This window comes from Trematomus bernacchii, unplaced genomic scaffold (genome assembly GCF_902827165.1).
Source record: "Trematomus bernacchii unplaced genomic scaffold, fTreBer1.1, whole genome shotgun sequence".
NCBI lineage: Eukaryota > Metazoa > Chordata > Actinopteri > Perciformes > Nototheniidae > Trematomus > Trematomus bernacchii.
This window is the reverse complement of record NW_022987616.1, coordinates 2,295,342-2,562,034: the sequence shown is the minus strand read 5'-3', so window position 1 is coordinate 2,562,034 and position 266,693 is coordinate 2,295,342. Positions and strand designations below refer to the sequence as shown.

At 40.4% G+C, this 266,693-nt stretch overlaps 4 protein-coding genes and 1 pseudogene across 12 annotated transcripts; 1 reads left to right on the top strand and 4 right to left on the bottom strand.

Moving 5' to 3' along the window:
• Positions 1-3,652: 3,652 nt before the first annotated feature.
• sh3glb1a (SH3-domain GRB2-like endophilin B1a) lies at positions 3,653-12,864 on the bottom strand. Its single transcript, XM_034132556.1, has 9 exons — positions 12,650-12,864; positions 12,061-12,202; positions 11,336-11,464; positions 10,442-10,575; positions 9,743-9,835; positions 7,328-7,417; positions 6,878-6,978; positions 6,054-6,288; positions 3,653-4,883 (listed from the first exon to the last, which is right to left on the bottom strand). The coding sequence occupies exons 1-9, from the start codon at positions 12,710-12,712 to the stop codon at positions 4,776-4,778; spliced, it is 1,095 nt and encodes a 364-aa protein (XP_033988447.1). The 5' UTR covers positions 12,713-12,864; the 3' UTR covers positions 3,653-4,775.
• A 2,068-nt stretch (positions 12,865-14,932) lies between these two features.
• LOC117484136 lies at positions 14,933-21,021 on the bottom strand (annotated as a pseudogene).
• Positions 21,022-27,418: 6,397 nt separating this feature from the next.
• On the top strand, positions 27,419-101,656 carry LOC117483944 (guanine nucleotide exchange factor VAV3). 2 transcript variants are annotated; one of them, XM_034132294.1, is made up of 28 exons: positions 27,419-27,828; positions 40,619-40,735; positions 60,945-61,003; positions 61,146-61,211; positions 63,260-63,368; positions 64,158-64,259; positions 65,405-65,473; positions 65,805-65,908; positions 66,043-66,142; positions 66,415-66,510; positions 69,277-69,345; positions 69,876-69,962; positions 70,065-70,150; positions 70,529-70,661; positions 73,946-74,055; positions 77,987-78,088; positions 79,574-79,665; positions 81,662-81,684; positions 82,866-82,884; positions 85,534-85,664; positions 87,606-87,671; positions 88,334-88,368; positions 88,464-88,580; positions 90,671-90,758; positions 91,343-91,472; positions 95,190-95,270; positions 96,553-96,704; positions 98,027-101,656. In XM_034132294.1, the coding sequence occupies exons 1-28, from the start codon at positions 27,622-27,624 to the stop codon at positions 98,069-98,071; spliced, it is 2,595 nt and encodes an 864-aa protein (XP_033988185.1). In that variant the 5' UTR covers positions 27,419-27,621; the 3' UTR covers positions 98,072-101,656. The 2 variants fall into 2 exon arrangements, with proteins under 2 accessions (XP_033988185.1, XP_033988184.1); XM_034132293.1 differs by lacking the exon at positions 95,190-95,270.
• Positions 101,657-118,365: 16,709 nt separating this feature from the next.
• ntng1a (netrin g1a) lies at positions 118,366-199,688 on the bottom strand. Of its 8 annotated transcripts, none has more exons than XM_034132284.1 (9): positions 198,991-199,688; positions 191,695-192,326; positions 161,457-162,100; positions 142,630-142,802; positions 134,114-134,140; positions 130,481-130,525; positions 129,363-129,422; positions 125,395-125,529; positions 118,366-119,908 (listed from the first exon to the last, which is right to left on the bottom strand). In XM_034132284.1, exons 2-9 carry the CDS (start codon positions 191,929-191,931, stop codon positions 119,670-119,672), a joined length of 1,560 nt encoding a protein of 519 aa, XP_033988175.1. In that variant the 5' UTR covers positions 191,932-192,326; positions 198,991-199,688; the 3' UTR covers positions 118,366-119,669. The 8 variants fall into 8 exon arrangements, with proteins under 8 accessions (XP_033988175.1, XP_033988177.1, XP_033988176.1 ...); XM_034132286.1 differs by having other exon boundaries at positions 125,395-125,502; XM_034132285.1 differs by having other exon boundaries at positions 129,363-129,419.
• A 9,811-nt stretch (positions 199,689-209,499) lies between these two features.
• On the bottom strand, positions 209,500-211,843 carry prmt6 (protein arginine methyltransferase 6). Its single transcript, XM_034132292.1, has one exon. It carries the CDS (start codon positions 211,807-211,809, stop codon positions 210,754-210,756), a length of 1,056 nt encoding a protein of 351 aa, XP_033988183.1. The 5' UTR covers positions 211,810-211,843; the 3' UTR covers positions 209,500-210,753.
• Between the last annotated feature and the right edge of the window lie 54,850 nt (positions 211,844-266,693).

The following is a 266,693-nucleotide window of genomic DNA, read 5'->3' as shown; positions in this document are numbered from 1 at the left end:
GTAAACAATGATTCATCTTGCACTTCTGGATTTTTATAAAGGGGAAACTTGAAACCGGATTAAAATAACCAGCAAATACTATGCTTACTGGTGCAAAAAGAGGTTTTTTTTCATGAAATGAACAACAGGCAATATAAAATAAAGCAAAAAGTTGACCTGGAACGATAAAATGTTAATAAAATGTCTTATTTATCAATGGTTTTGGGGCATGTTGCTGAGTGTTGGAGATATTGGCCATCAAGTTGAGGCTCTCCTGAGCTCACCTGAGCTAGCTAACGTTACAGCTCAGCTGAGTACGACTTCTTTCCTGTTTACATCTCAGGAGCACAAGACTCTTGTCGCATATGATGCATGCTCTGATCTTTAAGGTGATACAGTCGGCTGGTGTTTTAATGGTAGAAAGAAAATAGTTCCTACATGAAACTGCTCACAACAAGGTCTGAGACTTGTCATAAGTAACTGGGTCATGAATCCTGGAATGAGACATTACTGTTGAGTCTTTCAAATTACGACATTACATGTCACTTGTTAGACACTTTTATCCAAAGCGACTTACATACTCAATACTGTGGACAATCCCCACAGGAGCAATTTGGGGTGAAGTGTCTTGCCCAGGGACACAACGACATGCTGACTGCAGTGGGGTTTGAACCTGTGACCCCATGATCCGAACACCTACGGACAACCCACTATGCCACACGCCTCCCTCAAATCTGTTTTGCGGACGATTTTAGCATCACAAGTTTAGTTTCATTATATTCCAGAGGGCAGACATCTTTACTGCCAATAACTCCAACACATGGTAACTCACACCAAAACAATCTAGCGTGATAATATACATTTTTGATTTTGGGGCGGATTGTCTCTTTAAAAGTCCTATTGGGAAAGATTGGGAAATACGTGGCGTCAAGAAATCATAATTTGCGGAAGGTACTGGTCACAGAATTGTTGACCAAGAGGAATTTAATTTGATTACTCAGCTATGTCAGGTCAGAAGTTAGAAGACAACTAAACCAAGTTTGTCAAAGGGGAATTTACTTAACGCGCAACCAAGCTTTCAAAACGTAGCTAGCTCAACATTGTATATAAAAGAATTAGATGTGATAAAGCCATATTCAGCGGTGCTCAGGGAATCAAGCGACCACATACATACTCAAGTGTGCTGTGTGCACATAGCAAACAAACTAGCCAAACACACATCGATGCAGCTGATTTGTCTTTGCAAAACAGCCCAGCTGTGGTTTTGGGGTCGGCACTAGAAGTAAGTTACCAAATATACACCACAACACTCTTCATAAAAGATGTGGCTAAGGAAAATAATGTGCTTTTTATTCGAGGCAGAGGTCAAAGTTTCTCACAGATAACTGCAAAATTATGGAGAAGTGAAATTTGACCTAAAGTGGTTAAATTAGATTATTTTGAGTTGAGTTGCATTCTGATAGCGAGTGAGTTCTGTGGTTCATCGGAGCTAGGCCTATGTACAATCTCCATATAGCATGTCCGTATACATTACACCAGAAGTGGTCAGGGTCGCAGTGTGAAAGTAGCGGTAAAGGTGTTCCTGATAGCATTGAATGATGTAAAGAAGAAAACAAGATTCCACAGCCATAATAGCTGTGAGGCTGTGGTGCTTTTAAATAAATGCTAACGTCTGCATGTTGATGTGAAGCAGGTAAAATGACCAGGTGCAGCAGCTTCTGGCTGGAGACTCTATTGTAAAAAGGAATACTACAGAAGCAGTCCAAAGGCATTGCCATCCATACAGCAATCATGACCAAAAACAACAACACACAGCTTCTTAGTGGTGACAACCAATCTTTGACAGTGATAACAATGTTGGCTACCTGTTGCCCAATTACGAATTGTGAACCAGCCTTTCCAGCGAACTTATCAGATAAGCAGTTTATTTTCTCACTTCACTTTTTCCTCTTGTTTTTGCACCCAAAAAGAAAACTATTCCAGTCCCCAAAGCTTTCTTGGTAGATGTTTAAAGGAATGTGAAGCCTAAAGTTGTTTACACACGAGTGTTTTTTATCGCCATACTCTGTAGAAAGCCCTGTTTAGAAGAGCTGATGATACAAAACTGCCATTTTGCTTTTATTCCTCAAGCCTACATCAAGTGCACCTCAAGGAGGTCTAAAATGGCAGTTGACAACAAGTATTTTCTAAGTGACATTATGAAAGAAAATGAGGACTTCTGAAAGAGGAAGTGTTTTTTCTCAGGATCACTCATCTGATCTGTGAACTGGTTAAGGCTAACTTTATCTATGAGTGGGTGATGTTATTTTTAGAGAGATAAAGAAGAGAAATAAAAGTTAGGTTTCTTAAAAAGCAGAATGGTGCAGATAACATTTATGCACACAGCTGAGGTTTTATCAGGACCAATGTTTGCCTTAAATCACTTTTAGCTCTTATCTTTAGCTTTTGACTCAAACAAAATGAGTTTGGTAAATAGCAAAACAGGCTACCAAAGTCAAAGTGGAGTGGTTAGTTGCTGATGTTAATGGGAGTGTGCTGGAAATAAAGATGTGAAATGATGTAAAGATGTATCTTAAGAAGTCAACAGGCAGTTTGCAAAACTCCACTTCCTCTTAACCCTTCCTGCTCTTATGACAAGCGAGGACGGGGTAAACGTGCGACTGCCTTAGTACTGCTAAAGGTGACCAATGACTATGGAAATGCAAACATATTTTCAATGTAGGTCTTTGAAGGACATTTTATGAAACTATGGTAAGAGAGGAGCCCTCAGAAGGGAGGATAATCAAGGCCAACATTACTGCACTTTGTATCTTCTTCAAACGAAGATATCTGTCAAACTGGGTCAGCAGTGTCAGTTATTTTCTGGGGATTTGTGCATTTCTGGTCCACAGCTGCTAGCTCTGCAGCACGGAGCTCCACTGGGAGCAGTGAAGCCTCAGGAGCGATATCAAAATAAATTCCTAGGGTAAAGGCACTCTACTCCTTGCTTTGAATGTGTCAACATAAGGAATATATATTTCAGTGACCCTCTAGAAAAAAGAAATGGGCTCTTAGAAGATACAACAAATTAAAACGGTTTGTCCAAAATCAGGACAAATCAACATAAGAATAAGATGCCAGTATGTATTAAATTAAAGGTGTCACTGGATCATATTGGGCATGAGTTTTGTGCTTGTGATTTGACCTCTTTCACAGGAATTCTTTCATCCCGAGAAACTCCTAATCAGTGTTGAAATCAAAGACTGCACTTTTTGAACTCAACATTTGATAAGAATAGTTTTTGAAATTGCGCTGTAGGCGTACCAAATGTCATTAAGCAGCACTCCAAATGAGACTGGGTCTAAAAAAGGAATCTGTTCATACATTACAGACATTTTCTACTTTTGTGAAACTGGTTAAATTCTCTAGCTGTGTCTGAATCTCACAGGATTCTGCCTACTTACATGGTCCAAACATTTCTTCAGTTGTATGTCCCAACAGTGCAACCAGTTACATTTAATAATACACCCACAGATTGATAATGTGGCCTGTTCTGCCCTCTAGTGGTTCCACCAGGAAATAAGTAATATCAACCATTAAGTCAGCTGAGAATGCCCCTTTGTGCTTCATAACTACAGGGGGGGGGGGGGGGGGGGGGGGGGGGGGGAAGATATCTCAACAAACAACAGAGCAGTTATATTTTCTTATTTTAATGCATCATATTGTTTATATTTATTTTACAAATGTATGCCATCTCATCCGTTACACACAAAACAAAAGGCAGGCATGTGGTAATATCATTTGATCTCCCAGAATGGCAATGTGAAGTTGAAATGTAGCTTTATGGGGATTTAATATTGTAAAAGTAAAAAAAGTATATATATTTTTTTATAAAGTTAAGTCAACCAACACCAGAGATGACTAACATGTCACAAAGTTTGGATAAATGGAGAATACACAAATTAATAATTTAATCAGACACAAAACGTCTTCTGGTAAATAAATTGAATATAAACGTGGAAATGCTTGTGTTCAATTGTCAATAACTTAGAATATTGGGGTTCAATAATAGAAAAGGAGACTGATTTAGTCTCAATACTGCTGCAGCAGCTACAAAAAGGCAATTGATTATTAGAAAGGCCGATTCACGGTGATAGGCACTAAATAATGTCTGGCAATAATAATGCCAAGTGAGTTTTGGAACTTCTTGGTTATCAGCAGTTTCAACGTCTCTTATTTTTAACTCGGTCATCAATCGAATGTGTTAAACTGAATAAAGCCGACTCACAAAAAAAAAATAATTCATATTTTGGATAATCATAACGGCTTCTGCACAATAAGATTATCAATTATAAAATAAGACTTTATGATCAGTATCAATCTCTGCTTCAAACTGAAGTTCATTTTTGTACTTAATGTGTATTGAAAACTTGCAGTGAGGGATATAAAACCCTCACGATAAAAGCACTGAAATCACCATCTGAGATATATGTGTAAACAAAAGCAATTTTTTTTTCTTTTTTAAGATACAATTTGGGAGATGTTCTGGCACATATTGCATGGGATCAAACACAAAGGAGGCGTGGAAGCAGGTTTTAGAAATGTACTGCAGTTAGGTACAAACACACATCGGGGATCGGGCTTCCTTTCACTCAAAATATTCATTCCAATTGAGTCTGCTAAAAGTGAGACTCCTTTTCATAGAAATATAACTCATTGTAAAATGGCTGAATGGAAGAGAAAGTGGCCCTGCAACACAATATATAAATATGAGATCACAGCTGGTTACAGAGGGCTGAAAGGGGGGGGGGGGGGTCTCAGTTAAGCAGCTCCAGGTAAGTGATGGGCACTTTGCCCATCTGGTTGCCGCGCTCCCCCATCAGCCAGTCTGAGTCCATGCCTGGGACGCTGCCGACTGTGATCACCTGTGAGGGATACAGCGTTTGTTGCATTAGGCTATCAAGTCTTATTCATTTCAATGTAGTATTCATTCGTCAAGGCGAATCACTGACATAGCATAAGTTAGCATTCAGTCTACAGTCTATTCTGTACGACTCATCGACTTTACAGACAAGGTCTTCCTAAGGCACCACATTCATAATGTTTATACTTTTAAGGGCCACCAGACTTTTTCATAAAGTTTATTCTTGTTTATTCAGTCCTGTTTTTATTTCCTTTTTTTTTTAATGAAGCACAAAGTTATGTGTAGCTTTGTATCTGAACTTGGAAAGAGCGGGAGGTATTGTTTTATATTTTGTTGGTCTTTATTGGTTTGTGAAGTACGGAAGAGGATTAGGGCCATATGTTCAACAAAAATTGAGATCTGACCAAAAGTGATATATTTTTTTGTTCTGAGAAAAAAAGTCAGACAATTCTGTATTCAAAAAAGGAAATTGACTTCCAGATCAGATCTCTAAAACATATTCACATGTGGCCCTAATCCTTTTCCGTAGGTGAAGCACTTTGGGTTAGACAATCACTATATAAATAAAAGTTTGATTGATTGATTGATTGCTTTATGAAATGCTTGGATATACATCCTGTGTGCCACACATGCTCTCCAAATGCAAGGGCAGGCTGGAAAATGTTCCGAAATGAATGAGGTAATGCTGGTTTATTGTCACCCACAGGCTGTAATGGACCGCTCAGTGCTTTTCCAGGAAAGGGAGTGTGTTTATTTCACGACTGTACAGGAACTGCTCCACTGATGGTTGGGTTCGGACCCTACTTCCTAATTTTGTTAGCTAAAAACCAACAGAAGTATTATCCAACTTGAATCGGATCATTTTAAACTCAAGATAACATTTTATTGTATTTTTTCCTGTGCTTTCTGCCATGTTGTTGTTATTTTTGGAGTTTTGTGTGTTCTAGCAGAAAGCTTGACAATACTGTGGTCCATGATACATGACACAAGAATACAAAAGTAGTTTTTCTACATCACAACCCACTTTGACCATCTAAGAGTGGCGATTCCTGTTTATCACATCATAAAATCATCATAAATATTTAAAAAAAGTTTGTTATGTATCCCCTCCCCGTTAATTTTTTGTTGCTCAGTAATAAAATAATACAGAGCAATGATAACTCGGTCTCACCTCATCAGCCAGCAGGGAGAGCTCGCTGCTGCTGGCGGCGTCGTAGTCGTAGAGCACTCGGGCTTTGCGGCTGCCGTTGGAGCTCCTCAGCTCGTTGAACCCCCCCGACGCCGTGGAGCTGCCGTGACCCGCGGACACGCTGGGCAGGGAGGCCGACACCGGGATGGTGGGCACCGAGATGCTGGCCCCCCCCGACGCCGACGACTGGTTGTTGTTGGAGAAGGTCGAGGGGAAACTGGTGAGAGGAAGGGGAGACGATAAACAGCGAAACTGTGGCAACCTGACGGACGTGTTCTTCCGCAGTATTTTATTTACTGGTCTAATTATAGGGCTCTTTCTTTTCCTGTAAGGAGTCTGACTTCCCTGTGACCTCATCCCTGATAAAGTATCGGTCATTTTCCTCTTTCAGCAGAAAAGTAAAAAGTGGCCTTGCTTTTCCTTGACCTTATCACACAAAATAATGAAAATACATTGGACATCCATACCTCTGTTTACAGGAAGGGTTTCTTAAAGTAAGACAAGAGGGTTATAACCCTATTTTAGGAAAAAGGGAAAGACTGCAATGACTTACTACTTCTCCCTTGTCCCTTTTGAAATGAAATGATGTTTATGTTTGATAAAATATTGAGATAAGTGCAGATCATTTTAGCTCAGAGAATCTGTGTTCTATGTAGCTAATGCAAACACTTTCCTTGACCTGTGTCTACTTACAAAAACGTTCAAACCTTGAATTGTCTTCTTCAGATTCCTAAACTTTCATGAATCCAAGGAACCACAAGCACAATTGAGGATAAAATAAATACAAGGATGACGGTGGTATTCACCTGCCCAGCTGCTTCTGGAGATCCACCATGTACTGGTAACACTGGGCGTAGTATGTAGTCTGCGCCTCCACAAAGTCATTCAAGCAGCGGAGGTGGTGCGCCTGGTAATGCACAAGAATACACAAATAATTCACCGGTTGCTATCAAACTTGTAAAATGTTAAGAATACGTTTGACAATGAGAGTATTTAATAGATGTTTTAGCCTAACAGATTTGCAAGACAAAAACATTCGTATAAAAATCTACTGTTATAAATCTTGCTCCCACACACACACAAGTCAGTTTGGGGTTAAGTTTCTGCGACCAAAAACCAGCAGCACTACAATAATATCCCTTATTGTTAATGTTTATTGATTGAATGATGATTAAAAGTGGAAGCCTGAGGTAGGGAAGGCTTTTATGAGCATTTGTGAATCTGTAGAGTGTGCTGAGCTGAGCTGGGTTACATACGTGTGTGCTGCTGACGCCTTCTAGCAGCAGTCGGGTGATCTCCGACTGCCGATCAAACTCACTCTGGGACATCCTCAACTCCTGCTCGGCCTGAGAATGGAGGAAAAAAAACGAGGTTTTTATAGAGTAAAATGTAAGATAGAGATCACAATACACACGAGAAATGATGAAGATCAAAGTGAGCAAATCAGGTCCAATGATCTTATGATATATGGCGGTTTTCTAAATGCTTTACACTATTTCAGCTTCACAAAAAGGGACATTTCCTTTTTCCTGAGTTATATCACATTAAACTGTTTATCTTTGAGTTTTGGACTGACAAAATAGGACATTTAAAGACATCAGCTTGGACTTAGAGAAACAACAATGACAAGATATGGCTTTATATAAACCTAAAACAGGGATGTCAGAGATACAGCCATCAGGAAAGACAGGGGAACGGACACATCAACTAAACATGATGTTTCTGTCCCGAGGGAAACGTTTCCCTTTCCTCACGCTGAGCCAAGAGATTCAATATGATGTGTGGAACAATGGCTTGTTGAAACTTGCTAAAGAGTCCAATAAACACATGGTGAGAATGACCGGGACAATGGCCTCACTGTGCAGAGCCGCAGAGAGAACATCTACAGGGATTTAAGTTTTCCATGAGGTACCACAGTGTGTCATGGAGGAGATACAGAGAGCTTTACACAGCAGCTGTTAACACTGCTACCAGGGGGTTTGCTGTGTGTCTGTGTGAGTGTGTGTGTGTTCAATTAAAAGATGGCTCCAACATTCCACTCACCTCTGTCACTTCCTCAGCTCACATCTGCTGCTTTGCATTTTGAAAACAGTGACACAGTAGTTAGAGCTACAGCTGCCGCACGGCTGCAGCCAACACACACATTCTTACAAGTGTGTGTGTGTTAGTGTGACTGGCAAAACACACTCTGTACAAGGAACCAGGACTGGGACAATGTTGCGCATAAATAATTCTAATCCCTCGGAGATCCAAACTTGTGTGTGTGTGTACCGTCAAACTAAGAGTAAAGAAAGAATGTTGCTAGTGTTACCCAGCAGAAACTACCACTGTATTTTATGACTCTTCTCTTTCATTCTGATATTGTTGACAGGACACATGTTTGTTTGTAGGGATTAAACAAGTCATGACATCCTGCTGCTTGAAAGCGCTACATGTTGAGAAACCACAGGGGTAACTTGGCTCTGAATCTGCAAATGGGAATAAAATGATAGCTCTTTGTTGTATTGAATTTGTGGGAAGTTGGCTCAAAAGACTAATTTACTCTGATGCTCTGAAGACTGCAGCCAAATAGCATTGCTGGGATATCGCCCAGTGCTTTATTGTCCATCCACTCTGACATTACATTGTACTCCAAGTGATATTGCTTTTAGTAGATGTAGAATATCAGCAGCTTAGTTAGCCTCATCTATTTTCTTTTTGCATAGGGGGGATGGATTCTGGCCTAGCTTTGGCTCAGTTAATACAAACTACAGTCCTAAGAGAGACCATCTTCAGAAATGGTTTGTCATCATGACAAGCAATTTTGAAAAAGTCAGGCCTTTCCAATTAGAATGAAATGTGGTTAATGAAATGAAGCATTTGTTACAAATCATTTGATAAGCAAATCTCAGTGTTCAAAACCTTTGAGGGGCCATTTTATCCACTGCTTTTTCTATTTAATTTGAAAAAGGATACCAGCTGTTGCTAATTTATATACATTTACTTGATCATACCAAAATGCATTTTCTCAAAGATTGTTTATGAGTGAGATGAAGTCTCACTCTGTATTTTTTTTCTTTGGTACAACCATCAGCTTACGACATTCAGTCAGAATCGCCAAGTAAAAATGTGATTGACATTAATAAGTTAAGCGAATCAACTTTTGATTTGTAAAAGAACCTTCAGTATTAGGAGTATTTTGGAAAATATGGTGTGCTCGAGACAGAATGCTACTGTTTATTTAATATGCAAAGGTATATTTGACAAATATTTGACGACATCTGATGCTTTGTTTAATATTAATTTCACTGTTTATACTGAGCATCTTTGCAGAAACATTTGAAATCAGACGTTTGAAGACTACATGGACACCAAAAGAAAAAGAGAAGTCTAAACTTCCCATAGCTGCTCATGTGACACAAGAAACACAGCAATGGGCTTCATGTTGTGTAACAGCGTGGCAGGCATGACTTCAGAATAAGGAAACGCTAAGGACAGCTTTTCTTTCTCTAAAAGGAAATTGGCTCATGATTATTGAGAAAGCAGAAATCACTAACACTGTTCATGATTCACATTAAAACGGCAGAAAGACAGAGATAATGTTACCATCACATTAACGATAGTTTGTGTGTGTGCGTGTGTGTGTGTGTGTGTGTGTGTGTGTGTGTGTGTGTGTGTGTGTGTGGACTCACTGCAGCTCTAGCATCAGTCATCCGGGCTTTCTTTAGTCGGGTTTTGGCTGCATCCAAATCCAAACGTTTGACCTGCAGTAGCTTCCTTTCTTTCTGGAAAGAAATACAAGAAATCCGTCAAATAAATGAAATGATACGGTTTGGCCACTTGCAATGACATTTTTTTCTTGAAGATAACATTAGTGATGTGAATTTGCAGTCATCACTTACTTTATGGTAAGAACATACAATAATGTTGAGAATCTTAGCAGAAAGACACTTTTATTGTGTCGAATGTTTTGAGACATTAGATAAATGGACACTCAACAGACTATGTTTCTAACAGATGTGAAAGGTGAAAAATAAATGAATATAGCTTTATGGGGACAAAATAATCCACAGGCAGATTTGTTTTCATAGAGAAGTCAGAAACAGAAATGATTGTGCAGTATTTTTTAACATCTAATAATATCAAGCATAAACAAAGACCAGGATGACTTTTTTTGTGAAAGCTTGTCTGGCACTGAATGTAAATATCGTAAATTCTATAAAAGAATTGAGGATAATGGACAGAGTTTATATAATTCCTATCCTAGGGATAGATAGAGTTAATCATCAAGAGAATAATTAATCTACAGAGCAGAGTCAGTTCGAGATAAAAGTTCAAAGCTCAGTGAAAAGTGAAAGGGACTCATGGCCTGTTAGCCAGCAGCAACTCACCAGGATGGTTTTGAAGTCGCCCTCCAGAAAGTTCCTGAAAGGTGTCAGGAAGTTGATGGCAGAACTATGGATTAACTCCCGCTCGGCCCCACCAATCTGCTTCTCCGTCTCACCGCATTTTATCAGAGCATTTCCTACACAAACAAAGCTTCACTGTAAATATTACACTGGACAGGAGCGACAAGGCCTAAATACTTTTGTCTTGAGAGGACACAGGGGACTGTGGATACGTACAAACTAAGTGCTGCTGTTCAAAAGGTAGCAAAATATTGCAATTTAGGAATGAGGATAACCACAAAAAAGGGATGCTGAGGGTTAATTAATATTATTATTCATTCTGATAATGAAAATAGAGCTCTAACAAGAGACAAATTACATGAAGGCAATTCAAAGTATGTTTTTAAGGTTTTTTGATGTACTTCACTAGAAAAAACGTTTGATGAGTCGGAACTGATTTTTGTATTCTTGTTAACAAAGGTGACGTCAGTTAGATTTGGTAAGAGCTGCGGTTAAATTAGTCCCCCATCTTTGATCACAACATCTTGACCTTTCTTACCCTTAGGTGTCCATAAACTACAAGTCATTAACTTGTTTTTAAAATACAAAAAAGGGAACTGTTATCTTAGAGGTTCCGGCCATGAGATGCAGGTACTTTTATGCATGCATTCCCAACAACTAAATGATAATAATAACCAGAAGCTAAGCAGATTTCAAACATTTGACGCTCCTAGAATTGAGCAATTTTGAAGGGGAGGTTTGTCTTGGTCACCCAGCAAAAGGAGCTGGCTAAAAAAAGAAGATGACCTGTGTTACAGCCAAAGTTGAACATCATTCAACAGGAGTTTAATGTTGATTAAAGTCTTAATATGCAAGGGAAATCAGTGTATTTCTCACCATAGGCAGTGCCAGGACCAAATTCACCCCCTGATTCAATCATGGACTGGCCCAACAGCTCATGGTTGTTCATTCGTGTAGGGGCTTTCTTCTCCAGTTTCTCGTACACAAATTCTTCTAGCCGGACATCTGCAAATTAGAAAACCAAAACTTAATTACAAAGTCATAAGACTACAGAGGGGAAGCAGAACGTGGGCAGTGAGTTTGAGACTGAGAGTCCAAATAGCTTGCATTACATTTGTATTAAACCAATACAGAAGCTTTCATAATAAAATTATAATAGGAAAAGGTTATTGCATCACATGGGTGAACACAGTGAGTCACAGGTTAGCATATCTGTGGTATGTTGTACTGAGACATACATGTAGAACAAATCCAGTTTGCATTATCCAAGACTCTTATATAAGACTGTAACAGCAGCTGGTCTGTCTGTGTTTGTTGTGTCACTGTAATATGGCACCGTGGTGTGATAGCAGGAGGATGCACAGCTGAGCCCACTGACTGCACAGATGTATGTCAAACACCACCACAGAGATGTTTAGCATTTTTTATGTGACCCCTTTTCAGTGGCAAACATATAAGAGACCCATACATGAGGTTTGCTGGCTTTTGCCCCAAATACACAGGAACATAAAGAGGGCACCTGTGATACAAAACCCTCAAAGGGCGTCCAGTATGTCAGCATTGTGTTTGTCAGTCCATTCAGAGTCATCACAGAGTCTTACTTGGGTTGGGCTGTAGTAAGACTTCTGTCTGCTTCATAATCCTTTCTGTCCATTGCTTGGTGTTCTCAGCTCTGATCAGAAGATTCTCCAAATGGGCATCCAACTCAGTCTTTTCAGCCTGGCCAAGTTTCTCTTCTGTAAACTGTTAAAAGAAAATATCCGGTTATAGGGTCCACATATTGTCTCGCCTGGAAAATTACACACCAACGTATTAAGAGATAAGGGCTGAGGTGTGGCGTAGCATGTTTGATAGCCATTTAACGTTAGCAAGCTGTACAGACCAACTTGAAAAATAAACATTTTCCTAGCTAATGTTGTTAGCTTTATCTAATGGTTTCTGAGGCCTGCTTTAATAGTAATGTTGAAGGGTGTTATACTATGTAATAAATGGGCCGAAGTGTCACGGGTTCCGTTTAAAAACACTATAGTACAACTTTGAAGAATATGGAATTCTCTCAATAGATAAATGGCTACTTAGCAACACGGTAGCGTTAGCTGTTTAGCATGCGAGCTAACGCGACCTGACTGATAAAGCTAGCAGCTAACGTTGATTAGCAACAACTTCCAAGAATTAGACGGTCAAACTTACTTGTACCGCGCGGCTCAGGAAAGTACCGGCGTCTGCAGCTAACCGTTTAACATTAAAATCCATGACACCGTGGTGGAAATAAACACTTCATACAACAGATAGCTTGTCTCAGAGTCAAACTTTCATCCCTATAGAAAATGTCATTGAAGCAACTTTTTGTCGGAGTTCCACCCAGCTGTTGAACCTGACAAAGATAGTATATACAGCACAAGAGAGTTCACACCCACCCGATTCTGACAACTGGGAGAAAGTGTCGCGCATGCGTATATTAACAATGGAAAAGTTGACACTAAAAAGGAATGTCACTAAACTAAAACTACACATAGCCTACTAGTTTTAGTTAGTAAACCAGCAAACGTCTGGTGTTTCCACAGTGGGATTGTAAGAAACAGCATGCATGTGTGAGACAACGCCAGACAGTCTCATGTTTTTGGGAGATGTCAAGGCAAGAGAAGTATGTCCTCATAGTAAAACCCTACCCTACACGTTTGAGTGTCATTTATCAGGTCCAGCAATTTATGTTCTTAATTAATCCTATATCTATGGTCTTGACACTCTCTTCTGCTCAGGTGTATGTTTAAGCAAAAACGGTAGCTTCCCATTTTTTCTTCATCTTCTTTTAATGTAGGTTGGCAACTGGCGTTTTAGATGCATTACTGCCACCTACTATCCTGGAGGGTGGACCAGAGTCCCCTCATCCCAACACTATGAAGTGGGGGGAAAATATAATTATTGAACTATATTATTTAAATATCTTAAACCAAAATATTATTTATATGAAGACATTAGAAACTCAAAGGATATTCAAACAACATTGTAATGGCACCTTGCACACAAATCATGGAAAGCACAATACATGGTTGGAAAATATAAGCACACCCTTCACTGAGGTTTCAGTTTAGTAGCGGCTAAACCCATATATAAAGATCTGCCCTGAACCCTTAACCTCACACCCTTGGCTGGTCACCCCTCATTGACCCTTTCCCATTGATTCCTTCCTGTTTTATTGACAGCTACCGAGTCTAAATGAGAGTTTAAATTAAGTCATGCAAGGTCAAATAGCAGTCAAGATCAAATACAAATCGTTAAAAACACCATTCAGATGCAACAGAACAACACATATTCCTGAATATCATCCTGAAGCCCCCAGATGCTGCTCCCTCCCACCATAGACAGGAACAGCACACATTTCATTATGCATTACTACTATGCAGAGGAGGAGGAAGACACGGAGGACGAGTGGGAGTCTCATCTGTCCTCATAAGTTATGCATTTTCTTATTAGCGGCAGTCATGGCTGGACTCCAAACTTTGCAATTCACATGAAAGTAGAGGACAAATGGTTATACACTCAGGCTTCAAGGGAGACAGGGGGAGATTATTTAGATCCTCCCCTCTAAATGATTTTCCCTGATTTTTTTACACCACAATGCAGATTTGGTTTATGCATCGCATTTACCCGGAGGATAATATTTCTAAATGTCTTGCAACCTTCCCCTCTTTCTTAGAAAATGTGTTGAGGGAGCAGACTATGGCAGATTTTGGAAAAACAAAAACACTCTTCATGTCTGGTTGTAATTATGCCAGACAGCGCCTGCTACCTGCTGTGTGGGAGGAAGTCAGGAAGAGGGGGAAATCAAATGGCTTCCCTTCTGTAGGCTACCATCGGCCGTCAGCTACAGCCTTTCAGTTAAACGATGGCTCGACATTTTATTCAACCACACAATTGTTCTTATGTTGGGTATTACCTTAAAATGCTTTTGGTTTTCCCATGGGACACCTTCGGTAATTTCTTATTGACATGTAAATTACATAATGGGATTGATTTACAACTTTGAAAGGTATTAAAGCATCAAATATTCCCTGTTTGTTATACATTTCTGAAGAAGTAAGCTGTAAAACAGTGAATGGACTCCCATAGTAGCCTACACACTGCATTTTTTATAACCACTCTATGTCAAAGATATTAAGGCTTTGGCTTCGCTTTATGCTTGGCTAACTTTTAGAATTGTTGGGGCGGGTGCTTTAAACACATGAATATGGAAGTCAGCACTTTTAGGAAGGCAGAACAGCTCCTTTGAGGGAGGAATCGGTTGCACTCTGGTTGTTCCAGTAGTAAATCTGTGTGTATCTGCTCTTTCACTCGACAACAGAAAACACTCAAGGGTAAGAGAAAACCAAAACCTCTTGAAACTTAACTTCAGCAAAAGTCGTTTTTTCAAGAAGACATTGCTAGTTTTTAAAGATCATTAAACTGTCCACAAATAAGCAATACAGACATGTATGCTGGTGACATTACAATCTTTTATTTGAGACGGTTTCCTACAATGCAGCTGCTGAGGATACATTTATTTAATGTCAACTCAACATAAAATCCTTGCACAGACTTTCACTTTCTTACATGATGCAGTTTTGACAGAGCAAATGAGTTCGAGTTTCATTCAGTACAAGACTTTAGAATGCGACTGTCATGAATCGTCGTGTCAAAGTACATCTGCAAGTCTATTCTAAAAAGTTTTGATTATCCACACTCCATAAATACTTGATATGTGATAAAACAACTGTATTTAGGGCAAAATCAAAGCTGAACTACATTTGCTGACTCTTTTGGACCACACTTTGTGCTAGCTCCAGCAGCAGAGGATATCTGAGTGTCCTCTCCTTCCAAGACTCTGGGATCCCCTGGAGACCCGTCTGAAAACACATCAAGATCACAGGTGAAAGCATCGCAGGCAGAGCTTTCAGAATATCTGAGATCACTGTCAAACTCATCAGAAGAGTTTGACTACAGACAATAACAATACGATAAATTATATATTTGAACCATGAAACAAACATGGGTAATGTCTTTGAATGATGTTCTGGCCTTTTTGATTGATTATGTGACTAGGCTAGCTTTCATACTTAGCATTATTATTGTGCTGTTACCATAGACTGTATATATAACAGCTGTTACACATGATTTGCATGTATACATTATCGTGCCTTATTTAGGGCTTATTTGTATTGAATCATTTGGCAATTTCTTTAACAGATAATACTTTACTTGTGAAAAAAGTCCATCCCAGTTTTTACAATTCTAAAGGGATATCTTCAAATGTGCTGTTTATTCAGTCATAACCGGGAGATATTTTGTTTAATATGAATAGAACATTTGATTGAAATATTAAATCTCCATATTTGAGATTTTCTCCCATTTGTGCATAAAAATGTCTCCAATAATGGACCAATTATTAAAATAGTTAAATGGTTTGATTAGTCCTAATCGTTGCAGCTCTGTATAAACTAAGTGGTTAAATTATACATACATGTACACATAATATACAAATCTTTCAAAACACTTCTTCCTTCTGCTTTTTACCAATAAGAAACTCAAAACAGTTGAATTGATAATGACTATTTCATAAGCCTGAGAGCTTCAGCTCTTCAGTACCTGTGCCCCAAAACAGGCTCCAATGAAGGAGGCTCTGCTGGAGGTGCACCCCCCGCAGCGCATGGTGTCCCTGACTGCTTCATCCAGCTGCTTCAGCTTCAGGGCTCCATGAAGCGCTCCCTGGAACGCATCGGGCAACACTACACACAAAAATGAAGTAGCAGATTGAGAAACACATGGTAAATAATACAGTAACTGATTTAGCTATAAAATAGAAATTATTCTAAGTGACAAATATTGCTATCAAAGTGCATGATTTGATATACTTTCGCAATATCATACTTGAAAAGCTCTGGTGAACTGAACATGTATATTAAGCATCTCAACCTTTTAGCCCTGTAAAACCTGAGACACTCAGCAGGAAGGGGAGGATGAAAAGAAAGGAGGAGGGGGAGCATTAGCCAGGAGATCAAAGGCTGGAGGACCCAAACGGATACTGACAGGGAGCACACACACGCCATGCCAAGTCCACAGACCTGGTCCTGCTGCTAGCGCCCGGCTCACCTCATGTGTTTTTGAACGCAGCAGGTATGAGCTGTGGGGATGACTTGGCTAGGTTGTCTTTCACCTGGTGGATATGCGCTGCAGAAGTGATACAGGAAAAGAGATAAGATGTATTGTTTAATGTTTAAACACTGGAGCCCATTTTTGGCTGCCAATAACGCACATTATATATCTTATGTAACATTCTGTTTTGATGTTCAAAGACAAATGCAACAAAGACATGGTTCCCCCCTTAGCATTTTGCGTTTCATGCAGTTTTGACCACATTTCCCACAAGTCCTCTTTGATTCTGCATTTTGTAACCCCAATCCCCTTTCTGCTTGTTTAAGGAAAGATACTAGAAAAATAGAAAAGACAAAGTTCCTGCCATATCCAGAAAAACTCTCTCTGAACTATCGGTCAATACGGCAGATTTCCTTTTAGTTAAATGAGGTTGATACCACTTTAATATTGGGCTATTGAATAAAATATCAAGCTGAATGATATGAGCTTAACTTAGCTAAGTCAGTATTTTAAATCTCACCAATTAGTACTGTATAGACTGTTTTAAGTCTTTATGCAAAGCTTAGCTCATCAACTGGTAAATGGTGATTTTTTTATTTAATTCTTAAAAATAAGTGGATAACAGATATCTGTCAATTATTATTTTAAATGTCATGATCAAGAAGCTTTAAAGACACATTATCTCACCAATGACAGCCCGGTCCAGCTCCTGAGGGTTATGTCTGTTCGGGTCATTCAACTGAGCCACAACAGCATCCAGAGCATTAGGGTGGGGACCATTCAGAATGAAGTGCTCCAAAAACCTTGCAAAATTAGACGGACAAAAGATTAAGTCTCCTTTCACTCCCTTCAAAATCATTGTATAACTCCTGTGCTTGACCATGTTCTCTTACCTTGCCGCAGCCAGTGTCACAGCCACACACATGTCATTGTTCTGGGTCACTCGGATGGCCTTCTCCACTTTCTCCAACATCTCAGGGCGGCCGGCGTACATGGCCACCACCGGAGCCAGCTTAGTGACCCCGTCCATCTGACAGTCCACATCACAGCCTTATAAAAACACACACATACAGAGATTACAATCACAAAACTGGGAATGTCTTCATGGACTTCTGATTTGTGATCTTTACCAGTTTCTTCTTTGCCAGCATCCACATTTCTGATGAATGCTTTCAGGCTCGCATTTCTCCATGGGCCATCTATGGGGAGGATTGCTTTGGGAGCTAGAAAATACAACAAAAATGCGTTTTAGATATGATTTACGGCTTCATTCAAATTATATAGAATCTGATATGTGTGGCTATGGTGCCAAGCAAGCGAGGGACAGGAAAAGCAACGTTTCCTTTTACTCTCTGTTGATGCAGTTCAAGTTTCTGTAGGTGGAGCTCTTTTCTTTGTCTGCTCAGCCACAGCTATCTCTGCCAGTGATGATGACACAGCTCTTCTTATATTATTCTAGGACATAAAGATGTCGGTGGTGTACTGTACCCAAAAGTGCCCTGTGCTGTCACGGTGCTTTACAGTAGCACTGTATTTATATGATATCCTGACAGTAAAAAAAGCAGCACATATCCAAAGCTCTGAACACCAACTAAGAAAAGAGAAGTCTGACTGTATGGAATATTTTCATGGGGTGGGAATTCCCCCATCAGCTGGTAGGAAAAACATTATTCACAGTGTTATCAGACAGTGACAGAGGCTCTCACATCCTTTTAGGTTAGTTAGGTTGATGATTGATACATATGGACATCACATAATCTCCATTTACGTAAAAGATGAACAGGTACAGTACCTCCTTTCTGTCTGTAAGGATCATTGAGAGGCAGGTCGTACACTGTTCCTGGGCCAAATAACTTGTAGATGCGCTTGGTCAAATCTTCTTCATTAACATCTGCCAACACATGACATAGTGTTTCTTTAATAACAAATAATGTTAAAAGTATTAAACACACTAATGTAATATCCTCTTTTATACAATGTCATAGTAAAAGGCAAGTGATCTGTTAAATGTGGCATATAACCAAAACAAAAAAAGAGAAGAAGTTCATTTTCGAAATCTTAACATTGTAAATTCACTTATTGACTTTTTTCACAGATAAGTAGATGAGAAGACTTTAGCTTAGCTTATAAATGGAGTAGTATAGGTAGTATTGGCGTCTGAAAGTAAAACCAATGTTGAAGTGCCCTAAACCTGAATTATTTATATTGGCAGGGTGATCCCACTGGTAGCAACAAGAAGTCAGAATGTATAGTCTATGAGAAAATGACCCAACTTCTCAGTTGATTTATCATCTTTGTAAACATGTTTCTATTGAGCTAATGATCTTAATAATTAGTTTCAAGTATTCTTCAATACAGCATGATGTTCAGGAAGTAACCCTTATAAGAAGTCAGAGCATTTTAAGAGAAAAAGTCCTCATCTTAACCCCAGATAAAACCACCACTTATCTGTTTTAAGCTACAGTTTGGTTAGCCGTTTCCACCTGCTTGTGGTTTTTATGCTAAGATAAAATAATCATCTCAGTACTATTTCTTCATATTTCATGTACCAACACCGCACAGTCTTTCCTCAAACGTTTACTAGACATTTGGGGGAATCTTTGAAGTCTTTGAGATGACATCAATTTATTGCTGATGAAAACAATGATACTCCATGGCTTTGGCAGGCACTGACAGGGTATTTGGTGCTGCCTGTTTCCGTACCTCCACACTGGCTCAGGGACTCCAGCAGGACGTACGCCTGGTCTCCATAGCAGGTCTGCTCGCCCGTAATCCTGCGGTAGAAAGGATTCGCTGACTGAGGCCGAAACTCCGGACAGGGCTCCAGATCAGAGAGAACTTCTTTGAGCGTATCAGGATTGTAGATCCAATGCATGGGCTGGGCTGTATGGGCGGGGAGCACACACACACACACACACACACACACACACACACACACACACACACACACACACACACACACACACACACACACACACACACACACACACACACACACACACACACACACACACACACACACACACACACACACACACACACACACACACACACACACACACACACACACACACACACGAGAGAGAAAAATAGTGGAACATTCAATACTTTTGAATGTTAGTGTTTTTGAAATGACCTTCTGTATATACAGCCTGTCAATAACAGATAACATGGGAAGGGAAATAGAAGTGTGTTGTAATGGAGCAATTAAATAAGAAACACATGTGGAGCAGTCACCCAGCAGGAACCAACATTTTGAATTACTCATTTAGTATGCATCATTATACTGTGAGTTAAGAATGATGTGGAAGTGAAGAAAAATCTATCATATTTAAGTGGTTTAATAGTGATGATACTATTGGAGAAACTGTGCTTTCATAACACTATGTGTGACGTCAACATGACTTTCATAAGTTAAGTAACGGCCATAGACTGTGTGGTAACCGCCTGTATTTAATCAGCATATACAGATGTTGCTTGAAGATAATACCACTGACAATGTAACTATGCAACAAAACAAATAAACTGTTAGGCGTTATAGCTAACATGAAATAAAAAAAAACCCCACTAGAAAGCTTTTTAAAGATATTTAACCTCAACTAGTTGTGAATAAAGGCGACATTTGCAACGTGACAAATAGACATGCGTATAACAGGAACCAGTTGAAGCGATATGAAATATTGGTGTGAAGTGAAGGAAGCAGATATTATGGAAAGTAATATAGAAAGTCCTGTAGCTGTAGCTGAGTCACAGAACTTGTATCACACAGTTTATCTTACCTGCTGCATCTGCCACTGCTGCCCCAATAATGGCCCCAATGGCTCTGTCTGCCAGAGTCGAGGCCATCTGTTTTCATTTCACACAGAAGTACAGCACATGCATGAAATAATGAGGATTTCATTGTAAATTAAAAAAAGATATATAAAAAAGAATATATGCCTGTAATTGTAATAATGAAATCCAATTACATCTCTCTATAATGGTTGGATGTTGTCGAGCAAAAGTACTTTTACACATTGGGTTTGAATTTATGCATGATGCATTTAATATATCCACATGCATTAGACATTGTTTTTTTTTTGGTGAATCAAGTTTGTCTGCATGTCATTTTCTACCATTTATTTTTGTAGAAATCGAAGATAGCTGCATCAACACAGCATTCTGGTAAATATTAGAGAATTATTCTTACACATTGAAGACTAATATAACCTTAGACAGAACACACTTTGTAATTTAGTCAAAGTTATTGTAATATGATCAGGATATTAATGTTTGTATACTTTCAATGAATACAACAGATGTCCTTGAAGCAACATGGTGCATCATAATGAAGAACAAAAATATATTTTAAGACCTTAACAAATACAGACTTTTTTTATCCTTACCTTCAAGACTCTTCTTCACCTCTTAAGACTTGAAGTGTTGAAATATTTTGTCTCGATGTCAGTTTTCTCACAAAGGGAGGGTACCATCAGCCCAGTGATAAGCATCGACCAATGACAACCTCAGAAAAACAGTTTGGCACAGGATAGAGGCCGAAGAGCTGGTAGTGTAAATAGAGGTTATATAAAATCTTTATTGGAGTAGAGTTGATGTGTAAGGTTCAAACTAATAAGAATCAATAGTATGAAGAAAGATGTTTTCGTATATTTTAAAGTATTTAACAACTTAAGTGTATGACCTAATGATTGGGCTGAATGAAAGCAAACTAAACAATAATTCAGTCAAAACCATCATATCAACTTCCCAGTTGCACTTTGGTAATCCCTTTACATTCGACAGACACAGAAAGACGATGCAAAACAGTACACATATTCGTTAATTGAGGGGGTGTTTCCAAATAAAGTACTTTTTATTAAATGTAATCAAAAAGGAAACTCAGGAAATGTTGCTGAAAGATAAAAATCATTGATTAGAAAACAACCAACAAGAAATATTCAGTTAAAATGATCTTTATTGAACAAATTGGTTTACAATATTTACTTAACATGTAATACTAAAAGTCCATGTGTGCTCCGCAGTGCTATTCAAACAGCAAACAACAGGGGAAATATATAAAGAAAGACAAACACTTGACTAAAAAGCCAAAACACAGTATTATACAAAATAAGCAAAAGATAAAACTATATTATAAAAGACAGATGCAAAACAGGCTAAACTAATCAAAATATAATAAACAGCAAAAACAAAACAGCAGCAGGTGAACCTAAAAGCAATGGTTAAATGAAGGTTACAAATTGCCTCACATTTCAGGTCTGCCCTACTCACCACAGGAAGAGGTTTTGGAACACTACTGAGCTTCAGGACAATCTGCAAGGAAGTAGTAAGTGAGCATGAAATACTAGCAGATGTAACCATATAATAAGTTATGCAGCCTACCTGTAACAGCGACCATGACAGCAGAGCCACCAGGTGCCTTTTATACTCTGCTCTAATGATGGGAGGGGTTGGGGAGGAGTCCGGCCTTGAGCTGCATTCACTAGACATGCATATCAGAATCTATTAGGTAGATGTGAAGTTATTTCACTTAATTAAAGAACACATTGACATGCTTTTGTAGACAGATCACAGTCAGAGGATCACTATAGTAATTATGATTATGTAATGTTTAAAATGAGCTCAAACCCAAAAGCACAACACAGATAGACAGAATGTTCAAGGAGGACAATGATTGTCTGTTTAAGATATATCAAGTTAAACTTTTAACTGAAATATCTTGACAATCCATCTTATTATTGTCAAGATATTTCAGTTTAAGTTGGTGAAAAGTAAAAGGAGACTGAACAAAAGAAGACTAAAGAAAGAACACACTTATAGCTTGCAAGTGTATTGATCTGACTCAGCTTGCGTGGCATTTTGTCATACCACTGACCATTTGGAGATGCTTTCTGCAGCTGGAGGCAACAGTTCTGCTTTGCTGGATTGTTGAGGCCCTTCACAGACGAAACACTGGGGGTCACCCCCTCACCCACTGAGCTTGGGGCTCCAGCCATATGGACTATTCCTGCTCACGATCATGTGTCTAAACTCCAGACGGTTTATAAAAACAACCCATTCACTTTTTCTTAAATTCCCCAGAAGGTTAAACACTTTATGTATCAGTTCATTTGCACTCGACTACTATACTGCAACACCAGAGGGAGAATTACTATACATGTAAATAGCTTTCAAAGACTTTGTTTGTTATTTTAATTTGTCGTGTTCTCTCTTTTTATATCTTCCACTCCATTGCGTCAATCCTGATGATTCCCCAGCTGATCCCCCTGTTCCAGCTCTGATGGAGCCCTGAGAGGCCGGGCCAGGCTCCACTTATCCCTGCCTCTCATGGGTATCCCAGGCCATTGATTTCTCTTCTTGCCTCCTAAACCAGCAGAATAGAGTGCCATGGGTAGGGTCATGTAATCAATAGCAGTTGATAACAATGAACAAAAGCTGCTGGGGTCGCCTCCAGTGTTACATTTGTCATGGTTGTGGAAAAGTAAATATATTTATGCTAGTGTTTGCGATATGTGCACCAAAATCCTGTTTCAGGCGGACAAACTGAAATGTTCCATCAATAGAAGAACATTTGAATGAGCGGATTATGAAAGGACAGTCAAAGTTAATTTAATTTAATGGAGAGACACGTACATTTAGTGTCAGGTGCAACTGAGAGATAATTCTTCTAAGTCTGCTATAAAAGGAGAGCATTTGTATTCACTCGCAGGGAAAAAAACATGCCCTTCACAGAGGGGATAAAAGAGCAGCACAAATAGATCAGACACTGCCACCAGATCCAGTGACACAATGAGCCTGGTGAAGTTCTATAAATTACAACCTGGCAGAATTTGCAGGAGATATTGAAGGAGTGCGGACAATGTGGCAGTGCCCGCATGTTCAGGGAGGTGCTAAGCTTTGTTTGCTATGATCATCTTGCAAGATAGTTGGGAGTGGAAATGATTCCTCTTTATGCCAAAACTTGCAAAGGGATCATGTATTTTGAACTGGACACACTTTCAGATGTACTCCATGTGGGGGGGTTTCTCTTTCAGGCTCTACCTTGGGGAAAAGGCAGCTATGACTAACCAGAAAGATAGCAAGACAACGAGTCAATAGCATTGCTATATAGCTGTGAGGCACAATGGTGCTTTGTTTTCAATGCTAACTTCAGTATGACACCTGCCCAAAAAATGGGATATTATATATTTGCAAATTAGCGCTAAACATGAAGTACAGCTAAGTCTGAGAAGGCTAACACATGGCTGCTGTAGACTGTCCTTGTTTTTTTGTTTATTTACATGATTTTATGCAATATCTTTTTAATTTTTGATATCCTAAAATAAATTCTATATCCTCTTATTGTGTGCCATCTTGTTTTTTCATTATCTCCAGTGACCCAATGAACATTTTATCTCTTATGTGATTATAGAAGCACTTTAATTATGTGCTGTGATTTTGAAAAAATACCCTGGCAGTCAGATCACATCTGCCATATGTGCCTAGATATAATCATGCTGTTTCCTGGAAGCTCACATAGCTAGTCATTAACAACTAATTCTGGTCTTATTCCAGGTGAAATAACCCAAAAATAGGCAATCTGTGCTTTGATGAAAATGAGTTCAAACATGCTATGTTTTGATGTGTTGATTTTGCAATTTAAAAAAAGAACTCAAAATATCGCAATTTCCCAAATGCATGCTTGTGTTACACTTCTGTGTGTGTTTGCTTCCCCTGAGTCCTTGTACAGCATTTATCAGAGGAATGCTGATAATTGCCTCGCTGCATGGTTGTCCTTCTCGTCTCAGAGAGGAAGCTGAAACTGGAGAAGGGTGCTTAGAGGTATGCCAGCATCCGGCCGCTAGTCACCTCTCCTGTCATCTGCGCTATGCAGCCATGGTATCCGGTGTGAGGCCAGTGGAAGACAAAGCTGGACACTCACATCTAAGCCACACAAACTCCTTCCATTACAATCAGTCTTCATTTGAATACAATGTGGATACACAATAGAGTAGGAGCGACTGACATTCATCCAAATCATCTGCACAAATATGAAGAGTCGAAGTGGAGATGAGGAATTCTACATCACAGAAGTGTTTACAGCTGCACATGCTGGAGACTAATCTTCACTGTATTGTTTGCACAGGCTCTATATGTAAATGAACTAAATGTATTTCATCGACATACATTCTTTTTGTTCTACGCACTACTGTTTTTCTGTAAGAATCCTTACTCTGCAATCTTAACATCTCTGTGAGTCTCATTTTTATCTGGAAAGGAAATTAATATTGTAGGTGTGGAATTCTGCTCTTCTTATCTCTCATCATTTCTGCACATGTCGTGAGAGGCACCTCATGTAGCACTGTTAATGTGATTACCAGCACCCCTTGTGTTATACAAAGAGTTATGTTTTCAGATATTGGATTTCTTTCCCATTCCTGTCTTTGTTATATAATGCATACCATTTTGTAACACATCTAGAATTGTCTAAATATATCATTTCTTTCTGTGCTGCTGCTGCTCTGACGCCTAAATCCCTTTTTGCATATCCTGATTTGGATGTTTATTTAATCCCATTTAATACAGTCTTTATGTTGCCTTTTGCTTCAGCGTTGTGGTGATAGCCCAACAGGGATCAATAAAAACTTTTATTGCAGGTGCACTCTCGCTTCACATTTGCGCCTGGAAGCTACTCGCTGCAGTCTTTTACTCTTCTCTGCAGCTCCTCTGGATCAGTTGGGGCTCAAGAGCATCTTGACAGTGACAGAGGAAGTAATTCTACTGCTTCACATTCTTGGCCACATTCTCTTCGCCACTCTGTATGTTTGGGCTATGCTACGCAATAAACTGGCATCTTGTAAAGCTGAAGCAAAGGCGGCTTGCGCATTCCATTATGACCCAACATGCCGCCATTACCATACAGAGCCTAAGGCTGAACTTCAGGGAGAAATGCTGGTCTGTTGAATGGCATGCATTTATGAATCCAGGCCTTGATATATTTATTTTTACAGTTCATTAGGCTATTTGTAAGTTACATTGATAATTAGCTTTCAAGGCGAGTTAGTTGGTAGATCATCCAAATGTAGAATGTAATTTGCATTTCCATTTAATAACAATTAAACAACAATTCCTCCATAAGCTAGAGTAAAGATTAATAAAAGAGTCTCTATCCATCAAGGTCAAGTGCTTTAACTGGTGGTGGCTGGAATAAATGACCTGGCCTTGTGAACTTCCAAAAAATATTAAAAAATTGAATCTGTATTCACAAATTCATCAAAACATGGGAAGGATTTACTTCAATTGAGGGAACAAATTATATAATGTGCACATAAATTAGTATAGTGTGGCCTCAGTATATACATATCTATATATATCTTTTATATTTCCCCCTGCCAGGCTCCACACATTACTGAGCAATTTAAAGCGTTTAATTTGATGCTCATAAGTCTAACCAGAGATGTCAGCATGCAGCAGAATCTGAGGAGAGTTTCCTCATTTATTCACACAGAAGCAATAAGAGATAAAGCCAGCTTCAGTTGGACCATATATTGGCTCAGTCACACCAATCATGCTCTTAGTGAGATGATAAGAAGCCAGCATGCATTTGCAAAATCATTATGTTAGAAATGTTAATTCTTGCCTCTTTCTTGGCTATGATGGTGTGAAAATACTGTCATTAACACATAAAGCTTTGTTCTCAAACCATAAATGCAAACATATTGTATTGGACAAATATGTAAATGTGTCATCTATAAATGGCAAGTTAGAATGGAAGTAGTGAAAACAGAAGTAGGTTTTGTTTACTTTCTCCAAAACAGAGGAAACAATTGAAGGGGTGGTAATCTCAAAGTGGAAATGGTTGTAGATAAGGATACCTTATTGGTGTTTGATTGCAGAAAGTGATACCATTACTTTAATAGAGACAGTTTGGGGTAATAGGTCAGTAAATCCAATTAAAAACAACTTTCCATACAACTATGTATTGTCCAACAGCCTTTTGGCGTCAAAATAAGAACTTGTTGCTTGAATTCCATTTCAAGACAACTCAATAAAGAAGCAATTCGGCTTTTATTGTACGTCTTTGATATTGGCAGTGTTACAGTGTTTATATTTTTTAACAGAACAAATTGGACTCAGCTAAAATGAAATTCCACTTTACCAAAAAGTAAATAACACACATCTGCTTTTTGCAACAAATGTTCCTCCTGGACCTAATGATTCACTCATGCAAATGTAAGGTTCAGAGTTCTGGTAAAAACATCCGATATGCATCACTAAACAGGAGAAGCAGCCATTTATTTACATATGAAAATAACACCGTTTTAAGGTGTCACCTAACCTGTCATTTAATGATGCTGCAGTCAAATTTGATCATATAATAATAAGATATACCAGAATATACGTGCACAATTATACACTGCCTTTTACTTAATTCAATTCATAGGAAGTTATAAAACTGTACTTCATATACTTAAATGGCAACTGATGAGTTTCAATTGGTTTATGATAAGGTTTGTTAACCATTAATTGACAAGCCCTATCTTTATAATCCCGAGTATTTGCATACAGAGAGGAACTTGGATATATTTGATCATATTGGCTGTACAAAATAAAGAAAATGAATGCATACAATTTAGGAAAAGCATGTTTTTTCACAGCAGCATATTATGTGTTCTGTACTAAGTATTTAGTTGTTATATTTACTGTAATTTCATATACTAAGAGCCTATGGGTGACAAGCGGAAGAGGTGAGGAACTGTGTGAGGGGGAGGGAAGAGAGACATTGAGAAACACTGAGTGAGAGAGTGTGTGTAATGTATGTATGTGGGTGTGTGAGTGAGAGAGCGAGAGAGGAAGAGTGCAGGGTGCGCTCCATCCACAGCCTCAGCACACCGGACTCATCCTCCACCAGCTGTGCTCCAGTTCCGTTTGCATCGGCTTTTACAGTTGGCGGATATAGCATGGATACGATTTAAGACACACTACTGAGCCGTGAGCAGTTTCACTTGCTAAAAACATCTTATTCTCTTAAAGCTCGTCCCACAGAAGTCACAATAATGATGGAGTATTGGAGGCAATGCGCGCTGTGGTTAATAAACTGCAAGGTGCTTGCAGCTAACCACCGGGTTACATGGGAGTCTGCTCAGGTATTTGACTTGGCTCAGACTCTCCGGGATGGAGTCCTCCTGTGCCATCTGCTCAACAACCTGAGACCCCAGTCCATCAACCTAAAGGAAATCAACCTCCGACCGCAAATGTCACAGGTAAGAAACGACTGCAGACAACCCTCATCTGTTCCCGTATCCAAACTACGGCTAAGCCCCGTTGAGGGAGCGCAACCAGACATCAGCAGAATGATGCTAGTTTTAAGTTTCCTTGCATCTCGGCATACATAAAAATACCCCAATGAACATGATTGAAGCAAATTCTAAATGAAAATAGCTATATTTCAAATTCGGCTTAATTTAATCCTCATATTAGGACATGTTTTCAATAAGATTTCAACTTTTTAAATCTTGGTTACTACGTTCGCTAACGCCCCCACTGCATATTTTGGTCGCGGGGAACGCTACAAATAAGTACTCAACAAATTATACGAGTTAGAATTATCATCACTAAAGACCATTAGAGTGTGGAATATATGCCGAACGAAGACATGGATCCATCCCTCTGTGGAAAGCTCATAACTGATGCTTATTGACGTCAGTACATTTGACAGTAAGCAGAACACACAAAATTGCCAAATAACTGAACGGGATTTGGTTGGCATCTATTTGGCCATTTTAGCACTATAAATAAATCATAATGTGAGCGAAACTGACGAAAACCTGAGTTTCTTTAAACATTTGACTTCATCCTGTAAATTGAGTAACTTATATTAACTGTTGGACAATGTTGGTCAACACTGAACCGTTATGTGCACAGAGCCCCTCATTCTGCCCTCTATAGGTGATGTAGAGACACAGGCGATAGAGGTTAGGTGGTGATGAGGCTTTGTTGTGGGCTATCACAAAGAAGTGTATTCATTTTACAGGATTAACATTAATTCATATCCAGGTTTATTTTATGAAAATACTTTCTGTTATATTATTATTGAGAATTCATGCAAATAGGCTATCTGTTTGACTTGCCTGACAACATGACGGAACAAAGACAATTAGAATCTCATGACTGGTTGTTTGATTGTGTATTAATTTGTAGCAATATTACAAAAATAGCTTATTCAATTAACTCTTACTTTACCACAAACACATCCCTCTACTACTGCTATAAATCCCCAAAATGATAGATAGATAGATAGATAGATAGATAGATAGATAGATAGATAGATAGATAGATAGATAGATAGATAGATAGATAGATAGATAGATAGATAGATAGATAGATTGATAAATAGATAGATAGATAGATGGATAGATACTGTAGGTAGATAGATAGAAAGAAAGAGGGTTATCTGTGTCTACATGGCTCCTGTTTGTCAGGTACCATCTGCTTCCATAACAGGACAGCCTGAGTCTTTGCCAGATTAATATTCTCCCTCATAACAGTGAATCTGGGTGTCTGGCTCGGTGTCAACACACAGTGACACACACACACACACACACACACACACACACACACACACACACACACACACACACACACACACACACACACACACACAACACACACACACACACACACACACACACACACACACACACACACACACACACACACACACACACACACACACACACACACACACACACACCCACACACACACACACACACAGATGTAGTGTATTATGATGTGATGGATGCCCTAATGCTCTCATCTGATGCAAGACAGTTGATACAAGTTTGAATATCATACTATCATATAAATGGATATGCTGCACAACCAATGGGGAAAGGGGGAGTAGGCCTTTTTCCTTGAACAAACACATACACTCAATGTTACAGTGAGATGGTATAGGTCCAGGATATGCACAATCTTATTGGGTATCCATTCAACCTGAGCACCAGGATCAAGGAGACAATTAAAAAACGCATAGAGGACTTTAATGTCATCAAGGGCAATGGAAATCAACTGTCAAAGGATCTGTTACTCGAAGATTTCAGAGACAACTAGATTGGGACTGTAAGCGGAGAAGTGGATTGATCAATTTACTCTTAGAAGTTGCGCTAGCACCAATGCAATTACTGATTATGGGACATCAATAGGTCAGTGTTTGCTGTCAGTCATGACATAATAACACACAGAGCTGCCATGCTTTGAGCGGTTGTTACCCATTCTAACGCGCAATGCCTGTACTGGCCTGGCACAGTCTGGGTTATTTATAGGCAGAGTTTGTTTTATGCATGGCTGAATGGCTTACTCACACAGCGCAGTGATGAAGCTATTCAGGGTTAAATTAGCATCAGTAGTAGGCTTAGGCACAGTCACATACATTTACAAAGTGCATGCAAGTTCACGTTTGTGGCAGCACTGCTTTCAGTGCTAAGGGCAGTGTGAGGTTTTTAGGTTATCAACCATTGTGGTTATAACTTCTCATGTCTGCTGTTTATTGCATCAAAAAACACGATAATTTTGATCTGTAAAAACCTACCAGAATTTACTGTTACGATCAATAGTGGCAAAGTGTACATTGATAAACTTTATAACATCAAATCTTTTTTTTTAGAACTTTACTACTTCATATGTATGTCAGTAGAGCATGACTCGTCACTTCCCCTTTCACACACACACAAACCATGTGATGGTGGAAACCAACTCCCTCTATGAGCACTGTTCAACAAAAAAATGGGCGTACACACCCCCCCAGCAACTTTCCTCCCTCTGTCTCCTCCAAGTTACATTTACATAACTGAGGGCGGAGTTGCTTCCCTTTCACCTGCATAATTCATGAGGGCCGTGGCAGCTACTTTATCATTGGCCAATAATAACACACGGGATGCCACTGTGGACTCACCCATGGGACCCATGCGATGGAAAGACAAAGGCAGTGAAGGGACAGAGCTACAAAGAGTCTGCCTGGCCTCCACAGACGCATCTCAGAGGACATAAAGGGCCCTGAAGGGCTAGCCCACTGCGCTGTTGTAAGCTGGGTAATTAAGGCACAAAGCATCAGAAGCTCTGGAGAATTCACATGTGTGATGTTGGCATGCTTTCCATTCTGCAACATTAATTTTGTTAGGGAAATTTGTATGTGATATAAAGTAAGTTATATCTGTTTAGACATGGGCTTATATAAGGGCAACAGAGAGCCAGCAAACTATGTAGGCAGGAAAAAAAGTGATATGAGGATGAAATCAGACTATTTACTGCTTAAATTGTCGGTGCTCTTGTAGTAAAAGATGAGGAATGAAGCACTGGTTCTGTATTTAAACTATGAGCTCTTCATTTTAAACAGTAAAGCAAATGTTGTCATGCACAAAGGTCTAGTTAAGGGTTCAATGTCAGTGTTAAACAAAATATTCACCCTCTTTGATCATATTTTACAGGGCTGTAATGAACCAATTACATAGTCTAGACGCGGCGGGACCAGGGCAACTGCTGCATTCATGATCTCCTACCAGAGAAAACCCCAAAATCACCACATAATCAGTAGTTGTTTTTTGTCTAAACCAGTGAAAACGAGCGGTTTAACGTTAAGAGGAACCATGGATTGCTAATCGTGGCGCAACGAACCGACCATGTGGTCAAACATGCAGCATGCAGTCTTTCCATCCATCTGTTTCTTGAAGCATTTGGCTTGAAGTTCTGCTGAATCTCTGTTTTTACTGAGAAGACAGCAAATATATTCCAAATACAGCTTGTATTACATGGGAGCAAGGATATTAAACTCCTTGAGTGGGTGTAATGCAGCTAGCAAAGAAGTGTGCTACAAACAAACTAGCTAGCAGGCTAGCAGAGAAGCAGAGAACAAGACAGCTAATGATACACTCAGTTCAAAGACACAAACAACTGCTCAATCAGTTATCATTCATTCATTCTCTTATCATTTCATTGAGATGTTAATCTTGAAACGTGCCCTGACAGCCCTAACTTGTTAAACCTACTGTTGCCTTGTTCTCTATGACACAGAATTATAAGCTGCAGATTCAGTGAGAACAAAACCTGGCAGCTGAAAGCCTCTCACACACATCAGCCGTGAGCCTCAACATGCACAGGAAATCAGGAAATGGAATAGAGGAAGGAAGTGAAACCAAACATGCCCTCGATCAAGCTCAGACCAAAGCACTGAGATGTCAGAGACAATAAAGAGAAAAGCTGCCACGCTCTTTACATAGCAAAAAAAAGAAAGAACACACTTTGCTCTTCATAGCGCCGTCTTCAAAGACTTCACTTCATTTTGGGAAAGTGAAAGTGAGAGAAAGAGTCTGAGTAAGATCCGGGTCTAATTTGAACGAGCTCCGAGAAGTACAAAGTGTTTCAAAGAGCAACAAAGTGCATCAATGCACGGAGATACAAGAGAGAAAAGGCTTCATAGATTTAACACAGAGATGCGATCATGTCTCAATCAACACCTTTGTGAATAGATTGCATGCTATTTTAATTATAGGATGCAGAATACAGTAGCTCATAATACATATACCGTAATGGATGTAAGGACATTTCTTTAAGTACATTTAAGAAAATCATGTGCAAAGAAGCCTGCTTAATTAATAACAAAATAGCCTTTTGTGCTTTTATTTTAATAGGGGCAGCAGGTGTGTTGACCAGTTGGCGAACTGATCTGATTTTGACTCTTGGAGAGTGCACATATAGTACTATTTTCCACTTTCCACATGGTGCACATGTATATTTTTTCAGGCCAAGACCAAAATCCTGTGATGTCAAACAATAAAAAAGAAAAATCCAGCTTTACGCACAAGCACTCCTTCAAAGGCTCCAAGGCTCACTCTTCACTCGCTAAGACACAAGTTCGATAGAGATAGCGTGGGAGAATGAGAAAGACAGAGAGAGAACGTCCTTTTGTTAGTGCAGAATAACACCTCTGCAAGTCATATAGGCAGATTTTGATTAAAATATAGACGTGATGTTCCAAATGTTAGCAGGTAAACATATTACTGTGTACAATATATGGTAAGGTTAGATTAGGTACTTAAGTGTAATCAAAGAGACATAAAGACTATTGTGGGAATCCCATAATAAAGCAGAATAAGGTCATAGATAAGTGAAGTGTAACCATGTGAAGCGTTAAAAGAGGTAGTTAATACTTTATGCATCTCTGTGTGTGAGTGTGTGTAAACAGGCTAATTACACACTCTGATTTCTCTCTAATGCATAGTCACACTCTCAGATAAAATGCACTGTGTGTTTTCGTTATAAAACTTTAAAAAGGTTTTTCACAACCATATAACTAGATAGGTAATAGCCCTCACTGGCCACCCACGTGTGATTCTGTCTCAGATTAGAGTCATAGTAAATATAAACCATTGCTTTCGTGATTTGTTCATTTTGCTCAGTAAAACTAATAATAGGTGAAATCTAACTTCAGCACTTCAAATGCAGCACCTGACATTTTAAGTGCATTTCACTGTTCAGCTGCTTTACTCAATGTCACAAAGTCTGTATGTGTTCATAAAGAATAACTTTCAGTCATAGCTATTTTCTGCCTCAGAAATGATATATTATAAAATATAAATTGGACACTAAATCTGTTCCGCTTCCTCTGTTGCCTATTATCTCGTGTAGAAAATGTCCCCTTCTGGGTTGTTTCTATGGGAACAAGCAGGCATAAGAAGAGTTATTGGTCAGATTTCAGCGGCCATACTTCATACTTAACATGCTGATCTATATTGCATGCATACTAATACCTTTAACCTATATTTGCATACTGATATTGCACATGCTTCAAATTGCATGTTTTAGTATGCAGTATGCATTTGGACACAGTGCATGAGTCCCTTGATCACTTCTTCTGAGTTACAGTGGCTCGGCTGCCCTCGTTGATTCATTCTGAAGAAGGGATTGCACCTGACAGTGTGTAAACAGCACATTACTGCAGCCATGCATGCCACATTGTAGCAATGCACGGCTGCAGCGTCCCATTTAGAGTTCCATTGTGGCGTAATGAAGTGGTTTGTCCCGCCGTGTCACCGTAATGACATCAATATTCATGTGCTGCTTTATGCACAGTGACGTGGATTCGGATATCTCCAAAGACAGGAACATGTTGCACATCTCTTGTGCACGTGCAAGGAGTGAACTGACCTTTAATTCCGTCACCAAGGTAACAAGGCTGCACCAAAGCCAACCGGTAAAGGCTACGGGCTAGTGCACATTAAAGTATAGATAACGCACATGCTGATTTTATTAGGAGATATTCAGTGGTGGGAAATGTACCTGCAATCAATGTTTATCCTGTTACTCAATTCTGCCGTGGACGGTTCAGTTAATCACTGTGGAGTGCTCTGAAAGCTTGGAGAAAGTCAATACTGTCTGTTGTCTTTACTGGCAAACAATCATCATCATAAGTGACATTTTAAGGGGCTTAGACGAATCAGAAAGACCAGTATAATTATGAAAATTCAAATGGGAACATTATAACAAATGATAATGGCCGGCAAATGGATAATTTGCCTTCTTTCCGGCTTGATGGAAATGTCATGAAGCTATCTGGAAGACAGTGAGCAGGAAGGAATTGTAGATTTAGATCCAGATGATACCAACATATAACAATGGTCATAGCCAGAAGCAGTGTATATGCAACCTTTTACTGTCAGGTTCACTGTAGTGGAAACCTGAAGCCAAGCGAAGTGGAGAGGACTGTATCAAACCCTACAGAAAGATGATACATAGTAGGACTCACCCTATATATTCTGCCTAATACACATCAATGGAATGTGTATTAAACCTTTTGTGTGCACAGTGTGTGGATGACGCCTGCTTCACATTATTGACCCTGTGTCTTTTTCCAGCAGGGACACTCATTGTGAGTATAAGGCGCCCTGCTTTAAGAGACTCAGGGCGGCTGTGATGGATGACTGTTGTCTATTGGAAATAGGAATATCCTTACATGTGTAATGGAGACAGAGAGGCAAAGAGTAAGAATCATTGCAATAGCAACAGTAGCGGCTCCATATGTATGACAGAGCACACAGTGGATAAAGAAAAGCATGTACAAGTCTATATAATGTCGTTATTACTGTATACAATTCCATAACACACAGTTTCCTTGGAGGCTTGCCAGAAAAACGTGGAAACATGGAATACTTTTTTTGGCCAAAAAATGACCAATTTGCAGTTTATCAGTGCAAACGTTTGAGTTAAATCCAAAAATATCAGCCTTGATACTGTATTTGCTATAGCGGTCAAATGCCACACCTGAATGGACACACACATGCACACACACTCGGATCAGAAAGCAGTTGACCAGGCTCTGTGAAGTGGAGCAGCAGAGCATTATTCACACTTTTTTAACCCAATCTTCTAAGAGGTATAAATCAGAGCAATGAGAAGGAAGAGTGGGAGGGATGCTGTCTGCTCACCATTCACGCCTCAGTGTTTGTGCATTTAGTGTGTTCATTTTATTTAGTGCGTCGAACATTTAAATTACATTCAACTCTCCAATCTGCACGTCTTTTTAAACGTCTTATTCTAGCCAATCACACAAAGCTGAGCTCAAACTACTTGAACTGGGTTTCTATAGCGAAGAGGGTTCATATCTCACACGTAACACTAATTCAATTCCCTTATCTAGGGTGGGGGGGGTGAAGTAGGCTTTGTGTATATACGTCGGGGTCATCGGGGTTAAAACCAGGATTTAATAGAAAATGGCCTCTGAGATACTCAATGTGTTGTGGGGGATGTACAGAGGTGGAGTAAAGGGGGAGGGGGGAGATGGTTTTTCCCTTATTGCCTTTTTGTCATTACTTGAAAGAGTCTGAGAAAGCATTGGGACCTGCGTGCCTTTATGAAGAGTGAAAAGGCGAATTCTGTAGTGTAGACGAGATACATCAAAGCTTTTCGGAAAGCAACAAGGTCGGATCATCAGGACGCCAGTTGTCTGTCATCTTCAGTATTTTTTGTGACTGTTCTATTTAATTGTAGTCGATTCAGCAATTTGGGTAACCTTTATAAATGTCAATGTTTGTCAGATGACTTTGAGAATATAAAGAAGGGAAATGACTGACATTTCAGTGCACCTGCAGGGTAATTATTACAATATGTTAATTAAAACACTTGCATTGTATGTGTGGTTAAATTGTAATTACAATGGGACATATGCTTATGAACTTTCTGACAAACAGTTAATATGTGAAAAAATTATACAACATATTTATTTCCTTTGAAAAGACGGCTACTATCAGTAGCTATTTAGCGTAGCTTAGCAAAAGGGCGGGAAACAAGGGGGAAAAAGCTAACCTGGCTCTTTATAAAGATAACAGAATTCCCCTACCAGCACCTCTAAAAGATCTATAATTAATCAGTTTATCAAGAATCATCCAAACTTAATATTAACATGTTTAGGTCCACATGTTTCCATTTACTTCACACTTTAAAATAATGCTTTTAGCCCACAATTACTTAACATACTGAATGGAAGGATTAGAAGGGCGGCGTAGAGCTATATCCTAGAAATACAGATGACTTTTACACCAATCTTCTCATCACCTAAAGAGTCAGGTAACGAATGAGCCAAACTCCTGAAAAAACAGAATAGTCCTCACAGGAAATGGGAGAAGATAAAGGAGAGATTAAGAGGCTGTCACCAACTAGAAGGGGATATTCAGAGTCACGAAAATGACTGGAAAAAGTGAGTGGAAAGACCATATGCATGCTACGTCAGTGTTCTTCAGTCATGTGACGTTGTGAACCAAGTCTTTATTCCAACCAAAGAAGCGGCTAATTTCACAGTTCAGCACACCTTACACCAGAGAGGACACACTATAAAGTCATTGAGCACACTTGCTGGAATGAAAAGCTGCTGACCACTGTAATTCTGACAATATTACATTAAGATAAGTAAGCTGATGGCTGTCTGCTGGGATGACTCCCACCTCCGTCTGAGAGAGCAGCAGCACTGTCGTCAGCGCCAGCAGACCTACGCCCATTTCCTGGTTACACAGCTGAGAGAAGCTCCAACATGACATGGATGTGACCTGAAGGCTTGGATTTTAATATGTATGGTTACACTTTAAAGCATCTTGATAAAACGGATTTACATTGTGTCAGTCACTTTGGACACAAAATCTCAGGGGTTCAAAACTGACAGATATCGTGACTTTATTTCTGATTACATTGCTTGAAATTCTCTCTTTGGTTTCCCACTCTGCTGTCAGTAAAACTATAAGAGACTCAGACGGATAGAAGAGCTTTTAACTACCAAATTAAACAGGCCCATCATCCATTTGATTGCCATTAATTGACGCTCAACAAGGTTTAAGCAGCGAGATGGCCAATCTCTGGCTGCGTTTCATTGCTTAGATCTATGAGAGAACAAGTGCAGGATTTCATTAAGCTCCACAATACGCACGGGGGCCATAAAAAGGCTCCAGCTTGTTGCTATGGAGCTTTGACTTGTATCAAGGAATACATAAGCAGAAACTGGATACTGATTGTGGATACAGAGCACGACCTGGTTTATATCAGTGCACAGCAGCGAGAGGGCTCGTTTTACAGGAATATTTTGGGCCTAATATTCCAGATGGTTGGTCTTTAAGATACAATTTGTGGGATTTTAAGCCCTGCATACGTCGGTCGTGTTTATGCTATTCATGTTCATCCTAGACGTGTGTTTGGAGCCTCCTGCTGAGATGTTACATCATAATCCATCCTTAATTCCTTTTTCTTTACGGTGCAGTTATTAGTAGGTACCATTGAAATGCAGAAATAGGTAACACTGTTGGTTATATTTGCCTCGGATTTAGTACAATTTCACACATAACGTAAAGAAGCATGTCAAATAGGACCACCTGCATTTGTTTAATTACATTTCTTATATTTAGTAGTGGGATGGGGGCTTGTGACTGCTTGTAGAAAAAACGATTTAATTGGAAAGTCGTTTCTTAATTTTCTTGTCATTATTCTATCGTTTTTTTCTGTACTACAATGTTTGTTTGTTACACCCCAGCGTACACCATAGGCCAAATAATTCTGTGTATCAGTGATGATAATAATTCCAAGGCAAAATTCTAATTAATTCTTGAATAATTCACAAATGAGCATGTATAGAATAGCAAAAACACCTAAACATAAGTCTTTGTTTAGGTGTGCAAGCCGATACAGATGTGCAAACAAACACACACTTACACATGCCCAAACACATGAGGCCATTGACTTCCTGAGCCCCAGAGAGTAACTACTGCAGAAGAAAAGCTGAACAGTCACTGGTTGCCTCATGCTGCTACACTCTTGTTAATACAATCCCCCCCTGTACTGTCTTCAGCTCAGTGTAGCAGAGACACTGTCTCTCATATGCGCTCTGTGGAGCTGCTTCCCTCAGATAATATGCTGAGGTTCTCTGGGACTCTCCAGAGACTCCAGGCAGACAAGAAGTGCTTGTCTGATAAAAGAAAGTGATGTGTACAAGTGTAAACATTCAATATTATCCACTCTCTACTTGCTCGCTGCTCCACGCTGCCTCTTATCTGGAGCTCACTGGTTGGGGGCTTTTCCTTCTTTTGTGAATCCATCTGTAAAGCATAATTCAATCGGAGTGGAGAAGCATTTAATATTTGATGCAGGGACATGCGCTGTACTGACAAATCTGATTTTGCTTTGCACCACGAGGGCGAAGGTGTGTTATGAATAACAGAATATGTCCGACGGCTCCTTCTCCAGAGCCGTTTGTTTTTCAGGATGACACTGACTGAATTATTAAAGCTTGTTAAGTTTAGGTTGTCAGACATGATTACAGTCAGGCTTTTGGACGCCACAGATTAACAGTATGGCAAAGGGTTATGCTCTTTTTAAGAAACAGGAAAGGGCTAATGAAATCCATTTCCTGTAAACTTGTTACCCAAGAGGAAAAAAAAGAAGAAGGAAATGATGATGTTGAAGCCTTGTGATATGGAAACATATCTCTGGAAAATTTGAAATAGGGTTAGACAGTAAAAGATGTACTGTAGATGCAGTAAATTCATATAATTTAAAAGAGGCCATATTAAGCTCTTTTGGGGTTTTCCCTTTCCTGTAGTGTGTTTTTGTGCATGTAAATGGTCAGCAAAGGCTACAATCCCAAAGTTCCCTCCAGACGCACTTTCTTTCCCACACACTATTGGCTAGCGCTCCAACACATTGTACGTGATAGGCTAAGGGGCGGGACATCTCTCCGCGGTTGACCAGCCAGCTAACCAATCAGAGCAGCCTGGGCTCTGGTTTCAGACAGAGGGTGAAAGAGGTGCTGAAGCACAGGCAGTATGAGGAAGATAAATACCTTTTTGAACATTAAAGCATTGAAACATGTCACAGTAGAAACACTACATACAAATATGAAACAGAAAGCATAACAGGGCCCCTTTAATCTATAGACATAATGAGAAATAAATAACTGAAAAATGTTGCCTTATGAACCATTGTTGTATTCACGTTGCAGATAATATTTCAACTTCCCTGCACATTTCACCATAACTTTGATTTTCAATTCTTTTTCTGGCACTGTTGGAGTCCCCCTTTGTATGTACAGAGATTCAGTGTTTTTACTTGTCGTTGTTCAGTTCAGATGCCAGGCCCTTTACTGGTGCTGCACTAACGCCTCACTGCTCAAATGCAAAAAGCCACAACCACTCAGTTGGTTTTGCATTGCATGCCTTTGTGTTGGCTATGCTGTTGTCTCTGTACCCGTCATTGTCAATATTGACCAAAAGCAGTGTCATCATGCCAGCATCACATTGCATGAAGCCACATTTATAATGTGTAATGAAAGCCGAACTATACCTACTGTAAATATTTGGGTAACATTTGAAACATTGCATCATCTAATCTCTCTAACATGGTACCGAGTACAACAGTGCTTAACAATGAAGAACTATAAAACATGTCTTTCACCAGTACGATTTTTGTTCCATCGTGTATCAACTACAGGAAGGCTAATGGGCGTAAGTCAGAGATATTACCCGTTAGCAAACCACCTTATGTTGACACCTTTCCCTCCAATGCACTTTCTGCCTACCACACTACATAAAGACGGCGTAACACCTCAGAAAACCATATTTAATCCTGTGATTTTACCCCCAGTTTTCTCAGTTGCATTGGTGTTGTTAGGCAGCCCTCAGTCAGAGATAACTGCAGCATAATTTGGATAAATTGTTTCTGGATGAAGCCCCATTAACATCATTAGCAGAAGATGTAGATTGCAGACAAGGCAGAAAAATACAGTCAGAAAATGACCTTGTTTATTAGAGGAGTGACTTATTGATTATTTGATTTAATCTTCATGGGTCAAGGTTCACCCACAGCTGCAATTAAGCTCAGGGTGAATAAACAATTATCTGAGGAAGAGCTTCCTGCCCTTTTATTGTCAGCAACAAGCTTCCACTCTATGGAAATGAGACCATGACTCAAATGGAAGTGTCATAACGTCAAGCTACATTTAGATTCATATTTTACCCTAACAGACAACTCAAGTTATTATGAAAGCTTTTATATCTACAATTATTTTTCTTCCCTTTTATATTTCAAAATAAATATATTTTATATTTAACACTGTACTGAAAATATAAGGAAAGAAAGAAAGACAAATCTGCTTTACCAGTAGGAATTAATAAGATTTCTGCCTTTCTCTCCCTTTACTGTCTCGACTTATCTCTTCTTTTATTACACACCACTCCACTGTCCTATTTCAACAGGAAATACATCCATTTAATGAAACAACATGCTCTCATGGCGCCTTTAAATACAGATCCATCTATGTCTTATAGCTGTGGTCCTCAAGTGTGACGCAGGTCCTCACTAGTAGACAGCCAGAATGAAAGCTACTATACAATGCAGAACAGAAAAACAGAAGTATCTGAACCCATTCAAAAACACACACGTAGTTCTGTGGTAATGAAATGGAAAAATAACAACACGTAGTGTCATTTGTCGCTCACAGATGAACCCTTTCTGTCTTCCCAATACAGTTCCTGTGCCTGAAGAACATCAGGACTTTCCTGGCAGCGTGCAGTGACGTATTCGGGATGAAGAAAAGCGAGCTGTTCGAGGCCTTTGACCTTTTTGACGTCAGGGACTTTGGAAAGGTAAGACAGGGTTGCTCTGTGACACATGTTGAGGCTTCATTCCTGTTGAGGAAAGCCCATCCACCCTCACTGTGTTTGCCAAGTGTCAAACTGAATAACTTTACAAATTACGGAGCTTAGTGAGAAATATTGATTAGTGGAAGAGCTTCTTTCTTCTTGGACTTTTTTAATTATGACCAAGGTCTCATGCATCAGCTGCCTTTATCCATTTTGGTTATTTTAATCTCTCACTGTCAAAACTATTTCAATGGCTTCTGGCTCATGTCTACAATCTCATTACTTGATGTTCTTACTGGCATTGCTAGTGCTAATCAACACAGTCTGAGGCCATGTTGAAGCTTTCCTCACACTCCAAGCTGATGCTGAAGTCAGCAACATGACCCAGCAGATTTAACGGCTTCCTCTCATTAGAGTGAATACTCCTTGGTGTGCTGACTTTATGAGGGGTTAAAAGTCTGGCCTCTTGTTCATTACTTTGATAGGACTCAGCTTGTAGCGCTGTGAAACTGTCTGCTGCTCTTTGACAGCCCGGGAAGTCCCCAGGAGGCTAACTTAGAAATAAAACTTAGAAATCAGAGGAGGCTACTGGACCATAAACGATGTTAGCAGTTTATTAGACAACATGGATCCTACTTCAGCAACACAGCCAATGAAAATGATTGTCGTCATATCCATCATATCAGAACTGAACCACAGACTGTCATATCTGATTTCTAATAAAAAAGGAACTGTACACTTATTTGGTTTCCTCGGGAGAGTACTTAAAATAACGACAATAACAAAAATAACAAACATAAAACCACATACTGCATTATGGAAACAAATACTGAATCATTGCTTTATGGAAATAAATGAAGTACGTTATTATGTGATGAATGGAAACAAAACTTGACGGAAATGACGGAGAAGGAAATTGCCACAATAATGAAGAGTGGCAAGCTTTTGTTCAATATGCGTCGGTCATCTGACCATGTTGTCTAAGTTAAATCATCCTACTTACAGCATCTGTTCATTTCTCATAAAATTATTGGCCTAATCATATATTTGTTTCCAGTAGAGGTTGACTTAATTAGCTAATATCCACTAAAAAATACTTTTAGTACTTAATGAAGCCTTTGATTTACAAATGACATGTTAATATAATCCCTCAGATGAACTTCTGATGATGTAATATGTAGAGTGGAAAAGACGCTTACAATAGCCTACAATGCACAGCATATATTATGAAAAACATTTTCTAAGACTAGACAAGGGAAAATGAGAGAGGTCAAGAGCCCCTTTTATCCATACTTGAATGCTCATCTTTGCTGGCGTGCCAAGCTTAATTACGTACAGGCCGAGAGCATTAACTCATCTATTCTTTAAGTCTTCTTTAATTAAAACGCAAGTTTCTGCTGGCATGTTTCTTTCTTTGCCCTTACAGGAAAAATATTTTCTGAGAAAAAAAACTAGGAAAGGACCAACAGTGGCTTAGTGAATTACTGTAGGATATGCAAATATACATCTTTACCCTTACTTCTGAGAAACCCAAAAAATGGCTTTGTAGATTTTTTCCTCTTTTTGATTTGCATTAATGTTCTTTTCTATTCAATTTTCAGCCCCAGGCTTATAGGATGAAGCTGCCAGTGCAAAAGCTCATATATACATAGTTAATCACTACCATGTCTACACAGTCTGAGGAACTTCCCAATAATTAAATTGTTTGATGAGAAGATTGACACTCTGTACCCTACAGCAAATATGGATAGCGTAAGCCAGCAGTCCGTTAGCTTAGCTAAGTGTAAGAACAACTAAAAGCAGTTAAAAAGACTAACATTTGGGCGGTTGTTGTACAAATTAAATAAACTAAATATAATGTGGTCATTAGTAAGCTTTAAAGGCGCTGGTAGGCAGAATTTATTTAGTGGTATGCTAGCTGTTTCACACTGTTCGAGTATGCTAACCGGCTAACAGGCTGCTGGCTGTAGCTTAGCAGACAGCAGAGTGGTATCATTTAACTTCTAGCAAGAATGTGAAGTGTAGTCTATTTCTCAGAGGTTGAACTATGGTTTAATATTTTACATTTTCTACGTTTTTTTTTGTGTGAGTTCCACATCTGTTAGTTGTGTTTAAGAATGTCCCCAAAAACTACTTTAAGATTGATTGGTGGTTACTCCGTGGCTCCTCAAACAATGGCCAATATGCTTAATCCTTTCTCAGGTAGCCCTCTGAAAACATGACACTGAATGGCTAAATGGCTAATCTTGATAACAGTGGGAGGTTGCATTTTTCCGTCAAATGTATCATTGTGTCCTGTCTAGTTCCAGATGAGACCCTAAACTAATTTCAAGCACACTCATTTTCAGTTTGTGATGTTCAATTTCCTTGTGATTTCAGTTCGCTCAGTTACAACACTTTGATGACTCTCTCGAGTGAATCCCACATTACCCAGAGTGAATTTAACATCTCTGAAATTAGACAGCAAGCAGGGCCCGTAATCCTCGCTTGGATGCCTCTTCAGAGGTTAATGGAGTGAGGAAAGGAGGGAATGGAGCAAGCTGCCACTCACCTCCAAATTCCAGCATTTGTATTTGTGTGTATACAAATAGGTATTCTGAATAAAATATAACCTGTAGCCTACTTGGTAGTCTTGATGAGTCTGTTTGAGGCTTTAACAGTTGTTCTTCGCAAACCTAAAGTACTTCCCTGCCTGCTGTTATAGCAGACATGTTTTGAACTGAACCCACATGAGGTAACCTTAACCATACACCCTGAAAATTCTTCCTCACTCCTCCACCTTAAAAGCTGGGAATGAATCCAGCAGTAAAGGACGGGTCCCTGATGAGATCCAGGTCTTAGGAAACATGACCGGACTTAGAAGGAGATTGTGTATTTTAATTTGTGATAACACACATACATCTGACAAACAGCTTCTGGTGTTTTTGGATTCAAACTCTATCCACACAACACTGCAAAAGTAGGAAACACTGACAAATACAACAGGTCTGTCTGTAGCCCTTTCCCCTCAGTGCAGAAACATCTGGTTTGCACATCTGTCTTGTAGACACATGGAGGGTTGTTTGGCTCTGTAGGGAGAAGAGAAACGTGGCATGAACACACACTGATGCACACCTGGCAGAGAGAGAGAGAGATGATATTATAAAGTCTGTACAGAAGATACTGAGAGCTACAATATCAGTTTTCTTTTTAATTTGCAGAAGCATTATGTGGCTTCCAGTTGAAGGAGGCGAAACATAAAACTGCGTATTTCACCATAAGCATCACTAGTTTACTGTCCTAGAGACAATTCCACATTTAGATAGCTTTGCTGACGTAACCAATTACCCTCTGATCTCGTGTGAAAAAACGTCATGTATTCTATGTTGTGACATGATTGAAAATACATGCGTCAGCCCTGAGAGTGAATGACTAACTGTCTCACTTCTATTTTATTGCTAATTCCAGTCATCTCGTATCAGCGCCTTTCAAAAATAGAATCAAAGTGCTGACAGGAGCTCTCCATACTCACAGTCACATGATGGACAGCTGCTTAGTACTTGGAAAAAACGAGTGTCATGGGATGACCTATTAAATAATGCAGCATCCTTTAGTTTACCAAGAACCTATAACAGTAGTACATCATGTTTGCTGCTGTGCTTGTCATTCAATCAGCTGATTGTGATGTGCTCACTGACCACACAACTGCTTCGTATCTTATTCATAAAGCAACACAATATCATCTCAAACCATACAAAACAGTTTATGACTTACTACATACACAAAGTAACTAATATGATGAAACAAATATTGAGCATAATGAGAGTGAAGTATGCCAGTGAAACATCAATATCTACATCATCAAACTTCTGAGTTTTGAGAAAATGTGTTTATTTCCTGTCTTGGAAAGAGTTATATGATACTCTTATAGCTTCATGTTGTTGTGAAGCTACTGCTCGAGGCCTTCTTTTAAATAATTGTTTTATGAATTTGTTTTTGTGTAATATTTCAGTTTTGACCATAATATCAAATACAGAAGTTAACATGAAGCTATGATTACAGGTTGTGGAGACACAAAACACTTCTGGGTGATTGATGAACACTGTGGGCTGACTCCTATTGTAAAGTCACCTCAGATCATCTGCCCATTCCATTCTTTAGAGTCTAAAGTTTAGACTATGCTAATTTGCTGCAACTTCCTTTAGACCAAGAGTTGTCACACCTGGATGTGTTTAGCCGTATAATGTGAAAATTATGTTATTGCAGCTGCTTTTTGAATCGGCAATGAAATCAACCAACATTAATGTAGATACTATGTGGCAGTTTCATTAAACAGTCAACGATTTTGAAGAAGCTTGTTACACTCAAACCTACCTCTACACTTAGTCAATCTGCAAGCCAAACTCTTGGCCCTTGATGGAATCAATCAATGTGTTAGTATTTTTGCTGTTTGTTGCATTTTTAGACATGTCCTTCAGGTGAGTGCTGACAACACACTTCCATATTAAAGGTAGGAGTTCACTACAGAACTCTTAGAGGCAAGACATTTTAAAAAGAACTCTGCATACAAAGACAGTGTCAACTCAGCCCCAGTGGGCCCTAATCTATTTCCTTTTTCCACCTCTCTAGCACTTTTAGGTGGATGAAGACACTTATCATTTTGGGTGGGGGGTGGAAAACGACAGCCCGGGGTAGGGCTAGGTAAAGCTGGGAAGGAAGAGGGAGACAGACCGAGAGGGGCTATTGATTAGTGTCTTCCTCCTCCGTTGACTGTGATAAATTTAACCTCAGAAACCCACTAAAGGCTGATGCATCTCCTGACGAGGCACCCCCCCCCCCCCCCATCTCTCCCTCTCTGTCTCTTTCCTTTGTCCTTCATCTCTGCTCTCTCCAGCAGATCTATGTGGTCAGATATCATATGTCTGCTACGTGCTAATGGACACTCGGGGTGTTTCTGAGTGCAGAGCCAAGCTGCAGTAACAGTGGTTGCTTTGGAGACATTTTGTAACAGCTGCCAATAAGACTAAATCACTGTAGTGGATGGTCAATATATTGGTTTAGTATTGTTTTTTTATTGAAATCAAATATCGGCGTTCTGAGGTTCATCCCAGACCCGGGCTACCCTCCTGAGGATTATTCTTGAAGTGCTGTGTAGGAGGTTTTACTTTAGAGATGCGTGGGTGTCAAGTCGGTTAAACCAGCAATTAAAAAGTCAGCCTTAAGGAGCCCTGAACCCACCATGGTTCATTGGTCGGGCCTTTTACTGCAAAACCTTACACCAATTATGTCTAAAAGCATTTCGTGACACATGATTCAAATAGAACAATGTGAAATGATGTACGGTTTTCATGTTTTGGGCAGACAATGGGGGTTTTAAAAGCCTATATTGGTTAGAACTCCGCAGAGGTGCCGAGCATGTTGTATGCTTGGCTGAAGAGATGCATTGATTTTATTGGCAGTACAACAGACCTTTCTCTGAAAGACATTGTGAAATGCAGTTGCCTCTGACGAAGGTCTATGTAGTTAGCAATGTGGATTATTACTAGTTATACAGAGGTGTCATCTGCAAACATGCTTATCTTTAAGGTATAAGTCAGAGTATGTATGCAAATAGTTCAGTTTTTGTCACACTTTGCATTTACTTTGACTCCCAGTGTTCATGCTGTGTCTGAAAAAGCTGCTTCACTTACTCTCACAATGAATTTGGAGTCATTGTTGTGTCCACAGCAATTTCATGAAACCAGCGCTACTGAGGCTCTTGTGCTGAAAGCTTTGTGTATAATCCAAGGACTCCCAGTGACTGACTGCATGACATCAGCCTCCACTCAAATCTTGCTTTTCATATCAACTGGCTTTCCTCAAGCGTAAATGCACGAACACATGTGGAAAAACACACACACCCAACCCTTGCTGGCAGAAGATTGCTCAGCCAGAGAGCTCTGCACCCTCCATGCTCGCCAGATGCAGCTGAGATGGATTGTTTCTTTGATTGTTTCAGCGTGAGAGAAACTTCTGTGATGATTGCGGACATCTGTTTGATCCCTGTGTGAGCACACTAGATATCTTAGCTGTGGCAACCATCGCAGTTTGTAGGGGTATTTTATCTGGAAACCAAAGGCTCTTTCTGCCATATGTACACACACAAATAAACACTTCTACAAAGGCAGTGAAGCAGGCTTGTCATGACGAGCGTGTGGGTTGGGTAATGAACATAACTGCTCTCCAACATAGTGACATATGCAGAAAAAATATGTTGTTTTGAGGGCGTTTGTAGCTTTAAGAGACCATTACATTGGAAAAGGGGTGTAAGGTGTAGTTTCTACAATGGCTCGGTTTCAAACTGAGTTTAATTTTCCCTGTTTAAAGTTCAAAAATAATCCTGGCATTCCAATGTGACATGGCATTTATTGATAACTGTGTAGTTGTCCAAATCAATGACACACTGCTATTAAGGCACATCTGCCAATGACAGCTCTACACTATAGCTGCTTATGTTAAAGTTTTGCTAAGTTTATGCAGGCAGTTCAATACCCCTGAAAAAGGGACGTTTTATAACGCTTATACATCAGTGAGGCTTTTTTATCTCTTATGTTTTCTTGCTAACAATGCAAGTAATTTAATGAGGTTAAGACATGCACATTATTTTCCTTCCAGAGGGGGGTTCAGCTTGTGGTCTAACTGCCAATGGAAATGTTTACAGACCACCTTTTTAACGTGGTTAAACAAAATCAGCCTTCTTTGTGAAAACAGGAAACTGTGAGACTGCAAAAGATTAAGACAAGTCATTAGGCAGCCAACTGTAGGGTTTCTTGGAAATCAAATGAAATTGGACAAATATTGGCATCAGTAGGGCTGGAGCGCGACAGTAGTTATGTTAACATTGCATTTTTTTCTGAAGGGGATTCCATGACATTTAAAATGCTTCATGGACCCTTTTAAATATGAATGTGGGAATAAGAGACTTGCAAGTGAGTGTGACTCTGAGTGGCTACGTGTTAAGTATTTGCATGTGTGTGTGTGAAAGCTTGCAGTAACTCTCCTGAGGACTGACTCATCTCAAGTCTCAGTTCAAGCAGCAGGAAACAGGAAGAGGAAACGGTCACCACAGAGCCCCTCTGGAGTTGTTTCGCTCTATATGAGTCTGTGGACATTTTCAAATTCAGCTTCAGGTCTAATGGTTCATTTACACCAGTACTACAGTATCATTATCTGTGTATGTGTGTGTGTGTAAAGACAACACACTGGCAGATGTGCTGAACCCTCCTCCTCATGCTGTCGGAATCAAAACTACCACCCCTGCTGTGTTTTATTTCTCACCATGGCCTCATGGGGCTAACAAGCCTGTCAAGACCTTTATGTTCTTCTGTTAGCGCTCAAGCTTGTGTGTGTGTGAGATCAAGACAATTGGCCTTCCCCTAATTTCCTGAGCTTGTCTCCGTCTTGTCCTGTTAGAGGCTTTATCAAGTACCCACTCTTCCTGCCACTGGACCCTGGAAGTGGAAGTGTGTGAGTGAATGGACAGGGAGTCTGTGACAGGAAGAAAAAATGGCTCCACTTGGAAAACTGCGTGTGTGTGTGTGAGAGAAAGAGAGAGTGTGTGCACATCTCTGCCCCATACCAGTTCAAAGGGAAACTCCCATTGAGTGTGTAACACATAAACACCACAGGTAGCCCTACAGTGAAAAGATTCAAAAGGAAAATGGTCCTCATGTACAACAATAAAAATGGGTTTCTGAGTCATCTCAACAGCTAAAAAAAGAGAAAAATGAACTATATCACAAATATTTCTCTTTTAATGGTTCAATTGTAATTCTTTATGGTTTTCAATTAAAGATAGCACCCATAATGGATTGCATGTTTTTAAAACGTTTCATTTACGATGCAATAGATATATTTACAACACTACTGTAGTAGCAAATAGTTACAGTAATTCAGCCTTCAGGGTTCTTAGTGTGAAGGCTTAACTTAGTGTGTAGCTCGTATTGAGGTTACCTGGCCGCGCAGACATGCCAGGTATTTTTAGAGCGCTGCTGAGTCTGGGCCAGCCAGAGAGCACGTGAAGCTAAGCCACCGTGGTCAGGATCAAACACTCTGAAGACGTGCAGGTCTACGAACCAGCCCTCCCTCTCTCTGCCCTACTTTCTGACAGCTTTTTTCCCCCAGCTCCAGTACTGAGTTACCTGGCACTGAAGACCTACATCTCACTGTGACTAAATCATTAAGAATAGGGGACAGGGTGCGTTGATGTATTGGTTTGCAAGGCAGACACTGGCCTGGAAATGTAATTTGTCGACCTGTTTTAAAAGATATGATTCTGTTTGATTCATATAAAAGATAAAACCCCAATCTATCATCAAATAATGTAGACTCTTACAATATGTTTCTATGGGGTGACCTAAAACTGAACTGTTTGAAATGTAACAACAAATTGGATTCCACTGAAATATGTTTCAATATAGCAACGGTTTATTGTCACTGTTATTCTTAGTGTTACTGCGCTGGTGGTGTGCTTTATTGTGTCTATGGTCTAAATATTATTTGAGAGGCTTTTTCACCATGGCAAGAAGAAAACATGGGGATTAGGGTTAGACTCAGACTATTTGTTTCCAGCAGCCTGAATCATATCTCCCAGAACTCGGAAGTTGAAGCATACAGACTGAACCATTAGGAACTTTTCTGTAAATAGAAGCTTGGAATTACATTGGGTAGCTGAAGAGCCATCAGTGAAAGGTCTCTCACATTAAAGTCAATACAAATCTTCTACAATCAATGTCAAGGGGATTTTGTTACAGACATTTTTTCAGCCAGGTGCAGGGACTTCACTTTAGGAGATGACTTTACCTGGCCAATAAATAGTGAAGCACTTAACGTACATACAACTGCATTGGTTATTTTTAGACTTTTTCTGGTAGATAGGAGCAAACAATGGTAATATGGAGGTTTAGACATGCTAATAGGACAATTTTGTAACCTTTGCCGCAGCTACTTTTTATGATAGTGGTACCAACTGGTATTCCAATGTAAGTCTCAGAAATCAAGCAAATAAATGTATCTACTGTACCAGAATGTCAAAGTATTCCTTTAAGACAAGACTCATATCTACCAATTTAGCAGCATGACAGCATACGAAGTAGAGCTTACCCAGGATCCGGTCTACGTTAATCCAAAAAATTGTAAAAAAGTAATACTAACCGCCCTTTTTAAAAAAAAAAAAATCTCATATTTTCATAGCGGCTATTGGCAGCCTCAAAATTGAAATAGAAAGTATTGGATTTTGAAAAAACAGCAGACAACCTTAGTATGTAGTTCAATCGTACAGAGCTGTTAAGTGTTGTTCCTACGCACAGATGACTGTAGATGGTTCATTTAGATTCAGAACATGAATTGCCCCACGGTCAAAGTTTTCTTCCAGATGAACAACCCTGCGCTGAGATGGAGTAATGTTTATACTCTGCATGTTTATTTTTTACTTTCTTCAGTCCACTATCTCCCAACTGATATATCAAGTCTTCCTTCGGCACCCGCTGGCTTCATCTAAAAAGGAAGAAAGACGGAGATTGAAGTCCAATCCCTGTCTCTGACACATCTTTAAAAACTTTCTTGTAAATCTTTCATAAGGAGCCAGAGGCAACTTCTGTCGTCCCTCCAACGTATCTGAGCTAAGAGCAACGGATGTGATTTCACAGGGACATTTATGTTCTTCTGATCTCGCCGAGATGTTTTTCTGTAATGTAAAGATCCTGCAGAAGCTGTTCACGCACAGACCTCTATGTATGTCAACGATGCTTTTTCCAGATGCTCAAGGCTCTTAGGACTATGAGGGGGGTGGGGGTCTTTTCTTCTCGGTATTGCTTCCCAGAGGTGGAGGTGGAGTGGGTGGATGGGCTGTCATTCAAAGTGGGGGCACTTCGAAAAGCTAATCTCCATCCTCCACACTCTTCTCGGAACATCTGATCCCACCTCACAATATACTCACTGCTATGCATTATATAACATCCAAAAATGTGCAGTTTTGCTGAAATCACATGGCTAATGAGGGGTTACAAGTTGACATTCATGTAGATAAATGAATATGGTGGAGAGCTTTGTGGTTTATATATATAAAGACCTGGTTTATAGAGAACCTACTGATGAGTATTACAGCACTGCACAATGTATCATTGTCTGGTTGAGTTTATGAGAAATAATAAAATGGTCCCTATATTCTAACAAGAGAAACAGCCAAAAGAAGAGAGTCGAGGTGTATTCACTCAATGGCATAGCAGCTTCAATAGCAAGTCATTGATAACAGATAGACATAATTAGTTTCATTGAAATACACAGGATGTCACGAGCCTCATGAAATGACTTCTAATGTCTCTCTTAAGACTTGATCTTTAATGGCAGATAATGTGAGTTGCCCATTACAGCTCATGTCTTTGGGGATGTCATGATCAATACTAATCTCTACATCTGGTCGGAAGTGTAAAAGTCGACATCGGTTTGTCTAGGTATCTTTCTGTGCTGCTGCACAGGTGTGGTCATGTCTATTTCATGTTCCAGACTTAGTCAGAGAAATTGTAGACACAAACTCAGCATGACAACCATCTATAATTATCATAACCCCATACAAGTCTTTCTACAATATCTTACGGAAAGTAGTTCCTAATTGTTGTTGTGTTTAACTAATGTCTAGCAACGTGTCAAATCCCGCTCGCCACATGCATACCATTTTATAATCACAGGAAAACAACTAGGTTAGGAAAGGGACATTTCAAAGTTACGTGGTAGTTTAGGGTTAGGGGGTTATGTTAAATGTTTTTAGCCCCAAGAAAGATACATGTTGGATTGAAAAACTGAGATAAACGCTTCCATACTTGTTAGTTTCTATATGATATAGAACACATCATAATTAGATAAACCAAAAGCCCCACTGTTAAGTGAATTATTCTTATTCTTCAGTTGAAACACAAACAGCTATTACACGCCTTTTCCCCTATTTAATTCAAAGCTATTATAAATGGATACAACATTCTTCCAAAGTGCCATATTAAATTAAAATAACTGAAGCGAAAGGTCTCTAAGAAACACTACAACGAGACTGCACACAGGCGCATGACTAACGTGCACAATCTGCACAGTGAGATTGAAACAGTGCATATTTAATTGTTCATGATTATAATGGGAACTCCTCAGGGTATATGTTAAGAGATGCTAACCCACATATAGATATGACAAACTGGCTATTTGTGGTCAGAGCTTCAACAGCACAGAAGTGGGAAACACATTGTTGCATTATGGCAGGAGTGAGGCGGATTTGTTAGTCAGCCTCTCTTTGTGCTTCTTCTCGGCTGTTTTGTAGCCAGTTTGGAATATCACTTAAGATTAAATACGTTTGCCATGTACATCAAGAAGATTTCCCCCACTTACTATATCTTACATCAGAATTTTACACCAAAGAGTCGGCGCTCATCTTTATTTCAGCCCTGCTTTTTGATCTGGTGATTGGAAGAGTAGCTTTTTACATATTAGTCCTGCATATTGGATATATTTTAAACCTGATAATAAAACGACCAATAAAGCAGTAGTTGACCTCAAATTTAGAGTGACACTGTCTATACATGGCTTGAGTATTGGACTTCATAATTGACTCTCCAGGCTTTTAATGTCTCGAGGTAGTAAGACAGCAGACATTATGTTTACCTTTTTTCCCTGGAGATTTGGATTTATGGCACGGTCTCTTTGAGTATTTGTCTGTTATGTCTCTGGACAACACTATAATCCGGCATTGACGGAGGAAAGCAATAAAAATGGCTGACATGTAAACTACCATGATGAATAGTGGTGCGAGGTGCAACAAGATGGATAACCCTGCTTCAGCCTTTTGTTTACCTACAGTCAGTGGGGTTGTAAATCATACTAAAGCAGAGCTTAAGATGCAATATGTGCTGTCTGCTGGCCTGAAAATTCCTATATTTGAGCTTCTGGGGCTCATAAACTGAGATGCACTTTGCTACCTAAAGTTTTATCTTAAGATATTAGACAGGGTTATTTGCCCTTATTTGAGCAGGTGGTCTAAGTGAGAGGGATTTATTTCATGTGGAGAGCAGAGCAGCATTTCTTCACTCTGTTGGGTGTATTGTCCATAGAGAGCTGCTCAGTGCTGACTCTCCTGAGCCCACAGACCTGCTGGCTTTTCTCTCCTCCTAACGACTTGATTACACTCACCTGGGGTCCCAGGTGTACTCAGCTCCTCATTAGGGGGCTGCAGTACAATCCACCTGAACTTTGAAAATAATTAATTAATGAAGTCTTCCACTGTGGGACACAATTAACTATTTAAATACTTTATCTTTTGAATATTATTTTAATATAACATCAGACAGTGAGTTTATAATTAAAGATGTATTCATTACAATTTAAACAATTTTGCCTTCAATTAATGTTAAGGCTGCCGAAATAGCCTTGTTTAGCAAGAGTCTTTTTTGTTGTTGAAGTAATCTAAAAATAGTAATACATACTTTACCATTTAGTACAAACAGAACATTTAAAAATACATTTCCTGGAAAAATCATTGATCTTATGTCATTTTAAATGTTACATTTGAAAATGTAAAAGTTTATCCAAAAATGTTTAATTTCAGTTGTTAGCTCTTTGTGAAGCTCTCCCCCCTGTTTCTTTGTTTTTTTTTTGCACTTGCTACTTGAATTTCCTTTATGCATTGCACTGTGGGACTATATATTCCCCCAGCAACACACTACTAAATCAAGCACATTTACTACAGATATTCCCACCTTTGAGTATTCTTAAGTTTTATCACTTCCCTGTGTGAACACAACACACTCAAAGCCTGCCTTGATGTAGATGTTGGCCACAGCTTCTGTATTTCCTCTCTCTGATGCCATGTTGTAGTAAATCTTCTTTACAGCATTTGGCTGTCCCCTATTGAATCCTAAAATCCCACAGGGTGAGAGAGGGAAGACTAAAAGTGTGTGGGGGTCCATGACTGACTGATCAAAGGAAAAGAAAGAAAAAATAATCCTGAGGAATGTCCATATGGATTTTCACTGACTGCCTTAGGACATCGTTTACAACGCAGACATCCCACTCAAACTTGCTCTTACACTCCGTTACAGTTTTGGCGAGTCTTTTAAGTCTTGGCTCCCCAAATGAGTCTACAAGGAGCTGAAATCTGTGGCTTTTAAACAGCATCCTGATAACTTTACTACAGCAGTTGCAGAAGGACTCTTAAAGGCAGAGTTTATATTTTAGAGCTGAAACACCCCTCGGGGAGACTACTTTTCTCCGTTTGCTTCATTTCATCCTCAGTTAACTGCGGGATAATGTTTCAGCGGCGAGGGAATGAGATCGTCATGCCAATGTGATGAAACAATGGAGATTGCGTTGTCGATTGGTTAGGGAGTGGGTGGAGGGATGAGGTTATGTCTTCAGCATGGCTGCGACAATTGGTTCAATGATAATAACAGCAGTGAACACAAAAGCAAGAAGCTGCGACTCCGAGTGGATGATTCTCCGCAGTGCTCAGCGGACTGAAGGGAAGATCTGTAATGTCTTGAGGTTTTACAAGCACATAGACATTTGGAAGTAATACATAGATGCTTTTCATTGTGTGATAATCATTAAGTAGGCTGCAATTTAGAAAAAGAATGGAAGAGGAAAATCAATAATCCAACCATTTCCTTTCTAAAAGTATCAAACTACACAATCACCATTTCACCATTCAATTGAAAGCCTGGTAAAATTGCTTGCATGAGACTAATGTGTATAATCAGCCACCGTTTTGTATTTTCTCCCAGTTTGCTCTTCACTTCTTCTCTCCTGAAAGCAACTCATGAGCTGTTATTGGACTCTTATCGAGATTATAAATGACAGAAAGGCTGTTTCAAACTTCACAGGTGTCGAAAATGACTCTACGTTGGGTTACATTGTAGGAATTGAAGGATCTAATGTTTTCTTTTCCAAGACCTATACTCGTACCAAAAGTCGGAATCCCTCTGCTGCTTTGTTTAGTGCTGCAGCTACCTATCGATTGGTCTATAATATGCCATGGAAATTGTGAAAAACGGCCATAACAATCCTGTTAAGCCCAAGGTCATGCCTTTAAATTGCCTGATTTAACGTGCAAACGCTCCAAAACTTGATAACAAACATTTATATTCACAAATGATGGAAATAAGATCGAAATCCTAACAAAAAAGAGACCTTTGGCATTGCAGTTTTTTGAAGAACAAATAAAATACAAAGAAAGTCCTCTTATACCCGAAGTTAAATCCTATACATGCCATGTATAAAGCATCTTTCTCCTTGTCTGTACATCAGAGTGTTACGAGAGTGTTGGTACAGTATGAATGCTGGTCCGATGTCAGCAGCCTGCTGAATCACACAGTGTGAAATTCAGCTGGAGTTACCTCACCTGTCAGTGAGGTGAGGATTTTTCAGATGAGATGTGTTCAAGGCCTGGCGCTGGGTGGGAACATCAGTATGCTGCTGTATGGTTGTGGTGTCTTGACTGTGTGTAAAATAAAAGATGCAAGTGTGGGTAATAGGCTAGTCTCTGCCCTAGAATGTGAACATAAAACATTCAGGGAGCGAAGGAGCAAGGGATCCGCTTTGATTACTGGGGAGGGTGGGAATATGTGTGTGTGTGTTTGTGTGTGTTTATCCTGAGGGGCTGCAGTGGAGGTTGATGTGATTTACCTGGACAGCAATGATGTCCTTGCTCTCGACCTTACCCTGTTGAGATGCAGTTATTATAGTAGGATAGAGGATCATAGTCAAATGTAAAGCATACCCTGGTGTTAACAGCAAAGCACTGAACTGAAATATGGTTCAAGAGATTGAGTGTGACATAGTCAGAGGACTGGGAGTGTCTCCTTTTGGGACAGATTGTGTTCCAAAGTTTGTGCTGGAACACCAGTTATAGTATAAATCTCAACAGCTGGTCTGAATGCACAAAAAACGCTTGCTTATGGTTGTATTTTGTGGCACATTTGACTGTATGTTTTATTAATATGCAAGTTCTGCTGTGTTATACACAAAGAAACCCACATGGAACACTGCTTGTGTAGTGTCATATTTTCCATTTAACATCTGCAGTTTACAAGGAATAACGGTGACACATTTAAAGGGGCCCTGTTATGCTCATTTTCAGGTTTCACATTTGTATGTAGTGTCTCTACTGTGTCATGTATCCATGCTTTAATGTTCAAAAAACTCTTTATTTTTCACATGCTGCAGCACCTCTTTTCACCCTCTGTCTGAAACCAGAGCCCAGTCTAAAAAGATAAATTCGGCCCCTTTAAAAATGTGTTGCTGTTTTTGAAACAATATACATTTGATTTGTCATATGACACCATAAATACAGATCAATGACAACATTAATTACTTTAAAAGGAATTATTAAAGAACCTTGTGGACGTATTGCTTGTGTCATATATTCCTTGAGTCTGTTTTTTCCAATCCACATTTAAATATGAGCACGGCGGCTCCATTTTTATTTTACTCTGGGGTGAAAAGTTCCATTTGCGGTCAGAGGGCCAAAACCCAGAGAGAAAGATTTGTATGGGAAGGGTTTGAGGTAAAGCTCTGCTGTCTTTACCATTTGCTCGACTGTAGAGTTAATACAGCAACGCAGCGTTTGATGAGGAGAGAGCTGGACTAAATGATGCAGGCAATGAAGACCGAGGGGAAAATGGCAAACGTGTGTCGCCTTCCAATCAGCTCCACGTCTGTATATCCAAACACACTAATTATGTATTATGGGCGTTAATGAGCCGTGGCACTGATTGCCAAACATTAGCTAGTCTCCCTCTCTGAGCCAATCGGGCTTTTATTGGCTCTTCTCTGTGTGGATTGAGTTTTATACACCGGCTGCATCTATCAAATACTCACACATATATACATTAAAATGCACAAATAACAATTACCAATCTGAGTAACAACACACAGGAAACAGGCTGAAGTCAATTACACCCACACATGTTCTATACCAGACTGGTTGTATTTGCTCTCTCTCAGTTTGTTTTTTGTCTGCAAATGTTGTGTTTTTTAATGTGAATTTAACATCCATTGTTTGCCACTAGGCACAGTAACAGAGAAAGAGAGGAGGCTGTTAAATATTCACATGTCCTTTAGTCACAAACAGTTTCAACAGCAAAATGTTTGATGTGAAAGAGAGAGAAGTGTGAGAGAAGACCCTTTCAGCTTTCTCCCCTTCAAAAACCCACAAACACCATTTTGCTGACTTCCTTTCCTGCTTTTTCATAAATGTCTTATCACGCACAGCCTGCAAAAATGAGATACAGTGGCACTAAACGGTTAAGGAACATTTTGAAAACTGCAAAGAAAAAGTAATTAACCCATGCGAGAAAGTGGTCTTTTTTTCTAATTCGAAACTGCTCTCAAGCATCAGGTGGAAAATCAGGTGGTCAGTTAGGGCTGCAGATGATGCTAACACAAACTGAACGTGCTCTCACACCTGCCTGTTGGTGTGGGCGGATCAACCCCCCCAAGTGTTTTGCTCCTGGTTAATGTCATTGTTAATGTGGTGGTGAAAAAAAAACCCTAAAGCTAACAGCTGATCCCTGGTCAGCCTCAGTTGAATAGCCACAGCTGCTTTCATGTGAAACTCGAAGTGGTTCAAAATATATGAGGAGAAATGAAGTAACCAGATATGTATTGGTCTTATTAAGTTATTGTTTATGATAAAGTTGCATGCATTGTGTGTAAAATAGCACTGGTTGACTATTTGCTGAAGCGTTAATCAGAATTCTGGGTTATTTGTGGTAAAGACTGCAGTTTAAATGACTTAATTGCTTTTTTATTTACAGTACAAACTGTCCCCAACATAGCAATATTGGGTCTTGATTTTGTTTTCATCTGAAACGCTGTCGTTAAGCACCATTTTAAGCACTTATTTCAGAAGTGGGTAGGTGACCTCAATTACATTCTGCAAACAGGAATAACACATTCTGTTTCTTGGTTTGCAATGCAGCGCCGCAGAAAGGAGGAATGAAAGCGGATTGCAGAAAACTGGGACAGTGTGCTTTGATTTTGTGTGAAGACTGTTGGCATGGCATACATCTAAAATGCATCACTGGGTTTCATTGAGAGAAAGTGAATGATGTTTTAGAAGAGATAAAGAAGCGGTCATGTATGGCTTTGAAAGGCAATAGTAGATATTGGAAATGGTTTTTGTTTGCTTCCTGAGGGTAGGGTTAGGTTAGGGTTAGGGTTATATAATTGATCTCTCTGTGAAACCAGTCAACTTTGATTCAGTTTCCATTTAAAATCAGATCAAAGGTTTTGCATTGTGACAATATTGAGCATTTTAGGTACAGTATATGACCTGGAATTAACACACGCACACACACACACACACACACACACACACACACACACACACACACACACACACACACACACACACACACACACACACACACACACACACACACACACACACACACACACACACACACACACACACACACACACACACTCTTCTTCTGTGTAGCCACATCCCTCATCTTACATGAATTGCTGTGCTGTAAATCAGATCCGGCAGTGCAGGTTTATTAGCCTCCATCAGAGGATCAGTGCCCCCTGCATCAGCACTCAAACGCTAAAAGGCTGCGCACACATTGGACACCAAAGCTAATGCATGACCTTTGAATTTATTCATTTGGAAGGCGGCTTATCGTATCCTTTTTTTTCTCGCTAAAGTTATTTCCTTTGTCGTCATTTTTTTATTAACCGTGCAAACAGCTGATGGTTGCTGTGAGTCTTCAGAGACTATGCTTGGCTGTGTGCAGATGGTCAGTTCTGTTATGAGTGAGAGTGACTCATGTATTCACTGAAGCCAAAAAGCACAACTTTACATGACTCGTCCTCGGGATCCGCCTGCCAGCTAGAACTGGAAAGCCTCCAAAGCTGTGTTCATCGCAGTGAATCTCCAGCTCTGCACATGCTGTACCTACCAACTGGCCTCCGGATGCCATGCCCTTCATTTATTATTGTAAGGTGATTTCAGCTCTGTCTGGTATCTGTTAGGATTTATAATTGGAAAAATGTCTTCGAGTTTTAGAGGATGCGTTAAATCATCTCATGTCATATCAGTCTGGGTTGCAAAACTGACATGGATGAATTGTAATTTTTTGAGCATAACATATATTCCTGAGCACATACTGTACAGTATTGTATGTTGACCTCAAACTCCTATAGGTGAACTTAGAGCACCATTATGAAAAAAAACTGTCTTTGTTTTGTTTAAGAGCTGAATATTTCGATCAAAAGAACACGATACAAGAATATTTTTGAATGTACACATTGTTCTACCTTGTGGTACCTGGCAGTTTGATCTGAGATGTGGGTGTTAGAAGCAGCTGTTGTAGCCTGAAGCAGAGATAGGAAGCAGGCTACACTTCCTTCCAACTCCACATTCCAAGATTTCTTTGATTTTTAAACTTATAGTCTTCAGCCCCAACCAATACTGACTGAAGTCTTGCCTGATCACTTGTTCAACACAAACTACAGACAATCTATAGAAGCACTTCAAAACACCTGTTAACAGACTGCAGCAAGTGCTTTCCTATACTTTTTTGGCCCTGTTTTTGCTCTTGGGCTTCTTACAGACTGCTTTTTCTTATTGGTGGAGGTTCTTGGGGCTGTAGTGAGTCCCTTATTTATATGAAAGTCTCAAACAAGATGTGTAATGATGTGTAATTCCGCTATATGATCTGTATGTGAGTGACTTATATGTACATGATTGCAGATGTTAAACATTAGTGCTACCTGCGCTCATGATGTGTAATCACTGCTGCTGAGCTCCATTTAGCCGTGTCTCAAACACAGCTGAGCACCCTCCCACTGTTCAGCTTCTCTCCACTAATATTCCCTTTGATCAGAGCTACTGCTGATAAACTCAGCTTGGATTTCCGTTTCATGTTGTTATTAATGCGCTGCTGCGTATGACGAGTCGACTATGATGATAAAATGCATCAACAAAGTCAAACTGACAGATTTATTAGAATATCAGTCAGCGTCATCCACCTTCTATTTGATGGATGTGACAAGTTTGCTCATCTGTCTTTAAGTCAGTTGTTTAAAACTCTAAAACTGCTTGATTATTTTTTATTTTAGCAGGCTACATAGGACAACAAATTTAATTTTGTGAAGTTACAATATTGGTACCAGTTGTGCACGGTATTACATGTATTGCTTAAAGGGTGTCTGCAGTAACATGTTTCTGCCTTTTCTCTGTCCTTTGTGTTCACCTCTTGTTTCTATTTACTGGTGGGGGGAGGGAAAGGCCAGTTTTGTGATCAGTATTGATCTGTGAAAGCATATGCTCCAGGCCAGATGTGTCTACTGTTACATCTGTAACGGGGGTGTGTGATAAGAGCTCAAGGGCATGTTTTTATCGGCCCATCTTGGCATTATATCAGTGGACAGATGACTCACAAGATATGGTTTGTGTGCCGTTTGTCAGGCTGCAAAACATTGTGAATGACAAGGGCTCCCTGTCGAGCTTTGACTCAGATAGTAAAACTGTATATCGTTCATTCTGCAGACAAGTTCAAACAGTGATTAGTCAAGCAGGTCACACACAAACACGCAGAGAGGGTCAAGGGCACTGGCAGGAGTGAGCACAGCAGCGTGAAATGACATGTCATACTAATAGCAATCATGTCAGTCCACGAAAGCATGCGGTTAACTTCACAGCACGATCAATTACAAATCAGTTCATGTGAGGGCTCTGCTGCTACTGTACGCTACTGTAACTGTTGATTGTGCGTCCAATAAGTCATTCTTCTGAGCAGAGACAACAGTTTCCCTCCATATTTAACAATTTGTTGTACATATACATGATTTGAATTTGTGGTAGTTGAGATTATTCCAAAATGTGCCCCATTGGAATGTTAAACCCACCAAACAAATGCTGTATTATAATATATTTAAATTCCTTATTATTGCAGAATATAAATTGGCTGGTGTGACCTTATTAGCTCTCATGTAATGTAACTGTGTGCCTGTTATTGCACACAAATAAATAAAACATTTTAACATGAGCGGTGTTGTCCGTTTGAGAATGCTGCCCTCATGTGTCTTATTTTAGAAGTGCAGCACCACAAGACAAACTATAAACCACATTAAGTCATACATCCTGCTTTCCAGACTATATGTGTTCTCTAAATTGTAACAAATAATGATTATATCCTTTTTTTCCTTGCAGGTTATGGACACACTATCAAAACTTTCCCAAACAGCGATTACACAACAAACTGGAATCAGGTATGTTGGAGTGAAATGACCCAAACACAATAAAATGTGCCACAATAATTCAGTATTATATGACACAATGTACAGTACTATAACAGGGTTTATAATAATGATATTTGAAGACTGACAGTATGCTCTCTATTTCCTTTCAAAGGCCTTTCCCATCGGAGGAGAGTGTTCAAGATGAGGATATCTACAACCACCTGGAGGACCTTATAGAGTATGTTCCGTCTCCTCTCATATACACACACACTACAGGTTGTTGTGGGCGCGGGCATCATTTGTTCCCTGGTTGTTGACTGGAAGGCAGCCACCGCCTCCGAGGCTTTGAACATCAGCTCCCCCCACTCTTTTCTCAGTTAACCACAAGTCGTGTGGGCTTCATGTTTTTTATTTAGCCTGTTTTCACACCTTGTTTCCCACCCACTTGGTTTCACTTCTTCAAATACTCTTAAAGCCTGTTTGAGCTGGATCTCAAATGACCTGATGAAATCACTGATATGGTTTGGTTTTTCTACTGAAATGCTAGGGGTTTTGCACTAAACATGTGTTGATACAGTAGCTAACCATTTTCTGATCTGAATTAATTTATAAAAAACAACAAATTATGCATTTTTCAACCTTGAAGAGGGAACAAGGAACATGATCGGCCTACAAAGTCCCTGGTGCATCAATAAAATCTGTATCTAAAATGTATTTCTTAGACTGAAACTGTCAGTATGCACACATCATATATATATATATATATATATATTTTCCACGTTTTCATTTCTCAAATTTGTATGTGGTCAAACAGAGTTATCTACTATTGATTAATAAGGGTTCTTATTTGTCTACTTCAGTCATATGTAACTTCCTAGATCTTAGCAGAAACCATTAACCAATTAGGAAATGGTTTTGGCAGTCGAGCTACTGTAACTTGTGTAAGTCAGTGGAGACAGATAATCTTACTGTGGAAATGCTGTTGGGGAGCCTCACTCTGACACGGAGCTGGTCTATGTTTAGTGCTGACAGCTCCTAGCAGAAAGCAGCCCACTATTAATGACAGAGGAAAACAGCAGTCTGACAGCAGCCGGCAGTGGATGAGAGGTGGAAGTGGCAGCCTGGATCACACTGAACAGAGCCGTGTTCACCTCTCAACTCCCATCTGCTCAGTGTTCAGCAGCAGATGTACAGAAACATACACATTTACCCAACAGGAGAACTTCAATTCCACATTTAACCACTTAGAAAAAACTGTCTGAACTATAACAACTTGCAAAAATAAGGACCCAGTCTAAGGTTTTAGGCCAGTTATGTGTTTAACAATCACATATTCTTAAACATCTGTGAATGATCTGACATGCTTCTTGATCTGCCATTGTCTTAATTCACTTTGATGCAACAGCAGGCCAAGGTACCAGATGCTTCTTGATCTCTTGAGAAAATCTAATTATTTAGTATATGCATTCATTTGGCTTAAGCTCTGTTAACTTCATACAGTGGGATGAGCAGGAAGAAAATCTAAAATACGGCACTGTGTCAGGTGAAATAACCCAAATGAAACTTGTTACACGTATGGAAACAAAAATACAGCATGCTATCTTTGTACCACATACAATACATGCCAAAACAAGGAGTATAAAACAGAGGGGGGATACAGTTATATTTAGATTGACAGAATAGGAAATATAATGCATTTTTTGAAAAATAAAACCCAAAAATATAAACCCAAAGTATAAAAGTATGAACTGACAATTGAGCGTGATATCTCCCCTTGAATCCTCCCACTCACCTCACCATTATCATTCTTCACCCTATTATAAAAACACGCTTAAAACTGCTTTCCATGCCCTGGTTGGAGATTTCTTTCCTCTTGAGGACATTTGGTTCTAAGATACACGTACAAGTACAAGAACACGCACGCATGCACGCCCGTACGCACGCACGCACGCACGCACGCACACACACACGTTAGCCCAGATGCTAAGTTACAGTATGTGAGCACAGGCCTGTTGCGTCACACATAACACTCTTTGCTTGTGAGTGTGTGTCCATGTGTGTTTCTGAACCACTTTCACGCCCTTGGATTAAGTTTTGTCCCTAGCTAACAAGATTTATAAAAAATCCATTTCTGTAAAACCACAACCGTGTGTGTGTTTTAGTTTGAACCGTTAATGTGGCTGTCACGAGGAGTAAAACCATTACCCGCTCACTGTAACCCTCAGGATCAAACAGCTGTGTGATGTAAAGAAATGTCAGTAACATATTCTGTCTTATGTGCTGCAGTGAGAACGGGGTGGAGGATGAGGAGGATTTGTACGACTGTGTGTATGAGGATGAAGATGGAGGAGAGATCTATGAAGATCTGATGAAGACAGAGGCCATCGCTCCCCCGGTTAGTCCTCTTCTCTTTAACTTCAATAACTTCTTTACCATACCTCATTAATACAGACTGACTTTGTTTGGCACGTTTAGTCACTATATGCCTTAAATAAGTAGTATTACATTTGCGTTACTTATTTGCTTTCTTCGCAAGAGATAACAAGTTTGAAACCATTCTCATTTCTGTATGTTAACTTTATGAAGCTATAGAAAGCAACCAGTTAGCTAGCATGACAAATACATCTGGATTTGTATCGTTTTGCAGGAAGAAGCAGTCTTTTAAGTTGAATTGTTGGGTTTAAGGCAACAATTAAGTTAACTGAGAACTTTTTAGATTTTCTTTTAGCTTATTCAAAAAGGATGACAGAACAACCAAATGTGAGTGGACAGTAACACACACCCATCTGTGTTAAGCTAAGCTAATTGGCTGCTAGCTGTGGCTAAATTGATCTTGTGTCAAGTGTTTGAAATTGCCTTATAGCTCAATACCAACTTGATCAACATTTTCTTTTTTGTGAAAGTTAAAAAGGAATGAATTTAATTCATTTTTGTACTAAAATTACAAATGCTTTGTTCATAAAATATGATGATACCTCACTTTTATCATATTTGGCAGACAATCGAGCTAGCATGTGCAACTCTGACCTTGCTCAAAGGGTTGCACAGACTACATCTGGTTGAAGACTCAACAGTTTGTCAGCCCACAGCGCTGACACATAGTAACAGTCCTGTGTGTGTGTGTGTGTGTGTGTGTGTGTGTGGGTGTGTGTGTGTGTGTGTGTGTGTGTGTGTGTGTGTGTAGGCGTTCCAGAAGCAAGCAGAGACTGACATCAGGAGCTGCTGTTTGTCAGAGATCAAGCAGACAGAGGAGAAGTACACTGAGACCCTGGAGTCTATAGAGAAGGTACTGACTTACTAAGGGCCTAATTGCCTTTTAGTATATTCTTCCCAACAACGTAGTACGAAGTTATCCACTGATTTTGGGCATATTATAAGTGGGTTCCAACCTTTTCAGGTGTTTGTGTGTGACCATTTCTGTGAGTTGAGAGACGTTTAAGTATAGTTTTTTATTCCAGATTGATTATTTCAATGAATCATAGAGGTTTGAAGAAGCACAATATGCAGAAATTGTTTGGTTGAAAAAAGTTATAAATTGTAAATTATAATTGTTAATTCCCTTAGATGTAGCCTCTACACCAGTAAGAGATCCTGCCCCTTAGGCTGGAAAACACCTGGCCTAGTTTGACCAAGTCGGTACATTTATATGTAAACTGTGACTGTGGTGTATTTAGAAGTGTAAAGTATAAGAGTGACAAGTCTCTGTGAGCCCACACTCAACTACACTGGCTCAAAAATAAAAGTTAACTTGGATTTCCTTGCACTGAAAGGATGACAGAAGCACTAGAATTCAATTTGGCCTTCTTATCTCTTTCCGTCTGAGAACTGTGAAACTCACTGACTGTAATTTGAGGTATAATGGAAAAAATAATGACTAGTGTAACAAATCTGTAATCCCAGAGAGAAAAAAGGGAAACAATATATTTGTATTTGTGAAATTAAGAGCGGGTAATGAGTATTTCCAGCGCTGCTTTAAACCAAACTATGAGAAAAGCTCTTTTGTTGTGGATGTTTTCCACCTGACGCTGCACTTTTAGAGGACTGTGGGAGGCCCGCCGTCTCTCGCCCCTCAGCCACAGCTACTTTTCTTCTACCTCTTGTGTACGTTCACGTCTGGAAAAAGCCTTGCCTGCTCTCCCAGAGGAATACTCAGTAGATGACTTTCAATATGAAGTGGCTGGTGGAGTTTGTGCTCGCACGCTCCTTTGAGATGTAGAGGTGACTATTCGGCGGGAGTAGTCTGAGAGGAAATCATTAAATTGCAAACTCTGAAAATGAGATTATTGTCGTGACCCAGACAGTCCTGCTTGTTTTTGCTGACTGCCGCAACTTGGCCCCATAATGTAATAGCTTCTCGCAAAATGACTTTCCCACTCTTAGTCTGGAGGGGACGAGCCTCATTCTCTTATGTTCTCTCTCCCTCTGCTGCAGCACTTTATGACACCCCTCACAATGTTCCTATCCATGGTCGAGATGGAAAAGGTGTTTGTGAATATCCCGGTAAGTCTTTAAAGTGTAATGATCCCACTGGGTGGTCAACTAAAGGACACACAAGGGCTATATCAAAGTAGGAAAAATAGAGGCTTGAAAACAACATTAAGGAATTTCACTGTCGATTTGTTCATGGTGTTTTATTTATAAAAAACACCACTAAATGTCTGATAAGTTTGAATATTCTCTACTAATATACTATTACATTTGTAACATGATTAAGAGTATGCAGACATGCTAACAGCTCTGTGAGGAAATGCTTAATTCAATTGAATTTGTAGACTATAGCCCTTAATGTAAGTAACTGATATGTCATGCAGATCACTTTTTTTGGTTTCAGGACCTGGTTAAAGTTCACAAAGGTTTACTGGTGGAAATCCAAGACTCAGTCCACCACAGAAGTGCCCAGAACCTCCACCAGATCTTCATCACTTTTAAAGAGAGGTACACGATGGACTTTGTAACCATAAGCCATTTAAATGTCTGTAATACTCTTAGAATAAATGATGCATCTGTGAGTCATTATATACAGTCCTTGACTCCAAGCCGCCTCACTACATGTGTTTAACCTGTTCTAGGTTGTTGATCTATGGGAAATACTGCAGCCACGTGGAAACAGCCATCATTTGTCTGGATGACATCTGCAAAGAAAGGGAGGACGTACGCATGAAGCTTGAGGTAACTGTCAGTAAATGGTTATTTAGAGCCACATTGACAAGTGTTCACCATGTCACACTAGTCAGATAATGCCCTCAAGTGTTCACCTGAGGCACTGCGGGTGATTTATGACCGCATAAAAACTGTTCTATCATTTCAACTCTTTTCTTTATGGAGAGTCCCATTCTTTTTCTGACTAATTCTGAGGTTACACACGCTATGCACTGTCATGGCCTTGTTTTCTTTATACGATGGTTTATTTGTAAGATTAGCTTTTTGTTGTGTTCCTACAGGAGTGTTCAAAGAGAGCTAACTACGGCAAGTTCACACTGAGGGATCTGCTTGTGGTTCCTATGCAGCGAGTCTTAAAGTATCACCTCCTCCTGCAGGTATAGTACTTCCACATTTCCTCTGTACTATTTATACTTTAATCATAAAGTTATATGAATATATAATAAGCCGTAGCCTTTAGTGTTTGAAACAAGGTAGCTCTCTTTCTCTCTCTTTTTCTGCACAAACCTTTGAAACCATACTAATCTATGAATACTGAGCCTTACTTATAATAACATAACTTAGTGTCATTTAAAGAATAATGAAATCAAAGCACACAATATGACTTTTATGTCTGTGGACCATAACAAGTGTTATTTAAAAAAACAACAACTTTGAATTGTATATATGTTCTGCTATTCATAGGCATAGACTTCCACACTAAAAAGTAGACTTTTGTTGTTACAGTGTTATTTCAAATATAAATATGTGCTAATATCGCTCTAATTATGTACTATTTATTCCTCAATAACATATGAAAACAATTATATAAAAAATGCTTTCCTCCCAAAATGTACTGAAGAGACATTTGTATTACCTTTTACTTATTAACAATGTGTTTTACCTCCACCTCTGTGCACACAGCCATATCATGTCAATCACTGTCTTTGTGATCAAAGCTGGACAGAAAGTTCAAGTTAAGAATCTTCACTGACTTTACAGATGACTGTCAGTGAGTGACACAGCCCCATTAGGGAGATTGTATTCATCAAAGCCTCATCCATTCCTAATCAGGCTTCATGAGCAACTTGGACTTTGTGTCACTGGGTGGAGCTGTTGCCCATGTTTGGATCCCTCCCGCTGCCTTCGTCCTTCAGGCTCCTCTCGTCTGTCTCTGGCTTCTTTATTACTCTCAGTCTGAAATGACCCGCACATTATTGTCATCTGAGAATGGAGAAGCAGGAGAGAGAAAATAGATATAGTGAGAACTGAAAGTGAGAACTGCAGACAGAACAAGACAAACAACTGAAGAGAGACAGATGCAGAGGTGAAGTGGTGAGAGTCTGAATGTGAAGCTAAAATACATTTGTGGAGACTCTGGAGAAAGTCAGGAAAAAGTTACTGACAAGTGACAAAAAAAAGAACATTTTAAAAGATCTAAAATGTATTTTCTTCCATGATACATTTTGACTACGTTAAATATTCTTTAGTGGTTTTTATTATTGTTTTAAATCATGATATGCATCTTTAACATAGCCCAGTTTAAAGTTACATTTACTCGGAGTAAATAGTGTGTATTTGTCACAATACACATGTGTGTGTGAGCACGGCCTATTTCTATCATTTAATGAAAAAAAGTACATTTTCATTATGTGGGTTCAAAAATGTCAATGAGTTTTCATTAGTAGCTACTTTTTGCAATTAGGTATTCAGTTGTTTACTACATAAAAAAGTATGCAAGTTTGGTTTGCGCTGCTGTATATCTTTTAACATTTGGCATTACCTATAATCAACAGCAAATCTGCCATGTCCACAGTGAAATTAATCGAGAATGATCAAATACACCAATTCATGCCTTTAAATGGATCCTATTCTATTTGTCCTGTTTAGTCAGAGATGATTCCCTCAGGGTTTTTTAATAAAAAGCCTTAAATCAGACACCCTGAAACCTTGTGATGTGTCATGTTTGCATGTCCCATCAAAAGGAAAAAAACCTGTAGCAACACAGTAACAGCGTGTGTGCCGGGTTCCCTGCTGAACAGCGGGGTAACAGCCAGCTACATGAAATAAAACCTCCGCTGGTTACTCTCCCACACGGAGACAGCCAGAATCTGAACAACACATGTCTCGTCCCTCCTCTCGCTCACCAGTTCTTTTCTCTTTCTTTCTCACTGCATCCGCTCATCATTTCTCTTCCCCCCTGAACACGATTCCCTCAATGACTCCATCATGTTTGGTCCCGGCTATCAGTGGGACCACTCCCTTCCCCCTATCTCTGAGGATGTGTGGAGCAGGGCTTGATAAATAGGACTCTGTCGCCTTGCTAGTGATAATAATGCCCAGGTTGGGCTTGACTGACACCAGGGATTTGAGCAGGAGCAAGCAGACACATATATCTCCCTTAGCGGCTCAGTGTGTGTGTGTGTGTGTGTGTGTGTGTGTGTGTGTGTGTGTGTGTGTGTGTGTGTGTGTGTGTGTGTGTGTGTGTGTGTGTGTGTGTGTGTGTGTGTGTGTGTGTGTGTGTGTGTGTGTGTGTGTGTGTGTGTGTGTGTGTGTGTGTGTGTGTGTGTGTGTGTGTGTGCAGATACAGTTTGTATGGGCCTGTATGGAGGACATGCATGGCATCCTTCCTTATCCTCCACTGCTGAGGTCTAGATGTCTTGTTTACGCTGCAGTCAGGCACTGGCAAGCAATTTCAGATACACACTTGCCCACACACACCTGGAACAGATGAGTGCACACACACACAATATCTGATTTATTTCAGGACAGGATTCTTCTGGCAGTAATCCTTTTCATTTCTTATTTCTAAGATTATTTTTTCGGCATTTTCGCCATTATTTGACTGAGAAATGGGGAGAGGAAGAGAGGCAACAAAGGTCCCAAGGCCAGAATCGAACCCTGGATGAGGCGCTGTAGCTATTCGGCTACCAATGTGCTTCAATATTTTTCTTATTCACATCTAGAGCTGAAGCTTTAGGTTCTCATGTTTTTCTATGATTTACAACCTAGCTTTCTTCCTTTCATTTCCAACTTTGAGTGTATCATCAAACATTAGTTGTTATTGTTATTAATCAGTTTTACAATACAAAGTTAAATAGTTCTCATCATTTAAAACTTGCTTAACTAAGTTCTGTGTTTATTGATTTGTTTCTGTCCAATAGGAGCTGATGAAACACACTCACGATTCCTCCGACAAGACCAATCTGCGCACGGCATTGGATGCTATGAAGGTACAACATCAGTTTGATCCTAGTATTTTACTTACACACACTCTTATCCCACGAGGCATAACTTACATGTACAAACATAAGTAACAGTCACCCCTTAAAACGAACCAGTTAGATTTCCTGATTCATGTTGTATTCCCCTAATCGCCTTAGGATTGTCTGGGTTTGGCGTCCTGTTATGTATAGATTTGATTGAAATGTTGCTTTTGATGAGAGGAATATTTGTTTATAGGCCTTGGAAGGTTTTTGTCTCTTTAGGATTGTTGTTTGACTTCCTGTTCCTGTTTGTCCTTAAAAACAATGACCATCGTCATTCATATTTGGGTTAAATAATATTTTCCCTCTTGACATGTCATCTCAGCTCGCTATAAAAGCTTGTGTAACAAAATAACCTTATTACATTATGTCCGGAAAATAATCTACAAGATACTGCAGTTCATTGAATCTCCTTACGTAAAGAAATTAGTATACCACGTGAAGCAAGTCCTGCTCTTTTTGTAACACTTTTGTTCCCAATGTCATATTGGCTACAGGACTTGGCTCAGTACGTCAACGAAGTCAAGCGAGACAATGAGACACTGCGAGAAATAGATCAGTATCAGAAATCCATCGAAAACCTGGTAAGCCACCTGTTCCTTCCAAATAATGAAATGCTGATCTAATTTTCTCTGAGCTTTTCATTGGAAATTGCCTTCCCCATCCATTTGTCTCTCTTTCCGTAGAATCAGACTTTGAGTAACTATGGGAGACCCAAAGGTGACGGGGAGGTACGGGTGGCCTCGGTGGACAAACGAGCCAAACAGGACAGGTGAGATGTGAGGGTGACATGCTGGTTGACTGAAACGCTGACTGACTGACTGCAGCTTAACCAGATCAGGTGCTGTGTTTGGAAAACTGCCAGAGTATGTATTGCTTTAAAGCCAAAGACCTTTTAGAAACAAAATCCAGTAAGTGAACATCAAGGTTATATAGTTACAACCATGCAGATCTTTTTGAACATTAAAGCATGGAAACACTCAATACATATATGAACTCTGAAAATGAGCACAATAGGGCACCTTTAAGAATTCCTCAAATATGAACCAGAGAATAGTTAGTTATAATTATTATTATTGAGATATCACTTTTTTCCCAAAATGCACTGGGCAGAAAAACATGAATAAACATCATTCTCTTTGATCCGCAGGCACATCTTTCTGTTTGACGCGGCGGTGATCGTTTGCAAGCGGCGAGGAGACAACTACGAGATGAAAGAAGTGATTGACCTGCACCTCTTCAAGATCACCAACAACCCCACATCGGACAAGGAGAACCGCAAGGTCTGCACACACGGATATGGTTCACATTTAGACAAGATTGTGACTAGTCTCCCCATCCAAAGAGTAGGGTGTGGCAAGTCATTCATAGGTATTAAAGTGTTTCTTTAGAATTCATCTGAATGTTGCTACAGTAGACATTTGTACCTAATAAGAATACTTATTATTGGTGACACCAAGTTCTTTTTTAACTTTTCACAGACACTTTTAATCACAGGTGTAACTAACCCGATTAATGATGGCTCTGTCTCCTGGGTAACAAAGAGTCTTCATGGCTCTGTATTATTTAGCACCGCTGTAAGCCATTGATTGCAGCCACGTATTTTAGTGAAATATTCACTGTAAGAATCAACTTAACTATGAGCAGTGTTTCTCAAACACATTAGATCGTTTTTATGGCAAATGTTCAGCTTTTTCTTGGCAGCAACTCATGCCTTTGTGAAAATGTTCATTTCGATGCCAAGAGAGTAACTAGTCCTTTTTTGAAGAGGTCACAGGGAGGATGTTTAGCTCAGACATGCACCAATATTAGCCTCAATTAAATGTAAAACTGAAGTAAAATGGAAAAGAAAATGTCTTCCAGGCTTGCAGACACCATTTGTTGGTAGTTTTTCATTTATTTGCACAAAAGCTACACCCATTTTTTTCTCCTTCCTTGTTTTGCTGAACCCTTAAGACAGGACTTTCAGCTATTAAAGATGGGCCATGTTCCAAATCACAGATTGTTTTAGTATGTACTGCAGCTGTTTAAAAAAGGTATGTACTGCAAAATACATACAATTGGGACAATGTAGGAGAACATCCTTGTATTTTTGGCATACTACTGTACGTATTGGGCCTTACCAAATCTTTGTCTGGCATACTAAATAGTTTGGTAGTATGGGTATTGGAACGCACAGATGGTATTAAATAATCCAATGACAAAATGTCCCAGTATTTCTGGCAGCCGAATGGTTTATTTTTACAGTTAACAATTCATAACCCGGTAGAAAATCACACTGCATAGGAAAGTGTGAAGCACAGGTCTTAATGTATTGTGTTTGTAGCTAGAATAAGAACGCTTTAGTTTATTGGGTGTTATTCTGATATACTAGTTAATGATATATAAAGGAAAATACAGTATTTCTCAAGCATGAAGCTGTTTATTTTATGGTGTGTGACTCTTTTCCAACCAATAACCCATTTTAGCAGTGATTTATAACAGCTAAAAAGCTTTTGATTACATTTCATTTCACCCAAGGCTCAATCAATGTAGCGAGTATATTCTGCTTTCACTGCTACTCTGATATTCAGCACGTAAAAGTAAAAGAAAGTAGCAAAACATACTTTCTAACATTCTGTATAATAGAAAGAACAAAACAAGCATCTCATATTACAACTAAAGCTATAATGGAGGGAAGTCTTGCACTGTTGAGTCCATTATTGCCTTTTTATGACTGAGTCAGCAAACCACGTTGGACTCCTGACAAACCAATTAACAGTGCTACTCCAGCACAATGAGCAGCCATAACAATTGATCAGATAAACGGCGGTTTATAAAATTGAGTCAAAATGGAGCTGACTGTATTTTATAAGCACCTGTACTAACATCTACGCCCCACTGCTTTCATTTGTGCCCCGAATCCCCTAATGTGCTGCTGGAATGAACTACATGCTGAATCTTTGCAGCTCATAACACAAACAAGAAAATAATCACCAGAAAAGATTCAATTTAATTTTTAATTTGATACATGCTTGTTCCAGCACATGTTTTACATTGTCTTGTTCATTCACCAGCGTAATACTGAAAGTGTCAGACTAGAACAGCCTGCCTCCTCCCAGATGGTCCTATCATTAAACCTCGCTTTGGGCCTGACTACTCTCACACACACACACACACGCACGCACGCACGCACGCACGCACGCACGCACACACACACACACACACACACAGAATACTAAGTGCCAAGTGGTGAAAAATATTGCCAGTCATAATGAGGAATGATATCTAAGGCGTGCCAGGAAACAATGATTCGGGGAATAATGATTTTGTAAATAGCACACATTAGTAGGCTAAGACCCATATGGGCGTATAACGTTATTTTTTGATTGAAACCTCCGCTCTATCAGTATCATTCACCTCTGACATGATGGATATGATGCAGTTTCCTTGATTGTGGAATTGCCAAAGATGACAGTTGCTGTCTGAAGAAAGCAGCAAAAATAATCTTAGAAGCAAAATAATCACATGTACATGCATCTGGAGGTAAAACCAAATAACCTCCAAGTCCAATCGTTTCTAGAATGATGTACACAGCAGTTAAAAAAGTGTTGCGCATACAATAGACTAAGGACAACATTTTCAGCTGTTAAAAATACTTGATTTACTTAATAGGTGATAATATGTGAACGTTATATGCATGTTTCCGCTGCCCCCCAAGTGGCCAAACACGTTTATTGTTCTCTTTGACAGATTGACCTACTGTAAAACACTTCAGAAAGGGTTTGGATTATTTGTATTTTAGGAAAATCAAAGGAATTCTTTTCATTATGTGTCTGGAAGTAATATCCTTTTACATTTCTAAGGCGATACCAAGCAAACAAAAAGTCCAAACTGAGAGACAAACACCTCTACCTTCTGTTACAAATTGGTTGCTAGAGATATATTTGCCGAGCGCAAGTCTTGGTGTCCACTGGGAATGCCTCTGCAGAGCGATGCTTTCCTTTTCTCTTTTCTTTCAATAGAAAGGATGAGCCTCTGCGCTCTGCCTGACAGCACTGAGAGCTTGGCATGTTTTTTTCGCCTTCAGAGATGAGTGCTAGAAGTTCAAAACCCCACATAGGAGCCATAAAAAGTGCATCACACAAGCATCTGTTTAGTGATGCCATCTAAAAAGCCGAGGCATGTGTTGACACAGAAGCTAATAGACTCATATTTAGCCTTTGAAGTGGGTAATGACGGCCGATTACAGGCCCACTCGCACTACTTGGGTACGTGCATGCTGTCTGATGCCCAGCAGTTACATGGCTACCTCACACTCTTCCCTGTCTCCATTATGCTCTTCTTCTTCTTCTCTCGTCTCTATCTGTCAGTTCTGCCACCCTTCAGCTTTTGTGTTTGCTCTCCCCGAGGCATCCCTCTTTCATTTTGAATCTCTTTGTCTCCATCTGTCTCCCTGCATCCCGTCTCCTTCAGCTTCTGCCCCCTTCTGCTCCATTTGTCTTTCACTTGAAACCCCTCAATTTATTTATTTGCCATTGTCTCATTCTCTGTCTGAAACATGCGTGTTTTTTCTTCCCTGTTGCAGTGGTCCTACGGCTTCTACCTCACTCACAACCAGGGCCAGAGCGGCTTTGAATTCTTCTTCAAGACCAAAGAGCTGAAGAAGAAGTGGCTGGAGCAGTTTGGCATGGCCATGTGAGTTTGTTTTTTCTGCGAGAGTGTGTATTTGCGTCACAGAAGTGTGTGACTCTTTGTCCCCGCTGCATTTTGTCACAGCATCAAAAAACTCACGCCGTTTGTCCTGTTATTCAAGTTTGGCTACTTGATGATCTGTGAGCCACGCGACACTGTGTGCGACTTATAATCTCGTCTTTTAGTCACTAACTTTCAAAAGCAGAAGCTGACTGAAAATGCACAAACAAGTTCATTTCGCAGTATTTTAATCATATTTAATGCTATTCACTCAATTGGTTAGACACTTGAATGGATCATCAGATGTAGTTAAAGTGCCAAAAACAGTCCACATCCTGAACAGGAATCTAGTTAAACTGAACTGACTGAAACCAGTGCCAAGAGAGAACTATAGTATTTCACTTCTGGAGCCAAAAAAGAGTCATCTTTTTAATTGACCCACCTCTGTCTTTCACAGCTTTGGCACATAGGCTACAGGCCAGACAAGTTGAATGGGGTATACTATAACTTCAGGAAAAGGTATCTAGATTTGAATTTCAACTGAAGTCTTAAACACAATTTATATGACACTGGACAAAGTGTGTAAACTATATAGAGTGTGAAAACAGAAGAGTATCTAAACCACAGGGAGATGTGTAAAGATTAGGCATTGTTTGCTGAAATGTTGCTGGTGCTTGATCTAAGTTACAGCCACGAGACAAAATAAAAATTTTGTGGCTCAGTTTGTGACATTTGAGACGCCAAACCAGAGATACTTTTACAACTACTTTTAAACCAAACTACGCGAGTCTGGAGGACTGGCCAAAAACAACAAAATATAAATGAGGGAAGTCCGGGCCAGCCACACCAGGGGTGGTCAGACCCTCACCTTCCCCTAAACTAAATGGCAAATACATAGAACTCAACTAAGAAATAAAGCCTTAGTTAAGTCTACCAGATCCCTGAACCTCAAAATATACTAATATAAATAAAGAGCAAACTCAAAAAGGACAATTGAGTGCTGTAGTGTCTGGCCGCATCAACAGAGAGACAGCCAGATTCCCTCTCCTTCAGCCTTCCTTATGTATGGAGAATCAAGAAGGACAGCAGCACCTGACGGAAGGAGGAGCCAATCAGTGATCAGTAGGGGGTCCATTCCATGAAATAAAGCTCAAATTGAATGACATTAGATGACATGTGGAGGAATCTGTCTGATGGAATTGGCACCAGAAAAAACTAGACATATTGCACAGTGAAGCAGAATACTACATGCTCAGTACAACTGGTCCATTAGGAGCTGTGAAATCTCTTTGTAAGGTTTAAAAACGTAACCCAGATGATGTCATGGCGGTGCGTTGTCAGGGTTACACCGGTTCGGTCTCAAAGACTGCATTTGAACAGAAAGCCTATTTAACAAACTGAAGGTGTGAGGTTTGAGGATGTGTGAGTTCACCAGACAGTGTGTCACAAAAGATAGTGTTGTTATTGGAAATGCAGGCAAGAGTATTTTATTGCAAAGTAACAGACTTTTAACATGGACGACAATAATAACAGTGAACTGCATATACATGTTTTAAAACCCAGTGATAAACCACCATCCCCCCGCTTTTTCTGCATCAGCTAGGCATAAGATACCTGGTGTTAGATCCTTAAATACATTTCCATTAGCATCAGTTTAGTTAAGAACTGAGAAAGAAAAAGAAAAAAAATCTGTGAAATATCATTTTTAAGTGGCTAAGGAAAGCAACAGGCCTGATGGAAGATGTAGCGTGGTCGTGTGATGTGAAAACAGCTGCTTTGGTTGATTAACTTTTGGAGCTGAATTAACGAGCTGCGAGAATAGAAAGGCATTGCCAGACGATCACACTCTCCCACAGCGATGCTCAACAGCTGATCTGTGAACAGTTGTTTTCTCTCACATGCCGCCTGTTTACTTCATGACAAATGTTCGGTAGACAAATACAGAAAGTAGAAACTGGTTTTTAAACAGCCGTGAGTGAGCACCCCATCCTTGAAAGTCAGAAGAAGACTGCAAATGAAGTCATATTGTATTGCTGGGTTTTAAAGTCCTTCAAACCTAAGCGGCTAACTCTCAGCGGTCCGACAAAGTTGCATGGTACATATTTAAACGCTTCAGAAAGAGTGAAACTGGAAGAAGGCGGTCATACTCTGAAAGTCAAGAAAAGTGAGTCACAAGGTTTATCCTATAGCACACTATCTAATATATTTAGGTGTTATTATTTGATGAAATTGACCCTCTTTCTTGTCAGCAATATAAAATGTCTAGCTGATAACAATCTTCCGTTCAATATGGATACGTCTCAGTACAGAGGAGACGACACCCTGAAGGTCTCTCTTTCTTCTTTGACAACGTTTTTACCAATCTTCCCAAAACATGTTAATTTTGAGTTGACAAGTAGCACCTGTGCATATAAAGCTTGTGTCATCATGTCTAGCTATTATAACAATGACAACAACTAAAAGACAGACCTCTTCAATAGGAAACAAACAGGATTTTGTGCTACTGTACAGGCAAACTCTTTTTGTCTTTCCTTTCTCACACACACATAAATTCATCCATATCCCAAGGGGCCAAAAATACTTCTATGTTCACGTCAGGAAGACCTTGCCTGTCTATTTGCAATTCTCTCCTTCCCACTTCAAAGAAGCGTATCAGTGTTTCCTGCAATTATAAGTGGCCCTTTTTGGGAGGTTTTTGTTTTCCTTTAATATTCACATTTTCATCAAAGAACAAAGCAGTTTTAGGAAATTAGGAATTAGGAAACAAACACAAAAACATATTTTCCTTCATTCATTGGGTTAATCTGGGACTCCTACTACAGTGTCGGTATGTTCAGTACAATAGCGTCAGAGTTTTAAATGCTGGTTGTAATTATTAACCCCAAATGTCATCCAATATGCTTTTATTTCATTCTGCAAGTCTTAGTATCATCATGGTAAGACAGTTACATGAGCAGAGACTACATTGAAACTCAGTGGTGCGTTTAAGACATTCCAACTCTTGCCATTTTGGTTGACACTGCATTTCAAACGGAAGAAACATTGCATTTAGTCTTTTGAAAGCTTTGTTTATTGTTTTTCCCCTGGATCTTTTGACATTGTGAATGCAACTCTTCTCGACACATCACTCTCAAATCCCGGTGTCAGAGGAAGAAACCTCAATTCATAAACAAGAGCATTTTTGGGGAAAATTCACTGCTTGAACTTCATTAGCATGTGATACTGTTGCATACATTTTATCTCAACTAAGCTTCAACTTCATGCAAGGTGATTTTTCTGGAAGTCAGTCTGAAAAGTGGCACTGGAAAAAAAAACGTTGAGAATGCAAATACAGCAAGGTGCACAATAGTGTGACTCCATTAATACAAAACTCTTCTGTTGCTGTGTTATCCATTATAAAACTAATCTAAAATTATTTGTTTCAGAAGATTTGTAGATTGAGAGTCCAGTGGTGGCTGTGTAGGATTTTCTCTGACATGTGTGATCCAAACATTTCCAATAATTCAAGAAAATTGCGTCAAAAAGTAACAATTTATTCAAATTAGATCATTTGTAAGACATTATCTTCTCAAAAGCACCAGTTTTACTGTGTTTTTTTTACTCCAAACGTGCCACATGCAATAAATAGAATACATCCGATGACTTGCTGAAATTAAATTGGGCGTTTTGTTTTAAGATTAAGATTAACATTACAAACACACATGCATAGGACCTATAGGTCTGAATACAGATATGCACAAACATGCATTTTATAGAGTGTAGAGGCTAGGTTGTCCGGCATAGGATACGTACATATTTATGAGAATTCTTAATAAGCGTTAATACAAAACATCTAACATAATAACCTACTTAATTGGAATATTCTTCAGCAAATACAATCTTAGATCGTAACCCATCAATACCTAATGTTTGTTGTGTGTTATGTCTTGTTTAGATCCAACATTCGCCCAGAGAACGCCACAAACAACCTCCACGAGTTCAACATGCACACCTTTGAAAGGATCACCTCCTGTAACTCTTGCCACATGCTGCTGAGGTAAGAGGCCAGTTGTTATTCACACACATGCACAAACACACACAGTGGAAGCAGCCCATAACTCCTTCAAAGCTATCGTCAAACATAAAGACCGGAGACGAGACCCCTTCTCTTCTGTCTCTCAGGACTCCTTTGAAAGACCTCCGCCTCCTCTTCCTCTCCTATGCAGCCTTACAATCTATTCGTCACTTTCCTTATTCTCCTCTCTTCCTCTGCACATGTGCCTTAGTTACGCAAAGTTTCCTTTGAATTCGCTGAATGGTATCGGCACCCAGAGGTCCGCGTCCATGGTCTCACAGCGAGAACGATTGAGCGGTTTCACCTACCGGTAGAGAAGTGTCTGTCACACTCCAGCACTTCCTCAAGGCAATGGATGGGTAGGGGACAGGATTATTGCGCTGTGACTATTGAGAGCCACACACTGAATTCACCAACATTTACTGAGGAGAAAGTGTGAAGAGAAAACAAGAATAATGCAGGGAAAGTCTCAATCGGCATCTGAAGTGCCACGTGTCTTTTATTTGAAGTGTTACAAGGATTCATTGTACCTATTGTGCCTTTGTTTGAAGTGCCTTTTGAATAACACTGGATTAACTTGACAATAGAAATGTAACCTCATATCTAACAGGTATCAAATATCTAATGACTTTATGAATCATAATCTATCAAGCCAAGTGCGATTATTTGATTTTAAGATGTGTTAGATATTATTTTATAAAAGCAACAGCTCATATCAGACATCTTGTGTACTATACTAGTACTCAGTATGATAAGAAATACAAGAGCACATGATTTGCTGAGGTGATTTGAAGGACAATAAGAAAACATGATACCCAAGAATCTTGTAGAAGTTTACATTTGAAAGGAAAGTCTTAAACATATTTCCTTTTATATGATTTCAAATGGGTTAGGGTTTTAAATGTGCATATTTCACCCTAACCCCTCTGCATGAAACTTCACACTATGTTATGTTACACTTGCACTTCTATTGGCTTGAGATCCAACATATTGTACGTGATCATCTAAGGGGCGGGACATCTCTAAGTGGTTGACCAATCACAACAGAGCTAACCAATCAGAGCACACTGGGCTCTGGTTTCAGACAGAGGGTGAAAAGAGGTGCACAGGAGAGAAAAATAAAGAGCTTTTTGAACATTAAAGAATGTAAACACAAAATACTAATATGATCCTGAAAATGAGCAGAATAGGGCCCCTTTAAAGCCTGTGAATGAAAACATAACACTGCGGCTTGTGTGTGCAGATATCATTTACACAAAAAGTGTCAGTATCTTCTTTCAAGTATGAGCTGATGCATGTTGTTGATCTTTTTTATAGGTTTAAAGTGAAAGTCATTGGAGAGAACTTCCCTTACCACACCTGTTTCAATGTTTTTTTTTTAAACTTCTGGCTGATGTCCTAGTGCTGCTGAGGTAGAACAGCCTGGAGCAATTCAAGTGATGACTTTTCCTGTTCGTCTGTCTGCAGGGGCATCTTTAACCAGGGCTACCTGTGCTCCAAGTGCGGTTTAGGTGCCCATAAAGAATGCCTGGGCCGCTTTGGCAGCTGTGGAAAAACAGGTAACACACTCCTGCTTCACACATGCAAATACAACTCTATCACTTTATTGCACAACCTCATATCAGGAACATCTACAGTAGAGTGTGATTATTCATCAGCTAACATTTTATCAAGAACAAAATGACAGCACTTGAATTACTCTGATTACATGAACATAAATGCACTTTTAATGTTGTAATAAAACCATATTGACAGAGGACATATACAACCTGTTCAAATACTTATTACTGGTTAGTTGTGAAAAATAGCTAACATACAGAGATATGTTCTGAAAAGTGGAATTGTGGGTATTAGAGTTGCTCTTAATAAACAAGAAGTTTTAGGTGTCTTTATTTCCACCAACCAAGGTCATCGAGTTGTAGATCAATATTGCAGATATTCGTTCAAAAGCTCTCTCGCTTCGCTGGGTGGTTTTGACACTTCAGAGCACCTTAAAGGCAATGTCACTGTGTATCATTGCACCGCTCCCCACAGCTTAATAGTAGTTTTACTGAGGAGTTTTATGAAACTCCTGACTTTTTTATTATGCCCCTGTTGTGCATCTGTCACTCAGCTCCCTGAGCAGAAGCCCTGACAGCTCTGAGAGAAATAGCGGGAAAACTTCAGTACATGTGGAATGAAAGGAAGGCCTTCAGAAGCCAGCTTAGCATGTCCTCTGCGAATGTGTGAGAGAATGCATGAAGAGAAAAACTAGATTCACACTTTTTGTTTGTGAAAACTCTTTCGGGTCTTAAAAGTGCATGCTTGTGTTCTAGTGGCTCTAAAACTCTGCACAATGTTTTTTAAAGCGAGCAGGTTTTACTGTTACAACCCCGCATGTCACAATGTCGTGTTTGTCCGTATTCCCCTTGGCAAGCTGCCAGCTCCGTTTGGCCCCGGCATCTGTCACGCTGCTAGCAGGTCGCAGAGGCAATAACGCCGCGGCCAGGCCCACCTGGGCACGCTGGGTACCTGAGTAGATCTGGGCAACACCGGCGGCCAGAGAGCCGGTGAAGACTGGGGTGTCGGTTTGAATTCCCCCTCTCATTACTCCACTCAGAACCCACCCTCTGCTGGTGCAGGGAAATGTGCAAGGCCGAGGAGGACCAGTGCTTTAGCAGCATACTAAAGGAAAATAACTTTAAGAAGTCCTAAAAGTACAAAAATGTCAGCAACTTTTTCTGATGTCCATTTGACCAAAATAATGAACTTTTTCACTAAAATGCTCAGAAAGCCGACTTAATGTCATTGTGTACAGATATAATAGACATGCAGGGCTGCACACACACACAATCACAGCAACACAGTAGACAGATATGAGTGTGTGTGTGTGTGTGTGTGTGTGTGTGTGTGTGTGTGTGTGTGTGCGTGTGTGTGTGTGTGTGTGTGTGTGTGTGTGTGTGTGTGTGTCATAGATAAGCCATTGTTTACTTCAATTTGTCTCTGTTATCAGCTGTGAGGTGTTTGCGTAACAGGTCAAGGTTCACATAAGGAACAACAGGCCTACTGAGAGATGTGTGTGTGTGTGTGTGTGTGTGTGTGTGTGTGTGTGTGTGTGTGTGTGTGTGTGTGTGTTTACAGTGCATACATTTGTGGCTTTCTGCCAGCTAGAGTGTGTGTGTGTAAGTGTGAAGGTATTTGTGTGTTTATGCAACTGCGCTGTTTGTACAGGTACAGGAGTACTCTTATGTATGTGTGTGTGTGCAAAGGTGTGCATCTGTGTGTGTACAGGGGGTGTAACCTGTCCCTCAGGGAGCCAATGAAAGAAACTGGTGGAGCAAAAACCTCAGGTCTGCCCCCCCCCCCCCCCCCTCTCCACCCCACTGCCTCGTTACCTCCTCTATCCTGGCTGTCAGGTAGTGGCATCGCAGTAAAACAAGCGAACCCCGGTCAGACACGAGCGTCCACCTCCTCCACTAATGAGGGAGTGTTGCCTTATACCGACGAGTATGTGCAAGTGTTTGCGTGCACCTGCTAACCCGTCATTCACTATGCCTGTTCTCAAACTTCTTTCAGATCCCGGCTCCGTCAGAACTCAGGTGAGCTGCTGCTGCTGCTGTGTGTGTGTGTGTGTGTGTGTGTGTGTGTGTGTGTGTGTGTGTGTGTGTGTGTGTGTGTGTGTGTGTGTGTGTGTGTGTGTGTGTGTGTGTGTGTGTGTGTGTGTGTGTGTGTGTGTGTGTGTGTGTGTGTGTGTGTGTGTGTGTGTGTGTGTGTGTGTGTGTGTGTGTGTGTGTGTGTGTGTGTGTGTGTGTGTACTGTCTGTCTGTCTGCCGTTCGCCTCCTCTCCAAAGCTCTGCTGCACTTTGAAGACTGCTCTCTCCTGCAGCTATTTGCCAAGGAGACTCCAATTGACTTTACTCGCTGTAGCCTTCCTGACACCAGACACGAGATGTTTTTGCAGATTTACCCTGAGTTGCCTCTGCTGTTTTTTTAAATAAAAAGTGTGCTTTTCTGCTACAATGCTTGAAATTAGAGTGGGCTTATAACAATTATGCATACAAATCTAACATGCACAATGCAGTTTTAGCCAACAATGATCCAATATCATCAACGTCCTTATTGTTTAAGTGCATTTTTGTGTACTTATTATTAAGATTGTGCACAAAAAATGATCAACACAAATTTTAAATCGCAAAAACTAAGTTTTACTGTCATTCTTAATGGTAAAGCTTAAGTACTATTTGTAACTGGAGAAATTAACTTGTTACATGCCAGCTAGACCATCACCAAAATATCAAAAAGTAATCATCTGAAATATATCCGGATTTCCCCCAAAAACTGCACAGTTTTGAAATATTTCAGCTGCAACACAGTTCTTTGCCTGTGGCTTCAGTGCATGTGGTTTGGGTTTAAATATGTAATGTAGTATATCAGAACTGCCTCATGTGGCCTGTATAGAGTAGATAGCAGACTGGGTTGAAATATTAATTCTTTGTGTGCATCAGTAGATGGAGGTATTGGTAGCATTAGGCTGTGTGTCTGAACATATTCAACTCACTGAGTGTAGCTAATAAATGATTCAGTAGGTGGTATGATGGGATGCATGTTGCACTGACTTTGGATGACGTGAGATGTTTGAATATACTTTCACCATGCTTGTGATTTATGTGTGGAGAGAAGACTGGACCTGTGATCAGTAGAAAAAAACATATCAACTTTTCAGTCTGAATGTCCATGTGTTCCTGTCTCAGTGTGTAACTTTCTTTGTGTATTTTTTCAGAGCAAAGATAGAGATCCAGGTGAGAATCCAGAACACAACACTACACCATATATCAATCCACCTCACACTCAGCTTTCTCTTGGTCCACTGACAGTGTTTATGTGCACAGACAGAAAACAAATCCAGATTTTGAAATGTATGCCAGGCCACTATTGACATGTGCTAATACGAAATATCAGCATGCTGCAAGTTTCCGCTGATATCAGCTCTGAAAACATCAATTTTCCTCCTCATAAAAATGATTACATTTTTCCTGGATGGCTCTCACTTCGGACAGCTATCAATATAGCTTTATTTAAAATGATCTTACTTTAAGATATTACCCCTTTTATGGCTGCAAACCTTTCATTTAATTTTAGATTAATCTGATGCGTATTTTTCTGATTCATTGTTAAGTGTAAAAGATGTAAGTAAATAGTTAAAATGCCCCTCACACATAAGAGCCACAGGTGACTTTTTCACATAGCATATTTGAAATAATAAACCCAAAACACAAAGACATTTTTATTATAATGATATAGAGAGAGGCACACAATTGCTATCAAATCCTTCTCTTGTTCTTCTGGTAATTAGATTCCGTATTAACCATGGTTGTGCACACACTTGTTCCCTTTTTGGGTTTCACTACCCACACATACAGTGGAAACACGCTGAACCAGTAGAAATACAATCAACCAGTAGAAATGCAATACTTCCTTCTATCAGGTTGTGTGCCAGCAACCTGGCAACAGTTTTGCATGAATTGCTACTGGCATGGTGTCATATCATTGTTTTTCCTGGTATCAGAGGTAACCAGGCTCAGCGGGAGGAAGGGAGCCCGTGGCTACTTCCTCATTTTATCCTTGCAGCTGAGACTCAATCTAAGTGTGAAATGCTCGTGTAAACAGTTTAAGTTAAATAAAACCAAAAACAGAATGCATAAAATAGCAAGTGTGTACAGTAAAATATATCTATTGTTATTTTATGCCTCCCTCCTGCGGCTTTCTGTTTCTCTATCTTCCTCCAGTAGAATGTGAATAACATGCAGCATCCTTTGAGCTGTGCGTGCATATGTGTGTGTGTGTGTGTGTGTGTGTGTGTGTGTGTGTGTGTGTGTGTTTCCACCTCACAGAGGGCCTTTAATCTCTCATAAACCTGGCTTCAACACTCATTTTTCCACCCCTCCATCCATTATGCTGCAGAAAATCATTTCTGACTGAAGACGCATTAAAATCAATAGGCGTTTGATTGCCCTGGCCCTCGGCGTTTCATAATATTTCGACGCTGCTCTCTTTGTCTGTTTTCAAAGGTGCGCTAACACTTTGCTTGTCCTTGTGTGGATAGGAATGCAATTCAGCCCCCAAGACTCAATTTTCCACGGCCCTGTGTCTTTAGAAGTCCTATTCATGTCATGCTGCCAGCCCCAGTGCTGCTGCTCTGGAACAGACCCTGAAAGCCTGATATAGATGTATTAGCTTTCAATACAATGTTGTTGACGTCTCTTTTATTTGCCTTAAGCTCCGGTCTTTCCTTCATGCTCTCACTTGAATGTATTTTTCTCGTATTGTATTCCTGCACAACACTATCGCAAAACACTGCACTTAATTAAGCATGTGAAATATGAACTGTTGATTTGTTTAACATAGGAGGGTGCTTTTTAACTGACATGTTATAATTCAATTTCAGTGATTTCTCAGTGAATAATAGGATCAAAGTTGGCCATTTTGCTAAATCAAATAGTGCTGACTGAGGTTATTTCAACAAACAAGTTCAGCATTATTAAAAAGCACTTCTTTAAGTGCCAGTGCAAACCCTTACTATGTGATATATAACAGCTCGAGTGCTTCATTTACTATTTGCATTAGTATATATAGCTGGTGAGGAAAAGTGCTTGAATGGATAGAAATGGTGACAACTAAATACATAAATTCAACACGTTTTTGTCACATATGATGGAACATTTTTTATTTGATACATTTTTCCCAATTCTCAATACATTGTCCTGCAGTAAACTATCTTTTATCTGCGAGCCTGATAACCAGCCATGCATCACGGTGCACTGTTGCTTATCAGTAATATGATAATGGGTCCAAATGATTTGCAAGGGCAGTGCACTGGTGACAAGGGGTGTGTTTGTGTGTGTGTGTGTACATATGTATACTCCCTCTCATTACCACCTATAACGGGGCCATGAATAGTTTAGTAGAGCAAAGACGCACTTTGAGAATAGCAAACATGCCCTTTTTGGCCTGAGGTCATTGTTGCATATTCACACAGGTATATGGTCTCCTGCAGCCAGGCATTCAAAGTGAAGAGACGTACATTTGTCCTCCTCTACTCAGATATATACAGGTCGTTTTATAAAAAGGACATTTACTTAAACTGTCATCACACGAAAATAGTTTGTTAATTCAAATGTTGGCTTTTAGTTATACTAAATTCACCTTATTTCAAGATATTCATTAGATCATAAAAAAACTATAAAGTATTCCGTATAAAACTATTACCACCTTTAAGACATTTAATTAGTTCACAAGACAAAAAAAGCATTGTAAACACATTTTCTCTTTAAAATAGAATGTATTTTGTTTGATTTGGTAAATACATTTCTAGGGAAGGTTGATTTGCAGAGGCAGATTTGTTTGCTTTTGAAAACAGTATGCAGAAACTGACTGCATCTTTCTTGCAGGTTTGCCCAAGATGCTGGTGATCAGGAACTACTTTGGGGTGCCGAGCCCAACGTCTGGTCCGGCACTCAGCATCCAGACGGGTGACATCATCGAATTAATCTGCGCCGACCTCCATAGCCCATGGTGGCAGGTCAGTGTTCACACGATCAATTAATCACATATTTAACAACACAAAAAAACTGACCTGCTGTATATAAACCTTAACTTATTCCTACTGTCAACACCATCATATTCTGTAACAAGGGGAATCAGTAAGTCATATTTTACTATAACTCACATCTGGTATGGTCCCCTTTTTCAAAATGTGTCATTAATGGGTTGTGTTTTGTAAATTAAAGATATGTTGATTTAGGACATTTTATAACTGTGAATACTGTAGCATTCCAGCTGTGTTTTGCAGTTTTTACATGTTAACACCCGCAGACAATTACACACACAGCAGAGCACTTATTACGAGGAAGTTAAACTGAGCCACACTGGAAATGAGATGCGTTTTTGTGTAGAAGTGTCTAAGTGTGTGTTTCAGTGGCAGAATCAAAGCGGTCATAATGATAAAATTGGGATTTTAACTGGGGCCTGAAAAGGGCATTGTATTGACATTAACTACTGTACTATTGTATTATAATCAGACATGTAATGAGGAAACCAACAAATCTCATAGTACTTAATACGAAACAGATTTCAATTAACCCTGCATAAACGCTTAACTGGAGGCAGCTGAAGACAAAATTCAATATCCATCACCTTCATAGCCAGCAGACCATAATCGTTTCGCTTCTTCTTGGGATGCGTGGAAATATAAAATCGATCACTGTAATTTCATTTCATTCAGCAGCAACCATCTGTTTACTCTGTCAGTGTAACCAGCTCTAATCATTATCACACTGTTAGCAAGGAGGCAGTAGAAAGCAAGGCTTTCCACAAAGACTGATAAAATGTGCAGAGTTAGAAGGGATGTGACAGGAGACGACCACAAAACCAGTGAAAAGGGCTGAGCTGGAAGTGGCTTTGTCTGAAAACACACCCCTGGGTGAGGCCTATGTCCCCTTTATAACCTCTAGAATCCCAAAAAACATGACATTATTAAGTCTGACAGTTAAACAGGCAGCTTGTGTACCGCATATTAGTGCTCCAGCTGTTTCTGTGGTTACAGATCTGCAAACTACACAGTACATACATAACACATTAAATAAAAATGTCTTGAGAGTACAACTGGCTACAAATACATAAAGTCCTTACAAATACTACTCAGCCCTTAGACTTAACATTGGGAGAGTGTCATGTAAATTAAAATAGCATTTCTAAATGAAAATGTAAGATGTATTAAAGATTCTCAATAATAAAACAGAAAGAGATTGGCACAAATAGCAGCAAGGGCTGAGTGGTGATGCCGTTATAGGTCTCTTGTAACATGGTTCATTTTTCAACCATATCATAACAAATGGATTTAGATTAAGATGAATGCAGGACACTGCTGCAATTTGCAGGTGTGGTTTATGACATGCACAACTCAAATTATGCAAGGAGATAAAAACAAAAACATCTTACATCATGCTTATTTACACATCTAAAGTTTGCATTGCATTCAATATCCTTACTCATGTATTGTATATACAAAGTGATTAGAGACCATGCAAAGTGGTTGCATGCTGCAGGTTATTGTGCATCTGCCAGATAACAGCAGAATGCATATGCACACATTCTTAATTTGCTTGACTTTTAAGCATCACATTCTTACAGCTATGGTATCCATGACTGGATGTTTGTCACATACAAATCAAATGTTGTACAGGACAAAAGCAGCTTCATTAACCACAGCGTCAGAGGAAACGCACTACAGCCTCCCTATTTATACAGACTGAGTTCTCCCCGGTGTTTATAAATCAAGGCGAGTCATCACCATGGGAGGAATAAGGAACCCTTCTCTTTCCGTCTTCCTGCCAGCCATTATTTCCACAATAGTTAACTAGGCTGTACATTGACACTGCTCTGTGTTGCAAGCTAATTGTTTCTGAATAATGGAGACAGAGTCAGCCAGATGTACGTAACACAATTATCTCTGTGGTTTCAGGGCAAAATCCTGGCGACGAAAGAGGTTGGCTTCTTTCCAAGCGACGCTGTGAAGCCTTGCCCATGTGTAAGCAGCATTTCCTTCTAGAACTACATGAGGGCCTGTTGTAGAAACTTGTGTTTGCTACATGTATTTCCTTGTAGTGTAGTGGCGAGAGGATGTTTTGGGATTTGTGGGGCGAGGTAAGGTATTTAACCTGGCATGAGAAGAAAAACAGCCCATTGGCTTTCATGTCCTGAGCAGAAGGATCTTGTGTTGTCTTATGAGATAAAAGTGGTTTACTGTCTAATTCACTTTATCAATAAGAACAAGAGCAATGTCCTAGAAGGATAAAGCAATACTTTATGTTGTGCAAACTTAACTGAAAAACTGAGAGGGAGAAATAATGGCGTGTTTTGTCTTCACTGACTTATTGCTTGTTTTTGTTGATTTTCATGTTGCATTTGAAAAAATGAAATTCACACTATGTCCAGCTGCTTCAGGAATATGAGCTGTCCTCTACATAACAAATCACCATGTCTACACTTTTGTAAAGATAAGGAGCGCATTACGATTTTTTATTGGGGTTGTTAAAGCACCTGTAAGAGCAAAACATCAGCATGATAACATTTTGTAGACCTGGCGCCAAGTACTTTACTGCAGTGGTGTACTTTTATTGAGTTGGATGAGTGCTGTGCAAGTTATTGAAAATAACAGCAACACATCTCCACTTCTGCTTTTTGCTACAGGTCCCGAAGCCTGTCGATTACTCGTCTCAAGCTTGGTATGTTCACAAAACAGCTGCAGTCTGAAAGTTCTCAAAGGTGAATGATATGTAGACAGCGATTTCATTGTTTTCTTTTGGCTGTTGCGTTGCAGGTTTGCAGGGCCCATGGAGCGACTTCAGGCAGGAACAGAACTCCTTCACAGGGTCAACAGCACCTACTTGGTCCGCCATCGCAGCAGAGAATTCACAGAGTACGCCATCAGTATAAAGTAAGTCTCATATTTCTATAAAGTCAATTAAGAAACATCATATGCTCCACTAACACCTGGATTGATGGATTTCATTGATTTAAATGAAATATTATGATAGAAAATAATACATTTGTATCATCAATCACAGATTACATTTAAAGAGCACTACTTTATTAGTCAAATTGTGTATGTGGTGACAACAGAATGAATATTTGACATGTTGCTTTTTATTGAGTGATAATTAAAGGCTCGTCCTGGGTCCAGCTTTCAACAGTCCTTAGATTGTATGAGTTCACTTTAACATGTTTGTTCTGCATGTCTGCGGCTGCTAGACTTAAGCCAAACCACAGTATTGACCTCCTGGCTTTACAACAAGATTTGAGTGAATGTGCTTTGAGACTGTGGTTAACCACAATGATGTGTGTGAACCTGACCAAACAGAGCAGATAAAGGCACATGTAGCAGTATGTATCATGGTTTGAGCTCCCAACCCACTAAAACAATCATATTGGTTTGTTATTAAAATCTTGGTAGTGATAAATTAACCCAGCACATTTCAGAAGGTTGCGATGCTAAGTGTTTCTACCATTGTATCTCATCTCAGTGTAAATTGTAGGCAGTGAAAAGCACACCAGCACTCCTCTCCATGGGCTACGGAGACATTCCTTTAAATTTATTCAACTTCTTTTAGCATCCTTTTCTTCCCTGGAAAGTATAGCTTTCAGTTCCCTTCAAGTTCTCGTGCGCTGAAGTCTTAATTGCTCGTGTGCACACAGAAGGGTTGTCTGAACAGCTGTAAGACTGTTCAAGGTTATTAAAACGTCGCTGTGAAAGACAGAAGCAGAGTGGAAAGAGAAGCCTCCGTTGTGGGAACGACTTTCAAAAAGCATTAGCCACAAATGGAAATGGCCATCTCGGTTTCTCGGAGTAGAGCAGGCAGAGAATTTTTTATGATGTGTCCAAATAGCCAAGAGACCCCCGTTCTGTTCAGATTAAGATCTAGCATTTTAACTTACTGTATTTCCAAGGCTGCTTCCTGGATAGTTCCTGCCATGCACATGAGTGTTTTTATAGCTTTTTAAATCTTGAAAGAAAAATTAAATCTTGAAATCAGACCTTGGAAGTTGCATTGTATTTATTACATAAAATGTTGTTTTGGCATTGAAAACTAGTTTGAGATTTTGTAAGCCATAGTGTGTTACATTTCAGAGTGTTGTGTTATAGATCAAGGAAATGTTGTAAGTTGTGGGAATCAACATGAATATGAATTGAAGAGAGTAACATTTGTTACCACTCATGTTATGTCCACCATATAAAGCCAGAACACGGTTAGCTTAATTTAGCTTAGCATAGCAAACAGCAGGCAAAAGCTAGCTTGACTTTGTCTAAAAGGTATTTTGTTTGTTTCAAAGAGTGCAAAAATGGAATATGTCAAATTATGTATTTTGCACAGCAAACAAGAAACACTTTCTCCAAAGGTATAAAAACAGTCAAGCACTTATACAGTTTATAACAAAGCCCCATCACCACTCATTTAGCTAAGCTAGGCTAATCAGCAGCTGGCTGTAGATTCAGATTTAACAGACAGAGATCAGATTGGTATTGAATTGTTCCTTAAATGTTGGGAAGGCATCTCAGTAAGCACATTTCTATCACTTTAATACAATACCATGTCTTTTTTTAAAGAAATTAAATGCACATAAATTTGAGTATATTTTTAAAAGGTTACATTCAAGCATCTTTGAGCATTCGGAAAAACGCTATAAAAATCCCATATATTATTATAAATGTGATCATTGGGAACAAGCTAACTGCTGCATTAGTCCCTTTATCAGCTGAGTAATGACTGTGAATGTCAGACAGAGTTCTGCCCACCCTGACCACAAGCCCCATCAGCCACCCTGTTAATGCCAACACAAGCGTGTGGGTGTGTGGGAGCAGAAACACACATGTGCACATTTTCTCCTAAATAGCCATCATTCACGTGTCACAGACCTCTGGGACCCTGCAGCGACGGCCCTGCTCCACAGGGGCCAGGGGCCAGCCACCGATCGATGGCTGTGATCAGAGACGGAAATTAGACTCATAACTTATTCAATGGCCCACAGGTACAACAGCGACGTGAAGCACATAAAGATCCTGACCAAGGACTTCTGCTTCTACATCGCAGAGAACAAGAAGTTCAGGAGCATATTGGTGAGTCTTTCAGCCTCTTTTCTTTTTAATTCCACCACTGCAATTCATAAATAAATCTTCATGTTCGCTTAATGACGTGTCAAAACCTGAATTTTATTTTAGCAGTGTGCACAAAAATAGCCATGATTAGAGACGTGTTTATACTGGCCCCAGGGCTCCAGCATTATAGATAAGTCAAGAGCATGTTGGAAAGGTTTTCTTCAAATCAGCAATGTGTTCTCTGAACCCGAAATTTGTTAATACATTTTGGAGTGCAATGTTTGGAAAAAATGCTTTTTAATATTTTGCTAACATAATTTCACTGCATTTTATAGAATAGAAAGAACATCTAAATGTCTGTCAGATGAAGTGGTATATTAATTCAATCAGCTTTCATAACATTAGACAGTATAATGTAGCACAAGCAGACTCTTCATTATTTGACATGTAAATGTTATGGACGTTTCCGTCATGAGAGCTGAAAAACATGAACATGGCTAATTTATCTTATTTTCAAGGAAAAAGGTACATGCAGTAAAGTCAAATGCCAGCATATCTATTCATTTGCTTACTAATTGTATGTGTGTGTGTGTGTGTGTTTCCAGGAGCTGATAGAGTACTACAAACACCACTCGTTGAGAGAAGGTTTCAGGAGTCTGGACACGACTCTAAAGTTCCCTTACCGGGAACCGGAGACCGCTGCTATGCACAGCCTCAACCGTTCCAGTAGCCAAAGTGAGTAGAGCTAAGAATAGAAACAATACAACTCTAAAACATGTAGTTTAATTATTTAGACATTTCTTGATTCATTTCCTGATGTTCATTATCAAGAAATGTTGTGACAATTCCCTTATTTTTAATTATGAAGAAATGTCCTAGATTAATGTCTTTCTGAAACTTCCAAAACGAAGACTCATGTTCCTTTTGTTGTAAATACTTTTTTATTTAACCTGCAACATGCTGCTGTCACTGGCTCTTCTGAATTCCCCCATCACTCCTTCAGCTCCCTGTTTTGTTATCCATCACCTTTTCAGCTTCTCTCACACACTGCTTTTATTCCATTGGCATCATCTTCACAGCCTTAAAAGTGCTAGGTAGCTATTTATGTGGTAAAGAGTCTGGTCTCTTTTGACGTTAATTGCTTTTGACCGAACTGTCAAATGGTGGTTGGAGAATCAACTAAGCATGTTATTAGATTTGATAACACTCAGTCAAATCGATGTGATCTTCAGTAAACGTCCAGAGGAAGGAGAGATAATCGGGTTGACCCTTCAACGAGTTAACCATAGTCAGAAGCATTTATAATCAGAGTTATAGTCTTATCTACCGTGTGGGTATTACTGGATGTAGATCAATAATCATCCATTATGAGTTAATACAAAAAATTGAAGTCACAAAAAAACAAACATTTATATCATAAATTTCATGTTTCTGACTAAAAACAAAGGATAATTGAACCATGAATCAATTTACCTACAAAGTTAATGTTATTGATATTGAAATCGTAGCTTACCATCAAGTTATTGTTACATTTCAGTGAAGTAACACTTTAAAATTCAGACAGGCTACAATTTGCTAGCAAACATGCCTCAAGACGTTTTTGGCAAACGTTGTTCTTGTGGATGTTACGTTGTGCCGTGGATCTGTGGGCTATGCATGATATTTTTCTCCTGTAAGAATGCTCTGTTTGTTCTGTTATGAACAAATCTGCCAACACCTCATCATCTTGTCACCAACATTTGATAAAATTGGGCAAATTGATGATTATTTATGCTTGCGGTTTACTGTCACATTTGAGCAGCTTTGTCAGTCATTGCACTTACTAACCTGACTGAATAAGAGAGGTCCACTAAGATGTTTTTTTTGTATGCAACAGATGTGTGGGACTTTGAAAAGAGATTTTAATGACATGATGTTTTGGTTTGAAGTGAAGCAACACATGAAACAGAGTATTGTCAGGAGTGAACAGACATTTCTGCTACAAAACAGTTTTTTTACTAATTAAAAGTAAAAAAAAGTCAAGAGTCAAAAGACAAAAACATAAATACATTTGGTGTAGAATCACTTTTATCCTTTTTTTTAGCGCCTTGGCTAATAATGTCAAGTGGGAATTCGTTTGAAAACCCATCAAGAGAGGTGTGAACACTGAAGTGCTGTTTGCCCTCTCAAACATCCATGATCCCCCTCCCCCCCTCACAAGCTAAATGTTGAGCCATGCCAGAAGAAAAGGTATTAAACAGTGTGTGAGCCAGGCAAAGCAACAGTGCCCATCAGTTGGTAAATGGAAAATGTACGACTTATCGCAATCAGTGGCAAAAGGAGATTTCATTTGAACGCTGTATGCCGCTGCATGCAATGGGAAAAAGGAATAAAAAAAGTCACAGCTTGCTGACGATCACGTTCCGAGCGGGAGAAATGTGAACAGATTGTGCAGAGTTGTTCGGGTGTTCTGTGAGAAGCCTGTTGTTCAAACTCTGCTTCAAAACACAAGTAGAGACAGCTTCAGTCCAAATTAGTTTTGCTCCGGTGTGGGCTCCTTCTTCTAGGCAGCCTCCTCCCGGTGTGCAGACTTCATTTCTCTCTTTCACTTCTAAATGACTCTTTTGTTTTGATTTCCATCCTCCTCGAGCACGGCTGGAAGACTGCTAATGAATGTTTATGCTTTCTTTTTTGGACAGCTTCGCGGAAGGCAAAACTGATTGATTGATTGATTGATTTGAACTAATTCACTAACTACACCAGCCCAACACAATGTTAAACCCAAAATATAAATGAATATGTGTCCATAGACAAATACTGTGGACTCTGGGCTGCTGGTGTGTGTACTGCTCTTGATCTAAGTCTCTTTCATTTGCCAAGCAGCCCTTATTGTGTATTCCAGTGTGTCCCACAAATCAGATTCTGCAAAAAATGAAGCATGTAAAATGCAGCTGGTGTTTTGGTGGCTATTTGAAGTGCACGTTGATCCCTCTTTATATTGCTCGTACCTAGACACTATTAGCGGTTGCTGAGCTGTCTCTCAGTGTGCTGATTAGTATTCATTTTAAAAACCACTGGAGCTCTGCTCTCCTTACAGCATACCAATAACCCCGGCCAGTTAGCTTGACAGAAGTATTGTCGGGAGCGGCACATTTTTCATAAAGTTTGGGCATTTATCTTCCATTGTGGGGATTACATTTTCAATTCCCAGCGGCAGAATTGTACGCCTGTGCTGGAGCAAACATCTGTGGTCGTTTTGTGTCTCTTTGTCGTCATTTTGTGTGTCTTTGTAGTTGTTTTGCATCTCCTTGTAGCAATGTTATGTCACTTGTGGTCGTTTTGCATCTTTTTGTAGTCATTTTGTGTCACTTGTGTCACTCATTTTGCATTATTTATGACATTTCGAATCTCACTGCAGTTCTTTTGCTTCTCTCTGTGGTTCATTTGTGTCTCTTTGTGGTCGTTTTTCTTTTTTTTGTAGTCATGTCGCATCGCTATTTGTCGTTTTTTGTTTAGTTTGACTACAGTCAATATATACAGAGGCTCTGGTCCAGGGCCTGTTCCCAATAGGCTCACTCAGTAATACATCCATTATACTAATGAGCCACTTATTACCTATCCTCTTCTGACTCCTTGCATCTGTCTAATGGAATTTGAAATGCCTTTTTCATTGCCTGGATACTACAAATAAATCCAGGAATTGGATGTTTCATTCATACTTGTTAACATTTTATGGACAAAATCCTTAATTAAGTCAACCATTTTGTTATTTATACTTTGTGCTGTACTCTTCCTTTGACTGTACTCGCGCCATACTCGCTATGTTGACATTCCAACATAACCAATTGGACCAAAAATGATCTCTAAGTCTAAAACACTGACCCTTTAGTATTAGAGGTTCTGTCCCCAGAGCAGGGTGCTGACACCTTTTAGACATTGTTGGAACCAGATCAATGCCTGTAGCTTCTTTTCTTCTTTGCCAGTGGAAACACAGGAAGAGGGATACAGTTACAAAAGCAGAGGGCGACCGGAAAGTAGAGAAATATGCACTGTGGTGTGGACAGTATGAACTTTAGGAAAAATAAAGTACTATAATAGAAGATGAAATACAACCACATTCTAAGTATCAGGTCGAATGCGTCTATCAGAGGAAGTGTGCAGAAGGTGGATCATTGTTTTGATATGGAGAAAGACATCTGTATGTCATCCTGTAATACTGATGCAGACATCCTTATGACAAATTGGAAAGAGATGCATTTTCACTTCATATTTCATTTAAATCCCATATTTAACCTAACTAGGTAGATGACGTACCACTTGCTAAAGCTTTTGTTTTTTTCAAACTGTATGCTTTATACCTCAGAGTTTGGATTAAAAAAAACATGTTTTATTTATGTTCCTCTGCTTTTCTCTCCTTCTACCATCCCTTGCCTCCCCCCCCTCACACCCCCCGCCTGGCCCGCCCCGCCTTAGCCCCATTGCTCTACGGCCTCTCTTTTGTAACTCCTGCCGGCTACAGCTTTGTTCCTCCTTCCTCTGCTCCCTTCTGGTCAGGTACAGGTATCTCTTCTCTCTCTGTCTGCCTCTCTCACTATTTCCCTCTGTTTCCTTTCATGTTGCTTAGCATGCTGGCTGCAGCTCTGTATTCACGTTACATCACCGTCTGAATCTCATCCAGCTTCCAATTGCAGCATTTCACCTCTTCTGTGGTGTGTGCGCATACATGGCACCCTGTGAGGAGAATAGGGACTGTCTGTTTAACTATTGCATGTTATTTGGTGTGTGTGCATTTGTGCATGTACATATCAGCGTGTGAGGCAGAGGAGTGGTGTTTGAGTCGTATGTGGTTGAGTTTGGTTGTGTGTTTGCTTCCGTCTGTCAAAGTAAAGGTGGAGGTGTCCAAACAAGTGCTCTTTTATATTAGATATTCAATCCCCACAGCCAGGTTGTGGAGGTCTGACATTCCATTTCCACCTGTCAGCTCAGCCCAGTCCTGCTCACCTGACAGTGTCTGCAGAAGGGTGGGATGGAGCAGAGGAAACTAGCTCACCTTCTCCACAGCTGCCTCTCACACTGCTGTCTGCTCCACAGGATGTGTAGTCGCTCACACACGGCTGTCAGCACTCCAAATGGACCATCTTAACTAAAGCAGTGCAACACACAAGCACTTAGTTGGGCCACGCTTTTGTTGTGGTTAGGTCATTTATATTAAATCACATGCACTAGTACAAACACACTGTCATTTATAAACGTACATTACATCTAGTCCTGTCGTCAAACTAGTGACAGGTGAAACTTTAGCCCTCAAAACAATATGAAACAATATAACTATGGTGCACGCTTAGGATAAGAACTGTTCCATTAGTTTATGTAAGTCAGTGTCATTCAGCATTTCTTTTATCTCTCTTTCTGAAAAATACATCTGGCGGTTACATGGTGTGTAGAGGAAGGAAGATCTCCTGGCTTTTTCGCCAATTTTCGTACTGGCGAAAGCATGGAATAACCCCTTCCAAGGCTGTCATGTAATGCCATTTAGCCCAAATATACTTTTTGTCAAAGACTTAGGCTACATTGGAAAGTAAACCCAATATGAGTTAGCTGAATTGCTGCCATTATTAAGATAATTTGGCATTTCATAAGAAAGAGAGAGAAAGAAAGATGGTCAGAGGTTTTTCTGGGTGAATTGACAAAAGTCGTCCATTACCATCTGTATGTGTTTGTGTATCTGTATGTAGTGCACATGTGTTGACGATGAAACTGATGTATTTTACCCATCTTAACCTAAAACAAAAACTACCATATTTTAATGTCCAACTGTCTTCTGTTTCTTTTGTAGTGTTTGCGCCAAAGGTGATCGGTGTGGCGATCGCGCGGTACGACTTCAGCTCGCGGGACACGCGGGAGCTCTCGCTGCAGGAGGGAGACGTGGTGAAGATCTACACCAAGTCGGGAGCCAACGGCTGGTGGAGGGGCGAGGCCAACGGCCGGGTAAGGTTCAGCCTTAAACTGGGAATATGAACATGGCATACAATCACCAATCAAAATGGGGAGAATCTTCTTTTTTCTGGGGTCTTATATGAGATCGCAGGTAACCACTTTGTTAAAAACCCTGAGAAAGGCCCACGTTTACAGTATAGGTAAAACATGTTGTGCACTAGCTCTGCACTGCATTCATGTCTACTTTTTATGAAATGTAGTCAAGGCAGAACAGCTTAAAAATGTGTATTAGTTGTATACACTATTTACAGCCTTACATCCAGTTTTAGCTAATGCTTAAAAGTGGTTCTTTGAGGATGGTATTCTTGTCTACAGGTACCTGGAAGGGACTGTTTATATTGAGTCTATTTTATCTCGTCATGAACACCTTTCCAACATGAGTGTTTCCCAACATTATCACTTTGAAGAGTAGATTTGCTGCTCTTGTCTTAAATGCATACACCAAGAGCGCTTCATAATCAGGCATGCAGCGTTGAGAAAATCCTGTTTCAAGATGCGGGGAAATATATGTACTGACTCCTACTCACACTGCATTTTTAGCTTGGTGGAGAGTGTTAGCCTGAGTGACAAATTCCGCCTGTGTGTTTGTTTGTTTATTTGTTTGTGTGTGTGCTGCAGCATTCAGTAATGTGTCTGTGCCGTGAGTGTTTTTGTGAACAGCTGTTGTAAATGAAGAAGCTTTTCTCTTTTACTAAGCCTGATGTGTGTGTTGATGCTGCTCCGGTGGAAACTAAACTCTGTATGTAGAGTCTGTCGAGAGCTGTTAGACTCTCCGTAGAGCCTTCAACCAGGAAAACAATCGCTACAGCTGGGCGAGAAAAGCAGGCTGGATTTTTCAATTGAAAAACACTTAAGGAATGTACCGCTAAAATCTTCTGAGTTTAATATAAGGATTTTAATAGTCTAGTTATCATGAACAGAAAAAATTGTTTGGCTTATCCAATTGAATAAAATGACATTATGTGTCATTTAAATCAGGCTCAATCTGTTTTTATTATTTTGTTTTTAGCTCAGGCTCCAATCAAATAGCTAATAGTTAGAAACACTTTTGTTAACTTTGAGTTTTTAATACAAATTTGTGAATTTCCAAGCCTAACATCGGGCCTGAGCATCACACATTTTCACTTAGCATTCTGATCCCAGAATTAGCACGTCAAATATATACATTTTTATTTTTGTCACTACAGCTCTTCACTTCAGGTTGCCAAAGGGCATTCTGGTCAATGTATAAAATCACTAATGTGGGAAGCTGGGAGACCATAAATTACTGTATGTGTGGATACTGATTCTCGTTTCTCCCCACCCCCCCTCAGGTGGGCTGGTTCCCCTCCACATACGTAGAGGAGGGTGAGGAGTGAAAGGTCCACCACGGGAAGAAGAGAAAGATAAAGGAAGAACGGCAGCAGTGCAGTAAGCACACTGTGAACAGAACAGTGACAAAGAGTGAGCTTCTGCACCGCTGCTTGTTACTTTCGGAGTGAAGCGCTCTCCTCGATGGAGTCCTGACGCCGGCAACACTCCCAGAATCCTTTGGGAGAGAAAAGGGACGCGAAGATGCCCCATCATTTCTGGTTGACTCTGTGTGGCTAAGTGACTCCACCAAATAGCAGCTTGCCTGTCAGCGGGGCTCGAGCCCTCGCCAGACACCCCTCACCCCCCCCCCCACATCATCCATCCATCCATAATTCAGCCCGCCCTCCCCTCCCCTCTCTGCCCCCAGCTCCCACCTGTTTCTGCTTGCCAAGTCGGCCGTCGCCAGTCTGTCAAAAAGTAGAAATGCTACTCTTCCATTCATGCGCTCATCCATCCACCCATACAAGCATCCCCCCCACCCCCACCCCACCCACCTGTGGGAATAGAGCAATTTGAGGCGGAAAAGACCCACACTATTCTGTCCCCTTCTCTCTGAGGGGATTTCAGTGAGTTTTGACCTTGCCTGTGTGTTTCCTCCACTAATGCTGCTGGTTATTGATGACTCCCTGACCCAGATTCACACACACACCTCCAACCTCTCCTCCCCTTCAGATTACGATCGCCTCACACACACTCCTACAGGAGATGCAAGAGAGGGATTGCGTCGGATAGCATCGCTGCGCAGTGCCAGCAATTGATCGCTGTTGTTCCTATTTTCCTCCCTCCTCCTACATTCTTTATCTGGAGCCGGCCTCTCATGTTTTCAGTTGTCTGGGCCGTTAGCGATCCTCGGCTCTTATCGGTGGCAGCTCTGTCGACAGGAGCACATTCGCCCAGGGTTTATCTTATTGGAGGCATTAGCAGCTTGTCGGGGAACGAGCCACACTACCTCGAAGCCACCTGTCCCCAACATAAAGCCGATAGAAAACATAAGCAGCTCAACCTTCTTAATCTTTTATCTCACATTTTTCTCTGCTTTGTTTCTCAGCTTCACCATCTGCAGATATGATAGATAGGATGATTGATTGCATTCTTGAAAAAGAAAGAGACCCAGATGTGTTGTTTAACATGATTTTTTACCAGATTATGCATCACAATATTAACAGACACGAGGTATCTTCTGTGTTCAACCCTCGCCCCCTGGGTACATTATGCACACTGCCTCCTTAATCCACACTTAAAGAGGATTTTCCCACATTTGAGGGGAATAAATACCCACTTTACTCACTAGTCAGCCATTATATAGCCAGAGAGAGAGTGGGAAGACAGTGTGCACAGAATTAAAATAGTGATCAATTTATGTCTGGAGGTGAGAACAGGAACAGCTGTTGGCTTTGTGCAGCGATGTTTTAATCTCAGCCAGGATTCTCTCTTTCCTGGATAGACGGAGAAACACACTACAAACCGTACATCCCTGTTCAAAATATGTACATATTTTCATGGCAAACTCTTTGAACTAAGAACTTTAAATTCTTCTTTCTTTAAAGCTGTACTTTGGCTACATTTCCCCTCATATAGACTTTCACACACGCCTACACATGACATTTTAAAAACCATCCATCTCTTTTCTGTTAAGGGAAGGTAAAAATAAAATGTACATAACATACATCACTGGGGTACTAAGAGGCAGCATTCTCGAGGTGATAACAAAAAAAAAGCATCAGACATTGAATTCAGAACTTTCTAAGGAAAGTTTGAGTGGACCTCTGATAGGGCATTACTCCTATTCAAAGCCTTCATCCACCCCCTCATGTCTCTATTGTGTCCATGTCATTGGGTATTGTGTCAGAAATATATTTTGTGAATCAAAGTAAGAGTTTATTGTAAAGATATGCTCTTAATGGAGCCATTATGTGTGGACATCTATAATAACCCCCTGCCAGCCCTGCCATTATGATACGTATGACAATATATTTTTTTGCTCTCAGTCATGTTGTTTAAAACTGCACTGAAGATGTGTCAGAAATAGTCATCTTAATGTATTTTGCATTGTGACGCCCCCTTTTTTCCAAATTGTGTATCATCAGTGTCATTAAGTGACCACTAGATGGAAGCATCCTAAACACAACTCTTCCCAAAGCCAGTCACCTTCAACTTGCTTAAGTTTGGAGATGACATCATCCGATAAGGAGGGTCACAATATTTAGGCATTTAGCCTTCGCCTCACACATGTTGCTGGGAGATGAGGGAAAGAGGATGACATACTGACAAATCCAAAGTGTGTAAAGACAAGATTTAAGTTTGTTAAAGAAGTAGAGCGTCCGGATTAGTAAAGCAGGTTAAAATATGCAGATGTGAAATTATTTGAAAAAGCTGTATTGTGAAGTTTCTTGACATTCCCTGACTTTTACCAGATTTCCAAGAACTTTCTATTTGTCCTCCTCGCCTGTTCCCAAAAGTCTCTGAGCAGTCAAACATTAGATTTATAACATCTTTAGGAATTCTGCGGTGAGGCAGCGGCCCAAATGTGATCCAGCCCGAGCGCCTCTCCGTCCTGGGAGCAGAGCGGAGGCAGAGACTCCGTAATCCACTCCGCTCGCCTCCTCCGCCCAGATGAACTCTGACAGCTGGGCCATTTACAACTGCAGGCCTTCCTCCACTCCTAGTGCGCTTCCAGATTTTCTGTGTGTGCAGGAGGGACGGGAGGAAGGCTCAAGGGTATCTGTGATCTAATCATTACACCATCTCCTCACCCCGGCGACCCCACTGCATCCATCTCTCTGTCGTCTCCTCTCCCTCGCTCTCTCTCACCTTGTCACTTCCCTTCTCTCTCCCTCTCTTTACTGCTCTCTTCCCCCATCTATCTTTCATCCAATCTCTGTCTTTCTCTCTGCATTCTGGCCCTCACCCCGATGCTCTGTAGGCTGTAACTGCTGTAACTTCTGAAAATAGAAGAGGCGATTCTCTATAAACTAATTGAGGACTGCTTTTAATTTGACCGCAAATTCATAGAGAGAAATAAAAGCAATTGAGCGAGAATGAATTGGTTGTCACCTCTGTCCTCTCCTCCTATGGAGTGTGCACAGATTCTGTCTATATGCAGAGGCACACACCGTGTACGTGTGAAGAAATGTTCTGACAGGATTTAGGGCTGAGCAAGTCTTAGCCCAGCAGGGGTTCAGGATACAATCTCCTCCGCCAACATGAGAGGACATTTGTGTAGCAACCTGAGCAGAAACAGCATACTATCACCCATACAGTACATGAAGGAAATGTGTCTTTCTTCCAGCGCTCAAAATCCACCCTTAATCCAATGACAAGTCACCCCCCCACTTCCCTCTCTGTGTATTATTGCTCCCTCCTGACTGAAGTTTGCATTCTGTGTCCCCGCTCCATGTTCTGTGATCCCCTGAAGCCAAAGATGTACTTCCTGTACACTCAGTGTTGTGTCAGAACCACGGTACCGACCGCTGTGGCCTAACTCTAAAACCGTGCAATCTCAACTGTGTAGCATTACCGTGTATTGTTGCTGTACCATACTGTAAAATATGTACATAGCATATAATAAAGATATACATTGCTTCTTCTAATGTGTTGTCATGTTATGAAATATACTTAAAGAGGGCATATTCAGGTTCATATTATTATTCTGTGTCTCTACTGGGACATGTCTCCATGCTTTAATGTTCAAAAAGCTCTTTATTTTCTCATACTGCCTGTGCTGCAGCACCTCTTTTCACCCTCTGTCTGAAACCAGAGCCCAGGCTGCTCTGATTGGTTAGCTGGCCTGCAATGTTATGAACTTACAGTGTTTTAGAAAAAAACGTGAAGTAACCATGTAGTCAACATAAATTGTATGTAATTTCTAATAAGGATTTTGAACGATATTTCAAATAAAAAACCCTAAAGGAATGCAGGAGCATATTGTGCTGGGTGCTACATTTGATGAGTCATGGTAATGATTCATTATAATGAAGAGTTATTGAGAATTGTAGCCTTCAAATGACATATTTCAATGAATAAACCCTTTTATACATAACCATAATGACACCTAAAAGGCATTTTCAAACGTAAAAGCAACCTTTCAGACTCTAATTATAAAGCATTCCTAGATTGTGATTAAATGCTGACGTCATTATGTGTAGGTTCAGGATCACAATGCAGTTGGGAACACTTTCAGTAAAGGAGTGTAGTTCAGCATTTTGTCTTTTTAGTGGTCAGTCTAATATCTGTGAGCTCAGCGGGCTCAGGAGGGACTTCCTGGCTAAACTTAGGAACTCAGTCCTTGAAGTATCGTAGTGCTCATGAAATAGCTGCCGTGGTGCTACTGCCGTGTTTTGTTGCTATTCCCTCCACAGGACTTAAATAACCTGCAGCCAGTGGGGTGCTGTTTCTCATTAGCTCATTGGCTAATACATGTGAGTGTGATTGAATGTGGGGATAACGTGCAGGTCTTGTTATTACAACATGCTGTTAATAACAAACCAAGTTAACCAAAACCTCCAAACATAGCAAATTAAACTCAATGCAAAAAAGGTGACACTGAAAAACTGCAAGTAAGATGCACACCGTATGTTAATGCTTATGGTTGCTTTCTCGTCAAAATGATGCATGAGTGCAGGTCGTGTGGTTAGGCGGGGGTCTCCTCTGCCATCTGGAGTCTGACTACCTGCCGGGACTAAAGTTAAACTGACCAAAAGGATCACTGGTGGCCCTGCAGGGGTGAAGAGACTCTGTACTGAACACCCACCAGGCGGGCTTTGGCCTGGGCCGGGCAGTCTGGATCCAACATCCCCCCCCCCCCCCCCCCCTCCAGCTGGGGCCGGACCTCCAGTGTGACAGATGGCTGGAGAGACGGTGACATCAGCCCTTTTCTCAGCACTCAGAGATTGTTAGGAGAAACTTTCTGGACCGCTGCAGTCCTCTCTGATATGAAATGGATTTTGAAGATGAGCAAAGAGTTCTGTGTTGTTGACACTGATAATACCAGAAGCTCTTGTCACTGATAATACAGGAGCAGGGGCGGCTGATAGTTACAGCGAGGCTGCTCCCAAATCAGAGAGGGCCAGGCACAGTCTACAAAGTACATACTGAGACCCTTCCTGCGTGACACAGTCTGTCAGAGGGGGGGTTAAGGGGCTCAGGAGCGCCCCCTCCCAGCAGCAGGCAGCTGTACAACCTGTCAGTTCATGAGAGATATACCTGAGATCACCATCTCTGTATGACATTCCAATAAGTCCTAACAATAAGTGCAGAGGAAATCAGTGCATTTCACACTCCTAAATAGGATGCTTGTCCAAACCAGCTAGCTATCCTAGATCTAATTGATCTCGAATTTACGGATAAAGTATGGAGCACAAATTAATCTGCTTCATACAGTACTATAGTCAAAGGTTGGTATTAAAGAGAGCAGCATTAATAAGGTGGAAAGGACGAATGTATATCTATCAAAGGGGTTAACACACGATGACACAAAATAAATTATGTTTGGAAGAAGACGTTCTTTCAGAGGATTCCTGGCAGCATACATGATACCATATTGAAACATGAAAGTAAACTGTCTTGAACATGAATAAACACCAGTGAAGACCATTGCAACAAAATGGCCTGCTCAGTTTACTGAACCTCTCTTGTTTTAGTTTAGCACTGCAGCCATTCCTCCACGCTCCTTTCCATCTCCCTGCAATTCATCTAATCTGTCATGTTTTGACTTCTTCGACTGCACTCCATATATCCCAGTCTATTTCTCACTCGTGCTTTCTCCAGGTTTATCGCTGTCTTTTGGGGCCATGAGGGAGCCATCATCATTGCCAGATGGTATAGCTGCTGTGTGTAAATATCAAGCAGCACTCTTTCCCCCCTTGTTTTTCCTGGAGACTATCAGCACTGCATAAACACTGAGGCGCTGTCTACGGAACACACCCAGACAGCTCATCACCATAAAACACACACACTGGTCCATTCAGAAACACACAAACACACACAAACACTCCTGTATCGGCAGCCTTCTTTACAGGTTGCAGCTACATTATTATAGCCTTTGGTTTATTCTCATACATATGCAGTCCTGGAAGGTTGATTCAAGAGAGCGCATGTCGTCCACAGCGCTGCATGTTGACATGGCTCGGCATTTCTCAGCAGCCAAGTGTGATTGCATTTATTCCAACTGGCATTGGCATAAAATGAAGGCATACAGTCATGCATACTCTAGTGCACTTTTTAGAGCTGCAGTTCTTCGTCGTAGCCTTATTTTATATTCACACATACAAAAAAGAGCAGTGTCCCTAACACACATATGCATAGACACACTTCAGTAACATATGGGGCCACAAACATTGCCTTTGATAATATTCTGCATCATAAAACAGTTTAAAAGTATAATTTAATTTGATGAAAAGCAGGTAACATTATACTTTCCATATTTAAGAATTCTGCTCGTATAAGGGTACAAAAACTTCAAGCAGTTGTCCTTCAAAATTCAGTTTCAAGGTCAACAGGTACCTGCCGCACAGCTGAAGTTTGAGTCAAATACAAGCTTAACAAAAGCATCCAACATGCGTCACATGTGTGGCTGATACTTGTTATATTCAGTTTGCCCTGTAAATAAATACTCTGGTGTGATGACACCCTTTGTTCCACTCTCTAGTTTGTTTTCTGTGTGCATGCATTGAAAGAAAAAGTGAAATCTGGAGGAATGTAGATGTTTGTGTCCTATCTGTGACCCACATTCGTTAGTCATACTATCAGAGAATACTCTTTATTATCATCATATGAATGACACATAATTAGCAGCTCTCGTGCCGCTGCATAATGATGCGTATATGGCTGACATTCTGCAGGAGCTATGACATGTGTACATTCATTAGTTACCTGTTGCATTGTCAGTGTCATTCCTGCACTGAATTCAAATTGTTTGCACATGCACACGGAATTCAAAAACTACGCATGAGAAAAGAGTTGAGTGATATGAGCTGGTGCATTCATATATTGCATGTGATTTGGGGAACAGCTGGCACAGACATTTTGAAGGCAACATAACACAAACAAATTATAGCTGCAGAAATAAAAAACAATCCTTTCTATATGCATAGCAATCGATTTTGACAAAGAAATATAGAAAACAGGAAAAAGTCTTACGCAGGTCATTTAGAGTTTCACCTCAAAACATTTGATTGTATAATTAAATCTCACACATCTTAAAACAACTCAATCAGTGTCCGGATGACTTCCAAAAGACCCTTATTTGTCATGCTTGGAAAATAGATGAAAAGGCAACTAAAATGTCCAATCCTGCGTGAGCAAGATTTAAATATTTTTAATATATTAATATAATATTACTTCAAGGCACCACTAAAATAGACATATATGGAATTAGCCTATTTTTTGTGTTTTTTGACAATGTGGAAAGTGTTATCAGAACACTTAAGGCAACGTTTGAGACATATTGGAAACATACAGCTCCAGTGAAATTCAAACCCAGCCGAGGAACTTCCACTGGTGCCGGTGATTCTTCCGTCCCCCGTGGTTTATTCTGGAGTGTGGAGCTCACACTGATCCACTCCAATTTAGCAGAGGAGATGAGGAAACCATCACTCTGCATGGAAAGCTGCTGTCTCGGTTACATTTCATTTTCCCCTCTGTTCCAAATGCATTAGCTCATCAGGCCTTGTGATATTGAAGTGGGACTGGAAGACTTTCCGGCATCGTACACCTCGAGTTACAGGATCTCCACGGCTGGAACAACCACCACAGACAGGCAGCATGACGAGCCATTTGTTTGACGTATCAATTATCGATATGACTATCACGTTTGGCATGTTAACTGCTCGTCCGTATTGTAATATTTGGTGTGGAGCTGCATGTGAAAGGTTTTGATTTGGGGTTTAACGTTATGTGTGAGCCCAACACATGCCCCAGTGCATCTTGTTTAAATCACTAGATACTTTTATTTTAGGTGCTGCTGGGGAGCTTCATATCCATTATTTATCTGGATCGTTGTGCAATGCATAGAAATGGCCATTTACAGTACGTTTGTGTGTTTAAATCTGGAGCCCTGTGCTGGCTTTCTGAGAGATAATAGGGTAAAGGGTTTTGAGTTTTAAGGTCAAAATGCAACCAGAAATGTTTAGTCTGAAGGAAAATATCAATATTAATAAATAACAATTACAAATGTAATCTGGACCTCAGCCATTGTGTGAGCCAAAAAAGGGAGAACTGGCTTTTCATACTCTTCCCACCAGAAATAACACATTTGTATGGCATGGCAAATATATAGCTGATAGTATACACCCATGCAGTCCTCTATATTATGTATGCAGACCCCCATTTCCTCCGTGTGGCAGAGGGATGATGGAGATGTGGGAGGCAGAGCTTCTATTTTAGGGTCTTTGAGTCGCTCTCACTCGTTGCTTGCCTCTCTCTTTCCCTCCTAACCTCAACTGGCAATCGTGCCATTCGCAATGTGCCCATTCCCCAGTGTCCCCTGAAGCACCTCCAGATGTATTCAGCTCTCATTTGTCATTCCTGGGAATGTGGTGGCGTCAGCAGTTATGTCCCAGCCTCCACTGATGGCGCGGCACCACCACTACGAGAGTTTCAGCCCGCCTGAGGTCACCCTACTCCCTTATTACAGTTTTATACCTTCAGAGTGATGGATAATGATGATGCTGTTGCCCTATTTAGTCTACTGTGGCAAGCACACTCACGCATTGACTGCTCATTCAGTTGCATTTCATTTATGTGCCGGCTCACTTTTCATAGATCTGTTAGCTACGCCTGTCCATTCAATTCCACATCTGAATGTGCTGAGAAGGTTTTCTTGTTATTAATTGGTGCATGCAAACATTGTATGGTGCCACTTAAAGCAAATTGTTCCTTTTTCATATCAAATATATAACATTCACAACTCCTTTTATATTGTGTCCCAGTAAGTCAAGATTTCAAGACGTGACATGTCCAAAAATCTTGAGAAAAACCTCTTAAGTCATTTGTGTGACTTAACTGTAAATATCAAATGCCTAAGAACCATAAGTGCATTTATATCCAGAGCCGACCTGAGCATATAGGCCTTACAAACACAGCATGTAATATATTCAACATTTACACATTCATTTGTGAATGCAACAGTTCCGTGTGGATACACATAGGCCTATAGTGTGATCTAATAGTGAACAAGCTAAATCAGAATGTATGGTTACATTCACACCAAGCCATTGTTTTCTGTTACTAATTAAATTCTGTTCACAAAACCAGAGAAATTATGAATTTTAATCAGACAGAGGGAGATGTTGTTGTGGCCTGTAGTTAGCTAACGGCGGCTAATGGAGACTAACGGCGGCACTCATTTGAAACAGCTCTGACAGCTCTGCTCTCTTCCCTCACAGCTACAGCATCCAGGAACACAAAGGGCCCAGAGGCAGCGCACACTGATGACGATCTAATAAATTAAACTCAATTAATTGCCATGTTTAGCGTTATTTGGGAGTTTAACAAAGGTCTTTGTGGTAGATGCATGCATTACAGCAATTATTCATTTTGATGAGCAGGGATTATAAATGAGGCAATTAACACGCTGTCAGATTGGAGGGGAAAAAGCCTCGATGCTCATTCCCTGAATCCTATTTTTTGCATGTTAACTTCAGTCTGGAGTGCAGCGGTGGTGTCAGGCTGTCAGATGGGGGGGGGGGGCCGAGGGGTCAGCTGGGTGCCGGAGTGACCGGGACAGCAGTGGACAGTTGACCCCATCAAAACAGAGCGGCTGAGTTAAAGTGGAGGTGCAGCGTCCTTCCATCCTCCTCAGGTTAACCCGATTTAACACACAGACACACACACACACACACACACACACACATATACACAGATACACACTCACTGGCTGCCAGCGAGTTAACTCCCCAGACGAGCGCTGGGGCTGCGGAGAGGGGGAACACATTAGCCTAATAAGGGCCATCTGGTGGCCATTCATTAACTTGACCATCCTTGAAGTCCCCGACCCAAAATGTCATTTTTCACTTTGCAGAGGAATCCGTTAGATGACAAGATAAACTTGGACCAAATGAGCAAAGATGGAAAACATGAGTGACATAGGAAGACAACGAGAGAGGTGGTGTGTGTGTGTGTGTGTGTGTGTGTGTGGTGTGTGTGTGTGTGTGTGTGTGTGTGTGTGTGTGTGTGTGTGTGTGTGTGTGTGTGTGTGTGTGTGTGTGGTGTGTGTGTGTGTGTGTGTTGCGTGTGTGTGTGTGTGTGTGTGTGTGTGTGTGTGTGTGTAGGACTGGTGGAAGAGGATGGGCTGGAGAAAGTAAAATGAGAGAGAAAGACCGACAGGGAGTGGGAGCCAGAAAGGGAAGTTAATTAGCTGATATTTGATACACTGGGAGAAGATCCAAAGCATTAGTGACACAGTGAATTGGAAAGACACTTTCAATCCTATTAGTTCATTCTTCATATAATCATAAATACATATTTAATAATAGGGTCATATTTTTCTATAAAATCCTCAACTTTTCTTTGTAAAAACAGCTCACAAAAATACTTATATTTCCCCAAAATGTCCACAAAGACACAGAAAAATGCTCTCTGAACTTAAGTTGTAAGGATTATTGAGAAGACAGTGTGTCAGACCTTGACTGACACTCATTCTCCCTGATAAGTGATTTTTAAATGAGTGTATGCTCGCACACGTGAGCTACAGAGCCCTCATGCAACAGGGGGTCCGTCTGGTTTAATCACGCTGTCTGATTAGATGCGTGCACAGAGAAGCACCTTTCTGTGTTTCACCAAAACACTCAACAAGGTCATATGCAAATGTACCCAGAATTTCTTACAGTCTTACATTTTTTCAAGTGGTAATGTGAGATATATGTATTATTTTCTAATCCTTGGTGCTAAGCGGTCATTGCTGTTTCTGCTCTGCAGCTCCCAGAGGATAGATGTATTTTTATTATCTATTGCTATCTATGTTCAAGGTTATTGAGAAATAATGGAACCATTTTTAGTACAGCAGGTACATCAGAATAACAATGCACAGATTTGTCCAGCACTGGATCGTTGTGTGTATTTGCTGGAGTAGTTTTGTAGCAGTAGTCTGCTCTAATGTGCTCTTTTGTCAATGTACTCAAGATTTCGTCGGGGCCATGTGCTCTACTTTTCCTTTTCTCTCATCAAATAAACTATTTAGATTACTCCTCCTGATTCTTAGAAATTCTAAAAAAAGGACCCTGAACAATTGTTAGTGTAAAATGTAACCATTTCTACTATTTATTTGTGAGCCATTGCCTTATAGGATTCTAAAGCCGCACTGTCTTTTTGCACCTGTACTAGCAGTACTTTGAGCTTAATGCTATGCTAACAATGACAGAGCTAAAATGCTTAGATTTAGAAGGTATACCCAGTGCCACATTTATCTTAGCTAGCGTACTAGCTATTAGCTATATGCTACTGCTGAGTGTGATGAATTCCAGTGGCGTCGCCTGGCCTGGGCATTCGGGGCTTTAGCCCCGAAGGTTTTTTCTGTAGCCCCGGACAATATAATACATTAACCGTGCTTTACCTGAACCTCATCATGACACTAGAGAGGACGGCAGGATTGTAATTTCCCGTGTTCAGTGAATGCAACAGAGGCAAGACACCAGAGAGAGAGAGAGCGCACCGGTGCCAGCAGGGACCGTGTTGTTAGCATCTGGTGCTAGCTGCACTAACGGACATAAGGAGCTGTTTCCACAACAAGCTGGAGGAGAGTCCTCTCCTCTCAGACTGAGAGGCTCAGGTGAGCTAAAGGACTCTCTGAGTGTTTAGATAGTTAACTTTAGTCTAAGTTATCTCAGTGGGTCTCAAACGGTTTGGTCACGAATTATGTAAAAGATTATTTCCGAGACACACATTCATATGTTCATTATAGTTATAAAAAAAACAAGAGAATAAATGAAAAATAGTTATGAAATACTATATGACAGTAAAACAAGAATACAGTTTAAAAGGGGAGTGATTTGTAAAATATCCATAAAGAAAAAGAAAATCTGCTTACAGTTCTGTTTCATATGGGTGTTGAGAGAGGTATCCATAGATCTCTTCATTTTGCTCCCAGATTGATGCTTTTAACTTCAATATTTAAAAAAAGATCTTCCCGGGGGACCCCCCTAGAGGGGGTGAGGGCCCCCCTAGAGGTTGTTAGGTCCGCCCCCCACTTATAAAAAATAGCACTTTACCCCCCTATATGCCGTGAGCTGATTATCGAGCCTTCATTGTAACAGTCGAGGGTGTACCGTGCAGGTGCGTGTGGGGATTGTTGCAGTAGAAATTTCCACTGTAGCGCCCGGTACCTTAATGGGAAACCCTACATGTTTAAGCACCCTCTTTGAAACGTCAAGCTACCCCACAGTACCCCCAAAAGAAAATCTCTGGCGCCGCCACTGTGGGCCCCTAATGTTTCCAGGTACAGGAAATGCCCCTGATTAATGCCATTAATGTGCAGGTATTTGGCAATAAACCAAAGTATTGGAGAATATTTACACCCGACACTGACACTAAATCAGAAGTAAACAGTTAGCCGTTTTGCTTTGCCTCAAGAAGCATGTATATGCATGTGTGGTTTTGCCTATAAAGACAAACAATGGATGCGTAGTTAATGGCGGTGTACTTCTGAATGGCCACAATGCAGAAAATGTAGAAGACCTCATACTGTATCATGATTTATTTTGCCACCGTTTCCAGCCAACATGAATAAACTAACCACTAACTAATATTAGTTAGTGGTTTATTATGATTTCAGAATTCCACAGAAAGTTCACACTTTTCATTTTGACTCTTTTGTCAAAACAGGAAACGATACCCTTCATCATGGAAAGCGCACATATATTTATATCTTCATCACTGAATACACCAAAGCTGTGCAGAAGCAAACGTGCCTTGTATAATTATTTCACTCACACACCTGTTTGTGTCCTTGGGGATAAGCAAAAGCAAAAAGGTATTTTCTGCTGCTCAGAGACATCTCCTAATGAAGGTCTTCCTAAGCAACAATCTAGGTTACGACTGCACTCGCTCATCAGCTCAGACCAGACACAGATTCTCCGCTGGCTGGACACCGCTTTCAGGAAACAAAAATGTCTTACATGTCCTCTCATTATCCTTTCTCACTTTGTTCTTTAAAGACAAAAAATTCACTCAGGTGTCTCCAGTGACTCTAAGACAAGCTAATCTTCGTATATGGAACCATTTTAACCACACGCCTATTCCCGATTTCACCGGATGCATTTTGGATTACATTTCAGTAGATGAGAAACAAACACTGAGGTTATTTACTTTCCCTGGTTTTCATCACTGAACATACTGTGCTTTCCAAACCCTGAAGGTTGCCTATTGGTCAAGTTTCCAGGCCAACTTTTAGCCATTTCTGTTTCATTACCATCCAAATAAAAGCCTTTTGTTTGTGTCTATATGCCAGAGCCTCTGCTGAGATATTCCCCTTTGTACGACTGGGCCACAACAAGGCTGATTATCCCATCCTTATTAAAGCCACAGGGATGCCAGCAGTGAAGCCGGTTGTATTTACAGCACCCAGAGATGCTCTTTTGTTCTCCCAATAAAAGGGAAGGTGCAGGAATGCTGGCTAATGATAGCACAGATGACCATCTTGGCCCTCATTTGTAGTTAGCAGGCATCACTCTCTCCCTCAGATGTCACCTTTTACTCCTGTTTCCCACTACATGGTGTACCTGCAGGAACATCAAAGACAGCAGGAATTAGCCCGCCTCTTTGAAGGTGAACAATGCTACAGTGATGCTAATACTCTAACCTCCATCTCCTCTATGGTAAAGTACCTTCAAATGAACATATCACTATCTGTCAACTGTGTCCTCATTTTTACAGAAACAATGAGAGATTTAAATATCAGGCTGACTGACAAGTTGTTTTTTATTTATTCCTGACTCATTTGTTATTTGTCATTTAGCCCAGACTGTTGTCTCTTCCAAGTGTGGTTTAGTGAAGACAAAGCTGTGAGTCACATGTCTGAAATACATCAGGTGTTTCGCCGTGGGCATGGCAGCGATTCCACTCCATTTCTGCAGATAGAAACTGCATTCAAATAAAATGTGTAAATGAGTACCTGGTGTGTGGCATCTACATGTACTGTCAAAACATATCCACACTCAGTCACAATAAAATGACTTTCCCTTAAAACTTTGATTCATTTAATTATTTACCCATGCCTACTCAGAGATAAGCAATTTAAAGGGGACCTATCATGCAAAATGCACGTCTTTTATACATGAATATGTGTCCCCGGTGTTCCAGGGAACTCACCAAATGTCAGAAAACACAACCCTCTCTATTTTCCTCCATACCCAAATCTCTAAAAAAGGGGCTGCAACGGATCTGATAAAAACTGATCCAGATTTGAACACTGTCCTGACGTCAGGACGGTGGCGCTACGGCTATTGGGCCAACTCCACCAATCAGGAGGAGACCGCCACGGCCATTGCCGTTCGAAAGCGCTGGAGACGCTGTAGTACATATGCCAGGCCTGTAGGTGGTGCTGTTCTCACTGAATCTGCCCTTGCAGAGCAGAGCTAAAAAAAAGTACAAATTGAGCAAAATGAGGCATGGCTAAAATGCATGATCTGTTTGGTATTTTGAAAAGAAAAAAGTATAAATATGCCTTGTATAGGTATGGTCCTACACTATATTATTCAAATATAGCATGATAGGTCCACTTTAAGGTGTGGTAAATACAATCAAAACAAAGAAGAGGAAAGATGTGTTTAAACTTAAACAGAATCTAGTTTCGCAGGATTTCTACATGGGCTTTGGGCCTTTTTCTTTGACCCTGTGTTTGTTCAGTGTATCAGCAAATCAGAGTGTTGACACTGTGGGTTGCATACGGCGTTTGTCCACAGCATACACTACATCTGTGGAAAACGGCCAGTGTGTACTCAGGTTGATACTATACACAGTGACACAGAAAACAAACACTGTCTCGTACTTTAAATCTCAGCACTTCTATATTCATCTGTCATTTGTTTTGTTTTTTTCCTTTGACATGAGGCTTGAGTGAAGTCCGGTATGTTTGTCCTTGCCGGAGTACTAAATATAGAATAATTGATAGTAGTTGAACAAAGCAACCTATATCCCTCATTTGTGTAAATCCTCCCATCATACACCACCCCTGAAAACAACAAACTTTATGGAGCTCTGATATCTTGTGTCACACGCATGAAAAGCTCTGTTTGGAATGACTCAGGCTTTTAAAGGCTCTGCTCACCTTGGCTCCGCCCACACAGGTGTCTCCAATCCTGCCTGATCACACCTCACACGGTGAACACTGTGGGCTTGATTGACACCTGCCTCACTCACCTGTTGCACACAGCTGTCTGTCATAGAGAGCCGAAGTCCCTCCCTTTCCGGTGGAACTCCATGGGACCTTATTTCGGAAAAATTATTTGCTGTGGATAACATTATTGTTGACAAGGACAAGGTACACAGAAAACTAGTTGCTAAAACAAAACACGGGAGTGTACCTTGTTAGCTAATGTTAGATAGCTGACATTAACGTTACATTACACTCGTTTAACACTCACCGAAACATTGTACAGCCGGTCCCGCATGCTGGCTCTTACGGAACCGACTAACTCCCCTTTTGTGTAATAGCAGCTCTCACCATGCCCAGACGTGTAATGATTTTCACCTGGTGTAATACTTTTCGCCTCATTCTGGTGTTGGTGACGTGTATTGTGCGAGACCAGAGATGTAGTTCATTGAGCGGAACAAATAAGTGTTACTTCACAGTTTTACGACAAACTGTGACTTTTTTTGACGTGGAAATAATTTTTTTAAATTGACCAACATCATATGTGTAATTCATGGCACAATTCAAACGGGATCGAAAGATAACTCTTGTCTCGCCATTGACTTCAATACATAATTTTTCCGAAATAAGGTCCCATGGAGTTCCACCGGAAAGGGAGGGACGTCGGCTCTCTATTAGCAGGAATTAGGTAAATCCACTAAGGGGTCCAAACTTAAATACAAGAAAATACATAATAAATAGATATAGTAACAAAGAATAGTCTTACATTACAAATAAAATAAAAATACCTTTCTTTTCTAAGAATATTGAACTTAAAATATTTGACAATTCACATGTTGACAGTCTGAATAATAAACCTAAAGAGTTTTGTTCCCTTGATGGTGACTTCTCAGTGTGAATACAATCTGAATACATTCAGTAGCCCACACATATTACCCACAGTCCTGCATACAGTCATCTGAGGATTGCCGATTCATTTTTTGCAGGGTTTAGCAGCAGAAAACTGCACTAATGCACAGATGCACTAAGATGTCTTAAATCCTAGAATATTTTTGTTAAACTACTGTGCAATAACCCAATGTTTGCCAAGGAAATTGTTCAGATTAGATCTCTGAATTAGATTCTAAAAATGTCTCAATAGACAATCAGTAGTAGATCACTTCTTAAAAACAACTGATATGTACGTCCTATATCTCCGGATTCGGTACGGCTGAGTTAGTATTTACCATAATATCAAATAATGTCCACTGCTGCAGACTTCATTGATGTATATTTAAAATGTAGCCCGAGTCATTGTTTGTTGTCCTGTCCACTTACAGGTGCTTAACAAAGCCTTACTGCTAGCTAATCCAGAATTACTGTCTTAAATAGGATTAGCTCTCAATCCTGTTGTAATTCCATTCTCAGTATATTATATTAGACTACAGGTGCATCGCTCCATGGCCCGGGAAAAGGTTGTCATCGCCAAACTGTCACATGAAACCGCCTCTCAGTTCCTCTTCCCTCCTGACTCTCGTCGGCATGAGAGCAGAATTTGACATCCATCAACCGCGTTGAGCCACGATAAAGTTTCACTCGCTTTACACTTCAAACATTCCCTGCTCACAGCTGGAACCCCATCATGAGCGCGGAGTATTTTGAAGTATTGGGAAAGAGCATGATAAAGCTGGAATCCCGATGGCTTCTCTCCTAACAACAGCACAACATTTTCACTTCAGCAAGATGTCACCTCTCAGTCTCACTTCTCAATCACTCTGTCTTCTGTGTGTTGTCTCACTCTGAGATGTGATGGGCCCCGGCGCTGTGCTGTTATTATGGGAATCAAAAGGTAATGAATAAGTCTATACAGCTGTGAAAAAAGAAACATGTGTCTTAACCCTTATTTAGTAAGGTACACACAATCAGTATAACACAAAGCAATACAATAGCACTGCAACAAACAATGCTCCAAAGGATACAACACCATTATATTCCAGCCAGGTAAGGATTCTAGACGTTAAATACTTAATCACTTGCAGGGAGACATATTACCCCGGTAGCATCACCGCGGAAACTCTCAGGTGTGCTGGTCTCCAAAGGAATCTGTACCTTTGAAAAATGGAGCCTTGAAAGTATTCATTAGTTAGCCGAGCATTGAGATTACCCTGCTAATGCTAGTGTGATTTACTGTAAAAGGAAAAATGTGGGCTATACGGGAAAGAAAAAATGCTTTTCAGCTTCTCAAAAGCACCATTTCTAAAAGAAAGTCGAAGAACTTCAGTCGGGCTTCTTGCTGAGTAGCAGCTTTAGTATCCATTAATGGATATACTGTATGTCTAGTTTCAGCTTGGAGGAACCACTCAGCGCTCACTGGAGGAAAAAGAAACTGATCAATGAGTGCTGTGTGCAGTTCAATAAGTGCATTGATCATCACACAAACAAACACATCACAACCATAGCGGGAAAAAGAGCGCCGGGGCAAGGTCAATACCTCTCAACCTGAGCAAATGTGAGTCTGCTAAGGCCTGTTTTCACTTGCCCTTTAACACAGCATCAGTCAACTGATGTACAGACAGAACACTAGCATTGAACATGTAACATGCTGTCAGTTTAACTCCTTTGAAGATGTTAAATATTTCAAGGTGTTGGCAGTTGCAAGTTGAACTTTAGCAACCAATGATAATTCTAAGATGGGTGAGGAAATACATACAGAGTTCTCTTTAAACCACAGCCTGTCCATTGGCAAGAAAACGTTTTTCACGTTTTACAGACGGTCGTTTTTCAAAGAATCTCAGGGACAGAAAACAGACCAAGATAAAGATCCAGAGATTTCTTTTGTCAAATGTAGACACATGATGACTTGTCTGGTCTGAACAAAAGGACAACATTGGTATACAGAGGAAGCCAGACGGGCACAAACTGTACAGGGTCATTGTCGGTAGAACTGTCTCAGTAGTATTGAGTTAACGGTTAAGTCTGGGTAAATCAGATTTGGTGTGTACGTCTCTGAAGTTGTTTTAGCAGAAGACACCCTCTTGTTATGGAAACACATTTTGTAATCCGCATTTTCATTCAAGCTAATTATTTTTAACCGTCTCTAAATATCTTTCTGGGCCTTCTTATGTAGTTTGGCATAACAGCTGATGTACAACTCCAAAACACAAGGATGCAAAGATGGCGGACGGATCAAGATGCCTATAATTTGCTGAATGCATCAGATGGCAATTTGGCCCAGTAGCAAATGGGAAAAGCCTCAAGAGTTGATGCAAGAGTGAGGCATGTGTGTTACCGTACAGAACAGTTTGAAAAACACAAGATAGCTAGTTCACAGACTTCAATGAAGTTCTTGATTTTGTTTAGATGTTTGATCTTTAAGACTAAGATAAGTCCTTCTCAAGTTTTGAGTTGTGTTCCGGGATTTAACTCACCTTTCACCTGCAGAAATCTGACAGACTTGTCCCATGTGCTACGGTGGCCTGAGAGTGACAAAAACAGTCGTAACATTGGTAGCCTCCGTAGTTTAATGCCTTCTTTAAGTCTTTGATTTCCCCACAGATAATTTTCGCACTGTTCTTGCCACAGGGCAGAAGTAAAAAATAACATGTCCCCTTTGCACACTTTTCACCATTCATTTCCACAAAGCACGTTACAGCAGGGAGATAATCCGGACGGTTTGCTCTGAAGCTTCTCGTGACGCTTCATGGGGGGGTCAGCCGGCAGCTGCTGGAGGTGAGGTATCTGGGATGAAGTCCTCTCCCCAAACGACGTCAACTCTATTTTAATTCTCCGCGCAGCATGGTGCATCGACACCTGGGCTGAACACATGGTTAAAATTAGGGCCACTGCAGGGGACCTTGACAAACAAGTGACTTTGACTGAATTTATCAGGGCGTCCCCGGACACTTCTCACACACACAACCGTGTTGGAGGACAATCTTTAGTTTTCTTTTGTTATCTATCAGTGGTCAGTTCCGGTTTTAAATGGTTAATAGCTGCATTCATGTGGCAGTAATTCTCCTTTTCTGAAAAATGTTGCTATCCATTTGCGGCTATTTTCATCTTTATGTTCTATTTAGCATTAAGTATTAAGTAGAAGTACTATAAAAACATTTATTTATTTCCACTACTATGCATTAAATACGCATAAACAAGACAACTACAATGAATTCAAAGAAAAACATTGAATAATTACAATATTAAGTACAACATACTATTATTTATTAAAATATTTTGTAAACTATGTTTGCAAAATTACAGCTAAAAAGAAAATACAGTCAGACATTACATTATTTAAATGAAAGTGCTACAACAGTACACTGAAGATGTTTGAAAAGATGAGATCTGACACAAACAAGAACAATCTGATTTACCATCATAAACGTTGGTAAATTAGGGGAGAAGTGTAGTCTTAGCTGCTCTATTAGGTCCTTTTGAGAAGGAAGGACAACATGTCAACAATATTTTACCTATTAGTGTAACAAACAGTCCAAAGTTATTTTATTTACTCCCAGGCAAACTTTAAAAAAACAAATGGAGTGTGTTTAGCAGGCGCTGCGGCTTGAATATTTCAGGTTATGGATAAAATGTCGAGTGTCTGACAGGAGCCACTATATAAACTTTGAACACAGGCTCTCTGACACATCGATAGTTGTAAATATTTAATTCAGTGCCTCCGACAATGCGTGCCACTGAAACAAATCTTTACCAGATTGAATTCTAGATAAATATCACGGAAATATCACCAGAGCTGATACACAGATCTGTATGCGGTTGTTTTGTCAGGGTGGCCTTGTTAGGGCATCTCGTGTTAGTGTCAGCAGTCCTGAGCAGAGTGTGCTGCGTGGGCAAATATAAATATTACAACAATATAGAACAACTCAGACACTTATAAAGCAAATAGTTAGTTAAAGTGTCCAGAAAAGTAATGAACAATTTTAGTAACAAATGAATAATATACCTACCTGCAGTCAACAAATGATCAACACCATTTCATTTTTTAACTTTTATTCACTTAAATTCTCAAGTGTTAAAGCAAGAACAAAACATTTATAATGTCCTTTGGTGGGATTTTATTACACTTTATTAATACTGTATATGTAAACTGATATTCTTTGATGCCAGCACGTTGCCAATACAAAGGAAAATCAACTGCACAACTAAAAGAAATATTAACGAATAAAACAAGTGAATGAAAGAAATGGAAACCAATAAAAAATAAAAGAAACCAAAAAACAATTGCTTCTTCATTTGGATGTTTTTTCAATAGATACATTAAAGGTTGCCTTTTCTCAATCACAGTTCGGCAAAGATACAAAAGGACTACATGACTCTTTTTTGTTTGCTCTGTCGAGAGGAGAACTTGCAAATACACCGATGGTTCTCTAAGCTCTTCGTCTGCTCGGGTGAAAACTATCCTCGCATCATGATCGTGGGGAGCGTGGCGGCTCTAAGATAGAAAAAAGAATCAGACGGCTTAGTTTGGAGTACCTTTTTTGCAAGAGGAGGGGAGGAGAGGAGGGGGGAGGGGCTTCTTACACATGTGCATCACTAACATCGGACAAAATAATCTTTCAACCAACAAGGGTTTTACAGAGTAACGTTCACGGAAAGCACAGGTCTGTGGCAGCATGGCGGGGTGGAGGGGGGGGGGATGAGGAAGAGACAGAAAGCTAGAGGGGGGTCGACATGGGCGGGGGGTTTGTGTCACAAAGTGGCAGTCCGGACAGATTTCCTTCTATCCACAATGCACTGACAGCAAAGAATGCCTCCTGTTCTCAGGTCTAACACTTTCTCTGAAAAGTCTTCAGCAGCGGTCCGGCCAACGTTACGCAGCAAGAAGCGTCCCGGGGGGGGGGGGGGGGGGGATCGACGACCACTGCCGGCTCGCTCCAGAGCTGATTGGTCGCAGCTGTTGTTGCCGTGGCAATAAGAGAGGAAAAGAACGAGTCTGTCATCTTCAGTTATCCCCTCTCAAACTGGAAGGAGTACCTGGTATGGCTTAGAAGGGGAGGGGGGTCTCATTGTTCTTTGCACATTTCACTCTTATTAGGCTCTTTTTTTAAATAATATCTGGCATTTTTAGAAGTATATGTTTTTTTTTCCATTTCTATATATTCTTTGAAATTCAATGAAAAGTTTTTGCACTCATTAGTCTGGCACATTCTCTTATCGTCAGCGGAGTGTCCTTAGAGTCTGGCGGACAAGCTCAGGACAGTCCAGAAAGCTCATGTTCTTGTTTAATGGTTGATTATTTGAAATGGGTGGGGGGGGTAAGAGTGGAGAAGGTGGGAGTGACAAACTCCGACCAGGTCCCGGTCTCTTCAGAGCGCCGAGGCCCCCCCCAGCAGAGCGGAGCCCAGCAGCAGCAGCAGCAGCAGCCTGAGGGAGGGGGCAGGCAGGGCGGCCCCCGAGTCGGGGCCCCGGCAGCCCCCCAGCTCCGCCTCGCAGCGGGACTTCTCACACAGCAAGCCGGAGTAGTCTGAGGGACAGCTGCAGCGCACGTTGTTCACACACACCCCCCCATTCTGGCAGCGCAGGAGCTCGTTGTCACACACCCGGGCTGCAGGGGGGGAGACAGGAGAGAGGGGTGAGAGGCACACAGGAAACAGACTTTCTGGTGACACTTTACCTGAAGTGTTCTGCATTAAAAGCAAAACTAAAATCTAATTCATTTCAAATCACATTACATTGAAAAGATCCCTGTTGGGATCCCTCTCTCTGATTTGAACGAATCAAAAACTGACAGAATTATTTCTTCAAGTAAAGTGTTACCACATTTTACACCAGCTTTAATTCAGCTGAATCTTTACAGGGGCAGTTTAAAAGTGGTATCAATATTCATATTAGTCAAGAAAGACACAAGTACATTTCTACTACTATTGCCTAAACATTTCCTTATGCAAAGATTTCCAAAAAGAATCCCTGATAAATAAAAGTAACATGTATGAAATATATTATTATTTAAGACAAACTCTGCAGTGCATGCATCCTGATTATATTTGGTAAAATGTGACTATAACAGGTTAGTAATGTTAGTACAAATCTGTTGGTAAAAGCACTATTTAAAGCCCTAACCCTAGTGTAAAATGTATAATATTTCTACCGGTGGTAATATAAAAAAAACACATTAATGCCTTCTACAGTACCTTCCTCTTATTTCTTTCTCTAATTATATGAAATACAACTCTATGGCACCTTTTCAAAGGAAAAAAAAGAAGAATCATCATCTTCTAATGTAAACATGATCACTCTGACTTTAGTGTGAGTAAACTCCCTTTTAATCATTTGCATTGTAACATCAGAGTTGATTAAAGGCCGCTCCCGTCAGTAGTGCTGCTGCACAGAAATCCTCACAGCCTGACAGGCTTTCCCCCAAACAGCGGCTTCTTAAGACAAACTGAACGTCAGGTGAAAATCGGTGTATATTTAGAGCTGGGACAGCGAGGCCACTCTATTCCCGGAGGAGGCAGGCTGTCAAGCAAGCTGCAGGCAAACAGAGCAGCGGCACACAAACTAATAAACCAACAGAGACAAATAAACAGTGATCAACACGGGGGCCACTCCTGCCCATTCCACTCCTTTATGGGAGTGGAAAACAATGTGGTGAGCAATCTATGAACTCCACGGGACGTAAATATCACAATAACAAATATCAGGCCTCTCTCCTAATACTGAGGATTGGATGCCTGCTTTCTCCCAGGAATAGCCAAATAGGGCTTTGATGGGGGGGGGGGGCTTGTTAAGAAATATTGACTCCACCAATCCGGTTTGTCTAAGCGCCGGAGAGAGGGAGCTGCAGTTTGAGTCGGTGAGTTTAGCTCCAGGCCACTGCTCAACAATTACCATGCACACCTCGGTCCAAAACACACACCTGAACTCTGTCTTTGTCTCCGAATTACATATCAATTTCAAGCCCAATTGAGCCACTCAGCAGAAACTAAAGTAATAAGTCAATATATAAAACTGCAACCTCTGTTTCCTTCTTCGGAAGTCGTTGTCCACTTGGTTTTTCTCCTCGTAATGAGGCGGCTTAACATGGCAACAGAAATGTCTCCTTCAAGACGACAAGGGGGAGCAATTTATAAATTCAAGACCGGTGATTTTCCCCAAGAGGCCTTGATATGATCAGAAGTGCTCCTTTAATCAGAACTACTCTTACCTGGTCTATCTTATCTCTCCTGCTTCCATGATTGTATTTTCTAAAGATGTTCAAAGTGGTTTGCATTACTTTTTTGCTTTAATTGTATTATACAACACTTGAAATGAAGTGCATGACATCATTGTGCATGCAAACCTTACACAAATTAGTTTGATGAGCACAACACGTCAACGTTCATTTCCACCATATTAAGGATTGCATTATTTACTGGGACGACAAATAGCACTGACTCGTCTACAACAGCTGAATATTAGCTTTTAGCAATGATAATAGCCCACACTGTTGGGTAAAAACAGAATCAAGTCATTTCATATTAGTTATGCTATATTCATCTCCAAATCAAGAAGAAGGTTCATTGTGTTATTTCAGCTGGCAACTACTTTTAGCAGCAATCTCAACTTGCTAAATCCACCTGTTCATACAAATGGGAGTCAACAGACAACATGATTTCAGGGTTAAACAATATTGTGAGTGAATATAAAAGCAGATCAAATAAAAGTGGGATAAGAATAGCTGCTTTATGTTGTGGGAATGACGGAGTACTAATAGCTTCCAACAGCAAAGATACTCTCCCCAGGTTGCATTTAGCCTCAATTTAAAACGGGTTCACTGTCTTCCAGAAAGTAGGCTAAGCCCAAATACAGCAAGAGATAAATAAATTGATTATTTCTTTTCAAGTGGAAAGACAGAGTGGTGGTATTCAGAAACAAAATTGGATTATTTTCTAGTGGCCTTCAGCAGTTTCTAATGAGGGGAAGCAGCCCCTACTAGCTTGTATTTTGTTTACATGTAGGTATTGAGAGCGTATTTTTATTTTAAGTTGAGCTTCTACTTTAAATATTAATTATGCATGGTGCTCAACACTTTATAGCACGTTCACTTGACTTCAAAGTAAAGCTCAGGTAATGGCCGACCCCTGCAGACAAAGCGCTTCATTCGCTGCCAACTAAGCATCGCTGAAGTCCAAAAAGAACAGAGGTATAGATTTTTTTAAAACATCAGTAGCAAGTTTATCAAAGATGTATAACAGGGTCAATGAGATTAAAGGTACTGTAACACTATGAGGGGAGAGCAAAGGGCATTATGGTTAAACTCAAGATGGGTATTCTAGTGAAGCATTGTGTTGAGATGAATTCTTTTGAGAACACCTTATTTCATCTCAAATGAACCATTTCTCGGCGTGTAAACAGAGCCAGCACAGGCAGTACATGATGAGATTTGTAGCGTTTGCTTTTGATACGAGTCATAATATTTAGAGAGAGGACCGCTGAACTAGGTGTGCCTGTCTGGGACTGGGAGGTGTTTGATGAGAGATTTGAGTTTTAATTGCATTCTTCAGTCTGCATGCAGATAGAATATTGTCTATAAAGAAGCAAGGAGAGGTAAAAACTGAAAAAAGTTTTTTCTTTTACAGTCGAGGAGTAACTCAAGAAAAAATAAGCTCCTTGGACGGGCATTGTTTTCGGGGTTTTCTAGTTTAAATGTTCTACAGAAAATATGATTTTCAATAAAAAGATTTTTTTTAGAATTGCAGTGAAGAACAGGCTTATTGTTCATATATATATATATATATATATGTTATTGCCAGAGCAGTAAGAGATTTATTTATAAAACCTACATGGATAACAACAATGGATGTGGTGGGACTGGGTAGTTATATTTACTCAGTTGTACTTACTGTTATTTTGGATATTTGTAACTATAATTACTATAAACATTAAATATAAGTACTTCAAGTTTAATACATTTCATATACGATGTTAAAGAATTTCTGTCATGTGTCTTGGTCCCTTGAATTACAATTATTGAGCACTTTTGTTACATCTATATATTTCTTTATTCTCTGGGATGGTGAGAAATAGAATGTTGACCCTGTCTGTGTAACACAAATAGAGGAATTGACAATAAAGTTGACTTTTTCACAATTTACAAGCTAGTAATGACCTGTTTAATGTAAGACGTATCTAATGAAGTTACTCAGTCCTTTTTTACTCTTCAGTCGTACCTTACTCTACTTATGTAAATATATATTTACAATATTTGTATTTAAGTCATCTTTATGTTCATTCAATATTTACACACAATATAAGACCCTTCTTTCCCTTAAATGCATTCTAGGAAATGTAGGTAAAAATGCTAACTGAATTAAAAATAATTTGAGATTAGTTGGACACTATAGAAGAACATTTATTAAAAATAAATATTTGAAGTTGGTCTCATCTTAAGTAAGAATAAACGTTTTGAGAACACCTCAGACAATAGTGTTTGTTTGATTTCCTGATAACTGTTTCACAGCCTATCTGACAAATAAAACTTCTGATCCATTCACACTTCCCATCTGTATGAATCGGCCCTGTCTTATTACTACAACACCAACATGTAATGACTGCTGTTGAACAGCTCAGCATTCTCAGGATTCCACTTGTATCATATGATGAAATGTGACATATGCCTTAACCTCTACCTTTTGTGTAGAAACAGTTCTGTGTGCTGACAGTGCGTATTCACACTTAAACGCTGAATCTATTAGTCAAACACAGTGCATTTTAATGAACACCCAGCTGTGTGAAAAACTGCTATAATTAACTAATTATTAATTTCACACATTTAAATCTGCACCTGACACATTCTTTTTACATTTAACAAAGGCCAACAAAGACCAACAAAGGCAAGTAGTATTCGTATTATTTCCAACATGTTAGTGTCAAGCTGCATGTACTGCCTCTATAAACTACTGTATGACTAGACCTATTCACATCCTGATTGGATCAGGAAATACTTCATGGTTTGTGACTGAATAAATACGTCATAGGAAGAAGACAACATTTTCCCCAATTCTTCATGACAATATTACACTTGCTTCATCCATAGGACGAAGAAGTAGAAGTCACGAGTAGAATTTAATTCCACAAAACAGGAAACCTGAACATGTTGAGTCGCCATATTTAGGACGCCTTTGTTAGTTAGGAAAAAGATTAATGTTGAGCTACAGGAGGAAGGCAAATAGATGTCATCACCTTCTGGGAAAGTTAAATAATTCTGAAGTAAATTGATCACAGTGATGCAAAGATAGGTCATGGTTGATGAAATGCTAATTAGCAGCAATTATGACACTATGTTATGTGAATGTATTAACCGGCACAGTTCCAGAGGGGCCAAATCATCTGTGCTCTTTCCATTAGTATTTTATGAAGTATAAACAGTGTTTGTCAATGGGCATTTTGTAAATTAAAGTTTTTTCTTTCATTATCAAAGAGTTAGGTGTGTACTTTCTTATGGCTACCTCCTGTAGAAAAATTGGTGACATTTGAAGACAAATGACTTCACATGGCATGCATTGTAAAATGGCCTGGGGAAATATAAATGGTAGATAATAATAAATGAGCTGGAACTGAAAATGACCTGCCTTCTCCTTTGAAAAATGTTAGTGTTGGATGACATTGTACTGGTGTGGATTGGCGAGGGGTGTGATGGCTACTCAAACAGATCACAGGCAGCATGTCAAGCAGTCAATATTGACTCAGCTGTTGTTTGTTGGTGTGCGACGTGGCTGGATAACTGAGTTACCGAGCATCATGCATCCTGCCATGCCATTGCTCTGTTTCTATCGGAGCCATAGAGGACACCTGCTGATATTACATTGTTACACAGCTGCAGCAAGTGTGAGTTGCAGGTTTAGTAAAGGGCTTAGTAAATTGGGTTAGCTCATGTTATGGGTCTGTATTTGTCAGGGCAGCCGGGCAGTCCTGCGCATAAGCAGCACATTCTTCCAGCCAGAGCTTAAGAATCAAACAGAGAGAGAAGAAATCAGAGGGATAGTAAAGAGAGACAGAGCTGAGGAGGAGAATAGCCAGGAGCTGCGTGAGGAGGGTTGTGGTTTTACTTACATTTGCAGCCATCGTCCCACAAATAGCCGGGTAGACACTGCTGACACTTAGGCCCTGTAGTGCCCTCCTTACATATACAAAATCCTGTGCCATTACAGCGATCATTGACTGAGCCAAAGGGATTACAATTACACTCTGGAAAAACAAGACACACACAAACAAAGGCTGGAAACAGGGTGGCTTTGACTTCCTGCTACACGTCTAGGATTTTCACAGCGTGGACCACCGTCCTTAAGTTCAATAATAAGGTCATTATTACAACATAGAGTCTGATTATTTTCAACCGATACAAATCTGACTCATACAGAATAAAATGCTACCATTTCAACTGTTATGAAGACGGAATGAGAAAAGAGTGAATTATGCTAGTTTCATGAAAACTTTCTATTCATTACAGTATATTTGTCATTTAATAAAAATAACTTTACTGTTATATAGATATACAACGTGCAATGAGCCAAATATGCAAAGCATTATCAGTAGCTTTGATATAAGATGAACAAGGTGAGCTAATCTGCACATGCTTTTCCAAAATAGTATTCATTCATACAGGTACAGAGGAGATAGATATTAGGAGAAGATGAAAAGAGGAGACAGGAACATGTGATGAGTAGTTACCAGATGGATATTGGCAACGCAGACAGACAAAGAGTGAATGTTCATGTTTCAGAGGAATGAGAGTAAAGCACATTGAAATGGGCATTGTTGTAATATGTTCTAACTATTCCTTATTATCAAATAAATGTAACATTGTCTAGGAATTTGGCATTATCTTCAAATGCCTATTTGTCGTTTACAGAAGAGAATGGTAATCAGTCACAATTAGAAAACAACCTCTCATGTCTCTGCTGCCCTACGCTCAACTGACATGGTGCTTTCAACAGCGACTGGAGCAAAGTGACACCTTCTCTGACAGTCCTGGCCGTCACATGGCACCTTCTGTGGCCCGCTGGCTGCACGTGGCTGCACCCGAGTGACATCCGAGGGTCAGGCGAGAGGAGAAAGGTGACGGCAAGTGACAAACAGGGGGGTCAGTGGGAGGGAGGCAGGCTGAGGTCAAGTTTGCAAAAAAGTAACGCCTTGTGACGGGATTCAGCTGGTACTCTTGAGGCCATTTCATGTAGGCCTATATGACATATGCACTTGTGTGGCACCTCTGACTGGCGGTGTGGCTTCCTCGCGACATTTCTCTAAGAAGTCTTGTTACTTGTCAGACTCCCCCCTCAGGACTCACAAGTGCACCTGGCACTGGGTACCGAGAACTCACACTCCGCGCGCTATCTAAAGAATCCAATAGGGAACCAAAGTACTGCCTTAGAAACTATGTGAAATGTAATTTTTCACACATTTTTACATGGACAAAAAACCGATGATGGTCATGGACAAAATAACAGAAACACCAGATGAAAATGGCCTTTTAATTCCAAAATCTTTAAGATGACAATGTCTTCACAGACAAGTCATCTTAAATTGAATACTAGTAATCTGTAATTCTATATTTAAGGTGTTAGACAAGCATTAGGTTACAAGCTTATAGTATAATGACATGTCCCCATTTCATGAATGATCTACTTATACATTTGAGGGAATATTAGCATAACGATAGAAAATAATAGGAAACAGCTAGCCCGGCAATGAGATAGCTGCGTTCACAGTTCCGCCTTCTAAAGGCATGTGATGTGGTCATCAATTAACATTATATATTGTTTTATTTCACGAACCAGGGCTAGCTTTTCCGCGTTGTTTCCTGTCTGCGACAAGCTATGCTAGCTCCATGTTACTCGTATAGACATGAGACTGTCTGAGGTGTTTCCATTAGGTTGTGCATTATGATTTATTCTTTTATATGTACTACCTGCAAATCTGATTATGCTAGCAATTAATGCTTTGCTATTTTTGGTCGCTAAGTACAGACAAGGAGCTATTAACTAAAAATGATATAATACAAATAATAAATACAAGCTAGCAGCTAGCTAACCCTGGTACTGTAGCACTCACCAATCATTCTACAGTTATTAAAACCGTGTGTCTGACTAAAGCTAAATTATAAGTCCTGCAAATTGTGTGAGAGCAGAAGAAGCAATACAGGAATATGTGAAGACCACGGAAAAACATGGAGGCAGGAGGGTGTAGTGATGATGAAGCGGTGGGGGATGAAAGATGACACTTTCTCTGGTAACAAGTCAAAGACATGAGGTGAGGCGAGAACAGTTTGTGTGAAAGCAGGGTGGCGATGAAAGGGGCCGGTGGGCGACTAACCTATGCACACATTTTCATCGTCCAGTTCTGCTGAGGTATTGCGGTAGTAGCCCAGCTTGCACAGCTGGCAGTGCTGGCCCCTAGTGTTGTGCTTACAGCTCACGCAAATGACGGTGTTTAGCAGCTCGATGTAGCTGCATCGGTTGGAGTGGCCGAAGCATTCGCAGTCTTGCAAAGAGAGTGTGAGGGGAAGAGAAGGGAGAAAGAGAGAAAAAGGAAGAGAGAGACGCGGAAGGGAGTGTTGGCATTGTTGATCTTGCTGCGAGTGCTACGGCAGTTGTGTTAGCAAGAATTTAGGCACCACGGCATGCAAGGTTAAAAATGGAGACTTGGTTGTGAGGAAAGAGATGTTGGGAAAATGATGAAAGCCATGGTAACTCATGATTAGTCTGACATGGACACAGCCAGAGTTAGAAGACATCACACAAAATAAGCACGGCGTTAGTTGGACTCCAAGAGGTCACATCACTTCAAGCACACCACGACACAAGGCGAAATGATGACACACAGACACGGTCACATTGGAAACAACAACGGAAGCGTAAGGCAGGTCAGAACATGAATGAAATGGATCTTTCAACTCAGGGAATGGTATTGGGGAGTTTTAGAATAATTTTCCAACTGATCTCTTGACTGTCATGGACAATATGGTTTGAGGTAACAGGATGAAACGTTCAACGATACTTCATTTCACATCCCTCTGTAATGAAATTAATGACGTTGATTTTTTTTAAAACTCTTAATTTATCCCCAACATTTTCTTTTAAACGGTTAGATAGTTGTATTTAAAGGATTATTACAACCGAAAGCAGTCAATAAGGAAAGTGAGCATATGCTGAGTTGCACTGGCAGAGAGTGTCAAGGCGTGCTATGCAGTGTTATGTCATGCTGAATTAGATGTATGGAGTTGTAGCTGGACTGTAAAACCTCATGCTGCATTCTATGATAGTTCCTGGCAGCCCGCCCTGAGGGGTGCAGCAGCCCCAGCTCGCCATTCTCCGATTAAACATCATTCTCCCACACTGAGTGACCACTGACACCACGTGTCACAGCAGAGACAGATGTGACCTTAAGCCTCACTGGCAGACAGAATGCCTGCGGATCCAGAACAGGGTGGTGGCGGATGGGGCTTTCGTCCAAAGGATTGTGGTTATTAAGGATCTGTATTGAGGTCAGGTCTCTCTGTCCGGATGCTAACAACCTGAATAGGCTCGAAAATGAAGTCTAGCCCACTCTACATTTCACCTAAAGCAGAAAGTCTTGTCCAATTGTGAGCTTAAATCTTCTACATTAGATGCCTCACTCTCGCAGACATACTCTCAGAAGACAAATAATCTCTCCTTTCCAGAAATAGGCTAAGGTCATAAATCATGCACGAATGAGGAATAAAAAGTCTTGATTCTCGGAAACACATTCACCAAAAATAGTTCTAGTCTCCAGCACCCACTTTGTTTGAACTGAAAGAGATATTATTCCAAGGGACTTTTATAGTGTTTAGAAACGATTCCATAGATGAATGAACCCTCAATGGGCCCTGAGCAGAGAAGACCATCGGTCCAGAACTGAGCTCCAGATATGGATACACAGGCTTCTAGCATTGGGTTAGTGCTACAGGGGTTAGGGGGCTTACAGTAAAACAGAAACATCAGTTAAACAGTGAGGGGCTCAGGGGGTCATCTGAGGGGCAACGTATGAATTCCAGCTCCTACCTCGCTTGCTGTTTGCAACGTGGACAGAAGGGGCAGTGGATAATGCAACCTGAGGAGCTACTAGACAAATTAAAAGAAGAAACAAAAAAAAAACATGATATTGCATCAAACAAAACATGTAATGTCAGAGAATTACTGAGCATAATGCTTAATAAAACTGTAACTGTAAAAAGATAAATAAACAGGCGCAATAATGATGAATGATGGCATTGGGAAATAAGGAGTGACATTGCCAAGTGAAGTTGGCTGCATGTAGCAGCATCTGTTACAAATGCTTTAGATGCAGAAGAACTCAAATATTATGGTCCCTCTTTTATGCTTCATTTAATTAACAAGTGCTTTGTATAATTCAGAAGCCTCTATGTGTGTTTCCCCGTACAGAAACGGTCCTCTGACAAACTGCTCTCCACCTCGATGGAGGCCATCCAAGAATGTTCGCCCTATAACTTTGTGCACAGGAGCGTAGGCAAGGAAACTGGCTAGCAGTGAACACATCAATCCCTCAAATTCTTTACGGTCATAAAACAAACAGTGGGAAAAGAATTAATAGGCCCAGCCTCTGCTTTTGTACTAGGTGACATAAGCCCCTAACATACAGCGAGTGTGCTTGACTGCAGCCATGGAAACACAGCGCTCAGTGGTCGTGTGCTAGTTGTTTGCGAGGTGACTGCACATCACATCTGCACGATGGATTAGGCTGAGATGAGCCTAACATCAATCTGTATAAAAAACACAGCGGAACCTCTCCTGCTTTTTTCCCCCTGTTACGCTAAGATGGGAATCCCTGGAAGCTCTGCACCTAATTAAAATCGAGGGTGTATGTATAAACATACAGTGCACACATTGAGAGGATAATGTACGGCCCTGCAGCATGTCGAGTGCCCCATGAATGCACAAGCCTCCACTGAAGGAGCCTGAACCTTTATCAGAAGAAAGACTAGCAAGCGGAGGATGTTCTTTTTAGTTTGTCATAAAAATAGCCAAGATTTGAAAAGGGAAAGATACTCGTGCTCATATACAAATACTAATAGCTACCAAAGAGTGCTTTTAGCAAAAACCCCGATATAAATGAATCTGTGAAAAAAATAAATAGTTGTTGCATATTCTTAAATGCCTACCTTCTTTTCGGTTAGCGACACCTAGGGATGACACATTCGGCCGAACTGCGTGCAATTGAGAGAAACCAGGAGTTATTCATGTGCACTTATGTGATGCAATTTACATATAGTCTAAAGGGGGGTGGGGGACTAGGTGGTGGTGTACACACAGAACTGGAGACATGGACATGTCTTGCATGACTTAAATCTGTAAATCAGGAAACAGCAAAAACAGTTGGGCAGGGCTGACATGGATGAGCAAAGAGAATGCATCCAAAGACCCATTGAGGACATTGGAGAGACGTTGTATGTAATTTGTGTGACTTCCATTGGCTTGCTGTCTGTTTGTGTGTTTATGGCAAATGGCAATGATGAGTGAAAAACTGAAGAAAAAAATCTTTCATTTTGTATTGAAGTCATGATTTATGCAAGCGAGTCTAAACTATGTATAGCAAATTAAGAAGTTAGGGGGCATTTTGTTTAATTCATCACATCGACTATATAATCAATATCTAATTACAGTGTATTTCTGGTGGAGGAATAACAATGAATAAATAATGGCAGGTGTTCTGGACTTGGAATGAGGGACTGCTGTGGGTAGCATAACAGAATAATTACATACACGTCCGTATTTCCGTGTCAGGGAAATACATTGTGGTTGGAAATGGAGAGGACTCAAGCAAAGGGGGGAATACGGATACGTTTCCTCATTGTGCCCCTTATCTCTTCACTTGATCTTTCTGTCCTTTTGCTATTGACTCATGAATCATGCAATCTTGGGTAATTAACATCCAGTGGCGTCTTGGCATGGAGCCTATTAGCCTAACTAAGGGTGAATCTGATACGAGACTTCTGTTCAGGCCGGATCATTCAAAAAATTACTTTCTCACATGGAATTATTGATTCAAAGATTTTTTTATTCCACTGCATTGGAATTAAATACAATATTAGCTTTGAGCTTGGCATGTCTGCACACTGTGACAATCACTCCTTTACAACATAAATCATTGATTTTTAAAACTGCATGAACGAAAGACGATCATGCAGTTCCTCCTGTTTCATCCTTTTATTCTATTTTTTTTTTATCTCCCCCAAAAACGTTTTACAATGGATCCTGCTGGGGTATTGTGGAATTAGTGATGACTGCCACATCTCCAGTGGGTTGAAGACACTTGAGACACTCGATGAGAGGCTCTTTGAAAGTGACAGATTTACAAAAGAAAGTGCTGAAGAAAAAGGGCCCACCACGTCTCCACTCAAACTCAGGTCTTATATCTTCTAAATTGTCATGTCCCTTATTTTCTTGTTCTGAATTTAGTTCCTCTATTCCTGGTGAAGCGTTTTCCTAATGAATATAACTGACTTGTTAGGGCAGGAGAAATTAATTTATGACAACAACCCCAAGTATGTATTATCTAAGAAAAAGCATACATGAGCAAACTGCGTTGTCTGGATCTATAACCTCTAATTGGTAAAGTAAGTTCATTTTTAATTATTCTGTGTTGGCAATTGATTGGATGTAATACACATCTGGGTTCCATTAATTATTTCGTTATGGGGAATATTCAGGTTAGGCAAGCTAAATGACTGGTGACGGATTTTAATCAATGCCATACCCATAATGAAATGCAATCTTGCGTAGACAGGATTGTTTTTTTAAATATTAATTTCACTTTAATGGTCCGCATTAGGCAATTCTGCCTGACTTAATAAACTTGAAATAGAATTGAGAAAAGTCAATAAGGGATTCAATTGGCTTCAAACTAAAGCATGAAAAACGCTGTGCTTTCTTTTTTTCTCCACAATGGTTTAGCTTTCAGTCAATTTAACAACCTCATGGACCTCCTATTCTTTTTAAGTCCACTTTATTCTTCCTTTATTAAGAACGCAGAACTAAAATTGGTTTGTGTTGCATCTAAAACAGCCTCAGTGTGTTCAGTTTTCTTGTTCATTGGGAGGCTGTAGTGACAAGACAGCCTCTCGTGTGAAGAACTCTAAATCCCTGAGGGGCAATCTGGATGAGAAGTGGAGACGTTCGTTTGTGTCTTTTCTACATCAACCCCCTTCCCAAAAAACAAACATACGCTCACACACACAACCATACACTTATCAGCATGCACACTCTCCCTGTAAAGGATTTGAGGACAGCCTATTTAGATGGGATAGAGAGGACTGACGTGATTATGTAAGCATGTATATACGAGGAGCATGCACACACATGCTAAACTCTCGTCAGGCAGTGCATGAATTGGACACATTATTTCTAATGTGATGAGGTAGGAAGGCAAGCAGGGCGAGATTTGGAGAGGGTAGTTTGGTGTTCTTGGCCACATGTCCATTTCTGACTCATGACACAGCATCAGACTTTACAACCAGTGTTCACTTCCAATCTAAAGCCTGATTAAAAACCACCTGGGAACACTCTGTTTCTGCCTGAGTCTGACACAGCAAGGTTTGGGAAACTTGCCCAGTGATCATCTTAGCCGTTAAACCATGAAAACAAGCGTGTCCTTATCGTGTCCTGGCTTGGCTTGGTTACACTTGGGAATGAACTAGATATTGGGTCAAAGTAGACACTCTTTATAAAACAAGGAAAAAAAGAATGAATAGTTACTCAGAATGTCAAGCTGTGGCTCTCATCGAGATGGGAAGTGGAGGGATAAGGCATTGCTGTTAATAGACTATTGGTAATGTGCCCAAAAGGATTTTGACTTTATACTATTTCAACTTTTTTGCATATATATCAAAATATACTTTAAAACCAGCTAACATTTCTTACGAATAAAGGTCAATTGGTTTTCTTTCGATAAGATAATTGCCCTTTTACCTCATTCCAGTGTATTCTAAAGTACATTTTAGCCAGAGCCGACAATATTGCAGCTACAGTATACTGTAGATGACTTGTTTTAATAACCATTTGACCGGCAAGTTGATCAATGGGGCCAGTTTATTAAAAACTAGCATGTCTCTTTAACCCTAGCCAGACTATCAAGGTCCAGGATCAGACATGGAGGGGGCAATTTACTAATCAATGCGCAAGAAACAGAGAAGATTCACTAAGAACAGGGCAATGAGAAAAGAGATAAAGAGAATTGAGCCAGGCTGTGAATGCACTTTGACTTGTTCAATACAGTCCCATGGTTCCTGCATCACACAGCCTTCCAGGCAGCGGTAACATGAGACATGGCACCTCTCTTCTTCCTTCCCCTCCTTAGGGGCTACTGGTTGACGAAGATAATACCAGCCCAGGCGCTTGCGGCTTATATTAAAATGACCTCCTGTGACATTATACTGCCAGAGACGTCTTGGCACTTTAATAAAGTCTAGATGCCATTTATTTATAATGCATGGGAGAGAAGAAGAGAAAAAAAACGCCATTCTGCATGCAGAGCCAGGCAAGTTTAATCTGGTTGAGTTGAGTCTGGATAAGGTAAATTAAAATGCCTACATCATGAGAACATAGCCCCTAGCTATTGCTTATCTGTCTTCCCACAAAACAAGGTTTGTCAACAGTTGTTGAGCAAACCTTTGCAGGAAGATTGGAATCAGAAATGAACATTTGGCACCAAGTTTAGGGATGTATGGTGAAGGGTGGCACAATAGGCATAGCAAAGCATCAAGCATTCATATAGTTATTTTGTAAGTTGTACTTACTAACTGGACCAATGTTATTAGGGATACCTGCAAGAGAGAAAGAGAAAAAAACACAAGTTAATGGAGATCTAATTGTCTTTAAGGCAATAACTTTAACGTTCGTCCTAGTAGTATATTGTATTGTTAGTCTTGCCATCCTCCCTCTCTGTTTATCAAGTTCATACCCCAACGCCCGATGCATTCCATGAAATCTTGATGAGCAGTAAACCTTGAAACTGAAGACTTACAATACAATAGTATCAGGCCAGGGCCTCACTTTTTACTCTTTCATTGCTTTACATTACATGTTATTAGCAGGAGCTGTTATCCAAAGCAACTTACATACACTTCAATTCCGCAGGAGCATATAGGGTTAAGTATATTGCCTGATGACACATTAATGGGATTGAATCACTGACCCTTCGATTGATAGATCGGACACTGAGCCACAGTAGCTCTTTTTGGGACAACATCCATCCATCTTTGAACTCTTGCCTTCGTTTTGATCTGAACTACACACCTGTCAAGGATTGTTCCGGCCAATAGGGACAGAGTGTGAAAGGTTTGAGGGTGGTTAATATCTCTTTAGTTTCTTCTGGTTCCCTTCATTATTTCTGCTTTGATTTCCCTGTTGTTGCCTTGAAAGGTCATTGCTGCCCTCTTGTACAGCAAAAGATACACACCTGGAAATATTTCAAAATTACTGAAAAACAGTTTGAGCACAGCCCACAAGCTCACAGACAGACTTTGATATTTGATATATTTTGAAGTAAAAAAAGTTGACCCTTTCTCAGCACACTGTCTTTAAAACATGAGCTGCCAAAGACACATGAGACGGAATCTGATGCACACAGACACGCAACATGTCAAATGATATCATAAATGGGAAATTCTGCGTCTGATTCCTGCCGTAGGAGAGCATGTCTTATCCTGCTGCCTGCCTGTCCATCCCTCCATCAAGCAATCCCTTGTGCCAGACTGTCACTGAGCAGATAATACAGTCTGTCTCATCCCCATGGTGACCAGATCTCTCCCACACCAGGACGTTGGCTGGCCGTAGATCTGAGTTTGATTGAGATGTTCAGAAGGCAAAAATAGTCCTTGTAAGAAGCTAATGATCTAACTACCGACATCTTGGTTTTGTCCCTTTTTTCTCTGCGTCTATAAGCTTGAAGGTAACTGCTTTATATTTTTTGGTTGCCATTGGTTTTGGGAGGAATTTGCTTTCAGGAGATCGATGCCAGCTCCACTTTTTCTAATCATCTGTTTGGACTTGCCCTCCCTCGCATTCACTGCACCCCCTGCCCTCAATAAGGCAGCATGCCCACAAAAACAAACAACCCCCTCACCATGAAAAGAGGAAGCATGCTGGGCAAGAGGAGAAAGGCGCCCTCGTCGACTAAAGAGGAAGAAACTAAATAAACAGGCTTTTTTCCCCTCTCTACCTCACTTCTCTCCAATTATTCGCTTACCACCACATCTTCGGCTGAGGAAGCCGGGGAGGTATCTGTGCGGGATGTTTTTTGGGGGGGGCCTAATGTAGCCGTCACAAAATATCTCCAAGTACTCAGAGGGAAGGTGAGTATTTCCTGCGTAGGTGCATGTTTTTGTGTTTGTGGACTTTGATCAAACTCTTGTCATTCAATCACTCTTCCTCTGATCTCTGTCTGCAAGCTGTATTTAGGGAGCCACATCTGTGACCTGTCTGAAAGCTGTGAAGTGCAGGAGGCCTCTGCTGACATATGGAGAAGGAGCGAATCAGTGGTCAAACCTCAAGGGGCTGGGCAGATGCTAACCAGGAAGGACAAGGGCAAGGACAATTGCCTAACTCACAAAGCACCGTTTAATTTGTCTGGTATGAGCAGGTATAGCCTCAGTCTTGATATAAAGTACGTCAATCACGTTCATATTCAAAACCCATTTTACAGGGTCATGGCAATGCTAACGTAACTAGACTACTGCAATCTCTACGTATGCATATGCCAAGCCAATTATACATTATCGAGTTTCTCACAAAGTCCAACATGTGAGACTGCAAGTTTTCCAGCTCTTTAAGTGAACTATGAAAAGGGAGAAAAACACTGTAACACATTGCTAAAGGAGTCTGATTAAGCTGACTGCAATAATACACAGGCGCTACCTGCATCGAGTCTGGCAGGGGACCCATTACATTAACCTGAGAGGGATGTAAATATAAAACCAGGGAGCAGCAGAGAGGTGACTTCCATTAGTGTGTGTCACCAAACTGTTCGTTCACAGTTTGAGTACAGAGAACATTCTTCAGATACACAGACACACATTCACACACATTAATCTGCATTGTATGAAACGTGTTTGCCTTTCCTAAATAAGTGTTGAACCTATCACTCCATTGTCAGTCCAAGTGATCTGATCCAGACAAAATGACTACTAAATCAAGTGAGGACTCTTTGTAATTTGGTCTCGTTCAGGGCCAAATAACATTTTCTTCCAGGTCATGGTTTGGAACACCAGTGGACTGTCAGAGCAATTATTCGCCGCTTTATGAACAACCTGTGGGGTTCGAGCAGATGTCCAGGATCCAATGTTGGGTCATTCGATTAATTTTAAATCAAGTCATTTCCAATCCGCTTCACCTGCCCGGGCCTGGCCATTACGGGGCATGGCTGCAATCTAATTTGGTCCTATCGCACAGGAAGAGCATTAGGAGCTGCTTACAGTATGTTGATGGTGTCCTCCATTGATTTTTAGGAGTTATGCAGGGATCATGGTTGCGATCCGCTGGGTGGTGAACACGATCTCTGAGGGGTGTGTGATTCACTGAACATGATCTGTTCGCATGTGGGTTCAGCAACAGAATACACACACACACACGAACAAATGTGGGCATTAAAATACAGAAGAGAGCCTTTGCCATGTGGGCCATCAACTGATTTACAATAAGTCTCACATGAGAGAGCCATGGTTACAATGTGTGTTGGAGGTTCATCCTTCACTGGTCCAGTTCCAGCTATGTTGTCATCCATCCAAGATCACCACTGTAACCGTGCTAATGGATCATCAGAAACCAATAATAAAATGTACTCTCATGGGTCTATGGGCTCTAAATCTTAGGCATACATCCTATTTCCTCGCTGAACAAGCTAATCTGTCATCTATTCACCCTCAATGTGTCACATATATGTGCTATATGGGATTCTACTGCCAAGAGCACATGTAGTTGTTGGCGTGGCAGTGTTTGTGTGTGTGACATTACATTGTTTCTGTCAGTATCCATTCTGCTTTGACCTTCGATGTGTCTCACCTGTTTGTCTTGGTGCCACCTACTCTGAAAAGGGGCTTAACTGCTAAATTTCCCCCGCAGGCAAAGTTGGTAATTACTTTCCCTGGCTGCCATCATTTTATAGCAATCCATCATCAGGTGGAGCTCTTTGGCTATACAGAGCCTAGTGGTGGTGACAGCCATTGCTAACTGGTTAGCAGCGGAAAGGCTGCCAAAACAAAAGCAAACGGCGAGCAACTTGATTGAATTCCTTAGGAGACAAATTACGGCCAGCCTCACAGGAGTGCCCGGCTAAACGCGCTCTCTTTCAGTGTGTAGATCTGAATTGAAGGTGGCAAGTCTTAAAGAGCCAAGGAGCCCAGTTGGAAGAAGAACAGTTTAAGATTTCAGGGAAGGAATGAGGTGTACGTCGGTGGTGGTAGCTATGGGGGAAGTATACAACAAATCTGGAGATGGAAGAAACAAATATTTGAAAGAAAGATTACCGTCACAGCTGCACAGAGCCGAGATGTGGAAAAGACAGAGTAAACAAGCTTGGTCTCTGGGGTGGTTGGGGGTGTTGTGGGAGAGAGAGAAAGAGAATGCGAGCATGAAACAAAACCAAGAGATGGAGCAAGAATAGGCGCAGGCAGAAGAAGAAGATGATGGTGGGGAAGAAGGGCAGAGTGAGCAACAGAATGAGGGGATGCAAAACAACGGGCAATGAGGGAGAAAAAAAAAGCGAACGGGATAAAATGGAAATTCAAATAGCTGTGGAAAAAGGAAAGAGGCATAAATGAGTGGGTGATGTTGCACGAGAAGGGGAGAAGATGGGAGTGAAGCTGTGAGCCCAGAAAATGTGCTTATGTGTGAAGATCTGTAAACACGTTGCATTAAATGAATGTAAGCCTGGTGAAAAATACTGTTTTTTACAGAGCAGTCTGTCGTTTTTACATCTAAGCAACGGAAATGATCAATTTAAAAATGATTACCTTATTTTTTTTATCAACCACTGGTTTTGAATTGAATTTATAAATGGAACAAGTGTATTGGCACATACTGGCATGTGTAATGTGATTACACGAGTGCTTTATTAGCGCTTCATTAGTAAAGTAATGTGATTACACCAATGCATTAGTAAGTAATGTGCTAACCAGGGCTCATTAATCCATTTAATGCCTGTAATCAATATTTAAACAACTCATTTTTGGAGTTGGTTTACTATGTAAACCACATCATTTATGTTCAACAATCACGTCTCAGAGGCTCCTACAGTAAACATTGTGTGTCTTCATTCACAAAATAATTAGATTTATTCTTCAATGCGACCATTATTAGTTCCTTTGGGATTTGGATTTGTCATTGAAATATGTATAGAAACCTACTTTCTTTACACAAGAGGAAGGTTTAATCAGGTCTATATTTGTGTATGTGTGTTTGGTCACATTTCTATGATCAGCATCTCCCAGTAGGACTGGCAAAATGCAATAAGAATGTAGCATCTGATGTTTTTGCATTAAGAACACTAGTTAGAGAACAACAGCATTAAAATTCAATTTGTTGTTTTAATAATAACTGTCCTTGTCCAGATATGACAGGCCTTCTTTTCATTTTCACCTGGGACCAAGAAATGCTCGGTTTTATTCAGATGGTGAAAGTCTCATGTGGATTTTTCTCTTCAGGCAGTGGATGAATCATTACAGTGAAACCCACGGCGTGTCCATGCTTTTAAATGCTTTGATCAAAGGAGATCCTCAAACTGTGAGGCTGGCTTCTACTAAATCTGAACAAGTGTCTCCTAATCCTGTCCTGACAAGGAGATCTATACGTTTTATCAAGCAGCAGACAGAAAAAAAGGCTTAATCTCTTAAAACTTTCTGAATAGAGTTATTACACAAAAACGGTACATTTTTGTGTGAGTATCAGACCATGGCAATCATTGTTTCCATTTGTGAATAAAACACTTATACTAAGTGAGGTCAAAATGCAATGGTAATATACATATGGATTTTAATATATGGCAAATTAAAGTTGTTATTAGTCTGTTAAAAATATAATACCTTAAAGGTTATTCTAACATTTTGGAAAATAGATTTATCTGGCTACAGCCAGCAGATAATTAGCTTGGTTCTCCAAAGAGACTTCAGAGGTGACTTCTTGTAGTCTGGACTCTGCATGGTAAACTTAGTAAAGACATGAATCCAGCGCATATTCCCCAAAAGATAACACAACTTGTGCCTTTTAGACAAGCAATAAATAAGTTGTTAATTAGCAAGCTTTAGGGGTGCTAGCAGGCAGATTTATTTCAAACCTTCGGATTGATCTAGGCTAGCTGTTGCAGCTACAAGAAGTTAACCTTTAACTAGTTGTACCTTTATATAAAGTGTACATTCAGTTTATTAGGAAAGAAAAACAAAGATATAGATTTCATTGAAGTAAGTCAAGCTTTGAGCTTGAGTTATACTTTGTGTTGAAGCTACCGTAGACAGTTGCTACTGACATCCAGCAGCTAACATGCTAAGCTATTACGTTTTATTTTACTACACATAATATTCAGACACAAACATGCTGCAAAAAAGCCCAGTCCTCCAGTTTAAAGTGCATTTGAGGATTTTCACGTAAAAAAAATTAGGGTATATTTTTTACTTTTCTAAATCAACTTTTCAAAGGCCACCAGTCACTTCCCACCCCCCCCTCCCACTTCTATCTCCCTCAGTGTCCTCAGCCCTACAGTGAAATGAACTGTCATGGTTAATTCTCAAACTGATCCCTCTCCTTCTGTCTCCACAGAGGGAAAAAACGAGAATGCGTGAGGCTGAGAGACGGGGGAGGGGGGAGGGGGGGGGGGGAAAGACATAGATGGAGAGAGGAAAAGCGAGAGAGACAGAGCCACCCCAGAAGGCTGAGTTAGCTGTGACAGAGAGTGATGCCCACTTCCCCTCCTTCTATCTCCGCCATCCTTTTCTCTCTTCATCACTTTTTAAATCATGTTCTTCTTCTTCTTAACGCCATTGTACGACAAAATATCGTTCCCGCCCCCTCCCCCTCCCCAACTCCACACCCCCTGCGGATGATGATTCATCGATCTCCTTATCGCATCAGACGTCTTGATGGGCATAGTAAAAATAAATTAAATCTTAATTACATTTTCATCTTTGACAAATTTGTCTCCGAAGAGCTGCCATATGCTCACTGGGTTTGGGGGAAAACATTGAGAGTGAAGGAGACTTTTGGAATTGGACTTGAATAGGCTTGAAAATTACCAAACAGCACAAGGTGTATTTTTCTGTCAGACTTTTTTTTTCTATTCAGGAGGGAAAGCCTTGCATTTCTATAGATTTTCCACTGTGTTATTACATTATGGATTTTCTCCCCTCCAAGACAAAGTATAATAATGCACTTTATACTAAGACTGTTTTTCATCACTTGCAGGGCAAAGGGAGAGTGTGTGTCCTTGTGTAGTAGTTATGGATGTGTGTGTGTGAAATAAGGAGGTCTGGATGAGCACCTGTGTGTGTGTGTCACCTTTTTTTAATAATGTGCTGTCAATCTAGGCTCTGGGAATGGCTATTTTACTAACCCTCCCTAGATCTCATAACACGGATCCTCTGGGAGGCAGAATAAGTCATCAGCCGGTGGCCCAGAGTCCTCCAGCACCACAGAGGGAAGAAATCACAGCGGATGCAATAAGGGGACAGAGCGGGATAAAACGTAGGCTTACAAATGAATGCCGGAACGCTCCAACTTATACGCTCCTCTCTTCACCCTGCTGTTTTAGCTGATGTATGGCAGGCAAACTGGAGAGGATAACAAGAATGGGCCGATGGTGATTGTTTTTATGCTAACGTGATTGCTATTGATCGTAGCTTAGCTCGTGACTTCAGTGCCATGTAAGGAGACATTTTCTTTTTTTTCACCACTTGAGAAGAGTTTGGGATTCAAATAAACTAACAGCAAACGTTTGGGTGTAAGATAGAGAACCTTTATAAAAAGAGGGAACAGAGATTATAATATTGCCAAATATTGCTTGTTAAAAGCTTTGGATTCCTTCTTTTATTTGAGGCAAGTTTATCAGGAAAGCGCAATATCTCAAAGGAAGGGCCGCCTGCAAGACATTTTTATGTTCTTATCTATATACTCAGGAGTGCTATGAGTTTGTTTCAGCACACTCTCTAACGGCACAATACATTTGTAAATTGCTCGTTTTAACTTCATGAAACATAACTGTTCATGAGTAGGTGCGCTTTTGGGAGATAAAGTCATTAGCATCAGGGTTCCACTCTGTTTTTGGAACATTTGTACATGCAGGCTAATGGCTTACATTAATATGAACATGTTTCTAGGTCATGTCTTGTTTTTATTCTAGAAAGAAAACCCTATTTTTACCTAAACCTTTAAAATATCAAGAAGTTTGAAGATGAAACACTCTTCAGAAATATGCAGAATGCAGCACACTCAGCACAGTCCATGGTTAAATCTGCAGTGTTTTCTTCAGTTAATGTGAATACTGGAGATCATTTGAATCATACAGCTGGCAGTTCATCCTTAAGTACAGATGAAACAAACTTGTAATCGACAGTTAAAGTGCACTAAAGCCCTGACCCTGCACACTCAGTTTGCACATACTGAGGGAGAGGGCATGCAGTCTTTTCACTCACTGCTGTGGGTGTTTTTTTAAAAGGATAGGAAGACAGTAACAAAGAGTGAAGTCAGACACAGGGCATCTGCTGAACCCTGTAACACTCACATATGCAATAATCACTGCACCTGCTGTACACTGCAACATGCGTAATACATTAGTTATAGCATATTGCTAATATGGAACAGGGTGTTCCCTTATATTTGACTGCTTCAGTTCAAGCTTTTGTAATAAGAATTTGTTACAGTTTTGATATAATTAGTAGTTATTGTAATTGTGTAATTTGTTGGTCCAATATCTGCTCTTGATATTATTTTATGTCAAAATAGCTCTGTTTGATTAGTCTAAACCACAGCAAAGGACAACAGATACAAATATCCTGTACTATATACACCCAAAATAGAAGGTAAATCCGCACTCTGTTTGCTCAATAAACTTTTATCTTATTGTCACATTTGTTATTGCTTTGCATTGCTTTGAAACCCCAGAACTCTCATAGATGCCACACAGGATGCTGCTAATTGGGAATCGGCAACAAATGCCTTGGGAAGTCTTCAATATTCTGTTCATATCTATATCTATATTAATACCTACATTGTCATGTGACCCATCCTTTTTAATTACTCAACGTGTATGTGTGTGTGTGTGTGTACTCACAGATATTAGCGGTGCCCTTGGGGATGGGCAGGTAGGAGCCAGAACTCCAGGCTCGGCCCTGGTAACTCTTCTTGCAGCGGCCACAGTCAGGCCCAGTGGTGTTGTGTTCACACTCGCAGCCCAACTTCTCTTTGTCAAACACACAGCTGTTGGCGTGAAGGTTGCACTTGCACCTGTCAAGAGTGGTAGAGAGAGGGAGGGAAGTTGAAAGGGAAAAATATGTGAACACGAGTGAATTTTCTGGCACTGAATGAACATCAGACAGATTTTATTTTGTTGGCTGAAGGGCAGCATGTCCTTGACTAGCGGTGGCATTGGAAAACAGTCAGACCGGCTATAACAGTTGCTTGTTCAACTTAACAGGAGCTAGTTCAAAGGCAAGCAGTTGCATGAACAAATCTGGCATCATTATTTCTTCCCTTTCCCCCCCCCCCCCCACTCGGGAAGGTAGTTTTAATTGTCCCACTGGAGGATGCAAAACTGTAAGGTCATAGTCGATGGGAGGGGGAAGATGAGGAGGGAGAGAGGGACAAAGAGGTGCGAGGGGGAGGCTGATAAAAACAAGCCAAGTTAAATGGGAAAATGAAGGCACAGAGGCTTGTGGATCTGCGAGGCGAGAAATAGCTCAGAGTTAGCCAGAGGGCGGCGGTGAGTAACAGCACGGCTACGTTAGCTATGACAAATTAATATGAGATGAGATCTCAGAAGCATATTTCCACTTTGGAGAGAGGGACTCCCTTAAGGTGCACTTAATCCTCATGCACATCCTTCTTGTAGAACCTTCATTTAACAATAAACTCAGCTAAATTCATTTTGTGCTGTGGCTAGATGAGCATTGAGGGGATATCTATCTGTTCAATTAATTTATGATCCTGGTGCAGCGTACTTTGAGGAATATGGGGAATTGTTAAGACTTATTTTTAAAGACATTTGCATAGAAGACAATGTGAGTGAGTCGTTTCAAAATCCAATATGCAAAGGCAGTCATGAAGCGTTGTGTCATGGCATTTCAACATAGTCCTTTGGGTTTTCAAATGGTTTATTTGACTTTAGATATAGGACAATTTTAGATATATTAGATATAGTGCGTAAACATAAGGATCACATTTTTCTATTTGAAATGTATAATTTTTGTATGTACAGTACATGTATTAGCCTTTCGAATAATGATAAGATCACATCCCACAGCAGAGGAACATATGTGAGAATGCTGTTCAATGACAACAATTCAGCTTTCAACACAATTGTGCCCTCCAATCTCATTATCAAGCTCAGGGACCTCAGGCTAAGCAGCGCCCTCTGTGATTGGATCCTGAACTTCCTGACGGGCAGACCCTAGGCAGTGCGGGTGGGAAACATCACATCCTCCACCCTGATCCTCAACACCGGAGCCCCTCTAGGCTGCGTGCTCAGCCCTCTCCTCTACTTCCTGTTCACACTACTGCGTGGCCACACACAGCTCCAACACCATCGTGAAGTTTGCGGACGACACGACCGTCATCGGCCTGATCACCGACGGCGACGAGACGGCGTACAGAGAGGAGGTCGAAACCTTGACATCTTGGTGCCAGGATAACAACCTCCATCTCAACGTCAGCAAAACCAAGGAGCTGATTGTGGATTACAGGAAGCAGCAGAGAGAGGGACATTAATGGGACTACGGAGGAGAGAGTCAGCAGCTTCAGGTTCCTCGGTGTCCACATCACTGAGGACCTGACATGGACTCATCACACTAACACCATCACCAAAACAGCGGCTCTTTTTTCTGGTGTTTTGGTGTCCTGCTACAAGAGAGTTTGACTGATCTGAGATCTAATGCAGAAATGTGACACGACATACTCCACAAACATTACCAGCATGAGGATGCTTTATTTTCTAAGATAACAGTAATGTGTCCTAAGCGCAGAATGAGTCATGACACAGTATCAATGCCAACACTGGCTGCAACTTAAATAAAAAACTGGAAAACTGAATTCCAACACGCATGACTCATCCTGAAATCATGGAACTGTGTTTGTTTATTTTAGGATTAAAGGCTAAGAGCCAAACAAAATGGCACAATACAAATCAGACTTCTTACTTTGAAAATGCTTGTTCTTTACTAAGAGAAAGGTTTTCTATTCCTTCCTAAGGCAGAGGGAGAGATAGAGTAAAAAAAGTTAATGAGATGACACCTACAGCCCTACAGTTATGTTCGCTATCGTCTTAGTTACAAATGAGTTTGACGGCTGGTCTCTGTCAAACCCTGCCGATTCTGCTTGATACGTGGATACTAGGACTGCAGATGGAAATGAGCTATTAGCTATAATCTGACATAATTCATATCTTCTCTTTTCTGAGATTAATGTATTTGTATGCATAGTCCTTCTTGAAATAAATACATAATTAAAAAATGTAAAACTCCAATAATTTGGAGGTTCTACATTCTTCAAATCACTTAACACTCCTTTACCCTGACCCTGAAGTTATCTGCTTGTCGGGGTTTGATACCTGGCTACTTTGTAGTACTCTTTAGTACCAGGGTACGGAGTAGTCTTTATTTGGAGTCAGTAGCTCATGGAAAATAAGGTTAGCAGAAGTAAGAATAACACCTGTTATTATATCATGTCTGAAACATTTGAAAGAATGTCCTATCTCATGCTGCTCATGTTCTTTCCATGTTGTAGCTTCAGGATGTGAGCAGTAATAAGGCTGCCACTCACTACTGTACGAGTGTTTCTGTTTCCTAGGCTAACAGAAACCCATTACATACCTAAATCCAATCTTTGAGTTTTAAACGATCCAGATTCAAATGAATGCAATCCCAGCTGCCGATTTTATTTCAATTGTCCACATTTGTTTTATCGCACTTACAATGTAATGAGTGATGATGCTCCTAGGAAGGGACTTCTCTGAAAGCATCGTACTACCTAATCTAGGTAATAAGCACCCATGTACAAATAAAGTCTACTTAAGTATTCTCAAATAAATAATAGCCAGCACTTTAGAGCCTCTAAAGGAGTCCACTTTGAGCTAGACTGCGACATCCCTTTGTAACACTGGATTAAATCTTCAGCAGCTATGGCAGTTATATCCAGACCACACTGAGACGTAGAGGGATTGATCGAGAAAAAGTGGTGTGAGTTGAGTCAGCGTCCATTAGTGGCTAAAATCAAGGGAAGAACAGAATGAAGTCCTACACAGCCCTGGTCAATTCACTTCCCTTCCTTCTCTGTTATAACAGTCTTGCTAGTGTGTATGTATGTGTGAGTGTGTGGACGTGAGGAGCGGGTAGAGGATGAGCTGTGAAACGACTTCACATGGCCCTTTGTGGTTTAACCTTCAGCTTCTTTTAACATCGGCAACAATTTAATCAGCGTCCAGAAATGATACTGCCGTCGGCATAATGATGGAGACCGCCACTCAGGCCCTGAGGGTCTTATACCCACAAGCACTGTTGTGCTGCCAATCAGCAGTGGCCCCTGAATGTGGATACCAAGGGAGGCTCCCTCATCGCTGTGCCAGCAACAACAGTTTCAGAGAAGGAGCTCAGTAAACGTGCATTTGACAGCATTTTAATAGCAAAATCCCTCCAGCGCTACCCAACGTGTGTTTTTTGTCTTAATTTCCCTTTTGGCTCCGCTTCACTTTGAAAACTCTGTAGGTTTTCTCCTTCTGACTCTCCGTCACTCTTTATATCATTCTTTTCATATCTCTCTTCTGCATCCACCTATTAAACTCCTGTTAATAAATATTCATGGAGCTAAAGCATCTTTGTTTTTGTGTGGTGCTCTCAAAGTGATATTGCTTGAGGCAATATTGAGTGTGCCAGCCACCGGCTGTGAGCTAAAGGTCCTGATATGTATTCATAAAATTACCCATGAGGCTATGAATTCAAATTGCTTGACTGGCAAAAGAAAAGAAAAAAAAACCTTGAGTGAAGTTTACATTCCATTTTTTCTGAGAAAGCAGCACACATATTCTCAAATCTGACAAAAGTTTAAAGTTCTCCTTGAAATGTGGGAGACAGGAAATATTGTTTGGCCCAAATGTATTATTTTCCTTTATCCTGGTGGAAATGAGAGCGGCCCAACGGACTTAGCTCACCTGGAGCAGTGTGTCTATGACCTCTGCAGTAATGGGATTCTGATTGACACCATGGGTTCAGACGACATATTGCGCCTTTCCACTCATGATGCCAGCAGCCACAAACAAAAACAGACCAAAACAATGCCCTGTTTCAGAAAAAAATGTCCGTATCCTTTCTATTACTTCAGCCAATATCTGCATCATTTTTGTTTAGCCAAGTTCCTTCCCCGACATTGCTCTATTTAGCTCGTAGCGGCTTCAAAGCCAAAGTATCAGCCACTAATTGATAGTAATTATCCATAATCCAAGCCTACAACATCCCCGACGCACAAAGCTGCTGATCCCAACAAATTGAGCAGACTAAACTCAACATGGTCCTTAAGTGGGTTAACTAAGTGAAGCAATTACATTTCAATCTAACGCCCAGGTGTTTTCATACGCAGCCAATTGGGTCAAACACGGCTAATAAACACTTTTTTAAAGCCTGTGTCTGCATTCAGTGTGTGGTGCAAATAAGCGACAGCAGACAAGGGGGTTGCAGAGGTCGGGCAGTGGGGTGGGGGGGTGTCCGGGGGGGCTGGTGGTTCAGAGAGCACTCAGGCTTAATTATGTGTGATGAAAATGAAATATAAAAACAGGAGTGGCTGTTAAAATGGCATTCAGGCGTGTGTTTGTTTAAGTTATATTTCACACACACACACACACACACAGACCTACATTACAGAAAGGGGACGATAACTCCATGCTGACGAAATGGGGACTTCTGGTCATTTAAAAAGCTAAAAAGATACCATAGAACATTTTAATTGTCCTGAATTTGCCACACACACACACACACACACACACACACACACACACACACACACACACACACACACACACACACACACACACACACACACACACACACACACACACACACACACACACACACACACACACACACACACACACACACACACACACACACACACACACCACACACACACACACACACACACACACACACACACACACACACACACACACACACACACACACACACACACACACACACACACACACACACACCATCATCCTGTCTGCTTACGTCTTACTTACTAATTGCCTCCTCTACCTCTTTCCCCCAGCCTGCTTTGCATTGTGGGAGGAAGAGGAAGAAGTGAGATATCAGCACGATATCTCCTGGGATGGACCTCGCCCGTAAACCTCCCCTTAATTGCATCCTTCTTTATCAGAAAGTATGCAGTTAGGAGGCAAATGGAGATTGTGAGAAGAATCATGGCCCATTCTTTACTTCTGTCTTAAATGTCATTTTTGTCGCATGCGAAAAAAGTAATTTACAGAGCAACTGATTTATAGGGCTTTTAAGTATTTAAAAAATGCAGTTTGACCTATCTTAGATGACAGAACTTGTTGCAGATCTCACATCGAGGTGAATACATTTGTTTAAAAAAAATCTACAGACTACAGAAAAGGAAAACACCTTCTGACTGACGGCTAGTCTAACCCTAACTCTAACCCTAATCCTAATTTTTTTTAAAGCAATACAGATCCCGCAGAGCACCCAGGCTGTGCAGTTGTTTTACCAGTTTTTAAATCATGTTTTTAATTAGGTTCATTTTGTATAAATGCAACAAACATAGGGAGTTGAATCAGAAGTCATAACTGCCACGTTTCACAGCCTGGCTGCGCTCATGATTACAATAGTATATTTGTTGTGTAAAAAAGTGATACGCTTAGGTAGCCAATTAAGACTTGAAGTGTCACTCAGAACACTGACCTAGCTGAACTATGGCAGCTGGTTTAAAAATTGCAGCACTCTAAATTATTTGTAATGATTGTTTTGGTGAGCTGGTGAGGGGTTCTTGTTTCTGTTGTATGTTCCTCTAAAAATAATTCATTATACATGTAGAAAAAAAACACTTCTTGCAGTCTTGCAAAACTAAAATGATGATAATTAAAAGCAGCCAAGTTAAAGGAACAATATACTGTATTTTGTGATTCTTGTGCTGCTGGTTCAGTCCATCTCTGGTTCCCTGCTTTGAGGTAAATGTGTCGCCTGCCTGTATCAATCTGACCGGGCCATCCATCTATCGAGTCCTCAACATTACTAATGTATGCAGTTGGACATGCTATCCAAGCAGGAGTCAATCAGGGGGTCTTTACTGCCTGTGACATGCCAAGCCAGTTCAATAGAATCGACATGCTGGGCCTCACTGATACTGCTCTCAGCTAAAGACTGTTGGCTGAGGACCCGGAGACAGAAAATGCACTGCAGAGGAGGCAGAGAGCTCCATCATTGAGGGGATAGTGCCATAGAGATTCAAGGAGAGGCCAGGTGGAGGAGAGATATTAAGTGATCTTGTCATTTCATAAGCGACATCGATGACTGGCGCTCTTAAAGGAAGTAACTCCCCAAAGGAAGTAACTCCCCAAAGGATCCTGCAGCATTGATCCGTTTGGGTCGGTAGCTCGGCCGCAAACTGCGAGAGGTTAGACTGTATATGACCTCTGTGTGAGAGAGTGTGGAAATAAAGAGAGAACAAGTGTAATGTAGCAGAACAAAATATATTTGACTCCTCCACAGCCACACATTTTCTCATTAATTATCCAACACTTTTGTACAGTATGCATTTCGTACTGAGTCTCACCTAGTTTTTGATAAGGTTCTAATCATATGAAATAACACCACAATGAAGTGAATATAAAAGTTACAACTCAGAAGTGTTACTTCTTATTGGTCTTCTGTTATCTTGTTGCTTTGCTAATGTCACTCGCCATTAAACTTTGCCAACACTTACTTTTGTTATATAATCCCAATGTCTGGAGCAGACATCTCCAATAGCTACACCCACCAGGGACCAGAAACTGGAACCAGGGTAGGACCCGAAGAGCAGGTGAAATTACAGAAAAACTCTTAGCATCTCCTTTCCGTCTTTATGAGGTCAGGGCTGTATCCGTGTCACCTGTTGGGTTTTAAAATAACTGAGAGACCCTGATAAACCCTAACTCTAACCCCAAAGGGGCAATGTTTCCACTACATTGAATTAGAAGCTGCATGGCCTCTGGTGAACAATGAAAATCACATGAGATGTAAAGATTGCTTGTAACAGGGCATGCAGGTTTATGTGTGTTTGTGCAGACAAAATGTAAAAAAAATACTAATTTAGTGATTAGCTATTTGGGTTGATGTTAATAAGCTGGAGGGTATTCCTAGAAACTGCACAACACATTTATAAAATGGTCACTTTTACTATTATTTTTCTCACAGATGTATTGTTGCAGTTTGTCCGTTGCAGCAGGGGAAAAAAGTATTTATGAATTAACATCTGGTTGACGTTGGCAACTTTGATTTGAGCTGCAGTTCAGAACAAAGAATAATATCACTACTTAATCAATCAAATACTGACAACAAGAAATTACGCAAATCTCCTTTCATCAGCTGCGAGGTGAGATTATTGCTGAAATAGTGTTTGTCCTACAAACCGTTTCACCAAATAAATGTGCTTTATTTTGTAATATATAGGCCTAGTAACTGATGGTAAAGTATCATTTAGATAACTGAGAGCGTATGAGCACCACAGGCTGATCTATATTTACCTATACCAAGTCTTATTTGCATGTATTACTGCTGAACATTCATTAACCAAAATAGAAGGTGCGCTTTGAAACTTCACACCACCTTGTGCTTGTCATAATTATTTGCATTTCAACTGAAGGTGCACAATATTAAACTGAGGGTGCAATGTCTCCTTCACAAGATCTTTCTAAATAGCGGCAGGGCTTCAGATGTCTTTCTCTTATCACTGAATTGTTCATGCAAGTGCAATTCAATAGTACAGTATACAAAGGCTTCCCAAACGGGTCAGTGATAAAAGAATAAAAAAAGAGGGTCAGTGCAGTCAAATGAACGCAACTATGGTAAAGTATGGTGAATATTTGCTTTAAAATAACTGTGACATACATAAAGGCAGCCCTTGTGATATGTTTTGGACAGCGTAAGTCAATATTGAATTTTACCCAGACCCTCCAATCACAATCATCCTCTCATTTATCAATGAACATTTCCAATGAGACATCATGCTCCAGTAAGTTACATTACCTTGCTAAAAGAGCATAGGTCTGGAAAATTCAGTACAGCACTTTTTCTTTGTTTGATTGTTATTCTTACTCTCTTTTGTCAGGTGCAGCTCTATTGTACGCTCCTGTTCTGCTTGAAGGCTAAAGCACCGTCGGATAGCCATACATAATGAGCGTCTGCATTCATCGGCCTCCCCGAAAGATAACTTGCTTAGAATCGCTTTTCATGACTCAATGATCCCATTATCAAGCAGTTTTTATTCATCACTCCCGGTCGTCTTCAGATCAGAATCAAATATCTCGCTTGGGGAGGTTTGGGATCTAAACACATCGTCACTGTGTGTGCGTATTTGTGTGAACACAAGGAGAATTAGACAAACAGGGAGTGTGTGATGACGCTGTCGACACTTCTCCCTTTGTTCGAAATATCTGCTTCAGCTTATGATGGCATAAACTGCCATATGGTGTTATCTTCACTGACGTGGCTTTCTTCTAGTCACCCATGCCGATATGGCTAGCTCAGTGGGATGTCTCACTGATAAGAGAAAGCCAAGTTTTCTGCATTTCTGATTAGATAATTGTAAATCATCACCACTTTCTTTGGTCATTGAGTTGTCAGGTCTTAATATAAAATCTTATTATATGCCAAAATATTTAAAATTCTAGCTTTCTATAAAATACACATGTAAAAAAGTGATATGGCGACAATGACATAGCCAGGGCAGGGAATAGATTGTGCTTATGGCAAATAAGTGATATTTAAAACGTATTTATGGTACACACTTAGTTTTTTCGGGGAAATTGTTTGAAGACAGATGTGTATTTATGAATGCATGTCAAATATTCAATCACTTTTTAACTTGGTTATTTACTCTACCCCTTCTTTCCAAATCTAAATATTCCACTGATATAACAAGCATACAACACATAATCAATTAAGTATAGAACCATGTTTAAAATAGTTCTGAGCAGAGTGTATTATGTTTCTTCAGATGGCATTGACAATGCAAGTGTTGCCAACATCTATACCAATTACCAAATCATCAGTGTGGTGGTGGAGGCTGCAAGGGAAGGAGAGGTCAATGAGGGGATTAGTCATGAGACCCTGACAGGAGCACCCATTATGAGGGAGGCTGTAGCCGACAAAGAGGGGGGGAAGACACGTTGAAAAAGGCCTCTCCATTAATGAAATGGGCCACCACATGAATGTTGAATGTGCTCTGTCGACAGTGAAGAAGAGATAAAGCCTCCGATATGGCTGCTTTCTGTGCCCCAGACCCTTATGTGGCACAATGGAGAAACATTGGCTACCTTAACTTGGAGATAAAAAGGCTTTATGAAAAATCAGATTGGAAAATTGCTCATTGTATCCATTGAGATTGTCATGATATGAATGTAACTGCATGGTAAACAGTAAACAGATAATACATTGGTTTGTAGGCGTATTAATGTATGGGTCATGACGGGAATCAAAGATGCTGCCTGCATTATCTTTGTGTGTGTGTGTGTCGATGTATGTGGGGATTTTAGATTGAATTCCTGCTGGACCAGATTTGGATTTATGGAACAAATATGGGATGGCTTTTGCCTGGAGGATATGTACACACACAAATGCGATCACATTTACCCAAACACACACACACACACACACACACACACACACACACATACACATTTGCTCCCACCAGATCCCATATGTGAAGCGTGAGAGTCTTCCAGTCTATGACATAATTCCAATCTGTGCTGTGTTGTCTGTGCTGGCTATTTATAGTGATAAGAACGCTGTTGTTATTTATTTCCTTGATTAATACACACAGGCACATGAATTAATGGGAAGTGATGATAAATTGCGGCACCACGGTCCCCCAAGCAGATAAGGGTGCCTTGCTTAAGGGCAGGGTGCACTGCCATAGTGACTCTCGTTAGCAGTCCACTCAATCCTGGCCAAGACTCCAGAAAGTGAACGAGAAAAACTGAGTATATATCTGGGTATTTTGTACTCAAGAGAAAGACAATTTTAGCTTCATTCGCCACTTCTCGCAAACCTGTACCCAATTCTAAACATTCATGGTGAATGCGGGGACTGGATACTTCTGAAGTGAAAAATGAATGTTTCTTCATCCCTGAGAACAGGAAGGGGATTTGTTGAGGCGACGCGCTACCAGTCCTCTGCTCTGACGATAAAATCTTCATGTCACTCGTAGCTTTCCTCCTCATATCTCTGGATTCAGTCCATTCCTCCGGCCTGTGATAAACAGTGAGGGATTGGCTTGTACACCTTCTCCGGGTTCAATGTCAGTGACACGGCGGCTCATCACTGGATTTTATTTGTACATAAAGCTCTCAGTGTATCTGATTTTATCACACAACGGAGTGGTTCTGTACCATTTACAGGAAGCAGGAGTTGTTTGTGTCATGTTGGTCTCAGTGTGACACATCATTTGTTTTTTTTAAGAGAAGGCACCCTAGTGAATATGAAATCATTTTATTCTTGGGAAATTGGGAACCTCCTTTTATTTCGACCCTGTGTTTTTATGAGTGGGTTCGCATTTAGTTATGATAAATGATCTAACGCTTTTATGCAGAACAATAGTTTGTAGGTAACATGCAAGGAAAGACAGCAATCAGTTCACAAATGCAATGATGAGAAACACCACAAAGAAGCAAACAGATGTAAAAAATGCAAGATTTTAAATACTAAAAAGATTGGCTTTGCAAATATTTTGAGTATTAATTGTATGTTACAATATACAGTGTTGTGGTTAGAAACAACACATATACAAATGTATTTTGTATGTTTACAAGAAAAGGTACAAATCTATGCTTTACTAAGCTAAACATCTTAATTTAAATGTTTGAATATGTTTTACTGTATGTTTTTTACAGCAGTAAAAGCTTTTTCTTTTGTTAACAGCACCATTTATCTTAAGAGCAAGTATGGCCACTTTCACCTTGGTGCATTTTCTCATATAAACTACGCCTTCAGAGTTTTCTATAGGAAGCCTCCTTTATCAATGCATGCAGCAACTTCTTTCAGACAGGAACAAGCTGAAAGCAAACACTGCTGTTTGTGTTGTGAATATAAAAAAAAAAAATATCATGGGCCTCATGAAAGTACAGTACAATAGGTTTAAGCTGGATTGTCTTTGGAAAGGGGCAATTCAGCAAACAGAGACTAAGCAGTGAAAATCCATCCCTCTTTCATCCTGCCATTTGTATGTGTGAGTGGAAGTCAGAGAGGAGGTTTTAATAAGTAGCTAGAGGGATTGCTGCTTAGAAAAGGTAGTTGAGGCATGGACATATTTTTGGACGAGATGTATGCCCTTGGCCAATAAAGAAATACCGTTTTTGTTTGCTGTAACAAAACAAACCATATTTTTTCTCATAACTGCAGCACAGCGCAGACATTGCACAACTTGTGACCTTCAGAGAAAACTTTCTGAACAGGGAGTCTTAAATTCATATTTTGTATTTGCTTTACTTTTCAATCCAGCAAAAATTGTATTGATATGATAGTTTAAATCTAACAGAAAAATAAATAAAAATCAAAGCTTCTAATTATGTCGAGTACTTAAAATTGCAGTACTTATAACATATTGATATTGATTTTGAACACAATTCAACAAAAGACACTGATTTGATTGTTTCTCTGTGATTCGTGGAAGTGTCCCAGTGATGAAAATGAAAGGCCTTTTTAAGTAGCCTGTTTAATTAAATGCTGTTTATACATTTGGTTTGGCAAGTTTGGCTTCTTAAGCTTCATTTTTAAAGTCTACAAAACTGTAATGGTATACTACTATAAAAATGAAATCCTGCAGAATATTATGTCATATCAGACAAGTTAGAACTGCTTTGGGGGATAGCTTTTGACAGATATCTTATCCAACAATTTGGATTAAAAGCCACAAATATTAACCTCATGTTGGCTAATTAAGCCTCTGAACCCTTGCTTGATTGACAGGAAAACATCATGATGCAGAATCATTTTCTAAAAATATGTTCCATTTTTGAAGGACACAGACGTTGTGACGATGGTCCGATGTAGCCGGCAGCTATATGCAGATCCCTGTGCACAGGCAGCTGTGGCCTTTAGATATTGTGCACTATACGCTCTGCTGGTGCCATGGTGACGCATCTCATACTCTGCCTCCGCCTATCGTATTTTTCAAATCCGCCCTCTCCGCATATTCTTTCCTTTTTACCTTCACGGTTCACAAGTGTACTGCTCGGGGAGGTGTTTGCAGCTGGAGATATGCAATTAATTGGATAGGGGGGGCAGCTTCTATATTAATTCCGCCTCGCACAGAAACACACCCACTACAGCTGCCTCTAGATAGGGAGTAAATGATTGTGAACGCTAAATGCTAAACACAAATAAACCACCGGAAACAAATGCATTATTATTGTTCCCATTATGTACATTAAAAAGCATTTTAAAGTGTGAGAAGCTAAAGCAGGAGCTGAGGACAATAAGGGGACGGCAGGTGTTAGGACCGGTCATATCTCCACAGGGAGAAAGGAAACTAATACATCATATTAGGATTTATTTCATGCAGTTGACCTTGCTTCTCTGCAGCTGGAGTTTGGTCCCCAAAAAAACTGTTGTTCGAACACCCATGCATACTTTTCAAAGCCTTATCAAGCAGGTACACCAAGAGCATAGGAAGAGCGTGAGATAAAAGTTTCTGCCCCAACTGATAAACATTTCTTTTGAGCTCTTCAACCTGGCAGAGTCAAGCTGGGAGGGCGTCAGCGAGAGACAAACCGGGGGAGGAGGATCAAAGAGAAGTTGAGAAACAACCTGGACGGAAGTCAGGAATGACAGGCGATACATGTGTTGACGGAAGAAGGAAGACAAGACAAAAGAAATAAAGAGGCAGTCGGGGCTGTTTAGGAGCATCAGGAACTGGCTGATTGAGCTTTCGCAGTAAAAAGTAACACTAAAGCAGGATCAAGTGAGGTGGAGTATCTGACTGTTATGCAGTAAATGAACATTAATTTAACTACTCTGCCACACAGGACAGTAGTTTAAAGAAAACATCCAGTCAAATCAGAGTAAAATCTTCAATGAGAAGCCATGATTGTTCAGTTTCCAACCAGGGTTCACCTGTTAGTAAACCATCCTACTGTACGTTTCCTCTTCCAATGGACCTAAAAGTGTAGGAAGGTAGTTTACAACTTCAAACTGCACTTACTCAAAACACAGCAGAAAGACATTTTGCCCACACTTAATATTCCAACTAATACTCCGCTAAACTTATCTGGCATTTATGGCTTGTTACCTTACTCACAACCCCAGCATATTTATCTTGGGATAGTGTAGAGGTGTTGAAAAACTTTGATTCGATTTAAAGCCTCGTCAATGGGCCCATGACTCAAACTATGAATCTTATAGCTACCTTTCTTGAGTGAGTTTTGGAGGGTGGGGACCTCGGGTCAATTGCCGTTCATTGCGTGCCTAGTACCATTTCAAAATATGAACTTCTGCCTACACAAGAAGTTTAGGTTCAGAAAACAAAACCACTGTTAGTTTCTCTCATATTAACTCTCCATGTTGAAAGTCCACCCAATGCACCTTATTTTGTTACTTAGTCAAAGTCAAAGTCAAAGTCAGCTTTATTGTCAATAATTCTACATGTTGTACATCCAGAAATATCGAAATATCGTTTCCCGCAGTCCTACAGTGTGACATATATACATCAAACAAAAAACAAAAAGGGCCTATATAAACATGGTATACATTAAACAAAACAAAGGGCCTAGATAACCGGGGTATACAGTTTAAAATGTTAATAATATAATTTAAGTGTTCAAAGTACAGTTTCAGTGCAGTAGCAGCGGAGATGGGCAGAAAAGTGAGTTAGGGGGTTAGAGTCCAGGACCATTTGGGGCAGGGGAGAAAGGTCGGAGGCAGGGTGGAGAGTTCAGGGGAGAGATGTCAGAGGGCGGAAGAGATGGAGGGAGGGGAGAGACACCAGTAGCTCTGTGGTTAGGGTTAGGGTAAGCGAGTCAAAAGTATGTTTTATTTTTACATAGAACTTAGCCCAAAGCCCAAATTCGAACATACTGGGACTGGGTCTAATAATGGCAACGTCTTCTTTGAGCCTAAACTGTGTACAGCAGGGAACTGGTGGCAGTGGGGCCAACAAAGTGACCAATTGATAAATGGCAGAAGAATTAATTGGGTGTACGATTACAACCACTTTACATCGGGGTGGCTACCATGAGCTATCCCTGGATGTGGCACTTCCATTCTCATTATTCTACAGTAAATATGAGAGGGACATACATTAGACAAGTACTCCAAAGTACTCCGGTGTGAACGCGCCTAAAGCATGTCTCAAATACATCACTTGACTCATTTTTGCTGGACTAACAAAAGGCTGCAGGTCATTTAATTACAGCCATAAATCTAACATGTGACTTATAACAGATGGTCCATGTTATCTGGACCTCTCAGCTCGGCCTGTCCTACCAACGAGGCATTCTCCCACACAATGACTAATGCAGACTGCTGATTTAAAAAAAAGGCTGAAATGCAGAGCACAGCAAAAGGTAAATAGATGCTTATGGTGACACAGAGAGAGGGAGAGAGAGAGAGAAACAGAGAGAGACAGACAGAGACTAAGGATGGTAGACAAGTGGAATGACTTATTCAAGGGGGAAGTGGGCAGGGAGAAACATGAAATTAGCACAAATAGATTATCTGTCGACTACAGGCAGGCCTAAGAGCAAGCCAAGCGCTGTGGAGGGAGAGGGAGGAGGGAAAAAAAGCAGATTGACTTCTTGTTTGTTCCTCCCTTAGGGGAGATCCGATAGAGCCATCACTCACCAAATTGCTGATCAGTAGTTGGAACAGCTGTAGCCAAAGCACACATGCACTGAACTACATGCCAATTAGAATATCAATATTATGACCCATGCACTTTTGGGAAGAAGAGCTGTATAATGTTTTATATTTGTGCTCGCCTCTGATGAAAACTTTGATTTATCATTATTTTTTGAAGAATTGGACCAGTCTACATGCTACAACCGACTCATATCACTTATTTTCTTTCAGATCACAAGATAAGATATATCTGCCAGATGAGAGTGGCTTCAATCTTCTTAGCCAACCCTATGCAAGTAAATAAATTAACACTAACTCAAACCCTGTGAGTAATGATAATACAGTCCCAATGATAGAATAGTGTGCTGCATTCTGCATAACACGACACACTATTGCAAATGTGCAGTGATCTTACTGCACAAAATGCAATTGTTTCCAAAAAACATATTTTAAATGAGTGGGAATGATGACTAAAGTGTGGAGGCATGGTGACATATATAAATTCTGTGGGCGATTGCATTGGGCATGGAAACATGATTACTATGGATGATTAAATACCGTTTTTAGTATATAACTATAACATATTACATTTTGAAGATATTTCCCAAAAACAAAACAGTGTTTTAAAAGTCCAAATGTTGTCTTCAATTATATTTCCAAATGGCTTCACATATAAGGCGAGCACTTAGATGTAGAAAACCAGAGAGACTAGATTTAAAGGCCGACTCCTACTTTGCTTTACATTCAAAGGATTTTCCGAGAGTTTTGATTTGCAAAAGTTATAGTGCAAGTGTACTCAACCATAACAGAACACGGGACAATTAAAACCAGACCGGGAGTTTTCAAGGCAGTATCCTGAGATGTTAGGGTACATGGGCAGTGTAGGGATTCACAGCCACAGAGGCCGATGGGGAATCTAGACCAGATAAAAAGTCGGTGCATCTAATGAACAATTCGCTTCAAGAGAATTTTCTGTCTAACCTCAAGTCAAAGTGAAGTGACCTTCTGTGTTAATGCCCCGTGGTACATACTGTATTTGCTTTAGAAATTGAATCACAACTACCAAAGGCGCAAGGGTAAATTGTTAAAACAAACTTTGCTTCCATCTATTTTTTTCCTGTACTCAAACAGGGTAGAAACTAGCTTTGAATTTAGATCAAGATAGGCGGCAAACATTATTTCTTGGTCACTGACAGCAGGAGATAAGTTTGGAACTAATAGTCAATTACCAGATTTTTTTTTTTTTAAACTTCGTCGAATGGAGAGGATTGTTTTTTTAGATTTTGTTTACTTCTTGCAATGTGTATTCTTTGGTTTATTTGGAATTTAGATGGTGTTTATCCCTCAAGTGGCGGTACAGGAATGGAATGGGGCTAGGTCTTTGTATATCATTCAAAACAGGGACCCAGAGCCACTTCAGAGACAGGAGAATTAAAGTGAAACAGGGAGATGGGACAGGCCGAAAGAGAGAAACTGGGAACCAGAAAGAGATCTTTTGTAGCCTGAATCTTCTCCAGCTTTAATTACAATTTATTGATCACAGGCGGGACGGAAGAAGACGAGGGGGAGATAGAAGGAAGAGGGGGAGACGGTTGACTAAATTGCAGGCTGCAGTTACTGTAAAGCATTTAAAATAGAGGAGCAGAGCAATTATGCCACAGTCATACAGTGTAATTAGAAATTCCTTCCAACCCTCCACACTTTCTATCTCCACACACCCATTTAGCCCTGCTTATACAATAAAACAGTAAGGGTGTCAAATTCATTTAAATCACCAAGCAGAATGCATTGTTCACATCCATCTCACAGCTCCACGCATGGTTTGATTTGAAATTCTTAACATCGATTTTTTCTTCTGAGTGCCTTTGGTCTGGTCCTCCTTTGTAATCAACCATAATAGAATGGCCATGCATGACACATTGGTTTTCCCTGTAACTACTTGGGCTACATGTTACTAATGCAAAGAGGTGTACTTCTGCAAAGTTAAGCTAGAAAGCTCACTTCCTTTCCTATCTTCTTCTCTTGTTGGTTGACCTACTTTAGCAAAGAGCTTAGATGCTTTTCTTTGTTTCTCACACTGTTGTGGCCAGGGCAGAAAATCTGCAAGCTCTCCTACTGTATTTCCCCCCACACCCCCTCTCCCTCCTGATCCAGAGGGATGGCAGCCGAGTCCAGCATAGTGAAATATGCCAGATCCAAGCTCACTGCCCCTGCAAAATCGCTCCCGCCGAGTCTCACAGAACCGAATTCCGGGGGTTAAGGAGCTTATGTCTGGTACACGACGCATGGAGAAAGGGACTGAGCAGTGATTCGCCATGGGAGAGGGAATAGGAGAGTGAAGACTCTGTGTAGTGTGCATCTCATTATGTCTGAACTATGTGTTACCTTTGGTAAACAGTGGAAAACATTTCTCAGGCGAGCGTCACTCTGGGAGCAGCAGGCTGGTAAACGACAGCGGCCCAATAGTGGTGCGCAGCCATTGCTCAAATCTACAGCCCCACAGGGATGCATGAGTTTGGTCATGATTAGTCAGATAGAATAAATAATCTACGCTTATGACAGCACGCTTCATTTCAGAGTGTTGAATGGATGCCACGTGCAACACTTTTGTGTTAATAAATTCCCTCCAGTTATTTTTACTGAATGACCTTCTCAATCAGGAGAAAAGTAAAAAATTCAATTTCTGAGCAAGGCATTCATTATCATAGCCGGCTGTGCTCAAGGGTACCTTCCATTTACAATACGTTAGAGCCATGTGTCGAATGACTGTAATTTCATGGCATTATAAGGAAATCAACAAATTAGAGATTCATTAAATAGCTTGAAGGCATTTGACAATATTATTGTAAATAATGTCACAGCAGCAAAGATAATAGAACAGTACGACTATAGCCAGCGTAGCATGAGAATGACAACAATTGAGATCTTTAAATTAGCGCCTGATGCTAATCCTTGCCCTCAGCTGAGAACGTTTTGATTTATTTTTCACACAACCACATTGGTTAGAGCAACTCATGTTTGCTGTGCCCTGAGCACTACTGATATTTCTGCAGTCATCTTCCCAACTTCCAATTGTTGTGACGTTCTGCCAGTCTGCACTTCTGTACTGCCATCCTCTCATGTGTGAAAAGCAAGACAAGGGTAATTAAATCTTCATTCCTTCACCCCCAACACCATATTCACATCTGTTGAATTGGAAAACCACACAGTGTAAAACATATCTACTTAAGTCTATGCCCCAGTGACTCTTGTTGTAGCGTCAAGGAGCATGGGAAGCATTTGTCGTCCTTTCCTCTAACAGTATAATGGCGTCTTGTTTTCATGTTATATGACCCTCTGTGAATTCCGTAAATCAAGCACTAATTACAACGCGCAGTGACCTGACGGCTGAAATGTCTTCCACGGGCTAATAGACAGCAGAGTGAATTTTGTGTCCAAAATAGAGTGCTTCAGCAAGCCGTAAGCATCTCAGTTAATTAAGACATGCTGACAACTGGTGAACTCCGCACATCATTATGGATCCGCTGCCTAATTGGAAAGTATGGTAACGGTAAACGCATTTTTCTTCACTATTGAGTAGCTGTACTGTCGCTGCAATAAACCACAGGGGAAACAGAGAGGTAATCCAAAACGTGTTCCTTTAGGGAATTAGTCCCCCCATTGGTGGAGTAGCACCCCAGGGGTTCCTAGTTGGACCCCTGATTTAGTTTAATTGGCATAAATTCCCTTACAAATGTGGAATTGATCAAATAACTTTTGGGGTCCTTAGCTGTCTGAAACCTTGGAGCCAAATTGCTTGTTTTTGCCTGCTTTGCTCTTGGCATGATCAGAAGAACTCAAGTCTTACCTGCCATGGACTTTGATGTCAGAAATGGCGTAGAAGTATCTGGTCAGTTTGTCCTCGTCCACCATGGTCGCTCCTGTGGCAGGTCGCAGCAGACGGATTCTCAGGTCTGTGATGGTGAAGAAGTCCCGCAGATTCTTGGTGGTGTCCAGTTGGCCATAAAGCGAAGCCATGTTGTGGAGTCGGGGCCCAGCAAACAGCGCAAAGCGGTCCTTGATCTCAAAGCGCACCGTTTTGTCATACTTCCACACGTACCCTCGTGAGTAGTCCTCTGTGCAGATGATGTCCAGCAGTGTGTGCTGAGTCAGGTCCTGCACCGTCTTGGGCTCCATGGTGAAGGCGTCCAGACAGTCAGTGGCATAGAACTGGTACGGCTGCCAGGTTCTTCCATAATCCAGAGACTTTTCTAGGACCATCTGCTCGGGCCGGCCTGACTCAAAGGTCAGGACGATGTCATCAGTCAGCTCGATGGTCTTGTTCCATGATAGCGTGATGTTTACCAGAAGGGCCTTTGGGTACTTCTGCCAAGATGTGGACTGCCAGAAAGTAGTGGGATTACGGCCCTCGATGTCAAACATGAGCTTTGGAGGGTGGGCCAGTTCCTCTGTGTTGGCGTCACATTCATTGTTACACATGTAGGGGTTCTCCTACAGTGAGAGCAAAACAGAGAAGGAAGAAGACATGTTGTTAGTCTTTGCAAAAAACAAGCAAAAGGGTCATTTTCAGTCAGATTTTTGATGTCACAATGTAGGCATCATGTGCATATACATGCTCTGCTGGGCATAGTGTGCAGTCACATATAAATAATCAAAAGCCACATAGCTATGTTGTACATCAATCTTTGAAGAACCTGCCAACACCAATGTTTAACTCAGTTCATTGTCACTGTCATGAGAGTGCTTCCTCTCTGTTGCATTGTTACATCCTGACACTACAAATGTCACACCCTTCCCAGTCCTGAAATTAAGATGTTGGTGCAGCATTCTAATGTTGAAAAAAAAAAAGTGTGACCACAAATTAAATAGTAAACTCATCACATAACATGAATAGCCGAGTGATCTCATTGGCTCTTCAAGTATCTGTTCAGACTGTATCTTTTTTCTTGTGTCTTATTGACTTTTCCCCACTTGATTCAGTAACACTGAGCACATTGACGCCTCCAAACCGTTGACCTAAACCTTTTAGACCATTTAATCGTTTTCATCATAACTTCTTTAATTAAAGAGTTCTATTTTAATGCCTTGTTTCCTAATATAAATTGTGTTTTTTAGAGTTTTACTGCAAGCTTTTTTTAGATTCTTCACGCTGTTTGCTTGAAAGAGATATTTCCAAAAACATTTGTCCGATTTACCACAAATCATTACAAGCCGATGTTCTCTCCTTGCTCCCTGGGGGCTCCATCTAGTTGTCAGGGGGAGGAGGCACTCCTCCACGAGGACCTTTCAAGTGCTACAAGCGCCAATTTATCAGGACAAGATAATCCACTACTTGATTAGGTGGGAGATGTCACCCTGTGTGTGCCTGTGTGAGTGTGGCGATGTAGTGAGGACACAGGGAGAGGATCAGGCCTCTGATGTAAGACAGTCTAATGAAGCGTTGAGGCAGAGATCGAGTAAGTTAGAGGGAGAAACAGCTCCATTCGGCTAATAAGCTTCGCAAGTTTTTTCTCATCCTCCAAGGCAAGGTGACAATGAAACAGGGCTCTGTCAGGCCCTGTGACTGTCAGAGGGGCCCATTAATATCCTGTCTGGACCGTCCCCTACAGGCTTCTTCCGGCTCTGGACAGCGGTGGCAGCGAGGACACGGCGGAAGAAAGCAGAGTGGCAGTGGAAAATTCCATTTTGGTTTTAGTGTACCATCTCATGGTGGGAGGTTAGGTGTGCCATTAACTGCAGCATCTGGTGCGCCATGTATCTACAGACAGATGTGTAATAACTCATATGAGACAGTTATGCCTGCTTAGGGGGTGAGCACATCTCTAAAAAACACACTTGGCATGCAGGAGGGCTCACTGTGTGTCTGTGGCTTGTTGGAAATGTGCATTTATCGAGGGAGACCTAAAACTGTTATTCAACAACGGCGGAGCACTCTGCTCAGAGCACAGGTGTAGACTTGGGGGGAGAGAGGAAGTTATGTTGCTTTTAATTCCCCCATTAATATTGTTAAGTATACTGTATTTCTACCACACCCACTGACTTACTCCTACTCACATGCACTTAAGCACTTCCCCTTTTTCTGCAGGTAATCCTATTAAACGAGACAATTATATTTCAATCAATGCAATTAATGCTGCTTGAGCGCTTATTTACTGACCCTTTTTCGTGCAGATTTTTCTGCTGTATTTGTTTAATTCTTATAACACTCCTGGAAAGTAAGAATACCTTAATGTCGAATTATACTTCACTACAAGTAGAAGTAATTCATCTTTCACTAAAATTAACTTAATATCTCCTTAAAGTATCACACTTTTAACCATGCTGCATTAATGTACAGGTGGACTCAAAGTATCAAAAGTAAAAAATACTAGCAGGATGATGCCGGTAAATAATATTGTTGTATAATATATTATTTGACTATTACAGATGTCAAAATACGTAAAGATTTGTATTGCTGTTGCAAATTCAGGTTGGGCTAATTTTAGGTAATTTATATACTGTTTGGGAAATGTATAAAGATCATATTTTAAAATTACATTTCAGTACAGTATATTAGGAAAATATACTTAGATACTTTCCATCACAGCTTATAGGAGATGCACCTACGCCTCCATCAACCCATAATACTCAGAAACCTCTGAGCTGTAGCCTTGAAAATTAAAGGCAAGAAAACACCACATGCTGTATGTCTTTATGTGAGCAGGTTTATCCGGTCGGAGGTTAAGCTTTTAGTACCGTTATGTCTGAATCTGGCAGATACAGTGATCAGCTATTACTGTAACACCCACACACACACACAAACTGCCAGCACATCTCTGTAATCAGACAGAGATGTATCCCTATCGATCGCTGTGGCCGAGCAGCTGAAAAAGTGCTGCGTGTTGCACCTGGCAACCTCGGCCATTCGTCCAACTCTGCCCCGAACACACAGGTTACAAAACGTTCATTACTGTCTCCTCTGCTTCTTGCCTAACGACACAATCCTGCCTTTATGAAGATCAATAACCTCGCCGGTCAGAAGAGAAAGGAGATGAAACGCTGAGTACGGCCTCATGAAAAATCAATGGCAGATTTCTGTATTTTACTACAGGGCGCCGCTGAGGTCTCTGTCAGCCGATTAATGGTTTGGCACACATTAAAGTAATTGACAGCACCCGGCATGGCAACGCAGCATTTCTGTAATTACAAAAGATGTTTCTATTAATCCCAGTGTGATGATAAGTGGCCAGGATGGGGGACAGCCATCGCGGATTACAAAGCCAGCACTGAGGTTGCTGGAGCAGAGAGGTCACGCTAAATTGGTGCTAATAGAGATGTCCACGACCCACCCAAAACACAGAGGCTTAATCCGATTATTAGCATTGTGATGCAGTGAGATAGAGTGCTAGAGTGTGTGTGTGTGTGTGCAGGTGGGTACTCATGTAAAACCAACATGAACGTGGTTGTTGTCGGATTTTACAAATCTTCGGGAGCTGCTCTAAATTCCTTGGGTGTTGTCCCCATTATTGTCGAACTGTTCAGCCTAATTTTAACCAGCCCGGCGAGAGAAATAAAAATCGACAATGCAGCGACGTTGAGGATAATAAATTAGACTAATTCCATTCAGCTGCACGCCACAGACAAGCACTATTTGTAGCGTTGAGGTCACAGGGAAGTGGTTTCCTCTTGCTTCATTCCTGAACAAGGCTATTAGACATGTTACAGAATAATTTGCCTTCATATTACTTGTGCAAAGCAATTTAAAAACACAACAACTTTGTAAATCAAGGGGCTGTTTCCAGCTGCGTATTTCAGCTTTTTTATATTTTATTTTGTCTCTGCAACTGCTACAATTAATGAACAATTATAAAACATGTTCCACTGCTGTATCTTCTTGACTTATCCTTTAATTAAATAGGTAAAGGCACTTGAACTCTATCTACAATTATTCTTACTTTTATGCAAATTCTCACATTTTCTTATGACTAATTACTTGACTACAAAATGTGAATAACTACATTCTTGGCATAGATAACATGCTGCATTTTGCGTGTTTAGGGATGGTTGAACCCAAGAATAAACCTTAATGTATAAAGTTGACAATCTAAGGGGGTGGGGTGTTATTTTCCATCAGTTATCGTATTGGCAACAACAATCCGAAACAGAGGTCGAAGTTGTGATCCATGAAAAGTAGATAACGGTGACCATATCAAAAGAAGTGAAGACCGAGTTTTTGACTGTTTCTAGGTTTAAAATAAGATATGCCCACGGTGGCTGACAGTCTTGGCCCGGAAAAACCATAAGCGCTGATGGAAGACGGGACAAGGGGGAATATAAATGTGCTAACTGCCGACAAGCCTTCGAGATAGATGGGCTCTCACCAATCAAACAAAACTCGTTTGTGTGACAGATGTCTTGGACTTGTAACCCAGATAGCAAAGCTCTATCTGCCTTTCCACTCCTTTTTTCTTCTTTCTCTCCATTTCTCGCACTTGTACATTACATTTTAAAAGTGATAAGTGTGCCTAAGATCTAATACTTTTAAATTGTCTTCTGGTGTCGCCAAATATTACCAGACTGAGCTCAGAAATGTATTTTATGTAGAAATTCCGCAATAATCCTTCTTTGTCAATGAACTCAGTATGGATGCTGCAGCACAACACATTTAGGAACGGCCCTCTCTGCTGCTAATATTGTTCCTTCTGATTCAAGATAGCTCCAGAAATAAAATATGATGTTTTGTTTATTCATATGCAATTTGGACCCACACAATGCAGGCAAACAACGGATCCATCCAACCGACAACACCCACATGAAATCCTGCTTTTGCTGTTATTGTAGCATTGGAGAGAGACAAAGACAGATGGAGAGTGATTGGGGGAGTTTATCTCTAAACACATATCAATACCAGAGCCCAGGAACTCCTAATGAGAACAACAAATTGCTTCCTCGCCGCATGCTCCAGCCTTTGCTTGTTGGGGAAGGAACATGCTCTGCGCGACAGTTTTATTGGAAATAAATTCAAATCATTTCCAAATCACACTCCCACTCTTATCCTTTGTATCTTAAAACGGCCGACCTAACAATATTGAGTTTTATGTTCTGCCATAGAGGTTAAACATTCAGATTTAAGGTCATAGGCTGCATTTGGATCTCCATTAACCATTCAAATGTGTTAATTATTAAAACCATTAAACATTTGAACAAACCTCCGATGTTGAACAAAATAAAAACCTATATAAAAATGTCCCTCAATTGGCAACTTTGCTTTTTTCAGAAAACGAAGTGACATCACAGAGACAGCGTCCATTTTTCTATGAGTGGATAAATCCCAGCATGCATTGTACAAGATGCACACTCGACCCTGGAAAGGTCAGCTAACTTCTTGAAAGGCTATCAATAATATACCATCGTCAAAATTGATAAGTATAACTTCATCAATATTTCTTCTTCTTACAGGACAGTAAGACGAAGAAGAAGAAGATATACTTTATTAATCCTCAACAGGGAAAATTACTTTAAATTGCTTAAATCCTGCTATATAGTTCAGTTTTAAATAAATACACACATTTTGTCATTTCTATATTTTGCGACATACTTTTACAACTTTGTATCACGCGTGTAAAAATGTCATTGCATCAACAGTATAGATTTCCTCCCACCTTTTCCCCAGACTTGCATAATCCCTACCTTACATCTATCCATTTCTACCTCTCTATCCTCAGCAAGGTGTGTGTGTGTGTGTGTGTGTGTGTGTGTGTGTGTGTGTGTGTGTGTGTGTGTGTGTGTGTGTGTGTGTGTGTGTGTGTGTGTGTGTGTGTGTGTGTGGCGCGGTGTGTAGGGGTTAAAGCTATCCCTGCTGCATTAATGAGACCTTGTGTTCCACAATAGATTTCTCCCCCCCGACCCAGGGGCTTGATTGAAGCAGTGCTTTCTCAATTTCAAACCCTCTCTCTCTCGCTCCAGTCGTGCCAACACCTTCACTGGACCCCCCCCCCCCCCCGCTCCCTCTCCCTCAGATGGTGCTGGGTGGTGCAGACAGAAAGAGGGGCTTAACCTGGACGTGGAATGAATATTGGATGCCAGTGTGACAGATTACAGTGGTAATAGACACCCAGGCCAAATCCTCACAAGGATTACAATCATATTTTCAAATGGCTCAGGGTCGGCCAGAGGTCGGCCTGGACGGTGGTCAACAAGGCAACAGGGGACCTGAAATCACACACACACAAACACACACACACACACACACACACACACACACACACACACACACACACACACACACACACACACACGCACCCAAACACACACCAGCCTCAGCTTGCCAACTGTCTCACATGGGACATATTTTTTTGCATAGATTTAGTTAGTTGACATAACTAGTTATTTTTGCAGTTAGCTTAAGGTAAAAACAGTGCAAGCAGGAACATAAATTAAGGATTATAATGAGTTTAAGGAATGGGTTGAAAATTAAACCCTGATTTACGATTAACAACTTTTTAACACACTCTCTCTTACATTAGGGAGCCACATTGATAACTATCCTAATATTTTATTAAGACGTACTAATCCTAAATGAATTGATTATATTGATCAACAGATAAGTGACAACAAATGCGATCAATAATTGCTAAAGGAGGATTGCTAAAACCATTGTGAATTGAGTATGTTGGTTGATAACGTAAATGAATTGAGACATAGTTAGAATCAAACCTATTAAGTTTGTCTAACCATGAAATGTGTTGCTCATCCACACAGACACGGATATTCAAAGGGTGTTGGTGCTCCACCAGCCCTCAGCAGCCTGATATGGACCGCCAGCAGACAGCTCAAAGTGTCCAGCAGATGAAATATGCTGTTTTGTGGCACCAGCGGGGGAAATACAATAGTGATCTAAAGCAACTCGCCGCACAGTTCAACCACCTTAAGCACCACGGTAAGGGCCGCCCAGTCGGCTGAGGGGAGGTTATGAGGCGAGACGGTGTGTAAATGTCCTTGTGTTGCGTTCATCGCGATCAGTGGTGGCGATTGAGAAGATTCATGAGCCTAAAGACAATGGTGGGGAAAGCCTTCAGCACGCAGCCTCGGCACATCGAGAGGATAGAAAAACAATGTTATATTCCATTATCTTTTATATGGCGGTGCGAGCCCCACTGGGTACCACTGTGATATGGTTTGGAGGACAGGACGATATCCCCTGTTTAAGCGAGATGGTATATCTGTGAGAGCGAGGAAAGTACTTCAAGAGCTACGGCCAAGTGGTGTTGATGGCTGTAAGCATACCTTTAACACAGGCCACTCACTTCATCCTTGCATACTTTGCAAGCTAACCGTTTACTTCAGGGTACATAGATCGTGTTGTGTGTTGAAAAACCTCATGATCTCAATGTAAGGAGTTGAAAGGTGACACACATACTCTGGAGGACCATTTCCAATAAGGAATAATGTTTAAAATCATTACTTTGTGTAACAATTATTGATTTTTGTATAAGTAGTCATGTGATAAGATAATGACACAGATAATCCTGAATGGGATCATTTCACAATGATGACATTTGACTAATAAATAAAAAAGGTATTTCAATTGTTTCAAATTAGTCAAGCTTTGCTATAATCCTCTAAACTCCCTGACATTTCACAGGTACAGTAACTCCTGGGGTAGGACCTCTGGTTGGAAACCGAATTAGACAATATTGTCTTAATACAGAAGTTCCAATGCTAACAATAATGAATTATCTGTGACAAATAGTTAAAGAAAACCCAGTGATAGTAGCATTAATTAAAAATAGAAACAGAAAAATGGGAACCATTTGAAATGAAAGCCTCATCCTTTATAAAGTTCTACAAGAAAAAAAACTAGCATTATTAATTAACAAGTTACTTAAAAAGAAAAGTTTAAAAGTCATACATTTAGTTTGAGTGCTGTCACAAACTGGTCATTTGGATTATGTATTATGCGTCTTAAATAAAATGGTGACTCATAAACTACAATGAAAAATGGTCTGCTCAACACAGCAGATTGTGTTCTGTAGATTACAACTTAAAATATATTTTTAGACAGCAACATTGCTGCCCCCACCAAATCAGAAATGGATCATGGGGATTTTCCACCATCTTTCCACCAGACAAGTGTCATTCATCGTTTATTAAGATGACATTTCTCCACAGTGAGCCAATACACCAGGGCCCAATCGATCGGCTGGCTGCTGCAATGCTACATCTCTCAATCAAACTGTCTGCTCAGATAACATGAAGAATTCTTCACCATACATTAAGACTTGAGAACAAGACTCGCCTGTAGCCATGATCACCTCTCATCCTTTAGCTGAGACACCCCCCGGGGGTTGACGTCACGCGGCCGAGGTCATATCACACTTTCACTGCCGCTCCACCCCCCACTGCCATTCCTAGGCCTCTCACCAATCTTTCATTCACAGGTTTGTTTAATGGTATAATAATGCTATACACCCCGCATAGAAGCCCTCTAGAGAGATATGGATCACTGTCAGGTTGACCAAGCTCAGAGGCAGACCTCGCTGCCCCCGCTTCTTCCCCATGGATACAATCCCCAACCAGCCTCCAACAATATGGCTACCATACAAATTAGTGCTAGATCATTTGTGATGCCAGTGGGGAAAGAAGAACAAAGGGACATTTGAGCTATAATTGGTGTGGCCATGTGTGGGACTAACCATGCCTTAGCACCAGTAAGTATATATTTTAATCGCATTATGCATCAAGACATTTTAAATTTCAACATGCTGAGGTAAAACATACACGATACTACAATGTTGATATGCTAGATTTTCGATTATCCTTTATGATGTCTGAGGTATATTTCTGTTTTTAGTTTCATCCTCTCCCAACAGATAAATCCAGGGATCAAAGACCATCTGTCTGTGAAGTGGAATATATTTAGCATGCAACTGTATTACCATAACTTCATTACTAGTGGTTGAAATGAATACTTATTGCCATGCAAATTCATCTGGCCTGCTGCTATTGAAGAATAAGCATAAGGGTAGTGTCCATTTAACACTTTTTTGCTCTGAAATCTCTTCCAGTCATATAAGTGCAATCACACTCCTCGTGAAGCCTTCTCAATCAAGCCCCCGTCATTGAGCTTCAACCCTCATTACTAGCTCCCCTGTGTGAACAGGGAGCATCTATTTCTGTTAATGAGCACTTACGTGACTCGGTCAGCAGCAGCCAGAGCAGGGGGGGGGGGGGAATTTAGCGCCTTATAATAATCTATAAGCATGATATGAGGGAGCAAAAGGTGTTGGAGATGTCAACAAAATCCAATCAGTGGTCATCTTCCGGATTTTTTGTTCTTTACTGCAGTCTTTAGGGGGCTCTTATTTGATTTATTTTCTTAAAGTCAGAGCTTTTAAGAGATGATTAAAATCAATAGGGTGGTAAAGCTAGGCATTCCCAGTGTGGATATTTAACTGTGCACAGCGTAGTTGGGATTCAGCTCCAGGCCTCTCCGTCAGATCACTGAAGGTCTATTTAGTCATTCTGCAGGGAGACTTTCTTCTTTTTCTTTTTTCCCCTGTATTCTTCTTTCTCTGTCTCCTTCTTTCCCCTCCATTTTTTTCCTTACCACTGAATCTGAGGAAGTGATTGGCAGATGACTCCTGGGAAAAAGAGCTCAGGCCTTTTCCTCTCTCGGAAGCTCTCAGGATCATGACACTCAAACGCACTGACAGGCAAAGATGGCGCGCGCACACACACAAATATATTTCAAAGGCTAGTCACACAGAACCCTTAAGAAAAATAAGGACACAAATATCACACACATACATCGACTTGGCACTATTTATATGATCCTTGACAGCTTAGTATACTTACAAAAATGAATAAAATTAGTTCATTTTTGGACTTTTTACTCAGATTTCATCCTACATTATTAAATAAAAAAGCTTAATAACTCAGCAGTTGTAACCACAGAAAATAATGGAAACTCCTTGAATTAATCAAACTCAAGGGATTAAAAAAAAAATAGGTATCAGTTTGACACCATGAATTAATCCACATGTGACTATTCTGAAAATATGTTATTCTGCATCATGAAACATCATTAAAACTGAGTTAAAGAAACGTGTCAATCCCAGCGACAAACAACGCACTAAAGCGAGAGACACTTGACTCTCTGAAAGCTTGTCGCCATTTTCCCTTGATCTCCTGTGAGGCTAAAAGAGGCTATCAAATCAAAACTAAAGGAAGACTCTAATAGCGTGCAGCCAGCAATGAAACACAAGTGGATCCACTCGATTCCACGACAATAACTTTAGAGTATCCGCCGCCATCGTAATCACAATCCTCAAAAGGGAGTCAAGGGTACTCCGCCAGCTGATTGTCCCTGAGCCCTTGATGAGCCGCCGTTATAAAAGATGAGAGAAGAGTGAGGAAAAAACAGAAAAGGAAATCAAAAACTTAAACAGGGCCAGAGGGAAACTCGACACTAATCAACTCCACTCTGCTAAAATTATAGATGAATTAAGCACTCTGTTAGTGATTAATTAAACCAAGAGATTCAACCTAAGAGACCACACAGAGCAGTTGTGTGCGTGTGCGTGTGCGTGTGCGTGTGTGTGTGAGAGAGGGGTCTTGTGTACATTTCTGGCACTAAATACAGAAACACACCGGTTTTCAGGCGGCAACCCACTTTAGAGAAGGGTTAGATGCAGTGGTTGGTCTTGTGATCGCTGCACACAGGCTGTGCTCATTAAGTAAAAAACATAAGCTTAAAATAGCTGGAATAAAAGGATATGGGAGGAGAGACTCTTTGTTTACACTCATAGGACTATAAACCACCTTAAAGTAATATTGAACATATATTGGTATACTTAATGTACATATGTTGACTAGAAAAGGGGCGGGCTCATTAGGGACGTGTGCAGTCAGCAGCAGTATGTGTGTGTTTTGTGGTGTAAGGTGTTTAATGTCATGATGTATTTAATGTGGTAGGTTTAATGTTGGTTCCTGTAACTCTAAATCAACATAGGAATATTAGCAGGGTTAAATAACATAATGTTAGCTAAGTAGGCTGCACATGCTGTAGGAAGAGTTGGTCAAGTTGGTCAGATTTGATTTGAATGGAAATTAGAGGGAGCTATTGACATAAATCATATAACTTTAATGCCATTTTAGGACAGTCCCTAACTCAAGGTAGTGAGTTTACATCTACTCTCAAGACACACACAGTGCCAGGCTGTAATATGGGATCATGATAACTTTAATCAGTTTCACCATATTTGATCTGCAGAGCAGGATAAAGTTGACTGAATGATGAAACTCGTTAGATGTTTAAATATTGATTCTTAACCGAGCTACAGCTGTGTGTTGTTAGCTCTGAGCCTCTTTGTTTTTTTTTATCAAATCTGTATCAAAGGAAGTAAAGCTGCTTTAGACTTCCATGTTTGATAAATCCTCAAAGATATCAGATATTCCATCACTGTGAAAACATGGATTGTCACTCAATGATTGTATCAGTGTGTGATGTTTGTGGGTTTGGATTTGTTTGAGTTATGACACAATTTGCCACATATGCCATATTACTATTTATTCAGGTGACAAGAAGGCTTGTTGTTTCATATAAGCTGCTAATAAGCTGCAGCTCTGCTGGTAGCCATACAAGAGGGAAGTCACACTAAGTTAGAGCAGACTGGTAGATTGCAGACATGTCTTATGTCTTGACAGACACTCGAACAAAATCAGAATGGCTTAATCAAGTGTGTTGTCAGTGACTCTGGGGAGACAGCGTCACCGAACATCATTGGCTTTTTTCTTTTACTATTTCACAGATAAAGTAACAGAAGAATTGCTGCAATCAAGAATATTCTCCTTGTAAAGATACATATCCTTGATATACATCATCCCCAGCCTTTTATTAAGCTTGTAATATACATACAATACTGTAACTTCAAACAGCAGTTAGTATTTGATCTGGGACAGATAATAAAGCCCTCTTGTTTGTAGAGGTGTTAGAAGTGTTTTTTCTGTAGAGTGGGTTGGTAAAATAAAAGAGAACAGTGCTGACTGCAGGTTCCCATGTCCTATTTTAGTACTTGACTATTTCTGAACTCCTACAAGGATATGTGCATAAAACTACATTTGTGCAAACACAGTTAGATTTCACCTTGCATTTCAAACGCTAAGGAAGGCTTGCTAATAATAAGGGAGATGCTGGGATATCATTGTGCAAACGTTGGGATTAAAACACAAGGTACATTATTGAAAAGAGGAGGTTTTTTCTAGAAATAATATTCCTACAATTTTCAATGAGCCATAAAGTAATAGCTAACATAAACGGAGTCATTCATTAGTGTAAACTCTGTATGTTCACAAGAAGATGGATATATAACACAATCAATTAACCATTGTTCCACATATTCAATCAATCAATCAACAACTTTATTAATCCCGCAAGGGGCAATTGGTTATATTCTTGTTTGTATGCTTTGATGAATGCCTAAAAAATGTATTTGTATAGTCTGCTGGTTTTTATTCATACCAGTGTATATATTTATATATATATATAAACACCATGGTTGTTTAATTCCCAGGCCCTCCACCCAGGATCACTGATCCACCACTCAACATGCTTTCTGTTCATTGGCTTCCTGTTCAGCTATTCTGTATCACCCCTGTCCAAACACCGCCAGCTGAGGCGAGACTTTCTTGCCTGTGACTGACAACAATAACACTGCATAGTGAAACCAGGGTGCAGCGCCTTTGTTTCCAGCCCCAGCAATGTCTCAAACTGCTTCTCGCTAAGCAGAAAAAGATCCCTCGTTGTACTCCTGTATGTGCTTCTCCGCGTCTCCCCTCTACTGCCTTTTCCTTTACTTCTCTCTTAAATTGATTTCTTCTGACGTGACAGAGTTGTGGAAGCCATGGGCGGAGGTGTTACAAATGCTCTGTCACCACTCTAAACATGGCAGGGAGCGAACGCCTCGACAGCTCTTCGGATGCAACTCGGCGACGATGCTCTGCCCCGCCACCGCCTGTTTGACTTCAGCCTTTATCTCTCATTTGGAAATGGAACTGGAACATTTTCTGTGTCTACCCCGTTCGGCTGGCCTAGTTTTGATACTGGCGAGGGAGAGCACGCTGCCGGGGAGAGGCGGCAAGGAAAAGCGATGGAAAAGGCAAACACTGGATGCCAAAGGGAACGATGCATACAAAAGTAAACAGTTTAGTCGTTGGTTTAACAAGCTTTTTGTATGTAAGGAATAAAATACTAAAACAACATCAATAAACGAGACACATTATCGGAATGGAGAGCAAACAACAGCAGTTCTTTATGATGCAACAGGGATCGACAATGTCAATACCACTCAAACTGCCGCTTTATTTCATCGTAAATAAGGAATCACTGGAGCAGTGGCGGAAAAAATAACGTTAATGCATATCACTGCGGAGTATCAAACTTCAGCCTTTCCTCTGAGTCAACAGTATTGGCAGGATGAATGCTGGCTGTAATTCAGTCTTCCTTATAGATCTAATCTCTGTGGCATTATCAGACCACTACCTGGGTGTGTGTGTGTGTGTGTGTGTGTGTGTGTGTGTGTGTGTGTGTGTGTGTGTGTGTGTGTGTGTGTGTGTGTGTGTGTGAGTGTGTGAGCAGATCACTTGTATTTAAAAGGTTGGTTAGGACAATGTTTTAGTTTCAGTTTTAGGATTAAATGAGGCTCTGATGAATAAACAAAGAAAGTTGATCTCATATCTGGACAGTTCTTTCCCGATACGTTTGTGTACCTTTGCTCTTGGGTGCAGTGCAGTGTTAAATCATTTCTAATAATAATGTTTTGATACAATGTTGTTCTTCACAACTATTTTGCAGTAGTTTGGGGCACAATCCAAGTAGAAAGCCAGGTCTATAAAGACAAAGGTTTTGATGTCATTATGTCTAAATTGTGTCCGATAGACTTCCCTTACATTTATCGAACACAATAAAAAAAACATTATCCATGTAATCTAGATTTGACAACAAAAAAGCCCTTGTATTCACACACAGACACACACACATACTGTAAACCCTTGGAGAGGGTATGTTGGCAGAGAGGCAGAGCAGCCTTGCGAAACCTCCTCCCAGTTTAAATGACAGCCAATCTACCTGAATAAATAAACCTCCTGAATATCAATAAAGCAGTGAGAACAAGCTGTGGTGCAGTGTGGAAATGTTACCTAATTAGAATCTGTTAATTCAACTTGCAGACAGTAAGTTCTGATGCCACATTACAGATCCAGACTTCAAATAAAGTAACCCGAGTGTGAACGATGTTTTTAAAGAAACCGTTGAGTTTTTCCACTATAGTTTCAAGTGAGAGAGCAGGCTTTGGTAAGCTTTGTTTGTTTCCGTCTGAAGACTGCTTGAATAGAGGATGGCAAGCGGGTGAAAGTATATTGTGCATTGACCTTGGGCCTGGGCTTGTACAAGAAATCAAATGGCTTTAATCGGAGCTAAGCACTTTTATGTGGGAGCAGTAAAGGTCACTGTGTACAGGTATCCTTCGTAACCGTAAAGGCCTTGAAGTCTATTGTTAACATTTATATAGCCTATTTGAGTCTAAATATGTAAGGGTTATAACTGCAGTGTTACTAGTTCAATCTTCAGCTCTTTCTCACATGGCTCTTACATTTGACTTGTAGGGATGAACCAGGTCTAAGGGACAACCTGATTGGATTCCGAATGCTTAGTTTACCAGCGAGAGGTTACAAGGTTGTGTGTTTGTGCTCAGGAGGAATTCAGATGTGGAGGGAAAAAACACGTTGAAAAGGTGGGAAAGAGCAATGACGAGCAACGCTAGGTTCCTAACATTCTGATGAAATAGAAGCTAACCTTGTGAAAAGCCTGCATTTGAATAAAATCTAAAAGGTTTTTATGGAAAAAGAAATGCAGGGAAAGAGGGAGATGGACAGGTTTGCTTCTGAGAAATCCTCGTGGATTTACCTCAACCAGAGTCTCCTCACAGCAGGAACTCTCACCCGGGGGAGGAGGAAGGGTGTGATCAGCAGCCAGGCTGGATCTCAATAATTCAGGCTGGTCTGCTCCTCACCTCAGCCAGCCTCACACGAACCACACTCGTCCAAATGCCCAGCTTTGGCTTGTACTAGCATCACCACTACAGTAAATATGAAGTGCTGTACATCCAGTTAGCCTTTCAACTATAGCATATGAACAACCAACAACATGGTTGCTGTTACAACTGAAACACGTTGCTCTGGTTGGGGGTTAGTGTTTATGTGTTGGCACGCCTCAGCACTGCAGCTCTGTCAGCCGATTAAATATTATTGTTTGTTGCTTTCAGAACATTAGCTGATTGCTCCACAGGCTCCACTTATGCTGTTTTATGGCCGACAATAAGCCTGAGTCATTGCCATAATGCCGGTGTAATTCAACGTAATGATTCTTTTGCATTTTACATGCAGCTGAGGTATGATATGATACTTGCCTGCGAGTATTTTGCTGCTGAACAGATGCTGATACGGCATATGTGCTTTGGTTAACAACTCAACTTGGTTCCAAGATACTTTACAAGGCTGTTTTTTTTTTATAAATCTTGGGAATACAAAACTACACCTGCCTCTCCATGACCTACATCAGTTTTGCCCTTGCTCCTTCACAACTCACTGGGTTGTGTTTCAGAATAACATTGAAAGGTTTTTGTAATTTCTATAATGAAACAGATACATTCAAATATGGCAGCAGGAAGTGTGTCCCGTGTTCACTTCACAACAAAGGTACCAAATATCTTCCAGACAAATCTGAACTGAAAGACTCTGAACTTTAATAATTGTGGCAGCAAACTGCAGCAAATGCCAAATCAAACCGCTTGTCAATTCTCAGCAACAGAAACAAAACTCGCTCTGGTTGCATTCCCTGAGGGTGTATTTTTCCTTTTTCAGAAGAGGAAAAACAAAGACCAATGTGAGAATATCCACTTGCTAATTTGAAAAGCAAACTAAAAAGGGAACACGGCTGACTTGATGACAGCTGTCAGTGTGACAAGAGGAATTATCAGGTGGGATTTAAATTGTTATGCTGGAGGCAGCCAGGCGGTGTCCAGAAGGGATTTGAAAAGACAAGGTTTTGGGATGAGGGGGGGTTGTTTAGTGGTTGTCAATCCAACATATATTGTATTTCTACTAGGCCTTTATGTAAAAGTTTCTGTGCTGAATATTCATAAGGTATAACTTAAAATGTCCCTGTAATAAAAGGTAAAAAACAAGGACTGTGCCGCGAGCAATTATAAAACAAAGGTAAACACTTGTTCAGTGTACAGTAGCTTTAATTTTCATATCTACTGTAAGCGCTTCAGGGAAAGTCATGGCAGTTAGGAAGGAACAACAAGGTACGTTATGAATAAATACTTCAAGCTTAACATATTTAAATGCAAGGGTAACATGTGCATTACTTCTGGAGCAACATAAAAAAAAATAAAAAAAATAGATCATTTTCCAAATCAATCTTTGTAAATTGAGAGCAGGTCATTAAATTGAAATGTTTCAGCCTGAGTATGCTTTTACCAGGAGTGGAGCGGGGGAATTAAAGCAATCGGATAACGAGCCCCAGCCAATGAACCAAGGTGTGAGAAGCCTATTTGTTTGCGGTCTCACAATGTGCTTCTTCAACCACAGATACCGACCCACAGAGGTCACCCAGCAGTGGAATCTGTCTGTCTAACAGAGCGGTTGCCAATTAGTAAACCTTAGACAACACAGGTATAGCAGCTGTGCTGAAAGCATCTTACCACCTTCACGACAAAAAGCCTTATGGTTTACTGCCAGTGTTTTTTAAGGAGAATATTAACAATCCCTCCATTACCAAGGAAGCAGTACCAGGGCTGGAATATTTATGTACCACGACATTAACCAGTCATACGTATGGCATACTATTAACATGGCAGTAAGACAGTTAGAGGACTCTCTCCTCTGCCCCCAGCCACACACAGACAAGACACTATGAGGTTAATGACCCCTTTGTACGGCAATATAAAACACCGGATTACCACTGGAATCATCTCAGTTCTGCACACTTGAAACAAGTTAAAAAGGCAGCCTAACAAGGGTGCGTACTGGTGAGGTAAAAGCCTGTGAGCAACGTCAGCCATATGCCAGAAACCGCCTACACTTCCCAGCAGGCTCGGCCCTGTCATTGCAGACCTGTTTGCCGACTCCTGCCAACATTTAATTGGCAGAAATCTTCTGCAAGACATGCATCCAGTCAGCACAACAGTCTAACACCTTCACTTCAGGAGCAGTGTCTCTTTATTCCACTGTACACTGATCTGCAATAACACAGTGGATTAAACAGCATCGCTCACATAATCTTTGAAGTGCTATGATAATATGGAGCTCTTAAGATATAACAGTATTTACATAATCGAAACAATTAGACCAGCTGCTAACGCTCCTAATCACCAACGTTTCAGTTTCTAGCTCTTGCAGGATTTAACTTTGACTCTATTCTCTTTCATGTGCTTTGCCATTGATAATCTATTTCAAATAGGTTCCTACATTGAGCACGAACAGCATATAAAGTCAATATGGCGTTCTGCAAGAATTGTCACTTTAGAAAGAGCAGCCCTACAACTTCCAACAAAGACGATTCAGAGGTGAAATCCAGTAGGCTGGCACAGCGAGCGGCTTACCCTGTGTTCTTATCTCTTGGCAGAGCAAAGCCGAGTCGCTCGCTGCCACATGGCACCCGGATACACAGTGAGACACAGTCACACACACCGACACACATATAGACACACGTTGGCTTTTATGATCTGTTCCCCAAAAGCACTTCCGCAGGTTCAAAGGAGTGAGCAGCGATGAATCAGGGGCTGGAGCCAGGTTTCGCTCCGTTATATCATTAACACCGGGGTAAAAGCTGGAAATATGATTCCTCTTGAATCTGTCAACTGATCTAAATGTGGCGGTTTGCTCTTTGTAAACACAAAGATGGTTTGCATCATTGTGAACAAAGATGTTTGTTTTTCATTGTTAAAATATTCTATTGATGGTGGCAGCTGACATGAAAGAAGGAGAACTTATAGTACAATAAGGATGAGTTTAAAATACATTTGTCAATGGCAGAATGATGAGCTGGTTACATGGGCAGCTTTCAGACCTTCCTGACTAAACAATGAAAAATATTTCAAACCTAAGAGTTTTGGTTAAATTTAGTAGACTTTAGTAAAATATTGTCTTGTGATGCTCTGCAAAGTAACACTGCTCTCACCATTAGAAGTGGCTAAGACCCCATTTACACGCAAACGCACACGAAATGCAAACAAACCGAATACGATATCAAAAAAGTATTCCGTTCACATGAGACCGCTCAAAAGCGCTGGAGACGCTGTAGTACATATGCCGGGCCTGTAAGTGGCGCTGTACTTCCCCACGAGACTGCTCGAAAGCGCTGGAGACGCTGTAGTACATATGCCGGGCCTGTAAGTGGCGCTGTACTTCCCCACGAGACTGCTCGAAAGCGCTGGAGACGCTGTAGTACATATGCCGGGCCTGTAAGTGGCGCTGTACTTCCCCACGAGACTGCTCGGAAGCGCTGGAGACGCTGTAGTACATTTGTCGGGCCTGTAAGTGGCGCTGTACTTCTGCCACAAAATATACCAAAAGCAGCGAAGAAGACCCCCGAGCATGGTTGCCATGGTTGCCCTTCTGTTTATGCCCCACGTTGGATTTAGCAACATGTAGTTCATGTAATTCTCCATGTCCACTTGTTGCTGATGGTTGTGGTAGAGGAGCTGTAGATTTTGCACTAACATCTGTATGTTATGGTCGAGCTGTAGTAGTAGCTACTGACAGTAGCTACTGACCATGCTACAGCAGTGAGCAGCAGAGGTGGGGCTATGGCTTCATCGTTATCAGGAAATGATCGTATAGGGCGTACACACGGAGCCGTTTGGCCCCCCAGAGCGTTCCGTTTGCAGATCTATCCACCTTGGGACCCGTTATCGTTTGCGGGGTCCGTTTCAGCGTTTCCGTTACGGCCTCGTGTGAACGAACGGGCTATACGAAAGAGAAAAGTAGCAGATACAACCATTTGCGTTCTCGTCTAAACAGCACCTAAAGGTCCTGCTATCATTCAGACTGAGATGTATTGCAGGGCTGAATAGTCCCAACCTCAATTGCACACCAGAGGGAGTACGAGGAGGGGGGGGGAGGGAGTACGAGGAGGGGGGGGGGGGGCTGGACGACATTAGTGCAGCTAATTAGGATTATTAGCGGGACATACTTAATTCAGCTGAGACTAGAACAAATTGCTGAAAATAAAGTGTAGAATTACTGACAGCCAAAGAGCACTTGCACTTTTTTGTACGGCAGCGTGTGTTGTGACAAGCAGTTTAAAGAAATAGTTCCAACATTTTGCAGTCATTATTTTTCGTAAATTTGGATGAGAAAAACGAACACGACTAGATTAAAGAATTGTTCACGCCTCGACAAGAAATATTCCAGCCCAAGTCCCCTAAAACCATCAATTTCATGAAAAATCATAATTAAATACTTTAAAGCTTTGTTGAGAGTAGGACAGTTGCAGCGCAGTATGGCCAGGGTTAAACTAAAATGTGTTTAAAGACAGTGTTATTCATAAACAAGCTTCCTTTAGATGAGGCAGTTGATACATTGAGACACTCCTAAAGTCTAAGACCAGATATGACTACATCACAATCTAATCTACCATGTAAAAATCCGGTATTGATACATGTCATCCACAACTAATGTATAATTGTCCCATCCTCAATGTGTCTCTCATATTTTCTAAAGCAGTGAGGGTGATGGCGAGAAAGCAAGCCAGCTAATAATACATGTAGAAGAAAGCCCTTGATGAGATCCAAGGGAATTCAGGCGGGGAGGGGGGGAGAGTGGGGGGCAGCAGACTCGTATCAAACGCCAACGCTCCTTGCCATAGCGTCTGCAGTTTGGCGTATCGCCCCGGTGTTTACGGCGGGGGAATAGTCTGAAGCCATGCTGAATGCCGTTGAAAGAGAGCCTTCAACGTGACAACAATGTGTGTCCCGGAGTAGCAGCAAATGCCTGGCACCTCCAACTAAATCATTTCATTTAGAGCCTCTGATGTGCAGACAGAGGGGATGTAAAATGCATTTCCACGCCAGGCCTCTCAATCGCTTGCTGTCCTCGCAAACATAATGAACAGATTACCGTTTGCACCCTTGTCACATGATACTTCTCTGACAAGTGCCTGGCACCTTGTGGAAGATGTTTTCACTCAATGTCCTCTCGTTCCCGACTGAGAAGAAATGACAGTGAGTAGCAGCCACAGGAAATAAAACAACTTGCTAATTACGGGAGCGATGGACTGAGGCGGACAGTTTTCCCTGAGTGGAGGGCTCGGAGATGGAGAGGTTGAAATGCCGAGTGTCTACATCCCAGCACCCTTAGGCCAAAGTCCTGCAGACACTGCAAGTCTACACCCAATTTACCAATTACTCTCTCTGTCCTGACTGGGGTTAATAAAATGCTAACCATCTCAATATCCGTGATGGCACTTTGCTAACTACTTCCCCTCTAGTTAAATTCAGCAGCTTGTCCTTTCCCTCTCCCATAGAAAGAGAGTGTAACGCATGCCTGGGCTTAATCAGGAGGACTGCTTATTAAGGAAAAGCTCTCGGGTACCTCCTAAATTGGGCAGAGGACAGTCTCGCCGGTGCGATAACTGCAGATTTATGTCAGAATTAGGTGTAAATGGCAGCACTGGTTCTTCCTCTTCTTTAATTAAGCAAGCACATTTGCCCAGGCTTTCGTCTGGTGCGCTGACCACCCCGGTTCCCTCTGCTGAACAGATGTTAGCTTACAAAGCAACTCAGCCATGTGTGGGACAGAGCTCACAGGAACCATTTTAGTGCTCTCCCAAAGGAACAAACTAAAATCTCAGTAACAGTTCTTATATTTCTGTATAGGTTTGTTAGGAGAGTTTCTAAGAGAACTGTCACTTTTTTTTACCTTTTGCTATCAGCTGTGTTTTAAGAACTAGAAATCCAGTTTGCAACTATCAGTGAGTAGTCATCCAAAATGATACATGGCAGCAAATGCCAAATTACCTCTCAGCGTCAGATCAAGCTGAGCACGCAGAAAAATGAAAATGTTCTACGAGAGTGTAATATCAGTTTAAAAGCCTGTCGACTCTGCACTTTGAAGACAATTCCATCTGTGGCCTCTCATCTTCCTGAGTTCTAGTTTTTGATGCTCCAAAAAGGCGCACGTCCCAACAAACTTTACACTCCCTTTCAGCTCCGGCTGTACTCTAGATGCCAGGGAGAAAAACACCTGAGATGAGCAGCGGAAAAATGCTCTTATGCCGTTCATGAGAGGAGATTCAGCATTCAATTCCCATCACTGATAGCGCTGCTATTGATTCAGAGTTTGCCCTGTGCTCGGTGTGGGCCAGACACAACAGATCTCAGGGTTTGGGAGCTGTCAGTCAACGTAATCCAGGAGTCTTTTTTGAAGCCTGTCAGGGGGAAGTGTACAGCCTCACATTTCCCCTCAAACAAAGAGGACGACAGAAGGGGCCAAAAAGCTGTCTGAGAGGAGAGGAACGCTCTTCAGGGACCAAACTGGCGAGAAAAACATTATCTTGGGTGAAATGGCTTCCACTTCCACCTTTCTTATGAGTTAAATTGGCACTTTGTCAACGCTTTCGGTCGATAACAACAAACATAACATTTAGTGTTAGGTCATATCCTATTTTGCTTTAAAAACGGCCAATTATTGAATGTTTCCTCAAAGTTATTTGGAAGAATTGAAAGGATATTAAAACGTTTTTGATGATTCTGCAGCTGAACGTATACATTTATTAATGTTTCCCTTTCTTTTGATGCAGATCTTAGGATTCCCGATACGTCTGAATTACACAAGGTGGTAATGTAATACAAAACCCTAACCCTAACCCAATGAGAAGAAAGGCATTATAGAAGGCAATATAGGCAGAATTTGAAGGCACATACTGGCCCGTTTTATTCTGAATATTTGTGTTTTTTTCACAGTTCACCTCGGTACAGCTTGTACAGTAGGTTAATCCTAAAATAGATGTGAAGAGTCGTCTAAAACAAAAACAGAGCTGTAGTTCAGACTTCATTAAAGCGCGTGTTGTGAATGTAGATACCAACACAAATAGAAACAAACACTCACTCACATAATGCATTCTCCACTCCAAAAAAAGAGACTTCTATTGGGCTGATAAGGAACGGGAGGCTCTGCTGCTTTGAAATGCTGAGAAGAGGAGAGAGAGCGTCTGCCACTGCTGTGGGATTGCTCCATTCACAACACTCCCACTTATCTGCTGCAATTAACTTTAAAAGCCCCCCAACACAAATAAATGAAAACACGAGTGCATCTAAATATGAATGCCACCTTATGTCATGCTTTGGGCTCTGTAAGCTTGGCATGTTTGTGTGTGTGTGTGCGTGCGTGCGTGCGTGCGTGCATGCGTGCGCTTGCCATTTGTTAGCCATGTCCCGAAGAGGATAAGGGGTATTGTGAAAATCAGTGTTCAAACAAGCGAGCTCTGAGGGGAAATCCCCCCTCGAGGTTCAAAGAGCAATTAAAAGTGAACCGATCTCTTCAGAAGCCAAATACTGTATTTCCAATTCTCATAGCCTCGTGCACAGAGGTTAAGGGAGTACAGGAGGATGATGGGGGGTAACAGACCATCATTTTCCATGAGTGATGAACTGTGAAATGCAACAAAAGCCCCCATTACTGCAGGAGGGATTTAAAGCCCACAGAGCAATAGAAGAGAAAAGGGGGTACAAATGCCTTTGTCAAATAAATTACATGAGAGAAAGAAAGAAATGCTTGTATCATCGAATGACGTAGAATAGAATGTGAAGGCCCATGTGCTTAGTTAACATGCACGGAAATTCAAATAGAGTGAGAGCACAGAGAATTTAACAATGGAACAATGTTATTTTTCTGGGTGACTTGTAGTCAATACTCAGAGCCTTTAAGATATATTGAGGCTGAATCTGAGCTATGGGAGATCTTTCCTCCCTTGACTTATATTCAATACTAATTTTCTGGAAATTCATCATGTCTGTATACGGAAACCAGAGCTGAATGAAAGTGAAATATGATGTTTTTGTTTCCAAAAAGAGCCTTTCTCTTATGGCTTCATTCTTGTGGCTCTTTCCCAGTCTAACACAGTTTTATATCTAAATACAGGGCGAAAAAAAACATATTTTTCGTTCTATAGCTTCTCCAAGCTTTCCTCTCTATACTTTATGGCAAAGGAGGAAATGTTTTGCTACAAACTTTGACAAAAACAGTTATCTTGTTATGGCGGTGTATGGCTGAGGCACCACTGAGCGCATTGATGGAGCCTGGATAGACGAGTCACACACTCACAAACAACATCACATAAAAACCTGATGCTGTCTGCACACCAACTTCTCACAGGAAACTTTTCTCCCAGGAAGTAAACACTCCCTCCTGTTTGCACTTTTTTTTTAAAACAATACTCTGTCATTTGAAATATCCATATCCATAAAACAACATGAACATTGGTGGTGATCGTGTTAAAGGTGATAACGCTGCTGCTGATGACGGTGATGATGATAATAGCATGGAAAATAGAGAGCAAGGCAGGTTAAAAGCAATATTCACTGCAGCTCCAACAGCAATTCAGATAAAATGGACAATTTGCCATTTGCACATTACATTAATGAGTAGACGTGGCACATAAACAACATCCTGGAATGCATTCAACATCAAAAACGGATGAAATGTGATAGAAGAATCATGTAACGCCGGATGTGTCTTACTCAGTCTGGACTAAGCGAGGCTGGGCAACAACGTGCACATAACAGGACGTGTGGGTTTTTCTGCCAAAGCTTGTTTAATGGACCTCTGGAGCCTGTGCTGGCTGACAAGTCTGTGTTTGTGTTGGTGTCTGAAGACCTGGAAGAACGAGCGGTTGGAGGAAATAAGAAAAGGATACAAATTCAGACGGTGCCCCGCGCTCATGCAAAGTTTATGGCACAGGATGCGTCGGAGGGAATGTGATGAGATTCCTCTCGTGACCGCGGTGTGTATAACCTTCACATTGGGCAGAGAGAGATATAGTCTGACGGTTCTGTGCTGTGTTAGACAATATTCAATTTACTCTCAATCTACTGCTAGTGTTTCAGCTGAATGTATCAAGACACTCAATGAAGGCTTGTTTTGGGTTCAGATTAAGGGAACTGCATGATGCTATAAATAAAGGCTGTAAATCACAATAATTAGTGATGACAACTAGAAACTGAGAAGATGAGTCCGATGTGCTGTACAGTAGAAGTGGCTTAAACTGGCCAACAAGGGGGCGACAACTGGTTGCAAAAAGAAGAATATTTTACAGAAGCCTATGAGAAAATTACATCAGTTTACATTATTTCTGACAAGTTTATGGTCTCAATAGCTAGGTTTATATCTTCTTATTTCAGTTTGAATAGCTACAAAGCAAGTTGAGGTTTATAAAGACTTTAGTCATTCATGTTCATTCAGGAAGGTCTAATTATGAAGTATTAGTGCCAGGTGCATTTTATAATTCCTCAGATGATGAAACGTACTCTACTCCTAAAAGGAGAGTGTTATCTGTTAAGTGCAATAACAAAAATACAGTGTAGTGTTTTCTACCTCAAATTGAATTGTTTATTGTTAGTTGATTGGACTAATTAAATCACATACAAATACACTGAATTCCCTCAAGCACATATTAAGGTGCCGTTTACACGAGAACGCAAACGGTTGTATCCGCTACTTTTCTCTTTCGTATAGCCCGTTCGTTCACACGAGGCCGTAACGGAAACGCGGAAACGGACCCCGCAAACGATAACGGGTCCCAAGGTGGATAGATCTGCAAACGGAACGCTCTGGGGGGCCAAACGGCTCCGTGTGTACGCCCTATACAGTACGATCATTTCCTGATAACGATGAAGCCATAGCCCCACCTCTCCCCACCTCTGCTGCTCACTGCTGTAGCATGGTCAGTAGCTACTGTCAGTAGCTACTGACCATGCTACTGATGTTAGTGCAAAATCTACAGCTCGACCATGTTACAGATGTTAGTGCAAAATCTACAGCTCCTCTACCACAACCATCAGCAACAAGTGGACATGGAGAATTACATGAACTACATGTTGCTAAATCCAACGCGGGGCATAAACAGAAGGGCAACCATGGCAAGCATGCTCGGGGGTCTTCTTCGCTGCTTTTGGTGTATTTTGTGGCAGAAGTACAGCGCCACTTACAGGCCCGGCATATGTACTACAACGTCTCCAGCGCTTTTGAGCGGTCTCGTGCGGAAGTACAGCACCACTTACAGGCCCGGCATATGTACTACAGCGTCTCCAGCGCTCCCGAGCCGCCTCGTGTGAACGGAAGACTTTTTTGACATCGTATTCGGTTCGTTTGCGTTTCGTATGCGTTTGCGTGTAAATGGGGTCTAAGTTCATGTGTGAACAATTCAGTCAAGTCTAAACTGATGCCTGTTGGTGAATTATCCATAAATAATAACTCAGGCCCAACTGTTTTGCACTACAGATAGCCATCACTAATCAAACCGAGAACAATGACTTGTGCTGCAAGACTTAATGAATTATACACATCTCTCCTTTACGCTTGTTTGGTTTGTATCTTGTCCCTCTGATTTGGTTTGCTCTGGCAAAGATGAAAGAAGACACATGAAATGGATTGAGTTGACTTATTCCTCTGATGTTAAACAGTTCTATTGAATGATTAATTTGTTTTTCAATGCTGATTAACTGCTACTTCGACCTCTTTAAAAGTCAATCAGCAGGAAAAGCTACATTTGTGCTTGTTTTGCTGTTCTGCCTTTTCATGAAAAAGCCAATGCAACAAGTTTACAAAACAAAATGTCATCTTTGCCTCGTGAAAAAGCCACAGTCTCTTTCCATCACTTTCACCCTCTAAAAGTGACGGTTACAATGTGAAATGAGACATATTGCTGCTGACAGAGCACTCGTTTGTTAAGGAAATGTCAGTCCGGAGCCTGTTGAGAGGCGGCACAGTTGGTGAGTGGGGGGTGGTACTGGGGTGGGTCTGTCTGAAACCTCTAATCAGGATCAGCTTAGGAAAGGTCAGAGCTATGTTTCTCAATGTAAATCCATGGGAGTCAACGGCACCCCTCACTTGCATTTATTGGCAAAAACACCTTAGAAAGGCGACAATATTGCAAACGCAAAACCATAGTAAAGTAAATGTGCAATACATATCTAAAGATGCAAGCTTCTATGAGTTACAATGTCCCTCCCCCTATATGTTATGACATTACCTTCAGTTACATGCAAAATATGATATATTCAAGTTTAGGGTTGAAGGTTAGGGTTTTAGAGACTATTCGTAAGATACTTTTTCTCATCATGACACTAATTAAATGAAATTTCATGAGAGCTAAAATAGGCAAGATAAGCCACATACTGCACCACCTTTATAATAATCGTCTTTGGCTGCTCATTTAGATTTGATTGGTTATGAACTGCAATGGCCTGCTGGGAATCAGGTTTCAGCATTCATTAGCATTTCCAGGTTGTAAATTGATGGCATCAATAGAGACAAACTGTACTTTGAAAGGAAAACGTACACACACACAAGCACGTTTAGTATATCATTTATAGAGTAACACCAAGGGAGGGGCTTCTTCTATGTTTAATCCCAAGTACATCATAGACACATGTAAGGGTTTGATGGTTGATAAGCTGTGCTGAAGTGATGGTTGAACTGAGATGTTACATTAATTTAAACTATAGAACAATAAATAAAACACTGATAATTTCCTTGAGATTTCTTCTATATATATATATATATAAAACTATATATATATATATAACAGGAGCTAGACATGGGGAATCTACCAGCCCCAACCGTAACCCTAACCTGAGGCAGTATTTGCAGTATTCGCACAGACTTCTCTAAACAAGTATAGGTGTAAAAGTGTTGAGAATACACAAAATTCTGAGCTGTCGATTTGTCTGGACAGGTTGATTAACGAGAATTAGTTTATTTCGCAACACATCCTTTTTCTATGAAGTCCAAGCTGCTCTCCTGAGTCCTGCACAAAGTCAATCACGGACTCTTGGAGGCTCTGCGACCTGTCCAGACTTTCAAAGGCCAGTCTGAGCAGAACTGGAGGGGACAGTGAAATCTCATATGATGGCAGATTTGTGTGCCAGAGTTCAGTGAATGCCAGCTTATTGCTATCGAAAAGGTCACCGGGCTAGAAGCAGAATAAAAAGCCTTTACTGGGGAGAGTGATGTGTAATGTGTGTGTGTGTTTGTGTGTGGGATATGAAGGCCGCAACCCGAGGAAACTTAGCTCATATAAGCGCCACGCCCTGGAGCTGCTGCACCTCTCCCCACCTTTCTCTCCTCTCGCCAGGCTTTGGTGTCCGTTACCTTCAGGAAGCAGACTTTAAAATACACCCGGCTGTACGAGCGCAGAATCAATTACCAGAAAGATGACATTCTCCGATAACGCGGCCTAATGATAATTGCCCTGAATCTGCAATGATCTGACTTACGATGCAAAGCACTATTGGCATGGCAGCAGCGTATTGGCAGCCAAGTAGCTGGAATATCAATGATAATTGTTCCGATGTTGATTTGGAGCCATGTAGCTGCCCGGAGTAAACATAAACCAATTGCAGAGACTCTATGGCAAGCGGCAGGGGTCATATTTCACTGATTTGTGATGAGTACAGTACAGCGAGAGAGTAAATGGCTATGTTGGAGCTAACCGCTGCCTGTTTAATTGAAGCCCTTTCACATTGACTGCCGGAGACAAGAGGGCAGCAGCGCGGCGCAAACTCCCTCTGATTCAATCAACGATCATCAGACTGTTAAACGGCTGGCAATAATAATAATAATAATAAACTCTGTTTCAACTGTGCGTCCAGAAATAGAACACCTCCGTTGAAACGTCAGCAAGAATGTCCACTGTTGACGCAGGATTCATACACTTTATCCACAAACCAGTCGCTGAACAGCTAGCGGCGGACACATTTCAGGTTCAAATGAGGATCGACCTGAGGTCACAATGATCCCCTGAGGGAGAACGGATGATGACCCCATTTTGACGACGACCTCCCAGATTCGGCTTCCTCCCCCTGCCCCAACCTTCTTCGCCTTCGACCAACCTTGGCCGATCATGGGAGTCAGCATTTTTCAAAAGTGCCTGAGAGATGTCGGGCTGAATAATGTGTCCTATGAATAAAACACATTAGCTACAAAACATGTTGAATTATTCACATTTCGGAGCCTCCATCCCGCCCCACACAGGAGATATTAGTTCTTCAGTCACCGTATGCTTTGCACATAGTCCTCTGAGTCTGTCTCCCCCATGTTCGCTGGGCCTCTCTTGATCATTCTCTCGCTGTCTTTGTCATCTGTATTTTGTTAATCTCTCTGTGTCTCCTCTCAGCTGACTTTCTGCTCATGGCGACCGTCTATTTATACTTCTCAAGTTACTACTTTCCCTCGAACATCTTTCTATTTATCTAAAGAGCTCTTGAAGCTATTGAGGAGTGCATTTGTTCTGAGAGAATCTTTGATGACTTGGTAACACACGACGGCCCAAAATGGATTCATCATTTAGCGTTAATCTGAGGCGACCAGCTGTGAGTTTCAAAGTGAAAAGATGCCGGAATAAGGAGGAGGGCGGCTTGCTAATTAAATACTTGACCTAATATGCATCTTCTTTGCTCATTTTATTTTCAGCTCCTCAAGGAATGTGTTTTTTTTGTATGATTGCAGTGTAATTTGCAGAATCAACAGCACCGCGTGAACTTCAAAGGGTAAAGCAATCAACCAATCACTGCTCTTTATTGTGCTATTTCAATATGAAATGCCTCTCATCCGACAAAATATCACTTTTAAGTAATCAGGATTAGACGTGCAACACTGTGGAGCCTTTCATCAACAAGTCGATCACGGGAAATGTGTTCAGGGATTCAACAACCCTGACATTCTATTTTGTTAAATTAAACAGACAAAAAGCTAATTGAAATAATAAAATACCCTCAACCTGTTTTTGGTTATAAAAATACATAGCAACTTCCTGCAAGAAAATAAGCTGAGCTGGAAATTCTTGTCATAAAGGAAATGCTATTTGATTTATTTTGTTTTTGATTCTACTGTAAAATAAGGAAGTACTTCATTATCCATTATACAGTATTTTTGGGGGACAGAACTACAGCTATGCCAGTGGCTCTGTGAGGTTGGCACAGGCGCTGTGGTGTTTTGAGCTAAAAACAGCCTGCTAACATGGTCAAAGTCACAAAACGAACCTGCATGTCGACCACCTGACACTGACTGATATTCATTTCTCACAGGAAGGCAAATACAGTATGCTGAAATGGAGAGCAACTGTCTCCAATACACAGTGTCACCGAATTCCCTAAATAAACATTTTAAGGACAAGAAATAACCATACTGGCTAATATTAAATCCAGACAGTGAATTTGATTACGTTGGACTGCTATGTTTGAGTAAAAAAAAGCAAAAAAGCAACGCACACTGCACGTGCAGAAGTACTGCCAAATGTAAGAAAAACAAACAAAAATGGTGTACTGGGACTTCAAACAGTGCTCCACTTAACTTCTCAAACATGCTGTTATATTTATAGTCCACCTCTGCACTATTTCACCCGGAGAGTGTTTGAAATGTTAGACCACCCACTCATCTTATTTCTGATACAACAGAGAAGCTGCAATAAAAACAGATGAAGGTTTTTTTATGATGTTTTTGTTGGAAATATCCCATTTTACCGTGCCTTTCTGGGAGTAAAGAGCGTCATCGGCACATGAGACAGTGCAGTGCACTCTTGGAAGCAGCTCTCTAAACAGCATAACGTGACGTCAATGGGCACAAACCTCTCTACTCCCTCAGCCCCGGCAACATATCTGAGCCACGCTGAGGCTTTGAACGTGACTGTCATGGCTGTGGGGTCAGAACCAGCCGAGAAGACACACGATTCATGGACACAGATAAGAAGGCTTCCTTGAAATGAAGTGTGTGTGTGTGCAATTTTTAAAAAGGGAATATTTAGCTGTTTCTTTACTTGTACTCACCAGGGCACAGTATGTCTCCGGAGGGTCTCCACAGGTGATGTTGGGGGGATCCAGAGTGACTTTTAGGTACTGGGTCATGTCTGCGGCCTCTGGCTGGCAGGCCATGTAGTCCCAGGTTAAGCCTTCTTCTGTGTAAATCTGGAATTTACACAAGTCGTAGTGGCCCCATGCGGCGGGGTAGTGCTGCACGGCCTGGCACACGCTGGTCCACAGCGTCAGCGCAAAATGGAAACGCATGACTGGTCCTCTCTGGGCTCCTTCTTCGAGGAGCTGTATCTCCTGTATTCTGTACTAACAAGGGATCCCTCTTTCTACAACTCACTCAACTGGAGTGAGGAGGCATGCCAAGCTCCCCTCAGGTGGAGCGAGGGAAGGTTTAGAAGTGTCTCGTTGTTTTTCTTTACTACTTCTGTCTCTTTTTCTCGAGTGCTGGATAACTATGAGGGATAGTGAGGTTACCAGCCCATTGAGTAGATAAGAGGATTTAGGTAAGGTGGAAGTGAGGAGGAGGAAGAGGGGGGGAAGGTGAGAAGGAGATAGCCCTCTTTCACGCTGATAGGAAGATGAGTGACAGGTCTCCTCAGCTTGCCCGGCTGTCAATCATGGTCCTCTTCCTGCGTGGCGATGTAGTGCTGTGGAGAAACAGAAGAAGGGTGGGGTGAATACACCATCCTTATGGGAGTATGATTTGACAGTGAGGGAACATTAGCTGGCGCCATGATACGGGTGAAAGGTGTATTTGTGGATTTAAAGTTAGATGGGTGCAAGATGGGGGTGCCAGGTTGGTGTTTGTTGTCCATCAAAACACAAAAAATCAGTAAGCGAGGCCATCAGGGTAAATTGGATCCTGCTGCTTTCACACCAAACCCTCATCTCACTCGGTTGGATCAAGCCTACAGTGTTACAGACAGCTTACACCATCGGCTCACACCCAACACACACCCCTCACACTGCATGAGCTGGAATGATAGGCATCAAACAAGATGTATCTATTATGTTTTACTTAGTTGTTCATATGATCTAATCTAAATCACACAAAGAGAGCAGAACTGTGAGGTGATCCACTTAAGGTAACAGTATATAATATTAAAAGTTGGGGGAAAAGACAGATTGTATAGAATTTGATGAATATGCATGCGTCTTATTTTGAACTGATTTGAGTACCATCGCGATTAATTAAGTGCTCTAAAGGTACAGGGTCATTGGTCATGGTGACTCTGATGTCATCAATGGGTATAGGATGTTATTGCCATTTACTTTTTCAATATAGTAATTCATTTGGTAGCTTTATTTGAAATGTTATAAAGAAAGTCTCCAAAAAGTGAAATAAAAATTCAGATATTTTACATTTGTTGATAAAGGTTTGATAAAGTGTTCACCACGCAGAGAGTTTGTCAGTATGAGCAACATCTTTCTAAATATCTTGAACATTGCTGCTAACGTTCTTTCTCTTAAGTGGTAGAGCTGCCTGAAGCAGGAGACACTGCACGTTATCACATACAGAGGTTTACTTCCCAGGTAATATAGCGTCCATTAATATCTGACAACCAGTTTGAGCTGTGCCCTTTCTACTGTCTGTGTGTCACTATCTGCTACATTCAGTGGCTACGATGTGTGTGTGTGTGTGTGTGTGTGTGTGTGTGTGTGTGTGTGTGTGTGTGTTGACCGATATCCCCTCCAGTCATCAGTGATCAATTAGCAGCTACAGTGTAGATGGGTGTTTGTAAATTGATTTTTTTTTTGTTATTAACACAAACATGGCTAATTAATTTCAATTTAAATGTATTATGCGATAAATTGAGATTAATTAAGACACTTGGTCACAGCAGCCTTAAATAAAAAAAGAATAGTGAATTAGTGGAACAAGATAGGGGAATTGATTGGAGGATATGAGATATTTATACTGTTTATAGATGTTTAAAAAGGATTAATATCAAAGTAAAGATTGTGCCAAAAAAGCAGCCGAGCACAAGCTGTGACCGAATGACAAGGTGATTTCTGTAATGTAAGACTTGGAAAAATAGGATACACCTTCTAGGTTATTCTCTTGACTATAGAGACACTGATAAGAAACAATATGGAGATTTGACATCCAGATAAGAAATGTACAGTTGTACGGTTTCACATTTGTCATATAGGGATGTGGTTATAGTATTTGCATGTGCCTCTTCAAAGTGTTTATGTGATGTGTTGTACCAGAGTATAGTAGCTGTGGAGCTGCATCTGTGTCTGTGGATATGTTCACACTGTGTCATTCGGAGACACTTCAATCTGATGGATGTAAATGATCATTTTAATGAACAGCCAAGGTCAGGGGCATATAGGCTCAGTGGCATGGAAATGTGTCAAATTCAGCAAGGGCACATACAGAGAAAAAAGTGTGTTATCCTCCACTACAAACAAGATTTTAGAGGCAAAGAAAACTTGGTAAAGGTGAGGTGTTCAAGAACATGACACGATTAAATTAAAAACTCTTGAACTGGTTGCAAACTGATTTAAAAAAAACGAATTGCCCCTTATGCCTTGAGCTCTGTTTAAAAATAGTGATTTATCACAACAATAGAAGTAAGAATTATCCACCGATAGAGCAGGAAACTGGGATTACATTTCACACAATATAATATCATGGAGAAATATAATGTAAAACCAGTACAAAAGTGGGTATTGTGATTCTGAGAATGGAGGAAAAGGGTAAGGGGGGGGGGGGGGGTGGAGAACCTTAAATCTAAAATGTAAGAATGTCAATGGGGGAGATGTCAGCAGGTGAGGTAGCAGCCAATTATCCAAAGGGAACTCTTGGCACCGAGCTCCCTGTTCCCATTAAGAGACATAATATTACTGTGTTACAGAGGAGACTAAAGAGATGGCCGGACAGTGTCTGCCAGAGTGTGTGTGAAAAAGCGTGTGTGAATGCTCCACATGCAACCTCTGGATAAAGAGAGGTTCAGGTCACGGGTAATGAGACAACAAGCGGTGGCGAGGCTTCGATAACATGCAATAGAGATCACAAGCGCGGGGTCATTATCACTCTACAGTCCTGCATACAGCGGCCCCTTCCTCTCATTACTCCCTGCTTATAACCCTCCGTCTCCCCAAGGAGAAGAGGTGAGGGATAGAAAAGGAGAGCAGATGGAAGAAGTGTGGATGTGCATTTTAAGTGAGAAAAGGTTGGTTTTTTTGGGACGGTCGCTTTTTCTAACCATCGATCAAGGCCCGAGGACATAAGAGGCGTCGCATTCACAGGAAGTCTGAGCTTCTTCCGTGTTTGGGGATATATATATAGGCACAGAGCGATAACACTTACAGTAACAGTGGGGGTCGCCGGGTGTGAGGGAGGTGACAGCCAGACTGACTGTCTTTGTGTGACATTTAAAAAAACTAATGTATGACAATATAACTGCAAATATATCTTGATCATGCATTGATGCGGCCTCGTCACAACACATTTATCTAGCACATTTTATCAATGGGATCACCTGCAGTGTCTGAGGAATGACTTAAAAGATGTGACTTGTTCAAAATAGAGGTTGGAAGTTTAAAAAAAAAAAAAAATCAAAGCTTGCTTTAAAACGTAATTTGTGCGGATATGGTTCTCACAAAAATTGCTTGAAATTCTTAAAAATAACATCTGCTCCTTCTCCCTCATTGCATTAGACAACTGATCTTACTGACATTTTCTAAAGTTTCCACAGAACAAAACTGCACATATAATTCTGCAGAGAAAAGGTTGAACATTAAAATATGAAAAGAATACATATAAATATCTTTAGACCATCTAACCATGAATTCACCCCAGTAATGAGGTCTAAACGGGGCCTAAATGGGGAGGGGCCATAGAAATATAAAAAGTGAATACATTTATTTTAAGGTGTATAAAAAAGGAAATTCAAGTTTTAATAATATTTACAAAATTATATATTTGCCACTAAACTGAAAATGAAGCAAATTAGCCACAATTGTAATATTGTTGGTGAAAACACTGCATATTTGCATGCTTTTCTGCTTTAAAATGATCTGATTTAATACTGAAAGATAGGGTAAGCATTTCTTTTGGCAGAGCCTTCACCATACATAGTGCTGGTAGATCACGTGCCGTAGAGCAGTCTGTGCACTCGCAGCCTGACACGGCAAGGGACTGAAGGTACCAACCAGTCAGCACTGCAAACGGAGGCTGGATTTTATATTTAAACGCATGAATCTTTCACAAGGCCCGGCAGACCCAGGAAAGGTTTTGTTTGGCTGGTGAGTTCATCCCACCCACCCAAACAGCCACCCATGAACCCGACCACTTCCCTGCCTCCGTGTCTGCTTCCATTTCATCCCCGGGGCCACTCGAGCATGACTGAGTGTTTCTCCGAATCACAAGGGAAACGTTACACGCAGGCCCCCAGAGCCGCTCTTTACTACTGGTGGGAGTCACTTGTAAATCATGCATTTTATCGGAGGAACAAATGATGGAGCTCATCCCTCATATATGACACACCTCAACCCTAAAAAGACGTGATTCACTTTTTACTCAAGAGGATATTTCTAGCCCTTTCATTGGCAATGTTATGGAATCATACCTTAACAGTTTAAATTGGCAATAAACACTCAGCATGTACATTTTTGAGCCACAGTGTTTTCCTCTTTCTGTCCCACTTCATCGCCCATCCTTCCACTTGTCAATTCTTGCCATATTGATTCTTTCTTTATTGATCAGTGGTTTTGTGGGTTCAGCATTTATGTCCTGCTTCTGCCTCTGTAGTGGCAACATTTTCAAGGGCTCCAGACTTCAATTTTATTCGTTCTTTGATCATTTTTTCCTCCAGCAGGACACAGCGAAGAGAATTGCCAGGTCATAACCTCACACAAATCACCTACAGTGGCCCACAGGGGGCAGTACTTACACACCTGCCTGTCTGTTTAAAAGTTTAACAATTTAGAATATTACGGAAATCTCGAAATATAAATAAATGTCCACTTTAGCTCTAAATGATGTGCTCAGTATCGTGTTGGTTAGCATAATTACAAGGTTACCACTTGATATCCCTTCTATCCCACCTTTCATTTTTAATTTCACGCATTTTATGCACTTTCAAGGGCAATTTCTGACCCTGCTTCTGTGCTGTCTCTACCTACTTTCATCTTTCCTGACTCTACCCGTTTCATATTCTCCACCAGTGCCTTGCTTAATGAGAAACAAGAGCACAGGAGAGAGAGAGAGAGAGAGAGAGAGAGAGGGACAGAAAGACAGGAGGCCAGACAGTCAGAAACGGATGAAAGATAGATAAAGATAGAAGCTGGCCGCGCTTCAGAAATAAAAAAGCCTCCTGCCTGCTCTCTGTGCTCCACTCTCCAGATTTCTCTGCCTGCCTTTCCAGAATCCCTAATCTTTCCTGTTAACAACCTGCCAATAGGGCCACTGTCCTCATGAATAAACATATGGAGAGTGAAGCATGGCCCCCGCAAACATGACAGGCAGCGTTACGGTAGAACAGCGAGAGCACGCCTGTAATGCTTCCCCGGGGCATGCCTCTGAGTCAGCCCATCACTTAGCGCTCTTTTCCACTTCTTAAAATGTCGCCGCCTTCAATCGGCAGGCTTATGATCTTTTAATAATGACGGCAGGTAGCAAATGGCTGGAGTGCTGACAGCTGGTTAAGTGACTCTGCTGTGGGGATGGGTGGGCTGCTTCAGAAGGAATCAAAGCTGTGGCTCGGCTATAGGGTTAGACAAACAGCCAACACTGGGCTTTTATTGAGATTTCCTCCTCTGATATGATAGAATTCCGTAGCATGGAGTTTTAGGGAGGGCCACATGAGTGCTGGCTATCAAAAACCCATGTTGAACCCTGCTGAGGTTCCTTTAAATGGAAGTGGCTGCAGCCTCTCCTCACATCCAGCGTCCAATGGAGTCAGACAGGTCAGGCCTCCGAAGGCGTCCTCCACTTGCCTGCACCAGCTGAATCTGCCACAATCCTCTATTTCTTCCTCTGTCCCTTCTAACTCCTTCCACCCCGCCCGGCCCCCCCTCCCCTGAGCTGCTGAAGCTGCCACATGAACTGTGTGTGCGAGAGCTGCACTTTTGACAGGGTGACTCGCCGAAAGCCGCCCCGAGTGGAGTTGAACACCCTCGGGCGTGGGTTACTCCAGCGTCACACATGCAGCAGTGCACGGGGCACCCAACGAGCCTCCGCCTGACCTGCCTCCATCCCCTCCGTCTCTCACCCTGCCTCCCCTCGCCACCGAGCATTCCTCTCTGTGCGACACAGGAACACCTTATGCATTATTAAAGACACTTTTCCTAAAAGGCTGCTGGCACATTATTCTGCAACCACAGTGACATGTCTGGATACTCAATACGTCCACTTGAGCTCTAAAGAATGCGCTCGCCCAGGTAGCTCTCTGCTGAAATATAAGCAGGGACAGTCACATGGTTTAAAGCGACAGCTGCCAACAGCCACACAAGAGATGACTCATTATTACCTGTCATTCTTTCATGGGTTGAGTGAAATATTATGAGTACAATCACAATTTCCAACTCCATAAAAATCACTAAGGTTACTAATTTAAGGTTTTAAAACTAAACTTAAAAGGTGTTATCTTATGCATTCAGTACAGCATGTGCCTCAGCCCTTAAGCCATTATGTTCTTGTAATAATAATGATGAGCATGTCCTTCAAAAAATATATATTTTAAAGGTATTATCCAATACAAGGCCAAGGTAAAATCATGTGGGTCTTTCAGAAAATAACTTTTATGTAAAAATCAAAGTTAAGAGGACACACAGCCACAGATTTGTGAGAAATAATATATGCCTTACACCAAAGGGCTAAAATAAATCTCAAAGAAGAAGAATAATTAAGCAAATGTGTATTAAATAAGAAGCTAGTGCATGTGCGAAAGAGTGAAGCAATATGGAAAGCTTGTGGCCAAACTAATCTCACTGTAACAGGTAGCTCATAAAATGACGTACAGGTCAACTGGCTGCAGCATGACACAGATGTAATTATGCTGATAGATAGGCAACGATTTGGTAATAAGTTCCACAAGGGGGCGCCTCAAAAAATGACCTGAAGAGTAAGTTTTGGATGCATTCAAGGTCGCCTCATGTGTAAATATGAATGGATATTCCTTTGTGGTTCAGAGAAAAGTTATTCATGCTGTTTTGAGGGAAAAGTCCTACAAGTATCAGCACACTGTTTGTCTATTTGTTACAGATGATAAATGCAGCCACGCCAGAGTAACACACGACTATAGAGTAAACGCTCCAACACACAAAAAGTAAACTTTACGAGCAAAAAGAAGAACTTACATTTCTTGTACAGGGTACTCCCTGTTCCCCTGCTCTCTCTTTAACGCCGTTCAACAAGTTCAGAGAAGAAGAATGAAGAAGGATGAAGAAAGAAGCTCTTTAAGACGCGCTCATTAACGGCAATGTGATGAGTACGCACGTCTGTCTCAGAGGAATCGCTGTGCGCACCATCTCTCACTCTTGTTTGGAGAAAACGATCAAGAGGAGGATTTTCCTGCCACTTCAAAACAAATGACTGATCACCGTCCTGAGGGCTCGGTCAGCAGCACCGCGCCTGGTGTAAGCGGGGGGATTTCTGAGACGGAGCTCCGGTGCCAAAGTGTCCATCATCCTCTCTCAAAGTGTCATTCCATCACGGCGTCAATCTGAGGCGCAGTGATGTCCGCAGAAAAGGAAAAAAAGCCCACTTCGCAAAATAAACTTTGACCTGGTCGTGTGCGTCCCTCCTGTTTATAATTCCTTCCTTTCCAACTGCGTGCGGATCACTGCGCGGATCTCATCCCCACTCTCTCTATCCTACTCCCGCGCTATGAATAGGTTTGAGCCACCCAACAGGGACAGGAATCACACCAATTACACTCGGCGTCTGAGAATATCCGCTCTTCTGGACGTTTCCCTTCAGCACCGCCCGCCCAAACGGAGATGGCGGGGAAGATAATGCGCTCCGAGGCTCTATTAGATGAGACGCACACTCAGCTTGTTTCCCCCCCACGCACACCTATGGTTTATCTCCCCACCCCTCTAGCCCGTCTCCACCTCGCCTTCAAACCCCCCCACCACCCTCACACACGCGCGCAGCATCCTCTTTCGGGACCCGTTATAACTCAGGAGGGAGGAGGATCGCCTGCAGTTGAACCTCTTTTAGTGGAGTTCACCCGGGTCGACCATCGCGTTAAATTATCCAACAAACGCTCGCGTTAACGGTCTCAAAGGAAATATTGCATCCGGGTAAAATAGAAAGAGGAATATCTCTGACTCCCAGCTGGCGATTATTACTGGGCAGGCAACCAAAGGCGTGTGCAATTTTAAGATATTAAATGCTTTTGTGTTAGTATCTCCTACTGCTTAATTCAGATTATTAATAATTGTTATTTAAAAAAGATAATTAAGATGTTTTTGTAACAACTCCGAATGGTGCGTAATTGATCAAATAAAGGGATTTAACTATTTTATGTAAATAAATAAAAAGGGCGTACCTATGGGTTCATGTCGTTTTATTATCATGGCCTCATACATGAAGTTGTTTAATCTCCTATTACTTGTAAGTGTAGGAAGTTGTCTGATTTTAATTTATAGGAAAAAGGTGTCACTCCAGCACCAAGGTGTCATTTTAAACAGAATCTCATTCAACTGATCAATGAGAAATGGGCAATAGCCTACATACTGTAGGGGAAAATAATTGATTGTAATTTTACATAAACACTCACTGCTGTTTTCAGAGTGACAATAGGCGACATGGCTTTAACTCATTCCTGCTTCACCCTTCAATAACATTGCTAACGAGATCAATTGAATCAATCCTGAGAGTGCACCGTCTTCTCACACCTTAATGTATTCCCACAAAGAGTGAGAGGAGGTAGAGAAGGGGGGGGATGTTCAGGTCTTGACACGTGGCGCACAGGTTAACCTCTCAGCAGGTTGACAAGCATACAGCTCAATGTGTGGATGCCTTATGTCTGCAGACAGCCTCGATAGGCCCACAGAGGCCCTCATCACCCCCGCATATATCACCCCAACCTGCATGGGGCTTGTAGCATTCAATGGTGTCATCAGAAAGAGAGCCGAACCTCAGAAAACGTGCGTAAAAGTGTTCATGTAACAAGATAAAGATTGGCTTTAAAAGATGAGATAGAGATAAAAGATGGTAATCCAGCGTGAGAGAGAAAAATCAATTGGATGACAAGAGCGCTGTCTTCGTGTTATCTACACATGACAAGGAATCATGGGGGTTATTATCTGCACAGCGTGACTGATTCATTTCAAATGACTTTTTACTGTATGTGGAAACGCAGTGCCTATACCACCTCTCAGCGTGTCATTTAAACCCTCATATAAAGCACACGCAGGTGAGTTATGCAGGAAATTGCAAGAAGACAGCTCAGTCAAATCAACCAGATACATCCTTTACAAAGTCTGCACTACAACATTCTGGCTACACTTTCGAACCAAACGTGTTGATTTAGCTGATTTGTGGGCTGCATTCCCACGCATAGAAAAATAAAGAGTAGGCTAGTGCATAAAAAGCAGACAAAAGATAAAACAGAAAACGTATGCATCTGTTCCCAAATTAGTCGGGATACAAATCCCACACGAGGCACAAATTGGCCACCCACTCCGTGTGCGTCGCAGCGAAGCTCTAAAAGTTTACGCGCTCCGGTTTGATTGGGGATGGATGAAATGAAAAGAAGAAGGGCTGAGACTCTCACCTTGGTCTTCAGTGCTTCATAGCGTGGAGGACAGCCACTCGTGTCGCAGCCAAATAAATCCGCTTTGAAACGGGACATCTTAGCGCGGCGAGGGAATGGGAGGCTCGTCGTAAGAGCGACCAGCTTGTCTCCGCTGCTCGCGGGGAATGGAGGAGAGCTCCCGGTACCGGCGCAACGTCACCTAGAGCCGGACACTCCAGGAGAAAAAAATCCTCCACGCCAGGTGTAACCGATAAGAAAAAGTTAGTCAAAAGAAAGCAGGTGATATAAATAAGATTCCAAGTGGCTCATTAGAGAGAGGAGTGACCGGACTCACTGCTCTCTGACACAATGAGGCGCTCAGCCTTTGACAACTGACTTTCACCTCAAGTTTCCTTCTTTGCTGAAGCCTGTGAGCCGCAGCGGAGAGCAACCACGAACGGAAACATCTCTCACTGCTGCTGTTAAGCTTTTTTTGTAATAAATCATTCAGTGATATTTTACCACTGAAACACATTTTCCTATGACAAGTCACGGAGATCACATTCAAATCTGCTCATCAGCTGGAGCAAAGGTGGCAGGAATTTCTATTGGATTTCTGTATTGCATGAATGGAGTTTTTTTTTGCACACCACAAGAAAATGTTGTATGAACTGTTTGCATTTCACTTTTTTTTTTATAGAAAAAGGCCAACTGCTCAATTGTCCCCATTTCAGAGCAGTGCCAGTTGAGGGTGGCAGCATCTGAGCCAGGTGGAAAGCCAGAAATCGATTGAGTTGATACACCCAATAAACCCGGCAGATACAACATACAGGAACATGGTCGAGTTGGGTTATGGTGCATTTCAGATCTCAGTAAGTGATTGTAAAGTATATGAATGTATGTCTGATATCTTGTTGAGTTATGTTAAGTTCACATACTGTACAGGTCTGCAGTGTGATCTCATGGAGAGTCATGTACACCAAAGGGCTTTGAGACAACTGCTGGATTTCCATGAACTGCAAAAACGTAGTGACACCAGAACGTGATGACCCAGCAGCAGAGAGCACCAGAAGATCATTGTATCACCTAAATTAAACAAATTAAAAGGCATACTGTCTAAAGAATGATTTAGATTCAATGAGTGAATGATGTAAGAATGTGCATTACAGTATCTGTGACTACATAAAGAGATTGTATTGGATGACTGTGCCTTTCCTACAAGTAAATGCCCAAAATCATATGCTCCGATATCCAATACACAACAATGACGCTCTTTATAAGGGAACCAGTGGACAGGTTAAGGCTACAGTTATCTCAGCTGTGGACCCAGTTCACACTGATGCCTCTCTTTCTCTCTCCTAGGCGAGCCCAAGGGCAACTTGTGTTACATGTACCTCTGGTTCTAATTCAACGACAAGAAAGAGGTGTACACAGTGGAAAGCTACCAAAGAGCACATTTAATTCCCTCTTTTTAATTCAAATAAACAATGAAACAGTAATTTTCATTTTAGAATTCTATCTGCAGAGTGTTAAGGAGTTTTCAGATTTTCTTCAAGGCCTAAAACACCAAGTTCAGGCAGATGTACTTGCTCTTAAACAAGATGTGCTGGAGGTCAGACTGAAAGGAGGATGTGTTTGAATGTAGAAGAGTATAATTATTCACACACACACACACACACACACACACACACACACACACACACACACACACACACACACACACACACACACACACACACACACACACACACACACACACACACACACACACACACACACACACACACACACACACACACACACACACACACACACACACACACACACACACACACACACACACACACACACACACACACACACACACACACACACACACACACACACACACACACACACACACACACACACACACACACACACACACACACACACACACACACACGCGCGCGGGGGGGGGTTCAATAGATGGCTCTTAACCTGAGAGACCGATAATCACGTGGCCTGTGTTCCGATATCTCACCTCCACCCTTGTGTGTTGTTGGGTTTCTTTTTTTCCGTTCTTGTCATATTCCATGATGGTTATTAGAAAATTGATGGGTAAAGCTGTCTTAGCACATCCCTGTCTGGCGGACGCCAGGCACAGAGGTATTGGATTTGTACGCCTGTTCAATGAAGGGTAATGTTGCCTTCATCCGGAGGAGTGTGTTAGGAAAGGGGGGGGTGGGGGTGGGATGGTGGGAGAGAAGGCAGGATATTCAAACAGAAATAAGAGTGTGCTCAATGCACTTTTATGTGGTATGACAGAGCTGTGTCATCCACCTAAATCTGAGAGTGCATGGAGCTGTTCAGGCAACAACAATGTGAAATAATCTATTACAAGTTGCATTCAGACTATAACTCAATTTTTTTTAGAAAAGAGTTAAAGGAAATGTATTTTCTATAAATATTAAGCTGTATTATTACTGAGGCATATGGTCGCGCCAAATTATGATATTTACCATGAAAAAGTATTTATACAATTCATATATTTGGTTTGTGTTTGACCATCGCAAGCAATGTTAAAGAATGATTCAATAAGAATGGCATTACTCAATTTTAGGAGTTTGTGGTACCCATGTTATGAAGTATCTCGATCTTTTATGTATTCTATTGACGGGATTAGAAAATGACACCCAGATCAGGTCTTTTTTTATCAAAATATATACATATCAATGTTATCACAATTAAAAGATTCACGACATGGCATTATTATCACGATATTAGTGAAAGTATATTTTATCCATATACCGCTACCCTACTGATGCATACATGTGTAGGAAGTTGACGGGCATTACATGTTAGCTTATGGATCTATATTGCTAGGTAGTTTAATCTACTATCATCATTTCAAAACTGAAATAATATGCATAAAGAGAAGAGTGTTGTGTAGATTCAGTGAGTTCAGATTTTGAACTCTGCAAAGAGCCGAGGAGATAAATAAGGATTTTGTTTTTGTTTTTCCTGCTTTCATAACATGGAAAAGGTGAATAAAGATGTTTACCTGCCATTTTTACTCCTTATATAAACTGCATGACTATGCAATTATCCTAACTTCTCTTGGGAGGCAAAACACTTGGTCAGAGTCGGGACGAATACAGGGTTCACAATGCATTATGGGAGTCTTTGGAAGGAGTGAATCAGGTCAGTCTCAGCACCTTTGTGCACCTGCTCCATTTGGACATTGCGTCAAAGGTTTATCACACTGCTTTGAGCCTGGCACTAACACTCTGCTCCAATCTGCTGCCCGCAGACCTGCGCTGCTTATCCAATCCTGCACGGTGCCCTAAACCCATAACCCATCTCGCCCACATTGAAATATCATATTAAATTATAAAACAATACCTGAGAAGAATTACATAGAGGCATAATCCAAAAAGTGCATGATTGGAAAAGGATTAGCGGGTCGGTGAGCAGGGGGGGGGGGGGAGAATGTGGCCCCACAGTTTGCGGGATTTGTACTTTGCTCACAGGCTGAGAGACGTCTGCCTCGGGCTGATTGTGAATCGGGGGCATCCCGTTCAGATTTACGTGCCCCTGCGAGTGATTTGGGATTTACTTTCTTAACAGTCGCCGTCCAGATCTGTGCTTGTTGTGCGGTGTGTGTCCGTCCGTGAAGTCACGACTCAGTGCTTTCAGCTGGATGCATTTTTGATAGGAAGTGGTTATTTTTTTGCAGCTCAGAGCTAGAATAAACACTTCCTCTCATTTGAATATGTGTACTGTTTTATGACTGTTGAGGAAAAATATGGGAACATGTAGTGGGACAGTTATTTTGGGGTTTAGCAGCAGGCGCAGGGGTCATTTCCTGTTGCTAACAGTAACAATGACGAATGGTCTGCCACGAGGGGCCGGTTGGTGACAAAATTAGCTTTTGTCAATAATATATTCCCAAATTGTCCTCACAGGAAATGCTGACAGTAATATGGCTTACTGTAACCGATGGTGGGAATTGAATCCTATTGGCTTATTCATGGTGTCATTAGCATACAAAGATGAATGAGTGGCCATGATTAGATGCTGCACGCCACTGAGTCCAGTCAGGTTTCAGCTACGATCGAAAAATGAGCTCTGTGGAAGCGCGTTCAATGATTTGATGAGTGTAGTTCAGGATCACATAGTGTGACCCGTAGAGAGTTGTCATATGTTAATCTGGTCACTGACAACATAAACAGGAACACCAGGATGGATTTAAATGGCCAATTATCTCAAATCAAACAAGATTACATTAGGAGATTTACATTCTTCCTAGTTACGTTTTGGGAATACATAATTCATTGTGTCACAGGGGCACTATTTGATTTTAACAGGGACATTGGATTGAATGTTGAGGTGATAAGACTGAGATCTTCACTATAGTCACCATTTATGTTACCACTTGTGGTCTGTTTTAAATATTTATATTTGCACTTTGCTGAGTGACTTTCACTGTGTGTTTGCTTTCAATTGTATTGTTGAATTGTATTTTAAATATTGGACTCTACAGTTTGTTTAAGCATCTTAACTGAATATTGCCTGAACTCTTTTGCAGCGTGTTTTAGCCTGTTTGTTTTCCGGATTTACTTTTCATTGTGGCAGTTTTAAAATGCTGCCTTCAAGTATTTAAAAGTCATTTCTAAGTGTCAAGTAATTATCTTCCTCATGTCTATTTAAACAGAAGACAAGACGACTCAGGAAGCAGATCAAGAAAAGTGGGATCATGAACAACACCGACTGAAATGCAACCAGTTATTTGGTGTGGATGGCTGAAACAAAAACTGAACTTTTGGGCATAATGCAAAGAGCTTAGCCTCAAACAATCAATACAACCTGGGTGTTCCAACAATCCGTGTGTCTTCGGACCATTTGTTTTTCTTTATTAAAAAAGTAAACGGAAGAGGCGTTTTTGATTTTACCTGACTAAATAGTCTAATGGTCATTGGAGCAAGGGGCGGGGCGAAACTCACGGAAGTGATTTCAAAACAAAAGCAGTCGTATGCTAAAAAAATACACTTGCATTGAAGCACTACAGTATCCGGTTGAAGGAACGATGATAATATTATAAACAAGGTGAATTTAGCGATCACAACGAAAAAGCAAAAACGCCTCTCAGACGCTCTTCCGTTTACTTTTTTAATAAAGAAAAACAAATGGTCCTCGGGCATAAAAGTTTATACAAATCAACAGTGGAATAGCTGCACAACTACAATGTCTATGAGTGAAAACGTGAGTAATGTGCCTAATTTAATATTTTCTGTTTTACTCGGATTATGTTTAACAAATCTAAAAGAACACATCATTGTATTCAACACACTCCTCATGGCTTCCATAGTCCAAGAGTTGAAACACATGTTGTAAAGACAACTGACCCCAGTCCACTGCTGACTCACTCACCAGCTCTGCTTTCTTGAAATCAGTTAGATTAAGCACATTGTCTATTGATTGTCTCCTAAATTGATGTGCGATACAAGACGAATAATCCCATTTCAAGTTTCAACACTTGTTTCTAATGGTTTCTAAACCATTTTAGGCAGCAATGGATCACAATTAGTTTAGCATTTAGCAGCCAAGAGTGGCCATGCATGCATGAGCGTGATTCTGGGCTTAATAGAGGCTGCCTTTGCTGCATTTGACATTTCCTTTCTCTGCACACTTTCTTTTGTGCAGTCCACACACATATTTTTCAGGCACATCTAGCATGAGATGTTCAGCCACTGTACGTGCACATTAAGCTAGGGGGTGGAATTTAATTTGAATGAAGAGCGATGGAATGTATTTATGTCTCGGCCTGACAAAAAAAGAAAGAAAGATGTTCTAGAGAGTGACTGAAAGGCCCACCTCATACACTGTAGACCTTTCACAATGTAGCCAGTTAAAGACCTGGTTTGGCATTTGACAGCAAGGGTCTGAACCGGCTTTTAGTCCGTTTGACTGCTTGACTTTTGAAGAAAGAGTGTACATGTGTTTCAAACCATAGAATGCTGTGATACATCTCTCAGCCCTGACATCTGAAGGTCTGGGTCCTAAAGAATCTTGAAAGCTATTTCTGCTGGGCCTCGCACGGCTTAGTACGGTATGGTTAGGCCTTGGTAGGCCAGGCTCACGTTATGCTGCGTTTCCATTACATTACATTGCATTTAGCTGACGCTTTTATCCAAAGTGACTTACAATAAGTGCATTCGACCAAGAAGAAAACAGAATCATATAAGTACATCAGGTTTCATAGAGCCAAAACATTTCAAGTGCTACTCAACTGGCTTTAGATAAGCCAGTCCTTTGTTAGTATATAAGTGCTTTGTTAGTAATTTTATTGCTCGAAGTGGAGTCGAAAGAGATGAGTTTTTTTTTTTTTTCTGCTGTCCTGATGTCAATGGGGAGCTCATTCCACCATTTTGGAGCCAGGATAGCAAACCGACGTGTTTTTGCTGATGGGAACTTGGGTCCCCCTCGTAGTGCGGGTGCAGCGAGCCGTTTGGCCATTACAGTTTAGTAGCTGGGGCAGTAACTATAGTAATGCACTAACGCAGTGTAGGCGGAGCGACGCTGCGTAAAACTGCCGTGACGTCATCTTCAATGCGAACCACAAAACCAAATATCAGCTGTTAGCTGTTAGCACTCAGAGCTCACAGCTCCTCATATCTGTTCAGAAACTAGACAAAAGTTAAACAAGTACAAACCACAGACTGTCTGTGTCATGGTGAATACAGTCGCTGGTTTATTTATGTCTGTAGGCCATTGTTGTGAGTGTGGATGGTCGGAGCATATACAACGTTAGCTTAGCCTGATCGATCCGAAAACACGCATTTTAAAAGGTTTTTCGCCTGCCGTCTGTCTGCAGACTTGTCAAAGCATTAATTCATGGTTTTTAATAACCGGTATCAGTATGTTGTTACTTCGGCATCATTTTGAAACGTGTATTACAATTAAATCACGGTAGAATATGTTCATTTTGTTGTAGTTGTAGCCCCCTTGCCTGCGATTCTCTCTGACCATTCAGCAGTCGAGAGTGGTTACGTCACCAGTTTAGCATATTCAGCCCGGTTGTTGGCCCGCTAAGAACCTCGATTTTGGAGGGCCAGAAAAAAGGTGAAAAAGTAGCCCTGAGCCGGAACTACCCCTAGTGGAAAAGCAAATAAAAACTGGCCGGGTTTGGCACGGCCTGCTTAAACCAATGCCATGGTAACACATCATCTTGGTTTGGCACGGCCCGCTTAAACCGTGCTACATGCTGCAGTGGAAAAGCGCCATTAGTGTTATGTCACATAGGACTAATGTATAATTAAGAAGATTTTTTTCTTTGTTTTGGATGTGTGCCCTTTTTCTTGCTAGTCATCATCAATTTAATCAAAGTAGACATTTGAAGTTAAAAATGTGACCCAGCCATTATTTACTTTACACAAACGGGCAGACAATGTGCTTGATTTGTAGACACTATAGCTCTTGATGAGTTAATTATTCACATAATATGGCTTGAATTCAATGCACACTGCACAGAGTTACATAAAGGTTAATTCAACACATTGTCCTTTGACCTTTGGAATGAGACAACGCTACACTAAATAAATAAAATATATAAATAATGTGTGTTCAGAAATAAAAATTGTTCAATCAAATAAATATCCATAAATGTATGATTTAGAAGTAAAGGCATTATTGGTAACACATCTTGTGTTGAAAATAAGGCTAAAAACAGTTCAATCGTTTGTGTAAATGTCATCAAGGAAATGCTTATCATATTTTAATGACAGATTACAAAAGAAATGTAAATACATTATTAAATTATATATTTGTATTGAAATATTTTCTTCTTTTTTTAAATATTTTCTTTAACATTGCCATTGACTTATAGGTTATGTCATCATTATACAAGTTATTTATTGCTATGATGGTATTGTTGTTTGATTGTTTTTTTATATTCATTTCGCTATAAAAAGTTGTTACTGGCCATTCTAACTTCAATAAAACACAACATCCTTATTTTTAAAATCAATATCAGTATTTTCAAACATTGTAGCTGTTCAGAAATAGTTGTAAGGTTGACACATGATCAGGATTCCCTATGTACTAATAAGTACATATTTTCAATTAGGACTCATGACACACGTAACAGTCAAACCATTTATTAGTATAGTTCCCATTTGTTCAATAATGAACTTGATAAACAATTATCTTTGAAAGACAGTTGTCAGTTCACCAAACTCCAATCACACTCCATACCCTTCAAAATCCAAGCCCTCTAATTGTACACTGACTGTAAAGTAGTCTAGAGTCAGTGAATCAATGACTGATCAGTGACCAGATACCATTTTTTATTTGATTCGTGAGTGACAAATGATTAAAAAGGTGGATATCAAACTTTAAACGTTCATTAAAAAAGGGTTATCCTTGATTGTAACTGATAAAAATGTCACGGTCACAACTCAAGTAAAGCATGGCATGAAAAGAAAATGCTTTGTTGTACGTGTACTCACTGTAATGGAATTTTGCAGGACGCTGCTGTAGAATTACAACTTTGGATAAAGTCAGTTTATACACATAAACTCACACATGACAGTGTGTGCTAGTTTTGAAACCAAAATAATCAGCAAGTTTAGTCTGTTATTAAAACCTGAATACCGCCCAATGTAAAACACCTCCTGCCTGCCTGCAGCTGCTCCAAGTCAATATATCTGTTTAAACCTCATTTGAATGCAGCATTTTGATCAGATTCCCCACAATATGCATGATTACATTTAATAGAATATCAGATGTCTGCAGCATGGCATTGAATTTATTCAACAATTTATAACACCTGCCTGCCTCACTCGGCTTTGCAGAGCTACACCCTATTAACTATTCATTTGTCAGGAGACTTTAAGTATTTGGTGATGCTCAAATATAGTTTTAAATGTTTTTTTCCAGACTGAAAATAATCAATGAAAATTAGAGACACAATGATTTGCTTTTTTTGATTGGTCTGTAATAATATAATAGTAAGAACAGTATTTGAAAAAGTAAATCAACAATGTTAGGTTTTGACTTGTTGGGATGTTAACCTATTTCTTTCCTTATTTATTAGGACCTTTTACAGACCATATGATTAATGGAGACATTACAGGTTAGTTACAACAATCAGAATTATCTCAATTTAGTGGTAAATATGGGTAATAAAGGTTGTAAACAGAAGAGACAATAATGTCATTTTTCCACAATCAGTTATAGTTTTAGATGTGAATTCACCTCACTGGTCAACATAGCTCCACTTATTCAATAACTCAGGTTATTAGGAGCAGGTTTGGGAATTAGTGACATATAAAGTACTGTGGCCTTAGAGTGTGTTGCCTGGTAATTGAACTGTAACACAGGATGTGATGCTGCCCTATGACTGAGCTCCACTGCTCCAGTCAGGGATGGAGAAGGTCTTGGACTGTCTTTTCTGCTCTCCTATGGTGTAGTCCACGTGGATGCATATATGTCTGGCGCTTTCCTCCGAGGGGAACATGCTTATCTCCCCGGTGACCACTGTGTCCTGCACCACATCCACCGGGGCATCCAGGTACAGCACCGCCTGCTTCCAGTGAGTCTCCGGTTTGAACGGGGAAGTGGAGAGCACCAGCGGCTGTGGCTTGTCCGGGCATGGGAAAGTGACCGTGAAGAAAACACAGAAAGCGTTCACTGCAGCCGAGCCGAAAGACTCGAAGTTAAACTTCCCCTTGACGGAGCGCAGCTCCTCCACGGTCACCGTGTGTAAATCGAGCTCGGCGAAGCGGGCCGGGTGGGAGAGCACGTCCTCCCCGTGAACCGAGTTCACAGTGATGTCCGAGTTCATGATACACCCCCTGGCAAAGTCGGACATGCAGGACATGTCGACACCGTACTGGTCTTTGACGGTGTACCAGAAATGTAGGCGGTCCTCCACCACCGGGTCGCTGACGGGGGCGATGTAGAGCTCGGCTTTGTGGGGCAGGATGATGCCGCCCGGCTTGAGCCACTTGTCGCGAGCGTAGAGGACCGAGTTTAGCATGGATTCGTGCAGGAGGGCATACCCCATCCACTCGCTCACTATCACCTCCACCTTCTCCGGTAGGTCCACCGTCTCCACTGTGCCTCGAATCACTTCAATTTTGTCCTCCATGTTGTTCTGTTTCACGATGTTCACTGCCTGTTCGGCTATAGAACAAGCTTCAACGGCGTAGACTTTCCTAGCACCGGCTTGAACACAGAACATGCTTAAAACGCCGGTTCCTGCACCCACGTCCAGCACAACTTTCCCCCGTATGGACTCACTGTTGTTAAGTATCGCCATTCGGTACGTGTTAGTCCGGACGTGGTCCGCAATCATTTCCTCGTGGATAGTCACATCGGTATAGCTGTCAAAATAAAGTCTGTCCTGCCGGGTTTTATCCAATTTTCGTTTCTTTACCACATGAGACATCTTATCGGCTCTTGTGCAGCAACCTCAGTGTGTTTTGTTTCGATACTTCCGCATTGGGAAATCTGGAACTTGTAGTTTCCTGCCACCCATAACAGCAGAGACACATGTTTAAAAAGACTACAAATCCCACATCCAAACAGTAGTGACGCAGTGGTCGAACTTCTGCATTCACCGTGAGGGGGGAGATGGGCTTCTACTTGGTATAATAGTGACTAGTTCATTAACATCATTATTATATATATACTCACTATAAATAAATAACTCACTTAATTATTTATAATGGGAAAATATATTACAGTGGCTATGCAAACTATTTGCACTAATTACACTTTTCAGATGGGCGCTTCTTCGTCAGAGGAGCAGACAGATGGAAGTAATGGTAGAATAACCATAGTTATCTTGCTTATATTCACCTGAGAATTAATTTACCTCTTCTTTTATTTATTATTTTCAAATGTATACTTTGATACTTTATATTTTTACTAAACCCTCGTTAATTTGTTGAGTAACATTGAAAAGTGTTTACGTTTTCCTTCTCCCTGTTTTTAATTTGTGTATGCATGGCCTACAAGTCAAATCATAAAGCAGTCGTTCACATACCTTGTTGTTTATAATGCTGAGAAACTACTTACGTAGAAGTGTTTTGTGCAGAAAAAATGTAGCCACCTCCTCTTCATCCCACGCATTCTGAAAAAGAAGAGTTGTAACCTCTTTCATTTGGGCTTGTCAATACTCAAAATGATTTCATGTTCATGGTACTGAATGGTGCAACTTTAAGAATTTGTACAGTGCACCACATGACACTTTATCAGATTATTTATTTGTAATCTTCTTGTCATGTTGCCTTTCCATTCCTGAGTACATCTGTGATATATAAGTCAATACTTTTTCTGCAGCATTTGACTCTATAATGAATATGGGGTCCACTCATCTGTGGTACATCTCCTCGAAAGTTTCTCCTAACAAGCTGCACAACACAGCATGGCCATTACCGTTCGGAGCTTTCCCCAAAGTTATGGCAGGCAGAACACAGCTGCTTGTGGCTCAGCTCTCCTCTCTTCTAGACAGTCCTATGGGACCCTCTGCACTCTGTTTCAGAGATCTTTGGCAGAAGATACCGGACAAATGAGCAGGAGCTGTATCCCATTTCAAAAAGATGAAAAAAAAGAGAAAGAAGGAAGCAGGACTTTTAGAGGGGAAATACAGCAAGGTGCTCGATATTTTTGTTCTTTTAAAGCAAGAAGACAGCACAGTGTGATGCAGGAAATGTGAAAAAAATAGCATTAAGAGGAAAAGTTGAAAGCAAATGTGTGTGTGGGTAGGTGTATATATGTGCATGTATTCATATTAGCATACTTCTAAATTTGGATCCAATGCTGCCTTTCAAGCACCGGAACTCCTGGGAAATATGTGCATTTAATAATTCAGTCTTTTCAAAATGATATAGAGAATAAAGCAGGGAAGTGATTCTGCATGAACTGATTTGTTTCAGCTTGAGTAACCGAAACAGCAATCATCAAAAGCAAATGAGCCATACCTTTGTAGTCGACACTGACCCGATACTCAAAGCTCCACCATCCCATCTGAATATATTTGATTTATTTTAAACTAGAAACACAATAACACCAAACATTATCTAAAGAAGTCGTTTAATCCTAGAGTGAGCCAAATATCAAAAGCTGAACACCCACAACCAAATGGTCAAAAGCTAAATTGGACTAAGTGCAAAGGAGGAATGGAAATGCACAATAGCATAGATTACTGAGGCGTGAAATACAGACAGTGGATTGTGAATGTTTGCATTTGGCAAAATATGTTTTATTTAGCCAGTAGACAGACAGACAAGCAGCTGTTGGCCATGTTATCCTCTCCTGCTCTGAAGCTTCAGGTAGAACCGCTGCCAGGCCCAGCTTCAGCCAACACCCCCCCCCCCACACTCCCTGTGAGATGCCTGGCACGGGTTAGCCTTACCCTTAAAGTAAGTAAATGTTAGTGCATCTGTTTTCATGCAGAGAAAAGTCTGCTGTCCAACGAGTTGCAACACGTGCATCTTAGCTGGGTTACAATAACCTGGTATGCTCATACTCTGATTATGAGAAAGATGGTGAAGGTGAATTTGGAAGAGTAATTAGCAAGAGTTTATTTTTGGTGCAAAGTGCCCAGTTTAGTGCACATGGTAAGGTGCAGGGGCCTCATTTATAAACGGTGCGTACGCTCAAAAGATGGCGTATGCCAGTTTCTGCGCAATGTATGCGATTTATAAAAAACAAACTTGACGGGAAAATGTGCGGTCCTCCACGCAAACTCTGACCCATGCGTACGCACTAAGCACAAATACGGGAGAGACGAGAAACTGCGACACCGTTGGCAGAAGGAAGAATGGAGAGAAATATGTGGAAATAATACCATAAATAGAATGTTACCTCTCATTTATCATATATGAAGAATTAATTTTCACAAATTGATTAAAGCCAATCTTAAAATGATTTAACAAACGCCTGTTTGAGACTCCTCAGTGCACACAAAAACATAACTTGGAGAAATAAATAAATACGGAAATGTTATTGATCACCCCTCGATTATGTTCTCTTGTTAAGAAATGTATTCTCATAAATGATGCGGTAAGCAGGAGGACAGAATTACTTTAAACTGACGCCGTTTTGTTTTTCTATAGGTTGTATAGATACGAGCATGGTTTTATATACTATCATGTTTAATCATGTTTTATGCTGTTCCGCCAATAGCCTACTTGATAAGTCGCTCGTAAAACACAGGAGGGATGGAAACTAAGAACACCATATGTGGTAAATTGTACAGCTAATATAACACAACACATTAGTTGTATTTCCTTTAACTGGTGGATTATGGATATATAGTTGCTGATCGACAGCTAGAACACAAACCACCAAATACAACAAAATAATTCAGATCCAGTCGTCATGACTCCACTCCGGAGGGATTCCCCGATCATTTCTTACAGTTTCTCATCAAGGGGGTGTCTCCTGTCCCCGGGACAGACACACTGCCTGAGGAAGGCTATGTGTATTTTTTTTGTCATTAACCTTTTTCGGACCACTTATTTATTTATTTTGGTGACGATCCGACCTCCATGCTGCTACTCTGGTTCAAACTGCATCCACCAAACAATATGATTTATCTCGACCTCCCCAAAATAACCAAAGTCTGACACGGTGTGAGATGTATTTTTTAGCTGTTCCGTCGTCATTTCCTGCGATCTTCTTCATGCAGTCAGTCAAAATGAATGAATGAATGGGCGTTTCTTTGACTATTTATAGGCAAATATGGGCATTACGTGAAGCCCGCAAAAGCTGCGCCGCATTTCGAGTTGATTGTGATTTATAAAAGGGAAACCGGCGTAGGATGTGCCGTACGCAAGTCCTGTGCCGGTACGCAGTCTTTTATGAATCGGAAAATGTCTGTGCGTATTTATTTGCTTTGTCCTACGTAAACAACCTTCCCACGTCAATCCTACGCAAGGCTTTATAAATGAGGCCCCAGGTGAGGGAAAAATCTTGTTATGGCATATAAAGATAAAACACTTGGAAATGGGAATGTAAATTGATGGTCTGTGATTGGGAAGTGAATTCTGACCGCTGCACGTGAGTTAAACTTATTACACAGCAAAGCACACACTAAATGTTCCTCCTCACTACTTAAATGCCACGCAACTTCCTGCGTTGGCATCCATATATAATATACCAGTATACTTCAGGGAAAAACCAAAAGAGGACACATATGCATTCGCACATGTTTAAAATATCTCCTTACCTCATACTACCATCTACTCCCAAATACTGCCTATACAATCTCAATAGGTCCCCAATCTCAAATGAGTGGAAGGGAAAGAAAGCCACATATTTGCACAGCTCATCCTCCTTAATTAAACATGGCCAATTTCTGTTTGCACATCTAAATCAGAACTTCATGAAGAACTGGTGGGAATATGATCAGGTCAGAGGAGTGCTGGAGCGTCCTTAATGAATGTGTGCCTTTTTTGTGCCTGAAACATGTTGAGAGATAATACTGAGGGCGGGAGGCGTGGTGGATGCAGGCAGGGGTTGGTCAAGCATGGCGGGGCGGGTGGAATCCCAATCGCTTTGGACAATGAGGGGTGTCATGGAAAAATCCATAACCAGCTTTCTTTTCTTTGTTTATCTCCCTCCTCCTTCAAAGTGGAGAATGCATGATGTGTGCCTTAAATGGATAAAGGGCTTTCATATTGTGAAGAGAGAGGGGGACAAAGTGGGAAGCTATATCAGTAATAAAACAACACAGTAAGTGAAGAGATGTTTAAAGAGGGGAGAGAATATGGGGACTCGCAGTGTGGGCTCTTTGTAGAAGCCCATCAGCAGCTGCTCTTCTTCTTGGCCAGCTGCTGTCAGTATGCAAGGCCTCATGGGAACTGCCTGTGTCCTGTCAGTATTACTGGACCTGTCAGCTGCTGCAGCAAACACACAAACAATAACCTTGCCTGCTTAGATATGCATACACGCATGCATAGCAACCTGCACAAAGAAGCGTGCGGAGGCCTTAACACACACAGCCTTGGTGTCATGATCACACATTTCAGAGGAAGGCGGCCTCCTGAGCTACAAATACAAAGGTGCGATGGCTTCATATTGATTGTTCCTGGGGATCAATACCGTGCTACTTTGATATCTCACTCCCACAGAAAGAGAAATGCTTGTGTGTCATAACACACATTCCATCTCTTATTCACCGCCCGTTTCTTACAGCAAATATAAATCATCTAACCAAAAAGACAGTTTCACGCATGGATCCATCTGGATGCTTTTTCCAAGTGTGTGTTATCTACGTTCATGCTTTGACATCTCCCTATATGGACACAGTGTGTGCCAGGACTTATCAGTGGAAAAGTTATAACAACGATCACCTCCACCAAATGTCCTGCCCCAGGCGTTTTCATTCACTGTGTGTGTGTGTGTGTGTGTGTGTGTGTGTGTGTGTGTGTGGACAGGAGACCTCCACTGCCTTCATGTCTGAGGAGGGAGCTCAGCTCAGGACAGCACACAGTGGGGGGGGAGTTTGGCTGTGTGTGTGTGTGTATCTGCATGTGTGTGTGTATCTGCATGCGTTGTCTAGACCAGGGAGCAGAAGCCGCCACAGCTTCCCCCCCCCGCGTCATCGTCGGAGAGCTGGACCCCTCGGCCGTGGGTCTCGCTCTGCCATAACCCCGGGGTCTGGATGATCTTCTCCACCAGCTCCTAAAACATTGTCCTAACCAACCTTTTAAATCACACACACACACACACACACACACACACACACACACACACACACACACACACACACACACACACACACACACACACACACACACACACACACACACACACACACACACACACACACACACACACACACACACACACACACACACACACACACACACACACACACACACACACACACACACACACACACACACACACACACACACACACCCAAGCCTTTCAATTGCCCCAACCAATCACTTTACAGGATCTTGGCCTGTCAATCCACAGCCCCGGTGATCAATTCATTAATTACATCCCTCCCCCTGCAGACTCACTTCCTTCATGCCACCAGTATCAGTTACATTACACTGCAATTAGATTAAATTACTAAGAACAACCGGCATGTGACAGCAGTTATGACAGCATCGGGTGGGTATTATGCTGACTCCATGAAATTCCACTGCGCAATTTGTAAAAGGGAAATATTGTCTGTTTGTTAATGGGGGTTATTTGATAAGTACATAAATAGATACTGGAGATACTGTAATAGTCCCATCAGGATTCTGCAGATATCTGCATGAAGATAATATATGCTACAGACATAAAACAATGACTTTAATCGCCATTGTTAAGTAAAATATATATTTATTTATCAACTAATGATAATAAAGGTATTTAAGAGACATATGTCCTTGGGGGAGTATTGTGACATATTGGAAAACATTTTTATTTGCTTTCTTTATGAGAAATACATGATCAGTCCCTCTCTTGTGGGTACAAATAAAGGGATTGTTCAGATTGTTTCAAGTGGCGTTGAAACAAAAGAAAATCCCAAACATGAAAGCAAAGAAATGTACTGCTGTGGACAGCGGAAGCAAAATGTATTTTAGCCTCCAAAAAGAAAGGTCCATTTAAAAAAAATCTAAACAGGTTTAATTGACATTGTCTTTACTTTATTTGACCATCAGCCAACATGTAGTATACACACCCTTCTACATCTACAGCAGAAGTATTTGTAAAGGCAAATGTATGAAGAAGTGCATTTATTTTGTTCAAGAAAATTCTGCATATTTTTACAATTTGAACCAGCACTCTACAGTAACTTCCTAATAATGGATATATTAAAACCTGTTGGAACTAATATATGCAGACACAGGTCTTTAGTTAGCGTCTGGGACTTGGTGCTCAGGAACCAGTTGTGCTCTGTTCAGAACAGGATTACCTGATAATCCTGTTCTGAACGTGAGACTTTGACTCTTCTTCTACTTTAACACCAGGACGAGAACTATGGATCCCCAGCGAGCCACACCAACTGCAGACCTCTAGGACATTGATTCTGTCTCCGTTCTTTTTCTATGAGAAGCCTGTAATTCACTTGTGGTGCAAGGCAAGCACGCAGCATGAGGCAAAGGGCAAGAGATGTGTTGAAATTCAGTCAAGTTCATGCAAATGCATGCTGTGTGTGCCATGGGAGGATCAATCCATTTGGCCAAAGAGGGTGACATTTTGGGTGATGCTTCTTGCTGCTTTCACACTTTCTTATGATGAGGAAGGAATCGTAAGAGCACTTTGTCTCTAGCTCTGGGGATAGCAAAAGGAGCCTTAAATAGCCTTAAAAGCCAAGTTTAGTTGTATCAAATGTGATTAGGCATTCATTCAATTATAACAAAAACGATGTAGTATGTTTTGTGTGCATCATTGACAATCTGATGCAAATAATTATATTCACTATAATTGGGAAAATACAACTTGGATTGTAATGTTTTGTGAAATCCATCACGAGGATGTTATTCATTTGTTACTACAAAAAGTAAATCTTCCACAACTGTAACCAATATATTTAAAAAAGTGGTTTTCAATATGTGATTCATTACATATGTGTGTCAGGCGGATTCCATAACAACACGGTCGTGTAATGAGTAATGTTTGTGTTGAGGACATTTGCATTGTCTTCATTCCCTCTTTGATGGGAACGTTACCTCCTGTGTTCTGCTGTCCGTTTGAATTCTACTCATGTTCTTTGGGGCAAGGTAAAGTCATTCATTGGGAAATAATTCATTTGGAAATGCTGTCACCTGCCATGATTAGGCCAATTACTTGTTTACTTCCTCTGAGGCATTGTGTGTTCCTTAAGTATGATATCACAAACAGCAGAGGAAAGGCTTTGTCTGAGGTTAGGAGACACATTTTGAATGAGAAAGAGTAGATAAACAGGGATGGAAGAATGTGAAAATACCAAAAGGCTCAGCTTACAGCCATAAAAAGCAAATATATGTAACATCATAACACATTGTTCTGTTTCTTTACATCCAAAACACCTCACAGTTTAAACATTTGCTGCTTGCCATTATGCAAGGTCATGATTAGTCAGACAGCTGTGTTCTCAACTCCATGTGTGTTTATTTTCCCTTCGATAAATAGACTAAGAGAGAGGCCTGTACTTGTGAGGTGATAAGATCCTCCCGGCTTGCTCTTCGCACTGACCTTGGGTGCTGCAAAGTAAAAATCGATGCTCTTTCAGGAGGACAGAAAGGCAGTATTCACTTTCTGTTAAGGTTCCGTGCGTCTCCCACAGAAGGCAAGACAGGGGAAGGGAAAACCTGTAGTGTTAGTTAGTGCGTGTCAGTGGAGGGTTTATCTGAACAGATAGACACAGACATATTCCCACAGAGACACTGGAATAAACTTTAAAGGACAGGGTTAGAGAATAGCTCACATGTTGGTTCAAATAAAACCTGCCTCCCACTGCCTTATGGAGCTGCTAATGCATACAAATAACCTCAATGCTAGACTTAAATGTCTTTAAAGCTAAATGCTTAATAAGGAACTGTTGACATCACAATAAACTATCAACAGGTCTTAAAAAGCTATATTGATAAAAGGAATACAGGAAGCGATGTATAAATGATTGTTTCTGGGCATTATGTGCGCACAACAACAAAAAGCTATCCTGCTGTAGCTCGGCATGAGGAAAATCAAATGTTACTGAGGGTTATTCGACTGTCGGGAGTCTTCTCCGACTGTACTGTCATGGAGACGCTGACTGAGGACAGGTGGTGAGAGATTTAGCTCTACAGTATTGCTTTCCCCCAACCTAATCAGAAAATCCATTCGAGCACATTAGCACAACTGCTAATTGTGATGCTCTCTGTGTCTTATTGCACACATTGATCCGTCCACAACCTCCTCCAGTTGAAATGGAATTGTGAAATTAAAGACCCTAAGTGGACAGATAAAAGGATTGTGTGCCATGTTCAGCCACATGATTCAGATGTGATGGAAAGAAATGCCGGATTAGTGGATTTTGTATAGCAACAAGTATATGTGGCTGAGAGTGTGGCGTTCTGTTTAAATTGTGCTTCAATTCATTCAAGACCAAGGACTTGAATGTGCAATCTCTAAAACTCTTAAATATGTGGTTGTAGATGTGTTAATTGATTACAAAAAACGTTGAAATATTACCTTTCCCACCTGGACCCTTTCCCCACTGTTACCGTGTTACAACCCTCAGAAGTCTAATTGTAGTGTAGCTTACAGTGTTTTCAGTGACCTTTGACTGTATTGTTACATAAAGTTCCCAAAGTAAAATGCACAGTCTTGCCTTGGGTGTTTTCTCTATGTCCTTATTTGAACTTGCTATGTTGACTATGTGGGCCGCAGGCAAATATAGCCAGTGTCCTCAGCGGACAGAATAAACAAAGTGCTACTGTCCACCCCCAAAACACACTTGTTTTCACATAGAGCAACCTCACAGCAGCAGCAGCCATCTGTTTGATTGAAGCCAAATATAAAATGTATTGTTGTTTTTTGAGGCATCATTTGAACATGAAGTGCAATTGTTTTATAATTCTAATTGTGTGCACCTGCCTTATAAAAAAACTACAGTGTGTGATGTAGCTGCTTCTAAAAGAGAGCTGTTGGAAAAGCTGCTTATACTTTGAGCTTTCTAAAAAGTTGCACTTGGGAATCCACTGAGCCATGACTCTTCATTTTGCTTTGTGTTCATCCCAAAACAAAAAAATATAAAGCGGCGTTCTGCACAAGTTACCTCTATTCTGACCTCTAATTGGCGCGGCAGTATGTGCCAGAGGGAACATTACACTGCATCCCTAAGTGGCTACTCTGGGCCACTGCACAGGACATTTAGTTAAAGTTGGTCATTCTCCATCCCTGGAGAGCCAGTAAAGAGTTTGCCACATTGCCTGGAAGAAAGTGCACAGACATGCAATGTGCTGTAGATGACAGGACTCCGCTGTGAGGTCCCTGGATGCAGTGGAGATGGCAGGCTGCACAGCATGGGGCTAAGTATTGCTCCACCGCATCTGGCTAATAAGCAGTAAATAATCGCCCTCTGTCTCTGTGTTCTTTCTCGCACAATAAGAAATACACTCAAGTTTCTTTTTTTAACAGCATTGGGAATATGTGCCTCCTTGAGCATCCCTTGTTTTCCAGCATTACCTTTACAAAGAACGGTTGTACATTCAGACAAGCACACTCTCAGTGAACCTTTGTTTTTGCAATAAGAACTCATGCTGGGTCTTTGCTTTCAAAAATATTAGTAAGTGCAGGTGTAAACATGACGAGGCAAGTCAGTGTAACTAACTGTGATATTCCATGTTTGTTTGAAGGCATTGAAGGTTATTTCAGTAAATGTTTGGCAATATGTGAAAAACAATAGTTGTTAAAAGCTTTTACTACTACTCTTACTATTGCAATCAGATCCATTGCTTGGTAGATTAATGAAGACTACATTTACAATAATTAACAGGACACAACCTGTCAAATTTGTCAAAAGGACAAAAATATTTTCTTAAATATTGCATTTGGGCTTGAAGTTTGACAGCTGCAATAATCAATATCAGCGTCATTTTTCTGCAAGCAGCTCAAAAGTGGCTCTAATAAAATGACCACTTTATGAAGTGATAATATATTGGTGTTTTGTTTACAGCTTTTAGCAGTGCCCCCAAGCAGCCAGAAATAAATTATTACGGCTTGAATAATAGTTTCCTAATGTAGGTCAGTTAGTGCCTATCCACTGAAAGCTGGGTGTGTGCTGTGCTTCAATACAGCAACACCATCAGGTGTAGCTTGTGAAGACAGTTGTAGCATTTAGTGCCGGACTTGTTGACAAAGCTTATTGCTTTTATTGCACCCTTCCTCTGGTTCTTTGTTTGTTTGTTTGTAGCCTTTATTTAACCAGGTGAAAAATCCCATTGAGATCAACGATCTCTTTTTCAAGGGAGACCTGCGGTCTTCAAATCAAACAGAGTGATGCCATGGAGCAGGAAGTGGACAAGTAGAAAAACTTTCCTTTGACATGAAGCAAGCGGAAGGTTCTCTTAGTTTTTAAGAAAAAATGTACATTTTAAATTGTTATGTAAAATTGGTTCAGGCCATTTTTATTTAAAGGTCCCCTATTATACTTTTTTTCGTCAATATATTATAGGTCTCAGATATATAAAAAACATGTCTCTGAAGTGTTTGGCTCGAAATACCAAACAGATCGTGCATTGTAGCATCCCATAATCCCCTCTGTTTCAGCCCTGTATAAAAAATGCTGATTCTCTGTCTGTTACTTTAGATGAAAATAAGGAGCCACTCCTCTGAGAGATATTTGGTTAAAAAGAACTCAATGGTGCTCTAGGAGGAGATTCACGTGATAAGGGGGGGTTACCTTGGTTGGTGATTGGCTAATGGTTACACAAGTCAACAAATCATTATGACATCCTAAAGTGGCCAAAATCTGATCAGCTCATTTTCAGGTTTTTATATAAATGGATCAGGACAAAAAGTGAGAGAATCTTTTTTCCTTAAACTTTCAAAATCTCTTTGCACAGAGGGGACACATGTTTATGTATACAATAGATGAAGTGGATTTTGCATAATAGTTGACCTTTAATATCTAACTCGGGCCTTACAGTATGTCAGCACAAGCATTCACAAAACACCATCATATCCAGCACCACAACTGTGTGTAAATACAGAACATAGTGATGATTAAGCACTGGAAGGTTTTTGGGGATGATTTGGTTTTAAATAAGCTCATGTATTCTCTCCATTACATCAGACTCGCTGAAATCCATATTTAACGGTCTCTTATGTAAAGTCACCAGTTCCGATTCAACCCTGAACATTGGACTGGGAAATAATATAATCGTATTGCCCTATTGTATTTACCACAGAAACACTGGATAACTATTCATAAAAGATCACTTAAGATGCTGTTCGATTCAGTTTTTAATGTGAAAAAAACCGCTGAGATTTTAAACCATATGCTTGATGACTCTCTGAACACAGCTTTTTTGCATCAGACATAATGAGACCTCGCTAACGACTAAATTAATGTCACGTCTAACGAATCCTCTTGCTAAAAAAAAAAAACAGCAGCTCAACAGCAGCAATGTGACAGTTGCGACCTTTTCCAACTTTTCCCTCATATTTCCCTCTGATAGTATGGACAAGACCTTTCTGGAAGATGAGATTTCAAATTGTTGTCTGTATATTAAACTGCTATTGAAAGATATTCCCCATGTTAGTTTTTTCAGCCCTCAGCACCAAACTCCTTATTATTACTTTCTCTTTGGAATAAAAAAAGTGAAGTGCTTTGATGAATAAGGCTAAGTTCATGCATTTACCAAAAATAAAGCTTTAGTAAATACTGCATTGCTAAATAGTGATGATTGTAATGCAACCAAAGTGTAGATTGTGTTTTTTTCTACTTCCAAAGGCAGGCTATCAACCGTATTTAATCATTTAAATCCCTTTTATTGTCATGTTAATTAAGGAACAGGAATGGTCCAATTACACACCTTAATTAGCTAGTAAACACACACAACACACACACAACACACACACACAAACACAAACCTATTCCATCATGTAGAGTTTACCGGGTGTCACAGCTTCCTTTCCTATCCTCTACATCTGTAGCATGGTCTCTGCTTTTCTTCAAGGTGACTAATTTCATTTCCCTGATTTGACTGACCTTTGCCAGACTTGTTTTGATGGCAATGATTTCCTGTCCCTTTGCCTCAGCATTCGCAGCAAACAGAGCAAGTGTAGCGCTCTGGTTTATGTTCCCGGCTATCAGATCAAATGTGAAGTGAGCTGTAAAGAGATCTGTGTGTGTGACTGACGGTCACCATGCAGAAACAGTTGAAACCAAATAGCTTTCGGGACAATATATTGAAGCGCTGTTAAATGCTTGTGTTGATGGATGTGAGCGTTCCTTGAAATGTTAAACAGCTTTTAGCATTATGCATTATATTAACATAATCTTCTAATCTTATCTTTTCTAGAATGCTGTATCAAACTGCATTTCTAGCATTTTATATTCAATCAAAACATTACAGAGGTTAGTTAGTTAGTCTAGTCCAAACTGAGATCATGGAAAAGTGAATGACTTAAAAAGATAAAGTCCATCTGTTGCTTCAGTAATACAATTTAAACTGCGGTACAGTGTATCAGTAAGTATATACCTGACAACTGACAGACATTTAAGCAACCAGAGTAAGTCTCCAATACATGGAATTCTGCTTTATTGCTCTATCATCATTTGTAACTTTTAATAGTGTCTTGAAGTGTCTGTTTACACGTGGCATTAGTGTTTTTGTTTTAAAAAGTTGCACTGTTTAGGCTTACTCGCTAGCAGTGTTCTTCTTTCACTGCCTTTTAAAGAAGTGTATGTATGACCATGGCCGTACCCACCATTGAGGTCACCGAAGTCCGGACCACGGTAATTTTTTCGAGGTGTATATAATAAAACTTGTGAAATAACTGCACATAATTAACAGGGTTCTTTGTAGTACTTCCATTTACTGGCAGTGGGGGCAATGCACAACTAAGTAGCCTACATTAAAGCAAACAGAAGAAGACAACATACATTTATCAACAAACAGCCGCAGTCCGGACTTGTACCCATGGATGTATATTATAATAAGGGAAGGTGAAATAAATACTTTTCATTAAGTTATTTTCATGTTGTGTAAATGTGTTGATGTAATGCTTTTGAAAGGCAAAGAATAATAAAAACATATATATATGTATATATGCTGAGCCCAGAGTCAAATGCTTTTGGTTCAGGTGAACAGCAAACACCAGTGTGATTTTGGTGGCAGTACGACCACCCTGGACAAAGTCTTAGAGGGGGTGGGTGCCAAATCCGGCAGCACCAACACCTGGTCTGCCACATGTGGAAGCCCCTCTTTAGTTTCTCACCTGCTCAGAGCCCAGAGTAAAATGCTTGCGAGCTCCCCTAGCAGGTTTTGGACCTCGGTATTTACGGAATCCTGGGTACGGGCCTGTGTATGACTAATAAAAGCCTTGAACCTTGAACCTTGAAAGTGTGAAATCATCGCATCACCAATGTGTCTGTGTGTCCTCGACGTGCAACATGCCAAATGGGGACCCCTCATTAAACAATTGCAATAGTGCCTCTAGTGTAGTGGACAAAGAATGTATTCACTTTTATACGATTTGATGCAGCTTTAATAACTGATACTATACATATCAAGCTGTTACTATGCACTATAGTATCACAACAGTGAGCACATGATCAACCACAAATGTGAGATACAATTCCCTAAAACAGTTTTTTTGGATGTCTGCCAAAAAAACAGCCTTATTTACAAAGCACAATGCCAGCATACAGTTCTTTGTTCTACTCTACTCTGCATTCAGGGAGATTCCTGTGGGCCGTGCATAGTGTGCTGCCCATGGGGAGTGTGTCTTTAACAAAGGGTGTGTCTGTGGCAATGACCTGCATGGCAAGCAAGCAAATACCTTTTTTCTTATTTTTGCATTTGGAGAGCACTGGGAGTTTTATGTTCTCCAGCTTTTATTCTTATTGTGTTGTGCATATGTAAATGATGTGTCGGTTTTACTGATGAAATACATTTGGTTTTCCTGTAGATCATTGGTATCATTAGATCCAGTGCTACCTTTCATCTGTTCATTCTTTGAATGCCTTAAAATGTCTATTGTATAAAGTAAGTCCCTTGCAGGTAACATTTTCAAGGCTACAATTCTACGAGTCGGATGCTTATCATTATAATAGCTTATATTCAATTAATATTACTTCGAGATTGATTGTGTTTGCCTCACATGACCCTGTTGGAAAGAGCATGAAGTTATGGGAGGAGTGGAGAATCTTTAAACGACCAGAAATACTTATGCTTAAATGCTTTGGGGTTCCACTTGTTACCTTTGCTTCATTATTGGAAAATGGCATTAAAATGCTAAGGAGCATTATTTTCGTATTTCAATCTATGTATCAACTCAGAGTTAAAAATCATCACCAAGGTTGATTTGTTAGTTTTATGTCAAAAGCTAAAATGATATTTTGGGAGTAGGTGGTATATCATAGCTAATTGGCCATTTGTTTTGACAGCATATAGATTATTTAGATGACCAGATGTTTCTGCATGAGTTGTGCAAACAGGAGAGGTAAAATGCTCTTTGCATTAGATGCTCCACTGGGGTGTTTAAATCGTTTCACTTATTTTATCAGGCAAATTAAGGCTACCAGTAATTACTGTACAGTCATCCCCAACCAGCTTGGCTCAGTTGGCAGGCTATTAAATTGGGTGAAAGCCATTGTTTACTGTCGGGGAATTTAACTTGAACTAAAACCAAAAATAGGATTTCTTCATTAATTTAATATTTACTGTTTCCTAGGTTTCAGGCTTTCACAATACTCTTTCTCCAAAGGAGTTTTTGTGGTTTAGGTACCTTCTTGTCGTCTTATTCTGATAGCCACCCCCTGTAAGCTTTAAATGTAGCTTCAACAGTTTCTAGCTGACATGCATTCAAGCTGACCACGGCCGCTGTTCTCTAAGAAGAATTAAACTGCCAACTTTCTGCAGCCACCTTGTAAGCCTATAGCGGTGAGTATTTGCTGTAAAAATAAAATGACTTTTGGTTGGTTTAACACCTTGACAGAAGATGTTCGTGTTTCCTCCATTGACAACATCTCTGGGAGATTAAAAGATGGAAATAAATGTACTTGCTGCTTTCACTTGAATGAGAATGCCATTGGCAACCTTTGAACCATGAACATATGAAAAGGTGTTTTGAACAAAACATGAGAATTAGCAGGAGGGAAATAACAACTCATATTACTTTACTGTGAGAGAAAACATTGGATTCTTTAGAGACTCTTGCTACATTACATAAGTTATATTAACGTAATGGTATCTCAGTCTTAATTGGTATATCTAGAGGGCAAAATGCACAAGGAGCACTTAATAAGGCAACTTAAAGGTCAGCCATATTATGTGAAATAACTGCATTATTCAACATAGTGTATGCCTTAGTGCGGAAAGAAATGCAGAAAAAAACTATTGCAAAGGTCACTGAAATAAAATGAAGGGTTACCACTAACTGCACACTTAAATGAAAGTTCCCTCAAGGACTTCCTAGACAATATTTTGACCAAAGTTGATCTATGTTGTTCTTTCATCCACACTTTCCTCTGGCGTATGCCTTTGTTCTGCGAACATGTTAAAAGCCAGCTAGAAACCTTCTAACCCAGTTTAAATGACCAGGAAATCAGCGTTCTCCAGGAGGAATTCAGGCGTACTATTTAGGTTTCTCTAATCCCTTACCCTGATTACGGAAACCACATTTCTGGAACGTAGCCCATTTACTTAAATGCATTTAAGCGCACTGATTACTATTAGCTGGTTGGAATTTGGTGAAATCAAGTGATTCCCATCATAGCTCCATCCAGTTTTAACTGACTCAAGGTTAACCAATCACATTAATCGACTGACCTTTGCCAATCAAAACAGCTGTGAGCAGGGCCATTGACACACAGGTGGCTTTGACATGTCTACTGTCATTTTCCAACTTTTACCGTCCAGTTAGATTATGTATGATGCTGGAAATATAAATGGACAGGTTTTTGCCACAAATATTCCAGCACCTGCTACTAAAAGTGTCCACACTTGCAATATTACAGCTTGCTTATCTCTCTGCCTTAAACGGCCAGTTCCATATTCTCTTAGCAGGATGTATCCTGTGAGTGACAGCTAGGTATATTAAATTGTATTACCCTGCAATAGAAACACAGTGCGATAGGGCTCTAATCGGGGACAGGCAGTGGCATTCTTTTACATAGCGAGCAGCTCAGTCAATGCACTGAAGGCTGATAGGATGAGGATAGGATGATAATCTTAAACGGGGGTCATTTATTTCCGAGCTCCACTGGCCACTGCTGCAACAGTTGTTCATCTGGAGGCAGATAAAGAGGCAGCAGCCAGCGGAAGTGAATCAATTCTAGAGTGGCGTGCATAGGGAACTTTTTCAAAAAGGAGGTAAGGAAAGGCACGCCATGCTCCAGTTCCAGCTGTGCAGACCATTAGGTCACTGTGCGTGGCAGGACAGGAAGTCTTAGGACAACACTCGCCTGGAGATCCAACATATCAGACTGCTTACCAGCATGTTTTAACATTTGATGCAGTAGCACTTGCATTTTTCATTCATGTACAGGCGATTCAGTCTGAAGGATGGCCTTTAGCGAGAGCCTCAGTAATAACAATCCCGAACGGAAATAAGCTGTAAATGTCTGATGAATAAGAGCAGTTATTGATGAACCTCAGATCATTCAAATAGTCTCTCTTCAGGACAGGATATTAAACACGTCCTGCACATGAGGTGCATACAGTCAGGTGATTCCCTCGTAGGATTTACAGTCCCTGCAGCTTCTCTGCATGCAATTAAGGAAAGCCTCCGTTTGAATTGTTCCATTTCTCTTCATGTTCCTCGCAGCGACTTTAATAGTTCTCCTGCATTCTTATTGCCCTCACTCGAGTACTAAAGGCTTTCTGATACTTTCAGGTGACTTGAATGTAGATTTAATATTTGTTTTATACCCCCATCCTGGGATTAGTTTTGCTTGAGGCTATGATCACTGTTGAACACTAAAATCTCACTACTGAAGTAAACTAGTTGAAGATTTATAATAATAATAAATTATATTTATATAGCGCTTTTCTTTAACTCAAAGATGCTTATGACAGAGTTGACACAACTTTTACTCAGAATCCTTAGATTGTTATGTGTAACTACTCCATTGCATGTCTATTACTCTGCACAGAGCTCCGGATCACTCAAACTCAGCTGCATGAATCGGCTCAATTAAAATCTTATGATTTCACCACAGCCAGGATTTGTCAAGGAGAGAGAGGTGTCTTTCCCAAAGAGAGTCCTGGAGTTCCTCTGCCTCAGTCTAAGTGTCAGCCTGCAGCTTATTAAAGCACCGTCAGCCAGAGAGCTCACGACATTATAAGTACATGGCCCTGTGAGCGGCTCCAACCAATCCAAGCCGGTCCGAATGGATAATCCTCCCTTCGCTTACACACATCCACGGCCTCTCAGTATGCCCTATTCACTCAGCCATTAGGGGTCTATTGGAACCAGTGGTGGCATGGGAGTCCATAGTTATGATGGGTGGTTGGATATGATATTAGTGGTGCTTAAATAAGTAGGTATACTGGTGTGTGTGACGGTAACACGATAAGGATACAATGTTTGAAGATGTTGTATCAGTCTTTGATTGGCCAATATGATGAAGCGGGGTTTCTGATTTTCCTCCAGTAGCTTGGCAATAGTAAACATTTCCTGGTATATACATCTAAGTGGGAATATGAAACAGATATTTTGAGAGCAGATCTGAGTGTTTCCATCCCTGCTACCCACATAATTATGGTATGCGATTTTATTTCTTCATTAAAAAGTATTATTGCCTCAGGGAAACTGTTTCATCCTAAACTTAGCAAGTATTTTATTGCCCTGATCCTTTATGCCGCTAGCCTTTAAATTCCGTCGGCTTTCTATCAGTACCTTGAAACCTTAAAGTGGGTTGCAATGATTTGAAATGAAACGCCTGTAAAACTAAAACGTCTTCACACTTCAGATTTAATTAATTTAGTCTAAAACATTTTTGCTTTAAAATTGCCAGGTTTAAATCTTCTGCCTTGGACGGGGAACATGTCAAATTAGTGTGCCGGAGCTGCTATTGTGATTTCATTCTGCTGGCAATTCTGTCTCTTGGCTTACATGATCAAAGTGTTCCCTGAAGGGGCAGAAGAAGATACATGTTATTACTGAAAGTGAATGGAATTTTCCCAAAAAAGAACCCAAATTACCACTTAATTTGTTTCAATGAAGGGTTTGTGTGTTACATTATGTCTCTGATGCTTTTTAACGCAGAGAAGAAAAGAGGTTTGGGAAAGGGAAAAGCCTTTAATCAAAAAAATTGCTTCTGATTTGCAACCAGAATTTATCAAATACAATTATTTTAGATTTGTACTTAATCTGCTAATACTTTCCTACAAATGGAACTCTCCCTCTCCTAGCCCAAGTTATTACTGTTTCTTATGTTGTCAGATGTAGAAATAAGAAGAATTGGATGTAAAAGAACAAGCCCCTTTAAGAATCTTTTCGTGCTAGCTCCCAGCACTTGTACTGCTTGACTTCTTAACCAATGGTTCATGCTGCCGGCCAGTTTGACCAACATTATATAAAGAGCCTTTGGGCCTGAGTGTGACTGTGAATATAAATCAAGAACATGCTTACATGTAGTGCTGAATAATAGTGGGCTGTTTGTGCGTGCCTTATTAGACTGACGTGGTGCATGGACATGGGCAGGTGCTGCCAGCGGGACAGCGGTGTATAAATAAGGATGAGCAGCCATTTACAAAGGCAAAAAGGTCTCAGGAACATGACTTTGCATCACATTAACTACTCTGCTTAGGAATCTCCATCTTATAAAAGGTAGTAGCAGCAGGGGATGCAAGTGTAAATGTGTAGGCATGTAACTGCATAGGGATTCATGCAAGTGCACACATGAGTAGAACCTTGATGTACTAGTACACATGTATTGATGCAAATATATTAATAACTCAAGGTTGATTAAATCTGCCTGCTTTATTTATTGTAATGTTCACTACTCTAAGTGTAGACTTTCCAAAAATTACTAAATAATGTCAAATATTGAGGTGCAGGTACCTTAATACAGAAATAACTTAAAGGCTTAAGGCACCAATGATGAGTAAATTGGATAAGGAAAACTATACAGTAGTACATCATTATAACCAAGATATAACATTATTGTGCATGTAATCATACTATTTGACAGACTATTCTATGTCTTGTTTATGACATAACACCAACCAGAAGATGACAGAATTTGCATAAATAAAATAGCTTTGAACAAAAATTGGCAAACCAAGGTGAAAATTGGAAGTCTGGTCTACTGCCCCACCCTGTCTCAAAGACTGCCTAAAGAAAGTCCTCTTTGGAAACTAAGCCTTTGGAAAAGTAGTGCCACACACTGCTCTTGTACAGTGTAAGACTCCCTACACTGACAGTTTCTCAGCAGGATAGGTATATGAACACACACAGACACATTTCACCCATAAATTAAGGATAAACATGTCACCTACTACCTCCTCAAAGCAATCTGGTTTGAGGAAACATGCTGCCTGCGTTCTCATTTTGTCGGGGTTTTACATGGCCTGTATTTGACAGCTGTGACCCAACTGTCACATAAACAACTGCATGTGATAAAGCGTATCCAATGTGTTATAAGCTACGGTTGATTGGTTCTGTGTTAATAAGGACAGGTAAATGGTTTCTCTTTCACACATTTCTACTAAGAAGGCTCTAATCTGCGCAAACAATCTGTCGTCTACACTCAAGTGGAATCGTCTCGTGGTTAAATGTATTTAGAAGATTTAAGCAAATGTTCAGGGAAATTAAAGGAACGCAATATGACAACAGTAAAGTGGATTAGCAGCTGATTTGAATGCAGAAAAGGAGACGCCTACTTTGAATCTTTCTCACATCATAACAGGCAAAGTGGAAATACATCAGGACTATTTCATTTGCCCGCTCAGATGCAACATAGTAATCTAAAACTCGTCAAGTGACACATTCAACATGCTTTGTAGAGGCCTGTATGTCAGTTTGAAAACACAAATCAATGCAAGATCCTATCTAATCACGACACTGTGAACTCGCATGTACAGGGTTTCAACCACAACAATTGAATGCAACATTTCCTACACGTTCCCTTGTTTTGACTCGGGTTAAAAAGTCATCACGGTCAAGCGGAGCATTGATTTTGGATTGAGTAGTCAAAGTGAAGCGAAGGGCAAAAGGTAGCAACCTGAAACCTGTTCATTTATAAAACCACATGCGAGCGCTGAAGGCATTAGCGGCCCCATTACGTGCTCACATGTAGTTTTAATAGATGTGGTTAGGGGGTGTTCTATTTCAACGGTATAGACTTTTAATTACTGCTCTGTTCTTCAGCCTTCCTCTATGAAACTCCCAAAAAACACATTGTCCATTTCTGATATTTGAACTTAATGTTGCATTAATGTTGAATTTACTGATTCACTTAATGTAATATAAAAAAAACTGGAGCACTTTTATGTTTGATTTTTTATATTTGAGTTTGTTGGCTCCCTAAATGTGCCACATTGTTCACAGGTGAGGTTTAGAAGAGTTAAAGTAGAAACTTTTTTGCAACAAACAGCAGCAATATTGAAATGTTTGAAAAGTCGTCAACCCTAACCCTATCTTAAAGCAAAACGTCTTCATATTCAAGACATAAAAAATAAGATTTGAGCTGTAAAAGAGACACCCTGATTGAAACTTTAACGCGATACAAGTCCTAAATTACAGTATATGTTGTAATGTGACATTTAATGTACCGTACCATCATGCCTACAGTGATGAACTGCATTCTAACATGTAGGGAGAGTGCTTCAACTGCAAGGAAGGTCGTTTCTATCTCCCCCTTCTGTGTATAAGCCACATCAATCATGTATGCACACACCCAGTTGAGCCCTGGCTCGCCCGCTCTGCACCCTAACACCCACCCCCATGCCGCGGCCCAGATAAACACGGGCACAGATGAACACTTCAGGTTATCCCCCTGATTCCCCTGGGTACACGTCAAGGAGATCACACCGTCAATGAATATGCTAAAAGGGTCCAGGGAGAAGTGACAGGTATGTGGGACTGGGTGGATAGAGCCACGCTGGGCTAATATTTCAGCGCATAATGATGTCATCTCGATGCTTGATCACTGAACAATTGACTGACTGCCGGTGCCTGGTGATCTAGCTGCTGCTTATCTTGTCATTGAGGTCACACAGAGCAGAACATATAATATTGCTGGTGGGCAAGCGTGTTTGAAAGCAGGGTAAAAAAAACAGCTCAAAGGAACTACCAAAGGAGTGGTAGAATATCATTACCAGGAGTATTTTAACTACTCCTATCCTTTTAAAAGTCTCAGAAGACAGATTGGACTGGTGGGGGTAAGGGGGGGCTGGAGGCTCGTCTACACAAACGAGTCCAGTGACGCCTAAGAACACCAGTCCCAGTCTATACAGAGCCAAGGCATTGATCAACCTCAAGTCTGAATGAACTGAAGGAAAGGCGACAGGTATCGCCTTTCGCCTCCAGAGTTATACACAGACTCTAGACTCACTGCGTGTCTGTAGCAGCAAGGTCTCACTGCATGTTGGGTTGGGCTGATTATAAAAAAGCTTCACCAGAATTAACATGCAAAGAAAGTGGACTTCAACAACTAAAGCTGAACAGCTGAATAAATCCAAACCAAATGCACATTTACTTAAATCACAAGAAAAACACAAACAAATCCTTCTGTTTCCTGTATTGTCAACAAGTCTTAAATATCTCACTCTGGATATGCCCAAAACAGTTTGTCTTCTTCACAATACAACATTGGAAGGATCCATTATCTTTTGCCAAAGATAAACATATAGAATATCTTTCTTTTCAAATTGGAAAATAAAAAGATAGGTTTTAATCCTTAGGACTTCAGGACTGTGTGGAAATATATTTGAAATGTAGCCTTATCTTTCATCTGCAACCCCAGAGATGTAAACTGGACTCAGGAGCGAATAAAAATAGTTATACAACTAAATTCAAACTGGTGAGTAGGCGTTCTTTTCATTTGTTATAATCACCCACACTCTACATGAAACTACAAAGTCACACAAGTTAATGCGACCGTTCGCACTGGAAACTATCGGCTGTTGCTGAATATAAGCCTACACACCACTTTAAATTATGTTTTTAATATTCATTTTCATACATGTCAGCCATCATCCCTCTGTACTGCAGGAACACCCACCACATGAAATACCTTTTGAATTGTTTTCAAATCGACATCTTTGATTAAACAAATAAGATCTAAGCCAGGCAATTAAAAAGAGATTTCTACCGAAGACTAAGACGATATGCTGATGGAAGATAATGATGGAAAAAAAGTAAATATGCTCTTTAGTCACGGAGCATAGTCATCTATTGTAGATATCATCTGTTATCAGGGGTTTATTCAAGGAGATTTAACCATATTAAGCTCAAATATGCCTCACATAAGACCTTGATAAATATTCATTTTGTGGTACCGCATAATTGGCATCCATTCAAGGATATGTGAATAGGGTTGTGGTTTGCTTTTATTTGTTGGCAGTAGAAGTAAAAGCTGGGTTAATAAGTTACTCTGCTTCTAAACTGATGTCTACTGAGGGCATTTATCACAAATTATGACGTTGCACTGCAAATACATTTTTATTATGTTTTATGTGGCAATCATTTTGTGTATTCCAGTTAGGCTGTATTTCTCTTTACTAATCACAAAGGGAATTCCTGGTAGAACAAAGGTTTAAAGCCAGGGTAGAAGCTCTGTGAGACGATACAATACATGCTCACTGTCAAAGTGCTAACATGCTTATAATAACCACGTTTACAATCTTAGTTTGGTGTTGGGATGATAATAGTTGCCAATCACCACCAAATATAGCCGAGTTGTACATAGTTTGGCAGGTTTTTTGTCATAAACCAAAGTATTGATCATATTCAATTGTTGACCTGATGGAAGGACATGATGAAAAGTCAGATATTCATCAACGTCCAAAGGCTTTGTACTTTTGGGACTGAGCATAAAAAACGGTTAAATAAGAAGTAGCAAACTGCAATCTAACTTTTGTTCATGCTTCTTGGCATTCCATTTCTAATACAAATGATTTGCATTTGCAGTTTTTATTTTTACTTTATTCATAACTTTGCACTTTGTCATAAATATGGCTTTTACTTAAAATGCATCACCTCCAATTATAGGCTTCCTACTTTACACAATGTTCAACACTTCAGAGCCAAAATATAAAAAGGTTTCTCATGTGTTCATTTTTAACACATATTTTTTTCATTTTCTTCAATGCCTCTCTCTTTCCTAACCCCAGGCAGGCTTCTGACTTTTTGTCTTTGGCTCTGACTGAACAGGGATCCATCTCTGCTCTATATTGTCTAATAATTTCTGGTTGTGGCTGTTTGTTTAGCCTTTTGTTTTGACTGAAAAGGGTAGATGAGAGAGACTTAGACCCAGAAAGGGAGAGAAAGACGGAACAGACCAGTCATTCCCCAGGGTCCTACACCACCTCGCATTGGCATTTTATTGAAATATTAAAGGTGAGGTAGATCCGCAGCGACATATTGTAAAGCCTGTCACTCCGATCACAAAGGCACTGAAGTGAGTGGAGGGTGGAGAGGAAGAGCAAGGAGAAGCAGGGAATTGGGAGGGGGGGTGTATAGATGGAGAGAGTGAGAGAGGCGAGGGACCTGAGGCTACAATAGAGGAAGTAAACTGTGTGTGTAGGTGACTGAGAGGCAGTGGCTGGGAAAGTCACAGTACAATAAGCAATCATAATTTCTAGAGAGAGAAGTTGGCGAACAGGACAAGTGGAAGGGAATCGTATTGACACAGGGAAGAAGCAAAGGATGTTGGGAACCCACATGTTGAGAGAGGCTGAGAAACCAACAGGGGATATCAGAACACCGGAGGTCCAGACATGGATTATTTTGTATTAATTTATTTTATTTTTGACATGTGTGTGCACAGTGGAACATGTTAGCTATCCTTGTGCCTTTTGATGTTGGATGTGGTTTGAGTAAGGGAAATGTAATTAGCATACAACTCCCCGGAGGTAATGTTGTCAATGTTTGTTTTACCTCTCTTCCCCTCCATTTAGAATTCACTTTTCCCTGAAAAAAAGCCTTGAGACTGCTAACTCTACTGTAAATGGTGTAAACAACAATGTGCTTTGTTCTCCAGCAACCTGTAGATTTGGCTAGAGAAAGCAACAATGACAAGAACCCTCACTGGCTTCACAGCCACTCAAATGGCCAATTGTGTTTGTTAGAACAGTAGGTACCACCATCAAAAATCAAAGTATGGTTCTCATTGGTTGTTGATGAGTTCATTTTAGCTTAAGCCCTTTACGCCCCCATAATGTTGTCATTCATTATTTACAGGAAACTTAATATCAGATGCTAGCTCAAGTACTAACAAACGTGACAGATTTAAATTCTATTGTAATGCAGGGTTAATACTTCCAGGGCTTGTCGAGAAATGTAACATCATAACTAAGTATGACAGTGGCTAGACTATCATACCTAAATGCTAAAGACTAAGCATCACCCCTCTCCTTTTTGATGACTTATGGCAGCTTTTGTTTGGCCAGATAGGGAACATAGTGTCTAAGTTCCCTAATTTCTCCAATTTACAGAAAATGGAGTATATAACCAACAGGTTCTGCGACAAGCTGAAGTTCAGTTCTCCACATGGGATGTCAAAAGGAAACCTGAGAAATGAAGGTAATCACTGAAATTGAAACCATTAATCAACACATCTCCAAGTGTATGGGCTGTGTGGTGATTTGGTGTCGAGACCACAGTTGAGTTAGCAGGTCATGCGACACTATCTGCTTATACACAACAATAGTAAAGTAGGAGGTTATTGCATACTAATCCTAAACTATGCCCGATAAATTTTAATGATGGGAACAATAATTAACCATAATTGAATGAGTGGACTGTTCTTGGACAGAATAATGAAACATACTAAGAATAGCTTTCTGGATTACCTCAAAGGAAACTGCCATGGGTTACAATGACCAATGAAACAGGACCTCAGATTATTTCAAATGTGATTGGTAGTACATTTCAGAAAATAAAATAAATATCAAGGCAGCCAAGTAATAATAATGAACAGGCACATGTCTACCCAAAGCAAAATATTTGGATAGATTATCCTATATGATAGATGATAAAAGAATACTCACTATATGAACCATAACTGTTTTATACCATCCATCAGAGCCATATTGCCCTTTAGAATTAGAATATTATTCCTTCTAGTTGTGCTAACGCTGCAATGTTCTCACATCTGAGCCCGACACTATGACCTCGTGGCAGATATCCTGCTGGAATCCTGTTACATTTAAATGAACGAGGAATTTGAGACAAGACAGCTTTGAAGATATTGGAATACAGTTTAAATTTGCTCTATTATATATTTAATATTTCTTTCTCCCACATAATTAAGGGGCAAAAATAAAAAGGGAAATATCAGTTTACCTCTTTAAAATGTTGGAAGAGTCATTTAGCTTTTTGTGTTTGTATGCGTGTGTGTAATTATGCAATATCACGGCATATTGTTCATGTTAAATGTACAGCAGAATGGCTCAGATGGCCGTTCAGCCGCCTCAGCAACCTGGAGTTCCTTTTATGGTCTGTCCAGCAGGTTGGAGCTAACATGCAACCTAGAGCTGTTTAGCATAATGAAGCACATCTAGTGACGAGTGAATGCTGGGTAGACTCTCATGTTTTGTACAAGACAGATTAAACACTGATATTTAAGTATTAGTAGTTTAATCTTGAGATGTTATTCACTAACTGACAATATGTTGGATATTCATTGGAGCCGCCACAGATCATTCAAAATGTAGCAAGTGTAAATGAGCTTTTATTGATTGTGGTTGTATACATTTTGGACGAGTTAGTAAATCAATATTTTAATGCTGTTGAATAGTAGTTTGTGCCTAATTAGGTTCATTAAATGTGACTGGCTAATTAGCTTTCTGAGGGAAACTCTTGTTGTGTTTGAGAGAAATATCACCAGCCTCTGGTTTCACTGTAATTACTTTCTGGAAACTTGGGTCTATTTAACCGAGGTAGTCACTTGGCAAGCACTTGAAATATTGCCGTTATCATTTAGTTGTTCATCTTTTTGTTGTACGTTCACTAACCGGAATGTATAACGATCAGCTTTATACTGAATGAAACTATATAAGTGTGCAGACGCTTAGTGTTTTGAGGTATAATGACTGACTTGTTTGAATGGTGCAAATGTTTGCTTTACTTTAGTCATGTCATGGTGGCTATGAAACCTCATACGAAACAAATATATATTTTTACTTTCCCGCCTTGTTTTTGCTGCGCCCCTTTGTTGGCACCTCACAACAGCATTATCAACATGGCTGTACCTCTGCAGCTTAAATAACACAAGCCAGATCATCACGGCTCAGATGGATTGTAAATAGTCGAGGGGGTGATACATTTGTCACCGCTTGGACAGAGATAGGGCACATTACCTTCAGAGGAAGCATATTTCACCCTTCCCTGGGGCTGATGAAATGAGGAGCGCAGGGGCAACACAGCATCTGTAAGTGAGGCCTTCTTTATGGCCTGATTAAGTCATCTGATGCTAGCTATAGAGCCGCCGTACAGCTTTATTTCACCTCCCACTGTGCTGCCGTTGTAATCATGCAGGAGGACTATGAAGGTAAAACATCGCAATAGTCCTTGTAATATAATGGGCAGTCATTTCCCCTCTCTTTTTATGTTAGCCATTATAACTTCTTATAAAATAATACTGCTGAGTAAGAGCCTGCTTCTTAAACAGTCAGATTATGTAAATCCCTTTTTTGTTGATCTGCAGTGCTGCATAAAATGCATTGAATAACAATGCATTTCGTTGTACTGAGGAATCATATATTTAATTATGTTTTGCCGAGGAATCATATGTTTTACTGAGGAATCTTTAATTATATGTCCCTGTGGTTATTTCTTTTTTGTCGTCCTTAAACACTCGGTGTTTCAGGAAATATATTGGAAAAAAGGCACTGATGAGACACTCAAAAACTGTTTTTTAGTCATTACAGACGAGAAACAACTCTTAGGATTGGACACACAGATGCCTCGCCTTCTGTTAAGGATGCCTTTAGGAGCTTAATAGTAAACATTTAAAAGTTATGACTACATTCAATGTTTCTCACCAAAATGCATTATGCGTATGATTGAGGTTGATTGGATTTCCTTCCTAATAAAACATTAGTAATGTTAAATGTGTAAATAGTGCATATGTTGCACCATTAATGGTTTATTATTTATAAAAGATAGAAAGAGAATAGTTAACAAACAAACTAAACACTAAACATGTCACGCCACTTTTCTTGTACTTATGAATTGTCCTTTTCATCTACATTTACAGAAAACGTTACAGCTGGTTTTAAAATGGGATCATAAGGCAAGCATTGGTTGATCTTTTCCCTGCTTTATTAGAGGAATCACTCAGACTTTTAACAAACCTGAAACCCCTGTACTTTTACTTGTTTCGTACAGCTGTTGAAAGGATTTCCAACTAAATCTGATCTGGTGTCACACTGCAAGTGATTAATCTGTCTCACAGACTCTTCTTTTTAACTGATTGATCACAACGGCCATGCTAATAATTCATTCACGTTCAAAATGCTACATGGATAGCCTTATATAAACACGTTTGCAGATAATTACCTTTGAAGCGGTGAACATTAAGAGTAAGCAGATGCTGGAATGATTAAGGAGTTAGCTGCAGCCATTCATCATAATGCAGAGATGAGCGGGCATCGTATTACTATAATGCACCTTCCTCTTATGAAAAGATTTTAAAAATCAATAGTTTTTGAATGATACTGTGAGGCAATATCGGGTTCACCCCTTGTACTGTACACCGTATGTGATCACACTTAACATGCCAGGGGGTTTCGCTAAAGAAATGTCCCTCTTTGGGTGTGTTTGTGTGTGTGTCCAGCATTAGTGAGTCAGGAGCACTTTGGCCCTTGGTGTGTGTCCAGACTCACAGGCTCCGGACAGGAAGGGGCCAGAGGCAAACAATAACAGATGAGTATTTACAGCACTGTTAACTCTTTATTCATTTGTGTATGATAACTCGATTTACAGCCTTGTTTCCTGCATGATATTACAGATTCAATATATGATTTAATAGGGAAACAAATCCCACATATACATTGTGTTCCCACACATTTATATCTACCGTGTATCTCTGCATTAATACACACATGCCCTAACTTTCTAAGGCCAAACTATTATTTGAGTAATTCTGGATCAGAGAGATATTTACAGTTTGAAACGGTGAAGCATCACAAATCTTTCCCCGCTGTACATTTTGGCAGCAGAGAACAGATGGTGATGCAGCGCCATCTGACAGACCTGTTTGTGCTTTTCAAATCATGAAATTCTATATAGCATGGCCCTTAATCATTTTATAACCACCCCCTCTCTGTTTTCATCTGTTTGTCTCCCTCTCTCTCCCCTCACTTTCCTGCTTTGCTTATTATCGTCTCAGTATGTGCCAGACTTTATCTAATCCTCAAGCCTCTCTCTCTCTCCTTGTTTTAGCCCTCAATGAGCTGCGCTGCTTTCCCAAGATACCTCGAATAAGGAGAAGGAGAATTTGGTTTCGTATGCAATAATTGAATACATTTTACACTGAGGACATGGTGAAACAGCAGGATAGGAGCGGTAAAGCAATGCCACACCACAAAGGGGTCTCAACAGGGATACCTATAGCACCCCTCTGTGTTGGTACCTAACTGTTCAGCATGTTGTCTGTTTTTTTATGAATACATTGCCTGTTTAATGTCTACATTTCATCAAAGTTCCCCCTCTTTAACTCTTTCCCCATTATTTAACATACCCCCCAATTCCTCACCCACTTGCTGCTTCCTGTGATTATTTGACATTACAATTAAAATATATATTTACAGCCAGATAAATGCAATTCTAGGCAAACTTCTAACCAAGTTTCTTGACTAGATGAATCCATTTTAAGGCAGTTAAAGAATCAGATATTGATCTTTATTTTTGTCCTATCAGAACTAATACAAATATGAAATATAACAATAGTACTACAAAATATATGGTACAATAGTGCTATAAGAGACCCTACTAGTTCCTGATTTGACCTCCCTGGGTTTTTAATAAAGTCATTATGCGTCAGGTTAATAGTCATGACTGTTATCAGGTGACCGAAGTAAAACTGATGAACAGAAACCCACAGACTGCCATCTGCAGTATAATGTGTGTCCTGAAACATATCACTATACAAATAAAATCTGTACAAATATGTCCAGAATGTTTTTCTTTTAGTTTGCATCATGCAGTCAGCAGTGTCTGTATTGTGGGTGCGCTGAAGTTGAAATGTACGTTTCTGTAGGTGGTGCTCTTTTCTGTTTGTTCAGCTATAAGAGCTACTGCTGCTCACTACACAGAGAGTCTGTTTCTTCCAAACAAATGAAAAACTTCCAGACAAAAAGCAATAACATTGTCAACTATTAAACAGTGTTTTGTTGGTAATGTGTGCCATTTTTCACAGCACATTAAACTAGTACTTGCAACAGTGTATGCACTGCTTAAATAGAGACGTCATTCCTGAATTATAGTAAGATGCTATTTAACTGCTAATTCAGTTCATTATGAATGATTTCATCATGATCATAAATATATCGATCATAAATCTATCAATCATAAATCTATCGATTAGATTTATGATTTGAAACCTATAAAAGTAGGGTAGACATGTGGAGATTGTCCGGCTGAACAAAATGTGTTTAATTCCACAGAGCTTATTCTTTACAATATTCCAAACGCCTATGGAGTAATCCCATTGCTTTTTTGTCGAGTAAACCCTAGCGCAGCTTACTTCCGGGTCGGCCTACAAAAATACGTCATCCCTGCACCACTCTATTGGGAACCAACTTTAATATTTTGGTACTTAAATTCGGTGTTGAGGATCAGTTCATACAAGATATAACTAAATGTATTTTTCCTATTTCCTATCCAGGTTGTTGTAGAGTGGTTTGTGGAGCTGATATGTCTGCTGAAGAAGTATTTGCCAAAACACCAATGTAACCTCACACTATCTGTTAAAGGCACAATACTGTGTGTCAAAACACCACTCTGACTTAAATATCGTGGTGCTGCAGAGAGTTCCTGGCCTACAAATCATATTCTACGGACTAAAAAACTTTGTTTGGTACAGACCTTAGCAAAAAATGTAAACCCTGACCATTTAAGAATATATTTTCCCAATAAATATGAAAATAGAAGTGCAAAAATAATTATTCACTTTAAAACTGTGAATCATATCACAAACGCAATATCAGTCAACATAATTTTAATTACATTTTTTATTACAGTGTTCTTAATATACTGTAGTTCGCTATCTGTGTTCTTTTAAAAAAAAACATTTTGTATTACTTTTATGTATGCACCACGACACCTAGTCAAATTCCTCGTACGTGTGAACCTACCTGGTAATAAAGCCGTTTCTGATTCTGATTAGATATTTTACCTACTAGTTCAGCCTAGATTTAAATGACCCAAAAGCAGTGTCCTTTTCTACAAAGTTCTCAAGCTTTCCAATTACTTAGGTTTTGAACCATAAGCAGAACAAACCAGATTGTATTGAGCATCCTTATACTGCAGTAACATCCCATGAAGCCTATCAAATAACCGCAACGATATCTTATTAGAGAAAAAGAAAAACAGTTTTAGTGTATTTCGGGTTAACTGCCCTTTTAACTGTAAATCAGCAGTGGAAGCACAAAGCACAGTTTGTACGCTGAGCAATGCTTATATCTCACAAATGCAAAGTCATATTCATGTCTGCGGCCTCTGTTGCCATATCACAGTGAGCAGAACATCTTTCTCCATTGCGTCTCCCCTGGTGGCCTGGATGCGGGTTTAATTTTGTTGAAGTGTTGGCAGATTACCGCTACCTCAGTGCCGCTGTCATGGAGAATGCGGCCCAGGCAGGCAGTGAGCGGGGAGCCGGCACATTGATAAGGACAGCTGCTCTCGGGAGATTTCCCCGGAGAGAACAGTGAAGACGGGGCTGGCAAAGACATGTTGGACGTCAGGTGAAAACACCAGGACCACCCTCATTGCAGCACACTGGCTGGTAGTCAACCCCCCCCCCCCCCCCCCCCCCTTATTATCTGATATGCAGCTTACAAGGTGGGAGACCATCAACTTTTGTTGGTGGAATCTAAGGGCTTAGAGGTCGCGTTCTGATTGGATTCACTGGCCCCTCACACAAAAAGATCAGCAAGCATTGATAAAAGAAAAATAAGTATTTTTCACTCCCAATGGATTTATAACAAAAAAACATTAAAAAGCAGAACTTCAAAAGGAAGACAACAGAGAACAAAAAGGCAGTGAAAGACAATGAGCTTTTATATTCATCATCGCCAACACGGGGGAAAGGGGACTAAAAATGATTTTGTTCCACTATACATGAAATAATACCAACTTTAATGGGCTCATCAGGGAACAGTTTGTTCTACAATAAAAGTAGTAAAAAGGACATTTACTTCAACGGGTTCACGTTTTGAAAACTCTCCCTGAGGCATAGCTACGAGGCTCCACCATTTCTCTTAAACTCTCATTTCCATCTAGTCTTTTTGTTTATCCAAAACAAAGAACTTGAAACAAAATGGTATTTCCATAAAGCAGCGAGAAAAACACCGGCCAGAAACTATGAACGCTTTTCTTTTCATTGCGAAAGCCAGGAAGCAGCGTGGGCCTTCACTCGAGAGCAGCGCCATTGCTCTTTCCCAGGATCCCACTGGGTTTTCTTGACAGAAGTGGAGATAGGAGTGACTTTGATGAGGAAATGTTTCCCCCTCTGTGCGAGTGTTCAGAGGCACCTGAAACTCAACAGAATGTTCGTCTGCATGCATGTTCAGAATGTGAGTGTGAGGATGCACATTTTTGAACAGACTGTCTTTGGAAAAATTGGTCCTGTCATGAATTCCTACCATCTGTTTATCTGTATTTTCTGATGATGGCAGTGGGTAAGAATGATGATAAAATACTATCCACCTACATCACAGTTAGCTCTGACTTTTACACACAGTGACCATGAGTCAGTGAGTTAAAACTGATTTCTAAATGTCCAAAAAAACTGTTTAAAAATCATATTAAATGGGGTTCCAGTAACGCAACTTTTATCTACAGTAGGGCTAGTGTTCAGTTTTGTTGTTGACGTTTTGGGATGTTTTAAAGGGGACCTATCATAAATATGTGTCCCCGGTGCGTCGGGGAACTCACGCAGCGTCAGAAAATAAAACCCTTTCTCTTTTCCTCCGTATCCAAATCTTTAAAAAAAACGGGGGTACAACGAGTGGATACAGATTTGCTGCCGATATGACGTAATTTTGGATGGTGTACCCACAGAAAGTTGCTATCAGAAACAATGCCTGACGTGTTTTGGACGTAATCTTGTCTTTGTTTACATTAGCAAGCCTCGCTAACACTCCGAGCTAACCTGTACTGGAGAGCACGTGTTTAAAAAGCAGGAAATAAAAAAAGGAACTCACCTTGTGATAAACCCGCAAGAGAAAAAGCATTTGAGCTCCATACTGTTTCAGAAATAATCCTTGATGTGGTTTAGAACAGGATGGCGTTTTATCAAAGCAGAATTTAACTTTATCTCTGGTAGAATTCTGATCAGGCCTTAGCTCCTCCTCCTTTTTTTCAAGCTAAGGACCCAAAATCCGCGTTTCTCTAACAGGGCTGGAATAGAGGGGTATGAGCAGTATGAGGGATGTCTAAAATGTATGATCTGTTTGTATTTTGAGCAAAACACATCATAGACATGTTTTTATATATTTTTTATATATCTGAGACCCATAATATATGCCTTAAAATAGCATGATAGGTGCACTTTAAATACAAATTAAAGAAACAGTTAAAAAACTTCTACCTACATTTGTTTATTTTTTGAGCAGCGAAGTATGTACATACTATGATATATGGGAAAGATATAAGGCATTTGAAAACAATTTATGTTGCAGTCTTGGCATTATCCTGTTCAGCCCTCACTCACTTCGAGAATAAAACTAAATACAAATATTTCAATGAAATAAATACAAATAGCAGGTTTGCATATAATAAAATACACAAGTTATAATCTCCAAATAGAATCAACAATCTTCTATCCTGAAATGAAAGACTAAATCAATAGACCTAGAGATTAATACACAATCATTAGAACGCGATGCAGCCCATAATGCCACCTGAGAGGCGTCCATGCCTCATGCTGATGACCGGATATTCCGCAGCAGTACAGAAACTTGCAGGAATAATCTTCCCGCTGCTTTTATTACATTGATGGATGACTGCTCATTAGTGTCCACCACCCTCGGAAAGGATGGACTTACATGATGAGCCTCTTTGGTTCAAAAATAAAAAGGCGTGTGACAGGCGGATGAACATTACATTTGAGGCTCTTAGTTGATGCTGTAGCTAGTAAGACATGTTTCTGTTCATAAAACAAAATACAGCAGGATACGGTCTGTGTTATTTGATGGTGTAAAGCAGGACGGTGTAGAGGTTGTATGCCAAGACTAACAAGCATGGAAGTGTACTGTGCATGCATGTAGATCAGGCTGTGCTCTATATGTCTCAGGCGGCAGTGAATTTTATGTTTAGCAATCTCTGATCCTGTGGATTCTGAGGTTATTACGGCTCTTGGGTTGATATTTCCTCTCCCTGTGGTGTTTGTATCCCTGCTCTCCGAGATCATTCAGGCTTGATTGGTATTCGTGTAGGCCTGCTGTCCAAATGCATAGGGGCTTCTTTGAACAATATATTGAGTGAACCGATTCTTTCACACTCTGTATTGTCAACAGGAAATAATATACCCACTATGCTTGAATCCTTTTTTCCCCCAAGTTATTTATTTTTCTTTAAGGCGTCTTCTTGTGTAGAATTTCCCTTTCACGCTATTCTCTCCTGGGCATGACAGGAACTCTTTTTTTGTTAAATCCTTTCTCAATGGATCGTAACCCCAGATTGTGTCAACTAGCGCAAGTTTGACACATTGCCAGAAGTCTTTTTTATATCACATGTCTAGCACTGGTGTGATGCGTCACTATTGCAGATTTTATGTTCCTTTGGGAACTGCCTGCCGTTGGTTTTTCGCCCACACATCACAACAGGATCATCACTCCGTTTTCTATCGTAGAATGTACCTCCAGCTCAGGTAAACATCACTTCATTTACATATTGTTTATGCCATGAAAACAATAGTGTGATGATAGTGAGGAAAAAAGGCTTTCAATACAATATCTTATAATACTATTTTATGCATTTATTATTGTATCCTTGTTTTATTCAATCATGTGTTTGTTGACTGTAGTTGGTATTAAGGGTTTTTAATCAAACACAAAGTTATGTGTTACTCTATTTTGTTACAGGAACGGAGGGGTCATTGTTTAGGAAAAGAGCTATATAAATAAAGTTTGATTTGATTTGACTTCTTTCTGATGTGTTTCCTGTTGAGACATGCCTTAGTTGGATTGGTTGATTGATAGTTTAAAGACCAGTAAGATGACCTCAATCTTCAGACACATGCTCCAGACTGACTTGTTGCAAGTATTCTGTCTCTGATACTATTTTAAAATAGTTACCTTTAACCACCAGCTTATGTGTGTTTCTTATTATATTTGAATGTTCTGTATCACGACTAATGCCAAAGGGCTCTTCAAATGTACACTTGTGATTCATTTAAAAATATGTGGTCCACTTTGACTGAGGAATAAAGGGTTGTTCACTTGTGCCAGCATTGACAAAAACATCTGATAAACAGATACTGTCCCACCCCTGATTTCTGTTGAATAATATGTTAAATCTTACAAAGTGTTTAAAGTGCAGCTAACCTTGTCCTGTGCGTAACAAAAGAACACATTTGAAACATTGCTTTGCCTTCAAATCCGCTGCTTTTCAACATTTGTGATTAATATTGAGTCATCCTTCAAGGCTGGTATATTACATGCATGTCACAGAGAGACTATTTCTGTCCTCCTACCCATCTGACACTGATCTGGGGCCTTTTGTCGAGAGCAAGGGAGAGCATGGAGACATTAATGGGCGCTGTAATTGCATGGCAAAGCTAAAATAGAAAGATGAGTGAAAAAAGATAAAATCAGGGGAAAGAATTGTAAAGTGCTGCTGTAAAAGATACCCGAGAAGAATATGAGTACATCTCAGCACAAATGTTCGACAAATTGTAGCCAGGACCCGAGCCAACATTATGGGAATAATAAAACAGGTTTTGTGCACACTGTTGTGTACACTTCACAAGTCTTGTGTAGGTCAACATGTGTACATTATTATTATATTAATAATAATAATAGGTACCATAAGAATAGGAGGTGGTGAGAGTCACACTTAAAATGTCTGCCTCCAGATATTCACTCACCCCTGCCATTAGCTGCCTCAGTGTTACTTTGCTTTTTGTGCTGATTTGTAACTAAGATAATAAACTTTTTGGATTTAATAGTATGCTTAAAATGTCACGCCGCTTGTGGTTCCGTACTACCCCTCTCCAACTAAATAAAACCCATGGGATCTGCACGAAACGCAGGTGAATTAGTATTAACTCAAAACACCAAAAGGTGACATGTATTAGCATACTATATCTAACTAATAAAAAATAAATATCAAATAATAAAAGCAGAAATTCCAAGATATATTTTAAACATGTGAGCTCAATATGTTAGACATAGATGATCTAGTCACTGATTAAAGGTATATAATAACAAGCTGCATACATGAATTGGATGCCTTTGGTTGTAATGTGTGCTGTGAATTTACACCGTTAAGTTTTAAAACGACGAGTCTAACACATCAATCGTTTGAGTGCATTGTGGCCGAGTGGGTTTCCTCTCTACATTCTAGGCTTTGGCATGGGTTTCTATGGCTTTAAAAGACAATAATAAATACATTTCCCAAATTAACAATCAATCAACAGTTAGAGTCTTTACAAGGTTGAATGGTTTGGTCAGGTGGGTCCACTATGGTACGCTTGTTGCAATCAAGCTTCATTTTGAAAGGTATTGTACTACGATGTTACGGTGCTATTGTACAAGTACATGATTGGCGATTCAAAGCCTGTAAATACTTATTGAGGAGTGGATCAGAGGTAGCAAAGCCCTGGCCCTCAGATCAAAGCCTCGCTAATCCCACCTGCTGATTGGCCCAGTAAGGATAATGTTTTGATTGGTCCTCTGAGAGCCAAGGTCTGCTACTATTGGAAGGGTTCCAAGGGCGACTTGCTATAAAACTAATTTCTCTTTTAACCTTGTTGATGCAGGGCAATTTACATCCTTGTAGATAATAATGTGAAAAGTGGTCGGTAAAATGTTACAACTATTCTCGGGAATTGTATCCTTTAGGACAGAAACGCATCTGGTGTTGATGATGCATTGTTAAATCACCACAATAGCTGAAAAACAAATTAAATTGATCCTGTTGTATCTGGAGAGTCCATCCATTAAAAAAACACCAGCTTGTAACCATTAACGTGCAACAAAGCTTACAAACGCTCACACAGATGTAGTCAGGTGTAGAGCTGGATTTGGAGGCCTGCTTTTAACAATTCCCGTTGAATTAGATTTCACTCTTGACTTAATCTCTTTATTCGTGTGGAGAGGCTTTTTTTGTCAAGGAGGTTGTGCATGATGTGGCTTAATCCTTCCGCCTGCATGGGCACAGGCAGGCCTTTGATCAGCTCCTGTTTGATGGGAGATATCGACAGACCTCATCTGACACAGCGGACAGCCCACCGCCGAGCCCTGTCGCCCCTCCACCCCGCACTTGTTGAGGTTGATGAGATTAAAAGAGGAGAAGATGGAAGCGTCAAATGTCGGGAAACACGGAGGAGAAAAGAATTGCAGCGGCAACTGGCTGGACCTTGACTTGATTTATGAGTGCACTCCATTCCTTTTTATTTCCCCCCTCCCTCCCTCTCTCCCTTTCTTTCTCCCTCCCTCTCTCTCTCTCTCTCTCTCTCTCTTTTGGTGTCTCCTTTCCCAGTCTTATTTTGCATGAGTAACACAAAAACAGAAATAAGAGCAAACACACAGAAACGTGCAGCCTCTACTTTCTGGTGTGACTTTCTGAGAGGTCAAAGCAGACTCTGACACAAAATAAGAGTTTGGCTTGTGCATGAAGGCTGTTTCCCAAAGGTTCAAGTCCCCTTTGTGGCTGTGTGACATTTACACACACCAATAATGTGCTAATGACGCAGTATCTTAATGGAGCTGCCCCATGGCAACAATGGCCGCTATCTCTTGTTTGCCCTCTGCAATGAGTCAAAGACTTGTTTAAAAACCAAGTCAACCCATGACCAAAGGTGTGCTCATATGACTTGACATGCTGCCTGTTTGTCTTGTCACTTAGGTGTCAAAGACGTCTACAGGTAAAGCCGGTGGTGGTGAGATGGTGGTGGTTGGTTTCATCAAGATTGAGGCACGAGGCGGGACACAGAACCATGAAAACGTAGGTCTGTGTGTGCATTGGTAAAGGGTGGGAGGCACATTTTGAAAAGCGCTTTTGGATAAAAGCGTCATATAAATGCACTCCATTTAGCAAGTAATTAGATAGGAACACTTTTTTGTAACAAATACAAAGTATTAGTTTATAGCTGGAGGGACAATAAATCCGTCAGCCTGAGCTCTTGTAAGGCTTACATTTAATTCTTATTCTATGGTTTGTTATGTTGTACGTGCATTTTAATCTGTTAACCGGCAGTTAAATATTACTTACATCCCCATGTAGCAGCTGAGACAAGTAACCAACAATAGCCGTAGCATGAGCAGCCATAAGAGAAAGAAAAGACAAAGAAAAACAGCTGACATTAAATTGCAAAGTGCAAATGAACATTGATTGATACATTTTATTTCGAACAAGTAAAATAAATCTATTCTATAATCTGCAATAATTATCATTATTAATCTGCTTTACACACACACACACACACACACACACACACACACACACACACACACACACACACACACACACACACACACACACACACACACACACACACACACACACACACACACACACACACACACACACACACACACACACACACACACACACACACACACACCACACACACACACACACACACACACACACACACACACACACACACACACACACACACACACACACACACACACACACACACACACACACACACAAAGAGTGTCTAGAACGAGAAAGGCTGAGAGAGTCAGAGCAAATCACCCTGCCTAAACCTCTCCCCCGCACACAGGAATGAAAGTCCATTTGAAAGCAATTTTTTGCCAATTTGTTTCCGTTTAAGCAGATTGTCAACTCCTGAATACCAGAGCCCGGCTGGCCCCTGACATTATTCATGGCGCCGTGGACCAGGCTCACACAGTGGAGGAATTAGAAATGACTGAAATAAATTCAAAACAAAGAGCACTTGAGCCACGATATGCGAGGGCTGAGGGCCTGGGGCGTTTAAAAAAAATGTTTTGACGTCCTCTTTTTCTCTTTAAGCCAGGAGTTATATTATGGGTGCAATTTAATATCTGAGAGAAGGGAGGGATCTGGATTTTCATAATCTTATGATAAGGAGAGGGATTAAGAATAAAGAAGGGATTAATTTGCTTGATCTGCCAATACGGTAGACCAACAATTTTCCCCCCAGGAAGTGAAATGTTCTCCTACTTGTACAAACCTAAGTATAACCCAATTACAATTCTCTAAGACCCCATTTACACGCAAACGCAAAAGCATACGAAACGCAAACGAACCGAATACGATATCAAAAAAGTATTCCGTTCACACGAGACCGCTCGGGAGCGCTGGAGACGCTGTAGTACATATGTCGGGCCTGTAAGTGGCGCTGTACTTCTGCCACAAAATACACCAAAAGCAGCGAAGAAGACCCCCGAGCATGGTTGCCATGGTTGCCCTTCTGTTTATGCCCCGTGGTGGATTTAGCAACATGTAGTTCATGTAATTCTCCATGTCCACTTGTTGCTGATGGTTGTGGTAGAGGAGCTGTAGATTTTGCACCAACATCTGTAGCATGGTCGAGCTGTAGATTTTGCACTAACATCTGTAGCATGGTCAGTAGCAGTAGCAGTAGCAGTAGCTACTGACAGTAGCAACTGACCATGCTACAGCAGTGAGCAGCAGAGGTGGGGAGAAGTGGGGCTATGGCTTCATCGTTATCAGGAAATTATCGTATAGGGCAGGGGTACTCAAACTTTTTTATTAAAGGTCCAGTTGTGAACTTTATACAAGGTCACTGGTCCGGATCAATGCCAGTAAAGTCCCCCCCCCGAGCGGAGAAACGAAACTGAAATTAAGAAGCAGTTTCTTGGCGCTCTATGCATGGGGGTTTCCCGACATGTCGTTGCAGTAAATTAAAGGGTGTTTCATGTTGTCGTTGCTGTGGACCTTCTTAATCTACCTTCTTTGGGGGCCCCCTTCTGGTCCAAGCACTTGCCTGCCTTGCCTGTCGGTAAACGGCGCCCCTGTATACACACACACATTCAATACATACATACAGTATGCCAAGGTAAACTTGCGGTTAACTTGCGGTCTGCTATGTGTGTCACGCTCGCGCACACAAGTAAATATATATGCACGTTCATTCTCACAACGCGTCAGACACAAGACGCGCGTACATGATGATGTACATTTAATTAATTTATCAGAATCAGAATTTTTTTCTTTTATTTATAATGGGACACAGGGTTCGGTCCGGATTGATTTGCAGTTCGGTCCGGATCCGGACCTTGTTCCGGAGTTTGAGAAGCCCTGGTATAGGGCGTACACACGGAGCCGTTTGGCCCCCCAGAGCGTTCCGTTTGCAGATCTATCCACCTTGGGACCCGTTATCGTTTGCGGGGTCCGTTTCCGCGTTTCCGTTACGGCCTCGTGTGAACGAACGGGCTATACGAAAGAGAAAAGTAGCGGATACAACCGTTTGCGTTGTCGTGTAAACAGCACCTAAAGAAACTTAATTTGGCCACATGATGTTTTTATTGTTGGTCCTGACCTGGTAGGCTACTATTCCACTCCTTCCTGTCATAAATTGTCACCTTTAAAATGCCCCGGTCACACAACATGCAAGAAAGCATAATAGATAACAGTGTATGTACAGAAGGAGTGAGGATCATTTATTATTGTCTGGATGAACTAAATGACACATTTCTAGGTAATTACCAGTATCAAACATGTCATTATGTAAAGTTAGGTCACACTAATTGAGCATGGTAAAGGCTGTGGTCCATCAGAGCAGACAGCAGCTGGCATACATTCTTTGCTGTAAGGCAGAAACTACATGATGATGGTCTGAGACTAGAGATGAAAGACTCACGCCACAAGTGGAAGTGCATGCCTGAATGCAAATGCTTTGTAATACAGGTAAAAAGGAGAAAAATCAAAGATGATAATTTCAAAGTTTTACTATCCCTGACCCCAAAAATGCAGTATCACTAAAATCAACTTTGCAAGCCAGTATGGTTTCATTAATGTCTGCTTCAGAGAAATGTTGTATAAGAGTAGAAGAGTATATGGAATGTTAATGAAGAGTTCATTACCACGTGAACTCATTACATAAGTGGTCTAGCCATGTGTGTTATATTCATGTAAAATGCTATTGTGGTTAACTAAGCACCTTGCTAAGACTAATTGTAAATGTTTGATTAGTTATGAGGAACAGTTATTGTGTTCCTTTATTCTGTGTAACTTTATAAGGAATGAGTTTGTAACAATTAACATGTAAGGTATATGCAGAATATACAGTTACTCAGTTATTGTCATCTTATTGTGTAAAGAAAAAGGAAAGTATTTAAGTTGATTTATTTCAATTGAGATTGTATTGTTTTAATTAATTTGATATCTACTATTAGCACTTAAGTAATGGGTTTGAGCTTAAGTGCTTGAGAGACATACATAAATATGTTATTTTGAGACATATAAATATGTTTTAAGACTGTGAATAAAGCAGAACATTCCATATGCTAATTATTCTCGACCGTCCTCAGATCCCGATTCTGAGACCGGTAACAATAGCAATCAGAGGGTCAAAGGCATTGTGCTACCTTGTTTGGTTGTAGAAAGTTAACAGAAAATAAACACATTTCTATGTCTGGCTGCTTCCTAAGTGATAGTACCCAAAATGTTCAATGCTACTCTGCCACGGTTTCTACAGTGTGAAATAACAGGATGGGACTGTTATTCTGAAAAAAAGTTAAGTTAATTACTAAAAACAGGGCTGCAGCTTTCAGAGTAACTCAACATGAAGCAGCATTATTGCTATAGACAGAGGCTTTTTGTTCTTAGTTTAATATATTACATTCATATAGACAATGATGTTTTTTTCTTTCAATAGGGTTATCATCCCATCATGTTTTTAAAAACAAATGGTGTGAAAAACATAAAGGAAACACACCAAGTTACAAAGCAGTGTTTCCTCTGGTATGTATAAGCCATTGAGTAGAGAGAGAGAGATTCATCTTAAGCCTGGTGCTTTATGGGGTTTATAATGGGCACTGATCTCTATCTGCAGTGGGAGGGAAGATGGAGGTGATTAGAAGTTGATGCTCCCTCAGGCTTGGGATTATGGTAAATATTTTTGGTTCATCTCTGGGGATCATTAAAAACAGCTTCCTCATCCCACCCAAGTGACTGCCTATGTGACTGGACCCTGGGAGGCAAAGAAAACCACTGCTAAGGATTTATAGGGAAATATGGTTTATCATAAGGCATAATTCCATGTGGCGGTTTAAAGAAACTCCCTCTATGTTTAAAGAGAGTCAAGTCAGGTTTTGCACAATAATTAAACTCATCCTACCAGTCCATCTAAAGCTATATATGGCTCTTTAACAATCAATTAGAAACATTTCCCATGGGCAACTGCACACGCTTTGTTTACTCAGCCAGTCTGCAGGCAGCAGAGACGTTAAGCCACACCATTGAAAACCAACATGTTAAAGCCCACTGAGCTATACAGGGTCAATAAGCGGAGTCCCACACAGCACGTCACCTGGCACCCGAGTGGTTGCCCTCTGGGAGGAGCAGGCTGAGGCCGTGACAGGCTTCAAGCTTTCACACACTTCTCACCTTCAACAGAGAAACTGTTGGAAAGGCTTTTTACATACAGTAAGGTGGAGGAAAACATTGAAAGTGAGATGAGAAAGTTCTCAAGGAAGCATTGAGAGAGAATAACAGGCTAAATACCAAAGAACAATATTTAAAAATTATACAAATTACGCAAAGTTGGTTAAATTAAGTGTCCGATTTACCGCCTAAAATGTTTTGAAACAATGGGTTTTTAATTTCAGATGGTACATAGTAGTATATAAAATCAGGCTTCTTATTTATAGGCTCCAACTGTTGATTTTATCTGTCAGAATCAACAACTGTTGCTCACTAATTTCTTTGTGAATTGGTTGAAAACTGCTCTCTGTCAGATTTGTTAAATTTTGTTTGCTTATTTAAAAATGAAAATATTGTAAAAGGTGTCCTAAATATTATATTGTGTTATAAGTATGATAATAGGACTGTTATTTCATTCTTATATGACTCCTTACATTACATACTTTACATTATCAATTTAAATTAAAACTCTTAAAAAAGAATGAGGTAAAAACAATGAGTTGTTAATTAGCAGATTATTTTACAAAAAACGATGGATGTAGCAATAAAGACATGCAGAAAGATGTTGAATCTGTTTTGGTTTACACAGGATTTCCATGTGAGTGGAATCAAATGCATTAATATCTAGCTATTGATGAAAAGTCTGTTGGATTTGCTTCCGGTTATCAGCATTTATAGAGATATATAAATGGAGAGGAAAAACCTTGCGTATCTTCAAATCCAGCTTTTCAGAAGCTTTCAAATATTGCCTTCAGCTAGACCAGCGTGTGTTAGCCCAATGTAAATGATCCCGTTTCATAAGAGTTTTGACCAAGTTGGCCTATTTATTTTAATAGAAGTTAAAGCATCACTAACATTGGAGTCATGATCATTTTACATGATACCAGCCCATGTTGATCTTTGGTAATTGGTTCTGTTTTCAAAACTTTTGGACCTTTTAGATGTTTTACTTGGTATGGAAGAAGAACAAAGTTATATTGGTAACATATGGGAAGATGACAGGTAAACAGGACCTATACACAACCACAGAGGTTACATAACAGCACACAAACACTTGTGTATGTTCACCACGCACTGTATGTCCTTCTCACGAACACAGAGACAGTTGAGAGAGAAAGATGAGGGATCCATCTATCTTTTAACAGATGTGATGAATATCAGTGCGTGACCCACGCTCCTTCCTTGATGTATCGCTGCAGTGTGCTTGTCATCTTTGTTTTTCTCTTATTATTCTGGGAGAGAATCCACAGATTTGCCTCAGGTGCATTTTTCATTCTCCGTTTCATTATTTGCTCAGATTAATACGAGCAATGGTATCAGCAGCGGCGTGGTCGGTTAAGCTGTGTCTAATAGGCTAGAGTCTAGACATACCCATACCAATTATCCACTGTAAATAGAATCCACGCTTTGGCTCAAGGCTTTGTTTATTCAATTCTATTCACTTCATATCCACATGATTATAATTAAAGAAAATCAACACCTACTGAGGAGGTGAAGGCTCACGAATGTCAGGTACGCTGCATCAACATGTGTCAGTCCTACAACATGTGGTAGATGTATGGGAAAATTACATTGGAGAGGATATATAAAACAATGACTTAACTGCAAAAGACTGTCTATGGAGTGGTGTAGGAATGAGTCCTTGAATCCAGTACTGAATTCGCATTTTACCACTAGCTGTTACCTCATCTTCAAATTACCGTTTTCAAATGGTTGAAGGCATTGTTTAAGGTCTGAGATGAACACAAGCTTAGGAAATGTTCTTGATTTGTTCTCCGACATGAATGATGTCAGTAAATAACCCACTCTTGAATGTCTGAAGCTTCTATCTGTCATAAAAATGGCAGTTGCTAACAAGTTATTAAATAAGACTACTAAACGTCATCACGCCGAACATGAGTCCGGCTTCAGCTTAGCGGTGGTGATGTTATGTCCCGTGATCATGATGACGTTTGTTTGTAGTTTAACGTTAGCGATTTATTTCTGGCGGTTGTATTTGCGCTTTGGTTATAAAAGTAGAGTTTATATGTGGAGATTGAGCAACACGTGTAAGTATAATGTAGTGGGAAAAACAGTCTTCAGATCAGACTGATGTCAGTGTTTTACAGATTGGACCTACATAGTAAAATATGACACAGCAACCCTAAATAACCCATAGGCTTTTTGAGAGAAGGACTTACTTTCCCAGTGACCTTGTGGCCATGAGTAAGGGACATACCTTCACCTCGTCAGCTTGTCCTGCTTGCCCACTGAGGTACCACGACATCTGCTTACGGCGCAAAAATAAAAAAGTCTCAGCTGCCCGGGCCACCACACCTGAAGTCATCACTGAGGCCACGGCACACTGCAAGTGACACAAAGTCGGAACCTAAAATCTCAGTATGGACAGGGGTAAATCTTTCATGAATGTATCATTTCTTATTCATAACAACTCTCTATCCACATTTTCTTTTTTTTTAACAGATTTGCAACCGGCAAGAGAGGTCCTTGGTGTGTGACCTTGTGTGTGCAGTTACATTTAAAAAGTGCGGAGTGTATTTAAAACATCACCGGAGGAAACTGTTGTGACTGGGCTGTCCTGCAGTAAGCCATGCTCTGTTTAATAGCAGTTAGCCATGCATGGAAAATATAGAATACAGATCAGATAAGTGACTTTCGCTTAAATGATTTGCCTGTGGGCTCCAGCATGTGGGGGACTTTACCTTTTCCTAATACCAATTCCATCATATCATGGCCTAACCATCTGTCAGTGATTGTATAACCTTTCAGATTCATTTCTGTCCAGATGCTTCCCAACACATTCAAGGGAATCCAAGTCTAACAGTTAAATCAGTTTTATCATTTTAATGGCGATTCTTTCTGTTTCTAAATCATTCTGTTGTCTTTTGATATATTTAGTTCCCATTCTCCTCTTTGTATGCATTTCTCTCTCACATAGCATCAGTTAAATTGATTCAGTGTTTGTGTGATGCCTCTGGGTAAAGCCTGGAGCAAAAGCCTTAGAGGGCAAAGATCCTCACCATGACCACACATGAATAATGTGTGCCCACTACCTACTAAACTAAAATACACGAAGCGTTTTCATGATGCAAAGAAATGCTGCTTTTCAAATGTTTGGATTAAGCGCTGCTGCATTCATTGTCCTCTCTTGTCCAGTGTCACTCTCTCTTTCAACATCTAAAAGAAACTCGAAGCTTTGCAACAGGAATCTATTGCGAGCATTATACACCATCGAGATGAGACACCACACAAATAATGCTCAAGACAGCCAGGCGCATAGTGACCTCCGCAATCAAAACAGATGAATTCATTGATTTAAAGAATGGTCTTCTTCTGGTCTACTGTTCTGCACAAAGTAGCAGCCTGCTTCAGCTGGTCGGAGTTTAGGGCAGGCAGGGGTGAAGTTGAGCTTTGGTTCTCAGATTGAGGAGAGTTAGTTTGAGACTACAAAAGCACCAAGGAGCACCTGATTACCTTTAATTCCCCTTAACAGAGCCTGACAGACAGAAAGAGACAAGGACGGCTGAAGAGAGGCCTCAGGAACGCTTTCTAAACTTTGTCCTTAAAGGGCTGATATATCGTCCTTTTTAACGTGAAGTGATGTGTCTTTACTGAAAAGAGAGTTGTTTTAATGTCCCAATCATTGAAGCTTTAGTGCAAAAGAAACACAACGTTTTATCAAATAAGACAGACAATCAGACAGAATCATTTTTCAAGGGATTTTACAAATTCATTGCCAATTAATGATTATGTTCACCTTCAAATTCATCCCAAAACAAAGTCTATCAAAGTATTTAGATGCATAAAAAAAATTGTTCTAATGTAAAACCTATTTACCTTTTTGTTAAGCCTATCACACAAGAATCAGGGGACCTCACCTCCATTGGACTTTCTAACAATGTGTGTCACAAATAATATGGAAGATTTATTCTCAAACCCCCCTGAAAGATCTCCCCTAATGCTCAGACTGGAAGCCTGTTTATAGAAAATAAATTGCTATATTTTCAACATCATTATCATGCTGTTCAGTTCACTGCACTTACGCCGTGTAGATACAAGCATTGTCCTCCTGGAAGACATTGCAATTAGTGAAGAAATGTATCATGGGAAGAGAGTGGTTACTCAGAAACATCATGATAATGATAATTACAATTTACTAGCATGCTAAAGAGGAAGTGAAACTACTGCACATTTGTGGCAATGACACACCGACTTAAATAATTACCATAAATCATTCACTGCTGTTAGGCTATCTTTCTTTTTCTCCCTTGGCTCTTAGTTACAGTGAATGTTTGCAATTAATTTAAAATGCTAGAGTTTTCAGAGCTTGTCCATGACTTGCACTGAGTGCAGGGAATTGGTCCTACATTGGGGTCGTTTTTAACATTGTGGAAGTTCTGTTGCACCTTAATCGTCCTTGTTTAGGCTACTAGATGTTAACTAAACCTTGTCTTACCAAATTGCACATTTAATTTCTGGCTTATCAAATCAACAGTTAAACATGAATTAGTTGTAGCAAATGACTTATTTACCATCTTTAACCACCAGTTTGTTGTTAGAATAAAAAGGTTTTCAAATCCAGCCAAGCATGTTTTTGGTAAAGGTTTCTCATGACATGTTTGACTTCTGGCCTCAGCATTGACTTTGGCCCTGTCTCATAAGTGAATTAGTTAAACTGACGGGGACCACAGCAGCGGTCCTTCATGGTATAACTGTATTGTGTAGAGCTGTAATGTATGTGCATACCCTACGGCCTCCCTGAATGACATTCCGTTGCATTTCACCAGAGTAACATGCACCAGCGTATTTGCCAACACGTATATGACCTTCCGTGTTTGGCCTTATGAATAAGTCCCCTCACTGGCATATCTCCTAAGGATAAAGCTGCTCTCACCCTTACTGCAGCAAAGTGACAGTATTCACGCTAAAACGTTACATGCCCCACAGGCGGCAATGGAATAAATTACTATCAAAACACGGTACAATACATCATATTCGTCCAAAGAATCCAAAAGTCTTATCTCCTTAAAGACTAATAGGCTGCAGTAGGGCTGTGCAATTAATCGTATTTTAATCGCAATTACAATTTTGGCCTGCCACAATTACGAAAATAACATAATCGAAAAAAACAATTATTTAGCTTTGCTAGGTTGTGACCGTGCACTACAACATATTTGATCTCATTAATTTTGGTCTCATTTATTTGTATTTATCATATTTATATATGTTTAGGAGCTTCTGGAAGTGCGCTCCAAAATATTTGTTGATCTTGTTTATTGGTATTTATTATTTTGATATTATTTATTTAAATGTATCATTTATTTTATTTATTTTTGTATTGGTTTTTCAGTTGAATTATACGTTCAGGGTAATCAACAGTTAAAAAGATACTGTTCAAATTATTATTTGTATTTGTATTAAAGTTCAATAAATTGATTTTTTCAAATTCAATGAATAATCGTATTTAATAATCGTGATATCAATTATTGACCCAAATAATCGTGATTATGATTTTTGCCATAATCGCACAGCCCTAGGCTGCAGGGTAAAATTGTGTAGTTATTAGCTCAGTTTATATTAAATTGTTGATTCCTTTAAATTAGTAAGTAATGGCTGATAGTATGCAAAGGATTCCTGATGTTATTACTCTGGATATATGTCATGTCAGATTCATTCCAGCGTAGTAGCACATTGTGTGTCCATAAGCTTAATCATATCAAACATACTGTTGATGAATGCCTGCCAGTGTGTACAGTATGGTCTGCTGTCACTGCACAGCCTTAAGCCTTATGTCACACTCACTCAGAATCTCAAGCGTGTTGGGATTTAGTGTAAATACATTACCCAGCGAGAGAAGGAAAGCTGTGGATATCGTCAGTATTGTTCTTAAATGCCAGGGGTTAGTTTGGGGTGCATTTCGCCATGGGGGTTGCTTAAAGAAATACACAGTTTGTTGTCGTCTTATTTGTGGAGGTTTTGTGTCAGTAAAATCAGTGCGATCCTTCTGTGAATTTAGCACTGAGTGAACTGTAGCTCGATGTCACAGGCCGTCTGGTGCTAACATTAGGTGGCATGTACACTAGACAAGAGCAAAAATAACATTTATTACGTCTTCATCCTATTAAGATTTGTACTAGTGATATGAATCCTATAATTGCAGTGTTGACCATCATTTTCAATTGAGCTAGAATTTGTGTAGACATATATTGGCCCTATGTATGCCTTAAATCCATTTCATGTTCCATATTCCATGAAGAAGAAAAAAAAATAATAGAATAAAGAAAATAAGAACAAATTATAAACTAAAAGATTGAAAAATACAATTTATGTAAATAAAATAAAGAGATTTCTTATTTTGTTATAATTTCAATAAGTAGTAATATTGACATTTAGAGTAAATTGCTTCAATTTTCTTTAGTGTTTTTCAAATGAATAAAACCCTGTAAAGCGGCTGCAAGTGACATCTTCATAAACCTGCCTTATTAATTAATTTAATTAGTCGACATTTGAGTTGAGAAACTCATATCTTTGTGGAATGTTTGAGAGCCAGTGCTATGACAGACTGAGGTTGCAGAACTTGAAAAAGAACACACTAAAGTTTGCTGGTTCATTAACAGAGTAAAAACTCCTCAAACGAAGTTGGCCTGTCATGGGTTCAGCCGGTGTCATGCTAATCAGATTTGTATTCTGGTGAGTGAAATATGATGTATGAGCATCTGCTTTCCAAATGAGTTTGAGTCAGGGCCTGATATCTCTGGGCAAAGGTAATCATTTCTTCTTGTGTCTTTTAAGCTGAGAGATGGAAGAAGGTGCAGCAGAGGTGGGAGAGAGCCAGATGGATATTACGCTGACTTTTGAGCAATGGAAGGCAAACAAAAGGGTAACGGGGGTGGAAAGTAAACTCAATCTTCCATTTCAGAGTTTGTTTCCCTTTATATCTGTCATGACTTTCATATGCAGTGTCCTAATGACAGCGGGCTGGTAAACAGAGAGGTGAAGAACAGACTAAGAAAATGGCTATGCCCCAATATCAACCCTTTCCACACTTGTAATGCGATGTATTCAGGCAGAAAGCAACAAACTGTTCATTTCCTTATTGCCTGAAAAAAGCATGTCTGTGTCCAATAAAGTGCATATCTGCTAAATTTGAAAGTTCTGTCTCATTCCCCATACAACATTTCTAAGACCTCACCTCCATAGACCTGAAATGATTGAATATTATAGATTTTGTGAAGTTCTTTAAGTTTTCAGGGCTCCGGAAAACAAAGGTTTGCTGTCAGGTCAAACTCTGTAACCAAGCAACAATGGCCTTGGTCAGGCAGGTGACCAATAAGAGCTTTAGAGTTCCTCTAGAGACACGAGTAAACTCTCCACAAAGACAAGCATTACTGCAGCAATCCATCAATCTGGCCTTTATTCTGTTTTGGCCAGACAGAAACAACTCCTGAGAAGAACAAATAAAACATTAATTGAAAATAAAATAACTTGCATGTGTTATTCTGTCTGGATTCTGCCCAGTGGCAAAGATAAAATAAGTGTGAGGAAAGAGGAACTGAACCATGTGATGGCAAATCATGATGAAGTATTGTGGAAAAGAACAATAACATATGGTATCCTAAATAATCTTGTTGTTAGAAGACATAATCTGGGATTCCACATTAACCTGAAGCACACATCCTACGCCTCCAAACAGTTTGGCAGATGTTATTGCAAAATCTGCTTGTTTCTATGTTACATTATTTGAATGGATTTAATATTAAGGGAATCATCTGACAATACTGTAACAACCTCCACGAGGAGTAGACTGCTGTCTTGTGCACAGCCCATATTTTATTGATGTTGTGGTGCTGCACTTTGCAGCAAACGCCCCGTGTGAGTTCTCTGGATACACAGAGGCCTCAGTCTGCAGTTGACTGTTAAATATTGCATTGTGATGAACCGCCTCTTGTGCACCACGGTCAAGGCACCAGCCACAATAGTGGTTAATCTATTCTGCTGCCTTCAGGCATGAATGGAGAGGATGGGGGAGTGTGTGAAGTGGACTTTCTTACTGCCATTGTGGAAAATGTACATGAGATAGAGGTCTAAAAGCATTTTATTAAATTCAAATCCAGGCTGGTATCCTTTTATCAAATCTGAATCGTTCTACATTTCTTTACATACTTTTTCTGATCTAGTCAAGTGTTTGATAACTAAATAGTTCAAGCAGTATTTTGGAACTATTGCTTAAGAAGTCCTGTTGCCAAGCAATGAAATAATCCAGTTCAGGACTTGACATCAACTTTTCTTGCAAATAGATGTAATGTATTATTCACTCAACACAAACATTACTTGTTGGAATAACTAACTGCTAGTTGCTAGCTGGCTTTGTTGGGACTTTATTACTTTTGGTAAGAAACAAGACAACAGTTTTCCTCATTTTACAATCGTTAAACTAAGCTTAGATAAGAGAAGTTTGAACCTACAGTACCTATTTTACTTAAGGCAATACAGCAAATGAAGGTGTCAAACCAACATTTTAGTCTATCAAGATCAACCTTTGAAGAACTTAAACACTTAGTTGGATCTTTGATATCAGGCGACATTTTCAAAGATTATTTTAACGCATTTTTACGTAAGTGCCTTTGTACCTAGGATATCATTGCAGCTAATTAACTCTTGAAAAAATGGGCTTCAGCAATAACGAAAGTAAAAAAATAAATGTTGTCTTTCATCACAACCTTTCGTCCTAATTTGTGCCATGCAACCCTCCTTCGCTAAATCACATATCTTGCTATGTGCTGTGGAAGTGATTTTTTGTTAAATTGAGTCAGCAGTATTACGAAGTTGAATGGCTGGTTGTTATTTATTTTAGGTTTTATTGAGGTAAATACTTATCAAGTTCAGCAAAAATGTACTTTATTTAATTAAATGTAGCAAAAGTATCATACTTGGAAAAACGGTGATTGAATGGAGTTTGGCTGAGGTGAGTTATGGTCTGAATCGTCTCCCCCAAGGTAATCCCTCTCTATACATGGGGATGAAAGGATAGTCAGGGCAGTAACATTTTAATTTGGAGATGGTACAGTAGCAACATTGTTTTAATGTTTTCAGAGCTTAACAGGGAAATCTTCCTCTAAGCTTCGGGCAACACAATAAAGCTATTTCTTTTGATTTTGAATTACAGTAAAAGCTTGTATTCGACATTGAAGAAGATTAAGTTATGTCATGCTGACCTTAAATGTCGCCCACTCACTTTATTTAAGGAACACAGCGCTGAAGGTCCGTCAAGGCCACAGTATAAATATTATTCTGTATCAGCTGTTTTTTTATACAATTTGATTAATGCTCCGTGTTTAATCGACATATGATTTCAGAAGTCACAAGTGATCCATGTTCCATAGCTTCTTCCTCTATTCTTAACCCAATAATTGCAACTTTGTGAGACACCTCTCTCCTTACGTGACCTTCTATAACTAGGTCATCACCTGACTATGAAGCATAGGTACATCGCACATGTTTCCCCTACCCATCAGCTCTAAACGTCCAATATAATCCCCCCAACCTTTGATCGTGATTTCCTGCTAATCCGGTTGAAAGTGTTGGGTGAAGACAGCCAGAGGCAATATGTCTGCTCGAGGTAGGATACCGTTTTCCTCTCGTCTTCTTCTCAGAGAAACGCCGTTAATTACCTCCATTCGTTCATTGAAACTAACCCAAGTGACCGAAGTGAAAGTTAAGTCCCTGATTGAAGGAATCAGCAGCACGAATTGTTGCGTTCTTATTGATGTGAGCTGGAAACCACAGCTGGAGAGGCGGTGGAATTTTGCGCAGCACCCTTTATATTCAAACTTCATTATAACTGATTAAAGTGACTTTGCAACACCACATCATCTGGTCCCATCAGATGAGTGGATAAGCAGAAGGTAGGGATTTCTTCTTTTCTTTTTTCTCCTCTGAGATTTAAGTAGACTGTGCTTTTAAGCCTTACATAATAATAATAATAATAATATTAAATTGAATTTATATAGCGCTTCTCGTCTGCCAAGACAAATCCCGAAGCGCTTACATCATACACTATGCATGCAAAACACACGCACACACATCTCATAACCAAAATCACCTGCCACCACCCACCAAGATCTGACCTTTTGTTCTCTGCTGGTTAAGCAGATAAAAGACGATGGACATTGACAATGACATTGGAAGTCATTTAAAAAAACTTCACGAAATAGGTGCTGAGCCTCAAATCCTGTCATTGAAAAAACTGTGACATGATACTGTATGCACATTCTTATATTCCTGAAACACCAAAGGTACCATTCAAGTGTATTGCTGCTAGTGTGTGAACTGTATGATACTGATTTTTCCTGCTGGTTCCAGACCTCTCCTATTCCTAATTCTTTAATTTCCGGGTCCCAAATGCTGTATATCTTCTCAGTTGTTTCCTCCATGCAGACAACTGGGACTGTAGTTATCTTATCACACTCATCAGACCTCAGACATTTGGAGACCAAAAAAACGTTTTATCAATTGGTATTATTCTACAAAACTGCTCAGTTTCAGAACAAGCCTTCTTTCTGTAACTCAAATGTTACTCCTATGATGCTCAACATCTGTGATCGCACCAGCAGACAGATGAAGATCACTTGTGAGTTTTCGACACTTAAGAGCACCTGCTCACTCTGTTACAGCTGACAGCGCATATATTTGTAGTCTTTTGAATTCTCTACATAGCTGTGGAAGGGCAGAGCTCACTACTAGAAAGTGTGAGAGGATAATGGCTCATAATATAGCTAAAGAAATGTCACAGCTATTTACATCAGCTACTATTATACAGATTTTTCTAAAAGTACTTGACATTAAAAAACAAGGCAGTTGAACTATCTTGGTAGAACAAAAGTCAAACTGAGATTTTTCAGTTGACTCATGGCTGTGTGTTTAACTACAATATTCAGTAATAATCCACCACAACTATGATATGTATCAGCATTACATTTGATTTCAATGCATATAGTTTGTTTCCGGTATTTACTAAAACTTCAAAAATGTTACTGTCGAGGGACGGTCAGATTCAAAGGCCTTTCTGTCCTAAAAATATTTGCTTTCTGGGTAAATAACTTTCACGTTTTGTCTGAGAAAGTCTTAAAGATTTTGAATATCAGTACTTTTTGCATATCCAAATGTAATTCTATATATTGGTTAAGTGGTTCAAAGAATGATATGAATGGCTGAAAAGAGAGCTACCTTCATCCAGTTTTGTCCTTAATTCCTTTCCACATGCCTTTACTGCTTATTAAAGTTCCATGAGTCATTGTCAGAAATCAGTGTATTATTGTCAGCTGCTCTCACCACTAATTATAGCAATCAGACTTGGCATAATTCGGCATTGAGATCTTTATAATAATCAGTTGCCTTTTTATTAATATATCTGCAAAAAGACACCATCAATTAAATGTGCCCCAAGACATGTGATTGTTGAAGAGGCACTGTCCATTTTATAAGATGCACATTGCCCTGTTTTAGCACTCTGTTATGATTGAGATGCATTTTAAGAGGATTTGAGTCCCTTGGTGGAGTCTCTGTTCAGCAGCCATGTGTTGAATGGGATTAAAGCAGTGTTGTTATCGGACTGTGGTCTTTGGCCCCTGCCTTGCTGTTCTCTCCCATATCATCACTTCAGGACCCAAAAGAAGCCAAACAGATCAAAAAGCAGTGGCATCAAAGAGAGAGGGGCAACCCGTTCTCATTCAATGTTATTCGGCTTATCCATAAACCCATGGAAAGACCTACATGACACGACAAAATGCACTTCTGTATGCTACTTTTAAGGAAATAAGGTATTTTACTCTATTTCTCATAAAATAGGAGACGCACATATCAATTTCAGAATTCAGACATGGATCGAACAAAAAGGCATTTATCAATTGTCTTATCCTCGAACAGAAAGCTGCCCAGAGACGTGCATATAATTCAAGCTTTTTCATGTCGTTGGTTTAGGCTCCCAATTCCACACATTGACATTGTGAAACTCAATATTCAGAAAGATCCGTTTATTTGTCAAAATTGCGTTGACCAGCAATACCGAGGTCTTTACTCAGTAATCCTTGTTTATAGTGCACAATACACCCTATATGCTTTATAAGGAATTCACCACAGCTGTGACATATATTTGTCACTTAGGGTTGAAAGGAGAATCGTAGCTATCTACCTAGTGCTGAGAACGTTAGAGGGATGGCTCGGAAGGTCATACTCGGTCAGACGGGTAAGCTGTGCGGTGATACTCACTTTAAGAAAGGTCAGCTGTCAGTTGAGAGATAAGCCAGCAGAAAGGAAGCATCAAAGCTTAACACAGCAGAAGGAACTTCCATAAAGTGAAAAGCATGTCAACAAAAATAACATTTTAAATTTACATTTGGGATACCTTTTTATATAAATATGATCCAATGATTAATACAAATAGTTTTAAAAAAGCTCAATATT

Excerpts from the sequence above, each read along its gene's own strand:
- LOC117483944 (XM_034132294.1), top strand. The coding sequence starts at position 27,622 with ATGATGGAGTATTGGAGGCAATGCGCGCTGTGGTTAATAAACTGCAAG. Across the intron at positions 61,004-61,145 it reads ACACAACAAACTGGAATCAG|GCCTTTCCCATCGGAGGAGA; the intron begins GTATGTTGGAGT and ends TTCCTTTCAAAG. Across the intron at positions 95,271-96,552 it reads CTCTGCTCCCTTCTGGTCAG|TGTTTGCGCCAAAGGTGATC; the intron begins GTACAGGTATCT and ends TTTCTTTTGTAG.
- sh3glb1a (XM_034132556.1), bottom strand. The coding sequence starts at position 12,712 with ATGGATTTTAATGTTAAACGGTTAGCTGCAGACGCCGGTACTTTCCTG. Across the intron at positions 7,418-9,742 it reads TGACTGATGCTAGAGCTGCA|GCCGAGCAGGAGTTGAGGAT; the intron begins GTGAGTCCACAC and ends CTCCATTCTCAG. Across the intron at positions 6,979-7,327 it reads AAGGCGTCAGCAGCACACAC|GCGCACCACCTCCGCTGCTT; the intron begins GTATGTAACCCA and ends GTGCATTACCAG.
- prmt6 (XM_034132292.1), bottom strand. The coding sequence starts at position 211,809 with ATGTCTCATGTGGTAAAGAAACGAAAATTGGATAAAACCCGGCAGGAC.
- ntng1a (XM_034132291.1), bottom strand. The coding sequence starts at position 191,931 with ATGCGTTTCCATTTTGCGCTGACGCTGTGGACCAGCGTGTGCCAGGCC. Across the intron at positions 125,530-127,653 it reads CGATGAAAATGTGTGCATAG|AGTGTAATTGTAATCCCTTT; the intron begins GTTAGTCGCCCA and ends TTGTTTTTCCAG. Across the intron at positions 119,909-125,394 it reads GTGGGACGATGGCTGCAAAT|CCCGGGTGTGTGACAACGAG; the intron begins GTAAGTAAAACC and ends CCCCCCCTGCAG.